This window comes from Lithobates pipiens, unplaced genomic scaffold (assembly GCF_037356315.1).
Source record: "Lithobates pipiens isolate NorthernLeopardFrog02 unplaced genomic scaffold, aLitPip1_a1.2 Scaffold_8, whole genome shotgun sequence".
In the NCBI taxonomy this organism is placed as follows: Eukaryota; Metazoa; Chordata; class Amphibia; order Anura; family Ranidae; genus Lithobates; species Lithobates pipiens.
Window position 1 is genome coordinate 653,597,737 of NW_027507903.1, and position 288,358 is coordinate 653,886,094.

The 288,358-nt window shown below is 45.3% G+C and overlaps 1 protein-coding gene across 2 annotated transcripts; it reads right to left on the reverse strand.

Moving 5' to 3' along the window:
* Nucleotides 1–40,362: 40,362 nt before the first annotated feature.
* Nucleotides 40,363–215,128, reverse strand: LOC143961723 (NACHT, LRR and PYD domains-containing protein 3-like). Of its 2 annotated transcripts, none has more exons than XM_077471053.1 (10): nt 215,082–215,128; nt 152,227–152,294; nt 150,073–150,375; nt 126,178–126,216; nt 123,367–125,074; nt 109,949–110,092; nt 71,984–72,154; nt 50,954–51,250; nt 48,835–48,914; nt 40,363–41,948 (listed from the first exon to the last, which is right to left on the reverse strand). In XM_077471053.1, the coding sequence occupies exons 2-9, from the start codon at nt 152,261–152,263 to the stop codon at nt 48,869–48,871; spliced, it is 2,745 nt and encodes a 914-aa protein (XP_077327179.1). In that variant the 5' UTR covers nt 152,264–152,294; nt 215,082–215,128; the 3' UTR covers nt 40,363–41,948; nt 48,835–48,868. The 2 variants fall into 2 exon arrangements, with proteins under 2 accessions (XP_077327179.1, XP_077327180.1); XM_077471054.1 differs by lacking the exon at nt 126,178–126,216 and adding an exon at nt 141,583–141,621.
* Between the last annotated feature and the right edge of the window lie 73,230 nt (nt 215,129–288,358).

Below are 288,358 nucleotides of genomic sequence, written 5' to 3' on the forward strand. Positions count from 1 at the left end.
TGTGACTGTGGGGGAGGGGACATTAGAGTGTAAGCTCCTCTGGTACAGAAAATTATGTGACAGTGTCAGTGTTCTCTGTACAGCACTGTGGTATATGTCAGAGATATATAATTGTATAATAATAATAGTGTGTGACTGTGAGGGAGGGAACATTAGAGTGTAAGCTCCTCTGTACAGAGACTGATGTGACAGTGTCAGTGTTCTCTGTACAGCACTGCGGTATATATCAGAGATATATAAATGTATAATAATAATAATAGTGTGACTGTGGGGGAGGGGACATGTCATGTCGGAGGTATAACACAGTAAACAAGATATAAATCTGTAAAATGTTGTATTTCTGGTTTTCTCTCTTGGGTAGAAATCTCTTTGTTGTTGATGTGAAGATTTCTCTCTCGGGGTTTGTACAGAAATATGAGGAAACATCCATTGGGGAAATATGATTGGTGTGTGGAGGGGGAGGGGTCACGGTACAGATAATGATCGCTCTCGGTTGTTTTCTGTAATAGGAAAGTGAAGTTGATTTGGTTTCTATGAAATAAATGCACAGCCATTATGTCTCCCTGTGTCCTGCAAGCGCTCCGCCCCGGTGTGGAAGCTCTGGGACCTCCATATTGGGGCTGCAGAAGAGGCAGGTTACAGGCGCTTTTCAGGCGCTATTTGTAGAGCAAAAATGCCTGTAAAACGCCTCAGTGTGGAAGTGGCCGAACTCTAACATTTAACACTAACCATCACCCTTAACACTAACATTTAACCTACATGGTAACAAATGTCTGTGAAATTACCTGTAAAATTATGTAAAATAATGACATCAAAATGTTGTAAATTGAAATGCAAAAAAATTGTGTTAAATTTACACAAATCTTCTGTAAATACTAAAAATACAATTGTAAAATCCTGAACTGATCACAACTGTTAATTTTAGCAGTAAAAATATACTCCACTTTTGTTGAGGAAAAAAACATTCCCCTCAGGGGGTGATCTCTGTACATCGCAGAAATTGGAACAAACTTTGTTGCTGATTTAGGCCAAAATGTATTCGGCCTCATGTCTTTGGTAAAAAAATGTTAAAAAGCGTATATTTATTTATTGGTTTGCACAAAAAGTTATATCATCTACAGCAGCCTTTCTCAACCTTTTCAACACAGAGGAACCCATGAAATAGTTCTGTGGTCTGAGGGAACCCCCTGCTAAAAATTAGAAATCTACAACCTGTGATACATTAGTGTGATGGTCAGTGGGAAGAACGGTCCTTACACTTGTGGTCATTGGGAAGAATTACCTCCTTACAGATAGTTAAAAAGATCAACGGTGTCAGTGGGAACTTATCTGAGAGGCAGAAATTGCCTAATGCTGAAGGAACCCCGAGCAACCTCTGGAGGAACCCTGGTTGAGAATCACTGGTCTACAGACTCGGGTACATTGTCTGGAATTCACGCAGTGATATATTGCTCACACATGACATGGGTATATGTGAAATTATACCCCAAAATATATTCTTCTGCTTCTCCTGAGTACGGGGATACGACATGTGTGGGGCTTTTTGGGAGTCTAGCCGCATACAGGACCCCGAAAACCAATCACCGCCTTCAGGATTTCTAAATTTTTTTGATTTCACTCCTCACTGCCTATTACAGTTTTGAAGGCCATAAAATGCCAATATAACACAACACCAAATGACCCCATTTTGGAAAGTAGACACCCCAAGCTATTTGCTGAGAGGCATGGGGAGTATTTTGCAGATCTCATTTGTTTTTGAAAATGAAGAAAAAATATATATTTCTTTCTTTTTTTCAATTTTCAAAACTTTGTGACAAAAAGCGAGATCTGCAAAATACTCCCCATGCCTCTCAGCAGATAGCTTGGGGTGTCTACTTTCCAAAATGGGATCATTGGGGGGGGGGGGGGGTTGAACTGTCCTGGTATTTTATGCACAACATTTAGAAGCTTATGTCACACATCACCCACTCTTCTCTCCTCCCTTTCTGGCGCTTTTTGTTTTACATTATTTTTTTTATTTTTTTTGCAAGAAAATTACTTTGAACCCCCAAACATTACATATATTTTTTTTTAAAGCAAAGGCCCTACAGATTAAAATGGTGGGTGTTTATTTATTTTTTCACACAGTATTTGCACAGTAATTTTTCAAATGCATTTTTTTGGAAAAAACACACTTTTTTAACTTTAATGATACCAAAACACACTATATTGCCCAAATGTTTGATGGAATAAAAAAGATGATCTTAGGCCGAGTACATGGATACCATACATGACATGCTTTAAAATTACGTGCAAACATGCAGCAGCGACAAACTACATACATTTTTAAAAGCCTTTAAAAGCCTTTGCAGGTTACCATTATAGATTTACAGAAGAGGTCTACTGCTAAAATGACTGCCCTCGATCTGACCTTCATGGTGATACCTCACATGCTTGGTGCAATTGCTGTTTATATATATAAAAAACAAGAGCAACCAGTTGGGATTTTCTATGAGAAAGCAAGGCTAACACCGTCAAGCGCCTCCATCCCTATTAATTGATAAGAAGGAAGAAAGGTGGGACTTTATATGAAGCATAGACCCCTGGAGATATCACAATATACATGAAGATGGGCAGTACTAAGTATATTAGAACTAGGGACATTCCATGACAGCACTGCAAAACAACAAATGACAGTCATTGGTTTAATGATATAAAAATAACAATAATAGTAATACCATGATACAATATTGACATAGTAAGTTCATAATATAACCATTAAATAGAACAAAATTCGTTGGAATATATAAATTATGACAATGATAATAATGACATAATATACTAGTAACATAATGAGTTCATATTGTACACATTGTATAGAACTATTTTCATGAAAGCGTGTCTCCCTGGTAAAAAAACGATATCTCAAATTCCTCGGTACAATCCAATTGGTAAGTATGGTCATTGATGGTGTTGCACCTATTGGTTCGACACGTTTCGTGGTGACTGCCACTCTTCAGTAGCAAGTATGGGGTAGATGTCTAAGTATTGAAACACATAGTTCATTTGTAAAAATAAAATAAAATAATGGGAATTTTATGTAGGAAAAAGAGAGGGGAAATAACACCAATTTACCAAGACTACTTACAGGAATGCCAATGACACTGGATGCAGGCATGGAGTGCCAGAATGCCATCCAGAAAGAGGTTATTTCCCCTCTCTTTTTCCTACATAAAATACCCATTATTTTATTTTATTTTTTAGATTAAATATATAAAGCAATAAAGGAAACCCCTAACGGGAAAAGTCCGGGTCCAGACAGTTTCTCAATTGAATATTACAAGAAATTTAAAGAGCAATTAGCCCCAGAACTCTGAAAATACTTAAACAAAATAGGGGAGAACGAGGATATGAGGAAAGAATCATTGTTGGCAAATCTAACGGTTATACCGAAGCCCAGGAAAGATAGGTCAGTCTGTTCTAATTATAGGCCAATAGCGCTGCTGAACACTGACACAAAGCTATATGCGAAGGTGTTAGCAACAAGATATAAAAATCTTATTCTGGAACTAATAAATGGGGACCAAGTAGGATTTGTACCAGGTAGGGAGGGCAGGGACAATAGTCAGAGGGTGGCAGTACATGTAGAGTACACTGAGTAGAGGTGTGTGGATTGTGTGTTATTATGGAGCACTTCTGATAAATGAAGACAAGGTGGCAGTAAATGAAGAGTACACTGAGTGGAGGTGTGCTGATTATGTTATTATGGAGCACTTCTGATAAATGACCACAAGGTGGCAGTACATGTAGAGTACACTGAGTGGAGATGTGTGGGTTAAGTGTTATTATGGGGCACTTCGGATAAATGGCCACCAGGTGGCAGTACATGTAGAGTACGCTGAGTTGAAGTGTGTGGATTATGTGGTATTATGGGGCACTTCTGATAAATGACCACAAGGTGGCAGTACATGTAGAGTATGCTGAGTGGAGGAGTGTGGATTATGTTATTATGGGGCGCTTCTGATACATGACCACAAGGTGGCAGTACATGTAGAGTACGCTGAGTGGAGGTGTGCGGATTATGCATTATTATGGGGCACTTCTGATAAATGGCCACAAGGTGGCAGTACATGTAGAGTATGCTGAGTTGAGGTGTGTGGAGTAAGTGTTATTATGGGGCACTTCTGATAAATGACCACAAGGTGGCAGTACATGTAGAGTACGCTGAGTGGAGGTGTGTGGATTATGTTATTATGGTGCAATTCTAATAATTGACCACAAGGTGGCAGTACATGTAGTGTACGCTGAGTGGAGGTGTGCAGATTATGTTATTATGGGGCACTTGTGATAAAAGACCACAAGGTGGCAGTACATGCACAGTACACTTAGTGGAGGTGTATGGATTATGTTATTATGGTGCACTTCTGATAAATGATCACAAGGTGGCAGTACATGCACAGTACGCTGAGTGGAGGTGTGCGGATTATGTATTATTATGGGGCACTTCTGATAAATGACCACAAGGTGGCAGTACATGTAGAGTACGCTAAGTGGAGGTGTGCGGATTATGTTATTATGTGGCACTTCTGATAAAAGACCACAAGGTGACAGTACATGCACAGTACACTGAGTGGAGGTGTATGGATTATGTTATTATGGTGCACTTCTGATAAATGATCACAAGGTGGCAGTACATGTAGAGTACGCTGAGTGGAGGTGTGCGGATTATGTATTATTATGGGGCACTTCTGATAAATGACCAGAAGGTGGCAGTACACGTAGAGTACACTGAGTGGAGGTGTATGGATTATGTATTATTATCGGGCACTTCTGATAAATGACCACAAGGTGGCAGTACATGCACAGTACCCTGAGTGGAGGTGTGCCGATTATGTATTATTATGGGGCACTTCTGATAAATGGCCACAAGGTGGCAGTACATGTAGAGTACGCTGAGTGGAAGTGTCTGGATTATGTGGTTTTATGGGGCACTTCTGATAAATGATCACAAGGTGGCAGTACATGTAGAGTACGCTGAGTGGAGGTGTGCGGATTATGTGGTATTATGGAGCACTTCTGATAAATGGCCACACGGTGGCAGTACATGTAGAGTATGCTGAGTGGAGGTGTGTGGATTAAGTGTTATTATGGGGCACTTCTGATAAATTACCACAAGGTGGCAGTACATGTAGAGTACACTGAGTGGAGGTGTGTGGATTATGTTATTATGGAGCACTTCTCATAAATGACCACAAGGTGGCAGTACATGTAGAGTACGCTGAGTGGAGGTGTGTGGATTATGTTATTATGGGGCACCTCGGATAAATGACCACAAGGTGGCAGTACATATATTATGCACTGAGTGCAGATGTGTGGATTATGTTATTATGGAGCACTTCTTAATAATGACCACAAGGTGGCAGTACATGTAGAGTACACTGAATGGTGGTGTGTGGATTATGTTATTATGGGACACCTCGGATAAATGACCACAAGGTAGCAGTACATATATTATACACTGAGTAAAGGTGTGTGGATTATGTGTTATTATGGAGCATTTCTGATAAATGACCACAAGGTGGCAGTACATGTAGAGTACACGGAGTGGAGGTGTATGGATTATGTTATTATGGAGCACTTCTGATAAATGACCACAAGGTGGCAGTACATGTAGAGTACGCTGAGTGGAGGTGTGTGGATTATGTTATTATGGTGCAATTCTACTAAATGACCACAAGGTGGCAGTAATGTAGTGTACGCTGAGTGGAGGTGTGCGGATTAAGTGCTATTATGGGGCACTTCTGATAAATGACCACAAGGTGGCAGTACATGCAAAGTACACTGAGTGGAGGTGTGTGGATTATGTTATTATGGTGATCTTCTGATAAATGACCACAAGGTGGCAGTACATGCACAGTACGCTGAGTGGAGGTGTGCGGATTATGTATTATTATGGGGCACTTCTGATAAATGACCACAAGGTGGCAGTACATGTAGAGTACGCTGAGTGGAGGTGTGTGGATTATGTTATTATGGTGCAATTCTACTAAATGACCACAAGGTGGCAGTACATGTAGAGTACGCTGAGTGGAGGTGTGTGAATTATGTGGCATTATGGGGCACTTCTGATAAATGACCACAAAGTGGCAGTAATGTAGAGTACGCTGAGTGGAGGTGTGAGGATTAAGTGTTATTATGGGGCACTTCTGATAAATGACCACAAGGTGGCAGTACATGCACAGTACACTGAGTGGAGGTGTGTGTATTATGTTATTATAGTGCACTTCTGATAAATGACCACAAGGTGGCAGTACATGCACAGTACGCTGAGTGGAGGTGTGCGGATTATGTATTATTATGGGGCACTTCTGATAAATGACCACAAGGTGGCAGTACATGTAGAGTACGCTAAGTGGAGGTGTGCGGATTATATATTATTATGGTTCACTTTTGATAAATGACCACAAGGTGGCAGTACATGTAGAGGACGCTGAGTGGAGGTGTGTGGATTATGTGGTATTATGGGGCACATCTGATAAATGACCACAAGGTGGCAGTACATGTAGAGTACACTTGATGGAGGAGTGTGGATTATGTTATTATGGGGCACTAGTGATAAATGGCCACAAGGTGGCAGTACATGTAGAGTATGCTGAGTGGAGGTGTGTAGCGTAAGTGTTATTATGGGGCAATTCTGATAAATGACCACAAGGTGGCAGTACATGTAGTGTACGCGGAGTGGAGGTGTGCGGATTATGTTATTATGGTGCAATTCTAATAAATGACCACAAGGTGGTAGTACATGTAGTGTACGCGGAGTGGAGGTGTGCGGATTATGTTATTATGGGGCACTTCTGATAAAAGACCACAAGGTGGCAGTACATGCACAGTACACTGAGTGGAGATGTATGGATTATGTTATTATGGTGCACTTCTGATAAATGATCACAAGGTGGCAGTACATGAACAGTACGCTGAGTGGAGGTTTGCGGATTATGTATTATTATGGGGCACTTCTGATAAATGACCACAAGGTGGCAGTACATGTGGAGTACGCTAAGTGGAGGTGTGAGGATTATGTTATTATGGGGCACTTCTGATAAAAGACCACAAGGTGGCAGTACATGCACAGTACACTGAGTGAAGGTGTGCGGATTTTGTATTATTATGGGGCACTTCTGATAAATGACCACAAGGTGGCAGTACATGTAGAGTACACTGAGTGGAGGTGTGCGGATTTTGTATTATTATGGGGCACTTCTGATAAATGACCACAAGGTGGCAGTACATGTAGAGTACACTGAGTGGAGGTGTGTGGATTATGTTAATGGGGCACGTCTGATGAATGACCACAAGGTGGCAGTACATGTAGAGTACACTGAGTGCAGGAGTGTGGATTATGTTAATATGGGGCACTTCTGATAAATGACCACAAGGTGGCAGTACATGTAGAGTGCACTGAGTGGAGGTGTGTGGATTATGTTATTATGGGGCAATTCTGATAAATGACCACAAGGTGGCAGTACATGTAGAGGACACTGAGTGGAGGTGTGTGGGTTAAGTGTTATTATGGGGCACGTCGGATAAATGGCCACAAGGTGGCAGTACATGTAGAGTACGCTGAGTGGAGGTGTGTGGATTGTGTTAATGGGGCACTTTTGATGAATGACCACCAGGTGGCAGTACATGTAGAGTACAATGAGTGGAGGTGTGTGGATTATGTATCATTATGGGGCACTTCTCATAAATGACCACAAGGTGGCAGTACATGCACAGTACGCTGAGTGGAGGTGTGTGGATTATGTATTATTATGGGGCACTTCTGATGAATGACCACAAGGTGGCAGTACATGTAGAGTACACTGAGTGGAGGTGTGTGGATTATGTATCATTATGGGGCACTTCTCATAAATGACCACAAGGTGGCAGTACATGCACAGTACACTGAGTGAAGGTGTGCGGATTTTGTATTATTATGGGGCACTTCTGATAAATGACCACAAGGTGGCAGTACATGTAGAGTACACTGAGTGGAGGTGTGCGGATTTTGTATTATTATGGGGCACTTCTGATAAATGACCACAAGGTGGCAGTACATGTAGAGTACACTGAGTGGAGGTGTGTGGATTATGTTAATGGGGCACGTCTGATGAATGACCACAAGGTGGCAGTACATGTAGAGTACACTGAGTGCAGGAGTGTGGATTATGTTAATATGGGGCACTTCTGATAAATGACCACAAGGTGGCAGTACATGTAGAGTGCACTGAGTGGAGGTGTGTGGATTATGTTATTATGGGGCAATTCTGATAAATGACCACAAGGTGGCAGTACATGTAGAGGACACTGAGTGGAGGTGTGTGGGTTAAGTGTTATTATGGGGCACGTCGGATAAATGGCCACAAGGTGGCAGTACATGTAGAGTACGCTGAGTGGAGGTGTGTGGATTGTGTTAATGGGGCACTTTTGATGAATGACCACCAGGTGGCAGTACATGTAGAGTACAATGAGTGGAGGTGTGTGGATTATGTATCATTATGGGGCACTTCTCATAAATGACCACAAGGTGGCAGTACATGCACAGTACGCTGAGTGGAGGTGTGTGGATTATGTATTATTATGGGGCACTTCTGATGAATGACCACAAGGTGGCAGTACATGTAGAGTACACTGAGTGCAGGAGTGTGGATTATGTATCATTATGGGGGAACTTCTCATAAATGACCACAAGGTGGCAGTACATGCACAGTACGCTGAGTTCAGGAGTGTGGATTATGTATTATTATGGGGCACTTCTGATAAATGACCACAAGGTGGCAGTACATGTAGAGTAAACTGAGTGGAGGTGTGTGGATTATGTTAATGGGGCATTTCTTATGAATGACCACAAGGTGGCAGTACATGCTCAGTACGCTGAGTGGAGGTGTGCGGAATATGTATTTTTATGGGGCACTTCTGATAAATGACCACAATGTGGCAGTACAAGTAGAGGACATGTACTGCCTCCTTGTGGTCATTTATCAGAAGTGCTCCATAATAACATTATCCACACGCATCCTCTCAGCGTATTCTACATTTACTGCCACCGTGTGGTCATTTATGAGATGTGCGTCTTTATTACATAATATACACTCCTCCACTCAGTGTACTCAGCATATATTGCCACCTTGTGTTCATTTATCAGAAGTGCCCCATAATAACACCTAATCCATACCCCTCCACTCATTGGACTCTACATGTACTGCCACCTTGTGGTCATTCATCAGAAGCGCCCCATAATAACATAATCCACACTCCTCCACTCAGCGTACCCTACATGTACTGCCACCTTGTGGTCATTTATGAGAAGTGCCCCATAATAATACATAATCCACACTCCTCCACTCAGCGTACTCTACATGTATTGCCACCTTGTGGTCATTTATCAAAAGTGCCCCATTAACACAATCCACACACCTCCACTCAGTGTACTCTACATGTACTGCCACCTTGTGGTCATTCATCAGAAGTGCCCCATTAACACAATCCACACACCTCCACTCAGTGTACTCTACATGTACTGCCACCTTGTGGCCATTTATCCGACGTGCCCCATAATAACACTTAACCCACACACCTCCACTCAGTGTCCTCTACATGTACTGCCACCTTGTGGTCATTTATCAGAAGTGCCCCATAATAACACTTAATCCATACACCTCCACTAAGTGTACTGTGCATGTACTGCCACCTTGTGGTCATTAATCAGAAGTGCCCCATACTAATACATAATCCGCACACCTCCACTCAGCGTACTCTACATGTACTGCCACCTTGTGGCCATTTATCAGAAGTGCTGCATAATACCACATAATCCGCACACCTCCACTCAGCATACTCTACATGTACTGCCACCTTGTGGTCATTTATCAGAAGTGCCCCATAATAACACGTAATCCATACACCTCCACTAAGTGTACTGTGCATGTACTGCCACCTTGTGGTCATTCATCAGAAGTGCTCCAAAATAATACATAATCCACACACCTCCACTCAGTATACTCTGCATGTGCTGCCACCTTGTGGTCATTCATCAGAAGTGCGCCATTAACATACTCCACACACCTCCACTCAGTGTACTGTACATGTACTGCCACCTTGTGGTCATTTATCAGAAGTGCCCCATAATAACACAATCCATACACCTCCACTAAGTGTACTGTACATGTACTGCCACCTTGTGGTCATTTATCAGAAGTGCTCCATAATAATACATAATCCACACACCTCCACTCAGTATACCCTGCATGTGCTGCCACCTTGTGGTCATTCATCAGAGTTGTCCCATAATAACATAATCCACACACCTCCACTCATTGTACCCTACATGTACTGCCACCTTGTGGTCATGTATCAGAAGTGCCCCATAATAATACATAATCCACACACCTCCACTCAGTATACTCTGCATGTACTGCCACCTTGTGGTCATTCATCAGAAGTGCACCATAATAATACATAATCCACACACCTCCACTCAGCGTACTCTACGTGTACTGCCACCTTGTGGTCATTCATCAGAAGTGCCCCATTGACATAATCCACACACCTCCACTCAGTGTACTCTACATGTACTGCCACCTTGTGGTCATTTATCAGAAGCGCTCCATAATAACACAAAATCCACACACCTCCACTCAGTGTACTCTACATGTACTGCCACCTTGTGGTCATTTATCAGAAATGCACCATAATAATACATAATCCACACACCTACACTCAGTATACTCTGCATGTGCTGCCACCTTGTGGTCATTCATCAGAAGTGCGCCATTAACATACTCCACACACCTCCACTCAGTGTACTGTACATGTACTGCCACCTTGTGGTCATTTATCAGAAGTGCCCCATAATAACACAATCCATACACCTCCACTAAGTGTACTGTACATGTACTGCCACCTTGTGGTCATTTATCAGAAGTGCTCCATAATAATACATAATCCACACACCTCCACTCAGTATACCCTGCATGTGCTGCCACCTTGTGGTCATTCATCAGAGTTGTCCCATAATAACATAATCCACACACCTCCACTCATTGTACCCTACATGTACTGCCACCTTGTGGTCATGTATCAGAAGTGCCCCATAATAATACATAATCCACACACCTCCACTCAGTATACTCTGCATGTACTGCCACCTTGTGGTCATTCATCAGAAGTGCACCATAATAATACATAATCCACACACCTCCACTCAGCGTACTCTACGTGTACTGCCACCTTGTGGTCATTCATCAGAAGTGCCCCATTGACATAATCCACACACCTCCACTCAGTGTACTCTACATGTACTGCCACCTTGTGGTCATTTATCAGAAGCGCTCCATAATAACACAAAATCCACACACCTCCACTCAGTGTACTCTACATGTACTGCCACCTTGTGGTCATTTATCAGAAGTGCCCCATAATAATACATAATCTGCACACCTCCACTCAGTGTACTCTACATGTACTGCCACCTTGTGGTCATTTATCAGAAATGCACCATAATAATACATAATCCACACACCTCCACTCAGTGTACTGTACATGTACTGCCACCTTCTGGTCATTTATCAGAAGTGCACCATAAAAATACATAATCCACACACCTCCACTCAGTGTACTCTACATGTACTGCCACCTTGTGGTCATTTATCAGAAGTGCTCCATAATAACACAAAATCCACACATCTCCACTCAGTGTACTCTACATGTACTGCCACCTTGTGGTCATTTATCAGAAGTGCCGCATAATAACACTTAATCCATACACCTCCACTCAGTGTACTGTGCATGTACTGCCACCTTGTGGTCATTTATCAGAAGTGCACCATAATAACATAATCCACACACCTCCACTCAGTATACCCTACATGTACTGCCACCTTGTGGTCATTTATCAGAAGTTCCCCATAATAACGCACAATCCGCTCAACACCACTCAGTGTACTCTACATGTACTACCACCTTGTAGTCATTTATCAGAAGCACTCCATAATAACACAAAATCCACACTCCTCCACTCAGTGTACTCTACATGTACTGCCACCTTGTGGTCATTTATCAGAAGTGCACCATAATAACACTTAATCCATACACTTCCTCTCAGTGTACTGTGCATGTACTGCCACCTTGTGGTCATTTATCAGAAGTGCATCATAATAACATAATCCACACACCTCCACTCAGCGCACTCTACATGTACTGCCACCTTGTGGTCATTTATCAGAAGTACTCCATAATAACACATAATCAGCACACCTCCACTCAGTGTACTCTACATGTACTGCCACCTTGTGGCCATTTATCAGAAGTGCACCATAATAACATAGTCCACACACCTCCACTCAGTATACCCTACATGTACTTCCACCTTGTGGTCATTTATCAGAAGTGCCCCATAATAATACATAATCCACACACCTCCACTCAGTATACTCTGCATGTACTGCCACTTTGTGGTCATTTATCAGAAGTGTCCCATAATAATACATAATCTGCAAACCTTCACTCAGCGTACACTACATGTACTGCCACCTTGTGGTCATTCATCAGACGTGCACCATAATAACATAATCCACACACCTCCACTCAGTGTACTCTACATGTACCTCCACCCTGTGGTCATTTATCAGAAGTGCCCATAATAATACATAATCCACACACCTCCACTCAGCGTACTCTACATGTACTGCCACCTTGTGGTCATTTATCAGAAGTGCTCCATAATAACATAATCAGCACACCTCCACTGAATGTACTCTACATGTACTGCCACCTTGTGGTCATTTAGAAGCGAGGGAAAATCTGTTGACCCAAATCCATTAAATGAAATAAGAATGGTACAAGATATGCCTAATGATAGAGTTTAAACTTTTAACAAATAATGTAATAGGCCTGAATTCTCCCAAGAAAATACATATTATCCTCAAGAAAGTCGAGAGAGACTCTACGGATATTATTTTCCTACAGAAGATGCACATATCCCTTTATTCCAACATCCAGCTAAATACATATACATTCCCCACGTGGTACTATGCAGACTCCCCAAATAGGGAGGCTAAGGGAGTAGCTATAGGAATATCGAAAAATGTGAACTTTGTAATTGAGGATAGGAAGGTTGACCCAGAGGGGAGGTTTTTATTTTTAAAAGGAACCCTACATAGGAAAAGATACACATTGGTAAATGTCTACTGTACTAATAAGTGCCCAACAAAAAAATACTTAAATGGGATTTTGAATGCTCTAGTGGAATTTAAGCAAGGCCAAGTGATCTTAGCAGGGGATCTAAATTTTTCATTCGACCCGGACTTAGACAATACGTTGCGTTTCCCCCCACAGGAATTTAAACAACAGAATATTTTAAAAAAATACATACATTACAGCTTGTGGACATATGGAGAATAATTAACTTGGAAAAAAAGGATTATACTTATTACTCCACAGTGCATGAAATGTATGCGAGGTTGGATTATTTACTAGTAGACCATGAAACAATGGAAAGCGTGGTAGATGCGGAGATTGGAATAATCACCTCATCGGACCACACACCTGTGATAGTTAAAATTAGAGAAGGGGAAATGGAGCACAGAAAAGGCACTTGGAGACTTAACGAGGCCCTAATAGAAAATGGGGAAGTAGAGAGAATAATAAAAGCGGAGATCATACAATATTTTAAAACCAACGACACAATAGATGTGTCTAAAGCAACACTCTGGGAGGCTCATAAGGCCCTGATACGGGGGAATTAATCTCCATTGGTGCTGGGATAAAAAAAGAAAGTGAACAGAGATTGAATAATATAAAAAAAGAACTATATGAGCTTGAGCAAAATCATAAAAAATATGTAGATAGAAGCATACATAATTAGATTATCAAAAAATGTGCACAATTAAATGATATGTTGGAACAAGAGACAAGAAAAGTATTTAGGAATGTAGCTAAAGAAAGATACATGTGGGGAAATAAGCCGGGGAAACATCTGGCAAGGATATCAAGGGAAAAAAAAAACCTTAAACTACATCGAAAAGATCAAAAATGAGTACGGGGAAATGAAATATAAAACATCAGAGATAGCCAACGCTTTTAAAACATACTATAGAGCACTATATTCAATTAGAGGTACAGAGACAGGAGAACAAAAGCAGATTAGAAAAGCAAAAATACAAGATTATTTGGCTGAAATAAATGTACCTAAAATAACAGCAGGAAGTGCTAAGAGTCTAGATGAGCCCATAACGTTAGATGAAATATATAAAGCAATAAAGGAATCCCCTAACGGGAAAAGTCCGGGTCCGGACGGTTTCTCAATTAAATATTACAAGAAATTTAAAGAGCAATTAGCCATAGAAATGTGCAAATACTTAAACAAAATACGGAAGAACGAGGATATTAGGAAAGAATCGTTGTTGGCAAATCTAACGGTTATACCGAAGCCCGGGAAAGATAGGTCAGTCTGTTCTAATTATAGGCCAATAGCGCTGCTGAACACTGACACAAAGCTATATGCGAAGGTGTTAGCAACAAGATTGAAAAATCTTATGCCGGAACTAATAAATGGGGACCAAGTAGGATTTGTACCAGGTAGGGAGGGCAGGGACAATAGTCTGAGAACTCTTTTACTTTCGGGTAAAGATAAGGAAAACCAGCTCCCAATGATATTAATATCGATCAATGCCGAAAAGGCATTTGACCGAGTAGATTGGTGCTTTATGATGGAAACTCTCCAGAACATAGACTTAGGCCCAAAGATGTTGAAATGGATAAAAAAAATTTGTACACACAGCGAACAGCGAGAGTGGGAGTTAATGGGAGGATGTCACCCGCATTTGAGATGCTGAATGGCACAAGGCAGGGGTGTCCGCTTTCACCCCTCCTTTATGTGATTGCCCTGGAACCATTACTGGCAAAAATTCGAAATAACGTTAACATAAGATGGGTAAAATTGGGTGATGAGGAACATAAAGTAGCGGCATACCCAGATGACATACTCCTATACATGACTAACCCACGATTGTCCCTTCTCTGTTTAATAAAAGAGAATAGAGATTATGGAGCTCTCTCGAATTTTAAAATAAATCCTAGAAAAACAATTATACTGAATATAGGATTAGACAAAAAGGAGGAGAAAATATTACAACAAGAATTCCCCTTTACATGGGAGAAAAAAGAAATAACATACTTAGGAATAAAAATCACAAGTAAGGCCCAAGATCTATACCAAGCTAATTATATTCCATTATTAAACAAAATCAAAGCATAGCTAGGGAATATAAAAAAGGGATCAATCACATGGATGGGTAGAATTACCATGTTGAAGATGGTGATTTTACCAAAAAATACTTATAAATTTCAAATGCTCCCGATTAGTATTCCAAAAAGTTTTTTTAAGGTAATTAAAACACTTTTCTTAAAATGTATATGGCAAAATAAAAAATTAAGGGTAATTTATAATTTATTAACTAGAAAAAAAAAAGGAGGGTTGGCACTGCCTGACACATATAGGTATTATATAGCTATCTCCTTACCGAGAATGGTAGAATGGGTTAACACTGGCACAACTAAGAAATGGGTGAAAATGGAGGAGATACTCTTTGGTTCACAATTAAAAAAACATATGGATCCGACCAAAATATAGAATAGGAAGTAATAGAGCACATGATATAACTTTAATAGCACTTCAATTATGGGACGCACTACACCGTAGGGAAAAGTGGATATATAATTCACCATTAATTCCACTAGAGGGTACAATTTTTTTTTATTCCAGGTAATGGTACATAATTAGGGAAACAAATGTTAAATAATGTTAAAAATAGGGAAACAAATGTTAAATAAACAATTAAAAGACATAATGTCAAAAGAGGAAATAATAAAGAAGAATGGGTTGCAAAACTTAAAAGATTGGAAATATTTACAAATTCAACATTTTGTTAATTCAATCCCAGGCCCAATAAGGGATGAAAGCACACTAACGCCAATGGAAAAAGCTCTGTAACTCAAAAATTACAATGAAACATAGTATATCTCGGGTATATGAAATTCTTACAGAAATAGAGGGGCAGGGGGCTATACTCGCAATAGCAAAATGGGAACAGGACATGAATATTAAATTGGAGGAGACACAAATGATAAACGCAGCATATAATTATGCATCGGATATAAGGTCCATAGAATTAAATTACAAGTGTCTGATAAGGTGGCACTTGACCCCGGAAAAGTTGCATAGAATATACCCCTCCAAATCCTCACAGTGTTGGAGAGAATGCAAATTACTCGGAACAACATTCCATATATGGTGGGAATGCCCAGAGATAAAACAATACTGGCAAAGTATACTAGACCATATAGAGATCATAACTGGGGATAAGATATCAAATTACCCCTGGGCTTGCTTATTCTATGGCACGGAGAAAACTAGGAATCAAAACAAAGAAACCTTAGTACCATTTTTGCTTCATGTGGCAAAAGCCCTCATCCCTAAAAAATGGCTAGAGACAAAAAAACCTACTATCAGAGAATGGATACAGAGAGTTGAGTATATCAACAATATGGAATATTTAATCAATATGGAGAAAGATCAAATGAAAAGATACTGGGCAACGTGGGAAAAGTGGAGAATATTTAAAATGACAGAAGTATACTATCAGGCAATAGGAGAAACAACATAGAATGGATTCAAAGGGGGTTAACAGAATACGGGGGGGGGGGGGGGGAGGGGAAAGAATAATAATTGTATAATAAAGTTTTAAGATGAAATGTATGGATTATTATAGAAATAATATAATAAAGATTAAATTAAAAAAAAAAAGCAAAGTAATTTTCTTGCAAAAAATAAATAAATAATGTAAAACAAAAAACGTCAGAGCTTTGTCTTCAAGTGGTTAGAAGAGTGGGTGATGTGTGACATAAGCTTCTAAATATTGTGCATAAAATGCTAGGACAGTTTCAACCCCCCCCCTCCCCCATGACCCCATTGTGGAAAGTAGACACCCCAAGCTATTTGCTGAGAGGCATGGGGAGTATTTTGTAGATCTCACTTTTTGTCATAAAGTTTTGAAATTTGAAAAAAGAAAAAAATATATATGTTTTCTTCATTTTCCAAAACAAATGAGATCTGCAAAATACTCACCATGCCTCTCAGCAAAAAGCTTGTGGTGTCTACTTTCCAAAATGGGGTCATTTGGGGGTTTTGTGCCATCTTGGCATTTTATGGCCTTCAAAACTGTGCTAGGCAGTGAGGAGTGAAATCAAAAATTTACGCCCTTCAAAATCCTGAAGGCGGTGATTGGATTTTGGGGTCCTGTACATGGCTAGGCTCCCAAGAAGTCCCACACATGTGGTATCCCCGTACTCAGGAGAAGCAGTAGAATGTATTTTGGGGTGTAGAGTGACAGTCGCCATGAAACGCGTTGAGCCAATAGATGCCTTTTTCGCTCATAATTTGCAACACCATCAATGATCATACTTACCAATCGGATTGTACCAATGAAGTTGAGATATTGTTTTTTTACCAGGGAGACACGCTTTCATGAAAATAGTTCTATGTATAGCGGCCATAACCCCGAGGGACTGCCTTGACTTTTCTGGGCTTACCAATTACCTCCTTGTGGCTTGTCGCTTGTTGTCTAGGGGTTCCCAGGGTTAGTACCCAGTGACTTCAGATGCTGACACATAAAAGTCCTTTTCAAGGTTTTTATTTTGCAGGGGTAACATCTAACAATAAAACAGTCTCAGGAGGGCACGGGTCACAAAACTCAGGCACTTTGAACTGCTGACATCCACTGAATGTCTCTAATTAACCCAGAGAGTAGCTACTTGCAGCTGGGCGCTTCACTGCTGGATAAACCTCTAGCCAGAGATCTAACAGCCAAGATGTGATCTGGAAACTTTTCAAAGCCTCTGCCACAGACTAGATTGTAACTGAAGATAAGTAGGAACCTTTCCCACAGTACCTGGATCTCTCAGCCTTCTTGATGATACTGTATGAAGTGTGGATTCTCTAGTGTCCATACAACTCAGCTCCCAGGCTCTTACTGAGCAGCCAGCTTGTTGGCCCTCCTCTGAAGAGTCCTCCCCTGGTCACTTGTATGAGTTGCTGTGTCCCTCCAATACAGAGAGCACACCGGGACGCCTTTGAATCCTCCTTCAGTTACTGGGCCTCAAACTAACCAGTTCCGAGGCTTGGGAACGGACAGATCCCACCCCAGACCATGAGGGCCTCTGGGGATGGTCAGGGTGACCATGCTTGCGGGATGGCAGACACTCCTGGGTCTGGAACCTCTCACGGGGCTGCCTCGGACTGGAACTAGGAATCAAAGCAGCAGCCGAACCCTGAACACGTGACTTCAGCACCTTAAATACCCTTTCCCAGACTGCACAGAGGGGCCAGACGCGCCCACTGATTGGCTCCGGGAAAGTACGGTACCTAACGCGTCCAACTAGGCTTGGTTCTCGGCCTGTCACAGGTGCCTCACTGCACCTATGACCAGGCGGAACCTCAGTACAGCCCAGCCAGACTGATGCCAAAGTAAATCCTGTACAATTAACCCCCAGAACTCCATTACAGTTCTGAGAAAAACTAAATTTACATTGATAGCACACACTTAATAAAGTGTGGGCGCTACATATACAATGTGTACAATATGAACTCATTATGTTACTAGTATATTATGTCATTATTATCATTGTCATAATTTATATATTCCAATGAACTTTGTTCTATTTAATGGTTATATTATGAACTTACTATGTCAATATTTTATCATGGTATTACTATTATTGTTATTTTTATATCAATAAACCAATGACTGCCAATTGTTGTTTTGTAATTTAAAAAAGAAAAAAGCAGCAGGCGGGACTTTGTATGAGGCACACGGGAGCAGAAGCATAAAATTTGGTAAAAAGTAAATTTTTAATAAATACAAGTAATCATATATTTACATGTTATTGCACAGTCATAAATTAATGTTTTCTATTTCATCAATGTTTACACATTCCAACAAGGACTTAATTGTAAACATGCGAAGAACTGAGTATTCAATAAGCACAGATTATGTATAAATACATGACACATTAGAGGCGTCATTTAGAGAAAAACCATAGAATTAAAAGAACAAAAATCAAAAAGGAACGTTCATGCTTTGTTGACAATTGTATACACAAAACGGCAGTTGAAAGCTCTACGCGTTTTGTGACCTTATAGCCACTCGTCAGGAGCAACACCGTAGTGGTAGCCTATGAATAAAATAAAATAAAATAAAAATAGAATAAACAACCATTTTTTGGAAGAAGAAAAAAAAAATATTATAGATAAATAGATAAGAAATTTAAAGTAAAATAAGCAAATGTACAGACATGGAGAACCCCCCACAGATGCACATTCGACCCACAGACTTACATATATATCTGCGCTGTTGTTTTGTAATGCTGTCATGGAATGTCCATAGTTCTGATATACTTAGTACCGCCCATCTTCATGTATATCGTGATATCTCCAGGGGTGTATGCTTCATATAAAGTCCCACCTTTCTTCCTTATCTGCTGTTTACATATGACACCAGACCGATGCTTGTGTTCGCCTTTGCACAAGAGCACGGGGGGACAGGGGTGCTTCTTTTATTTTTTTTATTTTTTTTGCTTTTTTATTTTATTTTTAATTTCATTTATATATTTTTTTTAATCGTTTGTATAGTTATCTCGGGGAATGTAAATATCCCCTATGATAGCAATAGGTAGTGACAGGTACTCTTTTTTGAAAAAAAATGTGGTCTATTAGACCCTAGATCTCTCCTCTACCCTCAAAGCATCTGACCACCCAAGATCGGTGTGATAAAATGCTTTTCCCAATTTCCCAATGGCGCTGTTTATATCCGGCAAAATCTAAATCATGAAATGCTTGTAGCTTCCAGTTTCTTAGGCCATAGAGATGATTGGAGCCATTCTGGTCTCTGATCAGCTCTATGGTCAGCTGGTGGAACCACCGGCTGCATTCTCAGCTTCCCTGTTGGGACAGAAGAGCCAAAGAAAACCAAAGAAAACCATGGAAGACTGTTGTAAAAGCAGTCTAGAGGATAATTAGCCACTAGGATTACTTTTACATGAAAGCCGACCACTGGCTGAAAAGAATGATACCAAGATGATACCTAAACCCGGCGGCATCATTCTGGTTTAACCACTAAAATTCCAGCAACATACCAGTACATTGTTGGTCCTTGTTTGGCATATATATTGTAATCTTTTGTTCATGCAGCCTATGGGCTGAATGAAAAAAAGAGATTGATCAGTGGGTATACCCACCATTAGAATACCTCCCTTCATCCACCCACTTCTAATGATGGGCATACCTGCACCATTTTGTTTTTAACTGTGGTGTTGCAATCACCTCCAACAGCGCTGTCAAGATAAATAAATCTGTGCTGCAGCCAAATGTTGTACCTGCTAAGCAAATGATGGTTAACAATAAAACAAAGTAACAAAGTAACATTACAGTATAACAGTAAGACATACCATACCTGCAAAGCAAATACAAAAAAAAAAACATAGCAAAAAATAAAACATTTTTAACGCAACCTGTGCCTAAAATGTATATATGCCGAAGCATGGGGGCATCCTCTCGCAAAAGGTAGGAGCAAATCGTTCCTCCGCCCCTGCTGCCCCCATGCTTCGGCATATACCGTATATACTCGAGTATAAGCCGAGATTTTCAGCCTCTTTTTTGAGGCTGAAAGTGCCCCCCTCGGCTTATACTCGAGTCATCGCTGTCTGCCCGCTCGATCAGCGTGTCGAGCAGACAGACAGCGGCCATTCTGATTCAAAAGCCGCGCCTCCGGCTCCCCCTTCGCCTGTGATAGGCGGAACACTGAATTTCCCAGCAGCCTGTGTTCCGCCTATCACGGACTTCGTATCATCCTCGTACTACGGACGAGGATGATACGATGTACGTGATAGGCGGAACACAGGCTGCTGGGAAATTCAGTGTTCCGCCTATCACAGGCGAAGGCGGCGGCGCAGCTTTTGAATTTTACAATGGCCGCCGACGAACGAAGAGGGCACGGGACGGAGGCAAGGCACAGGACGGCACGGCACGGGACGGGACGGGACGGGACCGGAGGCAAGGCATGGCGGCGAGGCACGGCGGCGAGGCACGGCGGCGAGGCACGGCGGCGAGGCACGGAGGCAAGGAGGCTCGGCACGGGACGGAGGCTCGGGACAAAGGCTCAGGACACAGGTAGGCTGGACACACACACACACACACACACACACACACACACACACACACACACACACACACACACACACACACACACACACACGGATACACACACACACAGGGATGGATGGATGGATGGAGACACACACACACAGGGATGGATGGACGGACACACAGGGATGGACGGACACACAGGGATGGACGGACACACAGGGATGGACGGACACACACACAGGGATGGACAGGCATGTCTTACCCTCGGCTTATACACGAGTCAATAAGTTTGCCAGTTTTTTTGGGGGTAAATTGGGGGCCTCGGCTTATATTCGGGTCGGCCTATACTCGAGTATATACGGTATGCTCTTTTTTTTTAACTGTGGTGGTAAAATCACCTCCAACAGTTCTGGAGTCACGGCTTTATGTATCGTGGGAGCAAACACTGTTGGTGTCAACATAAATAAATCTGCGCTGCAACTGAATGGCGTACCTGAAAACAAAAAAAAATGGTTAACAGTAAAACACAATAAAACATTGCAGAATAGAAAGAATACAGTAAAAAAGAGCAGCCAGCTTACTGCATTTGGATTGGGAAGGTGAGGTGGAGCACCGTCTGGATACAAAATATCTTCCTGGAATTTAAGGTAGGATCCAGTCCGTCCTGAAGCTCTGTGTAGCACATGAGCGTTCAGCAAAGCCAATTGAAATAAACAGACACTTTTTTGTACCAGCGTCTGGCCTTACAAGCAACCAGGTACGGTGCCAACAACTGGTCATTGAGGTCCAACCCTCCCATATTTTGGTTATATTCATGGACACAGAGGGGTTTCTCCACAACACTAGTCACCGTAGTAATTTGGACCGTCATATCTGCATGAAGGGAGTAGTGATGGCCGAACGGTTTGCCCGGCGGTCGTTTCGCAGCGAATTTCGGCTGTTCACGGTCCGCCCGTTCGGCGGAATATTGGCGCCGTTCGCCCGGCGGACTTCCGTGTTTACTTTGTAAAAGAACTTTGACCTATGATGACACATCCATCGTGCGGTACAGGACAGCCAATTGAGACATTACAGCACATGGACACTTGGACATTCCCCCTAACTTATAAATACACCCGGTCCGGCGGCCATTTTACATTCTTTCTTCTGTCACTATAGGGAGAGCTTGCTGTGTGGAGCAGGGAGAGATTACAGTGACCCAAATCGCTAGCTATTTGGTACACAAAAGTTCTTTTCAGGACTGGTATAGGTGTTAGGTGTAGTTCAGGATAGGCAGTGCTGTGCTAGTGATTGTTGCAGCAGCCTGAGTGTCTTTTGTCAGTTTAGAGAAAGGGACAGGACGGTGTGTGCTGCAGGGACAGCCAGTTTAGTCATTAGCTGTTACTATCAGGTCCACAAAAGTGCTATTCCAGTAACAAGTTATTGTTTCAGCAGCCTCTGTTTTGTCAGTTTATATAGGGACAGGCAGGAAGCAGTGTGTGAGGCAGTGAGGGTCAGTTTAATCAGTTGCTGTTACTATTAGTTTCACAAAGGTTCTTTTCAGGACTGGTATCAGTGGTATGGTAATAGGCTTGTACACGTATAATATTCTTTCTTCCAAATATAGAAAGAATATTATACTTGACTGCTGCCCTTCTGCTGCAGTCTGCTAATCATTCACAACCCACTTGTTCCACAAAGCTCCTTATAAAGACTGGTAACTTGGTCTGTCTAGGGTGCTACAGTACATAGGGTTGAGTGAGGTACAGTCTGCTATTCTATAAGGACTGGTATAGGTCCACAGTACATAGGGTTGAGGTGCACTACTGCTGACCGCTGCCCTATACTGCAGCAGTCCTTCATCAGTATAGGGACTGACGTACAGTCTGCTAATCACTCACACACAACCTACTTGGTCCACAAAAGTCCTTATAAGGACTGGTAAGGTATAGGGTACTACAGTACATAGCGTTGAGTGAGGCACAGTCTGCCATTCTATAAGGACTGGTATCGGTCCACAATACATAGGGTTGAGGTGCACTACTGCTGACCGCTTCCCTATACTGCAGCAGTCCTTCATCGGTATTGGGACTGACGTACAGTCTGCTAATCACTAACACACAACTAGTACTAGATACTAGTACCTACACTATATTACCTTCCGATCCGAAATTTGCATATATAAAAAAGCTTGAAACGTTGGTAAAGGCGGGCCGAGAGGCAGGCCTTTTAAATTCCAAGGAGAGTTTATTTCTAATTCCTAGGGCCCCACGTACACAAATTCTATACTATTTACCTAAAGTACATAAGAACCCTATCTGCCCCCCGGGAAGACCCATTGTTAGTGGTATTGATTCCATCACCTCCCGGGTGGGCAGATATATAGATTCATACTTACAGCCTTTGGTTCGGAAGACTCATTCGTTTGTTAAGGACTCGAGACACATCATCAATCTCCTTGAGGGTGTGTCCGCTGGAACTAATACATGGATGGTCACAGCTGATGTGGCCTCCTTGTATACGATCATTCCACATAGTTTGGATTTTGAAGCGGTTCATTTTTATTTGGAGAGAGATTCTGGCCTTCCCACCTGACAAGTGACTTTTCTTATGTCTCTTTTGGAATTCGCTGCTTCCCATAACTATTTTTGGTTTGGGAATCAATATTATAGACAGACCATGGGAGTAGCCATGGGGGCAAAATATGCCCCCAGTTTGGCGAATCTCTTTATGGCCAGGTGGGAGGAGGATGTCATCTATGCTCATAATATAAACCAAATTGCCTTATGGGCTAGGTATATAGATGACATCCTCCTCCTATGGGAAGGTCAGGAATGCGATTTGAGAGATTTTTTGGATTCTTTGAACAGAAATGGAAGGGACATACAACTCAACTACGAGATTAGCCAATCAAGAATTAATTTTCTGGATCTGACGATCTCTGTGGTGGAGGATCGTTTTGTTACCTCAACCTTTTTTAAGGATACCGATAGAAACTCCTTTATCCCTATTGACAGTTGTCATCACATCCCTTGGCTAAGGTCAGTCCCCAAGAGTCAATACATTAGATTGAGGCGTAATTGCTCAGAAGTGAGTGAGTTTTTAATACAGGCTGAAGTCCTCACTTCGAGATTTCTCAAAGGGATACCAGCGGGATTTTCTGGTCGAGACCCTCAACGAGGTGACCAACATTGACAGACAAAATCTCTTGATTGAGAAAGGCCCACGTGAAAACGCCATCCAGGGAAGTGTCCTCTTTGTGATCACTTATTCACTTCAACAGAACGGCATAAAAAGGTTGATTAACAAACATTGGCACATTGTAAGTGGTGATGCCACATTGAAAAATGTAGTGGGCGAAAGACCATAAATAGTCTTTAGGGGTGCACCATCAGTACGGAATCGTTTGGCACCTAATGTTATTGATCCACCCACGCAAAGTAGAGGTTTTTTTGACCAGCTCACTGAGTTTTATAAATGCGGAAGATGTAGGGTCTGTTCCATGAATTCCTGCTCTAATAGACGGACCACTACATTCAATAGTACAGCCAAAGGGATGGACCACAATATTAAGCCATGTATTACATGTGCTACCACTGGGGTGGTCTACATGTTGCAGTGCCCATGCGGACTGCAATATGTGTGGCGGACCAAGTGTCCATTACAGGTGAGACTCAATGAACACGTAACAAATATACTAATTGGTTTTCCCAACCATTCAGTGTCCAAACACTACTTGATGGTCCATAATAAGGACCCTTCTAAAACCCTATTTTTAGGAATCGATAAATATAAATCCCATTGGCGGGGAAGTTCCCTAGTAAGGGAAATTTCAAAACTCGAAATGTCTTGGATTTATCGTTTAAGAACCTATGCCCCACACGGACTTAATTTTGACACCGATGTCAATGCTTTTATTGATAATTCTTAATTTTCTGTCTACTATTGTATATGTTATATTATTTGATATATGTTTGTATGGAAGTTTGGCGGACTAACCTCCCTCCCAATTTCGCACTCACTATAGGGTAACGGGCACGTGTGCGCAGTTTCAAGTGTGTGCAACCACCGTGGTGTTTTTACATAGGATCGCAAGTGTTGACCATCTATGGACTTTTTTTCATGAACTCATTAATTATGGATTCATATTGACTGTCACTATTTTGTTATAAGTTTGAAGTTTATTAATTATTTATTAATTTATTATAATTTTCTCATATTTTATATTTTGGGAAGTTGGTGTATATAATACTTTTTGTATGTTGGCGCAGTTTTCTATATTTCCTGATCAGGAGTAAACAAGTCTGCAAAACGTTGGTTGAAGTGGTTTACGAGGGGCCAAAATCAATGGGGGTTAATACCTTTAGTAGGTAGTATATGGGGGTCCCTGACGTTATAAAACGCTGTCAGCAAACCTAAGTACCTACCTCCTTAACTAGCGTCACCTGTGACACTAATACAGAGATCATAAAAATGATTACTTAGTGACACTGGCGATTACGGGGTTAAACCTTTATTGGGGGGGTTCCTAGACCTAAAGGGGGCTAAATCTAACTGCCCTAAGCCCCTGACGTAATTTCGTTAGGTTGGGACTACATTCAGGCTAGTAGCCAATAGCTTTGATGTAGGAATTTGATCTGAGCATGCGTGGCACTTGGTCCGATCAAAATGATCAGCCCAGTTGGTCGGGAAATATTTCCAACATGTTGGAAAATTGGGTCCGACGGATATTCGGACGGAATCAGTCCGATGCATACCACACACAGTCAGATTATCCGATGACACGGTCCAATAGGACACATTCCGACGGATTCTCCGACCGTGTTTACAAGGCTTTACAGTTATTGCAGTCACAATGCACCAATGCAGTAAAAAAACTGCTTTGGTGTCAGTGTGACGGGGGGTGATTGGGGGGGGGGGTGACTGGGGGGTGAAAAGAGTGCCTAGAGTGTTGCTATCTGTTAGTGTAGTGTTTGGTGCACTTTCTTGATGTCTTCTCTCCTCGGCGCCAGAACGAAAAGATTGACATGAGGAGAGATGACATCACTTCCTCTACCTCTGCTTACATTACAGAGGAAGAGTTTCATTGGCTGGAAGTGATCGCGAGAGGGTGGCCACGAATGAGTGGCCTCCCCCTCATCTCCGATCACTCCCACAATGAGGCCGACCACCGCAGGGCCCACCACCCGCGGGTACAGGTACGCCCATATGCCTGCCGTGCCATTCTGCCAACGAACATCGTTATGCAGCAGTCGGCAAGGGGTTAAAATAAGTCAAATTGCACGAAATTAAATTGTTTATGTTGTATGTGCGCTCCAGTGCCCATGTGGTCTGATGTACATTGGTCGTACTAAATGTACTTTGGATAAGCGTGTATCGGAACACATTAACAACATTAAGATGGGTTTTAAAGATCACAGTGTATCCATGTACTCTCGCTGCAAGCACAATAGGGATCACTCGGAACTAAAATTTTGGGGAGTGGAAAATATTTACCCAGATTGGAGAGGGAGTAATAGGGTAAGAGAATTATCAAAGTGCGAGACCAAATGGATTTATTTTACTGACACTTTTATGTCCCAAGGGAATGAACATTGAGTTGGATTTAAATTGTTTTATCAGTAATTATTGAATTTTGAGCAAATTTTATAATGGGATTTTATAATCAAATTTTACTTTTTTTATATAGCAAAAGGTTTCTGTGATTATGTAATCAATTTTACATAATCTTATGCTATGATGTTGTTGTGATATATGTATGGGATTAAAATCCCTTTTAAAAATGTGAATTTGATGTATCAGACTGTTTAATGTCTAATATGATTTTAACATATATTGGAATCTAAGTTGAACATTGTATATATGTTGAATCAAAACAATAAGAGGGCTATAGTGAGCACATGATGGATGGTGGAATGAACTGTGACTTTAATTTAATGCTCAGTCTCATCATTGATTAGTGTCTCTTTATAAATTGTGTCACCATACATGGTTTCAAACGTTGAAAACAACGGTGATTTCACTGATCGAATATAAACACATATGGTAGCAATTTAGCATACCTACCCGCAATCTATGATGGGTGTATATTGCGCCACTCAGTGATTGTGGTTTTACCATGCACTGCTGGATTGACAATATAATGTTTTGTTAGATTGCATAATCTCTCTGAATGTGATGTGGCGGATGCTGCGTATCAGACCAGTATGACGAAACGCGCGTGCAGGGGTAATACTCTGTCACTCGTAGGTGTATATAAGGATGGGCGATGCGTTACGTGGCCACGCCCTCTGATGAAGTGATGACAAAACACATCAGAGTGTGACCACGCAGTATCCTATGCTATCAGACTATCTGTTTACCCAGCCCAGGAACACCGCTTTATGAGAAATCAGCTGAGCAGTGAGAGGTGTACATATGATAGTGACGAGAGATTTGGAAGGTTTTCATTTTATCATTAATAAATATTACTGGATTACTCTATGTGCATTTTTTTCTCTTGCTTGCTGTGATCAATACCTAGATGGAGAGACGCAGTGCCTGCTGACAGAGATTGTTATAAACACAATCGCAATCCCTTTGGTTGTCTGGTAAGTTCATTACTTTAAGGCAGTGATGGCAAACCTTGGCACCCCAGATGTTTTGGAACTACATTTCCCATGATGCTCAGGCAATCTGCAGTGTAGTTGAGCATCATTGGAAATGTAGTTCCAAAACATCTGGGGTGCCAAGGTTCGCCATCACTGCCTTAGGGGATTGTTGCACACGCGGTGTGGTGTCGGTATTCAGCTGGATTTAACCCCGTATGAACTTGTTTGATGGACAATTCATGATTCACAATTTTTTTTTTTAAATGGACATTAAAATCTCAATCCTTTCTTGTGATTGGTCAGCGCTCCTAATGTTATCGCTTTTCTGTAGCATATTTTTGTGACGATCGATTGATTGTTATAGTGGCTGCTTATGTTCTTTTGGATCCCCGTTCTGTTCCCGGTTTGTGCCGCACAAACTGACAGACGGGCAGAAAGCAAAAACAGATGGAAACCTCTGGAGATCTCATCACCATGTAAGACTGGGATCCATCCGCACCTGACAACCATCGTCACAGGAGAGGAGAGCCGGGGCTACCAGTTCCACACAGAATCTAAGCGCCAATCCATGGAATGGCATTCACCGTCTTCCCTGTGACCCAAAAAGAGTCACCTGAAAAAGTCCAAGGTCAAGTGTTGATCTCCTACTTCAACAACGATGGCATCATCCAAGAATGTGTGACAGCGGCTCAGCGATCGATTCCTAAAGAAACCTTTGCTGACAGTTTCCAGAAGCTTTATGAATGTTGTCTGAAGTGCATTGTGAAGAACGGCGATTATTCTGATGGTCAAAAAAAGGTCATTTATATCTTCCATTTTGCTTGTTTTCTGACTCCATTCATCAAACTTTTTAGACACACCTCGCAGTGTTAGCAGCTCTTTCCTCATAGTGAATATAGATAAAAATCAAGATTTACGAGGTATGTATTGAAATCCGCTTGCTATTAGCCAACATCCCAAAATAGAACAATATGGAAGGCATAAACTGTAACACCTACAATAGTTTGTAAGAATATATAAAATACTTTTATTGAAACACAAGAAAAAAATATATACATTCATTTATACATTACAAAAGAAAAGGACATTATTTCCTTCATGTACTCATATTCATAAAACCATATGACTGTTGTATACTTATTATTCCGAAGGCGTACTCTTATCACATTGTACGTATGCACATTCTGAAGACAATTGAACAAAATAAATATTGTGCGTCCAATGTAGCCTATGCGTTACGGAGTCTTAAGCTCCTTCTTCAGGGATAATTCATTTTTGCACATTTATTTTGAAAAAAGGAAGAAGAATCTATAAAACATAAGAAAAAAATATATATACATATATACACACATTTTTTCAATGGAAGAAAAAAGGGAGAGGAGAGGAAAAAAAAAGGGGGGGGGGGAGGGGGGCACGCACCACCTCTACGTTCTTCACCCCAGGACGCAGATATGGGCCCAACGGGGGTCACCTCTCTGGATGGAAACTGGGACCGCAGTGGTAGGTTAGCTGTAGGGGAGGAGACACGAGAGTGGAATGGATGCATGTAATTACACATGCCTTTATTTAGATAAATACTAAGAATATTTTGTTGTAACGAAAATATAAGTATAGAAAGTTTTTTTATATCCCCTCCCAGTTAATTCCCATTGTTGTCCTAAAATAGAAGGACAGCCCTAAATAGGGAAAATATACATAGAAAAATATATAATGATAACGGTACACTAAACCAAAAATGTCAAACTACCTTTTGGCTGATCCTGTAACAGAAGTGTCTTTTAAGATGGTCTCATATGTCCAGAAAAGAGTGAAGTCATCATGCTCAAAGCATGTCATTTAGAGGGAGATTTCCAAAATTATTATTTGCATACTTCAATGCAGGGGGTAGTCCATTCGCCTACTCCGATAGTATAAAACTTTCAAAATCGCCGCAGCGCCTAATAGTCAAAAAATATCTTCCATCTATAGCACTGTATGGAAGATTTCACATGGGGCATACAGACCAAGTCCAACCCGAGGAAGGGACATTGCATACAATTAGTCCCCATTCATTACCGAGCAGGGAAGCATAGAAAAGCAGCGTAAAAAATTGGTTTGTTACCTTCAGCTGTATCCCTGGAAAGGAGCCTCCTCACTGACCATTGCGGACTGAGTACAGACCACTCGTGGCTCATTAATATATCCCACAACCCCGCCTTCTTACCTCACCTTGCAGGTGAAGATGGTATCAATCACCTGTATCGCCTCCCACCTCTAGTGGCGGTCCCCCGAGTGCACGGCGCACAGCGTCGCCCCATACCCACATCCAAAATAGCGCCGTGGGAGGAGTGACGCCATGTGTCACATTCCCACCAACACGCATGCGCAGACCGTTCCTATGTAACCTATAGATGGAAACAAAAAGCGTCAGATAGACTACATCTACAGTCCCGGCTGGCAGCAGCGCATTCATGTCAAATGTGTAAGTATATTCGGCTGTGCGTCCGCCCCAAGTATTTACAGGACGGACGTGAAAAAGAGCAACAGAGAAAAATGGAAGGATAGGGCGATATGACACCCTTCCCCCGCTGTTCACAAAAAAATGAACATGACTGTGAAAAGAAAGGCCACCAGGACAAGACAGTACATGCTGATTGAAAACATTCAAAAACAGCATCCTCCCATCCATAGTGGCCTATGCGTGCCAGGATCCCACCCAAAGCAGACCCCTATAGTTTGAAATTTAAAAAGGAGGGCTCTTCTCATCAAGGGGAAAAGAATAAACACAAGGTGGGAGCAGAAAAAAAAAAAGGGAGGAGAGCTGTTCCATATTTACATATCTGCTTCTCCATACCTCCTGATACAAAGCCTTACAAAAAAGGTCTATAGTTTACTGCCTCGTTCAGGCCGGGGAAGGTTGTAGCTTGTATTTGAAAGATCCATTTTAGTTCTCTTTGCAGTAGAGCCTTATTCCAATCCCCCCCTCTTTTATTGGGGGGTATTCTATCCAAAACCATAAATCTAACCCTGGGAAAGGTACCTCCATGTAAGGAGATAACATGCCTTCCCAGGGGCAGATCAGGGATGGCTTTTTTCATGCTCCATACGTGTTTGGATATCAGTGATCGCAATTCCAATTTGTTTTTTCCTATATAGAAACAATTACACTCATATGAGAGTAGATATATCACCCCTTTCGTCTTACAATTGGCGAAGGGTGTCGTTTTCAACGATTTTCCAATGGGCAATATACACATGGGTCCCACCTGCAGATATTTACAAAAGGTGCAGCCCCCACATGTATATGTTCCCTTGACTGTACATGGGTCTCTTCGATTTTCCCCTTTGAACTCACTTTGGATGATTTTGTCCCTTATTGCCGTTATTGCGTTATTGCGCTTCTAAAAGTAATTGGTGGTTTGTTTGGTACAAATCTACCTAAATTGGGATCTATATGTAAAAGATGCCAATATTTTTGTATGATATTGCGAATTTTGTTATGCTGGTTTGAATATTATAGTATGATTCTAGTCATACCCTCATTGCCTCCACACTTGTCAACCTTCTGTTTCTGAGAATACAGAAGTTCATACCTTGTTTTTTCCAAGGCTTTTTTGTATGCCTTCTTGAGAGAGGTCTTGGAGTACCCTCTCTCCAGAAGGTGGATTTGTAAATCTTTAGCTTCAACCTGGAAACTTTCTTCGTCCGAACAGTTTCTCCTAGTCCTTAGATATTGGCCACAAGGTATCGATGTTTTAAGAGACTTGGGGTGAAAGCTTGACGCATGCAGGATCGAATTTCCTGCTGTGGGCTTTCTGAAGAGACGCGCCTGGATGGCACCGCCCTCACCACGAAAGACTTTGACATCCAGAAATTGTATCTCGTCAGGGTGATGGAACATGGTGAACATGAGATTGAAGTGATTTTTGTTCAACCTTGCCAAAAAGTCGGGCAGGATCTCTGTCAGCCCATCCCAAATCAAAAAAAATCATCAATATATCTGGCCCACATCCAAATGTGGTCAGTGTATAGCATCATCTTTTCATCTGCCATCAAAAAGCGCTCCCACTCCCCCAGGTACAGGTTTGCATACGATGGGGCACAGCAAGTCCCCATCGCAACACCCTGCACCTGGAGGTAGTGGGAGCCATCAAAAGAAAACACATTATGGTTCAAAATAAAGTCTAGAGACTGCACGCTAAAGTCACTATATGGCCATTCATTCTCATGTTGTTGAGACAGAATGTGTTGGATGGCAGCCAGCCCCAGGGAGTGTGGGATGGAACTATATAGTGCCTCAACGTCTATCGTTACCAGTGTAGAATACTCAGGGATCACAAGATCATCCAACATTTTGAGAAAATGGATTTTATCTTTCACATATGATGGCAGGCTCACCACAAAAGGTCTAAGATGCTTGTCAATCAGACAGCTTCATTTTTCCAAAATAGATCCCTTGCCCGAAATAATCGGATGTCCTGGGGGGTCCCTCTCATTTTTATGGACTTTCGGGAGTGAATAGAAAGTGGGAATTTTTGGATGTTCCACACGTATATATTTCCATGTCTTGCATTAATAATGCCCCTTTGACCTGCTGAGTCCACTAATTCATAAAATTTTGTATTGAATTTTTCAATTGTTTGAATAGAAATAGGACGGTACCAATTTGAGTTTTTAAGAATTTTTTTGCACATCATAGTATATTGATCATTGTTCATAATCACGATATTACCACCTTTGTCTGATGGTTTAATTGTTATTGCACTGTTTTTGGATAGATTGTTTAGAGCTTGCTTCTCACCTGGGGTTAGGTTGCCATCTATTGTGTCTTTACATGCTAGCCTGTTTAGATCTCTGGTTACAAGTTTTAGAAAAATTGCTGCATTGAGATTGGAACTGGGTGCTGGATATTGAGCTGATTTTTTCTTTAATCCAGATTTAGATCTTCCTAACTTTTCTTCTAAATTCTCATCCTTAATGGATAAGAGTTTTTCAATATCCAGACAATCAATCAACTCAGCTTGATCATTTTCATCAAGGAGAGAGATCAATTGATCAATCGCCTTCTCCTCTTCCTTGCTTAGCTGTGTATTTTGATTGGGCGTTTTATTGTACATATTTTTTAAAAGAAGTTTTCTTACAAACAGGTCCCTCACTACCTCAAACTTACTCAAATTTTCATTTGGACAAAACCCCAAACCTTTCAAAAGAACATCTGTTTCTAAACTAGTTAAAGTGTATAAAGATAAATTGATTATGTTCATCTGTATATTAGAAGAGACTATCACCGAATGATTTAAGTGATTGTCGGCGCATAAGCCGTTTTGTTCCCTTTGGTCGTGTTTGGGCCTAGGCGATTTGGAAAAGAAGAAGAAGAGAAAATAGGTGCCATAGGGGTAGAGTTAGTGTCTCTACGATCAATAGGGTGTCTCGAATTTGTACGATCCTGTGCATCTTCATAGGGAGAAATAGAGGATAGTTCTGCAGAAGCCCCTATATGTGAGTTACTTGTCACCGAAAGGTTAGATGTGCCCGAAGTTTGTGAATTCTGTGTTGGATGTGTATTCTGCCCTCGTAGTGATTTTTTTACTGATTGTTCCTGTGGTTCTTCGTGATGCCTTTGTCTCTTATTGCGCTCAGTACCTCTTTGTCTAAAAGAAGAATGATGCTGGAAAGAAGAGGCATTAGTTGGAGAATCTGCCATGCTATTCCCATAACCTCTAAATGTTTTAAGATTCATTTGCTTCTGAGGTTGATATACATATAGTGAATATAGAGAAGGGACTTAAATTGCAGTGGTAACGCACAGGTCTCTCCGCTCTGTCCCTCCTCATTGGCTAAGAGACAGCAACAGGAGCCATTGACCCCCACTGCTTATAATCACAACCAGTGAGGAGGGAGAGGGGGGTGGGGCCGATCTTCACTCTGTGTGTCTATGGACACACAGAGCCAGCTCAGGAGGAAGTCCTCACAAGTGCCCCCCTATAGCAAGCTTCCATTATATCAATCTTCCCTTCAAGCAATCCTTTCTTCCTTTGATCAAGCCTTTCATTGATCAATTGAACCTTCCTTCGATTGATCTGCCCTTCTATCTATTGACCCTTCCACGTATCGCTCCTTCCTTATTTTTATACTTCAAACATTCCATTCTTCCTTTGAAGGAAGGATTGATCAACTGAAGGAAAGATTGATCAATTAGAAAGGAGGATTGATTGATCAATCAACAGAAGGAAGGGTTGATTGATCTAAGGAATGGTTGATCAATTGAAAGAAGGAATGATCGATAGATGGAAGGAAGGGTTAATTGAAGGAAGAATCTAAGCTGTTTTGGTGTGAACCTAGCCTTTAGGCAGCAAGAATGACCAGGAAGGAGAGGTGAAGGTTAAAAAAAGTTGCATAGGAATACTTCTTATCTATGGTGATGAGACTTTTGTAAGATAAAATAATCCCATTTTCTTTCTTTGCAGCCTGAATTGAAGACAGACAATTTTTTTTTTTAAACAGCTGCATTTACTTAGTGCAACGTAAACATTCAAGTGAAAGATAGAACACCAACATGTCAGAGAACAGAATCAGTAAGTTGGAAAAATGATCACCCCCTCCCCCTCCTAAAATGTCAATAAGGTGTAGCTCATGATCTTCTCAATGGCACACAAAGCCATGTGACTTTTCCCGGAGATAAGCCGTGGTCATTTTGATGAGCTCAGCACGAAAAGATCTTTCCTGGAGCATTTCAGTCCCCGGTAGTGCAACAATCACCTATGGGTGGTACTCTAAGCGGTATCGATGGGATAAAGTTGTGGACAGGCTCAAGTTATATACAAAGGCTTTATAGTTAAACTAGAGGAAACTGGTCAGAGAGGCTACCAAGAGGCCTACAGCAACTCTGACAAAGAGTAGTCATTGTATGCATATGACACCAATATCACATATCCCCCCCCCCCCAAATGTGGCTTGTATGGGGGGAGGGTAACAAAAATAAAACCACGCCTCAAGAAAGGCCACATGCCATCACCACTGAGCTTTGCCAAAATGCACCACCAAGATTCTGAGGCCACATGGTAAAAGATGTTCTGGTCAGATGAGAGTAAAATTGAATGATTTGGCCTCAACAACAAACAATATGTCTGGCAGGAATCCATCCAAATAACACCATTCCTACAGTAAAACATGGAGGTGGTAATATCTTATTATGGGGGTGGTAATATCCTGTTATGGAGGTGGTAATATCCTGTTATGGGGGTAGAAATATCCTGTTAAGGAGGTGATAATATCCTATTATGGGGGTAGTAATATCCTGTTAAGGAGGTGGTAATATCCTCTTATGGGGCTGGTAATATCATTTTACTGCAGCTGGGATTGGAGCACTTGTAAGTAGGGATGGGCAAATGGTTTGGGCCGAGCATGAGTTCAGACCAAACATCGCTCGGTAGGATGTTTGCCCACTGAGCGTACAGTCAATAGGTTGTTAAAGATACAGTGGCCGGCTTCCCAGCTCCGCTCATCCACTCATTAACAACTGATGAGTCATCAGCTGTCAGCATGCTCCCCCGCTGACAGCTGAATGAAAAAAAAAAATTGCCAAATTTGCCAGCAATAAAAAAATTATTTAAAAAAAAGGACCTTGGGTCTGGTGTGGGTTTTAAGCCACCCTCTAAATGGGACTTTTGGGCATCCACAAAATCAATAATGTTTATACAAATTATATTCTTAACCACTTAAGGACCGCCGCATGCCATTGTACGTCATCACAATTGCATGTACAGGCACAAGCACGCACGTACATGTACTTGCCTTCCAGCGGGTGGGGGGTCCGATCGGACCCCCTCCCGCTGGATACGGCGGTCCGTTTTGCTCCAGGAGCAGTCCGAGATGAGGGGATGGCCGTTGGTTTCTGGCCATCCCCTCTCGATCGCTCCTGGCGAATGAGAAGCTTCCTCCCACTGTGTATTGTATACACAGGCAGGGAGGAAGTGATGTCATTCTCCTCGGGGCGGTCTTTTTGACCGGACTACGAGGAGAAGACAGAAAGTAAGTGTGCACCAACACTACACTGACATGTAGGTACACACAGGCACACAAACCCCCCCGATGTGATAGGTAGTGAGGAGTGAAATCGAAAATTTGCACCCTTAGAAATCCTGAAGGCAGTGATTGGTTTTCGGGGTGCCGTACGCGGCTAGACTCCCAAAAAGTCCCACATATGTGGTATCCCCGTACTCAGGAGAAGCAGCAGAATATATTTTGGGGTGCAATTCCACATATAACTATGGCATGTGTGAGCAATATATCATTTAGTGATAACTTTTTGGAAACTTTTTTTTTTTTGTGTCATTATTCAATCACTTGGGACAAAAAAAATATTCAACATGCCTCTCCACAACTTCCTTGGGGTGTCTACTTTCCAAAATGGGGTAATTTGGGGGGGGGTTTGTACTGACCTGCCATTTTAGCACCTCAAGAAATGAGATAGGCAGTCGTAAATTAAAAGCTGTGTAAATTCCAGAAAATGTACTCTAGTTTGTAGACGCTATGACTTTTGCGCAAACCAATAAATATACGCTTATTGACATTTTTTTACTAAAGACATGTGGCTGAATACATTTTGCCCTAAATGTATGACTAAAATTTAGTTTATTCGATTTTTCTTATAACAAAAAGTAGAAAATATAATTTTTTCTCAAAATTTTTGGTCCTTTTCCATTTATATCGCAAAAAATAAAAATAGCAGAGGCAATCAAATACCATCAAAAGAAAGCTCTATTTATGGGAAGAAAAGGACGCAAATTTCGTTTGGGTACAACATTGCATGACTGCGCAATTACCAGTTAAAGCAGTGCAGTGCGAAATTGTAAAAAGACCTCTGGTCCTTAGGCTGTTAATTGGTCCGGGGCTGAAGTGGTTAATTGGAACAAGTTAAAAACAGTTACCGTATATACTCGAGTATAGGCCGACCCGAGTATAAGCCGAGGCCCCCAATTTACCCCCAAAAAACTGGGAAACCTATTGACTCGTGTATAAGCCGAGGGTGAGATATGCCTGTCCATCCCTGTGTGTGTGTCCATCCATCCATCCATCCCTGTGTGTGTGTGTGTGTCCATCCATCCCTGTGTGTGTGTGTGTCCATCCATCCATCCATCCCTGTGTGTGTGTCCATCCATCCATCCATCCCTGTGTGTGTGTGTGTCCATCCATCCATCCCTGTGTGTGTGTCCATCCATCCATCCATCCCTGTGTGTGTGTGTGTGTGTGTGTGTGTGTGTGTGTGTGTGTGTGGCCTTGTGTGTCCAGCCTACCTGTGTCCCGAGCCTCTGTCCGGTCCCGTCCCGTCCCGAGCCGAGCCTCCGTCCGGTCCCGTCCCGTCCCGAGCCTCCGTCCGGTCCCGTCCCGTCCCGAGACTCCGTCCGGTCCCGTCCCGTCCCGTCCCGAGCCGAGCCTCCGTCCGGTCCCGTCCCAGGATCACCGCTCTTCGTCGGCGCCCATTCCCCTGTTCAAATGCCGCGCCTCCCTGTCTGTGATAGGCGGAACACAATTTCCCAGCAGTCTGTGTTCCGCCTATCACGGACATCCTTTCATCCTCGTCCGTAGTACGAGGATGAGACGATGTCCGTGATAGGCGGAACACAGGCTGCTGGGAAATTCAGTGTTCCGCCTATCACAGGCGAAGGCGGAGCCGGAGGCGCGGCTTTTGAATTATAGAATAGCCGCTGTCTGTCTGCTCGACACGCTGATCGAGCAGGCAGACAGCGATGACTCGAGTATAAGCCGAGGGGGGCACTTTCAGCCTCAAAAAAGAGGCTGAAAATCTCGGCTTATACTCGAGTATATACGGTACATATAAAAGGTTAAAAATCTGATGCAGTTTACATGGCAGATAACTATTGGAACAGTCAGCACACAGGGTGGTGAAGAAAATAATATCCCAACGCGTTTTGAATTTCATAAGCTATAACAAATTCTTCTTCAGGGTGGTATACATGAAAAAAGTTATTTATTTAGTTTAGCATTTATTTCAGTATTACAGATATTATCCAAGGGTGGTTATGGATTCCCTCTATTTATTGCATATATGTGTTAGCTAGTCTATTAAAACTCTGATAATGATACTGTTGATAAGCACAATGATATAAGGTTAGCTATGAAAACAAACACACTGATTAGTAAAGCAATGCCTTATTTAATTCCCAAGGAAATAGGAAATTGTTAACATGAAAACACTAAAGGAAAATATTATATAGATTATAACAAAAGAACATCAAATATACTTATCGCAATGTTGTCCTCTAGATATTGTCTCGTCAGCTGGGCTCAAAATGGTAACAGAAAGAGGCATGAGGCTCAGAGAACCATCAGACAAGAGCCAAGAGTGGAAAAAAGGGACAACTTCCCTTCTGTGTGCACTTTTACACTGCATTCAAACCCACTCATAACCACACCCCACTAGCCTCCTGTCCAATGAGATATTGCCAAGAGGCAGCCCTTTCAATGTATTATATTTCTGTCCGTCCTGCTGTATTGGCCTCTAGAGGCAGTATTTGTCCATGGATCATTGCTATGTGACCTGGACCATCTTCAATCTTAGCTGGCCCATTCATGAATGTCTTGCTACAGAAGATCAATCATCTCTCTTTAAAGCTTGCTTGTAGAATGCTAATCAAGGATTTCCATCACACCAGTTGGTCAGGAGCCAAGCTTTTGTTCTACAAAGCTTTCATGTGCAGCTTGTTACCAGGTGACTGGAATGCATCAACAAGAAAGAGAAACTCCAGTAATATGATATTAAACCATGTTGCCTTCCAGCAGAGGTCATGTGACAGATGTGGACATCACACAAGAGAACATATGTGTATATTGGGATGCTACAGATAGGGTTATCGGGATGTCCCTGAACACGACTCTTCCCTATAACCCCATCAGCTGGGTGTAGTGCCACCATATTGGGGGCCCAATTCATATCCAGCCAATCAGTACATGAGGAGCCACACACATTGTCATCACATCTCACAGTGATTTGTGGATGGACAAAGATGGAGGCTGGCCTTCCACTCTGGACCCTGCAATGGAATCAGAATTCAGATTTATATTATTGCTGTTGGGTGTGACTTGCACATTATTAATGTGCTTTGCTGTTCCATATTTCCATGGCTGTATTTCCTATGCAGATACATATGTTCTTTATGTATAACAAGGACAGACAGTGGCCTTGCTGATGAATAGTGAAGATAAGAGGACCTGTTCATGGATGGAGTGCAAGAAGAGAGCCCAGATTTTCAAGTCTCCTGTCCACCAATTACTAGATCCCAGTGATCTGATAGGAACCCATCTGGGAAATATTGATCCAGCTGGCATCATAGATTCCCCTTTGTAACAAGTCCTCATTCAGTGACCCATTAGCAGCAGGTGGAATCATTGGCTCTAGGTGGGCCCCTGGCTGGTGTGCTGCATCTCTCCAGGGGCCCCAGGTGTTCTGATGACCCTTCTGTGTTACCATTGAAATCTCTCTGTCAAGGAAAACAAAATCTGCATTTATTTCTTCTTCTTTGAGGGGCCCAGGAATTCAGAGAATGTCTGGTTATACTGCCTCCTACAGGAAGAATGGGACACTGGCAAACAAAAATTGTGGGCCCAGTATAGCCCCTCCTACTCCCAGTATGCCTTAGTTTTGTGGGAGTGTCCAGAAGGGTTGCCTTTTCTCTTTGTATTTTTATAATAAAAAAATATGAATTTTGGGATACAGTTTGGCCGTGTTCTGACAATGTGTACAGGTGGAAATCTCAGGTGGACCGTCATGGGGGAATAGAAAATTGTCTTCACCAACCACAAGATTGGAGGAGCACAACTGTCTACAATGTCTTTGTATGATGGTGGATTAGCACTGGGAACACATGAGCTGATTTGGGGGGGGGGGGCAACACATACTTCTGCCTCCACCTGAGGAGATCACACCCCCTCCACCTTGTGTATGATATCCGTCAGTCTCTTATTCGAACTGCACACAGCACAGACATTTCTTCCCTATTCCTACCTATAGCATTGCCTGCAGCTCTGACAGACTCATATTTCCATAGAAGGGAAATGTGCTTCACCGGAGACCTCAGGAGATTCCTGCTTCTCCTGCCTGCACCTACCTTCTTCCTAGCCATAGCAAGTTGTGATTGGACTGGGTTGTAATTTCTTCACCTACCACTAGGTGTCCTCAATGCTCCATCTGCAACCCCTGCATTCTGTGCATCTAATGTGGGGCTAATATACAGGAAACATGACATAAAATGTGTACCATAAAATACATGCATATTTACAGTGTATGGAAGGAACATATTATGTGGTAAATATAGAGAGAGGGCAGTGAGAGTGCAAGGAAAGGAAAGAATGCAGAGAGGGGGACGGGAGAGCGCAGAGAGAGATGAGAGAGAGGGAGAGAGGGGGAAGGGAGAGGTGAGAGAGGGGGAGGCGAGAGGGGGAAGTGAGAAGGGAGAGGTGAGAGGGAGAAGGGAGGAGGGGGAAGGGAGAGGTGAGAGGGGGAAGGGAGAGGTGAGAGGGTATCGGCTGTGGAGAACAAGCTAAGAAGAAGTTGGTAATAATCACAGAATCACAGAATAATGTTAATAAAATATACAAAACTTTATTGATGAGTAAGAAACCTCAATGAGGTAAATCTATAGAGAATAACACCTTCCAATAATTAGGTAATAATATTGGTAGCCCAATAATCAATCGGAATAATCGCATCCCTTTGGGTGATGATCCATGACATGAAATCCTTCGGGGAATAATACATGATCCTCATATACAATATATCAGACATGAAATGTAATCAGAACAATCGGTGGATAAATCCATTTAGATGATATAATAACATTTGCAGCAAGTTGTCAGTGAAAGGCGAAGCGGCTGAACGGACTCGGCACAATGAAATCTTAGGAGCCGTGTTGGCAGAGAGTCATGCAGAGCAGAGATGGGGGAGTTGGCAGAAGTAAAGATGAACTTCTAGAAATGGGATGACTTGGCTAAGCTTGTCATTCAGGGAGATAAAGTTCTGGTTGTGGAAGAAAAACTCTGATATAAGGCAGCAGAGAGCCGGCTATGAGATGTCTGTCTCTCCTTGGGATTGCTGATGGATCGGGTTCTGTTCTTATACAAGATAATGTCAGCAACATGGAGAAAGACATTGCAGAGAGAGACACTGGGAGCCGGGAATGCCATATATGTTAGATAGAGCCGCATCACTTTATTACATCCAAGGAGAGGAGAGAATGTAGGAAAAACAGAGAAAATGCAATAATAGGAGAGTGCAGGAAGAGGAGTATGGAGGATGGAGAGGAGTATAGAGAGTAGTATGGAGGATGGAGAGGAGGATGGAGAGCAGTATGGAGGATGGAGAACAGTATGGAGGATGGGGAGGAGTATGGAGGATGGAGAGCAGTATGGTGGATGAAGAGGAGGATGGAGAGTAGTATGGAGGATGGGGAGGAGTATGGAGGTTGGAGAGGAGTATGGAGGATGGAGAGGAGGATGGAGAGGAGTATGGAGGATGGAGAGGAGTATGGAGGATGGAGTGTAGTATGGAGGATGGAGAGGAGGAGTATGGTGGATGGAGAGGAGTATGGAGGATGGAGAGGAGGATGGAAAGCAGTATGGAGGATGGAGAGCAGTATGGAGAATGGAGAGCAGTGTGGAGGATGGAGAGCAGTGTGGAGGATGGAGAGTATTATGGAGGATGGAGTGTAGTATGGAGGATGGAGAGGAGGATGCAGAGGAATGTGTAGGATGGAGAGCAGTATGGAGGATGGAGAGAAGTATGGAGGATGGAGAGCAGTATGGAGGATGGAGAGTAGGACAGCAGTAAGAGGAAGATGCAATCTCTTTCTCTGTATTAGTGATTGTTCCAGTCAGCTTTTATCAATCAGAAACTTTTTTCCCACCATAAAATGAGTCCTAATAATGAGTCGGATTCTCATCATCATCACAGTAAGTATTGATAATATTGGAAAGTGTGGAATCCTACAGAGGGGAGAAGAGGTAATTCACAATGGGAGGCGACCATTATATCCATGAAGAGTAGAAGACTTTCCTTTAGAGGGTTGCAGAGAAATCCGAGGTGTCGGTGAGGAGATCCTCTATACATGGAAGAGGTCCAGCAGACCCAACACCGGGACACAATCACCAGACGAATCTCTGTCCATCTACAAGAGATAATTGTACAATTACACGGAGATATTACATTGTATACATTCCATGAAATGTTTCATCAATACATATATATGTGAATGTGATGTGTATATCATTCCATTTTACTTTACATTTTTTCTTGTTCCCAGTGCACTACATTGTGGCCTCATCATACAGACCGGCCCCCCAGCCATTATTTATAAAATAAAGAAAGCATGGGAGTCCTCAGAACTTTTTTCAGGGGGGGCATCATTTTAGGGTCATGCATTTACCGCCCCTTTCCAACAATGTCATTATCACATTATCATGGTCAGAGACTGCAGACTTAGTACAGTCCCTAGGATAAGTAACGTATATTGACCAACAGGCCCTCTTACCAGACCCAGCTAAACTACAGCAGTAATCCTTCTGGCTGGATGATCGATCACTCTGGGTCCCCCGGGGGCGACTCTGGTCAGTAGTGTAGCATGTCTGTACCTTGGTCTCTCTGGCTTCCTACACACTCCTCATTCTTTGTCCTGTAGCACTCTCTCCCTCAGCTTTTTTTCAGGCTGCAGTCTATCAATCTCTCTTGATCGAGCTGTAGCCTCCTCCCTGTGGAAAATGGGGCTGCCAATCTTTGCAAACATGTACAGTTATGGCCAATAGGGAAGCAAAGGAGCGGGCAGGAAGCCATAGTGACGCAACTGTGCTGAATTTAAGATCTGATCATCAATTCCAAGGGGGGCACTTGACCCCCCTTGCCCCTACCTGCGGACACCCATGAAAGAAAGCTTGCAGGAAAGAACAATTTAAATGTGATTTTTTTTGTTTATAAATGTCAGTTTTGCTGCAGCAGGTTCTATACATGCAAAAATCAATAACAAAGGTAAGGTGGAGTGGGATTTTGTATGTACATTGTAACAAATATTATAATAGCCTATGAATAAAATATTAACAAGGTTATAAATAAATATAGATAAATATTTTAATCAATATAGAAGCAGAAAATTTAAGAAATGTATAAAACATTCATAATTACTTAACCACTTGCCAACCAGCCGCCACAGCTGTACTGCGGCAACATGGCTCGGCTGCACAAATCCCTGTTATGTTACGTTAGTAACATAAACGGCCACTAGGGGGCCCCCCGCTCTCTCCTCGAGCCGATGCGAGTTCCCGTCAGTCTCGATCACCACTGGGCTCCCGCGATCGCTCGGGGGCACACGGAGAACCCAGAACGGTGTGTGTAAACACACAGTTTTCGGTTCTCTGAGGGGAGAAACTGACAGATTGTCTGTTCATACAGAGTATGAACAGCGATCTGTTAGTTTCCCTGCACAGTCCAATCCCCCTTCAGTTAGAACACAAACTAGGACACACATTAACCCCTTCACTGCCCCCTAGTGTTAATTTTAATCGCACTGGTCGCTGTATTAATGCCAATGGTCCCAAAAAATGTGTCAAAAGTGTCCGATGTGTCCGCCATAATGTCGCAGTCACAATAAAAATTGCTGATCATCATCATTACTAGTAAAAAAAAAACAATTATTATTAAAAATGCCATAAACTATCCCCTAGTTTGTAGACACTATAAGGTGATCAAATACCACCAAACGAAAGCTCTATTTATGGGGAAAAAAGGACGTCAATTTTGTTTAGGAGCCACATCGCACGACAGCGCAATTGTTGATTAAAGCAACACAGTGCCAAATCGCAAAAAAGTGCTCTGGTCTTTGGCCAGCCAAATGGTCCGGGGCTTAAGCAGTTAAATGACATTACAGTACAATATAGAACAGATTAAAGTTGAATTCCATTTATTTATTTGATGTTGTTGGAAGTAGACATGGTCCAATGTCATATTTCTGGATTTTATACATATCTGTTTTTATTCCCAAAATCTGCCAGGCTTCCATGGTTTTTGAAAGGATGAAGATATTCTCACTCCCTGGAGGACAGGATGCCCCCCCCCCCCCCCAAGTTGAGTTTACAGGCAATTAAGCCTCTAATTCTGCATGACAATTCTGACTCTGATCTGTCTATGAGAATTCCTGATTAACTGCTCTGCAAGTGAGCTTCAAAAAGAGCATGACTGGCAGAGATAATTGATGAGTTGAGATACAGAAGATCAAAGACACAGATATCTATGAAGATTTGACTCAGGTCAGACAGTGGTGATTCATATACAAACACTGCCCCCTAGTGGACAATATCCCAGGACGGTTAGTAATATAACCTGTTGAGGAACGCCCCAGTGATATTCTGATTTGTCCAAAATGGAATTGGGCTGGCAATGGGAGGGGTTTGGAAGAGGTGTGATTGTAAAAAGGGCTGTTTCAAACTGAGAGCTCTCTCTTTCAACATCTGAAGACCAGCTAAAGAGTCTTTTCTAGAGGATGTGATAAGTATATTCTTGTATTGTGTTCTGATTGTAAGCTTTGTAATATTGTAAAATATTTTAATACTTATATGTTAGTTTCCTAATTCTGCTGTTTAGTATATTCTTATTTTCTTGGGAAATAAATGTAACATTGCTTACTAAGCAGATGTGTTTGTTATATTATTGTGCTTATCAGACTCTTATAGACTAGCTAATTTATAGGGATAGGCAAGCTAATACATGTATGCAATTGTTATATAGGATATATTAGATTGTATATTTTTGCATAGATTACTTTGGATTTCAAACAATGTGTCAGTACCAAGAAAGGAGCAGAGGGACAAATAGATCAATTAAATCCTGTGGTGCAAGGTTATATTAGTATATTGTTATATCACCTGAGTAATGTCAATACTGCAGTTAGTCCAATGGGGAGGGAGCCTGATGTGCCCGTGGGGATGACCTCTGCATCCTCACCGGGGAAGAGAAACAGACTTCTATGTAATGGTGGTCATACGATTAATGTTAGTATGGCAAAAAAATAAAAGTGAAAGCAAAAAAGTGAAGGAACTTGTGAATATTGTAGGGTCTTACCTCACACTAACAGGGAAGCCAGTGTATGATCTGAGAAGTTCAAAAATATATATGTATATATTTGTAAAAGAAGATAGGTTTAATGACTGTGGGTATAAGCCAAGCCACCCTTGTTTTTCACTCTTAATCCCAATGGATGACATTATAAGGGAAAACCATAGAAGGACCTACCGAACAGTAATTGCATAAAATGGGGGTCTATTAGATCAAATAGTGATGTCATAGTACAATTTGTCCCAGCATGGGGGTTCTCACCTGGTTCCCTGTGTGTGTAAGTCTCCTTCCAGTGTTTCCACATGTAATTGGACCGCTGAATGGAGACCTTCATGAGTTATGGTGTATAAATATATATGTAGGGAAGTCTGTGGTAATTACGAGGGGAGGAGGAAGGGGGGATCCCTGAGGCTACTCACATCACCTGGATAAAGGATCCAAGTGGATTCTGTAGGATCCGGAGGGACGGGAGAGGGCTCATCTTACCATTGACATGCCAGATGAGTCTCACGTCACAGCCGTGGTGTGTACCTCCTCCGAATCCATCTTCCAGGTATCCCAGATGGAATGTGGGTGGCGGCTAAATTGCTTCCAGCTGATCTCTATCAGCAAGGGGGAGGCAGGGCTGTGCCAATGACCGGGGAGAGGATCGGGGCTGGCTGAGCTCCGGAAATTACGCAAAGCGGAAGTGCATCATTGGCGCTGTGCATTCCAAGTGGGCGGACGTCTGAAACTGGAAGTGATGTGACCCTGAAGTTGCTTAAGAACGGGGACCAAGAAGGAATATAAATATCCACCCAGGTATTGCCTCTGTGGGATTTAGACTTGGGCAGAGGGATTCATTTTAGTGATTTGAATCATTTGGATCAGTTCAGTGAAATGATTTGAATCACTGAATGGACTCACGACTCATTTCCTCCAAGCTAAGATTAACCACTTCCCACCCGGCCAATGCATATATACGGCCGGGTGGGAGCCGTCTACTCCTGATAGGCCGTTCAGGAACGTCCTTCAGGAGTAGCGGGATCGCGCGCGCGCGCGCTCGCGCAGCGGCGCGATCCCGATGTGCTCGTGTCACCCGGACACGGCACATCTCAGATCGGCAGGAGGGCTCTGTGATTGGCCCTCCTGATCACATGACGGCCGTGTCCAATCACGGCCGTCATGTGATGTAAACAAACAGCCGGTTGCTAGGCAATCGGCTCTCCTCTCCTCACACGGAAGTCACCGCTGAGGAGAGGAGAGCAGAACGCTGCAGCCGGCTGATGATCAGTGAGTATGGGCTGCTTTTTACAGCTTTTTACTCACTGATCATCAGTGTAGTGTAAACACACAACACACCACACAGTACAAACACAGTCCCCACATATGTCCCCAAAACACACATGTCCCCAAAACATACATGTCCCCAAATAATAAAAACACTTGTCCCTAATAATAAAAACATGTCCCCCACATATGTCCCACTAAAATCACATGTCCCAATGATTATCTGCACACATATGTACGTGATCACCTGCACACATATGTACATGATCATTTGCGTACATATGTCCGTGATCACACAAACCAATTATTATACACTTAACGGAATTTTTTTTTACAAAAAACATGTAGCAGAATACATTTTGGCTTAAATTTATGACAAAATTAGATTTTATTGGATTTCTTTTCAAATAGAAAAAAGAAAATATTGTTTTTTTTCCAAATTTCCGCTATTTTTGCGCTTATATCGCAAAAAAAAAAAAACGGAGTCGTGAATAAATAACACCAAAATAAAGCTCTATTTGTGCGAACAAAATGATAACAATTTCATTTGGGTACAGTGTAGCATGACCGCGCAATTGTCACTGAAAGCGCTAGAGCGCTGAAAGCTGAAAATTGGGCTGGGAAGGAAGGGGGTGAAAGTGCCCTGTATTGTAGTGGTTAAGGATCATAACTTCAGTCCTGTGATACTCTCAGTCAGTACAGTCAGCATATTCAATGTTAAGTAACTTTATTTTGCTGCAAGAACTATTCTATAAACTCTGCAGTACAGCAAAAAATTAAAAAACAGATACCTTGAATTATAAAAAAATATTAACATAACCAAAAATACAAATTATACCTCGTTCTGCACACCAAAAACATGAAAAAAATAAAGGTTAAATGGATCCTGACCTGAACATTGAAAAACATTATTATCTGCTCCGGTTTTAAGTTCAAATTTAAAAAAAAGATTTTTTAAACTTTTTTAACTGGGAAGTTGCATCTGATATTCAGTTATTATTTGCTTGTGATTCCATAGAGACTCATTGTGAGCTCTCTAGATGGAGTCATTCATAGATTCAGGAGTCATGCTGCTGGCTCCTACATACACAGCTCATTGTAATATACAGAATGATTGTGTGCTCTGTGATTTGGGCCGGGTTTACACAGTGCTGCGCTCAGTGCCCTGTGTGACATCTGTGCAAATCACATGCAATGTCAGGGCCATGCAAATACAGACATTCAGATTTGTACGACTGAATTTCCATCCCATTCAGCTAGCTGCTGCATAACAATGATATCCCTCTTCAAAGTGAGGACTTATATGGGCGTGTGGTGGTGAGGAAGTGGTTAAAGAAGATTGTTTTTAACAAATGTTTTTCATTGATGTCCCCCAGGGCAGTACCCGGCCCCTTACCCTTTTTATGGCCAATTAATTGCATATAAGCCTTCAAAATAGGGACTTTTGATTTTTGCAGTTCGGGTCCCATAAACTACAATGGGGTTTGCCATTCAGGTCCAAACTTTTGTGATGTTTGAAAGTTCTGCCATGAACCAAACAAGAGGATGTTCAGCCCATCACTAGTGACTACACATAATACTCTGCAGTGGGATGGGTGACACACAATGCCCTGGTAGGGGTAACACACAATGAACTAGGAGGGGGTGACACAGAATCTTCCTGGGGGGTGACACACAATGATTGGGAGTGATGGTTAAAATAAACAATTTTTTCCAATGAAAATTGGGTCAGTAAAATGTATTGTCAGTAAACTTTGACACAACAGGACAGTGTCTTGTATGAATAAAGTTTGTTGTAATGTTTGGTCCTTGTGCCGTTGTCACAGAACATCATCCAGGAGCCAATCCACATGCAGCTCTGAAAGTGCAGGAACCGCTGTCACTCATAGAGAGTAGGTGGGGCAGAGGCGGGGCTCCAATCAAATGACAATGGAGGTGGAGCTGTAGCGGTGATCTGATGGGCGGTGCAGCCAGTGTGTCACCGCAGGCTTGTAGTACAATAGATGGGAGCGCGCATGCACAGGTGCCCCTATCAGATCAGTGCTGTGAAGGGGGTACAGGTCACACACAATACTGAACAGAAATGATGCCATTTAGAAGAGGGAAAGAAGACAAAGATTACTATTAGGCCGCGTACACACGCGGGGACTGTTCGGCCAACTTTGTCCGCTGAACAGTGTTTCGGCGGACAGTCCGCCCGTGTGTGGGCGTTCAGCGGACAGTTTCAGCGAACAGTCCGCTGAACAAGGTTTTTCGGAATTTCCGAAAAACTGTCCGCTGAAACCTTGTTTCAGCGAACAGTTCCCTCGTGTGTAGGCTTGTTCGACAAACTAAGTTCCGCGCATGCTCAGAAAGGCTTTACACGCCGAAAGTTATAATGCAGTGTATAGGACGTCGTATTTTTCGTCCCGTCGTACGTGCCGTTCACGTCATCGCGCACGGTTTCAGCAAACTGTTTGTCCGTCGTGTGTGGCCATGTCCGTCCATGCTAATTTTGAGCGGACTGTTTGCCGAAACTGTTTGACGGACAAAGTTGGCCGAACAGTCCCCGCGTGTGTACGCGGCCTTACTGGAATTCTATATTTAAGGATCAGAAAGAGAAAATAAAAGCTGAGAGTTGATGTGACTTTACTCCGATATCATCCATTCTGGACATTCTCTTCATATCAGGATCCGTGTATTACCTGAGAGGGGGAGGGGCTCCCACACACCATCTTCTTATCTTCTTCTGTCTATAGATACTTTCCAGCCTCTTCCTTCACCCCTTCATAGAAGAATAAAATGAGAGTGTTAGAGGAAGAAATGTCGCTGTGATGATGGAAGGGGGGAGGGGTTCATACTGAGCTCTGTAAGAAATGATGGAAAAGTGAGGGGCCCTCACCATGGCAGGGGCCACACACTCATCTCCATCCAACCATTGGGATATCAGACTGTATGCCGAGTGTGCTGGGCTGTCATGTGTACAGGCTGAGAACACACATCTGATTGGCTCATTTATACTGACACATTGGATGGACCTCGGGGGATGGGTTATTTTTTCTGTAAAGGTAAAACCTTGTGGAAGATTGTAGGACCGGACTAATATTATTATTGGTGGATCTGTTTTTCCCATCCCCCATCTGTAATGATAAAACTTGGGATGAGGAATAAATTCTCCATCATCTGGGAAATCTGTGACTGGCACAGGAAATCTCAATCATCTCTCTCATTATCTGTATAACTACAGAGACCTCCAATGGGCTCTACAGAAATTGTATAGAATGTTTGTCACCCGTCCTTCCATTTTCATTACAGAGCAGCCCGGGAGTCAGAAGACCTCCCAACAATGTCCCATCTCCATCATCTCATCTCCATCATCTCACCCCCATCATCTCATCCCCATCATCTCATCCTCATCATCTCATCCCCATCATCTCATCTGCATCATCTCATCGCCATCATCTCATCGCCATCATCTCATCCCCATCATCTCATCTCCATCATCTCATCATCTCATCCCCATCATCTCATCTCCATCATCTCATACCCTTCATCTCACCTCCATCATCTCACCGCCATCATCTCATCTCCATCATCTCATCACCATCATCTCACCTCCATCATCTCATCACCATCATCTCACCTCCATCATCTCATCTCCATCATATCATCTCACCTCCATCATCTCATCACCATCATCTTATCCCCATCATCTCACCTCCATCATCTCATCCCCACCATCTCATCTCCATCATCTCGCCTCCATCATCTCATCTACATCATCTCACCTCCATCATCTCACCACCATCTCATCCCCATCATCTCACTCCATCATCTCATCCCCATCATCTCACCCCCATCATCTCACCTCCATCATCTCACCTCCATCATCTCACCCCCATTATCTCATCCCCATCATCTCATCCCTATCATCTCACCTCCATCATCTCACCTCCATCATCTCACTCCATCATCTCATCCCCATCATCTCCCCTCCATCATCTCATCACCATCATCTTATCCCCATCATCTCACCTCCATCATCTCACCTCCATCATCTCACTCCATCATCTCATCCCCATCATCTCACCCCCATCATCTCATCCCCATCATCTCATCCCCATCATCTCATCCCCATCCAATGTGGTCTACATTTTATTATTCACATTTTTGTTGGCATCCTTCTCTGGTGAGAGTTTGTTTCTTCTACTTCTCTATCAGGCTTATTTCAACACTCAGCTGCTAAAGATGAATCTATGCTACTTTTACCATGCCGCCTGCTTATGAGCTGCTTCACACTTGTGTTGTGGGAGGCCTGTCAGGTGTGCTAGCATGCAATTATGTTTGTTTGCTGAACTGACAATCTGGTTCTACATTTGTGTGCTGACTACTAATAGTGTCAGGCTTTGTTGCTGACTGGTTATATTATCTCAGTTTATTACTGTGCCTAACATGTTATCAGGACCTGGGTCCTACTGAGACGTACTTTACCATATGATTTCCAAGAACAATTAATAAGCTCCCGAAGAAGCTTTCAATTGTGAAACATGTAGAGCGCTTTTTTTTTGCATACTACATCATGTTTGCAGGATTACAATGATGTTTAATGTCATTCATTTTTTGTCCAAGAGAGATGTCAGTTTTGCTTTTATTGCAAAAAAGTTTTCAAATATGTTCTTTTGTATTATTATGTGTTTAATAAACAATTATGTCACTTTTTATAATTGGTGCCTATAAAGTGCATTTTTTTTGCATCTTGCTTCTATTTACTATTCACATTCTAAGACTTAGTATGTGTGTTTCCTCCAATATAACAGATCTTACCGTCTTTTCACAGAGAAGCCGGCATTCCGGAGGACCTCACAACATCGTCTCACTTCTGACTTTGAGATCTTCTCATCATCGTCATCGTCATGATCATCATCATCATCATCATCATCATCATCATCATCATTGTAATAATCATCATCATCATTGTAATAATCATCATCATCATCATCAATGTAATAATCATAATAATGATCACCCAATGTTATATACAGATAGGTCAGAGTTCGGTTTGTGGAGATAACGAAGGAAAGATCATCACAGCACCGTAATGTCCCATTACTGCACCTAATACTGGAGGGAGAAGCAGGAAAGAGGTGAAATGTTCTTCCAGGGAGGGGCAGAAGTAGACACATCCAATGAAAAAATCAGTGGGCGGGGTCTTAGAAAATGAAATGTTGGGACATTTGGATGGAATATTGGTAGGACCTCCCCTGTGAAATGGAGGTAAGTCGTCACCCACCTGAATAGTCTAATGCTCCGTACACACGGTCGGACTTTCTGACGGAAAATGTGCGATCGGATCATCATGTTGTCGGAAATTCCAACCGTGTGTGGGCTCCATCGGACTTTTCCCATCTAAATTTCCGACACACAAAGTTTGAGAGCTGGATCTAAAATTTTCCAACAACAAAATCCGTTGTTGGAAATTTTGATCGTGTGCACACAATTCCGATGTACAAAGTTCCACACATGCTCGGATTCAAGCAGAAGAGTCGCACTGGCTGTTGAACTACATTTTTCTTGGCTCGTCATACGTCTTGTACCTCACCGCGTTCTTGACATTCGGAATTTCTGACCAACATTGTGTGACCGTGTGTATGCAAGATAAGTTTGAGCCAACATCCGTCAGAAAAAATCAGTGGATTTTGTTGTCAGAATGTGCGATCATGTGTACGGGGCATTAGTGTAGCGTTACACTGTTGCGGGTACATTGCAGCGTACGTGGTAACGCACACATTGGAGGTGTGAATAGCTCCATATAGATTCCCTTTCACACTAAACTGTGGCACATCGATGGGAAGCGGCCACATAGGAAATAATGGGATTTCTACTTCACACGCGTCTCCATGCAGCAAAATCCATGAGGATCTCTAAACACACTGACAAGTAATGATAATATGTCAGCAGATCAACCAATCATTGGACAGTCAGCCCTCGGGCAGAGCCAGGTGATGTCATTTCCTGCCTGGAACTGAAACATGAAGTGGTTCTGGTGAGTGATATTATCTACTACCCAATTGGCTTCTGGATATGCTGACATATTATTGGTTGTCAGTGCATTTATTGTCAATAAAGAGACAATTGTTTTGAAGGACGGACTTCACTATTGGGGACATTTTTGTTTTGTTTGAAGTTCTATATCCAGCCAATCAGGAGGGACCAGTTCCCTTAAAAGGACCCCACACTTGTGACAGCTGATCTTGTGGGAAGTCCCCCGGGCCCATTAAGCCCCCAGAGGGGGGACAAGCACATGACACCTATATTGTATATGGGGCAATACCTGAGGGGACATTTCATCAGCACGGAGGTGGAGGACTCTGAACACACTTCATTTTGTAGTAACACACTGGAGGGGGCGCCATCATTGAGGAAGATTGAAATATAGATAAAATAAGCCGCGCTGAGGTATTAATCTAATAGGTTGCTGCCGTCCCCCTAATTCTCAGCCCCCTTGGAGGCAGTGAATTTGCAACTGATATATAAATAAGAATAGGGACCCTGGCGCTACCTCAAGAGTGTATAAATTATAGGGTACACCCTTATCACATGAGGTGATCTGAGGTCTATCTACTATATTAATCCTATATCCCGTGGGTAATAGGAGAAAGATCCCAATATGAACAGGAAAAAGACCAGACTATATAGTCCAGACCACCTAAAAAAAAATTATATTCTTAGGTGTATAATAACAGGCACAGGGTAAGGTCCAACCACCCCCCTTTTTTCTGTATACATCTGTGTCAATCTATGAGGGTACTATGTGGTAGGGATAATCTAAATTGATAAGGTATATCACATCATAGACACATAACCAGGCAATAAAAGTAAAATTGAAATAAAAATAAAATAATAGGACAATAATTGGCTTATATAGCTTACTGTCACTTCCCACTTATCTGGTTATATATAGTTTGTACAGTCCTTATTTTATGGGTAGATCAGCCAGATCATCCACCTTATTTCACTCCTCTGGTGTGCGGTTGATGCCTCTATAGGTCAGGTGCAGGCAAGCCAGTAGATCCTCAGGGAGATGGAAAAATATATCCCATAGTGCAGTAACTTGTTGTCACCAAAAAAGCTTTTATTCGTTAAAACATTTTAATTACAGACCGTCTCAAAAAGCCATAAAAATCATCCAAAGCCCACAGATACAATTAGGATGAAAAAATTAAAATAAAGATAAAAGTACAGAAATTAAAAAAAAACAGCAAAGACCATACAAAAAAAATGACAAAAATGAAAAAGTCCTTAGTTGGTTAAAAAATACTTAAAAATGGCCAGGACCAGAAATATATTAATTAGTTGATAAATTTGTAAATTATCAAATTAATAAATGCAGGGGACAGAGGTAGTTCAATTGAGTATGTCCATTAAGTAAGAACGTCTTGAACACCCTGGTTTCTCAAAAGAACAATGCCCCATACACTGAAGCAAAAATTAGGGGAGAAATTTCTATTATAAGCTCCGGTTTGTATACCAGGAAGCAGCGGGGAGAGGAACGCATGCTGTCTCCCCGTTGCTTCCTGGTTTACAAACCGGAGCTTATAATATACATTTCTCCCCTAATTTTTGCTTCAGTGTATGGGGGCATTGTTCTTTTGAAAAACCAGGGTGTTCAAGGCGCTCTTACTTAACCACTTACAGACCGGACCATTTTGCTGGTCAAAGACCAGACCACTTTTTGTGATTCGACACTGCGTCGCTTTAACTGAAAATTGCACTGTCATGCGACTTGGCTCCCAAACAAAATTGATGTCCTTTTTTTCCCACAAATAGAGCTTTCTTTTGGTGGTATTTGATCACCCCTGCGGTTTTTATTTTATTTATTTTTTTATATATTGCGCTATAAACAAAAATGGAGCGTCAATTTTGAAAATCACATTATTTTTAACTTTTTGTTATAATAAATATCCCCAAAAATATATAAAAAAAAATTTTTTTTGCTCAGTTTAGGCTGATACGTATTCTTCTACATATTTTTTGTAAAAAAATCGCAATAAGCGATTATTGATTGGTTTGCGCAAAAGTTATAGCGTTTACAAAATAGGGATAGTTTTATGGCATTTTTATTCATAATTTTTTATTATTTTTTTACTAGTAATGGCGGTGATCAGCAATTTTTATTGTGACTGCGACATCATGGCGGACACATCGGACATTTTTGACACATTTTTGGGACCATTGTCAGTTATACAGCAATCAGTGCTATATAAATGCAGTGATTCCTGTGTAAATGACACTGGCAGTGAAGGGGTTAACCAGTGGGTGGCAGTGTAGGGGTTAAGTGTTGCTAGGGGTGTGTTACTAACTGTGGGGGGTTGGGCTTTCATTTAGTGAACACTGATCTCTGCTCCAATCACATGGAGCAGAGGTCAGCGTCACTAGTTGCTAGGCAGAATGTGGAAATGCTGTTTAATTACAACGGCATTTGTCCATTCAGCCGCCCCATGAGACGATCGCGGGTATGCCCGTGGCGATTGAGTCTGCAGGACCCGCAACCGGACTCACGGGGGTCCCGACCGGTGCGCTCGTGATGGCAGGGCGGCATTGAAGATTGGACGTACCTGTATGCCAATATGCCTGCCCGTGCCATACATCGGCGTGTGCTGGACGGGAACCGGTTAATGGACATACTCAATTGAACTACCTCTGTCCCCTGCATTTATTCATTTGATAATTTACAAATTTATCAACTAATTAATATATTTCTGGTCCTGGCCATTTTTTAAGTATTTTTTAACCAACTAAGGACTTTTTCATTTTTGTCCTTTTATTTTTATTTTTATTTTTTCATCCTAATTGTATCTGTGGGCTTTGGATGATTTTTTATGGCTTTTTGAGACGGTCTGTAATTAAAATGTTTTAACGAATCAAAGCTTTTTTGGTGACAACAAGTTACTGCACTATGGGATATATTTTTTCATCTCCCTGAGGATCTACTGGCTTGCCTGCACCTGACCTATAGAGGCATCAACCGCACACCAGAGGAGTGAAATAAGGTGGATGATCTGGCTGACAAGTGTTTGGAGATTGGGATTTACACGCATAACTACCCCCTGTGGATACAGGGATCCGGTGAGTGGGGACCTGAGGGGGTGAGCATAGAAGTCAAAGTCATAAGGGCAATAGGATAGGGAAATTTGATGGGGGCAATTTGATGGGGTAGTTTTGATGGAGCAATTTTGATGAGGGCAATCTGATGGGGCAATTTTGATGGAGAAATTTTATGGAGCAATTTTGATGAGGGCAATAGGATGGGGCAGTTTTGATGGGGCAATTTTGATGGTGGCAGTATAAAGGGGCAAATTTGATGGGGGCAATATGATGGGGCAATTTTGATGGTGGCAGTAGGATGGGACAATTTTGATGGTGGCAGTAGGATGGGGCATTTTTGATGGGGGCAGTAGGATGGGGCCATTTTGATGGTGGCAGTAGGATGGGGCCATTTTGATGGTGGCAGTAGGATGGGGCAATTTTGATGGGGCAGTATGATGGGGAAATTTTGATGGTGGCAGTATGATGGGGCAATTTTGATGGTGGCAGTAGGATGGAGCATTTTTGATTAGGGCAATATGATTGGGCAGTTTTTATGGGGCAATTTTGGTGGTGGAAGTATAATGGAGATAGCTTCTGCAAAATGTAATTGCTTTTTAAACAATTCTAATTGTAAATGATATCCCTCTTTCTGTGCAGAGGTTTGAGACCTTTACTAGAATACATGAATCATGAGGATTATAGGGGGAGATTTATCTACAAAGTAACATTTCTCCAGAGCACGGCTTTATATATACAAGTGCCTTAAATGTCCCCTTAGGGGTATTTATTTGTTTCTAACAAGTTTTGAATGTGGCACTACTGAGAGGAAATCCTCACCGACTCCATTTCTATAATTACCGGGATAAAGTTGTTAGTTTTCTGTATAAAGTGTATTAATACCAATTCATTATTCTGCAGCACATTGTTCCAGCACTGAGGTTGTGGTAGTAGCAGACATATATTCTATGTAGTATTTGCTTTGTATTATCATTTTTGTTGTGTAATTATTATTTGTAAGTATCAGGATCAGGCGGTTAGGTGGTTTGTTACATAGTTACACAGCTGTATAGTAACACTGGGGTTGTGTTAACACTTACCTCTGCAGGTAGGTTGTCTGTCTGTGTAATATAGAGCAGAGCTACACTAGTTTGTTATTTAGTGTATAAAATATGAACAAACATAAAGAATGACAGAAGATACAACAAAGACAAAAGGACAGACACAGTCTGCCTGTGAGAATAAAACAGAAAAAACTTTTTCTGAGGATTATCCTGTGACAGGAACATGTCAGGAACATCCGCTATTCACCAGTTAGACCGGCACCATGGGAATCACCCCGTCCATATCTCAGGATCCTCAATTTATGGATGTGTGTCAGGGAAATAGGCGCAACCTTGCGAGGTACGTTCGTGTTAACGCGCGTCAGTGCACGCGGAGGCGCAATGTGGTTCCAAGATCAACGCCCGACGTTACGTCTGATCGAGTGCGAGTACGCGGTGTGTTACGCGTCATAGGCGTACGAACGCTATGGCGCGCACACGACGTGACCTAGGCACCTTGCCTATTTAACCACTTGAGGACCGCCGTATTGCCATTGTACGTCAGCACAATGGCACAGGCAGGCACAATCACGTACATCTACGTGATTGCCTTCCAGCGGGTGGGGGGTCCGATCGGACCCCCTCCCGCTGTTTACGGCGGTCCGATTCGGTCCAGGAGCGCTCCGTGATGAGGGGATGGCCGTTGGTTTTCGGCCACCCCCTCTGGATCGCTCCTGGCCAATGAGAAGCTTCCTCCCCTGTGTATTGTTTACACAGGAAGGAGGAAGTGATGTCATTCTCCTCGGGGCGGTCTTTTTGACCGGACTACGAGGAGAAGAGTAAAAGTAAGTGTGCACCAACACTACACTGACATGTAGGTACACACAGGCACACAAACCCCCCCCGATCCCCCCCCCGATCGCCCCCCGATCCCCCCCCGCCCCCCCTCCCCCCCCAGTCACAGTGTCACTGATTGCATTGATCATTTCTTTACTGATCAATGCATTCAGTGTCAGTTGTGACAGTAAAAACTGTCAGGACAGTTAGTGTTAGGTCCAGGGTAGCCCCCTATCACCCCCCAATAAAGATTTAACCCCCTGATTGCCCCTAGAGTTAACCCTTTCACCCCCTTTTGCCAGTGTCACTAAGCGATCATTTTTCTGATCGCTGCATGTGTCGCTAGTGTCGCTAGGTAGCTAGTTATTTTTTTAGGTTCACCGCCAGGTTTTTATATCGCTAGGTACCCCGATATACTACCCAATAATGTTTTTAACCCCCTGATTGCCGCTAGTTAACCCTTTCACCCCCTTTTGCCAGTGTCACTAAGCGATCGTTTTTCTGATCGCTGCATTAGTGTCGCTACAGTCGCTAGGTAGCTAGTTATTTTTTTAGGTTCACCGCCAGGTTTTTATAGCGCTAGGTACCCCGATATACTACCCAATAATGTTTTTAACCCCCTGATTGCCGCTAGTTAACCCTTTCACCCCCTTTTGCCAGTGTCACTAAGCGATCATTTTTCTGATCGCTGCATGTGTCGCTAGGTAGCTAGTTATTTTTTTAGGTTCACCGCCAGGTTTTTATATCGCTAGGTACCCCGATATACTACCCAATAATGGTTTTAACCCCCTGATTGCCGCTAGTTAACCCTTTCACCCCCTTTTGCCAGTGTCACTAAGCGATCGTTTTTCTGATCGCTGCATTAGTGTCGCTACAGTCGCTAGGTAGCTAGTTATTTTTTTAGGTTCACCGCCAGGTTTTTATAGCGCTAGGTACCCCGATATACTACCCAATAATGGTTTTAACCCCCTGATTTCCGCTAGTTAACCCTTTCACCCCCTTTTGCCAGCGATCACAGTATAAGTGTCACTGGTGACGCTGGTTAGCCAGTTAGTTATTTAGGTTCCCCGTCAGGTTTTTATATAGCGCCAGGGACCCCCATATACTACCTAATAAAAATTTGAACCCCCTGATTGCCCCTAGTTAACCCTTTCACCACTGATCACCGTATAAGTGTTACGGGTGACTCTGGTTAGTTTGTTTTTTATAGCATTTTATATTCAAATCCGGAAGGCAGTGCTTGGTTTTCGGGGTCCCGTACGTGGCTAGGCTCCCAAAAAGTCCCCCACATGTGGTATCCCCGTACTCGGGAGAAGCAGCAGAATTTATTTTGGGGTGTAATTTGACTTCTGCCCATAGCATGTGTGAGCAATATATCATTTAGTGACAACTTTGTGCAAAAAAAAAAAAAAGTTTGTAATATTCCCGCAACTTTTGGCAAAATATAAAATATTCCATGGACTCAACATGCCTCTCAGTAAATAGCTTGGGGTGTCTACTTTCCAAAATGGGGTCATTTGGGGGGGTTTTGTGCTATTTTGGCATTTTATGGCCTTCGAAACTGTGATAGGTAGTGAGGAGTTAAATCAAAAATTTGCACCCTTAGAAATCCTGAAGATGGTGATTGGTTTTCGGGGTGCCGTGCGCGACTAGACTCCCAAAAAGTCCCACACATGTGGTATCCCCGTACTCGGGAGAAGCAGCAGAATGTATTTTGGGGTGTCATTTCACATATGCCCATAGCATGTGTGAGCAATATATCATTTAGTGACAACTTGGTGCAAAAAAAAAAAAAGTTTGTAATATTCCCGCAACTTGTGGCAAAATATAAAATATTCCATGGACTCAACATGCCTCTCAGTAAATAGCTTGGGGTGTCTACTTTCCAAAATGGGGTCATTTTGGGGGGTTTTGTGCTATTTTGGCATTTTATGGCCTTCGAAACTGTGATAGGTAGTGAGGAGTTAAATCAAAAATTTGCACCCTTAGAAATCCTGAAGGTGGTGATTGGTTTTCGGGGTGCCGTGCGCAACTAGACTCCCAAAAAGTCCCACACACGTGGTATCGCCATACTCGGGAGAAGTAGCGGAATATATTTTGGGGTGCAATTCCACATATAACCATGGCATGTGTGAGCAATATATCATTTAGTGACAACTTTTTGTAAAAAAAATTTTTTTTTTTTTTTTTTGTCATTATTCAATCCCTTAGGACAAAAAAAATAAATATTCAATGGGCTCAACATACCCATCAGCAATTTCCTTGGGGTGTCTACTTTCCAAAATGGGGTCATTTGGGGGGGATTTGTACTGCCCTGCCATTTTAGCACCTCAAGAAATGAGATCGGCAGTCATAAATTAAAAGCTGTGTAAATTCCAGAAAATGTACTCTAGTTTGTAGACGCTATAACTTTTGCGCAAACCAAAAAATATACGCTTATTGACATTTTTTTTACTAAAGACATGTGGCTGAATAAATTTTGCCCTCAATGTATGACTAAAATTTAGTTTATTCGATTTTTCTTATAACAAAAAGAAGAAAATATCTTTTTTTTTCAAAATTTTCGCTCTTTTTCCATTTATATCGCAAAAAAAAAAATCGCAGAGGCAATCAAATACCATCAAAAGAAAGCTCTATTTGTGGAAAGAAAAGGACGCAAATTTCGTTTGGGTGCAATATTGCATGACCGCGCAATTACCAGTTAAAGCAGCGCAGTGCGAAATTGCAAAAAGACCTCTGGTCCTTAAGGTGTTTATTGGTCCGGAGCTGAAGTGGTTAAATGGTCACCTGACAGTGCCGCATCGCTGGATTATCGTCAGCTTCTCCTGTGTACCTGTGTCCGTGATTCCTGCTGTCTGATCTCCTGTGTACCGACCCTGCTTGTTTGACCTGCTTCTGTTGTTCTCCTGGCTCCTACCTCTGGCTTGTACCCGACGTCCCTTGTCTGCTCCCTGCACCCAACCTCGGCTTGGCTTGGCTCCTGCTCTCCGGTCTTCAGCTCAGGACCCATTGCTCCGACCTCAGGACTGATCTTCTGTGTTTGAGCCTTGGCCTGGCCTTGACCCTGCTATTGGACTTCTGTTATCTCTCTCCTGAACTTCCTTGCACAGTTGCCTCCGGGGACTTGTTTACTCAGCTATTATCATCTGCTGCTGCTACCAGGCAACCTGTGCTACTGTGGGCACTGCATCCCTGTGTCATCTTCAGGGTTGTGCTGCACTCGGCCGCAAGGGGAGCCCTTTCAGCATCTCGGCCTCCCCTTAGATCGTAACAGTATAATCCAGCCATGTCAGAGGCCGACAGAGGTGACTCCCCAATGGAGGCCATTCTACAAGAAGTCATGGCCCTTACCCCAGCTATTCAGGAACTCCAAGAAAGGTATCTCTGGCTGAAGGAACATTTGCAGCACTCTCCTGAGTCGCCCATCCCCTCCGGCCAAGGTTCTGCTACCATAATTACAACCTCTCCAGAGCCACGAGTTCTAGCCCCAGAGTGCTTTCATGGGGACAGAAGAAAATTTAGATACTTCAAGAACTCATGTTATTTATACTTTGTGACAGTGGGCTCACTTTGGACACAGGGTGAATAAAAGAAACCCCCGATATGGTCTGTGATAGCCATATTCAAGGCTGTATATACATTGTATATAGATTGGATGTATACTGTATATGGGGGTTAAGTATCATTGCTGTGAGGAATTAAGTTGTTTTGCATTTCTATTGTTCATTTAAGTCTGTCCTTGTGTGTATTGTAAAGTGCCAGACAGACTGGCTGCCAACCCTTTGTGAAAAGATATGTATTGGATGGGTTCGTTTGAAGCCTAGCAGACGTCAGGATGAGGTGTTGAGTCTTGGGATGTGTGGGTGGAGCTGGGCCCTTGTTCATGTTAAAGCATGTGCCTTGAATTGTGTATAAAGTGACAATGTTTCTCATTCCTAAAGTCATTCCTACTACAGAGTGCGTCTCGTCTTTTTGCCAGAGGGGTCGGCTCCTATAGGAAAGGGTCGTTTAGCTGTGGATATTGGTAGCGAGTGGATGTGTGTCTAGGAGGGGGAACATCGTAAATGGCGTTAACCCCCTTTATATTAGGGGTTCCGTTACATTGGTGGCAGCAGTGGGATCTTCCCTCCAGTTACTGGGACACTTCAAACCACCACAGTAAATGACCAGCTATGTAGCCTGCAGGAAAGCCACACTGAAAGACTTACTTGAGAGCCGTGGAGGGACCAGTGGGACAAAGAACAAGGCCACCTTGATCAGGGAACTAACCGAGATGGATCAGAGGGATGGTGATGCAGGACCCCGGTCAGTTGAAGACTTGTTTCAGCAACGAGTTCGACAGCGGGTGGCATTATATGGTGCTAACCCATCAGAGACCGCCATACAGAATGCCATTAGAGCCATCCAGCTGCAGGATGAGCGACAGGAGAGAGAACTAGAGCGGCAGCATGAGCAGAGAATGGCAGAAATACGGCAATCGGAGACAACACCTAAAGATGCAGCGCCTGTCCGTAAGTTGCCCTTTCAGGCGTTCAAACTATTTAAGGAGGGAGAGGAGGAAGTTGAAGCATTCCTGCAGGACTTTGAGAGACTATGCCAGATACATGAAGTACTGCCCCAAGATTGGATCACCTTACTGGCAAGTAATTTAACTGGCAGAGTGGCGGATGCGTATCGGGCCCTGGAGGATGAGGACGCTAAAGACTATGACCGGGTAAAAGAAGCTCTACTAGCCCGATTTGCCATTACACCCGAAGCCAGCCGGATTAAGTATGGAGAATCCCGGAAACAAACCCACATAACATACGTGGAGTGGGCACATCGTCTGCAGCAAGACCTTAAGGGCTGGATCCAGGGAAGCCACGCTCATATCATAGAGGACATCACCCAACTAGTACTCTTAGAACAGTTCTTTAACCACACCCCTCCGGTACTACGGGATTGGGTACGAGATAAGCAACCACGGACTGTACAGCAAGCGGCTACTTTGGCCGATGAATATCTGGACTCTCGAAGGTCAGGCGGAAGCGAGCGCTATCCACCATCTCGGCCCAGTTTATCAGCCTCTAACACAGCTTCAGCACCAACCCCAGCGGCCACTTATCCTCAGCAGCCCAGGTTCAAACTCCCAGGACTATGCACAACCCATCAGGTGTTTCGGATGTAAACAGCTAGGGCAACAAAAGGCCAAACTGTCCATTAAATCCAGCCATCCAGTCCCAGTCATGGAGACAACCAGCAAGGGGGAGCTCCCGCACACCCATGCCTGCGGCCCACTGCGTTGAGGAGGAAGAACATTGGGGCGTCCTGCACGAGGCTGATCCAATACAAGCAGCTAACCGGGACAACAGGCAACAACACAGGCAGACGGTCCGGGTTAATGGAACGGTAGCCAATGGCTTACGTGATAGCGGCTCTACCATGACCCTACTACAGAAGAACCTCATCACAGAGAGCCAACACACCGGAGACACTGTAGCCGTGAGTAGCGGGAGGTACCATCTTCCGACTACCCATGGCCCGTGTTCACCTGGACTGGGGGGTTGGTTTGGGACACGTGAATGTGGGGGTGATGAAGGACTTGCCTGCGAATGTACTACTGGGGAATGATTTGGCCCCCCTCCTTTCTGCTTACACCCCGATGGGCCCCGATGAAGTCAACCCTGTGACTACCCGTGCACAGACACGTACTGCTGGAACCGGCCCGCTCGCTGCAGAGACCCAGGTGAGACTATCCTCCCCGACACGTACCTTAGATCAGGCGCGCCTAGGCTGGGATACCACAGAAGCATTCGGGAGGGAAACTCGGGAGGACCCGACCTTACACAAGTATAGGGCTAAGGCAGATACTCAGGAAAGGGGAATAGATGGGGAGCTGTTTGAATGGGATGGGGATAGACTGTATAGGATCCCTAAGCCATCTCAGAGAAGTAAGGCCCCTTCGCAGAAACAACAGCTGGTGGTACCTAAGAAATACCAGCTGGAGATTCTGCGAATCGGGCATGATGTGCCACTAGCAGGACATCTAGGGTTCCGTCGCACGGCCCATAGGATCACACAGAATTTCTTCTGGCCCAATTTTAGCCAGGATGTGCGACAATACTGCAAAACGTGTGACACATGTCAACGGATAGGGAAGAGGGGGGACCACCCTAAGGCTAAACTCATGTCCATGCCTATTATTGGGGAGCCCTTTTACCACATAGCCGTTGACATTGTGGGTCCCCTGGCCCGGCCTAGTCCATCCGGAAAGAAGTATATTCTCACAGCGGTGGACTACGCCACCCGTTACCCAGAGGCAGTAGCTATGTCCAACATTGAAGCAGAGACAGTAGCTGATGCCCTGGTTAAGATTTTTACCAGAGTGGGGTTCCCTAAGGAGATTCTCTCTGACCAGGGAACCCAGTTTACCGCGGTACTCACCCGGCAGTTGTGGAAGGTGTGCAATATTAAGCCCTTACTGAGCTCCCCCTACCACCCCCAGACTAATGGTCTCTGCGAATGCTTTAACGGGACCCTCAAGCAAATGCTGAGGACCTTTTCGGACTCTTGCAGAGACTGGGAGAGATTCCTGCCTCACCTGTTATTTGCGTACAGAGAGGTACCCCAGGAATCTACTGGGTTCTCGCCCTTCGAGTTGCTCTATGGGAGAAGGGTCCGCGGACCCCTCGATCTCATCAGAGGACACTGGGAGGAAGAGACAGAGCAAGAAGGGACCCCCATAGTACCCTATGATCTGGAACTCAGGGACCGCGTGGAGCAACTGTCTCTGATGGTAAGAGAGAATCTCCAGGCGGCCCAGGGAAGACAGAAGAGATGGTACGACCGGGGGGCCCGACAGCGGGTCTTCCAGGTTGGGCAGAAGGTCTTAGTGCTCAAGCCTGTGAAGACCGACAAGATGCAGGCATCTTGGCAGGGCTCGTATAAAGTAGCAGCCCAGGTATGTGATACTACCTATGTCATTGCCAGCTGTGCAGATGAAAGAATCCAGCGAACCTTTCATGTGAACATGCTGAAGGAGTATCAGGAACGGCAGGAGGATGTTGCTGCAGTATGTGCCCCTGCTGCAGACGACTCAGAAGGTTTACCCCTTCCTGACTTACTAGAGAGAGAGCCCCAGACTGACCTCATTAGCCTTGTACAGCTAGGAGACCGGTTAAGCCCCACAAAGAAGGAACAGGCTAAGCGGCTTCTGTGGGAGAAACAGGCGACGTTCTCCCAAAGACCGGGCTATACGACCTTGGCTGTACATAAGGTAGAGACCCCTGGACAAGCAGCCCTCTTCCAGCCCCCCTACCGTATCCCTGAAGCAGTCTGAGAGGAAATGCGGAAGGAGATACAGGAGATGATTCAGTTAGGAGTCATTGAGCCTTCTGACAGCCCTTGGGCCTCGCCTGTAGTCCTGGTGCCTAAGAAAGACGGGACTACCCGGTTCTGCGTGGACTACAGGCGACTCAACGAGAAGACCACCACCGATGCCTACCCGATGCCCAGGGTAGACGAACTACTAGATCGTATAGCCAGGGGACGTTATTTAACTACAATAGACCTGTGTAAAGGTTATTGGCAGATCCCCCTGGCCGAGGATGCTATCCCCAAGTCGGCATTTGTTACCCCATTTGGCCTGTACCAGTCTAAGGTCATGCCATTTGGAATGAAAAATGCCCCGGCGACCTTCCAACGTATGGTGGATAGGCTCCTCGATGGCTTCCAGGATTTTGCATGTGCATATCTGGATGACATTGGGATCTACAGTGGGTCTTGGGAGGAGCACCTGGTTCACGTAGGAGTGGTTCTGGACAAAATCCGGGCCGCAGGCCTGACCTTGAAACCAGACAAGTGCCATCTAGGGATGGCAGAGGTGCAGTACCTGGGACACCGAGTGGGGTGTGGGAACCAGAGACCCGAGCCAGCCAAGGTAGAGGCAGTAGCTAACTGGCCTACGCCCCGTACTAAGACCCAGGTATTGGCCTTCTTGGGAACTGCAGGGTACTACCGACGTTTTGTCCCTAATTATAGTGCTATCGCCAAACCCCTGACTGACCTGACGAAAAAGAATTTACCTAGGCAAGTCTTCTGGTCTCCAGCTTGTGAATCCGCGTTTCTAGCCCTCAAGCAAGCACTTGTAAATGCCCCTGTCTTGGCTGCCCCAGTACCTAACAAACGTTTTCTTGTCCACACCGATGCTTCCATGTTTGGACTGGGGGCGGTGCTGAGCCAAGTTGGGGAGGATGGAGGAGAACACCCTGTCGCATACCTGAGTAGAAAACTATTACCCCGGGAAGTGAGCTATGCGGCAGTGGAGAAGGAGTGTTTGGCCCTGGTCTGGGCCCTTAAAAAGCTGAACCCCTACTTATACGGACAGGAATTTTCACTGGTCACCGACCACAACCCATTGGTCTGGCTTAACCGGGTCTTCGGAGATAATGGCAGGTTGCTACGGTGGAGTTTAGCCCTACAACCTTACAACTTCACCATCAGCTACCGACCCGGTAAGCAAAACGGCAATGCTGATGGGTTGTCCCGGCAAACCGACGCCCTCCCGGGCTCCTAGTGCAATGTTGATGGGTTATCCAGTATTGGAAGAATGGACCCATGGACTAACTGCGGAGTCAACCCGTCTGGGGTCCCCTCCTCTGTTAGTCCCCTGCCGAAAGGGGAGATGTGTGACAGTGGGGTCACTTTGGACACAGGGTGAATAAAAGAAACCCCCGATATGGTCTGTGATAGCCATATTCAAGGCTGTATATACATTGTATATAGATTGGATGTATACTGTATATGGGGGTTAAGTATCATTGCTGTGAGGAATTAAGTTGTTTTGCATTTATATTGTTTATTTAAGTCTGTCCTTGTGTATTGTAAAGTGCCAGACAGACTGGCTGCCAACCCTTTGTGAAAAGATGTGTATTGGGTGGGATCGTTTGAAGCCTAGCAGATGTTAGGATGAGGTGTTGAGTCTTGGGATGTGTGGGTGGAGCTGGGCCCTTGTTCATGTTAAAGCATGTGCCTTGAATTGTGTATAAAGTGACAATGTTTCTCATTAATAAAGTCATTCCTACTACAGAAGAGACAGAGTGCGTCTTGTCTTTTTGCCAGAGGGGTCGGCTCCTATAGGAAAGGGTCGTTTAGCTGTGGATATTGGTAGCGAGTGGATGTGTGTCTAGGAGAGGGAACATCGTAAACGGCGTTAACCCCCTTTATATTAGGGGTGCCGTTACATACTTCTCCCTGCAACCTCAGACTTTTGCTTCTGAAGTGACCAAAGTGGGTTTTACCATTTTCCTATTAAGGGACGATCCCCAGACGTGGGCCCATGGCCTACTGGAGAAATGCAGCCCTTTCATTAATACTTTGGACCAGTTTTTCCAAGCTATGGCACGTCTATATGATGACCCCTTACGGACAACAACAGCTGAAGCAACTTTGTACTCCCTTCGCCAGGGTGAGCGACCTGCAGAGGACTATACAGTGGAATTACGCACATGGTCTACAGATTCCGGCTGGAATGAAGCGGCTCTAAAATATCAATATCGGGTGGGGTTGTCTGAAGTCCTCAAAGACGAGCTAGCCAGATTAGAGGTTCCCCCAACACTTGAGGATCTTATCCAACTTACCATCCAGCTTGATAGGCGTCTACGGGAATGCCAGTCTGAACGCGCTCGGACTCTTTATCCTATCCAGGCTCCACCTTCGGTCTGCCCGGCGGCAACTTCTGTTCTGAATGGCCTGTTCCGTCCCTCCTTAACCTCTGAGGAAAGACTTCGTCGCCGACAGGCACACCTTTGTTTCTATTGTGGGGAATCAGGACATTTCATAAACAACTGCCCCACAAGACCAAGTAAGCCAATCCTCTGTACTCCATTTCACCTCCAAGTAACGAAGACAGCTCCAGCCCATATCACCCTTCCTGTCACGTTGATGGTGGCAGGCAAAGGAGTTCATCTACAGGCAATACTTGACTCCGGGGCCTGTAGCTGTTTTCTGGATTTAACCCTAGCTAAGAGTCTTGCTCTTCCACTCCTTCTCAAGAAACAAAGATTGACTGTCCGTCTGGCCGATGGCTCCTTACCTAGCTCTGGCCATGTCACCAGGGAAACAATACCCATCCTAACGACCACAGATTCGGTTCTTCAGGAATTTTTTAAGTTTGATGTCCTGTGTTCTCCTATGTTTCCCATCATCCTAGGAATTCCATGGCTGCAGGCACACAACCCTCGGATTGATTGGCTCAAGAAGGAGATATCCTTCATTTCCGCCTACTGCCAGCAACTTTGTCTGGATTCCAAATCTAGAGACTTGTCCAGTTGTTTGACCGTACAACTCATACCCAGTCCAGTTCCTAACATACCAGCAGCTTATCAGGAATTCAAAGATGTGTTCGACAAGAAGAAGGCAGATATCTTACCTCCACATCGCCCCTATGATTGCCCCATCGAGTTATTACCGGGAGCTCCCATTCCCTTTGGCCGGATATTTCCCCTTTCTGAAACTGAACTTGAGGCCCTGAGACAATACATAGACGAGAACCTGGTAAAAGGATTCATTCGTCCCTCTTCATCCCCTGCCGGTGCAGGCATCTTCTTCGTAGAAAAGAAGGACAAGACTTTAAGACCATGTGTGGACTACAGGGAATTAAATAATGTCACCCTTAAGAACCGCTACCCACTTCCGCTCATCCCCGAACTTTTCCAAAGATTCCACACTTCACTTCACCAAACTTGATTTACGTGGAGCCTACAATCTTGTTCGTATCCGGGAGGGGGACGAGTGGAAGACGGCATTCAGAATGAGATTCGGGCATTTAGAATATTTAGTCATGCCTTTCGGATTGTGCAATGCCCCGGCAACCTTTTCAGCACTTCATTAACGACATCTTCTGGGAGCATTTAGACCACTTTGTTGTCGCTTATCTTGAAGACATTCTTATTTTTTCGACCACTCTGGAACTTCACAGAATACACGTTAAGAAAGTATTATGTATCCTTAGGACACATGGATTATTCGTTAAGGCCGAGAAGTGCGATTTTGAAAAGGAATCCATTCAATTCTTGGGACTCATCATCACCACAGGTGGAATTGCCATGGACCCCCAAAAGGTGAAGTCTATCCTAGACTGGCCCGCTCCTTCTGACAAGAAGGGTGTTCAGAGATTTATTGGGTTTGCAAAATTCTACCAAAGATTCATAAGGAACTTCTCCACCATTGTAGCACCCATTACTCAGACTACTCGTCAACATACCAAGTTCCATTGCTCCTCAGCAGCGCAGTCCGCCTTTGACCAGCTCAAGACCCTCTTCACTACCGCACCAATTCTGCAGCATCCAGATCCCGCCTTACCCTACGTGCTGGAAGTTGACGCCTCCGAGGTAGCCACAGGGGCGATTCTATCCCAACGTCAAGGCCCCAAGGCATTACTGCATCCCGTAGCTTTTTTCTCACGAAAAATGAGTCCCCCGGAGAAAAACTACGATGTAGGGGATCGGGAACTTCTTGCAATCAAAACCGCCCTCGAAGAGTGGAGGTATCTCCTGGAGGGTGCCGCTCACCCCATCCTGTTTTTTACCGATCATAAAAACTTAGAATACCTCCGCACGGCCAAACTTCTAAGACCCCGACAGGCCCGATGGGCTTTATTCTTCTCGAGGTTCAATTTCCATATAACCTATCGCCCAGGATCAAAGAATAGCAAAGCAGATGCTTTGTCCCGAATGTTCCCAGATACCCCGGAAGGAATCCCACCCAGTACAATTTTGTCCCCTCAAAATTTCCTACTAATCCAACTGGATCTAAGATCTTCAATTGAGCAGGCCTCTAGCCAGTGTACGGAAACTGAAGTTTCTTCCCTGAGAAGCCAAGAAGGGCTTCTATGGCATCAGGGTAAGATTTTTGTTCCCCAGCAAGCCAGGTTACTCGTATTAAAGACCTTTCACGACCATCAACTAGCTGGCCACTTTGGAGTCTGGAAAACAATTGACCTTGTGCAGCGGTCCTTATGGTGGCCTACCCTAAGATCAGACTGTAAAGAGTACGTTGACTCCTGTACAACCTGCCAGCGTAGCAAAGGGTCTAACGCCAGATCCTGGGTCCTGTTAAGGCCGCTGCCAGTCCCGGAAAAACCTTGGAAAGAAATCTCCATGGATTTCATTGTGGAGTTACCTCTCTCAGAAGAGTATACGACCATCTTGGTGGTGGTGGACCGTTTATCCAAGATGGCGCATTTTTTGCCGATGAAAGGGACCCCCCCGCCTTGGATACAGAAAAAACCTTTATAAAAGAAATTGTCCGATTACATGGAGTACCTGACAGCATTGTATCAGATAGAGGGGTACAGTTTACCTCCAGGTTTTGGAAAGAGCTCTGTAAGTTACTGTCAATTAGAATATGTTTATCCTCGGCCTATCATCCACAGAGTAACGGTCAAACTGAAAGAACCAACCAGACGCTTGAACAATACCTACGATGCTTCTGTTCTTTTTCCCAGGATGATTGGGTTTTCTTGCTACCTTGTGTGGAATTTTCTTATAACAACTCAGTGCACGCCTCTACTAACTAATCACATTTTTGGGCAAATTACTGATTCCATCCTTCATTTTTACCTAATACCATTCCTGAATCCACCGTCCCGGCAGTTCAAGATAGAGTAAACCTCATTCAAGCAAACTATCAAATGCTTCAGGATACCATGAAGAAGGCTCAGGAAGAGTACAAGAGACATTATGACAAAAGGAAGAGAGTTAACCCTACCTTTAAGATAGGGGACAAAGTGTGGCTCTCAGCAGCGAATCTTAAACTGTCATGTCCATCCCGGAAGTTGGGAACTAAATTCCTGGGTCCTTTTTAGATTAAACGTGAAATTAACCCTGTAGCATTTGAACTTGTTTTGCCTAAATCTTTCAGAATCCATCCTGTGTTTCATGTTTCTCTTCTTAAACGTGTCATCTTCAGTCCTTTTTCAGGGAGAGAAGAAGTGCCCCCGCCTCCGGTTCAGGTTGGTGATGAAACTGAATTCGAAGTTGAGTCTATCCTTGACTGTCGTCGGAGAGGTAGGACAATCCAGTTTCTAATTAAGTGGAAGGGGTATTCTGCTGAAGAGAATTCTTGGGAACCTGCAAGTTATGTACATGCTCCTAGGCTTATACACAGGTTTCGCAGCCGTCATCCCGAAAAATGGGCTCGTTTAGGTATCCGGAGGCTGCCCCTTGGGGGGAGGCACTGTCAGGGAAATAGGCGCAACCTCGCGAGGTACGTTCGTGTTAACGCGCGTCAGCGCACACGGAGGCGCAATGTGGTTCCAAGACGAATGCCCGACGTTGCGTCTGATCGAGTGCGAGTACGCGGCGTGATACGAACGCATAACGTTACACGTCATAGGCGTACGAACGCTATGGCGCGCACACGACGTGACCTAGGCACCTTGCCTATTTAAACGTTCACCTGACAGTGCCGCATTGCTGGATTATCGTCAGCTTCTCCTGTGTACCTGTGTCCATGATTCCTGCTGTCTGATCTCCTGTGTACCGACCCAGCTTGTTTGACCTGCTTCTGTTGTTCTCCTGGCTCCTACCTCTGGCTTGTACCCGACGTTCCTTGTCTGCTCTCTGCACCCGACGTCGGCTTCGCTTGGCTCCTGCTCTCCGGTCTTCAGCTCAGGACCCGTTGCTCCGACCTCAGGACTGATCTTCCATGTTTGAGCCTTGGCCTGGCCTTGACCCTGCTATTGGACTTCTGTTATCTCTCTCCTGAACTTCCTTGCACAGTTGCCTCCGGAGACTTGTTTACTCAGCTATTATCATCTGCTGCTGCTACCAGGCAACCTGTGCTACTGTGGGCACTGCATCCCTGTGTCATCTTCAGGGTTGTGCTGCACTCGGCCGCAAGGGGAGCCCTCTCAGCATCTCGGCCTCCCCTTAGATCATGACAATGTGGGAGGAGTTTAGCCATCAGCCAATCAACTCTGGGGGGTGTTCTCTGCCCAGCCCACAAGTCGGTCCTGTGTTCTGAAGGAACCAGAGCTAAATGGAACATGAATGGTTCTGATGGATGAGGATTGGTAACATCGGCATGTCAGTCTGATCCCAACAAGACCAATCAATGCTTGTCTGGTGTGATCAGACCCCATAGAACCATTCTGGGAGTTTCTCCTGGATTCTATCCTCACTGCACATACAATGTTATATGTACATGTACCCCAACATGTCTACAATCAGGGGCAATTATTTACATCTCTCTGCAACTAATATTTTATTTTGTATGAGAGATAAAATAGATTCCTCTGATCTCTGATATAAATCAATGTCTGGCAGACAGTTCAGGGTCTTCTCCCTGTATTGGCCTCGTCCCCTGCTGGGCTTGTAGATGAAATGACTAGGACTTCTCTTTGAGGCTCAGTGAGGTGACATTTTTATATATACAAGGATGGGGGATTTATTGTCATCTAGAGGTCACTTCTGGTCTAGAGACTCGCTCTGTCCTTCTAGATTCTAATTGAGGACCATCTGTCTATGATTGGTCACTGAATGAAGAGAATACGGAGTCCTGTGCATCTTCTAGTCTGTTTCAGGTCTGAATTCAACCCAGAATTCGGGCTGAAATCGGACCTGAAACAGTGAATGGAGACACATCGGACCCCCTGCTGTGACCCGCTGTGACCTCCAGTGTGACCCCAGACAAAGTCTGATCTCTGATAGTCAGTGGAGGGGGGAGAGGATGAAAGTCAACAACAGCAAGTGATCTGAAGGACTATGATGAGAACTCCCAGTGATATCCGGTCCAATCAGAAGTCTGTCTTTGTATAACTTTCATCTAGGTGACATGTCTGGATCCCTCACATAGAAGATTTATACCAGAATCCTGCAGAATATTATATCATTTATAGGATAATTCTCACCTCAGCCACTGCAGAGTACAGCCAGGATGTCTGAGCCCCTCACATAGAAGTTTTATTCCAAAGTCTTCCAGATTATTCTGTGATAATTCCAGTCTGGTGAGGGATCGATTATTGATAAGAATGGATCGGAGATCATCACAGCCAGAGGAAGTCACACCACATCCCTCCAACCTGCAGAGACAAATCCAGACACATGATATTATATTACAAGATGAATATGAGGAATTATTCCCATTTAGTGAAAAGTAACATAACATCACTAAAGCGGAATATCAGGATTTACAGAATGTTATACAGAGGAAAGATCTTGTTATTAGGGAAGCTGATAATGGTGAAGCTGTTGTAGTACTTATGTCTACACAGTATAAAGGGGGGGCACTGTGACATCTCAGTCACCCCCTTATGTACCCGGTTATTAAGCAGGACCTCACACAGTGTCTCATACAGGGGCTTCTGAAATTGATACATAAAAGGAAAGGATCTGGGGGGTTTATGAAATAAAACAGCAGAATTTCTGATGGTGGATACCTCAGTGACCCCAATATTCCATCACCTTCCTAAAGTCCACAAATCAGAAGTTCCCATTGAAGGTCAACGGATTGTGGCAGGAAAAGGATCCCTTATAGAGAATGTAGGGGGGAGGGGTGGATATACATTTCCAGCCTTTAGTGCTGAGACTTCTGGGATATATTAGAGATACAAGTACTATATTGGTGGATATTCCACATTTACAATGGGATTCTACATTAACATGGGGGACACTTCACATTAAAGCACTTCATTCTTCCATCCCCCATTCTTTAGTGTCTCCAGCAATCAGATATCATCTCCATAGATATAGATCATATACTAGGATGTTACAGGAATTATTACAGAGGATGTAAAGGATGAAGGTTTTATACCTTAACCACTTCACCCCTGGAAGGTTTTACCCCCTTAATGACCAGAGAACTTTTTACAATTTGGCACTGCACTGCTTTATCTGGTAATTGTGCGGTCATGCAATGCTGTACACAAACAACATTTTTGTCCTTTTTTTCCCACAAATAGAGCTTTATTTTGGTGGTATTTTATCACCTCTGGGATTTTTATTTTTTGCAATATAAATGAAAAAAGACTGAAAATGTTGAAAAATAATAATATTTCTATTTTTTGTTATAAAAAAATTCAATAAACTCAATTTTAGTCATACATTTAGGCCAAAATGTATTCAGCCACATGTCTTGGGTAAAAGATAAATAATAATAATAAGCTTATATTTATCAATTTGCACAAAAGTTATAGTATCCACAAACTAGGGTACATTTACTGGAATTTAGGTAACTTTTAGCTTGACTGCCTATCTCATTTCTTGAGGTGCTAAAATGACAGGATAGTACAAAACCCCCCAAATTACCCCATTTTGGAAAGTAGACACCCCAAAGAATTTTCTGAGAGGCATGTTGAGCTCATTGAATATTTTATTTTTTTGTCACAAGTGATTGAAAAATTACAAAAGAAAAAAAATACATAAAGTTGTCACTAAATGATATATTGCTCACGCATTACATGGATATATGTAGAATTACACCCCAAAATACATTCTTCGTCTTCTCCTGATTACGGGGATACCACATGTGTGGGACTTTTTGGGAGCCTAGCTGTGTACAGGACCCCGAAATCCAATCACCTCCTTCAAGATTTCTAAGGGTGTAAAATGGATTTTAGCAATCTCAAGAGAATGTGGGGTATCCGGCGCTACCTAATATCAAAGATGAGGGCCACTCTTATTTCCACTAAACCATATATCACCACAAACCAGTAGGTTATTTGTTATAAATTCGTTGAAAGCAGTCTAGTCCTCGCAATAAAAAATCAATACACTGTGAAAAAAATCTTATAAAGTGCCTTTTGTGCAAAAATGAGTGCTGTATATAATACTTGATGTGAGTTGCACGCAATTCACACAATTCCCTATGTGTGTTAAATTAATCAACATTAATAAACTACAAGCTATCAAATGATCAAGTTGAAGTGCAACCTCATAAAAAAACCAAAAAAAAAAACCAATATGGCTATAAAATTTATAAACAGAAACTCCAAAACCTCATGTATCTAATTGTGCAAAATTACAAAAAAACATTAGCTAGGTATATGTGTATGAAATATATATCAACCAAATTACTTATATATTGTAGACAAAAGGAGAATATATATATATATATATATATATATATATATATATATATATATATATATATATAATTATGTGCATAGAAATAACAAATATATGAAAAAATTTGTTTAAATTAGAAATAAATAAAAAATAAATAAAGAATTTTTCCAAAACAATAGTGAATAAGCAATAGAGCCAAAAATAAGATAGACAAAAACAGAAAAAAGGAAAAAAAACACAAAAAAAGAGTCTATTAATGTCCACATGTGAAAAAATGAATAGAATAAAAAATCAAACAGAATCCTTGATTGTGCAAATCCAGCAGAATTAAAGTGACTTTCGTGCTTGCGACTAAGTTCTTCAGGTGACTGTGTGCTCCCCCACACTCACCAGAACGATACACTCCTACAGGGGTACTGTGCCTTCAGATCAATCTTTGTGTGATTCCAATCTTCAAATCCATATGCGATACGATTGCTCCAAGAAATACACCTCTACCGGGGTACTGCACCTTTAAATGTGATTCCGGTTCTCAAGTACCATATACGCAGTCCAAGAAAGAGGGAGTCCAATTTAATCCTCCTCTGCTGAAACCTCCAGAGATGTCTCCTCTCTACTTCCTCCCCAACTCACCTCTTCTTTTTTTTAATTTTTTTTATGAGGTTGCACTTCAACTTGATCATTTGATAGCTTGTAGTTTATTAATGTTGATTAATTTAACACACATAGGGAATTGTGTTAATTTGCGTGCAACTCACATCAAGTATTATATACAGCACTCATTTTTGCACAAAAAGCACTTTATAAGATTTTTTTCACAGTGTATTGAATTTTTATTGCGAGGACTAGACTGCTTTCAACTAATTTATAATGAATAACCTACTGGTTTGTGGTGATATTTGGTTTATTGGAAATAAGAGTGGCCCTCATCTTTGATATTAGGTAGCGCCGGATACCCCACATTCTCTTGAGATTACTAACTATTCTGAAAGACCCTTGCGGGGATTTCTTGGTTGGGGGGCTGCAACCTATATATACAGATATTTGTATGCTTTTTGCTCTTTGTGTTTTTTCTGCTTCCTGTATCGCATAAGCGCGGCTCTGCCCAATCTTTTTAAAATGGATTTTACTTCTCACTACCTATCACAGTTTCAGAGGCCATGAAATGCCAAGATAGCACAGCCCCCCTAATGACCCCATTTTATATAATTTAGAGACAACTTAGTGTAAATAAATATATATATATATGTATATATATATATATATATATATATATATATATATATATATATATATATATATATATATATTCCTGAAACTTGTGGCAACATATAAAATATTCCATGGACTCAACATGGCTCTCAGCAAATAGCTTGTGGTGTCTACTTTCCAAAAGGGGGTCATTTGGGGGGATTGAACTGTCCTGGCATTTTATGCCCAACATTAGAAGTTTATGCCACACATCACCCACTCTTCTAACCACTTGAACCACCTTTCTGGCACTTTTTGTTTACATGAAAAATATATTTTTTTGTTATAAAATTACTTTGAACCCCCAAACATCATATGATAAATGTTTTTGCCATACCAGAAAAAAAAGTGAGTTTGCCACATCCCTATGTAGCACTAATCCCCAAAGGAGCTGCTGGTTAGATTTGGGCTTACCGTTACATTCTGTTTTCCTCGTTGCACGTCTAGGGGTGTCCCATGGTAAATGGCCCAGTAACTTGAGAGACCGACAACAGATCCACTTGAATGCATTTTATTTGCAAAACGTAGACAATGAACAGTCTCTTAAATTGGGATCAAAGGGTTGGAAAGGAAATTCAAGTACTCTTAGGCCGCGTACACACGCGGGGACTGTTCGCTCAACTTTGTCCGCTGAACAGTGTTTCGGCGGACAGTCCGCTCGTGTGTGGGCTTTCAGCGGACAGTTTCAGCGGACAGTCTGCTGAGCAAAGTTTTTCGGAAATTCCGAAAAACTTTCCGCTGAAACTTTGTTTCAGCGAACAGTCCCCTCGTGTGTAGGCTTGTTCGTCAAACTAAGTTCCGCGCATGCTCAGAAAGGATTTACACGCCGAAGTTTGCATTGCAGTGTATAGGACGTCGTATTTTTCGTCCCGTCGTACGTGCCGTTCACGCCATCGCGCACGGTTTCAGCGGACTGTTCGTTCGTCGTGTGTGGGCAAGTCCGTCCATGCTAATTTTGAGCGGACTGTCCGCTGAAACTGTTTGACGGACAAAGTTGAGCGAACAGTCCCCGCGTGTGTACGCGGCCTTAGTGTCAAAATGTTGAAGAACTTGCTTACTTTGACTGCATCCAGAGAATAGCCATTCGCAACTGGATGATCACTCAGGTTGGACAGTCCCTCTCTCACAAGGCCCAGCAGCCAACAAGGTGCTTACTCAGGAACAAGTCTCTGCCACAGACGTTGTTGTAGAACGTTCAAGATAATGTCTCTGCCACAGACATTGTTGTAGAACACGTAGGGAAACTAAACTTGAAAACACTGGTAGGATACCTGGATCTTTCAGCCAGCTTGGCGATACCCACAAGACTGGATTCTCTTGGATACCTCAGCCCTTCCAGGCTCTTACTGAGAAACCAACCCATACGTGGTCTTCTGAAGAGTCCTCCCCTGGAATGCTTGAAGTCACTGGGTCTCTCCCAAACCGGAGACAGCACCCAACCACCTCAGAATCCTCCTTTAGTTTCCTTGCCTCGGGCTAGCCAGCCCCGAGACATCAAAATTGGGTGGATCCGTACCCCAGGCCATAGCCTTCCTGAGGGCTGGTCAGGAGGGCCAGGACCATGAAGTCAGTACATCATTCTGGACCAGAACCCCGAACCACGTGACTTCCGCATCTTAAATACCCTCTCCCAGAAAGCACAGTGAGAGTGCCACTCCCACTGGGCGGGCTCAGAGAGAGAGTAAGTTAAACACCTAACCAGACCACAGTTCCATGCCTGCCACAAGTAACAGCGCCCCCTGTGGCCAGGCTGAACATATCACTGTCCAGTCAGACTGATGCTGAAGTCTAAATTTAGACAATTGTACCCAAACCAAACTGCAGTTTAGGCATAACTTTAACTTTGAAAAAATGCATAGCGCATGCTCTTCAGGAGCCGCCGCTACACCTACAGTATATATAGAGAAAGTTAGAATACCCCCAATTGGGACTTTAAATTAGCAAAAACACTAATGGAATGAGTAACCAAAAACAATTTCTGGTAAACAAATCCAGGAAAAGCTATCCTGTACCCAACATGTTTCAGGTTCAAAGTCCTTTCATCAGGGGTATTTGTATATGTAGTGCCCACCACATTTAGGTGAATGCTAATAGGTAGATGTTAGGTGAAAGTGCCAGTGCTTTACACTTTCTTTTGTTTAGGCGTGGTCGTTGATTTGGTTTGGGGAGGAGAAGTAGAATAGAGGGGGGTGTGACCACCTGTACTTCACCCTGGAAGATGTCCTTTGCTTTTCTGGAAAGGAAGCAGGTCAGTGACTGAAGAGCAGACAGTGTATATGGCCCTGGCCCAATCAATTTGTATGGGCAGGGGTGGGACATACATATATACTGAGGTCACATGCTTCCTGTGGGGAGATGGGAAGAAACTAGGTCCAGAGTAACAGCCCAATGCAACCTTAAAGAGCAGGCTTGAAGGCCTGGGGGTTCAGAACCCCAGCGCTGGAGAGCAGCAACCTAACAGGAAGGCCTGAGGGTTCAGAGACCTCAGAGCTGGATGGTTCAAGCACACAAACCAATCAAGAAATCCTGGGAGAAGGAACCAGGCATCCCGGCTGGGATGGACCCTTGCACAAGAAACGGGAAGTAGCTGCAAAGCGGATAGAGATTAGACCAGGGTGTATCCGGACTTTCCTGAACTGGCCTGGGGAGGATTGCAGGAGGCAAGAAAGGCAGGTGAGGCCTGGGACTTCCAGCATCCAATTTACCAAGATGCTTTTCAGAGGGGCATCGGCCAGTTCGCTAAGGGAAAGGGACTTTACTACTCAGGGCAACCAAGAAGAAGAGGCAGCTCATACTTTCCTGTACTACCACTAATACTATGGACCACAACAAGAGAATAAAAGTTCACTTTCAACTGTTTGACTGTATCTGTTGTGAATCGAGTGGGGTGGAAGAACAGGGGCATTTCAGCAGTACTGTAGTGAACTACCCAGCAGCTCCCAAAGGAGTAGGCTCCGGAAAGCATAGCCACCTTCCCAACACCCCCAGTACCCCCTATTAGACAATCTACAGATACCCATCACAACAGGGCACCAACTTTCCAGCAGAGGGCTGTGGGAGCCTCTGACACATGCATTCTGCCTGGGCGTGGCAGGCCAAAGGAACTGCCACAGCTGTCGCGGTTTCAAAGAGACATGCATAACTGCCTTGCTCTACCTGATTATCTGTGTCTGACCTGGCTTGTCTTACCCTGCTCCATCCTGCTGCTGATCCTGCATCACCCAGCTCACTGGATCGCTGACCTGCATTTGCTGCCAACCGCATTCTGGTCTTCCCTGGTGATCCATCATCCACCCTTCTGTGCCAGCTACCACAGATCTCACAGGCACGCCTACCTCACTGTGCTCTCGAGACCACTGTCCCAACTCCAGTGGCTCCTGAGCCACGGCTGAAGGAGCGCTCTCCTCCTACAAATCAGGCTCTACGATAAGGTACATAACAGTATCAAACAGTCATGTCTGAGACTATAGAAGGAACCTCGCCGATGGAGGAGATTTGTCAGCACCTCACACAGACAATGTCAACATTCTGATAATGCCACTCACCTTGCTCTTCCACTCTCATTCCAATTCCCGTGAAGAACAATCTCAGTCAATGCTATCATTGACTCCCGAGCATTCAGCTGCTTCATTGACCTAACTTTCACCACTCAGTGACTTACCCCCCTCCAACAAAAGATGCATGAACTTTCTGTCTACTTGGGTGATGGCTCTTGTCAGGACAGGTAACCCAGGATACACCTCCATTACCTGTTATCTCCATCCAACATAGGGAACTACTGAGCCTAGATGCCATCTCTGCCCCATTGTTCCCTGTCATCTTGGGCCTACCCTGGCTTCAGGCCCACAATCCCCAGATCAACTGGATATCTAGAGAAGTCAAATTCTTGTCAGCCTACTGCCAAAGACATTGTGTATCAAAGCCCCCTAATCCATCAGCCACATTGTTATGTATGGACTCTGATCAAAACATACTCCAGTCAGTGCCTGAACCGTATCACAAATTTATTGACGTCTTCCGCAAATGAGGGGCAGACACACTTCCCTCTCATCGTCCATATGATTTGCCGATTGAACTTCTTCCTAGGGCTGAGACCCCCTTTGGGCGCATTTTTTCACTGGCAGAACGGGAGCAGGAGGCATTGAAGAAAAACATCAACAAAAACCTTGAACAGGGGTTTATCCTCCCTTTTACCTCTCCAGCAGGTGCAGGGATCTTCTTTATAATGAAGGACAAGTCCCTTCATCCATGTGTGGACCATCAAGAATTAAACAAAATCACTGTCAAAAACTGCTATCCCCTGACTGTGATGCCCAAGCTATTTCAGCAATTAAGGTCTGCAACTATCTTAACCAAATTAGATCTGAGAGGAGCCTGTAACCTGGTCTGCATCCGAGCTGGGGATGAGTGGAAGACAGCTGTTCATACCAGATTCGGTCGCTACGAATATCTGGTCATAGCAACATTTTATCAATGGTGTGTTTATTGACTTTTTAGACATTGTTGTAACCATCTATGATATTCAGATTTTCTCTGGATCTCTTGACCAGCATCAAGAACATGTCTGCAGGGTGTTATGCTGGTTTCGCTGGCACGCATTGCATACAAAGGCAGAAAAATGTGAATTTGAGCAGCAGAGCATTCCATTTTTAGGGTTGGTGATTTCCCCGACAGGAATTAAAATGGACCCACAGAAGGTGTCCACCATACTGGATTGTCCTGTACCTGCGGAACAAAAAAGGAGTACAATGTTTTGTAGGCTTAGCAAACTTTTATAAAGGAAGTTCATTAAGGGGTTCTCTGTCATAATCACTTCCATCACGCAGCTGACCAAGCAAAACCTATGATTCCGCTGGAATCCAGAGGCACAAGATGCTTTTAAGACACTTTAGAGACTTTTCACTTCAGCCCCAATCCTCAGTCACCCTGACACCTCATTGCCCTACATCCTTGAGGTAGATGCATCCGAAATGGCAGTAGGGGCAGCTATTTCCCAGTGTCAGGGTATCAAAGACTTAATGCATCCTGTAGCTTTTTCCTACATACATACACAGATCATAAAAATCTTGAGTGTTTAAGATCCACCAGGCAGCTGAAACCAGGGCAAGCTCGATGGGCCCTGTTTTTTTCACACTTTTCCTTCCATATTATCTACCGACCTGGATCAAAGAATATTAAACCCAAAGCATTATCTCATATGTTCGATGACCCTAAGCACTTATCTGTTCCAGACACTATCTTGCCCGCAGGTAACTTCCTGCTACTGCAAACAGATCAACTCTCCCAAATCAAAGAAGCCTCTGCAGACATTTCTAGGCCCCCTGGGGCCACCCTGACATTTAGGGATTGCTTACTTTGGAAGCCAAGATACATTTTTATTATAAAAGATGTACAAGTAGAGGTCTTGAAGTTACTTCATGATCATCCACTGGCATTTCACTTTGGCATCCATAAAACCCTTGACCTGGTACGATACACATTCTGATGGCCTGGTCTGGAGGAGTTTTGCAAGAAGTATGTGAACTCATGTTCTGTCTGCACTCAAAACAACACAGCCAGAAGTAGGGCCTGGGGCTATTGAAACCCTTGCCTGTTCTTTTTTTTAACCATAGATATTTATTAATTTCCACAGTATACATGTGAAATAGAAAACACGACTTAAAATATAATAAAGATACAGAGTGGGTACAGAAAATCAAACTTACTATAAAAGCATTGTAACTGTTACTGGGGCTTCATAAAAAGATGCATAATAAGACCTCAACTGGAGGTATGGCCTATCATCCCAAACGGGTTCTCACTGTGATCAGGCTCACTATTAGACTTATTAGGAGGGAGCCCGCCTTGGACATTATTGAGGGTCTTTGGATAGAGGATGCATAGTAAGTTCTAAGGTGCTACATTAAAAACTTCTCCTCTGCGACCTAACAGGCCTACTTTGGCATCATTTTTGGGCGATAGGAGATTCCCCCTGGCATTTGGGTCTCCTGCTGCCTTCAGATGGTGGATCCAGAGGTCTTTGGTCACTCTGCGGGCCCTTTCTGGTAGACGAGGGATCTTCACCTCCTTTTCACAACTCCAATCACAACATGAGGTACCCAGAGCCGAATTTTACAAATATCTCCAGATTAGACACTTTTTTCAAACACATTATAGTTCTTTAGGCGACATCTCTAATTCCCAATTTGAATCCTTATGCTATAGTCACTCCAGGGACAGGGGTATTATTTCTACGGTGTACAAACACCTTCTGGAATCTCAGATGCCAGAGAAAACTAGGGCGATGTGCCTCTGGGAAGCTGATCTGGACACAGAGTTCTCGCCTGAGGAATGGAGTGTGATGCTTGTGAATATGCATAAATGTGCCAGATCTATGGCGGTGAAGGACACTGTTGTGAAGCTTCACACTCGGTGGTACCTCACCCCGGATAGGATTCACAGGTTTTACCCCACGGTTCCTGACCACTGTTTTAGGGGATGCCCGGAAACGGGCTCTCTGATCCATACCTTCTGGAGCTGTCCCCAGCTCCAGGGGGTTTGGGATCGGGTACGCACCACGGTGTCCTCGATTGTTGGATCCGTGGTTGACTTGTCACCTGCACACTGTTTGCTGTTCGCTCCTATAGCAGGGGTTTCCCGTCCCACCCAAAGGTTGATCAATACATTGTTCTGTGCTGTCCACTGGACGATAGCGCTACATTGGCGCTCGCAAGTCACCTCCTGGCCGGGGGTTCTTGGTAGGATGGACGCTATCCGTCTAATGGAACGGGTACACCACACCATTATGGACACCATGCATATCCATACTGCCAAATGGTCCGAGTGGCCGGTGTGCTCTGGTCCTATGGGGGGTCCCTCCCCATATATCCCTCAGTAGGTGATACACTGGTGTCCAGGCGGTCCCATTGAATTCTTATAGTTCTATCTTTTTGATGGCTTATTCTCCTATATCTTGGTTCCGGGCCTGTGACTAGCACCAGCTTGGAAACAGTACTGTAGAGTATTAGCTATCTGTCTGTGAAGTCAATAGTAATAATTATTGCAAGGTTAACTTTCTATTTGTGTTTCTTTTATTTTCCCTTGTTTTACTAACTTTCTATTATGTACATCTTTGCACCTGATAAGCATCTTCTGGTGCATACGGTCCAGGCTGTATACTTTAATCACCTTTTTAAAAAAAAAGCTCCTTGTTGGGCCTGGTCCGCTGCTGTGCCAGCAACATTTGTATGATGTGTATATCTATTATGCTTTCCATTGATGCTGTCATGTACTTGTGTCTGTTGATCTACTTATGTTTCTTTTACCACCAATAAAAACGTTTGTAAAAAAAAAAAAAAACTTCTCCTCTGGCACAAATTAGTACACACATGCTGGTAGTGCTGTGGACGTCCACTCACACTGTGAATTTTGGGTCACCGGAAGTGACCACAGCTAACATTGGTTATTACCACTAAATGGTCGTAAGTTCTAATGTACTCGTCATAAAATAGAGTTATAAATGTTAGTCATAAATATGTGTCATAGATGTGAGGAGGTCTTTTTAAATGTCCTTCAGATCTCCCAGTGTTTATGAAATGTTGGGGCTCTGTTTTCTTTATAGGCAAGAATTTTTTCCATGGTGTATTGTGCGCTCGTTCTAGAAATTACTTCTACAATTTTTGGATGCGCTTGGAAGCACCACTCTTTTGCTAGCATAATGCGCGCTACGAGTGGGTTATGTAAGACTACTTTCCTTGTCAGCAGGGGAAAGTTTTCAATACCTATGCTAAGGAGAGTGAAAGCTGGTGTTAGTTCCTGATTAATACCTGTAGTAGCCTTGATAAGGGATGAGACATCCGACCAGAAGGAACAAATTACTTTACAGCTCCAAAATATGTGTAGTAGACTACCAGTAGCTTGGCAATCTCGCCAGCATAATGACGATATTTCTGGGTTCCTTTTTTTTAGGCATAAGGGTGTGAGGTACCATCTATGAAGTATCATTTGTGTGTTTTCCCAATGATCTGCTATTATATTTTATAGCTAAGTGCCATTGGTGTAGGGGGAATTTTTTTGTAATTCTTTTTCCCATTTTACCATGTTGGGTATTTTAATGTACATATTCAGGGGGGTAGAGAATTTGTAGAATAGAGATATCCCCTTGTGTTTGGTTGGGTTTCTACTCTGGTAATCCCAAAGTATTTGAGGTAGCTCTATGGGGCCATTTTTGTTAGTTTCTGAGTAGTGCTTTGAGTAGTGCTTTAATTGGAGTATTTTGTATTTATCCATCATGTCCTGTTCGCAGGGCTGCTGATAGAAATCATGGGGCCCCGTACAGCCTACCTAACGGGGCCCCCTTTAGCCCCATCCCTGGCCCCGCCCCTATACCGAGAGGCTAGGGTATACAGACAGCACCCCCCCCCCACCACCAATTTAACACAACTAGAGGATGATCAAATGAAATGGAATCAGTATACAGAGGTTATTTTTTTCTGAGAGATATTAAAGGAACACTCTAACCACAATGACCACTTCAGTGATTTGAAGTGATCAAAGGTGGTAGGAGTCAGTATGTGGGATGGTATATGAATATACTAAGGTGGGCTACACATAGATCAAAATTTGTCCGATTACTGCTAAACTGAATTTTGATGTGTGTGTACCCAGCTTTACCCAATTTCTTGCTTTAGCTGGCTTCTTCCAGCGCTGAATGGTTCCCTACAGCGCTTGTGTATGTTTTACTGAATATGGTGTCCTTTTATGAAGCAGTGAAATTATTCACTGCTTCATTCTCTGGCATTCACAGAGGAGATCTTTCTCCTCTGTATGCCAGTTTATAAAACGGAGTAGATCGCTTCACCCTTGGAGGAGTGAAGCGATCTACAAATGCTTCTAACACTGGAGAACGGCCCCTAATACTGCCTCTGGATCACTGCTGATCACTGCTTCATAAACGGACACCTAAGCCCAGTTGCTCACGCTTCAGCCCCCTTGCGATGTGATGAGGTTTGATGGCTGGACTTTATTTAATTTCCTGGAGATGGGTTGTATTATATATATGTATACACTTTCTTTGCTGTTAATACTCAACGTTATGAATATGTTAGGAATATACTAGGACTTTTCAGGTGCTATATAAATATATTCAACATACACATATATTAAAAGAATGATTTTGTGAAATGCACCTGTGTGTAGTACCTGAAAAGTCCCATTATTTTCCTAACATATTCATGAATTTAGCTTTCACTTCCACCAGACCTGTCCTGCTGAGGTACAGGGCAAGTTTACAGCACAGATTTGTACAGAGGCAGAACAGTGATGATCAGAGGAGAAGAATGCAATCTATCACCTGTTATCTTGCCTTAAGGAGAGCTCAGGTGTTCTGTCCTTCCCGAGGAGGAAGAGGGAGGCTCGGGTGCTGATAGGAATACAAGTCTGCTCTTCTCTTATCAATAGACCCCTGTTATCTGAGAGTTGGTGATATCCAGGCTCCTGGGGTGATGCTCTCCTCCTCCCTCGGTCAGTCCTGTGCAGTCAGACTTTTTTTTAAATTTTTTTTTATTCTAAATGCTGTTAAGTTTGCTCGGGCCCCCCCCTGCTGGCTGGGCCCGGTACAACAGGGTCAGTTGTACTGGCTTATCAGCGGCCCTCCCTGTTCAGGTAAATCAGATGTGGAGAAGTGTACCTCTTGTTTCCTCCAGTTTTGGGTTGACAAACCAGGGATTAAGTGTTCATAGGTCACTAGTGGAATCTTTATTTTGCATAGTGGTGTATCAGTAAAGTGTTGTCTATCCAAGGAGGACCATGCTGAAAGAGTGGCTTGGATAGAGTGCAATTTTTGGGCTGTGGTGTAGACATGCCGCTAGAGCCACCGCAGGGAGGTTGTGTCCTGGGATGACTTTGCTTTTTTTTGTTAGACCACCTGTTATCTATTTGGCAAGAAAACCAGTATCGCATTTGGTCAAGTACCACTGCAGCGTAGTAGGTTTGAGCGTTGGGAAGGCCCATGCCCCATAAGTGTTTGGGTTTTTACAGGTGTGCTAGAGCAATTCTAGGTTCTTCCCTGCCTATATGTATTTGTTCAGATTAACTGCTAATTGTGATAATAATTTATGTGGGATAGGGGTTAATGTTCTGAAGTGGTATAGTAATTTAGACAGCACATGCATTTGGTATGTAGCTATTCTCCTCATCCATGTGAGGTGCAGTTTACTGATCTGGTTTAATTCCTCTTCTATTTTAGTCAGTAATGGAGGAAAGTTGTACAAATAGATGTTAGAGGAGGGGGAAGTTAGCTTTATCCCAAGATATGTAATTGAGGGAGTTTCCCAGTTACATAGGAATGTGTTTTTGATCCTGGATTTTTCTTCCTTGGGTACATTAAGTGCCAAGGCAAAAAATGTATTAGTTTTGACTTTATAGAAGGATACCTTCCCAAATTTGTTTAATAGAAAAAAAATCCCCATGTATAGGGACAAGAGTACCCCCCCCCCCCCCCCCTCCCCAACAGTGGGACTTTTAAGGCAAAAAGATGATTTTTATCAAATATTATTTATTAGAAAAAAAGTTTTTTTTTAAAAACAACAAGTAAACGAACAGATAATCCATACAAAACATCAATGCATGGATGCATAAATGTATATTATTAACAGATTTGATTATATGATTATATTATTATATAAATTTGCTCCATTAGCCTGACATGTTTCAGGAGAACTTCCTTTCTTCAGAGGCATTTAGGAGAAAGATATACCGTATTTATCAACGCATAACACGCATTGGCGTATAACACGCACCCCAAGTTTAGGAGGGAATTTTAAGGAAAAAAACTTTTAGGAGGGAAGTTTAAGGGAAAAAAAACCTTACTTTTAAATCCCCATCAATGCAGCCTATCATTGTCCATCTACAGCCTTGTCCATCATTGCAGCCTTGTCAGTGTCATATGCAGCCTTGTCCACCATTGAAGCCTTGTCAGTGTCATTTGTAGCTTTGTCATGCAGCCTTGTCATGCAGCCTTGTCCACCATTGCATCCTTGTCATGCAGCCTTGTCCACCATTGCAGCCTTGTCATGCAGCCTCGTTCACCATTGCAGCCTTGTCATGCAGCCTTGTCCACCATTGCATCCTGTCATGCAGCCTTGTCATGCAGCCTTATCCACCATTGCATCCTTGTCATGCAGCCTTGTCATGCAGCCTTGTCCACCATTGCAGCCTTGTCATGCAGCCTCGTCCACCATTGCATCCTTGTCATGCAGCCTTGTCATGCAGCCTTGTCCACCATTGCATCCTTGTCACGCAGCCTTGTCATGCAGCCTTGTCCACCATTGCATCCTTGTCATGCAGCCTTGTCATGCAGCCTTGTCCACCATTGCAGCCTTGTCATGCAGCCTCGTCCACCATTGCAGCCTTGTCATGCAGCCTTGTCCACCATTGCAGCCTTGTCATGCAGCCTTGTCCACCATTGCATCCTTGTCATGCAGCCTTGTCATGCAGCCTTGTCCACAATTGCAGCCTTGTCATGCAGCCTCGTCCACCATTGCAGCCTTGTCATGCAGCCTCGTCCACCATTGCAGCCTTGTCATGCAGCCTTGTCCACCATTGCAGCCTTGTCAGTTTTATTTGCCTCATTTTTTTTTTAAATGCTGCTTTCGGCTCTTCTCGGAAGCTTTCGGCCATTCTCGGCAGCTTTCAGAAAGCTGCCGAAAAGAGCCGAAGGCAGCCGAAAGCTGCCGAGAATGGAAAGCCACGAGAAGAGCTGAAGGTGGCTGAACTGCGGGGGGTCGGCGTATAACATGCATCCACAATTTTTCCCTGCTTTTAAGGGGAAAAAAGTGCGTGTTATATGCCAATAAATATGGTAATTGTAATTACTGTTGGTTTGTGTATGGATATTTATACAACTGTTTTCCATTAGTATTTAAGGTATTGTTTTGCTGCAATATATACCACAGGGCAGTGGGTCTCCATCCAGATGCAGGCCAACCTTCACCAAGGTGCCAAAGAGGATGACCAAAACCACATAGGCATAGATAAAATAGGATTTTTGTACTCACCGTAAAATCCTTTTCTCTGCAATTCACCAACCGACAGAGCTCCTCTCTGTAACTAAATGGGTTGTTTAGCCTGCCATTAGGAGAACTAGGCAAAATTGTTACACAATACACAGAACTTTTAGTCCCACCCCAGCGGGCGGACCCTGTGCTAAGCAACCCTCCCCGCTGCTCCCAGCAGCCTCAGTACGTCAACAAGCAGTATAACGCAGAGAAAAGGAGGGGTGGGTGCTGTGTTGGTTGGTGAATTACACAACCATACAGTAGGTGCCGCCGATATTGTGTTTCCAGCGCGATTCTGTTGCGCTAGTAACAGGCTTCTCTAACCAGCGCGATCCCGTTGCGCTGGTTCTCGCTCTGGCTGCAATAGGAAAATTTCATTTTTCTATAGTATTGAGCGAGAGAGATCGTCGATAATGTCGCCTTACTAATGAAGCCTGCATGCCTTCAGGGGCATACCAGGCCCTTAGGTCCGGTAGGGATTTTAAGGGGAATCCCCTACGCTGAAAAAAACGATGTGGGGTCCCCCCAAAATACATACCAGACCCCTGTCCAAGCACGCAGCCCGGCTGGTCAGGAAAGGGGGTGGGGACAAGCGAGTGCCCCCCCGAGCCATACCAGGCCACGTGCCCTCAACATGGGGGGTGGGCGCTTTGGGGGAAGGGGGAGCGCCCTGTGGCCCCCCACCCCAAAGCATCTTGTCCCCATGTTGATGAGGACAAGGGCCTCTTCCCGACAACCCTGGCCGTTGGTTGTCGGGGTCTGCGGGTGGGGGGCTTATCAGAATCCGGGAGCCCCTTTACTAAGGGGGCCCCCAGATCCCGGCCCCCACACTATGTGAATGAGTATGGGGTACAATGTACCCCTACCCATTCACCTGTGAATTAAAAAAAAAAAAACACACAAGGTTTAAAAATAATTTATTGCACTGCTCCGCCGGTCTTCCGTCTTGGGGGGTCTTCTCGCCTGACTCCTCCACTATGTTCTACTCTTTTACTAGCTCTTTTACTAGCAGAGGAGCCCGGCTTTCTTCTTCGCCGCTGCCCAGGGGTCTTCTTCCAACTTCGGGGGTCTTGTCTCCCTCTTCGGGGGTCTTGTCCCCCTCTACGGTTCTTCTTGCCGGGCGTCCGCTTTCTTCCTTTAGCTCTTTTACTACCGGAGGATGCTGGGACTGTGACATCATAAGGGGGTGAGGTCACCATGTGACCTCAACTCTTGACCCCGCCCCCTTGCCCCTATTTAAGTCGCCGCACACCACATCCCTGGCATTGCGGCCAGAGAGAGTGTCGAGTCAACATCTCCAGAAGAAGAACAGAAGAACGGAAGAATGGAAGGTGGCGGCGGCAGCGGCAGAAGACCGGGCCACCGATAGTAAAAGAGCTGGAAGAAGAAGCCGTGGCCTGGCAAGAAGAACCGAAGAGGGGGACAAGACCCCCGAAGAAGGAGAGAAGACCCCCGAAGTCGGAAGAAGACCCCTAGGCAGCAGCGAAGAAGAAAACCGGGCTCCTCCGCTAGTAAAAGAGCAGAAGATAGTGGAGGAGTCCAGCGAGAAGACCCCTCAAGACGGAAGACCCCCGAAGCAGTGCAATAAATTATTTTTAAACCTTGTGTGTTGTTGTTGTTTTTTTTTTTTCCACAGGTGAATGGGTAGGGGTACATGGTACCCCATGCTCATTCACATAGGGTGGGGGGCCAGGATCCGGGGGCCTCCTTATTAAAGGGGGCTCCCGGATTCCGATAAGCCAGGGTTGTTGGAAAGAGGCCCTTGTCCTCATCAACATGGGGACAAGGTGCTTTGGGGTGGGGGGGCCGCAGGGTGCCCCCTTCCCCCAAAGCACCCACCCCCCCATGTTGTGGACACGTGGCCTGTTACGGCTCAGGAGGGGGCGCTCGCTCGTCCCCACCCCCTTTCCTGATCTCCCGGGCTGCGTGCTCGGATAGGGGTCTGGTATGGATTTTGGGGGGACCCCACGCCGTTTTTTTCGGCGTTGGGGATTCCCCTTAAAATCCCTACCGGATCTAAGGGCCTGGTATGCCTCCGGAGGGGGAACCCATGCCGTTTTTTTTTTTTATTTGGCGTGGAGTTCTCCCTTAGGATTCATACCAAATACAGTGCCTGGTATTGGCGGGAATCCAATTCGGATTCCCGCACCAGTGTGAACCCGGCCAGCGATGCTTGTCGCTTATCGGTAAAGGAAAATAAAAATGTTTCCTTTCCCAATGCGAGCCGGCTCGGCGCTGGCTCCCGTGACAGCGCTTGCAGGGTGTCAATCTCGCCGATAAAAGCGATGAGATTGACACAATATCGCGGTCACCTACTGTATAACCGGGTATCCTCGACAGGAGTGAACCCCAAGACCGCAACCATTGCGGAAGTAATGCAACAGTGCATTAACAAACAGTACTGCATTTTTATCGAAAAACCAGGAAAAAAAATCTCAATTGCAACTACACGGCCGCCTGCAAAACTTTGTGGCCAAAACAGGCTCGGATAGGGGTCTGGTATGGATTTTGGGGGGACCCCACGCCGTTTTTTTCGGCGTTGGGGATTCCCCTTAAAATCCCTACCGGATCTAAGGGCCTGGTATGCCTCCGGAGGGGGAACCCATGCCGTTTTTTTTTTTAATTTGGCGTGGAGTTCTCCCTTAGGATTCATACCAAATACAGTGCCTGGTATTGGCGGGAATCCAATTCGGATTCCCGCACCAGTGTGAACCCGGCCAGCGATGCTTGTCGCTTATCGGTAAAGGAAAATAAAAATGTTTCCTTTCCCAATGCGAGCCGGCTCGGCGCTGGCTCCCGTGACGGCGCTTGCAGGGTGTCAATCTCGCCGATAAAAGCGATGAGATTGACACAATATCGCGGTCACCTACTGTATAACCGGGTATCCTCGACAGGAGTGAACCCCAAGACCGCAACCATTGCGGAAGTAATGCAACAGTGCATTAACAAACAGTACTGCATTTTTATCGAAAAACCAGGAAAAAAAATCTCAATTGCAACTACACGGCCGCCTGCAAAACTTTGCGGCCAAAACAGGCATCAGCCGATGCACTGACTTCTACCTTGTAGAACTTGGTAAATGTATGGACAGAAGACCAGGTCGCTGCCTTACACACCTGAGCGACAGACACTTGGTGTCGAAAGGCCCACGATGTTCCGATTGCTCTGGTAGAGTGGGCTCCTGTACCTTCAAGGCGTAGGCTTGGACCACAATCTGTCTGATCCACCTGGAAATGGTGGCCGACGAGACCATCATACCCTTCTTTGGACCAGCCACCGAAACAAACGGTGAGTCTGACTTCCGAAAGGGAGCAGTGGCAGACAAGTACACCCTCAGGCCCTAACCACATCGAGAGCGTGAAGGGCCACCTCTTTGGGGTGCTTCAGCTTAGGACACAACGATGGTAAAGCAATGTCCTCATTGATATGAAAGGCCGAAACACCTTCGGTAGAAAGGACGGTTGCGGACGCAACACCACCTTATCCCTGTGGATGACCAGATAAGGCGACTTGCATGACAAGGCCCCCAATTCCGAAACCCTCCTGGCTGATGTGATGGCAACCTGAAAAAACACTTTTTGTGAAAGGGTCAACAAGGGAATCTCCCTGATATTCTCAAGCGGCAGCTTCTGAAGCGCCGACCACACCAGGTTCAAATCCCACGGAGGTAACGGAGGACGCACTGGAGGGACTATATGCTGCACCCACTGAACAAAGGTACTCACTAATGAGTGAGATGCCAGGGGTCGCTGGAAAAAAACAGCCAAAGCTGAAATTTGCCCTTTGATGGTGCTCAACGCCAACTTCTGGTCTACACCTCGCTGAAGAAACAGCAGGATCCTGGATATAGAGAAGGAGTGCGGATGCCACCCTTTCTCCTCACACATGGAGATATAGGCCTTCCAAGTACGATGGTATATCTTCCTCGAAGAAGATTTCCATGCCCTCAACATAGTTGGAATCACCAAGTCTGACAGACCCCGGTTCCTCAACACCTGACTCTCAATAGCCATGCCATTAAAGCCAGCGATGGTAAAGCAGGGTGAAAGATTGGACCTTGAAATAAGAGGTCCTCCCACAGTGGCAGCCGCTAGGGAGCGTCTGCTACCAGATGCACCAGGTCTGCGTACCAGGACTGCTGAGGCCAATCTGGGGCCACCAGGATTACTGGGATCCCCTCAGCTTCCACTCTGCGCAGCAGGCGTGGCAACAGTTTCAGTGGAGGAAAGGCGTAGATCAGCTGGTACTGATCCCACGGAGCCACCAGCGCATCTGACGCACCAGCCCATGGATCTCTGGTCCTGGACACGAATCTTGGTACCTTCTGATTGAGACGGGAGGCCAATAGATCCACATCTGGTGTGCCCCACTTCAGGCACAGCAGCCTGAATATCACCGGATGCAATGCCCATTCTCCTGGGTCCAGCATCTGTCAACTCAGATAGTTTGCCTTCCAATTTTCCACCCCTGGGATGTAAATGGCCGACAGGGCCGGTACGTGTCGCTCTGCCCACCGAAGTATGTGAGCGACCTCCCGAGCAGCGGCTGAGCTTCTTGTTCCCCCTTGGTGATTTATGTACGCCACAGTCGTGGCATTGTCCGACTGTATACTGATCGGACGCCCTTGAAGACTCATTGACCAAGTGTGGAGGCACAGCCTGATCTCTCTCAATTCGAGCAGATTGATCGGCAACATGGATTCCTCCATCGACCAGAGGCCCTGAGCCGACTGAATCCCCATCACTCCACCCCAGCTGGACAGACTGGCGTCCGTAGTGATCACTGTCCATGTCAGAGGAAGGAACGATTTTCCGGACTGAATCATCGGGGACCTTAACCACCAGATCAGGGAGTCCCTGACTGGTTGGCTCACCTGGATCTGCCGATCCAGGGACAACGGAGATTTGTCCCATTTTGGCAAAATCTCCTTCTGCAGGACTCTGGTGTGGAACTGGACATAAGGTACCGCCTCGAAGGAGGCCACCATGAGCCCCAGCACCCGCATGCAAAAGCGGAGTGACAGCCACTCGCTCATTGGTAGCTTGACCGCAGCTCTGAGAGTCTGCAATTTGTGTGAGGGGAGAAAAACCCTCACTTCCCTGGAGTTCAATAGTAAACCCAGGTACTCCAGGCGCTGAGTCGGTACGACAACAGACTTCTTTAGGTTCAACAGCCACCCAAATTCTTGCAGGGTCTGCACAGTGATCGCCACATCCTCCTCTAAGACTGAGGTGGAAGATGCCCTCAGGAGGAGATCGTCTAGGTAACCCACGACCGCGATCCCACGTTGCCTCAGCAACGCCAATACTGGAGCTAATACCTTGGTAAAGACTCAGGGGGCTGATGCAGGCCAAAAGGAAGAGCCACAAACTGGTAGTGGGCTTCCCCGACTGCCAAACGCAGAAATTTTTGATGCCGAAGGCATATGGGTATGTGCAGGTATGCATCCTGGATGTCCAAGGACGCCAGGTAGTCCCCTTGATGGAGTGCAGCGAGTACTGAGCGAACTGATTCCATTCTGAACCTCTGCTTCTATACAAAGTGATTGAGGGCTTTTAAGTCCAAGATCGGATGTACCCCTTCCTTCTTGGGAACCACAAACAGATTTTAGTAGAACCCCTGGAAGCGTTCCAATTCCGGAACCGGTACAATCACCCCTTGAGTCAGCAAGTCTCTTCCCGCCCCTAACAGGGCCTCCCGGTAAACCGGGGATACGGGTATGCTGGAGGGGAAGAACCTGTTTGGCGGCCAAGAGAGAAACTCTATCTTGTAGCCTGTGGAAATCAGATCGCAGACCCAGTGGTCGGATAACCTGCAAACTCCCGAAGACAACCCCCACCCGATATGTGGGTGGGGGCAAACCTTCATGCAGTAGCACTTTTGTTCGCAGGCTTGTTGGTTTGCGGTTCCAGGGACGCTTCTGACCGTCCATGGGCATCCCGTCGGGCTGGGGGGGGTTTTGCTGAATCACCGGGCGGACGAAAAATCCACTTGTGAGCGGAAAAGGAGGGCCCTTGCCTGCGGTGTGGCTCCTTAGCCTTCCTGGCCTGTGGGAGTAGGGTACTCTTACCACCAATTTAATAATGTCATCCAACGAGGCTCCAAAGAGCCGCTCGCCAAGGAAGGGAAGATCCATCAGGGCTTTCTTGGATGTCTGGTCAGCCAACCAGCATTTTTGCCAAATTAGGCCCCTCAGCACCACAGCTGACAATGAAGCCTTGCATAACAGAGGGAGAGTATCCGTGTCACAAACGTACTTAAGGCCTTGCACCAGTTGGTCTGCTAGCTCCACGCAGACAGGGGAGGCGTTTTGTTCCCCCAATTTACGGTCAAAAGTTTTGCCCACTCAGTCAGCATTTCCCACATCCAAGATGGCCACCGGCCAGCACCATGCGGTGACAGAACAAACCCAGAGACTCTTTTGGGACACCCCAAACCGGGACCAGGACCAACGCTAGCCGCACAGAGCCCCCACAAGTGAGAATCCAACGAACACACACACACCACCCGCAGCTCATGCAGCCACCCCCCTCAGAGGGGGGAATGAGGGGAGATAGGGACTTGGGAGAGAAGATAAGGAGGTGAGGTGGCCCCCGAACTGACCCCCCAGAGAATGCCCAGCTGCTCACCCCACCTAAGCAGGGGGAGCCGTACTTACCAATTTTGAAGAGCTGGGAGACATTCCATCACAGACCTACTCCTGCACAGTTACAGGGTAGCTGCTGGCCAGGTATACTGTGATCCAGACAGCAGTAGCCCGGTCATATGTATACCCCGGAGCATTGAAGCTCACCGACCACCTCTGGAGCTGAGGCATGTTGTGGCCTGCCGAGCCTCAGCTGCGGCCTGCACACGCATGATGGCCGGACTGGGGAGACTACAAGGATATCATTAACCAGCCTGTCACTCAGCCGGAAGTTGATCCCAGGATCTTTCATCTTGCACAAAAAAAATATCAAACCTGCATCAAAAGAATGGACCAAAAGGGCCCACAGGGTTCCTAGGTCATTCTCCTTACTAGGCAAAATAAAAACTGAGGCTGCTGGGAGCAGTGGGGAGGGTTGCTTAGCACAGGGTCCGCCCCCTGGGGCGGGACTAAAAGTTCTGTGTATTGTGTAACAATTTTGCCTAGTTCTCCTAATGGCAGGCTAAACAACCCATTTAGTTACAGAGAGGAGCTGTGTCGGTCGGTGAATATAAGAGAAAATTTGTTTTAACAGCGATAGAACACTTGCTGATGGAGTGATTTTTCAACATGAATGGATAATTCCATGTGTGTTGGTTCGCTAGGCATATCTTTTATCCTAAACACACCTCTGAAGAATGGAAGTTCTCCTGAAACATGTCAGGCTAATGGAGCAAATTTTAATAATCATATAATCAAATCTGTTAATAATATATATTTATGCATCCATGCATTGATGTTTTGTATGGATTATCATCACGTTTGTTTACATGTTGTTTTTAAAAAAAACTTTTTCTAATAAATAATATTTTATAAAAATCATTTGTTCACCTTAAAAGTCCCACTGTACCAGCGGGTACTGTTGTACCTGTATATAAAGATTTTTTTCTATAAATTTTAGGAATTTGGGAACTTCATGTTTCTCATGGATGGTTCACCACTATATATTCAAATCTGTTTAATAGGGATTTTACTTCTGGAATAGAGGATTCTGGTTTGGTCATAGTTAGGATGATATCGTCAGTGAAAAGTCCTATTTTATGGCTTTTGGGGCCTATTTTATGACAGTTTCGATCTCTCCGATGGTGAAGGGAGTATTCAATTTTTGAAGTGTGGTGACATCCTTGGCAGGGAGCTGAATTCCTTGTAGAAAGTTATTTATCTCTACTTCCGTCAGTTGATGGGTGTGTGGGTCTTTGTTAAGGTTTTAGAGGGATTCATAGTAATCTCTCAAGGCGTTGGCTATATCTTTAGGGTTGTGGAACATGGTGTTAGTTTGGTGATGTATGATATGTGTGAGATGTGTGAGATTAGCGCGCTTGCCTTTTTTGTGTAGGGAGGCTAAGTTTACCTGCCCTGTTTTGAGGGTAGAATGACAATTTCATGCATTTGAAGAATGTGTCATAGTCTGCCCTGAGTTCCTGCCACAATTCCTCATGGCAGGAAGTAAGGCTTTCTAGTAATTGGGTGGAAGTAGTAATGGGATTTTTGTGTTGAGCCTCTAAATCAGCAATGGATTTATGGAGCTGCGATATGCGCTGTGTTGTTTTTTTCCCTTTCTCTAAATGCAATTTGGATGAGGGTTCCTCTAGTGAATAACTTATGTGCACACCATGGTGTCAAGGGAGAGCATTCTCCATTGTCATTGAATTGGAAATATTCTGAGTTTCCCTTCTACCTCATCCCTAATCTTGGGGTGTGATTGGAGGAAAGTGTTGTTGCGCCACAGCAGTTTGTGAGATGTTTTGCTCGTATCCACAACATCGATAGTTACTTGCTCATGGTCCAATCATGTGATGTTGTGGATATCAGCATTTCAGACTTTCTATAGAGTATACATTCTACATTAGCTACTATGCACCGTGAAGTAGTACATGTAGTCCCGCTCAGTGGCTCTCAGGCATCGCCAAGGATCAAAGAGCCTTTCTTCATGGCACAAAGATCCTAAAGATGTCTGTGGGCCACCGAGGAGGAGTCATTCAAGATCATATTAAAATCCCCACACATAATTAGATTACCCTTTTGTATTGTTTTAGCTAGCTTAAAGACTTTACAAATAAATGTCATTGCCTTTACATTAGGTGCATATAAGTTCACCAGTGTGTAGATGACCCGGTCTATTTCTGCAACCAGTATGATAAAGTGTCCTTGTGGGTCAATATGGTCCTGCAATAAAGAAAATGTTAGAGTGTCCTGAAAATCAATTAAAACACCATGTTTTTGGAAGTATTGTTGGATGTAAAGATACGTTAAATTTTATGTGTGAGCACTTTGGGGGTTTCATGCTAGATAAATGCATCTCACATAGAATATCGCATTTTAAGACCAGTGCCGTTTTCCATAATGCTCTTCTTTTGACTGTTCAAGCCTCTAACATTGTATGACATTAGTTTAAAGAGGAAGTAAACCCTGATGGGTTTACTTCCTCTTTCATTCCCTGCAAAGGCAAAGCATAATGGGCTACTATGCATAGTAGCCCATTATGTGTCACTTACCTGACACAAGAGCCAGCGATGTCACCGCTGTCCCCTGTAGTCTGGCGCATCCATCTTTTCGGTGGGGTCTCGCAGCTCCGCCGCTATCATTTGGCGGAGCCGCGATGACGTCACTCCCACGCATGCGCACGGGAGCCGACACGCGCAGCAGCTCCATTGTTGGAAATGCCGCACTCAGTGCGCCTGCGCTCTGCTGTCTACGGCGCATGCGCCGTAGACAGCGGTGCCTGTCTTTGGGCAAATATCTCCTAAACCGTATAGGTTTAGGAGATATTTATTGGACCTACAGGTAAGCCTTAATCTAGGCTTACCTGTAGGTCAAAGTGGTTTGTAAGGGTTTACAACCACTTTAAAGTGTTTGTAAACCCTTACAACACACTTTGACCTACAGGTAAGCCTAGATTAAGGCTTACCTGTAGGTCCAAGAAATATCTCCTAAACCTACACAGTTTAGGAGATATTTACCGAAAGACAGGCACCGCTGTCTACGGCGTATGCGCCATAGACAGTGGCGCGCAGGCGCACTGAGCGCGGCACCGTCAACGATGAAGATGCCGCGCGTGTCGGCTCCCATGCGCATGCACGGGAGTGACGTCATCGCGGCTTCGCCAAATGACAGCAGCGGACCACCGAAACCCCACCGAGAAGATGGATGCGCCTGACTACAGGGGACAGCGGTGACATCGCTGGCTCCTGTGTCAGGTAAGTGACACATAATGGACTACTATGCGATGCATAGTAGTCCATTATGCTTTGCCTTTGCAGGGAATGAAAGAGGAAGTAAACTCATCAGGGTTTACTTCCTCTTTAAGTTCCATTCAAATGGTAGTACATGCTTTGTCGCCATCTAGTGGTAAAAATTGGTATGAGAAGTTTTGTTAATGTTTGGTATGACATGTGTATGACCAGAGATAAGTCCTCCAATATAACCATCAAAAAAACAAAAGAAACAAGAAAAAAATACCAAACTGGATTGTTCAGTAACTTAAAACAGTTAAGCAGTACTTGCTGAAAAAGCAGGTTATGGGAAACATCACCTTAATGAGGTTGGGGAAAGAACAGTACTTAAATCAGCCAAAGAGCGGGAGATAGGGTGTTCCAATAGAAATGCATGTTATTAGACTAGAAGGCACAGAGGGTTCAGTGGCTCTGAGTAGTGTGGTAGGCTTGCGGGTGATCCTGCAGGACTATAGACAGGAGTAGTTCAATTACCCTGCCGGTTTTGGTGATTATTAGTGTATCTGTCCTGGAGGAGCTCAGGGGATGCAGGGTCTCCATTCTCAGGGAGGAGGCGCCATTTTGTGAGGAGTTCCATGCCTTTCTCCAGTGAATTGATCAAATGCAATTTATTATGCATATCCACCAGCAGTTTGGCCGGAAAGCCCCACTTGTAGAGAATTTTGTGGTTACGCAAAATTTTGGTGATAGGGACCAGATTGTGCAGCACCGTCAGTGTAGCTTTAGACAAGTCGGCATAGAGTGCAATTCCTGTGAAAGGGTCTGGGATTGCAGGATGCTGTCTAGCGTATCCCATCAGTTGGTCTTTAACATGATAAAAGTGGATCCTTGCAATGACGTTCCTGGGGACCTGGTCAGGCAGGAATGATTTAGGTTTAGGTTTAGGCAGTCTGTGAGCCCTGCCTATTATGTCAGCTGGTCCCAAGGATGGAAGGGCTGTTGTCATAAGCTTTTGCAAATACGCAGAAAGGTCAGCTGTTTTTTGTTTTTTTTGTAAAATCTTTTTTTATTGAATTTTTTGGTGACGTACAAAATTGCCCATGCAGGGGCCCAATATTTCCCACACAGGGGCAAACTTCCAAATGTGGCAACAGGCTGCAAAAAGGCACATTACATAACATATATTCTGCCTCTGATGCAGCAACCGACCGCAACAGGGCAAATCAACACAAACATAAGGAGGAAAAAAGTGCATAAATGTAAATAAATTAATGAAAAACGAGCTAGCTGCACACCCCTAAGTATTCAAGAGAGAATAAAAAAGAAGAGTTCCCCTTGGGGTTTTCAGGCAGCAACAAGAAGCAGAGATAAATCCGTGAAAAGTTATATTTATTTTATTGATTCAACGGGTGCTATTTTGCAACTTTTGAAAAAGTGCTGTACTTGTAAATTGTTCCTGTAACCTATTTTGTATTAAATGTTGCATATACTGTTTATCCACTGATATGCTATAATATTATATACCAGAGCCTGTATTTTTAAATCTATGGGTTATTCACTACATCCGTTGCCGTAGTGTTATCATCCAACCAGCGGTTCCACACCTTCTCAAATTTCTGTGGGCAACCCCTGCTCAAGTAGGTGGCCCTATAGAGGGGTAAGCTAGCGTTCACCAGGTTTTTCCAGAATTTGATAGAGGGGGGAGACGATTGTTTCCAGGTCATGGTGATGGCCTTGCGTGCATAGTAGAGTAACAGGGATATGAGTGTTTTCCTAGCCCTGAGGATCGACATTTGTTCCGCCAGCCCCAGCAGACAATATTTAGGATCGTAAGGAATATTAACCTCAGTGGTCTTAACTATCACCAGGAGAACCTCTTTCCAAAAGCATACAATCACTGGGCAAGCCCAGAAAATGTGAATGAAGTCTCTCGGCTGATAGGAGCAGCACCAGCACGCCGGGGAGTGCGTCAGCGACATCTGGTGCAGTCTGTGGGGCGTGTAGTGGGCTCTGTGTACAATTTTGTATTGGACCAATTTGTCCCTGGCCGAAACCAAAGGGGAAAACGGAAAATCCCAGATCTCCCTCCAGTCATCATCATCCAGCCCCGGTATGTCTTCCACCCATTTCCTGCGGAGGGAGGACAGCTCGGGGACGGCCGCAACCAGTAGGGACCCGTAAATCTGAGACATGGGTATCTCCAAAGGTCAGCTGGTTTAATCGATTCAGGGTTCCCTCTGAATTTAACATTGTTCCTGCGAGCCCTGTCTTCAATATCCACCATTTTAAGACGCATGGCTTTGAGCTCCTCATCCACATCAAAGTGAGCATCTACCAGCTCATTAAGTGGAGTGATTTCTTCCATTTTCTGCTCCACATATTCTAACCTGTTGCTGAACTCTTTCATTTCTCTGTGTGGAATGCATAAAGACTGCCATATCATGATAGAGCCCCCCCCCCCCCCCACGGTTTTTGCAGCATCTCCTTCATAGTTGTGTCTAGAATGGGCTGCCCTGAGGTGGGGAATGCATCAAGGTGCTTGCCATATGTGGAGGATTCCCCCCATATTTTCCCCTCCATTCCCTGCATCATCTAGAGCCTCTTCTTCCTCCCCAAGCCTCCTTTTTTGTTTGACCGGGCTGTTAAAGGGAGAGGATTGCAGTGGATGGTCTTTTTGTTGTGACTCCGAGCACGCTGGCTGCAGATGAGGATGAGTGGCTCCTGGGGGCCATTTTGGATTTATTGGCCCGCCGCTAGGGGGAAGAAATCAGTGAGTTTTCTTGGTCCCTCTTTCTATTTTCTTTTATGCTGTGTGCCCCTCTGTCTCCTCTCTGTGGATGCTATTTGTGCCTCTGTAGATGGGCTGTGAGCCGTGATGTATCATCCACTGTGGCAGAGCTCCTATCTCCCACCACCGTCCACTCTGGCTTCCAGCTCTGCCCCTCCACCCTTGCCTGTTCCTGATAGACCATGTAGGATGATCTCCAAGGTTTTATAGTAGAGTTCCTTCCCTCTGAAGGATGTACTGCAGTCTTTGTAGTTGTGTACCAATTGTCCAAAATGGCCCATTTCCTGCCGTTAAAAGGCACCCCATCCACTATGGAAACTGCCAAAGTGTTTATAAAGGAAATTGTCAGACTACACAGAGTCCCTGCAAACATTGTGTCCGATAAAGGTGTTCAATTCACTTCATGCTTCTTATGTGAAACCTTGAAAATTGAATTGGCCTTGTCCTCAGCTTACAACCCCCAAACAAACAGGCAGACAGAAAGGACTAATCAGAAACTTGAACAATATATTCAATGTTTCACGTCCTTTGTTCAAGATGATTGGGTGTCATTAATGCCCTTAGCAGAATTTGCCTACAACAATTCCAGTCACTCAGCTACAGGGCAGTCCCCTTTCAATGCTAATTATGACTTTCACCTGTCATTTCTACCTGACTTTTTTCCAGAATCTTCAGTTATAGCAGTCCAGAGCACCATGGATTTCCTCAGTTGCAAAAACCAGGTCTTACAGGGGGCAGTGACGAAGACCCAGGCTGACAGCAAGAAGACTTTTGATAAAAGGAGGAGAAGAGGGGAACTGAATCTGCAGTTGGGCGACCAGGTATGACATTCCATAATCAACCTCAGGATGGCATGTCCATCAAGAAAGTTGGCACCCAAGTTCATAGGACCATTCCCAGTAAAGAGGAAACGAAATGAGGTATCGTATGAACTATCTTTACCTGACTCATTGAAAATCCATCCTGTGTTCCACATCTCACTGTTAAAACCTGCAGTATCCGATCCCTTCCCTGACAGAGGGTCTAGGCCACCAGAACCTGTTCTTATTGATGGTAGTGAGGAGCTGGAAGTTAGAAGTAGAGGCCATTCTAGATTGTAGGAGAAGGCACAAACAAGTACAATACCTACTAAAGTGGAAAAGGTACGGTCCAGAAGACTGTTCTGTAGAGGTACCAGGGAGGACAACCGGAAAATGCCTTTCATGCAGCCGGCTCACTGCATTTGCATTGGGAAGCTGGGCTACAGCACTGTCTGAAAACAGAAGGGCTGTGATGATCTCTTCTTGGAATTTTAGGAAGGATCCAGTTCATCCTGACGCTTTGTATAGCACTTAAGCGTTCAGCAGAGACAGTTGAAATAAGTATACGGACACTTTATTGTCCCGTCTGGCCTTAGGGCAATTAAGTACAATGCCATCATCTGGTCATTGAAGTCCACCCCTCCCATGTTAAGGTTGTATTCATTGTATTCATGGACACAGGGGGGCTTCTCAACACCAGTCGCTGTTGGAATTTGGACTGTCGTATCTGCGTGAATGGAGGACAGAACAAAAACATTCTGTGTGTCCCTCCACTTTACTGCAAGCGATTTTTTATACTTCAAGCAGGCTCTCTCCCCCATCTAATTCTGTAATCTAAAAGTCGATGGGGGAAGCCCTGGCAATTAGATCGCATGGTGCCAATTCCAGAATCAAAAAGGTGACTAAAAAGTAGCACGTTTGTGTAATAATTGTCCACATATAAATGGTACCCCTTTCTGAATAAGGGTGTCAACAAGTCCCAAATAATCTTACCGCTGCCCCCTATGTAGCCTGGGCAGTTGTGTGACTATCCTTTCCCTCGTAAACCATAAAACTATATGTATAGCGTGTGGCCCGCTTGCTGGGGAGAAACTGAAAGGAAGAAGGCCTGAAAATGTAATTAGGAAGTCATCAACGCAGACAATCTGATCGAGAAAAAAACAAGGTTGCGAATTGTTGGTTGAAGTGCTTTTAGAGGGGCCGAATAATGCGGAGCCGATCATATTAAGGATCACCCCAAGCACGACAGAGTTCATTGACGTTGAAGTGCATAAACCACAAGATTTGCTTGTATCTAGCCCTGGCCATGGAAGTAGAGAACACGGCATACAGTAAATTGGGTCAGTGGACCAATATGACTGCAACTCACACTTTTTAGTAATGCCCCTGAGGAGAGATAGGTCCAGAAAAGTCTTAAATTTGGGAACGGTAAGAGGTTTCCAGACACATTCTCTGGCAAGGGTCAAATGAGGATTTGTGGTGATAAATTGACCAGCGTATAAATTGCTTTGGTCCACAATAGAGCTCTACAGATCTTTACTGTAAAAAACAGCAAATAAAAGTCAAGGGTAAGGATGAGCTTGAACATCGAGTGTTCGACCATTCGCCGAACAACGAACAATATGGGGCGTTCATGGGAAATTTAAGTGCCGCGGAACACCCCATAATGCACTGTGATTAAGAAGCCCCTAGAATTATTCAACCACAGTATCAGTTACATGCTGCTGGAGGATGCACAGCAATTTGAAGGCTTTGATAATGGTTCCCAGGTGGAGGAAGGGAGTAACGTGACCTTAGAGAGAGTGGGTGCCACAAAAAGACAAGAAACTGGCAGTCATGTTCCCCAAGCTGCATTGTACTGCCAAGTTTGCTCCAGAGATGAGGTGGGAGGGGATCATGAGGTCACTGACTATACTTGGGTGCCTGAGAGAAGAGAGGAACAAAGTGAGGTGGAGGAGGCACAACTCCAACAAGGCAGGATGTCCTCTAGGGGCAGCTTAAGGGCAGCCACCCTATTGCATCATACCACAGAGCTCCGCAGGTGCAGGGCACTGGTGGCTCCCTGCTAACTTTTAAAAGTTCCTTGGTGTGGGCCTTTTTAAACATGTGTGCAGCAGAGTGCACCATTGCTGTTTGCAACCTATGTCTGAAGCAGATCAAGAATGGCCAAAACAGCAGCCACTTGGGCACCAACTTCTTGACCAGACATATGATGACCTGCCGTGCAGTCCATTGGCAGCAGCACCTGAAACACCCACATCCTAGAAAAGGGCAGACTTCTCCTTGCTCCTCATCTGGGATCTCAAACCCTACTATACCTCCAGCCCTCTCATAAACATGCACTGAGAGGAATGAAGGTATAGAAATAGGTGTCACAAGTACTTGCAGCCAATCTGCTAGCAACACACAATAGTTGATTTTAGCAGGCAAATTTCCTTACCCCAGATGCTGAACCGTAAAAAGAAATTTGGTCTCAGCCATCCACATGCTCAGCGTCTAAATGCTAGCTTTGCCAAAATTGCTAGCACTACAACTGCTGCCTTTTCAGCTGGTAGACTCAGCACCCTTTTGTGAATTTGTGGAATGTGCTGTATCACAGTGGCAGGTTCCAAAATGGCATTTCTTTTCATGTAAGGCCATTCCGGCTCTCTATTGCCATGTGGAAGGCAATGTTTTGGCCTTATTAGACAGGTCAATCAGGAGAACGGTTCATATTACCGCTGACTCATGGTCCAGCAGGCATGGGCAGGGATGTTGTAGAAAAAATTATCTGCACTCCGGTTGTTGCTCTTAAAATTTCTTCATTTTATTGAATAGCCACAGTGAACAAACGCAGATTAAGTCAGACGCGTTTCAGCCTATAAGGCCTTAGTCATAACCACATTACAGACATAAAACTGAAATAAATAGTTGCTCTAAAGATTACAGGCTCCACCCATTGATTGTCTTAATTGACCGCAGGCAATTATCCAAAAAAGAGAATCAGCTGCACTCTGAGTCACATATGGGCTCCTATGGAGTTTCATGTATTACATCATAATATGGGGGCAAGTTTTTCTACCCTGTAAATGCAAGAAATTCCACTATAGATACTTTTCAGGCTGTAATAGAAGGGGAATTTATACAATTGAAACAATGTAGCTTAACATCTAGGAAAACAAACATCTCTAAGGAAGAGAGACAGGCTCTACAGCAGTTAAAAAGCAATAAGGGGTTAGTGATAAAGGAAGCAGATAAGGGAGGAGCAGTGGTGGTGATGACTAGGGAACAATATAGATCTGAAGCTATTAGACAGCTTAGTGACAGTCATAAATATCGTCCCCTGTCCAACGATCCCACTATACCTTTTCAATCAACCCTTTTTTACAGTTGGGCACTATACATTGTAAAGCGCTGCGTAAACTGTTGGCGCTATATAAATTAATAATAATAATAATAATAGTATGAGAGTTTTGTCATCCAAAACTGTGGATAAACCTGAGGTGCCATCATCTCCCTTAAATTCACAAAATCGATTGTCCTTTACAGGGGTGACCAATTGTGGCCGGAATTGGTTCCTTATTGGAGCATTTGGGAAAATGGGTAGACTGGCACCTACAGCCTTTAGTATACAGATTGCCTGGCTACATTAGAGATACGAGCACAGTCCTATCCCATATTACATCTGTCAAATGGACATCCACCTATGTGTGGGCTACACTGGATGTGAGGGCACTTTATTTGTCGATCCCCCACAGCGCTGGATTGCAGGCCATCCAATATCATCTTCAACGCTATAGCTCCTATTCTCAGTAGCTACAGGAGTTTATTTTGTTAAGCGTTGAGCTCTTATTAAAGCACAATTATTTTTTATTTAATGGTGTGTATTATGTCCAACGCTGTGGGGCATCGATGGGTGGTAGATTCTCACTTTCCATGGCGCATCTCTACATGGATTGGTGGGAGGAACACATGTTTTTCTCTCCCAGCAACCTTTTGTCAGGCAGATTGTATGGTATGGTCGCTATATTGATGACCTTGTGATGGTGTGGGATGGTGACACCATAGGATTACATGAATTTTGGACATGCCTTAATGACAATCAGTTACATTTTCATTTTTCAATTGAGCATGATGCTTTCAGTATCAACTTTTTAGACATCACTCTAATGGGCGATCCAACTACAGGTGATGTTTCAACATGCACTTATAGGAAACCAAGCTCTGGTAACACTACACTTTTTGCAGCCAGATGTCCTCCATCCCACACCATCAATGCCATCCCTTATGGGGAGTTTATTCGAGCCAAACAATATTGTTTAACAGACTCATCCTTTGAGCTGGAATGCAAGGACATTCATCAGCGCTTATTGGACCGAGGTTATAACAAATCTGTTATACACCAAGGACTGGAAAGGGTTTTGATAATGGACAGAGGAATTACTGTCATGCCATGTACTCACAAACGGAATTCCGTCCAGAAAAAGACCGATGAGAGCTTTTCATCGGAAAATGCGACCGTGTGTATGCTCCATCGAAATTTAGCTGTCCGAATTTCCGCCAGCCAAAAATTGATAGCATGTTCTCACTTTTCCCGACGGAAAAACTTTCTATCGGTAATTCCGATCATGTGTATACAATTCCGACACGCCAAAAATCACGCATGCTCAGATTCAACTACGAGACAGAAGCTATTGGCTACTGGCTATTGAACTTCCTTCTTCTAGTGTCGTCATACGTGTTGCACGTCAACGTGTTATAAACGATCGTAAATTTGGTGTGACCGCGTGTAGGCAAGACAGCTTGAGCCGAATTCCGTCGGAATATCATCAGGAAAACCATCAGAGCTTCTTCCGACGAGAATTCCGATCGTGTATATGTGGCATCAGATAAACCTAAAACCAAGAGAGGAGTATAAAAATAAGAATAAATCTTATAAACCTTACAACTCTAGAAATGGAAGAACGGGCAATCCTATTACATTTGTAACTACATTTTCCCAAGAATATCATCAGTTAGAATAATAAAAAATAATCTGCCAATACTGTATACATTTAAATGGGATTTTGCAAGCAGGTTGCCATTTTTCTAGCCGATGTGTGCCCACATTAGGGACTGCACTATCACCTATTCTTTTAAACAATGCCAACCCACCTGACTCTCCTATCCTGGAAGTTACCCTTGTAATACAAAAACCTGTAGGTACTGTAATTTGTGTCTTTTGGGTAAAACGTTTGTTGCCACAGCCACAGATGAAGAGTTCATTATACAGCAATACATCAACTGTGGCACAAACTATGTAATTTACCTGATCACCTGTATTTTATGCAGCCTTCAATATGTAGGTTGTACCACACATCCTCTGAGAGCCCGTATAGAGGAACATTACTGCAAACAAACATCCCAAATGCAAGGCATGGGGCATGGGGGTTCTCACCTGGTTCCCTGTGTGTGTACGTCTCCTAGTATTTTCGCATGTAATTGGATGGCTGAATGGAGACCTTCATAAGTTATGGTGTGTATATATATATATATATATATATATATATATATATATATGAGTGTACATGCATGTGCATATTGTCACTACAAGGTGTGGGAAAATTAGTGGCATACAGATGGATCACCCTATATGTATTGCAGCTGATTCTCTTTTTTGGATAATTGCCTGCGGTCAATTAAGACAATCAATGGGTGGAGCCTGTGATCTTTAGAGCTATTTATTTCAAAGTTTTATGTCTGTAATATGGTTATGACTAAGGCCTTATAGGCTGAAATGCATCAACTGACTTACTCTTTGTTTGTTCACTGTGGCTATTCAATAAAATTAAGACATTTTAAAAACAACCAAAGTGCGGATCATTTTTCTATATTACTCTACTCAGCCAGCGACTGTGGATCGAGCACCTGGGAGCTCTGCTATCTATGTGGTGTATGGGTAGTACCTGACACAGGAGCCAGCGAAGTCACTGATGTCCCTTTGTGTACAGAGCCTCCATCTTCTTGGTGGGTCTCGCTGCTCCGGCGCTGTCATTCGACGGAGCCGCAATGACGTCACTCCCGCGCACGGGAGCCGCCACTCGCGGCACATTAGTGCTTAGTGCTCCTGCGCACTGCTGGAGCTTGTTCCACCACCACCACGCCTCCAAAAAGCTAGTGGTGATTATAATACAACATCTGTATGCTCCCCTCCCTCCTCTTCTTCCTCTATGACCTCTTCTGCAGAATTGTCCTATGAACCACCAGTGCTCTCTAAACGCTCAAGGGGCTACGCAAGCAGTCAGGCAAAAACATGTCATGCGGGGCTTCAGTTGGTCTGCATAGGGGACAGGAGCCACACTGGGGCAGAGATTCTGTTAGCTCTATAGGTGCAGGCTCAGAGGTGGTTGATGTCAGCTTCAGCCAGGAATGGTTGTACGTGACAATGGCACCAACCTTCTCTCTGCTCTCCAACAGGGACACTTGACCATGTTGCATGTTTGCCACACGTCCTGGATTTGGTGGTGCAGTGTTTCTTGACCAGGTACCCAGGCTTACAATATCTCCTGTGGCAGGCCAGAAAAGTCTATGGTCATTTCCACGGTCATATAATGCCAGTGCACGGCTGGTTGACATTCAAAAGGGAATGCAACCTGCCTATCATCCGCCTCATTTGTGACATGCCCACCAGGTGGAACTCAATGTTGGCAATGCTGCAGCAGCTTCACACACAGCAGAGGGCCATCAATGAGTACCTGTGCAAGTATGGCACCAAGACAGGGTCAGGGGAGCTTGGCTTCTTTTCACCACACTAGTGGCTACTGATCAGAGATGCATGCACTGTCCTGTCACCATTTGAGGAGGCCACAAGGATGGTGAGCAGCAACAATGCATGCTTCAGTGACACTGTCCTTCTATTCTAGCACACGCTTCATGGAATCATGGACAGGGCACTTGAGGCAGAACAGCAGAAGGAAGAGGAGGACCTCCTTTCCTCTCAAGGCCCCCTTTATCCAGATACCATTTCTGCGAGTCAAACACACAGAAAGAAGAGAAGGAGGAAGCTGAGGATTGTGTCAGCATGGAATTCAAGGATAACATGCAGCAGTCTTCAAGGGATGCTTTGCAGTCCCCAGAAACCCAAGGATTGGAACATGTCTGGGAGGAGGTAGTTACGGATAATGTGATCCTTAGTGACCCAGAAGACTCGAATGCCTCTGCAAACTTACATTGCATGGCCTCCCTGATTCTGCAAAGCCTGCAAAAGGACCCTAGGATTTGTGGTATTAAGGAGAGGGATCATTACTGGCTGGCAACCCTTCTTGATCCATATTACAACAATAAGGTTGCAGAACTCATCCTGCCTTCGCAGAGGAAGCAGAGGATGAAACATCTACAGGATGCCTTAAAGAAAAGTTTGTGTAATTCATTTACAGGGCCTTCACAAATGTAATAGGTCTATGGGAAATTAGAGGTGTAATTTATGCTCCTAGAATGCCTGACGGTGCTCCTTGCATGTTGGGCCTTTGTATGTGGCCATGCTGTGTAAAAATCTCACACATGCGGTATTGCCATACTCAGTATGATTACACTTTGTGTAAAAAAAATATATTTTCATTTTCTTTCCACGTTTCCAAAGACCTGTGGAAAAAAATGAACTGTTCAAAAGACTCAATATGCCTCATGGAATAGACGTTGGGGTGCTTGCTTTCCAAAATGGGGTCATTTTGTGGGTAATTCCACTGTCTTGGTGCTCCAGGGCCTTCAAAAATGTAATAGGTGATTAGGAAATTAGAGGTGCCATTTATGCTCCTAGAACCCCTGACGGGGTTCCCTGCATGTTGGACCTCTCTGTGTAGCCAGGCTGCGTAAAAGTCCCACTCGTGTGGTATTGCCATACTCGGGAGGAGTTGCAGAATGTATTTTAGGGTGTAATTGGAAGTATGGAAGTATACATATGCTGTATGTGAGAAATAACTTGTTTTTATGAAAATTTAGCAAAAAAACAAACAAACACATTCTTCTTTTTCCCCCAAGAATTGTGGGGAAAAAATACAACTTCAACATTTCCGCTCTTTTTTCACTTATGTCGCAAAAAAAAAACAAAAACAGTGCTGATTAAATACCACCAAAAGAAAGTTCTATTTGTACGAAAAAAATTATAAAAAAATTGTTTGGGTACAGTGTTGAATGACTGAGTAATTGCCATTCAAATTGTGAGAGCACTGAAAGCTAAAACATGGTCTGGGAAGGAAGGGTGTATTAATGCCCTGTATTGAAGTGGTTAAAAAAAACATTGGCATGGAGTTCCCCTTACTTTCCATACCAGACCTGGGGTTTTTTAATTTTTTTTATGTATATTGCCGGGATCTGGCAATACATTACAGCCATGAGCAATTTTGAATGAAACATGGGGAAAACAGGCAGACAAAGTAGACCCCCCAGGCATGATATTTAAAGGAGTATTTCATTTTTTTCACATTAAGCATTATTCAAATCACTGCTCCTGAAAAAACGGCCATTTCAAAAACTTTTTTTGCATTGATACATGTCCCCTGGGGCAGGAACAAGGTCCGCAAACACTTTTTTATGGCAATAACTTACATATAAGCCTTTAAAATTAGCAGTTTTTATTTTTCATGTTCGTGTCCCATAGACTTAAATGGTGTTTGCGTGTTTGATCAAATTTTTTTCTCTGTTCACAAGTTCTGGTGCAAACTGAAGTGGGGGTGTTCGGCTCATCCCTAGTCAAGGGTACTAAAATCCCCTGTTTCCACCTGAATTCCGGGTTGGCCAATGAATGTGGGAGGTACAGACGCTGCAGAAGTCGTGGGCTGCCAATCAGGATTTCCTGCTTGTTAGGAATATGGATGGTCATTCCATATGTACAGAGCCTGGTCACTGTTCTACTATAAGGGGAACCCCAAATCCCATGGATGGAGATTACAAAGAGAAAGATTCCCTCAGAGAGAGGAGAAGACATGAGAAGAGGACAGGTGATGGAAGATTCTACATGGGTGAGGATGGAGGACACCCAGAGATAGAAGGAGACACTGAGAGACGGGAACAATCACAAGAGGTCACATTTCCCCATCACGGCACATCACACATTTCTCTTACCGTAATTCCTGAATTTTACTCTCCGGGTTCACCAGAAAGGAAAGAGAATCAGACTTCATTTTATATCCTGAAGAGGAGGAATCTTCTTCTTCTGCTTTGTCCTCTCCCGGACAATCTTTACTGGAAATAGTACAACCCTCAAATCTAAAAGCCAATAATGAGATAATAATTAGCACCAAGAATGTATGACCTCTGACACCAAGAATAACAATGTAACCCTCAACATTTCCCTTCCACATGGCTGCCTTCCCTCCGGCTCTACAGTCTCATACTGGACCTGATGAGGACTTCTCATTGGTGGCTATGAGTGGTCTTTGAAGTCACACGCCAGACAAAACTTAAAGGAGACCCCTAATATGTATACAGGGGTCTCCATTCAGCTTCTGGAAAATCCTGGAACACCACTTTAGTTCCAGATATAAAATGCAGTCCAGACATTCCCATCTCCGCCCACTTCTGCAGACAATTGGTCCCTCCAATGTTGGGATGATGATATCACACCCCTGACATTATTTCCCTCCCCCAGATCTCTGAACATGAAGCTTTCCCTACAAATGTTCTGTGTGATAAATGGTATAATTGGGGGCAGGGAAAGGGTTAATATGATGTAAATGATGTGATTGTTACCAGAAGTTGTGTAGAAGGTGATATGTGGGATCTAGGGATGAGCTTCGAGTTCGACTCGAACATTGCCTGTTCTCCTGTTCAGCGAAGGGTGAACAATTTGGGCTGTTTGCGGCAAATTCGAAAAGCCGCGGAACACCCATTTACAAGTCTATGGGTGAAATATAAAGTGCTAATTTTAAAGGCTAATATGCAAGTTACTGTCCTAAAAAGTGTTTGGGGACCTGGGTCATGCCCCAGGGAACATGGATCAATGCAAAAAAAAGTTTTAAAAACGGCAGTTTTTTCAGGAGCAGTGATTTTAATAATGATTAAAGTGAAACAATAAAAGTGTAATATTCCTTTAAAGTGTCATTTCGCAAGGAAAAAGAGTCTTTTAAAATCACTTTCAATTGTCGGCTCCCGTAATACAGAGAACACTCAATGAGTGTTCTCTGTATTACTGAGCGGACAATTCATTCATTGATAAAAAAAAAAAAAGCGTGGTGTTCCCCTAAATTCAATTACTAGGCCCTTCGGGTCTGGTATGGATACTAAGGGGAACCCTGCGTCAAATAAAAAAAAAAAATTGACGTGGGGGTCCCCCTAAATATCCATACCAGACCCTTTATCCGAGCACGCAACCTGGGAGGCCGCAGGAAAAGAGGGGGGATGAGAGAGCGTGCCCCCTTTTGAACCGTACCAGGCCACATGCCCTCAACATTGGGAGGATGCTTTGGGGGTCTGTGACCCCTCAAAGCACCATGTCCCCATGTTGATGGGGACAAGGGCCTCATCCCCACAACCCTGGCCGGTGGTTGTGGGGGTCTGCGGGTGGGGGGCTTATCATAATCTGGAAGCCCCCTTTAACAAGGGGACCCCCAGATCCCACCCCCTGTTTGAAATAGTAAGGGGGTACAAAAGTATCCTTACCATTTCACAAAGAAAGTGTAAAAAATGGTTAAATAAGACAAACACACTTTTGAAAAATTCCTTTATAAAAAAAAAAAAGATTCCAGCGGTGGTAATCCACTCTTGCTATCCAGCGACAGATGATCATCTCTCCGGGGTCCAGCGATGGTTGATCTGATCCAGTGACGGGTGATTTTCAGTTCAGCGCAGTCCATCCATGCATCCATCTTCTGCCTCCACTGAGTAGACAATGCGGGATCCCAGCGCCTGACGTTTCTTATATTAGGAGGGCGGGGCCACCCGTCACCTGACCCCACCCCCTCTGACGCTTTACAGCGTTACATCAGAGGGGGGCAGGGTCACCCATACGTCATTGGGGAAGCCCTGGCTTCCCTCACTAGCGTCAGGGGGGGGGTCAGGTGACGGGTGGCCCCACCCTCCTAATATAAGAAACGTCAGGCGCCGCGATCCCCGCAGAGTCTCCTCAGTGGAGACAGAAGACAGATGCATGGATGGACTGCGCTGGACTGAAAATCACCCATCGCTGGATCAGATCAGCCATCGCTGGACCCCGGAGAGATGATCATCCATCGCTGGATAGCAAGAGTGGATTACCACCGCTGGAATCTTTTTTTTATTTTTTATTTTTAATAAAGGAATTTTTCAAAAGTGTGTTTGTCTTATTTAACCATTTTTTACACTTTTTTTGTGAAATGGTACTTTTGTACCCTCTTACTATTTCAAACAGGGGGGGGCCGGGATCAGGGGGTCCCCTTGTTAAAGGGGGCTTCCAGATTATAATAAGCCCCCCGCCCGCAGACCCCCACAACCACCTGCCAAGGTTGTGTGGATGAGGCCCTTGTCCCCATCAACATGGGACATGGTGCTTTGAGGGGTCACAGACCCCCAAAGCATCCTCCCAATGTTGAGGGCATTTGGCCTGGTACGATTCAGGAGGGGGGGCGCTCTGTCATCCCCCCCTCTTTTCCTGTGGCCTGCCAGGTTGCGTTCTCAGATAAAGGGTCTGGTATGGATTTTTAGGGGGACCCCCACGTCAATTAAAAAAAAAAAAATTTGACACGGGGTTCCCCTTAATATCCATACCAGACCTGAAGGGCCTCATCATTGAATTTAGGGGAACCCCAAGCTTTTTTTTTTATCAATGAATGAATTGTTCGCTCTGTAATACAAAGAAAACTCATTCAGTGTTCTCTGTATTACGGGAGCCGGAAATTCAAAGTGATTTTAAAAGACTTTTTTTCCTTGCGAAATGACACTTTGTGCAGGGACAGTTCTAAGCATGGGAAACATGCGCCCCTTCACAGGCATACTATAGATACCCCCCAGGTACGAAATTTAAAGGAATATTACACTTTTATTGTTTCACTTTAATCATTATTAAAATCACTGCTCCTGAAAAAACGGCCGTTTTTAAAACTTTTTTTTGCATTGATCCATGTCCCCTGGGGCAGGACCCGGGTCCCCAAACACTTTTTAGGACAGTAACTTGCATATTAGCCTTTAAAATTAGAACTTTAGATTGTGAACGTTCGAGTCCCATAGACTTTAATAGGGTTCTAAAGTTCACACAAAGTTTAAGTCTGTTCGCAGGTTCATCCTTAGTGGGAACCACCATTTAGCTCTGGTTCACACAGCACAACATGAAAGTCGCAGCCACTATCAGCTTGACTTTGCTCTACAACTTCCCGGCGACCAGGTGCAACTTCAAAATGACTTTACTGAGAAGCATTCCTATGTGACTTTGATGGATTCGTGTTTATAGCGTGTTTTGTCACATGACAAAACATGTGTCTGATAACCGTGATTGCGAATCAGGCTGCATTTACATCTGCATGATTCTGAATGCACATCAACCGCACAGAAATTGTGTGCTTTGCCGCACGTTTCAGAAATGCACTGCGACCGTGCGCCACGCTTGTACTACGAAAATGGCAAGGCGAGCACCATGCATGTTTCCAAAATGTGTGGCAAAGCATCTGTTTTCCTGCAGGTTGTCGGGCATTCAGAAACATTCAGACCATAGGCATGCACACAGGGTGTGCAGAATGTGCCTGGGCACACCCTAATGTGTGTCTGGAGATCTTCTGTAAGATGCTGTAAGAGTCTGTATAGGGAGCTGCCTTTGAGACAGTTTCCCATTGAGCAGTCAGGGAGGCATGTAAGAGCCGCTTAGTGCTTTAAACGGTAATCTAATGTCACTGCTTGCAGATAGCAGCTGTCAGAACTCGGGCTGATGTCGGGGGTGGGTGGGACCAAACTAGCCTATCAAACACGCTGATGTCGAGGGCTGGTACTCTGTGTATATGGCTTCACCTCCTTTCTATCTCTTACATGCCTAGCTGACTGCTCAATGGGAAACTTCCCCTCTCCTAGATCAGTGCCAATCAGTGCCGCCTATCAATTCCCATCATTGTCAACCAATGCCACCTATCAGTGACCATCAGTGCCACCTGTCAGTGCCCACCAGTGCCACCTGTCAATGCCCACCAGTACCACATGTCAGTGCCCACCAATGCCACCTATTAGAGACAATCCGTGCCACCTGTCAGTGCCAATCAGTGCTGCCAGTCAGTGCCAACCAATGCCACCTATCAGTGCCAATCAATGCCCAACAGTGCTGCTTATCAGTACTCAGTTTTGCCTATCAGTGCCACCTATCAGTGTTGCCAATCAGTGCCCATCAGTGCTGCCTATTAATGCCCATCAGTGCCACCTATCAGTGATGAATATCAGTGACCATCAGTGCTGCCCATCCGTGCCAATCAGTGCTGTCCATTAGTGCCACCTATCAGTGCCATTGTGCAGTGCTGCCAACCAGTACCACCTAATAGTGCCCATGAGTGCTGCCAGTGTCGCCTATTAGTGCCAATCAGTTCTGGCTATCAGTGCTCCCTCCAAACGATTTGGACCAGTGCACAAAGCAAGGTCCATAAAGACATGGATGAGTGAGTTTGGGGTGGAGAAACTTGACTGCCTTCACATTAAAGTAGAGACTGTGAGCCAGGCCTTCTCATCCAACATCAGTGCCTGACCTCACAAATGCTCTTCTGGAAGAATACTTCTGGTAATACAGTGTGTATGTGTGTGTGTAATATATATATATATATAAATTATACACACACACACACATATAAAGACGCATTTGCATTTGAGCTTTGGGGTGCACACCCTAATGCAATAGGCTGAGCACCCCTATGGTGCAGACGCCAACAAATGGTATCGCAAGTGCAATGTGTGTTGTGGCACATTTTCAAAAAGCACAGCAAAGCATGCGTTTTCTTACGGGTTGGCATGCATTTTCTTGCAGGTTGGCATGCGTTTAGAAACATGAAGATGCAGATGAATGGCAACAAGTGTGATGCGCATTGCCACACAAAACACGCAGCAAAGCATGTGTTTTCTTGCGGGTTGCCGTCAGTTGTAAATGCGTTTCCATTCATTCACATCTGTACCTTTCCAACTGCACAGCAACCTGCAAGAAAATCCATGCTTTGCTGTGCGTTTCAACTTGCGTTATTATTCATTTGCACATTTTGGAATGCATGGCAGACCGCAAGAATACATGCGCTTTGCTGTATGTTTCAAAGGAGCACAAGAAGGAGCATTGCTTTTGTGTTATCATTCATTTACATCTGCCCATGTGTGGCGTGCGTTGCTGTGCATTTTTTAGATGTATGACAAAGCGCACATTTTCTGTGTGGGTCGCCTCGTATTCGGAAACACGCAGATATGAATGCCGGCTGATTGTTAATGACGCCCCAATCACAGTTATCAGACGCATGTTTTGCTGCCAAGATGCATGACGCTCCATGTCTGAGAAGATTCTTGAGCTACTTTGGGGTGTTTGCTGCATGTCGGGCAGAACATTCCAGTGAATGGGCTCCCTATATACAATGTGTGATTACACATGGAAAATACACAAATAATGGGAGTGGGAAAGTGCGTTTCCTCTACGCTCAGGTGTGACTGGGATGTGTTGGGAGGAAGATTTTAGGCAGCAAGGATGACCAGGGAGGAGAGGTGAGGGGTAAAGAAGCCTCAGAAGTCGCAGCAAAGTCTTAAAGATTCAGACAAATGTGCGACTTTCTGGGGATTTTACATTGAAGTCTATGGGAGTCGTGCAGCACAAGAGTCACCCAAAAGTAGTGCAGGAAGAGCTTTCTTTTGTTGCAGTGACTCAAATCGCAGCAATTGAGACAACACCCAATAAAATCTTTGTGTTTTCACCTGACCTGCAACTTTACATGTCATCAGAATGTCGCTGGAAAATTGCTGTAGTGTGAAGCAGGGCTTAGGGCTGAGGAAAGTGTGAGTTCCCAGGACTTCTAACAAGTGTGGTAGATGGAGAACATGTCTGATAATCACCGTTATGCAGGTTCAGGGCCGTCTTTTATTTTTATTTTTATTTAAATTTTATTTAAATTTCATTGTATTTTTAAAAAATATCTCATAGAGTACAAATACATATATTTTCAACTTTAATCCCTTACCAACTTTATCCTGTTTACCCTTCTATTTTCCTTTTATCCCAATCCACCCTCCCCTCCTCCCCGTAGTCCGTTGGCCCTCCTTGAATCCATTCCCAATTATTCTGCTAGTGCCTGAATGAAATATTCTGTCTTTTTGAATGATCTCCACTTTTGCCAGATTACCCAATATCTATTTATTTTGTTTTCCTCCATTTTACTTAAATATTCCATATTATTAATATATTCAATTCTCTGTATCCACTCTCTGATAGGGTTTTTTTTGACTTGTAACCAGTTTTTAGGTATCAAGGCTTTTGCCACATTAAGCAAAAAAGGTACCAATACCAGGTAGTTTTTATTTATTTTTTTAAATTGGTTACCAGTTTTTTCTTCTACCCCCAAGAACAGACACACCCAGGGACAACATGGTATTCTTTCACCAGTTATTATTTCTATGTAGTCTATTATGTTGTGTCAGTATTGTTTTATCTCTGGGCATTCCCACCATATGTGAAATGTTGTTCCGGGTAATTTACATTCTCTCCAACACTGTATGGATTTGGAGGGATCTATTGTGTAATCTATCTGGTGTCCAATGCCATCTCATCAGGCACTTATAATTGGCCTCAACTGACATTGTGTCCGATACATAACTGTGCACCACATCGATCATCTGAGTCTCATCTACTTTAATACCCATATCCTGTTCCTATTTGGCTATAGCTGGTATAGCCCTTTGCCCCTCTATTTCTGAAAGGATATCATATACCCGTGACACACTATGTTTTACTGTTATTTTTGCAATACAAAGCTTTTCCATTGGCGTTAATGTGTTTTCGTCTCTTATTGGTTTTGGGATTGAGTTGACAAAATGTTGAATCTGTAAGTATTCCCAATCCCTTAAAGTTTGCCAACTTGGCTTCTTTATTAGATCTTGTTTCAACATTAACTTACCACCCCTCGTGATATCTTTTAATTGTAAATTTATCATTTGTTTCCCTAGTTGCGTGCCATTTCCTGGAATAAAAAAAATCATGCCCTCAAGTGGAATTAATGGTGAATTGTATACCCATTTATTTCTCCGGTGTACTACGTCCCATATTTTAAGTGTTGTTAAGGTGATTTTGTGAGCCCTATTACTAACTACTCTAAGTTTTGGTGGGATCCAAATATTTTTTTGTAATTGTGATCCAATAAGTGACTCCTCCATTTTTACCCAATTCTTCTTAGTGCCTAGATTTGTCCACTCCACCAATCTCGCCAAAGTAATTGCAATATAATATCTATAAGTGTCTGGCAATGCCATTCCCCCTCTATTTTTTTTTCTTCTAGTTAATATATTATAATTTATCCTTAATTTTTTATTTTGCCATATAAATTTTAAGAAAAGTGTTTTTATTATTTAAAAAAAAAAACTATTTGGAATGTTGATCGGAAGCATTTGGAGTTTATAGGTAATTTTTGGTAAGACCACCATCTTCAACATATTAATTCTACCCGGCCATGTAATTGGTCCCTTTTTTATGTTCCTTAACAATGTTTTAATTTCATTTACCAATGGAATATAGTTAGCTTGATATAACTCGTGGACCGTCTTTGTTATTTTTATACCTAGATATATTATTTCTTTTTTTTCGCATGTGAAGGGGAATTCCTGTTGTAGCATTTTCTCTTCCCAATTGTCTAAGCCTATATTCAAAATAACTGTTTTTATTGGGTTTATTTTAAAGTTTGAAAGTGCGCCGTATTCCCTAATTTCTTATATTAAACTAGGTAAAGACAATCGTGGATTAGTCATGTATAGGAGTATGTCATCCGCATATGCCGCCACCTTATATTCTTCTCCCCCCATTCTAACCCCCCTATGTTAACATTATTTCAAATCTTTGCCAATAATGGCTCCAAAGCGATCACATACAGTAAGGGCGAGAGGGGGCACCCCTGCCTTGTCCCATTTAACATTTCGAATGAGGATGACATACTCACATTTACCCCCACTCTGGCTGAAGGGTGAGTGTATAGATTATTTATCCATTTCAGCATTTTTAGTCCAAGACCTGCATTCTGGAGAGTTTCCATTATAAAACACCAGTCTACTCGATCGAATGCCTTTTCGGCATCAATCGAAATTAATATCATTGGGGGCTTGCTTTCCTTATCTCTACCCATGAGTAACAAAGTTCTCAGACTATTATCTCGGCCTTCCCTGCCGGGAACGAATCCTACTTGATCACCATTAATTAATTCTGGCATAAGATTTTTTATTCTTGTTGCTAATACCTTCGCATATAATTTAGTATCTGTATTCAACAGTGCTATAGGGCGGTAATTGGAACAAATAGATTTATCTTTGCCTGGTTTTGGAATAACTGTTATGTTCGCCAATAGTGATTCTTTTCTCAGAACCTCCTCCTCCCCCAATTTATTCCAAAATTTTCTTAATTCTGGGACCAGTTGCTGTTTAAATTTCTTATAGTACCTGATGGTAAAACCATCCGGTCCCGGACTTTTCCCGTTCGGCGTTTCGTTTATCGCTTTGTAAACTTCGTCTGGCGTAATCGGCTCATCTAGCCTCTTAGCCATTTCTTCAGTTATTTTGGGTAAGTCTGTATCACTTAAATATTCTTGGATTTTAGTTTTCCTAATCCCCTTCTCTTTTTCTGTCTCGGTATTCCTAATTGAGTATAGAGCTCTATAGTATGTTTTAAAAGCGTTTGCTATCTCCGATGTTCTGAATTTCATTTCCCCATGTGCGTTTTTAATCTTTTCTATGTAATTTGAGGCTTTTTTTTCCCGTTCTAATCTTGCCAGGTGTTTCCCCGTCTTGTTTCCCCACATATATCTTTCTTTAGCTACATTTTTGTATACTTTTCTTGACTCTTGTTCCATCATGTCGTTTAGTTGTATGCGTTTTTGGGTGATCTCTTTATATATATTTTTGTCTAATTGTTTCTTATGCTTTTGTTCTAGCTCATGAAGTTCTTTTTTTAAATTATTGAATTTCATTTCACTTTCTTTTTTTTCCCCGGCACCTATGGAAATTAATTTCCCTCGGATTAGGGCTTTATGAGCCTCCCATAAAGTAGCTTTAGACACTTCTACTGTGTCATTGGTTTTAAAGTATTGTTCGATCTCTATTTTTATAGTGTTCTCTGTTTCCTCATTTTCTAATAGAGCCTCATTGAGTCTCCAAGTCCCTTTTCTGCACTCCATTTCATGCTCTCTAATTTTAACTATCACCGGTGCGTGGTCCGACAGAGTAATGGTTCCTATTTCTGCGTCTACCACGTTTTCCAAAAATTCATGGTCTACAAATATGTAATCCAGTCTCACGTACATGCCATGAACCGAGGAAAAATACGTATAATCTTTTTTTCCCAAATTACATATTCTCCATGTGTCCACTAGCTGTTGTGTGTATATTTTCCTTTTTAGGGTTCTGTGTTGTTTGATTTCCTGGGGAAAACCATGTGACGTGCTATCTATTTCGGGATCCATAGCAAAATTTAGATCACCAGCTAAGATCACTTGGCCCTGTTTATATTTCTCTAGTGTATTCAAAATCCCATTTAGATATTTTTTTGGGCCCTTATTGGGGCAGTAGATATTAGCTAATGTGTATCTTTTCTTTGATATGTTGCCATTTAGGATTAAAAACCTCCCCTCTGGGTCCACATTAATTCCTTCTACATTCCAATTAACGTTTTTCGAGATCCCAATAGCTACCCCCCTAGATCCCTTAATCAGGGAGTCTGCATAGTACCAAGTTGGGAATTTTGCTGTGTTTAACCTAGTGTTGGAATCTAGAGATAGATTCCTGCAAAAAAATAATATCCACAGAATATCCCTCCAACTCTTTGAGAATGTTATACCTTTTTTTAGGAGAATTCATTCCTCTAACGTTGTATGTTATTATCTTTATCTCCGGCATTAGACCAATCTAGGTACTTTCTTATTTCGTTTAGTGGATTCAAGCCAACAGATTTACCCTCCCATCGTTCCCACCCCCCTCCCTGCTCCCTCTTTTGGCATAAATATGACCTCATGGTCCAGGGCATTTTATCAGGAACCCCCTTTATCCATTTGTCCCATGGTCCAAGGGTGGAATTCTGTTTGGCGGTGTCGCAATCCATCTCACCTATTATTTGCAAGACGGTTAACCAACATGCCAGGTACATCTTGTCTCCCCCAAACCGACCCGTCCCCCCCACCGCCCAACTCTCTCCCCTCTACCCACCCCCTCCTAAAAAAGGGGGGGGGACGAGTGAGCGGGAGGGAGAGGGAGGAAACGACCCGGGGAAAAAAAACAAAAAAGGGCACAACACCCCTATCTTTATCTATCTTCACTTATCCTCTCTCCCTCTCCCATTACAGATGAGGGGGGGACCAGTTCCCCATTCGTCTCCTCCCCCCCTCCACCCCCTCCCCCACCTCTATGTCCCTGGTACTGGGATATCAAGTTTTTTTACAAAATTCTGTTATTTCTTCGATAAGTCTTCCTATTCGACCATTCTTTCTGCCTATTAGGCATACAGGGAAGCCCCAGTTATATTGTACCCCGTTCTCGATCAACACTGTTAGTAAAGGTTTTAGGGCTCTTCTTCTCCTTAGGGTTTCTTGAGATATTTCCTGGAATATCTGAATGTCCTTTCCTTCATATTCTATTGGTGCGCTTGCTCTTATGTTTCTCCATATTTGATATTTATCTTCTTCGTTTTGAAATTATATCCCGTGGCATATCTTGTGGCTGGTCCTTAGGTTTCCTTAATCAATGAACCCTTTCAATATTTATTGGGTTAGTTATATCTTTATTCATCAATGGATTGCAGATCTTCTTTATTATATCTATAAGATCCTCTCTCTGTGATGAGTCCGGGACTCCACGTATTCTTAGATTTTTTCTTCTGTCTATTTTCTTGGTCTTCAACTTTATATGCTTGTTCTTGTTGTGCTTTTTTTAGATATACTATTTCTACTTCTAATTTCTTTATTATATTAGTATCTTTTTCCATTTTTTTTTCTATGTTTTCTACCCGCTCCAGTATGTGTCCAAGATTCTTGTGTAATCTTTCCATTTCCGATTTCATGGAGTTTTCCAGAGCTGCAAACATAGAGATTATTTCCTTTTTTATAGGCAAAGATTGGAGGTTTTCCTGTTGGGTCGGGTGAGTCTGTGTACCTTCTATTTCGCGCTCTGGTTCTACTATTTGGTCCATCTCCACCTCAGGCGGTATGTCTTGGTCCTGTAAAGAGTTGTTTTGCGCTTGTTGCCTTCTTTTTTCTTTGTCTTTCTTATCTCTTTCTTTTTCCTTTTTGTCTTTATTTTCAGCTTGTGCTTCAGCTTGTGAACTTCTTGTTTGTTGTTTTTTTTCAAGCTGTTGTTTCTCCATTACCCCCGTTTGCGTGACATATTATTCATTGCGCCAGGGCTGGTAACCAGGCTCCGCCGAGGCGATTTTGGGATGGCTCCTGTCTTCAGTGTCTTTCCTTTCATTTATCCAGGCACACCAACACACTCCAATTTATTTGTATAATTTTATTTTTTAATGATGACTGTTTAAGATATCTCTTTTCCTGGTTGTGCCCGACCATTAGGGGAAAATGGTGCTTACTGCGATAGACGTCAGTATACTAGAGCGATACAAAAAAAAGGCAAAAAAAAAAACATATTCAAGAAACCGCCTTATTCTTTGTTATGTGATACATTTACATTCCCATAGTTTCAATCCACTGTGGCAGCCTTAAAACCTACACAAGTTTTCTCTCCTTTTCTTCCTCCTTTCTCTCCCTTCCCTTACAGTCTTTATCCAAAAGGGAAAAAAATCATAGAGGCTTCTAATTATGGAGTAAGTAGATTTTTTCTTTTTCTCGCCTTTATTTCTATGTTATTATACTGCTGCTGATTCTGAGTGCTGCCGAGTGTTACTTGCAACCCCTGTAAGATTTATATAGTATAGATTTACTGTCCAGGTCTGATAGGAGGCAGCCTTATGGATTTACTTTAAACACACAAGCAATCAGTTCTCTTTTTTTTTTTCTTCCAGTTAATGTTTAAGAGATATATTTAAAAGATGGAACTTTTTTTTATTTTCCATGGGTCTCCCGTTAATCCCAGCGTAGCTATTTACGGTACTATCCTCAGCAACTAGTTCACATTCACCTTTTTACTATCCACACTTAGAAAAACTTCCACAATGCCATTTTTCAGGGGTTTAATAACTCATAATGTAAGTCCACATACCCTTTAGGCAGGCACTCTCTCTCCAGGCATCTCCCGCTGGGACTGCTGGAACACAAACGTCTCGTGGGGCTTTGGCGTCCTCCTCTGTCAGTATTGACATTCCATGGCCATTCTCTAAGTGCACCGTGTCTCCTTCAACAGCAGAGGGCGCCCGGCGCTGTCGTTTCTCCAGAGATCTCCGATCTCGCTCGGGATACCGTCCCTCTCCAGGAGTCACAGCCGGCGTCCTTCTCCAAGACTCTCACTCGCCTCGTCGGGCTCACTCTCGGACGAGAGAGCCCACGTCTGCACGGAGCGTCCGACTGCAGGCACTGCTACACGGTATGCGAAATGGGGGGGGAAAGAGCGGAGGGAGAGGAGCGCCTACAGCATATACGCGAAGCTAGAGCCTGGGTCAGTTAGGAACGAGCGGCGGCATCACTGCTGTAGAGGGAGACCTGATGCACACCTGACGTGCTAGGTGCAGACACACTCCAATACTAGACTCCTCCCCCTCATGGCCTCCCTGTGCTGCGAGGGCCGTCTTTAATATTGATTGGACCCGGGGCAAAAAAATTCTTGGCCCCCCCATGCAATTTCACTTTCCACCTGCTCTGAGACATACAATAAATAACAACTAGACTTAAAATCAGTTTACTGTATCAGATCAGGCAGAAATTGCGATTGGTTTTCAGAAGTTACAGCATATCATTGCTGCTTACTGACTGGTTGCTAGAGGTTACAGCACACATTATGGCTCACTGATTCATTGCTAGAGTTTACAGCACATCATCACCTCACTGTAGGGGAGCATGATATACATATGAATGCTGCCTTCATTTACATATCAATGCCGTCGGCCGCATCTATTTACTTACTAATGCTGCTGCTATTTACATATGAATGCCGGTTATTTACATGTAAACACAGGGTCTACAGTTGAGTTACTTGTATACAATAGGGCAGAGCTGGGCAGCATTAGTACCAGATATCGGGACACAGCACAGGACTAAAACTTCAAGGGACAAGGGAATTTAAACTGGGATAGTTGGCAAATATGAGGCAGCTGCTTTGGGCCCCCAACAATGACAGGGCCCAGGGCAGCTGCCCCTTTTGCCCTGCCTTAAAGACGGCCCTGTACAGGTTCCTGCCCATTCTCTGGATTCAGTTAGGATATCCTCACACTTACTTACCTGACCTTCTGAATCCTGTGTAGGAATGGAGATAGAAGTTTCTGGCACTCTGGACCCACAGTGAGAGATACAAAATATAAAGACCGAAAACGTTCTCTCTTCAAAGTCTTCAAGCAATAGATCAGCTGCTTAGAATAATTCTTCATCCACAAGTGATCAGTATATGAGCCCCAGAGCTCCAAATCTGTACAATCAGACATGACTCTCCTAATGAAGTCCTTATCCTGAGTCTCATACAGACAGAAGATGGTCTGAGTACGGAAAGTCTGATCATTGCCCTTGATGGCCCATTCTATCATTGCAGGTTTGGCTCGGAGTGAGATGGTGATTCCTGTGATCTCTGAGAATGTCTTCACCTGACTTTCATTTAAGAGACCAAACAGGAATTGTACAAATAATGCTAAATGTGAGTAAACTGAACAGAAGAAACGGAGTGATTTCCCTTTACAGATCTCCAGGAGGAAAGTACCTTCCATAGACCCAGACCCATCATCCAATACATAATAGAGAGCAGCAAGGAACTCCTGTACACTCAGGTGGATGAAGCTGTAGCAGGTCTGGCTGCGGACGTCCCAATGAAAGATGTTCTTATTCAGAAATACAGACTCCACCTCATCCAGAGAAAGTCCATGTCTCTCTAGATCTTTCTTCGCAAATAAGATTTGTTGCTTCCAAACTCCCTGATTGGCCAGAGCACACAGCTTCTTAAGACAGGTTTGTTTCCGGTGTACAGACTGCTCCTTCTTGCTGTGATGGGTTAGTAAAACCTCCAGGTAGAGAAGGTAAATTGAAGTCGTTGTATGACACTGAATTACATCCAAATCTTTTCTTATTTCTTGTTTCATTACAGTGCAGACAATCCAGCATGTGATGGGGACGGCACACATGGTGTACACAACGACATTGTCCTTTATTATACTGAGAACCTTGTCTGCATCTTCTTTATTTCCAAAGAATTTATGGACAAATTCTTCCCGATCGTCCCTTGTAAATCCCTGGATTTCCACATTGCGATAATCATTGATGAATGTGTTAAGTTTCTCCATGGCCAGAGACCTTGTGGTGATGATCAGAGAAGATTCTGGGAGAACCTGTCCCCTGAGCAAGCTTTGGAGAATTATTTCTTTGTGGGTTTCCATAGAAATGTCAAGACAACCCTCAGATTTCTCCTCCAGAGTCCACCTCAGTTCATCAAACCCATCAACTATGGTGAGAAGTTTTCTCTGACTTCCAGGATCCTTCAGAACATACACCAGGTCATCTGAACTCAGTCTGCAGGTTCTGGATAAAAGTCCCACAAGGCTTATGTTTTCAGGGATGGTGTTGATTTCTCTACAGCTCAGATAAAACACAAAATCAAACTGGTCTTGGTAGAGATCCCCAGAGGCCCAGTCCAGCATGATCTTCTTGGAGGTCATTGTTTTTCCAATCCCAGCAGGTCCTTGTAACACCACAATCTTAGGGATGAACTCATATTTATCAGGGTCAAAGAGGGCCTGGATTGTGATTGGGGATCTTTTCTCCATGATCTGTAGATGTCTTCTGCCTGAACGCCTTATTTCTTCTGCTTTTCCCTCTTTATGCTGGGGTCCGTTTATCATCAATAACTTGGTGAATCTTTCCTGTAGATGAACAGTCTCCCCCATACAGGAATTATATTCTTTAATCCTCTGGAATTTCTCTTTCTCTCTGTGTTCTTTACTGATGTCTTTATGAGAGAAAAGAGAATATTTTATTCCTCATACACACATGAAATAGTATTTATAAGACAGAGTTGGGAATATTGTATTCTAACCATAAACCCGAAGAATGGAACCCTGAAAGAAGGTATCCCATGAAATACAGGAGGACTATGAAAGCATCCAAACTATGGACACACCATCCAGACCAGAGGCATAAATAGAACCTACAGGGCTCCGGTGCAAGAAACCATGAAGGGTACCCCCTGACTGCTGGGGTCCTTTCCATCGGTCTCAGGCCCTTTCCTCTGGTCCCAGGTCCCCTCCCTACAAGGTTGGGGCTCTTCTCTCTGAGGCAGGAAAGAGTTGCCACCTTATCCCTTTAAACCCAAACACATAGTGATTACACAGGTTCTGTGGATGATTAAGGTTGTAATTAAACTCACTTGGTGCCTTACCTGCACTAAGGCTGGATTCACACCTTGCAGTTTTAGTGCTTTTTACATTTTGCAGATTTGCACTACAGAATGTGTTCCATAGGAAGCCATGTTAAATGGACTGTAGTGCAAATCTGCAAAATGCAAAAAGCAAAAAAATTGCATAGATGTGAATCAGGCCTCAATTAGTCTCAGAACCTGTGTAATTCATATATGTTTGGGTTTAAAGGGATGAGATGGCAACCCTAAGGCAGGGGCCCTTTCTGCTTATTCCTGTTGTGGGGCCCTTTAGGTTCAGAATGCTGTGACTTATTATGTGACTTTCAACACAAAGCCGCATGACAAGTCAAAACACATTCATTTCAATGGGCGCTGTCCTAATAAATGTGACTAAAGTCACCGCAACAAAGAAAAAGGCAATACTTTTCTAGGGTGCTGGTGTGATTTGAGTGGCATAGACTGCAATGTCAAATCACAAAATTGCAACTTGGGATCACAACAGTCTGAACTGAGCCCATGTTCTGCAGTGGGCCCCCTTCCTGCCATCTTGGGCCCCCTACAGTGGCAGAACACCAGGGCCTGGTCTAAAGTGCAATCTTTGCGACCCTGGCAGTTCTACCACTGATCTGGACTACAATAAAAACAAAATGTTTATCCAGAAGAGATTTCATATGAAACGTGGATGTCCTACTAACCTGATAATGTTTTGCCATGTGTCCTCTTCTTCAGTTTGGCTGGAAATAAGATTAGGGAAGTGATTAGTCCCGACAAACCTCTGAAATGTATAAAATAATAACTAAGAGAGTTATTAGTGTAGCAGATCCTCCCAGACACCATCATCCCACCAACCCTCTGTAGATTGGAGTCTCTCCTCCTCCAGGTGATGGGGAGAGTCTTTGTCTGCCTGGTAACATCTCAGCACATTGCAGTGACATGTGACCATGGTGGGGGGACCAGAAAAGCCCCCAATTCTCTATGCAGGGATTACAGACACACACCTAGAATCTGGAGCCTTGACTCCTCTTTCTGATGGAGGTTCAAGTGGATGCATGGGGCACAAGGCTCAGAACCCCAAGCAACAATCATGAGGGTCTTCTAGGAATACAGCTATAAATATGGAGGGTCTGTATAACAGACAAGTGGCTGTGATTGAATTGCTTTGCTCGGCATGCTGAGTGATGTCATTGTGTTATGGTGACTGACTGCCGGCATCCTGGAGAAGTGTTACTCTGCTTCCCTTTTTTTTTTTTTTTCTTCTAAAGTAATTTTTATTGAATATTTCTCAAAACAAAACATAACAATACAGAGAGTGCATGAAAATTTAGACAAGAAGAGCGGATGCAACCGCTGCGTGTAATACAGAGATGGTTAACAGCACACTTATAACAACTTATTTGCCTATCGAGCAAAATAGGAATCACAGGGGTAAACAGTTCACCAAACAACTCTCTATGTCCCTAAGTTAGCAAGAAGGCAATGATATTTGTACAAATAATGTTGGATAGATATCTTATGGTCGAGTAGCTCGTAAGGCCATGGTGTGAGTATTGATTCGACACATTATGTGTAAATAGGAACGAAGGGCCTCCAGTAAGAGGGGTAGTATCCAACCACGGCGGTTAGGTTGTTAGAGGTATGAGGTACGACTAGTATAAGTACAATTGAATAAATAAAAATAAAAAAAAAACAAGGCGGGGAGATACAGAGGAAAGAATGGTATCCCAGCCTGATGAGTTAAGGAAGCACTGACCGATATTCAGTGGAGTTGCGGAAGTGTAACCAACATGACCAAGTGTTAGTGTATTTAGAGGGGTTATCTTTCGATTGGTGGATTAGTTCCTCCATTTCACCTGTTTTTTTTATTCTACGGAACCAGTCCCGTATCGACGGTGGATCTGCAGGTTTCCATTTGGCAGGTATGCATAAGTTGCCTGCCATTAGTAGGTGCATGGTTAGAGATCCAGAGTAGGATCGTTTGGATCGTGTTGAGGCGTGAAGCAATAGTTGCACAGGGGTATAGTCTAGTGGGAAGGTGGTAATCGCCTGAGTAAGGCGATGCACCTCCTTCCAGAAACTTTGAATAGCGGGGCAAGACCACCAGATATGTTCAAGAGTACCTAGGTCAGTTTGGCATCTCCAGCATAAAGGAGAGGCGGACGGGAATGTACGTTGCAATATGGATGGTGTTTTGTACCATCTAGATAGTAACTTGTACATGTTTTCTTGGGCACTCACATTCAATGAGCCCTTGTGAGCGATAGCGTAGATTTTTTTCCCAGTCTTCGTCCGTTAAGTCAGCGTGTAGGTTTTTTTGCCACTTCTTATTGGTCCAGTGGTCGAATTTAGGAGGGTGAGGGAAAAGCAAGTTGTACGAAAATGAGATTAAGTGTCTTTGTGGTTCATTACGAGTGCATATGTCTTCATAAGGGGTCAGATTTCTAGACCTTTCTACTTTGTGGGTTGTAGTCGTGAGGAAATGTCTGATTTGGTTGTATGTCCACACGGAGAGCTGGTCAGTTTTTAGTTTTTTTGTAAGATCTCGGTAGGACAGGAGTTGGTTATTTTCATAAAAGTGTTTGGTCAGGACTGAAGAATGCGGCCAGAATATGGTTAAAAACGAAGAGCTCATGCCAGGGGGGAAATCAGGATTAAATTTAACTGGTGTCATAGGTCCCAAAGGCGTAGAGATACGGTATTGAGTGCAAGCATGATGAAACGCTGCAAATGTTGGAGCAATTATCAGATGGGAGGAGTAGACTGGAGGGACAAATTTAGGGTGTAGCCAAGGGGTTTGGGCTAGGGGGATCTGGGCGAGCGACTTCTCAAGTTGGACCCAGTCTTTTGTATGGTGGTGGACATTCCAGTCGATGATCTTAGTTAAGTGGCATGCTAGGTAGTACTTGTGTATGTTGGGTAAGCCTATATCTCCATGCAATTTCGGGGGTGTGAGACGCTCAAGACTCAACCTGGGTTGAAGTGCGTTCCAAATAAAACTTGTGAATAGTCTGCGGATGGAAACGAAAAAGGCCTTTGGGAGTTTAATCGGGAGTGTCTGTAGTAGATATAGAATTCTAGGCAGTGCGTTCATTTTTATGATGGCTGCTCTGCCAAACCAGGAGAAGATTCCCCTAGACCACTTCGTTATATCAGTTGTCAAGGTTTGTAAGAGTGTCAAAAAGTTGAGGGAGTATAGGTCAGTCAGTGATTTTGGTAGTTGTATTCCTAGATACGTCAAGCTCTTTGAACTCCATCGAAAAGGGAAATTAGATTAGACTGGGAGCGCTGCTCTTCAGGCAGAGATATGTTTAGCGCCGTCGACTTCGAAAAATTAATTTGGAGGTTAGATATAGATTTGAAATAGTCTAATGTTTTCAACAGGTTAGGAATAGATGTCAGAGGTTTCATTAGGAACAGAAGAATATCGTCCGCAAAGGCAGCAATCTTGAAGGCGCGGCCTCTGACATCTATCCCTTTTATGTCTGGGTTGGCTCTTATTTGTCATAGAAGTGGTTCAAGTGAGAGTACAAAAATTAACGGGGAAAGTGGGCATCCCTGGCATGTGCTGTTTGTGATGGAGAAGGCATCCGACAGGTGGCCATTGACACGCACCCTAGCTGTGGGACCTGAATAGAGCGCATGAATGAAGTTTAGCATTCTGTCCGGTAAGCCGATAGCTTTTAACATGGCGTCCATGTAGTCCCATGCCACCCTGTCGAATGCATTCTTGGCGTCTAAAGATAGAAAAAATCCTTTTTGTTGTTGGGACGTGAGCCAGTGATGTATATTGAGAGCCTTAAGGGTGTTATCTCTCGCCTCCCTCCCCGGTATGAAACCCACCTGGTCGGGGTGGACGAGATCAGGGGGAGATCAGGGGGAGAAGTCTATTGGCTAGGATTTTTTGCATACCATTTAATGTCGACATTTAAGAGTGACATTTAAGAGTGATATAGGTCTGTAGTTATTTACTATTGTAGTGTCTTTACCTGGTTTCGGAATGACGGCTATATGGGCCGTCAATAATTCACGGGGGGGGGGGGTCGATACGGGATGCATAAGTGTTAAAAGAGGAGAGAAAATGTGGGGAAAAAAAAAAAAAAAAAGAAAATGTGGGAGCAATAAGTGTTCGTAAGTTTTATAATATCCAACTGTAAAGCCGTCGTGGCCCGGGCTCTTACCTGTCTGCATCGATTTAAGCGCTACCTTAGCTTCTTCAGTTGAGAGGGGAACATCAAGCTGTTGGAAAGATTCTTCGGAAATTGGGGATGGACTGATTTTGCCTAGGAAATCAGAGATAATCTTTTTCCTATTCCATTCCGACATAGTGCTATTAGCGGGCGGGTGAGATAGGTTGTATAGTTTGGAGTAGTAATTTACAAATTCATCGGCTATGTCAGGTGTCGAGTGTAATTTTCGTCCCGAAGGGTCATTAATGTAATGGATCGTATTACGTGCTTTCTTTGTTTGAAGTGCTCTCGCTAGCATTTTACTTGATTTATTGCCATATTCGTAATAAGTTTTTTTGGTGAGAATGTATTTGCGTTTCGTTTGTCTCCCTAGCAAGTCTAACATATCTTTCCTGGCCTGGGTTAGGGTGGCGAGAAGTGTTGTTGCTCTGGTGAGTTTGTGTGTGTTTTCTAATTGTTTGATTTTGGAAGCCAAATCTAGGAATTGTTGTTTGGATTCCTTTTTCTTTCTAGCGGCCGCTGCAATGAGAAGACCCCATACTACACATTTGTGTGCTTCCCAATTTATAAAAGGAGAAGTATCTATGGCTTTATTGTCTACAAAGAACTGTGAGATACCTTGTTCAATTTCTGTTGCTACAGCAGGATCTGTGAGAAGGGAATGGTCTAATTTCCATGAGTGTGATCTTGATTGATTTGATGGGAAGGAGAGCGTAATCGATAGGGGGGTGTGGTCCGAGATAAACATTGGGTCAATGGATGCTTTTGTAAGGGCGGGCAGAGCATGCTGTGATAAAAAGAGAAAATCAATTCTGGAGTATTTGTTATGTGGAGTCGAATAGAAGGTGTAATCTTTCGTATCTGGATTAAGGGTACGCCAAGCGTCATGTAAAAGGAGGATTTGTAGTTGAGATTTTATTGCTTTCAGGGCAGCGTACGTGAGTGACGAGGTGCCAGAGGATGTATCGAGTAGCGGGTCTAGGGGAACATTAAAGTCGCCCCCTAGCAAAAGTATTCCTTCCTGGAAGACGGTTAGTTTGTGGACAATATCCCTGATGAATGCTACTTGATGGGTGTTTGACGCATATATATTTGCAAGCGTTATTGTCTTGTTTTGGTACGTGCCTTTAAGAAATAAAAATCTGCCATTGTCATCGACCATAGTGTCAGTGAGCAGGAAGGGAAGGTGTTTCGCAAGAAGAATGGAGACACCTTTGGTCTTCGCATTGGGCGTTGTAGAGTGATAAGCGGTGGGATAGTGACGACTATACAATTTCGGAATCGATGTGGTGCGGAAATGGGTTTCTTGGAGAAAAATAATGTCTGCTTTGTGTTTGTGCATGGAAAGGAGGAGTTGCGATCTCTTTTCTGGGATGTTGAGCCCCTTTGCGTTCAGGGAAATGAGCTTGAGATGGTCAAGGTTAGTTATGTTTGCCTTATTAGTCATGTTGGTTTTATTAATTGTGGTACCTGGTGAATCAGAAAAATAGGTATAATAATAATAAAAAAAAAAAAAAAAGAGGGAGGGGAAGGGGGGAAGGAGTACAAATAAACGGAGGTGAAAGCAAGTGTTGAGGCACTTACTTGTAAGAGGCTAAGGGTTGGGTTGGGTGAGGAAAGGGTTACCCGGCAACAGGTGAGTGCCTGCTCACCTGTTCACTTAAGGTATGAGGAAGCCGGGAGTAGATAGGGACCTGTAGATCAAGCTCCGTATGTTGAGATACAGAGTAGAACTCCAAGTCACTGAGGGGGAGGTGATTGCCTAGGAGAACGATCACGTAAGGGTGAGTCCCTCACACCCATAGCCTATTTTAAGAGACATGCTCTGGACGAGGGAGAATTGATACAATAGTATGTGTCCAGGATGATCTTGTGCAATATCAAAAAGGTTAGAGGAGCCATTCCTTGTATACCCTAACCGGATTTTTGGAATGTCTGGGCAGAGACTAAGTGTTCCTGTTTACATCATTAAAAATCAAGCAAGACAGTCCTGGAAAAACAATTGAGATCTAGGTTGTGGTGTAGATATTTAGAAGCGGAGGGCAGTCTAGTGATCTGTATGATTTCAAATGTTGATATGTATTAGTCAGGACCGATTAGCAAAACAAGAACAATCATAACATTCCGTATACTGGAGGCAGTCTATTCTGGCAAATCGCTTGAGTCCTTTTGGGGTGCAGTAAGTTAGTGAGGGATCTGAACATACGTAAAATGGAAGGCCATTAAAAAAGCCTAGGTAATAAAACTCTTTTGGTAATGTTAATATAACTCCATATGAAACAATCTCGATTCGAATGAGAGGACTCGACCGACACGCCAGCACGTTACGCCACCACTAAGCTATCACTAACATTTTGGCTTATCAATGGATCATGCATTAGCTTTCAGGGTCCTGGCGTATAAGATAACAAAAAAAAAAACAAAAAAAAAAAAACTAACTGCTCTACTGGAAAGTCTTCTGATAGTCCATCTTAGGCATTGGTCTGTATGTGAAAACCGGTATCATGTCGGAAACGATAATCAATGCTTAGAGTATGCTCTGTCTCTTCTTAAATCAGAGATAACTTAGTGTCTCTTCTGATGCAGCCATAGAACCGACGACATGGGGTATGATGGAATCGGTTTCCCGCTAGTGATAGTTTCTTGACCATCAAAACCTTTCTTGAGGGGTGTAACAACAGTTTGCCCGATGACAGTTTGGTGAGGCGGAGTTCATGTCCGATTGGGAAACCAGTGCTGTTATGTGTAAGGCAGTTACGATACAAGCAAGAGATGAGATAAACTATCATTTGGATTCGGCGGGGGTTTGTCGTAGAACACGATACATCTGTTAATGACTCAGGGCTTACGACTGGTAAGTTACGAGATAAGTTATTACAGGTGCAGCGGAGGGACTTATAGCTAGTAGGTCAGCGGGTATGAGGCAAAGAGACGGTTTTCACTCGTAGCAGGGTGATTTCATTATAACACGTGTGTCGACAGACATAGAGGGAAGGGCACCTCAAATAGATAGTAGATGAGATTGACGGGCTTATACTTATGCTCGTTGATGCAGTCTGTCGCCATATCAGATCGATCGGCCAAAACTAAGGTAACAATAACAGTTAAACATGACTAAATGAAAGAAACATGTGGCTGCTACTTATCTGCTGTATTGCGGAATCCTCCGTTAGCGGTCACGGCGAGCCCTGTGGGAGGTCGGGGCGGCCGTGGGGCTGCGCAAATGTACCTGTTGGTGTTGTAGGGCCACTGCTTGCTGTGATCGTGGCTGATATGGTAAGCGTTGTCGTCTGAAGTGGGATTGTTGGGTCTCCATCTGGTCTTCAGTGTGGTGATTGAAGCGGGTATTCGGAATGACAAATTTTGCATACCAATTGGGAAGGGACACTAGAGGAATGTCCATGGCATAACAGAAGGCTTCTAGATCCTCGGGGACCCGAAGGAGTGCCGTTCTTCCCTGGTTAGAAGCTGAGAGACCGAACGGAAACCGCCAACGATAAGGTATCCCTTTGCTTTTCAGTATCTCCAACAAGGGGCGGAGGGCCCATCTGTTCCTTAGCGTGATAGCTGAGAGATCCTGGGAGATGGTGATGTGATGTTCGTTGAATTCTAGTCGTCTCTGCGTTCTGGCTTCTTTGAGAATTGCTTCCTTAAGTTGATAATCGCACAGACAGCACACTACATCTCGCGGTGGGTCTGTGTCTCGACCGCGAGGTCTGAGCGCTCTGTGTATTCTCTCCATTGATATGGTAGATTGGTTGGGCTTGTCTAGCAATTTGTTGAAGAGTGATGATATCACTGGTAGCAATTGGTTGGTATCCACGCTTTCGGGGAGTCCTCTCCCCCGAAGGTTGTGTCTTCTGCCCCTATTGTCCAAATCCTCGACATGTCTCTGGATGTCTCTGGATGTCTCTAAGTTGGGCAGTGTGCGTGTCAATGGAGCGATGCATCCGAGAGATCGTAGTTTGCTGAATGGCGGTCTTTTTCTCCACCTCATGGACTCTGCCCGCTATATTATGTATCTCATTCCTGAGATCCGTGATGGCAGCAAAGAGGGTGTCCTTAATGTCAGCCGCGACGGTGCGTAGGTCTAGTAGGCTCGGTTGTTGAAGAGCAGCTGGTGAGGGATCCGTCAGTGCGGGAGGAGAGGGGGTCGGTAACAAAATTATCCTGTCTTGTGAGGAGGCTGTGGAAGAGGCTGCCATGTTGGCCCTCTGTGCTCTGAAGAGATCGGAGATATTCTGTGTTCCTCGATTAAGATTTTCTCTGGGGGATCGCGATCTAGAGTGTGAGGTTCCTCTGGATGCCGTCCCCATCATCCGATGTATGAAAGCTTATTCGTCTCCTCGACTTTAGCTAAATAGAGGCTAGGGTGTGATGGAGCTCAGGAGTTATGCTGCCATCTTCTCTCACGGCAAGCCACGCCCCCCCTGCTTCCCTTTTACATTGTTCCTGAACTCTTTAGCCTTTTCCTTCATCTACAATTTTATACCCAAATCTATTTTATTCTGTAAACTCCCTCAGTAAAGATTGTTTAACCCCTTAGTGACTGAGGGGAAAACAAACGTTAATGCCTGAACACAATTTTACAACTGTGACCTGTGTATCCAAGAGGATTATACCGTATTCATTTCAGGACAAATTGAGCTTCTTTTGGTAACACTGGCACTAACACTATTAATTGTGGTTTGTACCCATAGTACGGCCTAAAAAACATTGCAGTCTTTTTGCTTTTTTTTATCCTACCTAAAAAAACTGACACTGATACTAATTTAGAAAATGTTTAACCACTTCCTCACGCTGATATACATCGGCGCTTTGAAAAGGGATATTATTCTTATGGCAGCAGCTACCATAACCCCGGTATCCTATTCTTCAGTGAGCGGTCTGGTTTTCAATAAAAGTGGTCTCTGTGGTGGATTCACTGCAAGATCACTTATCGACGGCGGGAGAGGGGCCCCCCTCCCGCCGCTCTCCGGTGCCCTCCACCGCTTACCAGAGCCGTTGATAGAGGCGGAGGCGATCACGTCCTCTCCCGTGTGTGGTATGGAGCTGAGGGAGGGGAAGATCCCCACCCGTCTCCATACTATTGCAGGGAGGAAACAACATCAAAACGTCACTTCTGCCCACAGCTCTTAGCCCTTGTACACACGGTCGGAGATTCCGATGGAATGTGTCCGATCGGACCGTTTTGTCGGATATTCCGACTGTGTGTGGTCTCCATCGGACTGTTTCCGTAGGAGTATCCGACGGACCAAGTTTTCCAACTTGTTGGTAAAATTTTCCGACAAAATGCTCCGATCGGACATACTCCGATCATGTGTAGAGAATTCCGATCGGACAAAGTGCCACGCATGCTCAGATCAAATTCCTACACCAAAGCTATTGGCTACTAGCCTGATCGTAGTCCCGTCGTAACTAAATAACGTCATCACATCGGATTTTCCATCAACTTTGTCCGACCGTGTGTATGCAACAGTTTCGGACAAAATCCGTCGGACAAAATCCGTCGGACAAAATCCGACGGATTTGGTTGTCAGAATGTTCGACCGTGTGTACAAGGGCTTAAAGAGATTTTTTTTATTGCATTTGTATTGCATTTTAGTGTAAATATGAGATCTGAGGTCTTTTTGACCCCAGATCTCATATTTAAGGGTCCTTTCACACAGGACGGATCCGTGATGATCTGCCCCTTGAACATCCTCTTGCTCAGCGGGGATCAGTGGGGATCGCTCTGTTGATCCTCGCTGAGCCGGTGGATGACAGGGCGGTCCCTGCATACTGTGCAGGGACCGCCCTGTCAGATCTCCGCTCTCCCCTATGGGGGGATCGGATGAACACAGACCGTCTGTCCATGTTCATCCGATCCGCTCTGCAGACTGATAGAAAAATAGGATTTTCCTCCGTCTGCAGAATCGGACCATAGCGGGGATGGATGATATTGGGTGTCAGTGGATGTTAATCCGCAGATACCTGCTATCCCATAGGGATGCCTGTATGTCCGTATTTCATGTGAAAACGGATGGATGAAATACGGACTTACTGTTCACACGTGTGAAACGGGCCTAAGAGGTCCTGTCATGCTTTTTTTTCTATTGCAAGTGATGTTTATATATCTTGTAATAGGAATAAAAGTGACAATTTTTTTTTTAAAGAACAGTGTAAAAATAAAAAGGTCAAATAAATAAGAAAAAATGTAAACGCACCCCGTCCCTCCGAGCTCGCGTGCAGAAGAGAACGGTGTTTAAACCACACATGTGAGGTATCGCCGCGATCAGCAGAGCGGGAGCAATAATTCTAGTCCTAGACCTTCTCTGTAACTCAAAACATGCAACCTGTAGAATTTTTTATACCTGTAATATGGATTGCACTAACTACCACCACAACTTATTAAATGTCAAATATCACTTTCATAGTGCCTTATAAAAACCAAAAGTGCCGTTCATAAATTAATACTCCTATAAGCTTCTCGCTACACCCTTAATAAAGGTATATATATTCCATATTGCTATACAGAGTGCAATTCATTATTGTAAACAAACCAAAAAAATAGAAGGAAAAAGAGAACAGAAAAAATGTATATAGACAGAAAAAGTAATTAATTCCAGTGCAAAATGAATGTCTTAAAGCGGGAGTCCGCCGGGACTCCGCGTTTTTTTTTTTTTTTTAAAAGCCAGCAGCTACAAATACTGCAGCTGCTGGCTTTTAAAATAGTGACACTTACCTGTCCAGCGCGCCCGCGATGTCGGCACCCGAAGCCGATCTCTAGATCGACACTCGAGTGCTGCCGCCGCCATCTTGGGTATGGGAATCAGGAAATGGAGCCTTTCGGCTTCATTTCCCGGTTCCCTACTGCGCATGCGCGAGCCGCGCTGCGCAATGAGGACGGTCCCCGCTGCCTCTGGGAGCTGTGTGTTTCCCAGCAGGCAGCGGGGCACTTGCTGAAGGGGGCGGGCGCTTGCGGAAAGGGGCGTAACGTACGCCCCTTTCCACAGAGAGCTAGCTCGGAAGTGGGTGCAGTTACCTGGATTATCCAGGTAACTGCACCCCCCTCCCCCCTGAAAGGTGCCAATTGTGGCGCCGGAGGGGGGGAGGAATCCGATAAGTGGAAGGTCCATTTTAGGGTGGACCTCCGCTTTAAGTGAGCGATAACTTCAGTGCCAATGAATTCCTCCTGTATAAAGTGCTTCTTTTATAAAGTGCTTCTTTGATCCACCAAATGAGTGACTTCACCACCACCTGCTGCAATAGCCATTCACCAGATAAATCTGTATATGTGCCTTTAGTTCATTTAGGATAACCACTCCGTTAAGGATTTCACCAACAGCCTTTCCAAGCAGTATGTAAGAGCCTCTTGCGCTAATTGTTTCTCATAAAGATATATAAATGGCCATCATAGTGTAGTAAATTAAAAAGAATGTAAAAGATAAAAAAGCAAAGTTTAAACTCACATGTGCCTGTGCCTATGTTGGCACCAAGCATGTCCAGCCGTGTACGTGGGGATGGTGTTCAGGTCTATCACCCTATCACTCCTATCCCCTCCAAATAGCGGCGTGCATCCCACAACCTCGGGGGGCGTTCCAAGCCTCCTTTTTCGTTATACCGGAAGTGAAGAAACTGAGTTCCCAGCAGCCTCTACGCATTTTGCAAATTGTCTTGCGTCATCAGGAAGCTGCCATATGCCTCCATCCTCCCTGTTATATATCCTACAATCCCGCCAAATATACTAATTACCAATTTAGCATCCATCCCAGGAAACCCCACTATATCGGAAGTTCCCCGCTGGAAGTCTACCGTTCGCCATCTTTGTTTCTATATTACACTATTGTATACCAGAAGTCCTCCACCGGAAGTCTTCCATCCGTCATCTTTATTCCTGTATTTTCCCTATTATATTATTCCCGTGCTACCGGAAATGATATGATCACCATTTTTGTTCCTGGCGCTTCCTGGAGTTTCCCCATGTATACCGCTGGATAGCTTTCACAATCTTTTAATTAATTAAAACCTATAAAATTAAAAACTTGCATCAATTTCCTAAGTACAACCAATTTACAATAACCAATTTAAAATAAATGTATTCTCTATTAAGAAAATAATAAACTAATATAAATAATTCTATATTTACTTTTCCTAGAATTAATCTCGAACATTCACATATCCATCTGTTCTCCCAAAAAAAAAAATTATAAAAAGAAAAAAAAGAAAATGAAATAAAAAAAAAAATGAATAAAAATGTAAATAAAAATAAATATAAAAAGAAAAATAAGAAAATATAAAAATAAAAATGAAAATAATAAAAATAAACATAAAAAAATATATAAAATAAAATTACAAATCCAAAAAATACAGCTCGAGAAATAGAGAACAGATGGGTAGGTCAATAGTCTTCTATGAAACAATTTATATCAAGTTCCACGTTAATTCCTAGAGGCCTCATTGTACTTAATTAAAAAATCCAATATGTTTCATTACGCGATACCTCTCTACGTAGGTTTAAATTCCTCCAATTTTGTTATATTTTATCAATTGCGTAAAATTTAAGGTGGCGTGGATCCCTATTGTTTGTGTCCCTAAAGTGCTTTGAGACACTGTGATATTTATATCCTTTTTTAATATTTCTCACATGTTCACTGATGCGTGTTGTTAAAGTTCTGGTAGTTCTACCCACGTACTGGAGCCCACAGCTGCACTCCAGCACGTAGGTAACATGTGTGCTGCCACATGTGATAAGTTTATCAATTGCGAACTCCTGTTTCGTAACATCTGACTGGAATTTTATAGTTTTTTTATTCCCATTAGTGACTATGCAAGGTTTGCATTTTCCGCACCTATAAAAAACCTTTATGGTCGAAAAACGCCATTTTTTTGGGTTTATCTGATACGTTTTTTACAAAAACATCCCTTACTCTTTTCACTCTCCTATAAATAAATTCTGGCTTTCGTGGAAGGATTTTGCTCAGATGTTGATCATTGCAAATTATGAGCCAGTTCTTTGCTATAATCCCTTCTAATGTTTTGTACTGACTGTTGAATCCTGTAATAAATGGTACCTTGTCCCCCATGGAAGGTCTATTTTTACTTTCTAATAGCTTGTCCCTATCAAGATGCCCAATTTTCTCTCTGATCTTCTCAAATTCCCTTCTTTTGTACCCCTTTTCCACAAACCTCTCTATAAATACCTCTGTATGTTCCTGGTAATCTACCATCAAATTACAGTTACATTTATTCCTGATAAATTGCCCTTTCGGGATTGCCCTCTTCCATTGAGGGTGATGACAGCTAGTGAACGGGATATATCCGTTCCTGTCAGTTTCTTTGAAATTAGTTCTAGTATTCAATTTGTTGCCATTTTTGAATATTTCAAGGTTCAAAAAGTTTATGGTTTCCTGATATGAATTTAATCCCATATTGGTTCTCACCTATATGTTGGATCAATTCATCTAATTCTTTCCGACTACCCTTCCAGACCACTATAATGTCATCTATAAATCTTCTATAGACAGCCATGTGTGGCCAACACTTTCTGAATATCTCCTCTGCCTCCCATTTATTCAGGAAAATGTTGGCCACACTAGGGGCATATTTGTTCCCCATTCCCACCCCCCTGATTTGTCTATAAAATTTGTGATTATGCCAGAAAAAATTACTGCCCATGGCCATTCTTAATCCCTCCAGAATAAACCTTCTCTACTTTAGTCTTAAATCAGAGAAGTGTTTTAGGGCCCATGCCACTGCAGCCAAGGCATCAGTTTGCCTGATATTGGTGTATAACAACTCCACGTCGATAGTTACCAACAACGTGGAGTCGTCAACCCCAACAGATCTCAGCAATTGAATGATGTCCTTGCTGTCCTTGATAAAGGCTTGTCCCTTTCCTGCCAGAGGTTGCAAAAACACATATAGGTATTCTCCTAGCCTAGAATGTACTGACCCTATGCCGCTAATTATGGGCCTACTTGGTGCTTTTGTTTTATGTTTATGGACTTTCGGTACCTGGTAAATAACCAGTATTTTTGGTGCATCGGACAATAAATATCGACCCTCTTTTTTGTTTAATATTTTATCTGCAATCCCCTTGTTTTAGAAATTCTTTTAGTTTGGATCTAAATTCCTTATTGGGATTCTTCTTCGCTTGAGATCCGCGCTATAGCCGAATGACGGCTACAGCGTGGACCTGCTTTGCCGGGACTACGTCTATTGACGTCGTCCCGTGCACGAGCGGCCTGCGCGCCCCCTGAGGGGCACGCGCGGTGCGCTCTGTGATCAGCGAGTCTTTGAGACTCGCCTGATCACGGATCGGAGCAAGGGGTCGATCCCGACCCCTTACCACGTGATCAGCTGTCAGCCAATGACAGCTGATCATGTGATCACAACAGAGCCGGTAATCGGCAGTTGTTCCTCCTCGCGCTGTCAAGCCGACCACCGTCGGCCGTGAGAGGGACTTCAGTCCCGATCACGGCCAAGTCATCAGTGCCCACCTGCCCCCTGCCAGTGCAACCTACTTACAGTAAAAGTGCCGCCCATAGTGCCACCCATTAGTGCCCATAGTGCCACCCATCAGTGCCCACAGTGCCACCTATCAGTGCCCACAATCTTCCTCAACAACAGTGCTGCACCTCATATGCCACATATCCGTGCCCATCAGTGTCATCTACCAGTGCCCATCAGTGCCGCCCATCAATGACCAGCAGTGCCACCTATCAGAGCCACCTATCAGTGCCACCTATCAGTACCCATCAGTCCCATCTATCAGTTGTACCCATCCGTGCCCATCCATGCCACCCATCCGTGCCACCCATCTTATCTGTGCCCATCTTTGCCCATCAGTGCCGCCTTATCTGTGTCCATCAGTGCCGCCTTATCTTTGTCCATTAGTGCTGCCTTATCTGTGCCTATCAGTGCCGCCTTATCTGTGCCTATCGGTGCCACCTTAACCGTGCCTATCGGTGCCACCTTAACCGTGCCTATCGGTGCCACCTTGACCGTGCCTATCAGTGCCCACCAGTGCCGCCTCATCAGCGCATTTCAATGAAGGAGAAAAATGACCTGTTTGCAAAATTTTATAACAAACTATTAAACATGATTTTTTATTTTATTTTTTATTTTGCATCTTTTTTTGTTTGTTTAGCAAAAAATAAAACTCCGAGCTGTAATTAAATACCACCAAAAGAAAGCTCTATTTGTGGGGAAAAAATGATAAAAATGTCATTTGGGTACAGTGTTGCATGACTGCGCAATTGTCATTCAAAGTGCATCAGCGCTGAAAGCTGAAAATTGGTCTAGGCAGGAGGGGGGTTTAAGTGCCCAGTAAGCAAGTGGTTAATACTTGGTATGTTGTGTTATCCCTCACCAATCTTTCTAATTCTGCTCCACAATTCTCTTTGGTTAGAACTACCAATCCCCACCCCTTTATCTGCAGGTCTTATCACTATATTTTTTTGTTTTTTCCAATTTCTTAATGCCTTGCCATACCCTATCAATCTTCTTTGGTTTCTCTGGTATTATAGTTTTTATCTCCTTCTCCACCATTTTTTAAAAAAACCTCAATCTGCTGGTTACAGCTAGATTTGGGATTGAACGTGGATTTGTTCTTTAAGCCACTGTGTGTGTACATAGAACTTTTCTAGGGCGTTGAATACTTTTCTAGGGCGTTGGTGTGATTTGAGTGGCCATAGACTGCAATGTCAAATCACACAATTGCAACTTGGAATCACAACAGTCTGAACTGAGCCCATGTTCTGCAGTTGGCCCCCTTCCTGCCATCTTGGGCCCCCTTCAGCGGCAGAACGCCAGGGCCCGGTCTTAAGTGCAATCTTTGCAACCCTGGCAGTTCCACCACTGATCTGGACTACAATAAAAAACAAAATGTTCATCCAGAAGAGATTTCATATGAAACATGGATGTCCTACTAACCTGATAATCTGTTGTCATGTGTCATCTTCTTCGGTTTGGCTGGAAATAAGATTAGGGAAGCGATTAGTCCTGACAAACCTCTGAAATGTATAAAATAATAACTAAGAGAGTTATTAGTGTAGCAGATCCTCCCAGACACCATCATCCCACCAACCCTCTGTAGATTGGGGTCTCTCCTCCTCCAGGTGATGGGGAGAGTCTTTGTCTGCCTGGTAACATCTCCACACATTGCAGTGACATGTGACCATGGTGGGGGGACCAGAAAAGCCCCCAATTCTCTATGCAGGGATTACAGGCACACACCTAGAATCTGGAGCCTTGACTCCTCTTTCTGATGGAGGTTGAGATGGATGCATGGGGCACAAGGCTCAGAACCCCGAGCAACAATCATGAGGATCTCCTAGGAATACAGCTATAAATATGGAGGTTCTGTATAATAGACAAGTGGCTGTGATTGTATTGCTCTGCTCGGCATGCTGAGTGATATCATTGTGTTATGGTGACTGACTGCCGGCATCCTGGAGAAGTGTTACTCTGCTTCCATTTTACAATGTTCCTGAACTCTGTAGCCTTTTCCTTCATCCACAATTTTATACCCAAATGTATTTTATTCTGTAAACTCCCTCAGTAAAGATTGTTTAACCCCTTAGTGACTGAGGGGAAAACAAATGTTAATGCCTGAACACAATTTTACAACTTTGACCTGTGTTAGTAAATCTGTACATATCATCCCAACTACATTGTGTATCCAGGAGGATTATACCATATTAACCACTTTCAGACCGGACCATTTTGCTGGTAAATGACCAGAGGTCTTTTTACACTTTGGCACTGCGCTGCTTTAACTGGTAATTGCGCGGTCATGCAATGTTGTACCCAAACAAAATTTGCGTCCTTTTCTTCCCACAAATAGAGCTTTCTTTTGATGGTATTTGATTGCCTCTGCGATTTTTATTTTTTGCGATATAAACGTAAAAAGACCGCAAATTTTGAAAAAAAATGATATTTTCTACTTTTTGTTATTAGAAAAATCCAATAAACTCAATTTTAGTCATACATTTAGGCCAAAATGTATTCAGCCACATGTCTTTGGTAAAAAAAAAGTCAATAATTGTATATTTATTGGTTTGCGCAAAAGTTGTCACATCTACAAACTAAGGTACGTTTTCTGGAATTTACGCAGCTTTTAGTTTACGACTGCCTATCTCATTTCTTGAGGTGCTAAAATGGCAGGGCAGTACAAAACCCCCCCAAATGACCCCATTTTGGAAAGTAGACCCCCTAAGGAAATTGATAAGAGGCATGTTGAGCCCATTGAATATTTTATTTTTTTGCCTCAAGCGATTGAATAATGACCAAAAAAAATTTTTTTTTTTTTTTTTACACAAAGTTGTCACTAAATGATATATTGCTCACACATGCTATGGGCGTATGTGAAATGACACCCCAAAATAAATTCTGCTGCTTCTCCTGAGTACGGGGATACCACATATGTGGGACTTTTTGGGAGCCTAGCCACGTACGGGGCCCCGAAAACCAAGCACCGCCTTCAGGCTTTCTAAGGGCGTAAATTTTTGAGTTCACTTCTCACTACCTATTACAGTTTTGAAGGCCATAAAATGCCAAGATGGCACAAAACCCCCACAAATGACCCCATTTTAGAAAGTAGACACCCCAAGCTATTTGCTGAGAGGCATGTTGAGTTCATGGAATATTTTATATTTTGCCACAAGTTGCGGGAAAATTACAAACTTTTTTTTTTTTTTTTTTTTTTTCACAAAGTTGTCACTAAATGATATATTGCTCACACATGCCATGGGCATATGTGAAATGACACCCCAAAATAAATTCTGCTGCTTCTCCTGAGTACGGGGATACCACATATGTGGGACTTTTTGGGAGCCTAGCCGCGTACGGGGCCCCGAAAACCAAGCACCGCCTTCAGGCTTTCTAAGGGCGTAAATATTTGACTTCACTCCTCACTACCTATTACAGTTTTGAAGGCCATAAAATGCCAAGATGGCACAAAACCCCCACAAATGACCCCATTTTAGAAAGTAGACACCCCAAGCTATTTGCTGAGAGGCATGTTGAGTCCATGGAATATTTTATATTTTGCCACAAGTTGCGGGAAAATTACAAACTTTTTTTTTTTTTTTTTTTTTTCACAAAGTTGTCACTAAATGATATATTGCTCACGCATGCCATAGGCATATGTGAAATGACACCCCAAAATAAATTCTGCTGCTTCTCCTGAGTACGGGGATACCACATATGTGGGACTTTTTGGGAGCCTAGCCGCGTACGGGGCCCCGAAAACCAAGCACCGCCTTCAGGCTTTCTAAGGGCGTTACAGTTTTGAAGGCCATAAAATGCCAAGATGGCACAAACCCCCCCCAAATGACCCCATTTTGGAAAGTAGACACCCCTAAATTTAGGGGTACACTAGTGAGACTAGGTAATAAATGGCGGGTGCCCTGAAACTATAAAAAAATAACTAACCAACCAGCGTCACCTGTAACAGTTATATGGTGATCACTGGTGAAAGGGTTAACTAGGGGGCAATCAGGGGGCTTTATGCGGTAGTATATGGGGGTCCCTGGCGCTATAAAAAGCTGCGGCGAACCTAAATACCTACCTGCCTAACTAGCGTCACCTGTGACACTAATACAGCGATCAGAAAAACGATCGCTTATTAGGCTGGGTTCACACTGGAGCGATGCGGGAACGCCACGAATGCGCGGCGGGTTCCCGCATCGCATGCCTCCCGGCGGCAGTTCACACTGCCCTATGCGAACTGCTGGGAGTGTCAGTGAAATGTTACTGACACCCCCAGATCAGTTCGCATATCGCAGTGCGATCTGCAAACTCGGATCGCATGGTGTGAACACCCATGCGATCCGATTCTGCTGCGGGCCAAAAAAAGGGTCCCGTGCGAATTTGCGGCGGGTGCGGCGGGTGTGGCGGGTGCGGCGGGTGCGGCGAATGGCTGAACTCGAATCGCACAGAGATCGGATGTGATTTGCACTGCAGTGCGGTGCGAATCACATCCGTTCTCAAACCGCTGCAATCTGAACCCAGCCTTAGTGACACTGGCGACGGGGGGTGATCACGGGGTTAAACCTTTATTGGGGGGGTTAGGGGGGTACCTTAGAACTAAAGGGGGCTAACCCTAACTGCCCTAACAGTTATTAGTCACAAATGACACCCGCCGGGTGATCAGGGGGTTAAACCTTTATTAGGTAATAAATGGCGGGTGCCCTGAAACTATAAAAAAATAACTAACCAACCAGCGTCACCTGTAACAGTTATATGGTGATCACTGGTGAAAGGGTTAACTAGGGGGCAATCAGGGGGCTTTATGCGGTAGTATATGGGGGTCCCTGGCGCTATAAAAAGCTGCGGCGAACCTAAATACCTACCTGCCTAACTAGCGTCACCTGTGACACTAATACAGCAATCAGAAAAACGATCGCTTATTAGGCTGGGTTCACACTGGAGCGATGCGGGAACGCCACGAATGCGCGGCGGGTTCCCGCATCGCATGCCTCCCGGCGGCAGTTCACACTGCCCTATGCGAACTGCTGGGAGTGTCAGTGAAATGTTACTGACACCCCCAGATCAGTTCGCATATCGCAGTGCGATCTGCAAACTCGGATCGCATGGTGTGAACACCCATGCGATCCGATTCTGCTGCGGGCCAAAAAAAGGGTCCCGTGCGAATTTGCGGCGGGTGCGGCGGGTGCGGCGGGTGCGGCGAATGGCTGAACTCGAATCGCACAGAGATCGGATGTGATTTGCACTGCAGTGCGGTGCGAATCACATTCGTTCTCATAAACCGCTGCAATGTGAACCCAGCCTTAGTGACACTGGCGACGGGGGGTGATCACGGGGTTAAACCTTTATTGGGGGGGTTAGGGGGGTACATTAGAACTAAAGGGGGCTAACTCTAACTGCCCTAACAGTTATTACAGTCACAAATGACACCAATGCAAAAAAAAAAAAAAAAAAAAAAAATATGACATTGGTGTCACTGTGACTGGGGGGCAGGGGTAATTGGGGGGGTGATCGGGGGGTAAAGGGGGGGTGTGAGTGTGCCTGGCATGTTCTACTGTGTGTGTAGAGTGTTGGTGCAACTCACCGATCCGCTCTCCTCCGTGTCGGAACGGAAAATACCGACACGGAGGAGAGAATACATCACTTCCTCTCCTGTGTTTACATTACAGGAGAGGAAGTGATGTCACCGGGGATTTCCATTCGTCGAGAGCGATCGCGAGGGGGTGGCCATGAATGAATGGCCGCCCCCTCATCCCGGATCGCTCTCGAAGAAATGCCGACCGCCGCAGGCACCGGGGGGGGGCCCGATCGGGCCCCCCACCCGCGGGCAGGCAGGGACTTATATATACGCCCATATGCCTGCCCGTGCCATTCTGCCGACGTATATCGTCGTGCGGCGGTCGGCAAGTGGTTAATTTCAGGACAAATTGAGCTTCTTTTGGTAACAATGACACCGACACTGTTGTTTGAGATTTGTACCCGTAGTACGGCCTAAAAAACATTGCAGACAGTTTGCTTTTTTATCCTACCTAAAAAATCTGACACTGATACTAATTTAGAAAATGTTTAACCACTTTCTGATGCTGATATACATCGGCACTTTGAAAAGGGATATTGTTCTTATGGCAACAGCTACCATAACCCCGGTATCCTCTTCTTCAGTGAGCAGTCTGGTTTCCGATAAAAGTGGTCTCTGAGGCGGATTCACTGCAAGATCCATTATCAACGGCGGGAGAGGGGCCCCCCTCCCGCCGCTCTCCGGTGCCCTCCACCGCTTACCAGAGCCGTTGCTAGAGGCAGAGGCGATCACATCCTCTCCTGTGTGTGGCATGGAGCTGAGTGAGTGGAAGATGGCCCCCACCTGTCTCCATACTATTGCAGGGCAGAAACGAAAACAAAACGTCACTTCTGCTCACAGCTCTTAAAGAGATTTCTTTTATTGCATTTTTATTGCATTTTAGTGTAAATATGAGATCTGAGGTCTTTTTGACCCCAGATCTCATATTTAAGGGTCCTTTCACACAGGACGGATCCGTGATGATCCGCCCCTTGAACATCCTCTTGCTCAGCGGGGATCAGTGGGGATCGCTCTGTTGATCCTCACTGAGCTGGCGGATGACAGGGCGGTCCCTGCATACTGTGCAGGGACCGCCCTGTCAGATCTCCGCTCTCCCCTATGGGGGGATCGGATGAACACAGACCGTCTGTCCATGTTCATCTGATCCGCTCTGCAGACGGATAGAAAAATAGGATTTTCCTCTGTCTGCAGAATCGGACCAGAGCGGGGACGGATGATATCGGGTGTCAGTGGATGTTCATCCGGAGACATCTGCTATCCCATAGGGATGCATGTATATCCGTATTTCATCTGAAAAGGGGTGGATGAAATACGGACTTACTGTCCGCACGTGTGAAACGGGCCTAAGAGGTCCTGTCATGCCTTTTTTCTATTACAAGTGATGTTTACATATCTTGTAATAGGAATAAAAGTGACACAATTTTTTTTAAAAAGAACAGTGTAAAAAAAATAAATAAAAGGTAAAATAAATAAGAAAATTTAAACGCACCCTGTCCCGCTGAGCTCGCGTGCAGAGGCGAACGCATACGCGATCAGCACCCAAATATGAAAATGGTGTTCAAACCACACATGTGAGGTATCGCTGCGATCAGGAGAGCGGGAGCAATAATTCTAGTCCTAGACCTTCGCTATAACTCAAAACATGCAACTTGTAGAATTTTTTAAATGTTGCCTATACAGATTTTTAAGGGTAAAAGTTTGTTGCCTTTCCACGAGCGGGCACATCTTTGAAACATGACATGTTGGGTATCAATTTACTCGGCGTAATATTATCTTTCACAATATAAAAACATGGGCTAAGTTAACTGTTGTCTTATTTTTTTTATTTAGAAAAAGTGTATTTTTTCCAAAAAAAGTGTGCTTGTAAGACCATTGTGCAAACACGATGTGACAGAAAGTATTGCAATGACTGCCATTTTATTCTCTAGGGTGTTAGAAAAAAAATATATAATGTTTGGGGTTCTAAGTAATTTTCTAGCAAAAAAAAAAAACTTGTAAACACCAAATCTCAGAAAGAGGCTCAGTCCCTAAGTGGTTAAAAAAGAAACCTACCCAAAATACACTAACCCTGACCCCTAACATGACCTCTGACCTTTGACCCTAAAACGAAATCTGGTACTGACCCGGATTAAACCTTGATCTAGCTATTTTTTTCTTTATTAGAAAGAACGCAATGCACGGTATGATATACTATATCCTGTGTGTATACAATGCCAGCATGTGCAAGGTGGAGTTCCACCTTGTGGGCACGTCGCATATGAGGCGGTGAGCGGGAAGGCCAAAGTTACGCTGCATCGCTGACAGCTCTGGAATATCGGGGTCATGTTTAAGGAACCTCTGGACCACCAAGTTCAGCAAATGCACCAGGCAAGGGATGTGCGTAAAACCGGCTAGGCCCAGAGCTGCTATGAGATTTCGCCCATTATCGCACACCACCAGGCCGGGCTTAAGGCTCACTGCCACCAACCACTCATCGGTCTGTTGTTCCATGTGCCTCCACAACTCCTGCATGGTGTTGGGTTTTTCCCCCAAACAGGAAAGTTTTAAAACTGCCTGCTGTTGTTTACCCCTGGCTGTGCTGAAGTTGGTGGTGAAGGTGTTACGCTGACCGGATGAGGAGGCGGTAGAAGATGAGGGAGCGGAGTAGGAGGAGTTAGCAACAGGAGGCAAACTAAAGCGCCCTGCAATCCTCGGCGGTGGAAGGACATGCGCCAAACTGCTATCCGCCTCAGGCCCAGCTGCAACTGCATTTACCCAGTGTGCTGTTAGGGAGATATAACATCTCTGACCATGCTTACTGGTCCACGCATCCGTAGTTAGGTGGACCTTGCCACAGATGGCGTTGCGCAGTGCACACCTGATTTTGTCCCCCACTTGGTTGTGCAGGGAAGGGATGGCTCGCCCGGAAAAGTAGTGGCGGCTGGGAACGACGTACTGTGGGACAGCCAATGCCATCAGGCTTTTAAAACTCTGCGTCTCCACCAGACGGAATGACAGCATTTCAAATGCGAGGAATTTTGAAATGCTGGCATTAAAGGCCAGGGATCGTGGGTGGCTAGGGGGATACTTCCTCCGCTCCAGTGTTTGGGAGATAGAGAGCTGAACGCTTCCATGGGACGTTGTGGAGATGGTTGGTGACCCAGGTGGTAGTGTTGCTGGCAGATCCTCTGTTTGTGGGTTGGCAGGTGCCACTGTCACTACAGAGGTGGATGAAGAGGCCAAGACTGCAGCAGAAGAGGAAGCAGGAGGAGCCAGAGACCTTTCTTGGTTTTTGAGGTGTCTACTCCACTGCAGCTCGTGCTTTGCACTTAGATGCCTGGTCATGCAGGTTGTGCTCAGGTTGAGAACGTTTATGCCTCGCTTCAGGCTCTGATTGCACAGCGTGCAAACCACTCGTGTCTCGTCATCAGCACATTTTCTGAAGAACTGCCACGCTAGGGAACTCCTTGGACCTGGCTTTGGTGTGCCCGGTCCCTTGCTGCTTTGGGCAGTAGGAGGCGTACTGTCTAGGGGACGGACACTCCGCTTTTGCACCTTGCTCCCTCTTCTGCTGTGCTGGTGGCTCTGTGCAACCACCACCTCTTCCTCCGAATTGTATGTAAAGGGTGTATCTCACAGTAACATATGCAGTGCTGGTGCACTGAGCTCGCAGATAAAAGTTATATTCTCTCTGGCACTGGGCTCATGGCAGTGTAAAAAGACACTGCAACCCAACCAGGTAAATCTATGTAGATCGCTGAATTATTAGAATAGATTTCTGAATCTGGACTCCTACATAATTCTCTCTCCCTCAAAGCAGCAACAGGAACCTTGCCCTACACACTATCTTTTCTCTCAGTGACATGTAAAAAGCTTGTGCACTGCACCCACACAACTAAATCAATGTAGATCGCTGACTAATTAGAATAGATTTCAGAATCAGGACTCCTATTATGTAATTCTATCCCTCACAGCAGCAGCAGCAGCCAGGAACCTTTCCCTACACTGTCTAAAGCAGAGTGATGTGATATGCTGTGTGCCTCTAGCTTAAATAGAGGCTGGGTCACATGCTGCACTGTCCAATCACAGCCATGCCATTAGTAGGCATGGCTTTGATGGCTTCTAAGGGCACACCAGTTAAACAAATGTTGATTGACTGCTGCAGGGCTTATTAAAATGTGCCATTACGTTGCCGAACACCGGACCCGAACCCGAACATACAGTCAATTATTCGGGTTCGGTACCCAAAAAGCCAAAAGTTCGGTACAAACCCAAACTGTAGTCATTGGCTTTCCCTGGAGGACATTCCTAGTTCTTCCTCACACAGATATTGATCAGGAATTTGTAGGAAATGGTCATTATAGGTGGGAACTCACCATGTTGTGCTCTCCTCTCCTGGAGGTCATTTGCGGGTCCCATCAGACTGATCAGTTTAAGGACATGAATGGTGACATCCAGAGCCCCTTCTTCTCCATATGTGTCTATCAGGATGTCCTTGGTGGTGATCCAGTCTGCATTTTCTAGTTTTCCTCGGGGGATGGGACGTTCATCTTTATAGGAGAAATCAGACAATTTGTTCCTAAATCTCTTGAAGTCACTTCCTTTCAGATCCTCCAGAGAATATATGATAAGATCCCCGGGGGTTTGTTTCCTCTTTCCCAGGACACCAGGAGCCGACCCTGCAGAGAGGACAATCGGCAATCATAAACCTTCATCCTGATTGGAGGATTTCTGACACATGACAGCAGATAAGTCTGTGCTGGCAGCCAGCAATGCTATAAAAAGCATATAGAAGGGAAAGAAATGATCCCCAAATATGTCTATATGTACATTATCCTATGGAGGGATTGGATTCCCTGTGGTAATCCAATATGATTGCCTCCATAGTGGTAAATTACCTCTCAGATGGATTAATATTGGGTACAAACACCTAGGGGGGGGGGCTATTTAAAAAAAAAAATCACCTTTGTAAATCATCCCTATAATGTGTCTAATATGTTTATTTCCTATGATCATCAGCTCCATCTAATGGTCATAATGCCATATCTTACCGGTTGAGGTATTTCAAGAAAATAATATATTATGAGCTGATGATCATAGGAAGTAAATCTATTAGACAAATTACGGGGATTATTAGTGATGACTGTACAAATGACACAAACTCATAGTAATTATTTTATATACAGATCTCCTAATGTATATGTATGGATGATCATTTTAAACCTCATGTTTATTGATTGTTTCATAGTTAGCAAGGTTGAATAAAGACACCAGTCCATCCAGTTCAACCTGTGAGTGTCAACAATTGTCCCTATCCCTGTACATCGCACACTCACATTGGTCCCTACCTTCAAGGAGCCCACAATCCAAGGTCCCCATTCATATACTAGGGTCAATTTTGGACAGTAGCCAATTAACCTACCTGCATGTCTTTGGAGTGTGGGAGAAAACCGGAGTACCCGGAGGAAACCCACGCGGGCACAGGGAGAACATGCAAACTCCAGGCAGGTAGTATCGTGGTTGGGATTCGAACCAGCGACCCTTCTTACTGCTAGGCGAGAGTGCTAACCAACTAAAACAATATATGTATAAAACCTTTAAAGAGGAAGTAAACCCTTCCAAACCACTTGGACCTACAGGTAAGCCTAGATTAAGGCTTACCTGTAGGTCCAAGCAATATCTCCTAAACCTATATGGTTTAGGAGATATTTGCCCAAAAACGGGCACCGCTGTCTACGGCGCATGCGCCGTAGACAGCGGCGCGCAGGCGCACTAAATGCGGCAAGTCCAAGAATGGATTTGCCTAATTTGTCGACTCCCGTGCGCATGCGCGGGAGTGACGTCATCGCGGCCTCGCCGAATGGCAGCGGCGGAGCTGCGAGACGCGACTCCCGTGCGCATGCGCGGGAGTGACGTCATCGCGGCTTCGCCGCTGTGATTCGTCGGAGCTGCGAGACGCCACGAGCAACATGGATGCGGCGGACTACAGGGGACAGCGGCGACTTCGCTGGCTCCTGTGTCAGGTAAGTGACACATAATGAGCTACTATGCGATGCATAGTAGTCCATTATGCTTTACCTTTGCAGGGAAAAAAAGAGGAAGTAAACCCATCAGGGTTTACTTCCTCTTTAAATAACCTTCCCCCATGAATAATGATGTGTCTGATCAGTGTGAACTAAGAACTCCGATTACCCCAAAATCTCCCAGCAGTATGTGTCATGTGACACTGGGCTGTTTTCTCCATAGGATTATAGACAAAGGATTCCTCCGACTACTACACAAATAGCCATAAAATTTGGGGTCCCCCAGTCATTATGGATCATCAATGATAAATAAAATCTGAAGAGACGGGAATTTGATGGTGGAATTGATAAAAACTCCTGAACTCTTCTAATGAGTGGACTGACCAGATGTCTACTGGAAATGTCCAGACTATGGAGACTTAAGATGTCCTATCATCTAATTCCAATCCCTGGAGATGTGAGATGGAGGAAAACATTGGAAAGGGTTGTCAGGATCAGCAGTCATACCTTGTGAGGAGGAGGATGAGGAGGAAGAGGTCGCCATGATATCAGGAGATGACCCGAGATGACATCACCTGGAAGAGGCACAAACAATAATAAACTCATTTGTAGTACAATGAATGGAATCAATAAGGAGGATTTGTTCCCTTCTGTGGATAACAATTGGCTTACTGGTTGTCCAGTTAGAAAGAATTAGAATTGGATGGATTTCTGTCATTTTCAACCCATAACTATGAGTATCAATCATAACCTTCTACTCGGCATTCCTCTAGTTGTTATATCGGGGTCACAAAGGAATCCTACCCTGTTTAGGGCCATCATTTATACAGACTCGTATTTTTAGGTGTCACCTCCACAAATCTGTTCCATTCATAGCCAAGACTGTTACTAAGTGGCACCAAAGTATCAGCCAGTAAGATGTCTACAGAGAGGTCAGGTGATAAAAAGGAGAAGACCCCAAAATGGAAGCCGTGTGTGGTCAGCAGAGACCTCCATTCACTAATAAGATGCTTCCAAGAGGATTCTTCAGGATGGTCGGTATTTATTGATCAGAAAAACAGGTTAAAACACAAACAACACATTGTGTGGCTCTTTAGTGACCACTTTGTGAGGGAAAGGTGTACAGTACACTTTAATAGGAGAGATTTGTGTGTGTCCTTCAGCCCAGACTATAATGTTATGTCAGGTTTTCTGATATTAAATTATAATTAATCATATGAATTCTGAAGGAGATATGAAGAATAACCTTCTGATGAACCACAGGTTACAAATGTTATAAAACGACAAAGACTCTATGCCGCATACACATGGTTGGACTTTCCGACGGAAAATGTGCGATCAGAGTTTGTTGATGGAAATTCTGACCGTGTGTAGGCTCCATCTGACTTTTTCCATCGGAATTTCCGACACACAAAATTTGAGGTCTTGAGGTCTTTGACACTGGATCCTCTTTTGGGTTATTTATTTTAGAAGATAACACAGTCTCTTAATGGAGTCTCTGTGTTCGGCGCCCACGCTGTAACACAGTCCCGCCCCCCCAGACCTGCTCGTGTGATAGTAGATAGAATCAACGTTCCGCCTATCACATGAGCCGTCTGGGGGGTGGGGCCGTGTTACAGAGCGGTCGCCGAACACAGAGCCAGCCAGTGTTGTGATCCAGAGGAGGAGATGCTGCAGGTACAGCCCGCCCTGTGTGCCACACAGTGCCTGGATAGGAGGTTCGAGTGGGGGGCTGCGAGGGGCCCCCCTGCCGATTCTCCTATCCAACTTAATTTACTGTCCCCAGTTCACCTTGTGCTCTCTGCCCCCCCAGTGCTCTCCTCCACCACCACACTCTCCTGCCCCCCCAGTGCTCTCCTCCACCACCACACTCTCCTGCGCCCCCCCAGTGCTCTCCTCCACCACCACACTCTCCTGCCCCCCAGTGCTCTCCTCCACCACCACACTCTCCTGCCCCCCCAGTGCTCTCCTCCACCACCACACTCTCCTGCCCCCCCCCAGTGCTCTCCTCCACCACCACACTCTCCTGCCCCCCAGTGCTCTCCTCTACCACCACACTCTCCTGCCCCCCAGTGCTCTCCTCCACACTCTCCTGCCCCCCCCCCCAGTGCTCTCCTCCACCACCACACTCTCCTGCCTCCCCGTGCTCTCCTCCACCACCACACTCTCCTGCCCCCCACAGTTCTCTCCTCCCCTGTTCTTGCTGCCCCCCTGCTCTCCAGCTCTCCCCATCCTTCTCTAGCCACCATCCCAGTGCTCTCCACTCCCCCCAGTGCTCTCCCCCCCTGTTCTCCCCCAGTGCTCTCCACTCCCCCCAGTGCCCCCCGTTCCCCCCCACAGTGCTCTCCAGTACTCTATCCTCCGTGCTCTCCCCCTGTGCTCTCCACTCCCCCCAGTGCTCCCCCACAGTGCTCTCCACTCACCCCAGTCCTCTCCCCTCTGTGCTCTCCCCCCTGTTCTCTTCCCAGTGCTCTCTCCCCTGTTCTCTCCCCAGTGCTCTCCCCCCTGTTCTCTCCCCAGTGCTCTCCCCCTGTTATTCCCACGGTGCTCTCCCCCCTGTTCTTTCCCCCCAGTGCTCTGCCCCCTCAGTGCCCTCCACTCCCCCCAGTGCTCTCCCCCCTGTTCTTTCCCCCCAGTGCTCTCCCCTTTTCTTCCCCCCCAGGGCTCTCCTCTCCCCCCCAGTGCTCTCCCCCTGTTCTTTCCCCCCAGTGCTCTTCAGCTCTCCCCATCACTCTCCAGCCCCCACCCCAGTGCTCTCCAGCCCCCCATTCTCCCCACCCCTGTTCTTTCTGCCCCCCTGGTGCTCTCCAGCCCCCCCAGTGCTCTCTACCCTCCATGTTCTCCACCCCTCTTCTTTTTGGCTCCCCCCAGAACTCTCCACTCCCCACCCCTGTACTCTCCACTCCCCCTGCATTTTGCCCTCACCCATGTGCTCTCCACCCCCCATAGTGCTCTCTAGTCCCCTGTGCTTTCCACCCCTGTTCTTTCTGGCCCCCACTAGTGCTCTCAAGCTCCCCCCCATTGCTCTCCACTCCCCCTGCTCTTTGTACCCTTCCAGTACTCTCCAGCCCCCATGCTCTCCACCCCTGTTTTTCTGCCCCCCCAGTGCTCTTCACCACCCCACATTCTTAGCCCCCCAGTGCTCTCAGCCTACCATGCTCTCTACCCCTGTTCTTATTGGCCCCCCAGTGCTCTCAAGTTCCCCCCCAGCGCTCTCCGCTCCCCACCCCTGTGATCTCCACTCCCCCTCACTCTTTGCCCCCACCCATGTGTTCTCCAACCCTGCCAGTACTCTCTGCTCCCCCTTCTCTCCAACTCCCACCCAGTGCTCTCCACTTCCCCAGGACCAGATGACAGGCTGACTGGGGCCGGAAAATGAGGACGGCTGCAGGTGTAGGTGGCCAGGGACCACTCCATCTCACATCAGACAGATACTCTGGAAGGAGCACCATACCCATCCAAAACGAGAACAGACCCTGCCTGCTGCTGGCCGTCATGGATATCCTGCTGGCATGCAAGGTACCGTACCAAGCATCAACAACACACCTTCCCACAGACAGGGACTGCAGACTGGGACATGGGGCACAGGAGGGGCTGCAATGATGGGCACAGTGAGACTGCATTCACGGCACAGTAAAGCTGCATTTGATGGGCACAGTGAGGCTGCATTTGATAGGCACAGTGAGGCTGCATTTGGTGGGCACAGTGAGGCTGCATTGGTGGGCACAGTAAGGCTGCATTTGATGGGCACAGTGAGGCTGCATTTGGTGGGCACAGTGAGGCTGCATTTGGTGGGCACAGTAAGGCTGCATTTGATGGGCACAGTAAGGCTGCATTTGATGGGCACAGTGAGGCTGCATTTGATGGGCACTGGTGAGGCTGCATTGAGCTCTTGCATCAAGTCTGCAGTCTCTGACCATCTCCTGTAGCATATCTGCAGTCTCTGAGGGAGTCTGGAGAGGAGTCAAGAGTGGGAGCACCGCCGGGATGGGGGTCATGGGAGAAGTCAGACTTGGGGGGACTGTGGACAGGAGACTATAGGATAAAACCAGAGCCACCAAGCTGGAGCCGACTGACTGAGCCCTGCACAGTGCACCTGAGAGGAGGTCAGTGAAAGCACCGCCAGGCCAGTCGGGGGGGGTCACTGATGTAAGGGGGAGTGAATATGATAATATAAGGGGCACTGATATAAAGGGTTTCCTCCTTATATTAGTAACCCACCCCCCTTACCTTAGAGTATTCTTTCTGCAGAAGGTGTTCCCCCCACGTTCTGAGTTCCTGGGGTCCCCCTTGATGATTGATCACTTACCACTATTAACTGGAATTTGTATATATATATATATATATATATATATATATATATATATATATATATATATATATAAAGCCCTATGTGATTGTGATTTCATATCTATATATAATACTCTCTTCATCAAATGTGCTTTAAAATGTATGGTTTTCCATTTCATGAACAAGAAAATAATGACGTTATCCTGTTGGGCTGATATAATAATGCTGCGAGGCTGGTATGAAATTTTTTACAGGGCTGGTTTTTGAAAGCATGGGCATCCACAAGGTTACTCAGGTGGCTGCGTACCATGCCCATATAGCCTCGAGAATGTACATCTTTTTACATTGCAACACATCTGTTGTTGCCATATTTTTATCTTGATGAAAACAGCCTATACAGTGACAGTATGAGATCAAAATATGGCCACAACAGATGTATTACAATGTAAAAAGATGTACATTCTCTAGGCTATATGGGCATGGAACACAGCCGCCAGAGTAACTTCCAATACAAAGTGAAGATGAATTATCTGTTATATAACACATATGTATTACCAGTGGAAAGATTTCCATGAGATTGTCGAAAAGGGGCGGAGCATGAGTTGCCTTAAAATGATGCCCCCCCTTGGAAAAAGTTCTGCGGACGCCCATGCATGTACACATAAGATAACATAAAATAAACACCCAACTGCCTCTGTATGTCCATTTACCAGCAGCGGTGTACATGAGGCCTAAATTTTCTCTAAAGCCGTACATCTGTGAAGCAGCATTTTGGGTACATGCTACAGATGCACTACTTTACAGGCAGATTAACCCACCCCCCACCCCCCCCCCCCAAGTTACTAGCTTTTCAGCAATTGTGCATGTTTAAAGGCACTTCTCCTTGTTTCCTTTTTGGGGTTGTCCAAATTGGTGACATTGATATATGGCCCTTAGGGTGGGTTCTAGGACCCCATACCCATTTTATGGCCAATAACTACATCAGCATGTACCCGACACTATGGTCAAATAGTTCGGGGGACTCCTCCATGCATGACAAGGTAGCCAGATACCTTACTACGCCAATCCATACATGTACACCCCCCCTTTTATACCTTATTCTATAAATAATGACACAGACACCTGCTGGATGTAAATGGCCTTTTAGACCTTTATTTTAACAACAAACCAAAATAAACTTTTTATTTAAAACTTCTGTAAACCATTTTTATTTTTCTATCTATTTTCTTGTAACAAAAACCAGCTCATCAGATCAACAGTTGTTGATCCCTGACAACTTTAATGGGCAGCACAGTGGTGTGGTGGTTAGCACTCTCACCTAGCAGTAAGAAGGGTCGCTGGTTCGAATCCCAACCACGACACTACCTGCCTGGAGTTTGCATGTTCTCACTGTGCCTGCGTGGGTTTCCTCCGGGTACTCCGGTTTCCTCCCACAATCCAAAGACATGCAGGTAGGTTAATTGGCTTCTGTCCAAAATTTGCCCTAGTATATGAGCGGGGACCTTGTATTGTGGGCTCCTTGAGGGTAGGGATCGATGTGAGTGTGCAATGTGAAGGGATAATTGTAGACACTCACTCAGGTTGAACTGGATGGACTGGTGTCTTTATTCAACTTTACTAACTATGAAACTATGAAACTATGAAACCCCATTTTTTCTTGAGCCTGTAATACCAACTTTTTTATGGCATTCGTCCCCAGCCGCCAACTTGCCTCGGGGACTTACCAATTGACCACAGACCCCCAACTTATTAGCCCGTCAGTCTGGCCAGCCGCCAGACCCCCCGGGAGGACTCCATACATATGATGGGTCCTAACTTTTCAAAACCTCATCTTGAAACAGTATAATTTGTATATCAGCCGTCAAGGACCCTACTGCCACCTGCACTCATTTTCAACACATAGTCCCCACACCCTCCTTGTATTAAGGGCGGGCGGGCGGGCGGGAACGTTCCTCCTGACCTGCTGCTCCAGACTGCTGACCTTCCTAAACTCACGTGCCTTCACATCAACTCTACTCCACCCCCTCTTACTCCATCCTTCAATCAGGTAAGCCTTGCAGCTTTCTTAACCCCTCGTACCATTCCCCTGCGTAAGCCTTGCATCCTGTCATGTATGTCCTACGCTTACGTTGCCCTACAGCTACGTACATGTCTTGATGGTGGGAAGGAGTAACTGTTGACATGGAGCCGATGGAATAGGCCGCTTTGGCATCTGCATTGGAAGGCAAACTACTCTGAGCCTGGGGGACAGAGGATGAGGATGGCTTTGTTATCCACTCCACCAACTCTTCTGCATGTTTTGGCTCATTAACATGGCCAGCAGCAGAAAAAAAAAAAAAAAAAAAGGACAAGCGTGCCCCACGGCCACCTGCAGAGGATGCACCATGTCCATGACCAGCACTGTTGGCTGTAGACACAGAGCCTGCTTGCCCACTTTTAGTGGCCTGTGAGCATCTTCCTCTCCTTGGTGGCCTTTCGAATATGATGTATATTTTGTTTGGCACACTGCACTGTATTGTGTACACCACCAGAAAAGTAGTAGCAACTGAACTATGGCTGCACTGTATTGTGGATCGTGTACACCACCAGAAAAGTAGTAGAAATGGAACACCATGGAATGCACTGTAGGTATAAGCTACACTGGATGCTTCACAGTATATATATACAGTGGTATATACATTCCTAATTTCCTGTTCCTTTGCATGTTTGTCACACTTAAGTGTTTCGGAACATCAAACCAATTTAAACAATAGTCAAGGACAACACAAGTAAACACAAAATGCAATTTGTAAATGAAGGTGTTTATTATTAAAGGTGAAAAAAAATCCAAACCATCATGGCCCTGTGTGAAAAAGTGATTGCCCCCTAAACCTAATAACTGGTTGGGCCACCCTTAGCAGCAACAACTGCAACCAAGCGTTTGCGATAACGTGCAATGAGGCTTTTACAGCGTCCTGGAGGAATTTTGGCCCACTCATCTCTGCAGAATTGTCCTAATTCAGTTACATTAGAGGGTTTTCGAGCATGAACGGCCTTTTTAAGGTCATACCACAACATCTCAATAGGATTCAGGTCAGGACTTTGGCTAGGCCACTCCAAAGTCTTCATTTTGTTTTTCTTCAGCCATTCGGTGGTGGACTTGCTGGTGTGTTTAGGATCATTGTCCTGCTGCAGAACCCAAGTTCGTTTCAGCTTGAGTACACGAACAGATGGTCGGACATTCTCCTTCAGGATCTCTTGGTAGACAGCAGAATTCATAGTTCCTTTTATCACGGCAAGTCTTTCAGGTCCTGAAGCAGCAAAACAGCCCCAGACCATCACACTACCACCACCATATTTTACTGTTGGTATAATGTTCTTTTTATGAAATGCAGTGTTCCTTCTACGCCAGATATACTTGGACACACACCTTCCAAAGAGTTCCACTTTTGTCTCATCGGTCCACAGAATGTTGTCCCAAAAGTCTTGGGGATCATCAAGATGTGTTGTGGAGAAATTGAGACGAGCTTTGATGTTCTTTTTGCTCAGCAGTGGTTTTCTCCTTGGAACTCTGCCATGCAGGCCATTTTTTCCCAGTCTTTTCCTGATGGCGGAGGCATGAACGCTGACCTTAACTGAGGCAAGTGAGGCCTGCAGTTCCTTGGACGTTGTTGTGGGGTCTTTTGTGACCTCTTGGATGAGTCGTCGCTGCGCTCTTGGGGTAATTTTGGGCGGCCGGCCACTCCTGGGAAGGTTCACCACTGTTCCATGTCTTCGCCATTTGTGGATAATGGCTCTCACTGTGGTTTGCTGGATTCCCAAAGCTTTGGAAATGGCTTTATAACCCTTTCCAGACTGATAGATCTCAATTACTTTCTTTCTCAATTGTTCCTGAATTTCTTTGGGTCTCGGCATGATGTGTAGCTTTTAAGGATCTTCTGGTGGACCTTACTGTGTCAAGCAGCTCCTATTTAAGTGATGCCTTGATTGTGAACAGGTGTGGCAATAATCAGGCCTGGGTGTGGCTAGAGAAATTGAACTCAGGTGTGGACAACCACAGTTATAGTATGTTTTAACAAGGGGGCAATCACTTTTTCACACAGGGCCATGATGGTTTGGATTTTTTTTCACCTTTAATAATAAACACCTTCATTTACAAATTGCATTTTGTGTTTACTTGTGTTGTCCTTGACTATTGTTTAGATTGGTTTGATGTTCCGAAACACTTAAGTGTGACAAACATGCAAAGGAACAGGAAATGAGGAAGGGGGCAAACACTTTTTCACACCACTGTATATATATCTCAAATACACCGCCTGAAGTAGATTATAAATAGTACACCACAGAATGCACTGTAGACATAAGCTATACTGACTGGATGCAGACTATATATATATATATATATATATATATATATATATATATATATATATATATATATATATATATATATATATATGTATATATATATATATGTATATATATATATATGTATATATATATATATATATATATATATATATATATATAATACACTGCCACTAACGAAATAATCTGCTTGCTTAATCTAAATCAAGCTCTCTGTTCACACCAAAAACACTACACAGGGCCAACGTGCAGGCAGCCTTATATAGTGCGGGGTATGGACTTGGCCCCAAAGGCACCCTGCTTTTGGCCAATTATGGCTCTCTTAGCAGAGGGCGCTGGGATTGGCCAAAGCATGCAGGTCAGGTGCATGCTTTGGCCAATCATCATACAGAAATGCACTGCGATCTCGCTGTGCATTATGGGGCGTTCCGCGGGCGCTCACATTTGCCACAAACGCCCCATAATATTTGTTCTTCTGTGAATACCCAATGTTCGAGTCAAACTGATGTTTGATCCAAACATCGAGCTCATCCCTACTTATCTGTATCCAACAACTCTGATAAGACCCCAGACAAGGACAATTCTACTAATTTCCAGGCTCATTACAAATCTGTAATAGACATTTTTAAGGCTACATGTTTTGATTGCAAAGGAGGTGAGCGTCTGCAAGAATTCATTTCTGACCAAGCATGTGATCAGTTACATATTCTTTAAGGTCAGTTACAAATGTCTAAACATCACTCTCTCACTCAGTATTAGGGATGAGCTTGATGTTCGACTTGAACATATGTTCGACTCAAACATCGGCTGTTCGCACGTTCGGCGAATACCAAACGTTATGGGCCGTTCGCGCCAAATTCGTGTGACGCTCACGGCCCACAATGCACTGCGCCATAGCAGTGCATTGCTGGCTCATGATTGGCCAAGCATGCACTGTGACCCCACATGCTTGGCCAATCACAGCGCCGGCAGTGAGGAGAGCCATGATTGGCCACAAGCAGGCTGTGTAGTACACGCCCCACACTATATAAGGCCGCCAGCGAGGTGACCTTGTGTAGTGTGTTGGCGTCTGTAGGAGTTAGTGGGTGTTCTCTGTGTACCTTCAACACAGTATACACCGTTCGTTATCAGCCGATTTAGCTTTCTTGCTCTTCTGTAATTGATCTTTTAGCAATCTGCAGGAGTTTGTGGATGTTGTCTGCGTGCCCTGACCGCACTATACACCATTATATCCACCTATATAGCTAGCTATATTGCTCTTCTGTAATAGAGCTTTCAGTCAGTTGTAGGAGATTGTGGCTGTTGTCTGCGTGCCCTGACCGCAGTATACACCATTATATCCACCTATATAGCTAGCTATATTTCTCTTCTGTAATAGAGCTTTCAGTCAGTTGTAGGAGATTGTGGGTGTTGTCTGCGTGCCCTGACCGCACTATACACCATTATATCCACCTATATAGCTAGCTATATTGCTCTTCTGTAATAGAACTTTCATTCAGCTGTAGGAGATTGTGGGTGTTGTCTGTGTGCCCTGACCGCAGTATACACCATTATTCACCTATATAGCTCTTCTCTAATTGAGCCATCTGCCATCTGCAGGAGTTAGTTGGTGTTGTGTGCCTCCAGCACAGCACAGTATACACCAGTATCTACCCTTTAATTCCTGTTCTATAATAAAGGCATTTGAAGGAGTTAGTGGGTGTTGATGTCTCCAGCATAATATACACTACCCAATTGCTGGTTTACCCATCTCCCTTCAGGCCATTACCATGTCTGGAAGGCCAACAAGGCGAGGCAGACAGGCACGAGCCCATAAAAGAGGGCAAGCAGGCTCTGTGTCTAGAGACAACAGTGCTGGTCGTGGACGCGGTGCATCGTCATCATCAGCACGTGGCTATGGGACACGCTTGTCCTTATTTTTGGCAGCTGGACGTGTTGAGCCACATCATGCCGAAGACTTGGTAGAGTGGATGACCAAGCCCTCTTCATCCTCCTCATCCTCTCTCACCCAGGCTCAGGGTACTAGCAAAGCAGCTGCCAACGCATCCTCTTCCCTCGTCTCAATGTCATCATCAGTGACTCCTTCCCTAGACCCACCACGTCCTCCTGAGGAGTCTCCTGAACTCTTTGAGCACAGTGTTGGGTACATGCTCCAGGAGGATGCCCAGTGTTTTGTAGGCTTTGATGATGATGCTCAGCTAGAGGAAGGCAATAGCATGAGCGCAGTGAGAGGGGATGCTCAAGAAGGACAGCAATCTGGCAGTCATGTTCCACAAGCTGCAGCATACTGCCAGGTTTGCTCCAGCGATGAAGAGGGAGGGGATGATGAGGGCGCTGACTCCACGTGGGTGCCTCGTAGGAGAGAGGAGGAGGCACATGTCCAACGAGGCAGGATGCCTTCCGGGGGCTAGCTTAGAGGCAGCACACGGACTGAATCACACCGCAGAGCTCCGCCTGTGCAGGGCGCTGCCTCTGTACGTTATTCTAAAAGTTCTTTGGTGTGGACCTTTTTTGAGATGAGTGCATCAGATCGCACCGCTGCTATTTGCAACATATGTCTCAAGCGTATCTCACATGGCCAAAACATCAGCCGCTTGGGCACCACATGCTTGACCAGACATATGTTGACCTGCCATGGAGCTCATTGACAAGCGTACCTCAAAGACCCACACCAAAGAACAAAGCGGACCTCTCCTTGCTCCTCATCAGCTGGCATCTCCAACCCCACTAGACCTTCAGTCCTCTCTGGAACCTGCTCTGAGAGGAATGAAGGTGTAGAATTAGGTGTGTCACAGCCAAGTGCTTCCAGGCACTCTGCTAGCAGTGCACCCATGTCCGATTATAGCAGGCAAATTTCCCTGCCCCAGCTGCTGGACTGGCGAAAGAAGTTCACTCCCAGCCATCCACATGCCAAGCGGTTGAATGCTAGCTTGGCTAAATTGCTAGCACTTCAATTGCTGCCTTTTCAGTTGATAGACTCGGCTCCCTTCCGTGAGTTTGTACAATGTGTGGTTCCTCAGTGGCAGGTCCCCAAACGCCATTTTTTCTCACGGAAGACGATTCCGGCTCTCTACCGGCATGTGGAAGGTAATGTCCTTGCCTCGCTGGACAGGGCGGTCAGTGGTAAGGTGCATATTACCACTGACTCATGGTCCAGCAGGCATGGACAGGGACGTTACCTGTCTTTCACGGCCCATTGGGTCACTCTTCTGGCAGCTGGGAAGGATGCAGGATAAGGTGCAGTAGTGTTGGAGGTTGTTCCGCCACCACGCCTCCAAAATGCTACTCCTGGTTGTGACACACCTCTCTCCTCCACCCCCTCCTCTTCTTCTTCCTCCATGGCCTCTTCCAGTGCTCTGTCCTCAGAACCAGCGGTGCTCCGTAGGCGTTCAAGGGGCTGCGCAAGTACGCAGGCAAAACGATGCCATGCCGTGCTTGCGCTGGTTTATTTGGGGGACAGGAGCCATACCGGGGCAGATATTTTGTCAGCTCTGCAGGGGCAGGCCGAGAGGTGGTTGACACCACGCCAGCTTAAGCCAGGAATGGTGGTTTGCGACAATGGCACCAACCTCCTCTCCGCCCTCCGACAAGGACAACTGACCCATGTGCTCTATGTGGCTCACGTCCTTAACCTGGTGGTGCAGCAGTTCTTGGGCAGGTACCCGGGCTTACAGGATGTCCTGAAGCAGGCCAGGAAAGTCTGTGTGCATTTCTGCCGATCATTTAATGCCTATGCTCGGCTGGATGAGCTCCAAAAGGAGTTGAACCTGCCCAAGAACCGCCCTATATGTGACATGCTCACCAGGTGGAATTCAACGTTGGCTATGCTGCAGCAGCTGCACACACAGCAGAGGGCCATCAATGAGTACCTGGACAGGGTCAGGGGAGCTTGGTTTTTTCTCACCACGCCAGTGGGGCATGATCAGGGATGCATGCACTGTCCTGTCACCGTTTGAGGAGGCCACAAGGATGGTGAGCAGTGACAGTGCATGCATCAGTGACACTGTACCTCTTGTCCACCTGTTGGAGCATATACTGCATGGAATAATTGATAGGGCACTTGAGGCAGAACAGAGGCAGGAAGAGGAGGACTTCCTTGCCTCTCAAGGCCCCCTTTATTCAGACAGTGTTCCTGCTGTCCCACCCATCACTCAGGAAGAGGACGAGGAGGAGGAGGAGGAGGAGGATGATTGTGTGGACTTGTACGTGGCTGGGAGAAGGTAGCTGCGGATCATGTTGTCCTTAGTGATCCAGAGGACTCCGGACCGAATGCCTCAGCTAACCTACGCTGCATGGTCTCCCTGATCCTGCAAAGCCTGCGGAAGGATCCTCATATTCTCCGGATTAAGGAGAGGGACCATTACTGGCTGGCCACTCTCCTTGATCCACGGTACAAGGGTAAGGTTGCCGAGCATATCTTGCCATCACAGAGGGAGCAGAGGATGAGACATCTCTGGGAGGCCTTGCAGAAAGGTCTGTCCAATGCGTTCCCAGAGTATGGGAGGTTTCAAACTCCTGGTCCTGGACAACGTGTTGCTGAGGCACCGGTCAGAAGGAGCGGTGGAGAAGGTGGCGGTCTGACCGATGCATTCAGACAATTTTTTAGTCCACAGCCCCAAGGTATGATCGGTTCTAGCAACTATCGCCAGCGTATAATTTATATGGTGCAGGAATACCTAGGGGCAAGGTCAGACTTGGACACCTTTCCCACCAAAAATCCTCTGGCTTACAGGGTCTTGAGGATGGATCACTGGCCAGAGCTTGCACAGTATGCAATTGAACTACTGGCCTGTCCTGCATCCAGCATTCTTTCAGAAGGCACCTCCTGCTGGAGGCTTTGTAACCGATCACAGGGTGCGCCTGTCCACCGACTCGGTCAATCGTCTGACCTTCATAAAAATGAATCAGGGGCGTGGCTTGACCTCGGTGGAGAATGGCTGCCTAATCCTTTAGCTCCGGCCGACTGAGAGATTCTTCAGCCTCTAACGGAGGATTCCTATACCCGATTCACCTCAAGAACCATGGGAACGTCTTCCCGCAGCTCATCGGCATCCCGCTCCAGATCTCCTAGAGAGCATACCGGGCGCACGAGTCAGAACATCCCTGAAATGTTCCGGAGCCAGGCCAGCAACATGGCGGCGCCATGAGGCGCCTCACAAGCCTCAGGCAGATCTCATGCTGCGCGCCAGCGAAACCCCCCGGAGGATGAGGGCATTGTACTCACGCCACAGCAACAACCGAGCCTACACGACCTTAGATCGGTGGCTACCGATATTAAAGAGACTCTCACCGCAGCCCTCACGGCGGCAATCTCTGACCTCAGAATAGACATTCAAGCCATTACAGGAAGAGTGCAGGAAGTGGAGACTGTAATGGCGACTCATTCCACAGTGCTTCGCCGTTCCTGTCAAGCAATTGATACGCATACCTTGCAGCTGAGGGACCTCAACCGTCATATCGAGGATTTGGATAACCGCGGTAGGAGGCACAATCTCCGCATACGTGGCATGCCTGAAACCATCGATGCAGAACATTTGCAAGAGGAGGTAACATCCCTCTTCAATGACTTATTGAGCAGGCCTTCATCTACCCCGATTGGTATGGAGCGTATCCACCGCGCTCTACGCCTGAGGGGTAAAGAATCCGACCCTCCTCGAGATGTAATTTGCTGTGTGATTGATTATCAGCTGAAAGAGGAAATTCTGAGGAGGGCTCGTGATGCAAACCCGCTTACTCATAATGGTGCCACTGTACAAATGTTTCAGGACTTGTCAAACATCACCTTGCAGCGTCGTAGGGAACTGCGCCCACTCCTGGAAGTATTGCGGGCCAAGGGAATCCCCTATCGTTGGAGGTTCCCGTTCGGCCTATCTGCATCTGCACACGGCCGCCCTGCTCTCCTCAGGGTCCCGGAAGATTTACGCTACTTTTGCGAGACACTTGACATACCGTTCACCGCGGTTCCGGACTGGTATGCAGATTTCAGACCGGCGGCTTTCAGAAGATCTGCTCCGACCGACGAGGGAATGGATACTCAAGATTCACGCTCCAGGAGGAGAAGATCCCCCTCGGATCCAAGAGAACATCCCACTGCTGCTGGTTCGCAACATGGTCTAAGCCCGACCAAGGCTCCTCATCCCAGGAGAGCACGTCGAGACCGCTGAGGAGCGACGCTGAAAAATTTCTTCGGCCTGCTAAGTTACCTGCATTGCTGACTGGCCCTGCTGACCCGGTTAAGTGATCACTAGAGCCTGTCTTTGCTCTGAGCTGTTTTAACCCGGATTTGTGACCCATTACCTTGGCCTCCCTAACGTTGCATTTTAACTGGGTAACGACTACTGGATTTTGTTTCACCTCTCTTTCCTAGTTCTATCTCTCCTTCCCCCTCCTCTCAATGTCAACTAAGTGAAACATTATATAATTCATTATTTAACTTGGAGTTGCTCTAGGTCCCTTTTGATTTGTTGTTAAACTACTCTTTCATAGTAGAATTTTAGATACTTTTGTTTTAGAACACTGCTATCTTGGGGTATCGGTTAGGGTCAGGGCACCCTCCATGCGTTCTTGCACATATTTTATTTGTTCCACCTGAGGACGTTTTTGCAATGTTTCTCCCTAAAACTCTAGACCTGTGTGTTCTCACCAGATTGTATCTATAGCAAACTGGTAAGCATATGTAATTGATAGAGTTCTATCTCCCAGCGTCTTCCATTTTACCGCATGTTCCTGTAATTTCCTAACGGATACAACATGGGAGGGCTTCCGCCCGCACCTGATACCCCGGGACAGTCTGCCTGATCTCCTAATGTTCTCAGGTCTCAGGGAATAGAGGTTCATCTATACATGGCAATACTGGTGGTCCTATGTTTGGCAACATAACTGGTTGGGCCCTAATTATTTCTGCCCCACCCTCTTTCCCTCTTCAATCCCTACCAGCAGGTTATTATATAAGGCGTTTTATCTCTGGCATGACAACGAACGCCCTGTTTTATCTTCCACAGAGATAGGATGCTATATCTGTCCTGACCCCCTTGGGCTCCCCCTTGTTGACTAAAGGTTCATCCCTAAGCTTTCAGAGGTTTTCCAACACCAAAAAAAAAAAAAAAAAGAGGAGAGGAGGGGGAAGGTTGGGGGACCTCCCCTCTTTTTCTTTTTCCTTTTCCTCTTCTTTTGGCTCTCTTTCGGTCCACGTTCCTGCTCACTAAGCATACACACTGCCCCACCGTTAGCGTTGACATGGCCGAATCACTGCTGCTCATTATTATACACCGTACTTAAGCCCTGGGGTGTAGGCGAGCCCACAATTACCTGCCCCTTATCGGGATTAGCTTTCCTCCCTTAATCTACTTTCTAATCTCTCTCCAGTTGGCTAATGCTGGTCCTTAGTCGTCGCTGCACCACTCCCCGCTGTCTCTAGCCAACCCCGCTCAGTGGACCTATTATTTGGGTTATTACAACTATTGTATTAATTCTCCCCACTGCCTCATTTTGGTATAATTGTTAGGGATCAGTCTCTCTGTTCCCAACTGATTAGCAAGCAGGCTCTTGCTAATAGCCACATACTTTACCATTGACCTTTAGTGGAAGTTTTTGCAAACTGTGTTTACTGGTTCTGCTTATTGGTCTCCATTTTTCATTAAATCCCATAACCCTTCCGTTCTTTTTTTTCTCCCTTTCCCTTTCTGCAGCTATTGTTTTTCCTTTCTGTTTTTATTTTTAATAATTTTTTTTTTTTTTTTTCTCTCTCTCGCACCAGTCCAGTTTCCGGACTCTGGTTCTGGGCCTACACCTCTCACAAATTACACTTGCTCCTCACCATTATTACTAAAACGTCATCAGGATATTAGGTATCTTACTCTGTTCCGTTCACAATGGCAAAACCGCACTGTAGTTCTAACAAATTACTCACTACTATAGTGTCTATCAATGTTAGAGGGTTGAATTTGCCTGAGAAGCGATCCCAAGTTTTACTCGGGCTCCACAGATACAAAGCAGATGTGGCCTTTCTCCAGGAGACGCACTTTAAGACGGGGTCTACACCGAAATTTTCCAATGCCCGCTTTCCTACCTCATTCCATGCCACTAATGCGACTCTTCGAGAACTAGCCGAATTCCAGGAGGGCATGTTAATCTTGGGAGGGGATTTCAATGTCCCTCTGAACCCTTCCCTCGATACGTCTAATGGGGCTTCCTCTGTACCTTACATTGCACTTAAGACAATTAAGAAGCGATTGCGTGAACTAGCAGTGCATGATTCTTGGAGAACATTAAACCCCAATGTCAAAGACTTCACATTTTATTCATCTCCTCGTAATAAGTACTCCAGAATAGATTACATGTTTATTTCACAAGCTGACCTGCCCTCAATACGCGCCACTTCGATCCACCCCATGTATTTTTCAGATCATAATCCGATCTCATTGACTGTAGACGTAGCACATTCTATCCCCAACAGATCCTCTATATGGAGACTGGACCCATCACTTCTTACGGACGAAACTGTCACCACTAACATAACTCAACGACTGAATCTATACTTTCAAGAAAATTCCTCACCAGAGATCTCCCCTATGGTGCTTTGGGAAGCACATAAAAGCACTATAAGGGGAGAACTCATGGCAATCTCAGCCAAAAGGAAAAGAGATAGGATTGCACACATCTCTAATCTATCAAAGCGGATACACGTTTTGGAAACTGCCCATAAAAATTCTCTAGCATTAGCAGCCCTTCCAGAGTTACTTCAGGCCCGCAAGGAGCTTCTAGAGACACTAAATGTTCAGATAAGACGAAACTATGCCCTCGCACATAAAACCTTTTACGAGTATGGCAACAAGGCTGGTAAATACCTAGCCAGGGCACTCAGAAAGAAAAAAGCAGATATGACCATTCATTCCATAGTTGACCCTCAAGGTAAGAAACTATCGGCTAATTGCAAACCAATTTGTTCATTATTATTCCCAACTATACAATATATGCCCTAATGCACCCCCCGCACATGTTACTTCTCGTCTTCATTTGATTGAAGACTTCCTTGCTTCTTACGCTCCCGACTCTCTTTCAGAGGACGCTGCTCTAGACCTGGAACGACCCTTATCATCAATGGAACTGGATACAGTTCTCAAACAATTGAAACCTGGAAAAAGTCCGGGTCCGGACGGGCTGACGACGGGGTATTACAAGACTTTTATAGATTCCCTTAAATCACACTTTTTGAAAGCATTCAACTCTCTAGCTTCTGGTTCTCTCCCTCCTAGAGATCTACTAACAGCCCACATCTCCGTAATCCTCAAACCGAATAAAGATCCTTCCCTAGTGACTAATTATAGGCCCATTTCCTTACTAAATGTGGACCTAAAAATCTACGCTAAAATACTTGCTAACCGTCTCTTGCCTCTCCTGCCCGACCTGATCTCCTTAGATCAGGTAGGATTTATCCCTGGCAGAGAGGCAAGAGACAATACAACCAAAGCTATCAACATTCACCATTGGCTCTCATGTTCCCAACAACAAGGCTTCTTTCTGTCCCTTGATGCGGAGAAGGCGTTTGACAGGGTAGCCTGGGACTATATGTCGGCAGTTCTCAAAAAGATAGGTTTACGTGATCGCATGCTTCAATATATCTTAGCCCTTTACTCAGTCCCGAGCGCGAAGGTGCGTGTTAATGGCACCCTGTCGAACGCCTTCTCCGTATCAAATGGAACGCGCCAAGGATGTCCCCTCTCCCCCCTGATATTCGTATTGACTCTTGAACCGATGCTTCATCGACTTCGAGCCAATCCTGACATTAAAGGAGTCACAATAGCTGACACCACATATAAACTTGCCGCCTTTGCGGACGACATCCTCCTTTTCCTGACAGAGCCCCACACGTCACTTCCTAACCTACTCGCAGATTTTGCCACCTTTAAGACCATGTCTAACCTCCAGATTAACTTTACTAAGTCAGAAGCCCTGAATGTCTCTCTGCACCCAGCTGATCTCTCACGGTGCAAAGCAAATTCCCCTTTTAGATGGGTAAATGACGCCATCACTTATTTAGGAATCAAACTCCCAACTCGCCTGTCCAACCTATACTCATCCAATTACATCCCCCTGCTCCAAAACATTCAGAAGGATCTTAAAGCTTGGTCGTCTGGAATGTTTTCCTGGTTTGGCAGGGCGGCCATACTGCAGATGAACGTCCTCCCATGCTTGCTTTATATTTTTCAGACTATCCCCATTCACGTACCCCCGACATTTTTTGCCTCATATAGGGCTGCCATCAGTTAATTCCTGTGGGGTAAACAACGTCCTAGACTCAGCCTTGAGAGACTCTCCCTACCCAAATTGAAAGGGGGTATAGGATTGCCAGACGTAGCCAAATACCATTGGGCTTGCCAACTAATACGTATCATTGATTGGAATGTACACAGGCGTTCGAAAGCTTGGACTAACATAGAACAGGTATTTGCTCGACTCCCGCTAGGTTCACTACCTTGGTTGGCCCCGACTCATACCCCCCAACTTTGTACGCAACACCCGCTCATAGGAAGTACTCTAAAAGCATTTCAGAAGGCATGCAGACTTCATCGTCTCTCCTCGATGCAGAGCCCCCTGACCCCAATCAGACAAAATCCGGACTTCCCGATAGGTTTATCTGCTCTCTTTATGAACGAATTTTGGCCTTTTACCGAGTTTCAGGCTCGTCACTTTTTTGCTAATGGGAAGTTTCTGAATCTCTCAGATGTACCCTCGAGAAATCCGGAACTACATTGTCCTCTCTGGACGTACTTCCAACTGAGACACTTTCTTAATGATCCCCACAAACGTGCTGACTTCTCTAGACCACTTTCCCCATTTGAGACCTTATGCTCGCAAACGGAACAGCAAAGACACCTAGTCTCCAGCGTGTACCCCCTGCTATTCTCGACTCATGACCCTAAATCCAACATAGCCACCCAAAGTTGGGAAAGAGACCTCTCCATCAATCTTTCCTCTGCAGATTGGGAAAACATTTATACTCTTATCCACAAGGGATCCATCAATGTGACAGCCCAAGAAAATGGTTTCAAAATTTTCTCTAAATGGTACAAAACCACAACTAAGTTGAACAAGATCTCCCCATCCATCCCTCCCACTTGTTGGAGATGTTGTGAGGGTATTGGTTCAATGATACACATTTGGTGGTCCTGCCCTAGAATTCAACCCTTCTGGAAAACAGTACACAAAATTACTTCTGATGTCACGACTTATCATATTGACTTTTCTCCAGCCCAAATGCTACTACATTATTCTTCCATTCCCTTCCGACATTACCACCGCTCACTTGCTTTACACCTAATTAATGCGGCAAAGATGTGCATCCCTGCATTCTGGAAATCTACGAAAACTCCCACGACAGCAGATTGGTTTCGGCGCATTTCCAGAATTGCTGAGATGGAGGAGCTCATTCATCAATCTAAAGATACAGCTAACAAATATAGGAATGTTTGGTCCTGTTGGACTCATTTTAAACTGTCCAATGAATATAAACTTTTACTCACAGATGGCGAGGTGTAGTTTCCAGATCTAAATTATGGGTGATCCCTACTCCTCTTACCCTCTTTAGGCAGGATTAAATCCTTTTAACCCCTCCATGCTTATTGACCCAAACATTACTCAGATGTGTGGGTGAGGAGCATACCGCCCCATCGTAGGTATTTCTTATACCCTTCTCACTTCTCACTCCCCTCTCTTCCCATTTATGGGACTTTGTTTTTCTTTTTTATTATTTATTTTTTTTTTTATTTTTATTTCTTTTTCCCCGGTTTTCCCTGCACCCCCTCTACCCTTTATGGGCTGAGTTACTGTTTTCTTTCTAGAGGTCTCTTAAAGAGGGATCGCTAGAGGTCCGTGACCGCATCCCTCCATCTTTCTTGTTGTTACTGAAGTGACTAAGTGACTTCGAGTTCCTTTTACTTCTTCAGTTCCGTTAGTTATGTTTTTAGACGCTTTTGTTCGTTTATGTTACAGGCAGAAGCTATAATATGTCCACAGACATGGCGCATGCCTATATTTACTATACCCTGCCTTTGTTAGTAGTTTACTGTTAGACTTAATCAGATATCAGACCGACTAAGCATTATTGCTTCACAACTTCTTCACCTGTGATGATGTTGGTAAAAGATTGTTTATATGTTAAGTGCTTTCGTCCACCGCACTGTGACTACGCCCTCTGTATTACAATGTAAAGGCCTTGTTTTACGTATACTGTATGCTGATTGTTTGTTTCCAATAAACCTATTCACTTGGAAAAAAAAAAAAAAATGAATCAGTCTTGGATCCAGTGGCGACTCCAGCTTTCATATTTAGGGGGGCACATGGGGGGACATGGACAAAAGTAGGGGGCAACTATAAAAAGCAATTTTATTTATATATATGTGTGTGGCTTTGTAACCGATAACAGGGTGCGCCAATCGACCGACCTTCATAAAAATGAATCCGTCTTGGATCCAGTGGCGACTCCAGATTTCATATTTAGGGGGGCACATGGGGGATAGGGACAAAAGTAGGGGGGCAACTATAAAAGCAGGATATATATATATATATATATATATATATATATATATATATATATATATATGTGGCTTTGTAACTGATCACAGGGTGCGCCTGTCCACTGACTCGGTTGATCGACTGACCTTCATAAAGATGAATCAATCTTGGATCACCCACAGCTACCAAGCACCTGAAGCTGATGTAACCGAATAATTTTTTTTTAAAATATCACATCCCTTCAAGACTGCCTATGCTGATGCTGAGTGACTGTCCTGTTATGTTGATTTTCTATCCTCTTCCTCCTCCGCTGATATGTTGGAAGAACATTTTTGGTTCTGGGTGATGCCACCAGCCCAATTTTTCAGCCCCTGTTTAACAGGGGTGTTTAATTACAATGTTTGATGCAATGCTTTGCAGCAGTGCTCATTCCTGCACCACAACTAGAGTATATGGGAAAGGTTGTAGTGTCGTGGCACCAGCACCAGTGCTTAAGGCCCAATTTGTCCACCCCTGTTTAACAGGGGCGCTTAATTACAATTTTGATGCAATGCTTTGCAGCAGGGCTCATTTCTGCACTACAACTAGAGTATATGGGAGAGGTTGCAGTGTCGTAGCACCAGTGCCTAAGGCCCAATTTTTCAGCCCCTGTTTAACAGGGGCATTTAATTACAATTTTTTGATGCAATGCTTTGCAGCAGGGCTCATTCCTGCACTACAACTAAAGTATACGGGAAAGGTTGCAGTGTCGTGGCACCAGCACCAGTGCCTAAGGCCTAATTTTTCAGCCCCTGTTTAACGGGGGCATTTAATTACAATTTTTGATGCAATGATTTGCAGCAGGGCTCATTCCTGCACTACAACTAGAATATATGGGAGAGGTTGCAGTGTTGTGGCATAAGCACCAGTGCCTAAGGCCCAATTTTTCAGCCCCTGTTTAACAGGGGCATGTAATTACAATTCTTGATATAATATTTCACAACCGGGCCAGTTCCTGTGCCCACGGAGACTAATTGTGAGGACTAGTGTTGTGGCACTAGCACCACAACCACCAAAGGCCCAATTTTTCTACCACTGTTCAACAATGGCATGTAATTACAATTCTTGATATAATCGTTCACAGCAGGGCGCTCCAGCACCCACCAAGAGTCACTTTGAAGGCTTACAATGTTGTGGCAACACCAACACCTTGTTCCGCCATTTCTGCAGAGCATATAGGGCAGGCCCCTACTTTCAAACATCCAACTTACAAACATCTGCTACTTGCAAATGGAAGGAGACAACAGGAAGTGAGATGAAAAAAGACGGACGGCAAAACAAATTATACAGGGGTGATAACCCTTCCCTATGTTTTCCAAAAAGCTTAAAAATACATTTTTTCACTGGAGCTACACTTTAAAAATGTACCAGTTCAAAATTACAAACAGATTCTACTTAACACAACAAACCTACACAGTCCCTGTATACTGCTGTTCTGAGTATATAGGGCCTGAGGGCCCCACGTCTTTCCTTTTTTTAATATGGGTACGGGGTTCCCCTTAATATTCGTACAAGACCCAAAGGGGCTGGTAATGGCCAGGGGGGGCTACCCATGCCATTTTTCTCAAAAATTTTCATCCATATTGCTGGAACCAGATATTACATTAAAACCGCAAGCAGTTTTAAATGACTTTTTTTTTCCGTTAAATGTCATTTTGTGCAGGGACTGTTCTAAACACTGGAAACACGTGGCACTTCACAGGCATACTATAGACACCCCCCAGGCACGATATTTAAAGGAATATTTCACTTTTTTTTCACTTTAATCATCATTAAAATCAGTGCTCCTGCCAAAACGGCCATTTTTAAAAACATTTTAGGCATTGACCCATGTCCCCTGGGGCAGGAGCCAGGTCCCCAAACCCTTTTTAGGACAGTATCTTGCATATTAGCCATTAAAATTTTTATTTCGAACATTCGAGTCCCATAGACTTCAATGGGGTTCTAAAATTCGTACGAATTTGCAGTCCGTTCGAAAGTTCTGATGCGAACCAAACTGGGGGTGTTCGGCTCATCCCTACTCAGTATAAATCATTTTGGGCATTCTGTATGTAGCTGTTAATATTTTACAAGAAATCTGTATTTTAGGCTAACTAAAGACAAACAAATTTTAGCACAGTTTGGCATCTTCGCCCTGTTTACCAGATAACCTTGTCCCGGCACTGGCAGCGCTGCAAGGTCAATGTCACTGGGCACAATAGGAGACAGTCTCATTTGTATGGCCACAACAGGAGTTATACAGTATAGACAGAATATCATCTTTATGCCATTTCGCCCATATAACTGCGACTGTGCCTATATAGATGCTGTTGTACCCATATAAAAGCACACCAGCATTTATATGGGCACAAAAGCAGCTATATGGGCCCAACATCATAATTATGCTATTGTTTCCATATAGATTTTAAAATTTCCACTGGCTTAAGGCAATGCTGCGCCATGCAGGTGTAGTTTTTTTTTTTTTTGTAATCGATTGCCTAATTGCATGTTTATTTATTCCTTCACTTGCTGTGGTCGCTCGCAGCATATTTTGCATGTGGCTCAGATCGCCACAGCAAAATCAGGTACACTCTCTCCCCCAAAAAGTGCCAAATGTTACAGTGGAAGGGGGAGGTTACAAACAAGTGGAGCTTCCCCTTTGGGTAGAGCTCTGCTTTAACACTGCAACAAGCCACCAATAGGGAGTGTAGATTGAAAGTAAAATTCCAGCTTGTGCTAGCCTTAAAAACTGCCCCTGCCCTCTTACCCCTATGGCTGGATTCACACCTATTCATTTTTAGTGCTTTTTGCATTTTGCAGATTTGCACTACAGTCCATTTAATATGATTTCCTATAGAACACGTTCTGTAGTGCAAACCTCCAAAATGCAAAAAGCACTAAAAATGCATAGGTGTGAATCCACCCTCACACCTATGCTGACCAACCTATTTTCAGACTGTTCCATTCTGGTCATGTTATCTCACCTGTGCAATCCAGCAGCGTATGCAGAGGAGAGGAGGGAGCACCAATAACAACTGTGAACCTATGGGTGGCATCACCTCTTCAGGCTTTATCAGCCATCGCCAGTGGCGGCCCGTCCATAGGGGGTACACGGGCACTTCCCCCCCACCCAGCAGTCACAATTTTTTTTTTAAAAGACCCCTTTACAAAAAAATGTAAAAAAAAATTCACAGTGCACTGTATTTGGGTGCTGGACACAGTAAACTATGGGAAGCGCCACGTAAATGCAATCACAAGATTGCAGATGAGGAGCTTCATTTTCCAGCTTTTGACCTTCTTTGCGGTGCATTCCAAAGCACTGAACAGCTTCCGCCCATAGTATTACTACGGGCGGGAGCTTTGTTGTTCAAATTAGGAGGTTACTTCCGGTATCCAAGATCCAGAGGGAAAGTGACGTCAGCAGCTCTGTGGAACGCACAGCCCGAGCGGAGATGCCTGTAAGGTAAGGCTGCATATGATGGGGCACAGCGAGGCTGCGTTTGATGGGGCACAGTGAGGCTGCATTTGATGGGATTTTCAGTTTGTTTGCGCCCCCCAAAAATTTGAGCACTGCCCATCGCCTCTCGCTTTCTCCCCTGCAGCCGTTGTTGACTGACACAGGTAAGATCACATGACCAGACCATAAAATAATGCCCCCCTGAAAAAAGTTATGCAGACACCCATGACAGCAACTATTCATATCAATCACATTGCAGAGCCGGGTTATGTCTGGATGTTTCTGCACACAAAGTAACATTTCTGTGAGAGGTAAGTGAGCGTCTGTATGCGTACCTACCTACACTAATTAATTTCTTAGATAGAGATAGTTTTGTTATCTCTGGGTTTTTCCTGTCTTTCCCAGATGATGAGGACATTGTCTAAATTGGCAGGGGGAGTGTGTAGCGCCAGCTCCTGAAGAGCATGTGCTATGTGTTTTTAAAATTTAAGGTTACACCTGAACTGCAGTTTGGTTTGGGTACAATTGTCTAAATTTGGACCTCATCAACAGTCTGACTGGACTATGAGATGTTCAGCCTGGCTGCAGGGGGCACTGTCTCTTCTGGCAGGCATGGAACTATGGTCTTGTTGGGTGTTTAAGTTACTCTCTCTCTGAGCCCGCCCAGTGGGAGTGGCACTCTTGCTGTGCTTTCTGGGAGAGGGTATTTAAGATGCGGATGTCACGTGGTTCGAGGTGCCGGTCCAGAAAGATGTACTGACTTCATGGTCCTGGTCCTCCTGACCAGCCCCCAGGAAGGCTATGGCCTGGGGTGCAGATCCACCCGATCTTGTTGTCTTGGCTAGCCGAGGCAAGGAAACTAAAGGAGGATTCTGAGGTGTTTGGGTGCCGTCTCCGGTTTGGGAGAGACCCATTAACTTCATAGCATTCCAGGGGAGGACTCTTCAGAAGAAGACCACGTACGGTTTGGTTTTTTAGCAAGAGCCTGGAAAGGCTGAAGTACCCAAGAGAATCCGGTCTCATGAATATCGCCAAGCTGGCTGAAAGATCCAGGTATCACATGAGTGTTCTACAAATTTAGTTTTCCTACGTGTTCTACAACATCATCTGTGGCAGAGACTTATCTTTGTATGTTCTACAACAACATCTGTGGTAGAGACTTATCTTTGTATGTTCTACAACAATGTCTGTGGCAGAGACTTTCCTGAGTAAGCACCTTGTTGGCTGCTAGGCCTTGTGAGAGAGGGACTGTCTAACCAGTTGTGAATGGCTATTCTCTGGATACAGTCAAAGTAAGCAAGTTCTTCAATAATGACTTTGATACTAATGCTGCGTACACACGATCAGACTATCCGGTGGACAAGAGTCCGCAGGGCAACCCGCCCATGTGTGGGCCCCGGCGTACTTTTTCTTTCCAAAAGTCCGGCGGATTTAGAAAGAATTTTTGACTCAAAATCCACCCGTCTGTGTGCTTTTCCGCCAGACTTTTGAAATGAACGGACTTGCCCACACACGGAGAAAAGTCTGTTCATTTTGAACGCGGCTCCAGGTAGACGGGACTAGCGCAGGAAGTCAATGTTGCCTGCGGGATAAGGGTCTGATGTGGACTCTGTGGGGAACCCCCGCACTGTTTTTTCTGTGTATCGCTTCCCCTTTAAGTCCATACCAGGTGACAGGGCTCATGAGGTGTCAATCTCGCCGATGGAGGCGGCAACATTGACTTCCTGCGCTAGTCCCGTCTACCTGAAGCCGCGTTCAAAATGAACGGACTTTCCTCCATGTGTGGGCAAGTCTGTTCATTTCAAAAGTCCGGTCGTCTCCCGCCATAGTCCGGTGGGTTGTCCGCCACACTAAGTCCACCGTACTAAGTCCGTCGGATAGTCTGATCGTGTATATATAATCTATCTCATGTATGTGTACTGTAGGGGATCAGATGGGTGAACAGCTGGCTCAGACAGTCCAGTAAAATAAAAGTGGCTTTATTCAGCAAAATGGCAAAAACAAACAGAAGACAAGACAGGCTTGTCTTGCCACATGGTTGTGCACACGGGTACAGCTCACAGTTCAGCATCACACAGGCTTACGGGTAACAGTTCATGGCTCCAATCAGAGTTACAATCTTTTTGTGGTTAAGCTCACCCAGCAGGTACATCATCCAGCAATGGACCTTTTCACACAAGGTGCTGCTGTGTCTCTCTGTCCTACTCAAACAGCTCCCCTCTGACTTTTTCAGCCCAGCTGACAATAAGCAGGTCTGAAGGGGAAGTACCTTCCCCCTTCGATTAACCCCTTCTTAACCCTACCCCAGGCTGACCCTCTACATATCCCCCCTCTATTCCAGGCCAGGGGTCTGGACACCACAAATCCAGTGGAAATAGACCTGGGGAAAGGGCCCCCACATTCTGATGTACCTTTCCCGGTCTATGTACCACTACAAACCTGAATTCCTGTAGAGCAAGGAACCAATGGAAGATTCTGGAGTTTTTATCTTTATTTTGGGCCATCCACGTAAGGGGCGCATGATCTGAAACTAACTTGAAGGGTTGGCCCAACAAGTAGTAGCAGAGTTTCTTCAAAGCCCATTTTATTGCGAGACACTCCCTTTCCACAATGGAATAATTCCTCTTCGCTGGCATGAGCTAAGAATTGTGAAACCCTTTATTCAAGATTGCGATAAGGATTCTTGACAATTAATTGTGCAGCTCTAGTTGGGAGCTACCAACACTGGTTCTTTGCTTCAACCATCAGAATGCTGCTTCTGCACTCCACTGAACAACAGTTGCATTCTTTAACATGGTGAGATCAGTGAGAGGCACTGCTAGACTGGCAAAGTTGGGAACAAACCTCCTATAATAGCCCTCAATGCCAAGGAAAGAATGTACCTGTTTCTTTGTAAGTTTAGTTGGGGTTTAATCACAACCCTGCCTACAAAATACCACAGGTAGTGGGCCTCCTCCAACCCAACCTTGCTCTTTTCTGGGTTCACTGTGAACCCCACCCTTCGAAGTGCATCCAAGACCAGTGACTCTCCAAGTCCTGACTAAAGATGACAATGTTATCAAGATAGGCTCCTGAGAATTCCTTATGAATGAATGGTTATAAGGTCTCAGGATGAAGTCCATGGCCCTCTGGAAAGTGGCTGGGGCCCCATGTAGCCCAAACGGCATTCAGGGATACTGCCATAACCCCTCTGGTGTAGCAAATGCATTTTTTTCTTTAGCCTCTGGGGAAAACGGTATCTGCCAGTATCCCTTGGTCAAGTCAAGAGTGGTGATGTACCTGCCCATTCCTGATCTATCGATTAACTCATTCACCCAGGACATGGGATACACGTCTGGCTTGGAGACTTCATTTAACTTGTGAAAGTTATTGCATAACTACCAGGTTCCATTCGGCTTGGGTATAAGGACTATAGGGCTGGACCAGCTACTTGAAGACTCCTCAATGATCCCAAGGTCCAACATACTCTTAAGCTAGGCCAAGACAATATCCTGGCGAGCTTCGGGTATGCGATAGGGTTTGAAGTTTACTCGAACGCTAGGGTCTGTAATGACATTATGTTCAATTACCGAGGTTAGGCCCAGCAGGTTTTAAAAAATGTCTTGATTCCTCTGAAAAAACTCCCAGGACTCCTGTTTTTGAGAAGGGGAGAGAGCCTCTGAAATCCCTACCTTCTTAATTTCAGCATCAGGGTCTTCCGGGACCTTCAGACTGACTGTCAAAACCTGTCTGTCTATCTTTCTATGGTTTGATCAAGTTGACATGGTAAATTTGGTAGGGTTTATGTTTGGTGGGCTGATGGACTTTATAGTTGGCCTTGCCCACCCTCTCAACTATCTCAAAGGGTCCTTGCCACTTGGCATGAAACCTACTCTCCATGGTAGGCACTAAGAACAGTACCCGATCCCCAGGTTTAAACTCTCTAACCTTGGCAGATCGTTTGTATACATGACTCTGGGCAATTTTTCCACAGCCTGCAAATGTTCCCGTACTGTGGGCATAACTTATGTTATTCGGTCCTGCATTTGAGAGACGTGTTCTACCACACTCCAATACAACTAAGCTTCTTGTTCCCACGTCTCTTTCATTATGTCAAGTAGTCCATGGGGTGTCTCCCATGAACCAACTCAAAGGGGAGAAGCCCGTGGAGGCCTGGGGTACCTCTCTTATGGCAAACAACAAGGGAAGCAACAAGCAATCCCAATCCCGACCAGCCTCCTCAACTGCTTTCTTTAGCATTCCCTTTAAGGTTTTGTTGAACCGCTCCACTAACCCATCAGTTTGTGGGTGATACAATGAAGTTCGCAAGTGTTCAATCTTAAATAGTTTGCATAGTTCCTTCATCATTTTTGACATGAATGGGGTACCTTGGTCTGTCAAGATCTCGGATAGGAGCCCTGTTCTCATGAACATCTGAAACAACTCCCATGCCATCCCATGACCAATTTCTTTTTTTTTGTAAATAGTCTTTATTAAGATTTTTCAGAGTACAAAAATACAAGAAACATAGGGCAGAAAGAAAACAACTTGCCCAGCAATTAACATATGCCGATCTCACATTGTCTTAGGCCTACTGGCAAGAAAGAGAAGGAGAGAAAAGTAAAATAAAAATAACATAGAAAACAGAAACCCCAAATCTCAGTTACAGGATATCGGTACAGTGATGTGAGTAAACCATCCGATGCAAATTTCAACAAATGCGCAGGCCAGGGAGTGTCAGACTGTGAATCAGACATATCTTAACTCGTACGTAAGGTAGCCATCCGACAACCCTGGGCTGCTTTGTTGTTCTTCCATTAATTAGAGACCTGGCAATTATCAACACGTGGGTAACTACTATTCTGAATTCTGGTGGAAAAGAGTCTATTCCCAGATTTAGTATGGCCAGGGCCGAGCTGGGGGGAATGATAATGCCCGTGATACTGGAGATCGAACGGAATATGGAATTCCAGTAGCTAGTGAGATGTTTACAAGTCCAAAACATATGGAGTAAGTTGCCTACTTCCCCACAGCTCCTCCAGCACAACGGTGAGCCATCCCTACCGAACTGGGCAACCCTGTATGGGGTAATATACCACCGCAGGGCAATCTTTTGTGACAGTTCCCAATGGTTCACGCATTTAGAGGCTCTGTATATCCACTTGAAAGCTTCCTTCCACTGTGGAATAGTAAAAGTCGTCTGGAGGTCGGCTTCCCATTTGAGATAGGGGGGTGATTTAACAAAGTCCATTTTACATTGGAATAGATTATAAAATAAGGAGATACCTTTAACAGATAAAAGGGTCGTATGAAAAAATTGCCAGGCCTCTTTTGAAAGGCGAATGGTGGGTGTAGTAATTGATCTACAAAAGTGATGGACTTGGTTGTATTTATATTGATCAGATGCATATAAGTTAAAACGAAGACGGAGAGTGTCGAAGGGGATAAGAGAGTTCCCATCATATAGGTCAGAAATAAAGTGTAGTCCCTTTTCCTGCCAGCTCGTGATTGATAAGTTGGGTATGGCCTGTTGTAAGGTCGATAAGGGTATTGGGACGGTAGTCAGTCTGTCAGATGGCAGAGGAAGTTTTAAAAAAGTCCTCCAGACATCCAGGGAGGCACGGAGAGTGGGGGGAAAACCATGTGTGGGAGTTGGATGTAGGGCGTCAGCCCACAGCAGCTGTATAAGATCTTTGGTCGGGCTCAGGGCACGTTCGACATTGCACCAAGGGGTGTCCATCGGTTGGTGGAACCACTTCCGCAGTTGAGTGAGAATGGAAGCTCTATAGTAGTCCTGTATGTCGACCAGACCCATCCCCCCGGCCGACCTGTGTTTGGTCAGTAAAGGTTTTGCGCATCTAGGTCTCGAATCTTTCCAAATGAAATTTTTAAGTAGAGAGTTGAGAGCCTTGATATGCTTCGATTTTACCGGGATAGGCAGGGTCCGGAAGACATACAGCACTTGAGGGAGAAGTAGCATTTTAAATGTAGCAAGTCTACCTGACCAGGTCAGTTCAGTATTAGCCAAGCGTTTGGCTTCTTTATTAAGCTTGTCTATGAGGGGCCCATAATTAGCGTCTGCTATCGTCTTTAGATCAGTAATTTTTATGCCCAGGTAAGTTATACCCTCTTTGTTCCATGTGTAGGGGAAAGCGTTCTGTAAAGATTCACAAAGGGGGGAAGGAAGTCCTAATGGGAAAATAAGCGATTTCGTGCAGTTGACTTTATAGTAGGATATATTACTAAATTCCATAAGTGTGCTGTGGGTGTAGGGAAGGGAAGTTCGTGGCGAGGTTAGAAACAGGATGATATTGTCCGCAAATAAATTGATGATGTGAACCATGCAGAAGATCGAAGCCAGCAATATTAGGGTGAGTTCTAATCCTTTCCGCTAAGGGCTCCATGAGTAAGTTAAAGATAGTAGGAGATAGAGGACAGCCCTGTCTAGTACCATCAGATATGGAAAACGTGGTCGATAGCATATTAGACGTATAGACTTGTGCACAGGGGGATGAGTAGAGGGCCATTATGGCCGATAGGATAGGGCCTGTAAAGCCATATTTCTGCAATGTAAGTCTCATGTATCCCCAATGAATCCTGTCGAATGCCTTCTCCGCATCCAAAGAGAGGAGCAGAGAAGGCACCCGACAGGCTCCAGCGTATTGCATAATGTTAATAACTCTTCTCGTGGCATCAGAGGCCTGCCTACCCGGAGTGAAGCCCGCTTGGTCAGCACTCACCAGACCAGGCAGGATCGTGAGTAGTCTATGTGCGAGGATTTTCGCATATAGCTTAACATCAGAGTTAAGTAATGAGATCGGCCTAAAGTTGGCTGGTGAAGTGGGTTCTTTTCCTGGTTTCGGGATAGTAACCACATATGCTTTAAGCATTTCTGCAGGAAACGAGGCAGAGGACATTGCTGTTGAAAAAACATTTATAAGTGTTGGGATAAGGTTGTCTTGAAAAGACCTATAATAGTCATTGGGGAGCCCATCTGGGCCTGGGGACTTCCCCAGAGGGAGAGTTCTAATGATTCTTCTAATCTCAGGTTCCGTAATAGGGGAGTTCAAGGAGTTAAGTTGATCGGGGGTAAGGGAGGGCAAATTAATTTTCGCCAAGAACTCTTGTATAGTATGTTCATTTGGTTGAGGGGTGTTGGGGTCGTCTTTTAAATTATAGAGTGAGGCATAGTACTCAGCAAATGAGTTTGCTATTTCTTTGGGGTTATAGATTTTCCGTTTAGTTGGAGGATGTATTAGGTACGAAATTTTTGATTTAATTCTTGCTGCTCTGAGCCTCTGGGCGAGAAACTTGCCCGCCCGATTCCCAGAGGAATAGTGGGACAGTTTGAAATATCTGACATGTTTGTCGTTTTGTTCTATCAATAGAAGTCTGAGATCAGAGCGGTATTGAGCAAGACTATGCGCAAGCTGTAAGGTCGCACCTATCTTATTAAGTGATTCTAAGGATCTAATCTTATGGATAATTTGGTCAAGTTTTTGTGTCCTCTGCCTTTTTTCTCTTGCACATATTTGTAACATTACACCTCTTATATACGCTTTGTGCGCACACCACAACATCATGGGATCTGAAACCGACTGGTCATTTAAGGAGAAAAATTCAGAGAGGTTAGCAGCCACATTCAGAGAATGTTCTGGTTTTTGAAAAATACGAAGGTTAGCCCTCCATAAATACGCAGGGCCTGGAGTGTGCCCCTCCACCACCACGACAGAAACGGGAGCATGATCAGACCATGTGATATCATGTATGGTGGAAGAGGACACTGCCTGCAAGAGATGTTTATCAACTAAAATTAAATCAATTCTAGAATACGTATTATGCCTTAAGGAGTGATAGGAATAATCACGCTCGTTGGCGTGCTGACATCTCCAAACATCAAACAAGTCCTCCGCATGTAGGAGAGGTTGAAGTGAAGGTGGTTGTCGTCTAGCTGTGGAGGTAGTGTCCATAGTGTGATCCGGCGTCAGGTTATGATCTCCACATATCACTACCGATCCATTCTTGTTGGCATAAATTCTCCTGTGAAGGCGTTTCAGAAATCGTAGTTGGTGAGAGTTGGGTGCATACAGGTTTACTACAGTGTAGGGTTTGTTATTGAGATCACAGCTCAGTATAAGATAACGACCTTCCGGGTCAGCTAGAAGGCCTTTCATGGTGAATGCGACTGAATCTTTGATAGCGATTAGGACTCCTTTTTGCTTTTTGGCGCTAGATGCCATGAAGATGTGTGGAAAGTTTTTGTGGCGAAATTGGGGCACAGAGTCAGCCGCAAAGTGGGTCTCCTGGATGCAGAGAACATCGGCATTTAATTTAACCGCCTCTTTCCAAAGAGAAGACCTCTTGGCAGGGTGGTTCAGACCATTAACGTTAAACAAAACTATATTAATAGCCATCATTAAGCAGCAGGATGATTAAAAGATAAGGTGGGTACCTGAGGCACGATTCCAGACTGTCCCAAAGGTCTTCTTCTGTTGCGTCAAGGAGACTTGCTGTCAGAGCGGTGAGTGTAACGACAGGCAGACCGAGCAGGCCCTCTAGGAAGGGAGTAAAGGGGGGGGGGGGGAAGAGAAAAAAAATAAAAAGAAAAACAAGCAAACAAAGATCTGTAAAAAAGTAGGTGCAAACCTGCACGTAGAGGCATAACATCTGCCCATATTCAAGGGGGGGAAGAATAAACGCACTGAGTTGGGGTTCTCAGTGCAACAGGAACACTATTGTTGAGAGAATAACATAAACACACCGGGAGATGTGTATCCGAGGCTGACTTCATTTGTTTTTCTTCTTGCGCACCACCTTTTGCCAGTCCATTTGTAAATGGTCGTTAGAGGAGGGGGAAGCGCCAACTGAAGACGGGGCAGGGAGAATGTCTAATGACCGCAACAGTGCGAGGCCTTCATCAATGGGGGTGATCACAGTAGCTTTGCCCTCGTGGGTGACTGTTAGTTTAACTGGGTATCCCCACCTGTACTGAATATTGTGGTTACGCAAAGCCTTAGTTACCGACAGAAGGGATTTGCGCTTCTGCATAGTAAACTGTGAGAGGTCGGCAAACAATTGGATGCGAGCGTATTCTGCAGGCGGGTTCTGTTGTTTGCGGAAAGCAGACATGAGTTGCTCCTTTGTTTGAAAAAAGTGAACTCTCATTAAGACATCACGAGGTATATTGTCAGGGAGAAAAGCAGGTTTGGGCAACCGGTGTATACGGTCTATTTGCAACTCTGTATGGGGCAGAGAGGGGAGGAATGCCCTCATTAGGTCCTGGGCATACTGCTGAAGTTGTGCAGGGAGGACATCCTCCGGAACCCCCCGCACCTTAATATTATTCCTGCGGGACCTGTCTTCCAAGTCTGCGACTTTAGCTTTGAGCCATGCGACTTCTGCCGCTTGGTCACTGTGCGCGTCAATCAGGGTATTGTGTGAAGTGGCAAAGTCTCCCATTTTAGATTCAATATGGTCAACTCGCGAGCCCAGTTCTCCTACCTCAGTTTTAAAGTTATTAAGGCAAAGAAGCATGTCATTGTGCATGGAGGTGCGGAGTGAGAGAAGCATCTCTTTCAGGGTTGTGTCAGATATAGGCCCGTCCGTGGTGGGGAAGGCAGTGAAGGGGTCAATGAGTTCCCTCGTGTCTTCTAATGGATCCCGGCCCTTGCTCACCTGTGTGATGTCCAAAGCCATTCGTGGCTTGGATTTGGCTGGGCTGTGAGACAGCGGTGTGGAGACCTCCGGGGAGCGGCGGTAATCTGCCTCTCCATTCTCCGGGCTGGTTGCTGCAGAGCCGTCTGAGGAGGAGGCCGCGCGTGAGCATGGGCCGGCACCATCTTGCCTCGGGTCGCGGCCTGCCCGTCGGAAGAAATCGTCCAGTTTCTGTGGAGCCACCGCTCCCCTCCGCTTCCTGGACATTTCACCCAGGTGCCCGGGTCTTCAGGTGACCAGTAATGCGTCTAAAAGTCAGCAGTGGTGGATGTATGTTGCTCGGTTCCCGTTGCTGGAGTGGAGCTGTGCTAGCAGACATCCATCCAGCAGCGCGGTAGCCACGTCCCCCCATGACCAATTTCTTAAAGAGACCGCTCCCAGATACCTGGTGGCATAGTCGAGGAAAACTAAAATATATTGGTGTGCCCTAGCTGACTTAGGTAAGCGGCCCACCATGTCCATGGCTATGCAATCAAAGGCAACCTCGATAATTGGAAGTGGTACCAGCAGACTGTGAAAATGGAGTGCTGGGGCGGTTCTTTGACAGGTAGGGTAGGACTCACAGTAGTCCTTAATTTGTCGATATACACCTGGCCAAAAAAAAAACCGCTGTAAAACCTGTTCCTGAATTGTATCCGTTCCAAGGTGACCCCCAAGTACATGACTATAAGCCAAATGCAACACCCTAGACCTAAAAGGTTTGGGTACCACCAGTTGTTCCAACACTTCTTTATTGACTTTAGTTACTTGGTACAAGTCATGATTCACAGCAAAATTGGGGAACTGCGCGTCTGCCCCATGGTGCTATGGTTCACCGTTTAAGACCGTGGCCTCTTCAATGGGGGGGATCAACGTGGGGTCCCTCATTTGAGCACTAAGGAAATCTTCCCGGAAGCCCCGAGATCTGACATATCTGGCTCAGAGGATGTACTTTCCGATTCCAATCCCATAAACACCTCCAGGGGACCACTTCCTGCTGGTTCAGCAACCTGGTACTGATCCTCAGTTACAACCTCCTGCAACACAGTATTATTTACCCCCTCTGTGGGGTCTTGCTTTTTGGGGTAAACTCCCGAACCTTTGAGCTTTTGCTCATACAAGTCCCAAAACATAGGGCAGTCTCGCCCGATTAGTAAGTCATGAGGTAATTCCAGGTCCACCCCAACTTTTAGTGTAGCCATTCCTGCTGGTGTACACTGCCTGCTGATTGACTTCTCCGCTGCTATCACTCTCACTGTCTGAAACCAGCCCTGCAATAGAGACTGAGCACTGACACCAGCACCGTGATAGAGCGCACTAACACCACACCAGCACCGAGATAGAGAGAGGGCACTGACACCATACCAGCACCGTGATAGAGAGCACTGACACCAGCTCCAAGATAGAAAGCACTGACAGCAGCACTGATACCAACAACTCGCTGCGGGACCCAAAAATATGACACCGCTCAACCTCTTCAAACAGGAGGGTATGGGCATATAGTACGGTGTGCTTTTTTTGTACAAGGAAGTGAGCCAAAAGATAGAAAAAAGGTCCGTGTGCTTGATTAAACAAATCGTTTATAGAGTTATGCATATACATGGTCTACTGGTCACATGTGTTGAATTCCTCTGAGATCCATGCCTCGTTCATTTTTATAAATGTGAGGTAATCAACACTGTCCTGAGCTAGGCGAGTGCGCTTATCCCCCCTGCTGAGCTGAACATACTTTCAGACAGGACACTGGACGAGGGGCAAGCCAACAGTTCCATTGCAAATTTAGCAAGCTCTGGCCAGAGGTCAAGCCTGCCCACCTAGTAGTCCAGGGGTTCATCACTCCTCAGAGTGTCCACAACGCCCGTTACCCCGATGTAATTGGACACCTGACGGTCTAGGCGTTCCCTGATGCTGGATGCAGATGATACCTGTTGATGGGTCGGCTGAAAGAATGACCTCATATCAGAAGTCACCAACACATCTTCAAACCACCCTCTTCTTGCAGGCACTGTTGGATTGGTACCCGCAACTCTTTCTCTGGGAGTGGGAATTCCTCCTCTGACAGCTCACGCAAAAGCAGAATGCAGCATTTCTTGAAGCAAGGCCTGTAAGTGCTCCATTCTGACAGCCATCTGTGACGGTGGTAATATTTCCGCCATTTTGTGTTTGTACCAGGGTCTAAGTACGTTGCCACCCAGTACTGGTCCTTGACCTTTATGCTTTATATACAGGGGTCCCTGTTAAAACACTGGAGCATGAAGGTCCCCATTTGCACTAAACTGGAAGCGGTGTGGTGGCCTGACTCCTGCTCATCATCCAGGATAATGTCGTCCTCCTCGTTCTCCTCTCCCCATCAACGCACAACAACAGGGATTCCAGAAAGGTTTAAGGCATGCTCTTCTTGCTCCTCCTCATCCACTCCGGCACCATCCTCCTCTGACTCCTCTTCAGACTCCTGTTGTTGACTTGTCTCAGATAGAGTAGCCCCCCTGGGAATTCATCCAGCATTGCGACTTCCTCATCTTCCTGCTCCTGCTCCTCCACTGTTTGATCAATGACACAACACAATGCATGCTCCATAAAGAAGGCATAAGGTACCATGTCACTGATGGCGCCATGGCTGCGACTGACCAGTTTGGTGATCTTATAAAATGGCCGCAGAAGTCTGCATGCGTCGTGCATGAGCAGCCACTGGCGCAGTGAAAAAAATCCAAGCTCCCCAGAACCTGTTCTGCTGCAGAGTTCGTACAGGTAGTCATTAACTGCACGTTTCTGCTGGAGCAGCCTATCAAGCATATAGAAGGTTGCGTTCCATCGCGTCGGGCAATCGCAAATAAGACGTCTGACTGGCAGATTGTGTCACCGCTGAATGTCAGCAAGGCGAGCCATGGCCGTGTAAGATCTTCTGAAATGGGCCGAGAATTTCCTTGCCTGCCGCAAGATGTCCTGGACCCCAGAGTATTGGACAACGAATCGCTGCACGACCAAGTTTAAGACGTGTGCCATGCATGCCACGTGTGTAATTTTTCCCTGTTTCAATGCACTAAGCAGATTGGCACCGTTGTCACACACCACTTTACCAACTGTCAAATTGAGCGGTGTTAGCCACTGATCTGCCTGTGAACGCAAAGCTGAAAGGAGTGCAGGGCCAGTGTGGCTCTTGGCTTCCAGGCACAACAGACGCAGCACAGCATGGCAACGTCTCACCTGGCATGTTGAATAGGTTCTGGGGATCTTGGGCGGCGCAGCGGAAGAGACGCTAGCAGCGGAAAAGGAGGAGTCAGCCGATGAGGAGAGGGAGGAGGATGGAGCAGGAGGAGAAGAAGAGGCAGGCCTGCATGAAATCCATGGCGGTAAAACCAAATCTACATGGGTGCCACAGGTTACATGCTTGACGGCCATCAGAAGGTTCACCCAGTGGGCAGTAAAAGTTAAATACCTTTTCTTAGAAAAGTTTTAAATGTTTATTGTGTGATTATTAGAAAAACAATAACCCTGAGACTGATTTTTAAAATGACTTCTGAGCACGTTGTTGTATTAACTTGCTGTAACGTTTTGTCTTAACTAACTCCATAGTAAGTTGTAGGATGATTATGCTTTACTATATATAGTAGTATAAGATTGTACAGGAAACCCTGATAGCCAAAATAAAGTACCATTGTATACCAGGCACGCTATCTATGTTTCCTCAGCCAATAGAAGCATAGAGGTGGTATCATAGTAGGTATGAGGAGGGGGGAGATGCTTTATTTTGTGTGATTTCTTACTGCAACTTCTGTTTGTAAGGATCTCCCTTTTGTGGGCCACATCAGAAATAAATTGTCTGCTTCTCAATATATCTGGAGTTTGACTGATCACAAGAGAAAATTCCTAACATTTTTGGTCCTTCGATGCTGCAAACAACTAGTTGGTTTTTGGATCAGATGGCCCCAACAAAACTTTGGTGAGTATTGGACTTAGGAGCTCACTGAGAAATAAAAGTCCCCCCACTCAACGTTAGTGGTGAAACAGGGGCGGGGGCCTAAGATCTGAATTCCACTGTGTTTCCGAACTTGTGTGATCTAGTCCAGGTGTTTGAGAGGTAAGATAATTTAAATTGTTCTTAATTCTTTCTAAGAGTCTTTTCTTCTCTTTTTCTTTGATTCTGGTTTAATTATGTGTTGTAATTGCCGACATTGGTATTGATCGTATAATATCTAGACGATCCAGTGCTCATAGACAGAGACACTTGGGGACGTTGTCTAAGGTAAAGAATTACGTTGCCCGCTGTCTGGACAGATAACAAAAAGATTTGAGGTATACCGAACGTCAGAGGTTGATTGCCTGATGCTGTCGGAGGTTGAATGCCCGATGATTTAAGCGCTGTTTAGTTAACCACTTTCAGACCGGACCATTTTGCTGGTAAATGACCAGAGGTCTTTTTACACTTTGGCACTGCGCTGCTTTAACTGGTAATTGCGCGGTCATGCAATGTTGTACCCAAACAAAATTTGCGTCCTTTTCTTCCCACAAATAGAGCTTTCTTTTGATGGTATTTGATTGCCTCTGCGATTTTTATTTTTTGCGATATAAACGTAAAAAGACCGCAAATTTTGAAAAAAAATGATATTTTCTACTTTTTGTTATTAGAAAAATCCAATAAACTCAATTTTAGTCATACATTTAGGACAAAATGTATTCAGCCACATGTCTTTGGTAAAAAAAAAGTCAATAATTGTATATTTATTGGTTTGCGCAAAAGTTGTCACATCTACAAACTAAGGTACGTTTTCTGGAATTTACGCAGCTTTTAGTTTACGACTGCCTATCTCATTTCTTGAGGTGCTAAAATGACAGGGCAGTACAAAACCCCCCCAAATGACCCCATTTTGGAAAGTAGACCCCCTAAGGAAATTGATAAGAGGCATGTTGAGCCCATTGAATATTTTATTTTTTTGCCTCAAGCGATTGAATAATGACAAAAAAAAAATTTTTTTTTTTTTTTTACACAAAGTTGTCACTAAATGATATATTGCTCACACATGCTATGGGCGTATGTGAAATGACACCCCAAAATAAATTCTGCTGCTTCTCCTGAGTACGGGGATACCACATATGTGGGACTTTTTGGGAGCCTAGCCGCGTACAGGGCCCCGAAAACCAAGCACCGCCTTCAGGCTTTCTAAGGGCGTCAATTTTTGATTTCACGCCTCACTACCTATTACAGTTTTGAAGGCCATAAAATGCCAAGATGGCACAAAACCCCCACAAATGACCCCATTTTAGAAAGTAGACACCCCAAGCTATTTGCTGAGAGGCATGTTGAGTCCATGGAATATTTTATATTTTGCCACAAGTTGCGGGAAAATTACAAACTTTTTTTTTTTTTTTTTTTTTTCACAAAGTTGTCACTAAATGATATATTGCTCATGCATGCCATGGGCATATGTGAAATGACACCCCAAAATAAATTCTGCTGCTTCTCCTGAGTACGGGGATACCACATATGTGGGACTTTTTGGGAGCCTAGCCGCGTACGGGGCCCCGAAAACCAAGCACCGCCTTCAGGCTTTCTAAGGGCGTAATTTTTTGAGTTCACTTCTCACTACCTATTACAGTTTTGAAGGCCATAAAATGCCAAGATGGCACAAAACCCCCACAAATGACCCCATTTTAGAAAGTAGACACCCCAAGCTATTTGCTGAGAGGCATGTTGAGTCCATGGAATATTTTATATTTTGCCACAAGTTGCGGGAAAATTACAAACTTTTTTTTTTTTTCACAAAGTTGTCACTAAATGATATATTGCTCACGCATGCCATGGGCATATGTGAAATGACACCCCAAAATAAATTCTGCTGCTTCTCCTGAGTACGGGGATACCACATATGTGGGACTTTTTGGGAGCCTAGCCGCGTACGGGGCCCCAAAAACCAAGCACCGCCTTCAGGCTTTCTAAGGGCGTTACAGTTTTGAAGGCCATAAAATGCCAAGATGGCACAAACCCCCCCCCCCCAAATGACCCCATTTTAGAAAGTAGACACCCCTAAATTTAGGGGTACACTAGTGAGACTAGGTAATAAATGGCGGGTGCCCTGAAACTATAAAAAAATAACTAACCAACCAGCGTCACCTGTAACAGTTATATGGTGATCACTGGTGAAAGGGTTAACTAGGGGGCAATCAGGGGGCTTTATGCGGTAGTATATGGGGGTCCCTGGCGCTATAAAAAGCTGCGGCGAACCTAAATACCTACCTGCCTAACTAGCGTCACCTGTGACACTAATACGGCGATCAGAAAAATGATCGCTTATTAGGCTGGGTTCACACTGGAGCGATGCGGAAACGCCGCGAATCCGCGGCGGGTTCCCGCATCGCATGCCTCCCGGCGGCAGTTCACACTGCCCTATGCGAACTGCTGGGAGTGTCAGTGAAATGTTACTGACACCCCCAGATCAGTTCGCATATCGCAGTGCGATCTGCAAACTCGGATCGCATGGTGTGAACACCCATGCGATCCGATTCTGCTGCGGGCCAAAAAAAGGGTCCCGTGCGAATTTGCGGCGGGTGCGGCGGGTGTGGCGGGTGCGGCGGGTGCGGCGAATGGCTGAACTCGAATCGCACAGAGATCGGATGTGATTTGCACTGCAGTGCGGTGCGAATCACATTCGTTCTCATAAACCGCTGCAATGTGAACCCAGCCTTAGTGACACTGGCGACGGGGGGTGATCACGGGGTTAAACCTTTATTGGGGGGGTTAGGGGGGTACATTAGAACTAAAGGGGGCTAACCCTAACTGCCCTAACAGTTATTACAGTCACAAATGACACCAATGCAAAAAAAAAAAAAAAAAAAAAAAAAATGACATTGGTGTCACTGTGACTGGGGGGCAGGGGTAATTGGGGGGGTGATCGGGGGGTAAAGGGGGGGTGTGAGTGTGCCTGGCATGTTCTACTGTGTGTGGGATGTGTTGGTGCAACTCACTGATCCGCTCTCCTCCGTGTCGGAACGAAAAATACCGACACGGAGGAGAGAATACATCACTTCCTCTCCTGTGTTTACATTACAGGAGAGGAAGTGATGTCACCGGGGATTTCCATTCGTCGGGAGCGATCGCGAGGGGGTGGCCATGAATGAATGGCCGTCCCCTCGTCCGGGATCGCTCCCGAACGAAAACCGACCGCCGCAGGCACCGGGCGGGGGCCCGATCGGGCCCCCGACCCGCGGGAGGCAAAGGACGTACATATATGTGCTTATGCCTGCCCGTGCCATTCTGATGACGTACATCGGCGTGAGGCGGTCGGCAAGTGGTTAAGTGATCTAAAAAGATCGCTAGGCTAACTTTCCTCTGTGTGTGTTTACTTTATCTTTGCTCATGTTTAACCTTTTTTGATTCTCTCTATAGTATGTAGTGTACAGAGTGCTGATATTTTTACTCTTGTATTCCTATTGTTACCGTGGATCGGGTAAAACAGTCTTTGTTCTTTTACATGTTTTGTGCTGCGTATTCCTAATGTGCCATTAGAAGGAGATAAGAATCATTCTTCATGTTCTCATGTTCTGTGTGTCTGTAAAAAAAAAAAAAGAAAGCTACACACCAGACTCACCCCCCCCTCCCCCTCCCCTCATGTAAGGAGTGAGAAATGCTCTTCAAATTCCTGTGTGAAAGGTTGTTTCTGTAAAAAGTTAACTCTTGACCAACTATGACAATACAGAAGGGTTATTCTTCCTGTTATGTACGTGAGGGGGGGGGGGGGGGGAGGGGGAGGGAAATGTTAATGTGGAAAACGGAGTGTTTAACTGTATAAAGTTTATGAATGGAAAAATGATTATGGAAAATAAATAAAGATTATATAAATTAAAAAAAAAATTGAAACTTAGCATAAAAGAAAAAAGGTACACTGATAACACCAGGTTGCTTTATTATTTTAGCAAGCCATGGTGTTACAGGAAGCAAGTGGCAGAAATTGTTGATGGTTTGGAGGTGGATGGGAGACATGAAGGTGGATTGCACTGTGGAGTGAATAGAATGTTGTAGAATTATTATCAGGTGGCTTGATGAATGTGAGAAAAGAAAAGGCTGAGGATGTTTTCATTACTATGATGGTCAAGAAGCTGTTTCTCTGAAACAAGAAAATGCAGATTGCCTGACAGAGGTAGCAGAAGAGATGGAGACAACAATGGGTGACATAGGGCAGCATTAACCCTTTGAGCACACAGAGGTTAATTTGTGCATCTGTGAAAATATTAGTACTTTTGGTGGGAAAGAAAGTCTGAATAATAGTCTTAAAGTAAATATTTATATTGGATAAGTTATTTTTAGAATTCACAGACTTTCAACTGTGAAGTGTTAATGATACAATGCTGTTTATATTTGGGTACATTTATAAAGTTAAAAGGCTAAGTTCTGAATCAGAATATTAAATATTAATTAAAAAGAAAGAAAGTTCTATTTTGGGACCCTGTGGATTTCACTTGGGACCAGAGAATGAGGGGAACAATACAAAAGAGGTTCAAGTTTTCTTAAATTTTGCTAAAATATTGGGGTCTGAGGAAATATATTCAGGTGTGTGTGTGTGTGTGTGTAATATATGTATTTTTATAAATGAAAGAATATTGTTTTTAACAACTTCAAGGTAAGGAGGGCATTTGGTAGTTTGATCTGTGATCCTGTTAGATAAAGAGTATCCATTTTCCCAGCCCAAATTCAAGTGCAGATATGACACCCCCCACCCCCCTCCTTCTACACAACCGAAGAATGAGGCGCGTTCCTTTCTATGGGGTGGGTGTCTACTGATTACATGAATGAGTACAAAACTGAACCTTTAGGAGGTATTTTAGAGTTTAGAGAATTAAATGAAGGTATGAAATAATGTAGACTACACAGTCCTTAGAAACAAAAACAAGTGATGTCCTTCCTGGGTATGACAAATTTTTGTAGAGCCTGGATTCCTGGGCATTCCATGCTGACTGCCCCATTGGTACAGGCAATACATGGGAGCCCAATGGCCCCCCAGGATGCCATAAAATGGAGTGAGGAAACAGACGGATTTTACTGACATAAAACAAGTCCTTTCTAGTTCATCAGTACTAGCCTTACCAACCAATGACAAACCTTTCAAACAAACAGTAGACTCAAGGGAAGGTCACATGACATCAGTATTTACATGGCGGGCACCAGAGGCCGATTGCTTACTATACAAAATTAGACAGTGTAACTAGAGCACTTCCACCCTGTGTACAGGCACTGGTAGCTGCAGCTGAAGCAGTCATGACCTCAGCATCTGTAGTGCTATATCACACGCTGACACTTAACCACTTCCCGACCAGCGCACGACGATGTACGTCGACAGCATGGCACGGGCAGGCATATTGGCGTACATGTACGTCCAATATTCGTTGCCGCCGTGCCATCGGGAGCGCGCCGCCGGCGGCACGCTCCCGCGCTGGTCGGGACCCCCGTGAGTCCGGTCGCGGGACCCGCGGACTCGATCGCCGCGGGCATCCCCGCGATCGTCTCACGGAGCGGCGGAATGGAGGAAATGCTGTATAAACAACATTTTCTCATTCTGCCTAGCAACTAGTGACGCTGATCTCTGCTCCATGTGATTGGAGCAGAGATCAGTGTACACTAAATGAAAGCCCAACCCCCCCACAGTTAGTAACACTCCCCTAGGAACACTTAACCCCTACACTGCCACCCACTGGTTAACCCTTTCACTGCCAGTGTCATTTACACAGGAATCACTGCATTTATATAGCAGTGATTACTGTATAAATGACAATGGTGTCAAAAATGTCCGATGGGTCCCCGACAATGTCGCAGTCACAATAAAAATCGCAGATCGCCGCTATTACTAGTAAAAAAAAAAATAATAAAAAATTATTAATAAAAATGCTATAAAACTATCCCTATTTTGTAAACGCTATATCTTTTGCGCAAACCAATCAATAATCGCTTATTGCGATTTTTTTACCAAAAATATGTAGAAGAATACGTATCAGCCTAAATTGAGGGAAAAAAATGTTTTTTTATATATTTTTGGGGGATATTTATTATAACAAAAAGTAAAAAATAATGTGTTTTTTTTCAAAATTGTCGCTCTATTTTTGTTTAGAGCGCAAAAAATAAAAACCGCAGGGGTGATCAAATACCACCAAAAGAAAGCTCTATTTGTGGGAAAAAAAGGACGTCAATTTTGTTTGGGAGCCACGTCGCACGACCGCGCAATTGTCAGTTAAAGTGACGCAGTGCCGAATCACAAAAAGTGGTCTGGTCTTTGACCAGCAAATTGGTCCGGTCTGAAAGTGGTTAAAGTACCACATGCAGTGTCTGTTATCCTTTATTACACTTGAGCTCAGCAGGACACTTTCCTGTACGACGATACTTTTGACACCTCACTTAACAATACAGAGGTGTACTACATTAAACCCATCCACACTGGGGGGCGTGGCCGGAAGCCGAGGTGGACGGACGCATTGGAGAAGAGCTCCGTATATCCCCTTCTCCATCCACCTCCATCCACACTCAGGATCGTTCTCTAATGCCCTGAAAAGGTTCATCATAAGTGAGGGAATCACTCGGCTCGACTTGCGGGCGGAATTTTCGCTCCGCGGCGCTCCTACCATCCACGGCCTAGTGCGCGGCCGGTGCCACAACGGTAGCCCTGTCGCCGCCATCTTGCCATCAGGCCCTGCTGGCTCCGGGCTCCGTCCAGAAGGCGGACACATCCATCCACCACACGTCCACTGCAAGACACTGAGGTTGGTCACACACACGGTGGGGAGCCTGTAGTGGGTTATTGGATGGCATCGAGGTGAGGCAGCTCTTCAGACTCCAGGTGAGCCCTGGCGGCCATCTTGCTACACCCAGGGCCTAGGGTGGGAAGACGCCCTGGGAGTTTATTGCCACTGGTTTTCCCGCTGGCCTGGCTCTGAACTTTGTCAATACAGGCAGGGCAGCAGACCTCTGTCTCCCCCCTACAACCACCCTCTGCTGAATGTTGGGGCTCTGGCCTAGCTGGCGGCCATATTGGGACTCTCGAGGCCTTTCCATTAAAAACTGTTCCTATCTCCTCTCCTGACTCCCTAGCCCCACCAGCTTCTCACCCCCCCCCCCTTTTACCCCTCCTTTTACCTGGCAGTGTTCCTGTCCTCCCCGGAATCCTCCAATTCAACTAGGGACTTCATGTCAACCCCCCCCCCGTGTTGTCCTTTGCTTCATGTGTTGCATTCTCTACTGTGGGAGCCGCACATCAGGCCCCATAGGATGAGAGCCATGTAACCATTCTACGTCGACCCAAGCCGCCTTCCTATCCCCCCTACAACGCATAACAAGCACCTTTACAACGGGGGACAGCGCAATTGTCTGATACCTAGTCCAAGTGCCTCATGGTGAAGTATGGGCCAAAGCATCCCACTCAGTCTCAATCTCCAGACCTGCGACCCTCACAGAAGCTTGATTGCTTTCTGAGTAGACCTGCGTCCCCTCCCCCACCCTTGGTAGATACCTCTTCCACACAGGCATCTTCTCAAGCTGCAGTGCAAAACGCCTCTAAGTGCTCATCAGACATCACCCCAGAAACAATGGCCGCCCCTGTCACGGTAGAAGTCCTTGATGACAAACTAAAGGCCCTCCTGCAAGATCTGACCAGTAACGTCTCTAAGGAAATGGGAAAACTTGCACACGAACTGCGGGGGGAGCTGGCTCAAATCGGTGAACGCACTGATGTCTTGGAAACGAAGTTTGATGATTTGATACAATACGTTCACGTTCTAGAAGAGGACAATGCTGGCTTGAAACAATGAATTTCCCAGCTCCAGTCCCAGCAAGAGGACTTGGAAAATAGGGAACGCCGTCAAAATCTATGTATCAGAGGTGTGCCTGAGACCGTTGGCGAGGGGGAGATCAGACCTTACCTTCTCAGCTTGTTTAATGTGATGGCCCCCCGGATTCCGGACATTGACTGGAGACTGGATAGGTCACACAGATCCCTGGCCCCTAAGCCCCCAGCAGGTGCTATTCCCAGAGACATCATAGTACCCTTTCATTATTATGACAGTAAAGAAGCTTTAACTGTGGCCCCCGCCTAGAGTTTAAGGGGACAAAGATACAGATTTTCAGCGACCTGTCTCCAATCTCTCTTGCTAAACGCCGCAGCTTCCGACCTGTGACCACACATCTACAGAATCATCAATTCCCGTACCGGTGGGGGTTCCCCTTCCGCCTATCGGCCACGAAAGACGGAATTCAATACTCCATGAGGGACTTACAGGAAAGCGAAGCATTTTTCCGCAACCTTGGTCTTCCACCGATCCCAGATGAAGATCCCACTCCTCTTCCCATGACGCCTAAACCCACATCCATCCCAGGACGGATCTGGACCCCCGCTCGTCAAAAGCCACAGAAGAACTTTTCTACCCCTCAACGCTCTCCGTTTGCCAGACATCCTCCCTGAGGGGAACTCATCCCCACAACCTGGCTGGGATTGGCTTCGGCCCATGTGTCACCATGTTTCCCTTGTTTTGGGGTCATCCACACCCATAATTATGGGTTTTCACCACTCCTACGGACTAGAGATAAGTTAAGTTTTTGCTATCTTCAGTCGCTGATGGAGGGCGGCGGGGGGGACCACTCCAGATGAGATGGAACCCCTTGTGTGCCTCCTTTTGTTCCACGGCCTTGGCCGTGGACTCCTGGGTGGTTTTTACCCCCCAGGCTCTTTTTCTCCAGTTTTTTCTTTTTTTTTTCTTTTTATAGGCCTTTTTTTGGCCTATTTGCTACTTTTGACTTACACTACTCATGGTCTTCTGTAACTTCTTTCCTTATGGTTGATGTTATATGCATACGTCTGCTTTCCTTCCACAGGATACACCATGGTACATGTTGCCTAGTTAATTCATATGGGTATTTTTGGTCAATATGTGTTTGTTATGCTTACATTGCACTAATGCCAATCCATAAAGATGGCTTTAAGGGTTCTTACTTATAATGTTAAAGGCTTGAACTCTATTCACAAATGCTGGTTGGCTCTGAAAGAGTTCAAATCTTCAGCTGAAGACATAGTCCTGGTCCAGGAGACTCATTTTCTTCCCTGGGGTTCTCTTAAATTTGCTGCTAAGCACTTTCCAAATTCTTTTATGGCTTCTGACCCCTCTGGCAAAGCGGGGGTTGCAATCCTGATTAAGAAATCATGCCCGTTGAGGGTAAAATCTTTGTTTATAGATCCCCGGGGTAGATATATTCTCCTGGACTGCGAATATCTCTCATGCTCTCTTACTGTGATTAATGTTTACGCTCCTAACTCGGGTCAAATCCAATTTCTCTCTGACTTATTGGACAGCTTAGGCAAATACGCTCAACCCTTCATGATTGTAGAAGGTGATTTTAACATGATCATGTCTCCTAGAAGAGACAGACAGACACTTTTCCCTTCCAATCCCTCATCTAAAGTAGAACGCCAGTCCACCGCATTTCGCAAACTAATCAGGGCCCATAACCTGTTGGATATATGGAGAATTAAGCACCCCACCAGCAGGCAATTTTATTTTTTCTCTCCCCCACATAAGATGTACTCCAGACTCGACCACCTCTTTATAACAGCGCCTTTACTGACATCGGCGGTCGCGTCGGAGCTAAACCCCATAACGTGGTCGGACCATGCCTCCGTTCAGCTTGATCTAGCACTTGCCTGTTCCACGCCGAGAACCTGTCATTGGAGACTCAATGACTTTCTTTTCTGCAACCCTATTTTTGAGGCACAATTATCCCAAAATGTATCAGATTTTTTCCAACTGAATGAGGGCTTGGTGGCGGAGGTGTCTACCCTATGGGAAGCCCACAAGGCGTTTTTTAGAGGTGCATGCATCTCTGCCGGCTCCCGCTTAAAGCGGGACTCGGCAGCTCAGAGGCAGGATACTCTCTTGCAGCTCCGTAAGGCTGAAAATTTACTTCTGGCTTCCCCTACGGTGACACGCCTACGCACAGTTACATCCCTTCGTGAGCGTTTAAGATCATTAGACATGCAAAAATGCTCTAGGGCCCTAATTTGGGTGAAGCAGAAATTTTATGAGTTCGCTAATAAGCCCCATAGGATGCTAGTGAACAAGCTTAACCACTTGCCGACCGCCTCACGCCGATGTACGTCATCAGAATGGCACGGGCAGGCATAAGCACGTACATGTACGTGCTTTGCCTCCCGCGGGTCGGGGGCCCGATCGGGCCCCCGCCCGGTGCCTGCGGCGGTCGGTTTTCGTTCGGGAGCGATCCCGGACGAGGGGACGGCCATTCATTCATGGCCACCCCCTCGCGATCGCTCCCGACGAATGGAAATCCCCGGTGACATCACTTCCTCTCCTGTAATGTAAACACAGGAGAGGAAGTGATGTATTCTCTCCTCCGTGTCGGTATTTTTCGTTCCGACACGGAGGAGAGCGGATCAGTGAGTTGCACCAACACATCCCACACACAGTAGAACATGCCAGGCACACTCACACCCCCCCTTTACCCCCCGATCACCCCCCCAATTACCCCTGCCCCCCAGTCACAGTGACACCAATGTCATTTTTTTTTTTTTTTTTTTTTTTTTTTGCATTGGTGTCATTTGTGACTGTAATAACTGTTAGGGCAGTTAGGGTTAGCCCCCTTTAGTTCTAATGTACCCCCCTAACCCCCCCAATAAAGGTTTAACCCCGTGATCACCCCCCGTCGCCAGTGTCACTAAGGCTGGGTTCACATTGCAGCGGTTTATGAGAACGAATGTGATTCGCACCGCACTGCAGTGCAAATCACATCCGATCTCTGTGCGATTCGAGTTCAGCCATTCGCCGCACCCGCCGCACCCGCCACACCCGCCGCACCCGCCGCAAATTCGCACGGGACCCTTTTTTTGGCCCGCAGCAGAATCGGATCGCATGGGTGTTCACACCATGCGATCCGAGTTTGCAGATCGCACTGCGATATGCGAACTGATCTGGGGGTGTCAGTAACATTTCACTGACACTCCCAGCAGTTCGCATAGGGCAGTGTGAACTGCCGCCGGGAGGCATGCGATGCGGGAACCCGCCGCGGATTCGCGGCGTTTCCGCATCGCTCCAGTGTGAACCCAGCCTAATAAGCGATCATTTTTCTGATCGCCGTATTAGTGTCACAGGTGACGCTAGTTAGGCAGGTAGGTATTTAGGTTCGCCGCAGCTTTTTATAGCGCTAGGGACCCCCATATACTACCGCATAAAGCCCCCTGATTGCCCCCTAGTTAACCCTTTCACCAGTGATCACCATATAACTGTTACAGGTGACGCTGGTTGGTTAGTTATTTTTTTATAGTTTCAGGGCACCCGCCATTTATTACCTAATAAAGGTTTAACCCCCTGATCACCCGGCAGGTGTCATTTGTGACTAATAACTGTTAGGGCAGTTAGGGTTAGCCCCCTTTAGTTCTAAGGTACCCCCCTAACCCCCCCAATAAAGGTTTAACCCCGTGATCACCCCCCGTCGCCAGTGTCACTAAGGCTGGGTTCACATTGCAGCGGTTTATGAGAACGGATGTGATTCGCACCGCACTGCAGTGCAAATCACATCCGATCTCTGTGCGATTCGAGTTCAGCTATACAGATAGTATGGCTGAATTCGTGTCGCACCCGCCGCACCCGCCGCAAACTCGCACGGGACCCTTTTTTTGGTCCGCAGCAGAATCGGATCGCATGGGTGTTCACACCATGCGATCCAAGTTTGCAGATCGCACTGCGATATGCGAACTGATCTGGGGGTGTCATTAACATTTCACTGACACTCCCAGCAGTTCGCATAGGGCAGTGTGAACTGCCGCCGGGAGGCATGCGATGCGGGAACCCGCCGCGCATTCGTGGCGTTCCCGCATCGCTCCAGTGTGAACCCAGCCTAATAAGCGATCGTTTTTCTGATCGCTGTATTAGTGTCACAGGTGACGCTAGTTAGGCAGGTAGGTATTTAGGTTCGCCGCAGCTTTTTATAGCGCCAGGGACCCCCATATACTACCGCATAAAGCCCCCTGATTGCCCCCTAGTTAACCCTTTCACCAGTGATCACCATATAACTGTTACAGGTGACGCTGGTTGGTTAGTTATTTTTTTATAGTTTCAGGGCACCCGCCATTTATTACCTAGTCTCACTAGTGTACCCCTAAATTTAGGGGTGTCTACTTTCTAAAATGGGGTCATTTGGGGGGGGGGGTTTGTGCCATCTTGGCATTTTATGGCCTTCAAAACTGTAACGCCCTTAGAAAGCCTGAAGGCGGTGCTTGGTTTTTGGGGCCCCGTACGCGGCTAGGCTCCCAAAAAGTCCCACATATGTGGTATCCCCGTACTCAGGAGAAGCAGCAGAATTTATTTTGGGGTGTCATTTCACATATGCCCATGGCATGCGTGAGCAATATATCATTTAGTGACAACTTTGTGAAAAAAAAAAAAAGTTTGTAATTTTCCCGCAACTTGTGGCAAAATATAAAATATTCCATGGACTCAACATGCCTCTCAGCAAATAGCTTGGGGTGTCTACTTTCTAAAATGGGGTCATTTGTGGGGGTTTTGTGCCATCTTGGCATTTTATGGCCTTCAAAACTGTAATAGGTAGTGAGAAGTGAACTCAAAAAATTACGCCCTTAGAAAGCCTGAAGGCGGTGCTTGGATTTCGGGGCCCCGTACGCGGCTAGGCTCCCAAAAAGTCCCACATATGTGGTATCCCCGTACTCACGAGAAGCAGCAGAATTTATTTTGGGGTGTCATTTCACATATGCCCATGGCATGCATGAGCAATATATCATTTAGTGACAACTTTGTGAAAAAAAAAAAAAAAAAAAAAAAGTTTGTAATTTTCCCGCAACTTGTGGCAAAATATAAAATATTCCATGGACTCAACATGCCTCTCAGCAAATAGCTTGGGGTGTCTACTTTCTAAAATGGGGTCATTTGTGGGGGTTTTGTGCCATCTTGGCATTTTATGGCCTTCAAAACTGTAATAGGTAGTGAGGCGTGAAATCAAAAATTTACGCCCTTAGAAAGCCTGAAGGCGGTGCTTGGTTTTCGGGGCCCCGTACGCGGCTAGGCTCCCAAAAAGTCCCACATATGTGGTATCCCCGTACTCAGGAGAAGCAGCAGAATTTATTTTGGGGTGTCATTTCACATATGCCCATGGCATGCATGAGCAATATATCATTTAGTGACAACTTTGTGAAAAAAAAAAAAAAAAAAAAAAAGTTTGTAATTTTCCCGCAACTTGTGGCAAAATATAAAATATTCCATGGACTCAACATGCCTCTCAGCAAATAGCTTGGGGTGTCTACTTTCTAAAATGGGGTCATTTGTGGGGGTTTTGTGCCATCTTGGCATTTTATGGCCTTCAAAACTGTAATAGGTAGTGAGGCGTGAAATCAAAAATTTACGCCCTTAGAAAGCCTGAAGGCGGTGCTTGGTTTTCGGGGCCCTGTACGCGGCTAGGCTCCCAAAAAGTCCCACATATGTGGTATCCCCGTACTCAGGAGAAGCAGCAGAATTTATTTTGGGGTGTCATTTCACATACGCCCATAGCATGTGTGAGCAATATATCATTTAGTGACAACTTTGTGTAAAAAAAAAAAAAAAATTTTTTTTTTGTCATTATTCAATCGCTTGAGGCAAAAAAATAAAATATTCAATGGGCTCAACATGCCTCTTATCAATTTCCTTAGGGGGTCTACTTTCCAAAATGGGGTCATTTGGGGGGGTTTTGTACTGCCCTGTCATTTTAGCACCTCAAGAAATGAGATAGACAGTCGTAAACTAAAAGCTGCGTAAATTCCAGAAAACGTACCTTAGTTTGTAGATGTGACAACTTTTGCGCAAACCAATAAATATACAATTATTGACTTTTTTTTTACCAAAGACATGTGGCTGAATACATTTTGGCCTAAATGTATGACTAAAATTGAGTTTATTGGATTTTTCTAATAACAAAAAGTAGAAAATATCATTTTTTTTCAAAATTTGCGGTCTTTTTACGTTTATATCGCAAAAAATAAAAATCGCAGAGGCAATCAAATACCATCAAAAGAAAGCTCTATTTGTGGGAAGAAAAGGACGCAAATTTTGTTTGGGTACAACATTGCATGACCGCGCAATTACCAGTTAAAGCAGCGCAGTGCCAAAGTGTAAAAAGACCTCTGGTCATTTACCAGCAAAATGGTCCGGTCTGAAAGTGGTTAAACCACGTCCTTTTCAATCTTATCCTGAACTCCTCCTTCAGGCAGATGGTTCCCCGACTCATTGTCCATTGATGATGTCCAAAGTTTTTGGCACATTTTACGACAAACTGTACAACTGTTTGGCCTCCGACTCTAAACACCTATTTACTCAAGAGGCATTTGACTCTTTTTGCTCCCCCTTAAAGCTGCCTAAACTATCACCGTCACAGGTAGCCACCCTAAATGCGGGTATCCCACCAGATGAGTTAGCAGCAGTAGTGAAGGAACTGCCCTTACATAAATCTCCTGGACCTGATGGTTTACCATATCAGTATTATAAGACTTTCCTTCCCATCCTCAGCCCCCACTTATTAAAGCTCTACTCCTCCCTACAAAAAGGGATCGTTCCACATTCACAATTTCTACACGCTCATATCACGGTCCTTCCAAAACCAGGCAAGCCCCCGTCCCTGCCAGATAATTACAGACCCATAGCCCTACTCAACTCAGATTATAAAATCTTTACTAAAATCTTAGTCAACAGACTTTCCTCTATGATTCCCCACCCTTGTTCATAACGATCAGGTGGGTTTTGTTTTGGGTAGACGAGCAGGCGATAACACTAGACGTGCCATTAATTTAATTGATATGCTTGATAAAACCTCTCGTTCTGCCCTTATCCTCAGCTTAGATGCCCAAAAAGCTTTTGATAGGCTTGGTTGGCCCTACATGTTTGCCACACTTGCGCGATACGGTTTTTCGGGCTCCTTTATATCGGCTCTCCAAGCCCTCTGCTCCCGCCCCACCTCACAAGTTCAATTGGCATCCTTCATACCCCCAACATTTACACACGGTAATGGTACTAGACAGGGTTGCCCCCTTTCCCCCTTGTTATTTATATTGTGCCTCGAACCCTTGGCTGCACGCATCTGGGAAAACCCAGACATAAGGGGGGTCTCTTTGCGACAGAAGGAATATAAACTGTCTTTATTTGCAGACGACATACTGCTTACTTTAACAAAACCACACACCTCACTCCCCAACCTCCACGCCCTATTAGATAAATTCGGCAGAATTTCAGGATATAAAGTTAATACAGCTAAGACCGAAGCACTCCCCATTCACATCCCTCCCCCACTTCTTGTCGCTTTACAAAACACCTTCCCTTATCAGTGGCGCTCTGAGTCACTCAAATATTTAGGCATTCATTTAAAGGCGTCCTACCGCACACTATACCAAGCCAACTTCCTCTCTTTAATCTCAGAAACGCACAGTCTACTCCGTAAATGGATGGAATGCCCTCTGTCCCTTTTAGGTAGGATAAATGTTCTCAAAATGGCTATACTCCCCAAATTTTTGTATCTTTTCGAAACCTTACCTATTGCCCTTCCCATGCCTCAGCTTCGAAGTATCCAGCGGGCCTTTACTAAATTTATATGGGGAAACAAAGCACATAGAATTGCCCACATGGTTGTCTTTGCTCCGCGCTCACATGGAGGTCTAGGAGCTCCCGATATTGTATGGTATTACTACGCGGTCCACTTATCTGCGACGGTCTCCTGGTCCTTTTATTCTGCGATGAGTCGTTGGGCAGAGATAGAGATGAGTGTCACCGACCCCGTTCATCCTTGTTCTATGTTATGGTCTGACCTATCCTCTTCTATGTCACAACTTAAACGTATCTGCCTAGCACCAATGCTATTTATTTTAGATATTTGGAAAAAATGCCACAAGAAATTCTCTCTCTCTTCCTCCTCTCCACCCCTTTTAAATGTTACTCACAACCCGGACATACCTGACAGCCTGTCTACGGTGGCTATGACTCCTTGGACTCGAGCGGGCATTTTCCAACTTCGTCCCGGTGACCCGCAAACTTTTGCCCTTCCTAGACCTTCAAAACAAATTCGAAATTCCACAACAGTCCGTTTTTGCCTACCTCCAATTTAAACACTATTTTTGCTCCATATCTCCTGCCATGAGCCTAGAAAAACCTAATACCTTTGAAGTTTTGTGTACCCAGGACCCACACGAGAAAGGTCTCATATCCGCTATCTACAAGATTCTCCATGACTCACTACCCCCAACTCTGGACTCTCACCTCTAAATGCGGAAATGGGCCAAGATTCTACCCACTGCTATATCTCTCCCTCAGTGGCAGGAGATCTGGACTTCCATCTCCAAAGTCTCGAGATGTGTAGAGCAGAAAGAGACTGCTTATAAAGTATTGATGTTTTGGTATAGGACTCCTAAAGTTCTACATAAATATGATCCCTCACTATCCCATCTATGCTGGAGGTGCCTACAGGATATAGGCACACACTACCATATCTTCTGGGACTGTCCACGAATCACACCTTTTTGGTCTATGGTCCAATCCATTCTCCAATCAGTATTAAAGAGAGCTATCCCACTGAATCCAACACATTACCTTTTAGGCCTTCCGATCCTGGGTCTCCCTAAATGTGCTAAAAAACTGATGGCTTTTATACTCCTAGCTGCCAAAAAGAGTAATACCGGCCCATTGGCTCTCTCCTATACCTCCTACACAAGCACAAGTGGTCTCATCCATTGCTCAAATGCGTAGGATGGAACATTTGACGGCAGTAGTTCATGATTCCCTGCCTAAATTTTCCAAGATATGGGATCCCTGGGATATTTCCCTATTCAACCCAGAACCCTCTGTTGACCCCTCTGCCAACCCTTTCTAGAGTAGCCTCAGGGAGATCTGATATTGTGTTTAATATATCATAGCGTATCAGACCAATGCCTCCCACCCATACCCACACATTTGGTTTTTTTTTTTTTCTTTTTTATTATGCAATTATTATTGTATATAGATTCATGGTGTATCCTCCTTCTTGTCTCGTATGGTACTTACAATTGATTTTTTTTTCTTTTACTTAACTTTTTTGAAACCTGCAATATGGTGCTCTTACTATGTTTAACCAATGTTACTGACTATTGTACCGTATTTACAACTCTTTTGTACTGTTTAAAATTTTTTCAATAAATATACATTTAAATAAAAATATGATTGGTACATCAGGATGGGCAATTTCTCTTGAGATTCCAGATTACAGCGATTTTTAAGCAGTGCTTGGTGGAGTTGGGTTTGGGGGAGCAGAAGTTTTCCTCACATTCATTCCGCATAAGGGTGGCCACTGAGGCGCTCAGGTGGGGTTTGGATGAGGCAGCGGTGAAGCGAATTGGGAGGTGGGAATCCAGGCGGTTCCAGTTGTACGTTCGCCCACATTTATTGGTTACGTAAAGTGCCGGTGGGGTAGGAGACTGCGTATGTGTTGCTTGTTTTTTCTTTTCATTTGTTGGCTTATGTCCAATATTGATGTTTGGGGTTATGTTTTTCTTCTCTTCATTTCTTACAGGCGGCCGGCCAGGCGTGGTGTAGATAGTAGGCCACTCCTATGTTTGTTGGGGGGGTAGACGGGGTGATGCCTGCCCGGAGGGTCGGCAGCTTGGTTTTTCTAGGCAAGAGGCACTGATCCGATGGCTGGAGGTGCCAGGCATGCTGTGGGGCAGGGCGGTGTCGGAACTACACCGTTTTGCATGCTGGGACGGGCCTCCGGATGTGCTGGTGCTGCACGTTGGAGGCAATGACCTAGGTGTCAAGACCATGCTGGATCTCATCAAGGAAATCAAGTTTGATTTTTGGCAGCTCCGCCTTGCTTTTCCACACATGATCATTGTGTGGTCTGACATGGTGGCCAGGATGGCATGGAGGTTTGTGAGGTCGGTAGATAAGCTGAATAGGGCCAGGAAAAAAGTAAACAAGGAGGTTAGCGCTTTTGTCGTCAGGAATGGGGGGTTGGCTATACAGCACCTTGAACTAGAAGTGGATACCTGGCGCTACTTGAAGAAGGACGGGGTCCACCTAAACGATGTGGGGACTGATATATGGTCCCTGGGGATTCAGGATGGGATCCAGCGAGCTGTGAGGGTGTGGCAGGGCGTGCAAGGGTAAGGTGTTGCCCTTGCGTGCTGTGGCATGTTGTTGGTCTGTGCGGATGAAGGATTTTACCCCAGGGATGGAAGAGTTCAGGGCCTATCGGTGGTATAGTACCCGTCGGTGGTGATACAGCTAACGGTAGTTTAGATAAAGTTGGTGATCAGGTGCACTGCGGTCAGTGTTTGGCCTCTGAGCTAGTTAGTCAGCTTGAGGTCCATTATAGTTTGGGTACCGCAGTGCCATAATGGTTGATGGTGATTGGTGGGTTATCCTAGCACAGACCAACGGGAGGAGTTGAAATGGAGGAAGTGCCTTACTTCCTGACTTAGTTATGTTAATTTATGTTATTTATGTTAATTGTTTTTTGAATATATGTGATAATAAAGATAATTGGCTGCTACGGCCATGTTTACTCCAGATTGGTGTGGTCTTAATTTCTGAGGTTAGTAAGTGGGGGGCGTAGCAGTTTAAGAGGGTAAACGGTGGGTTTAGTAAGTCACATCTGTTATACAATAGTCATGCAACTGCATATGCAGTAGTGACACAGGATGAGATTATGGAAGCTGGGCCACTACCAAAATATTATTTAGCACAAGTTGCAGAACTTGTAGCACTGACAAGAGCATGCATACTATCAGAAGGAAAATCCGTAACCATATACACTGACAGCCAATATGCCTTTTCAACAGTACATGTTTTTGCACAACAATGGAAAAACAGGGGGATGGTCACCTCCAGTGGTAAACCAATTTCACACACGGCCTTCATTCTAGAATTCCTAGATGCAATACAGTTACCAAAAGAGTTTATAATCTGCAAATGTCAAGCGCACACAAAATATACAGACCCCATCATAAAGGGAAATAAAAGGGCAGATGAGGCAGCCAAAATAGCGATACAAGAAACGCAAATAATGACAGAACGAGAAATCCATAGAGATAGATCATACAGTCCTTACTGATATGCAGCAGTATTGACACATGGAGTAACTCATGTGTCAAACCACCCCTGTGGAAGGGCCCACCTCTTCCTCTGCCTGTCATTTTTTAAATGACCCTGTGACAAAAGTCTCTAGAGAAGTGCAGTATGTATGTGGAAGAAGGTATATAACACCCCGCTTCAATCTGTCATTTTTGGGGGCCACTGGTCTATCACACCAGTTAAAAAACTTTTTTTTTTATTGCATTTGTCACTCTTTGTAGTTTCGCTGCAGAACCGCTCAACAGTCACAATGCTGCACAATGGAAATGCACTATACTATGCTTTATATATGTGAAAATATTTTATATGTGTATTACACCCCTATATACTGCACACCAAATAGTACATCTATACCAGTCCTTAAAAGGACCTTTGTGGACCTAGTAGCTAGTGATTTGCAGACTGTCCCTCAGTCCCTATACTGATAAAAGACAGCTGCAGAATCAGTCAACAGTCAAGTATAATAGGTCTATTTATAAGGTAGGGGGAATGTCCAAGTGTCCATGTGCTGTAATGTCTCAATTGGCTGTCCTATACTCCATGATGAATGTGTCATCATGGGTCAAAGTTCTTCCACAATGTAAACGCATATGCCCGCCGGGCAAACAGCGCAAGAAGTCCACCGGTTTGGCGAATCGCGAACACACAAAATTCGCCACGAACCGACCGCCGGGTAAACCGCAAGGCCATCCCTATCCCCGAGCTCCCCTCAGGTTAACAATGAGCTCAAGTGTGTTATTTTTTTAATATATATATATCTCTCTTCTTTAGCCCCTGTCCAATCCTCTCAGAGTAAGGAGGAGCTCGGACATTTTTATGTTCTTTTTAAATAACATTAATAATCTCTTATTTAGTCTGAAAAAAATAAATCCACCAGTACCTCCCAGTGTAAGGATGAGCTCAGGCATGTTCACAAGTCCATGTATTGAGCCTGCAAGGAAGCTTAGAGCGTGCAGCACCACCACAAATCACAGGCACTGAGACATTTCCCAATCACTGCAGCTGCGGACTGGGAAAGTGTCCCAGCAACACGCCCAGCTACACACCCAGCAACATGCCCAGCAACATGTTCAGCAACATGCCCATTAACATGTCCAGCAACACACCCCAGCAACATGTCCAGCAATATGTCCAGCAACACACCCAGCAGCACGTCCAAAAACACACCCGGCAACACTCTCAGCAACACGCCCCAGCAACACGCCCATCAACTTGCCCAGCAACATGCCCCAGCAACATGCCCCAGCAACACACCCAGCAACATGCCCCAGCAACACGTCCAGCAACACGCCCCAGCTCATCCTAACCCTGAGTGGCACTCTGGGATTTTTCAGGCTAAAGAAGATATATATATATATATATATATATATATATATATATATATATAGTTACAAAAAACATAACACGCCCAAGCTTAGGGGCCACAGAAGGATATATATGCAAATTGCAAGTGGGGGCCACATCAAACCAGAATGCAGGCCGCAATTAGACTTTGGACATGCCTGATCTAAAGTAAACAGCCTATAGAATTCATGAATAACAGACAACAAGCATGGAAAAGCAGGAAGTCCGGTGCTCGCTGCAATCTGCGGACCCAAACCGGATGTGATGGAGCTAGAACGTCATTATGTCACATCCGGTTTGGGTCCGTGGAGCGCAGCAAAAGCCGGACTTCCTGCTTTTCAATGCTTGTTGCCTGTTACCTGATGGAAGTGCAATATTTACCTTCTAATTATTAAACAGAATCACCCTATGGAGGTGTTTTATTATCACTACATGATACCTGCTGACCAATTACACTAAGGAGAGTGAGATATCCACAGAAAGACCCGTTTACCACTGTGAATCACATAAGGGGGAGCACAAGTGATACACGGACACCGCCCTCTTGTGGGGAGTAAGGTTGTCACTTTTTCTTCAAGCCAAACCTGAACACTTTATCGGCGCACAGTAATTTTTTTTTTGTTTTAGCATACACTATAGGATTGTTAAGCCCCCTACACACTATCAGATTGTCTGCTGAGTTTTTCCTTCAGATTTACCAAAACCATATAATATGAGGTCAAACCTTAGGAGTTTCAATGTGTGTGCAATCAGGCAGGCCCTTCTACTACATGGTTTTGGTAAATCTGAAGGAAAAACTCAGCAGACAATCTGATAGTGTACGGGGCTTAACAGACACCTTTGGGCACTCCAAAGAGAATAGTAATGAGGCTCACCTAGTGCTCCCCCACCTTCCTGTCAATCCCTGCTCCGAGCCACATTTCTGTCTGAGGGCCACACTTGGGACATCCCTGCCCTTTGGAGCCTGCCTGATGACAGGTTCCTTTCTGGTTGCGCTTCACTGTGAGGCGCAGAGCGGCAGGCTACATGAGCGTCGGTGGCGCGGTGACGCGGGACATAACCTTGCTCCTTGGGGTGGGCTTGCACCTCGTGTCATCACGCTAAGGTAGTACAAAGTGCAATTGATCTCAGTCAGCCTTACCAGGGGTATATTAGCCCACAACCCAGATATCCACAGCAGGGCCATCTTAATAGCATCATGGACCCTTGGGCAAATGAATGCACTGAGGCCCCGCAAGCCTTCCCCACTTTACGCACCTACTCTCAAGAATGACAGTATAAATAGTTGATAGATTTGAATTGAGGTTTTATTCTTAGCACTATAAAGAAAAAAAAGCGACACTTATACAAATATATATTTTTACTTTCTTCTATAAAACACATTGAATTAAGAAATGTGAACTTAGGCCAATATGTATTATTCTACATATTTTTGGTAAAAAAATCCCAATATATATATATAATAATCGTATATTGATTGGCTTGTGCAAAGGTTTTAGCGTCTACAAACTATGGAATCGATTTTTGGATTTTTTTATTTTCTAGTAATGGCAGTGATCAGCGACTTATAGTGAAACTGCGATATTGCGGCGGACAAATCAGATACAATGTGACACTTTTGGGAGACCAGTGGCACAAATACAGTGATCAGTGCTAAAAAAATGTACTGTCACTGTACTAATGACACTGGCAGGGAAGGAATTAACATCTGGGTGATCAAAGGGTTAACTGTGTGCCAAGCTATTGCTTATTCACTGTGGGGGAGGAGTTTTTACTAAGGGAAGGCATTGATCTATGTTCCTGATTTGCAGGAATACAGGATCAATACCTTTCCTACTGAGAGAATGGCAATCTGTCTTGTTTACATAGGCAGAGTGGCATTCTGCTTGTGTCCCGAATGATCGGCGGGTGCCAGCAGATATCGAGTCCACTGGACCCGCTGATGGGCTCCCGCTGTGTCCAATCCAGTTCCCAATGTGTCCAATTCCAGGTCTGGGGTGGAAGTGCGGGATCACATACTAGGTACAGGATCCTGTGCAGGAGAGCTGCTCCACCACCGTATATATAGAATATACGGTTGGCAAGCAGTTAAAAAAAGGAAGCACAGCATGTTGTAATGCAGAAGCTGGAGTGAATTGCTGACAAGGCAGTAGCTGAGGGTGTACACATGCTGGAGCCACAATGCTTTGTAACTGCAGAAAGAATAATGCCCCGTACACATGATAGGATTTTCTGACGGAAAATGTTCGATCGGAGCTTGTTGTTGGAAATTCTGTGTGTAGGTTCCATCTGACATTTTCCATCGGAATTTCCATCACACAAAATTTGAGATCTGGTTCTCAAATTTTCAGACAACAAAATCCATTGTCGGAAATTCCGATCGCGTGTATACAATTCCGAAGCACAAAGTTCCGCGCATGCTCGGAATCAAGCAGAAGAGCTGGCTGGCTATTGAACTTAATTTTTCTTGGCTCATCGTACGTGTTGTACGTCACCGCGTTCTTGACGTTCACAACTTCCAACAACATTTGCGTGACCGTGTGTATGCAAGACAAGTTTGAGCCAACAAACCTTGAGCCTGTTGGAAAAAAAACATGGATTTTGTTGTCTGAAAATCCTATCGTGTGTACGGGGGAAAAGGCTACTTTCACACTGGGGCATTGGGGGCGTCGGCAGTAAAGCGCCGCTATTTTTAGCGGCGCTTTCCGTGGTTTTTGCTGCGCTTTTTTGGCCGCTAGCGGGCGCTTTTAATCCCTGAAAAAGGGTTCAAAGCGCCACTGCAGTGGCGCTTTGCGGGCACCTTGGCGGTGATGCCCATTGATTTCAGTGGGCAGGGGCGCTGCGCTCCTGAAACGCCTCAAAGATGCGGCTTGCAGGACTTTTTTTTTGGCGTCCTCCCAGCGCAGAGCTCCAGTGTGAAACCCCTCGGGATATCACACTGGGGGAACAGGAGAGGCTCTTTACAGGTGCTATGCAGGTGATATTTTTAGCGCTATAGCGCCTGTAAAGTGCCTCAGTGGAAAAGGGGTCTTTTATCACCAGTTGCATTTGACAGGCACTACTTCTCACCAAATGTAACCAAATGATCTCGAGTCCCGTCCTCAGGAGGCGTGGTCTCCTGAGGACGGGACTAGAAACGTACGTAGAGGCGTGCCTGGTTACGCAAGTCTATCTTTATTCTTCCGGCCCCTCTGGCTGTCAGCGCAGGAATGTGCGCTGTAGCAGTATACAGATACAGAGCGGTTTCTCCATTATTGTACGCGCTTATTAGCCCCAGTGCCGGGTGCTGGCACCATCAAAAGTAAGCGCCCATTTGGCATCTTGTTTTGATCATATGTTTTAGTAAAATGGGATTACACTATGTTGCTGCCTGATTTCTTTGCATAAATACCCCGGCTGGCATATACTGGTGGAGAGGAGGTGCATAAACTCTGCATGGGACAATGCTTGGTTGAGACAGCAAGTAACACTTGCAGAAAGCGCATTTGACCTTTTTCTAACCATTAAGGTCACCTGCTGGTAAGGAGACGTCCATACATAGAGCACATTTGGGTGTGTGTTATAATTGGTGACGGTGGTTTCATCTGCACAGTGGAAGTAATTTCTGTACATGATCACAAACAGCTCGGATTGGAATCTGTACAGAGGACATTTATATAGATCTCTTTTCAGGATTGCACAGATTTTATGTACCTTATTGCATTTTTTCTGACATTATTTACGATTGGACTTTCATGTTTAATAGCATTATTTTCACGTAGATGCGTTTGGTGATTATAGGTCAATTTTTTCATATCATATTTTGTTGTAAAAAATTTTTTTTTTTGCACGCATACTAATGCCGCGTACACACCACCGGACTTTTCGAGGGACTAGGCACGACGGTCTTTCCGACGGACTTTCGGCGGAGTTCCGATGGACTTTCCGAATGAACGGACTTGGTCACACACAATCACACCAAAGTCCGACGGATTCTAACGTGATGACGTAAGACTGCACTATAATAAGGAAGTTCATAGCCAGTAGCCAATAGCTGCCCTAGCGTCGGTTTTTGTCTGTCGGACTAGCATATACACAAACGGATTTCTCAGTCCGGCGGAGTTCCGGTGGAAAAATTTAAAACATGTTCTATTTCTAAAGTCCGCCGGATTTTTGGCAAGCAAAGGTTCGATGGAGCCCACACACAATCGAATTGTCCGACGGACTTGTTCCGTCGGACCTTTGCTGTCAAAAAGTCCGGTCGCGTGTATGCAGCATTAGCTATAGTTACAACGACTAGGAATTATTAGTGTTCAATTTTCAGCGCCCCTCATTACATATTTTTTTTCACAATAGAAATAATGCGCTTCAACCATCCTGACACCATAACAACCATGGTGTCGGGATGATTGGAGCACCAACACCAGGTGTTTGGAGTACCTTTGTCTGCTGATTGATAACATTTCTGGAATACACATATTTCTATTGTGGTGTAGGATGTGAGCCTGCTGACCCTCCATCTCTCTTTCTTTCCTTCCTTCTCTCTCCTTCTCTCCCTATCTATTTCTCCCTCTATCCCTCGTTCATTTCAGACACGAAAAGTCAGAAAGATACAACAAATTCTTACCTCTGTGACACGCTCAGATGAATCTCGTAATATTTCACTTCCTTATAACAATCTCTTGGATATATTCTCCCACACCCATAGCAGGAAATCGCGTGTTTCCTGAGCTGTGGTCTCCGAGAGGAAAGTGTACAAATCTGGCGGTTACAGGGGAAGTAAACCGTGATATTTTTTACTTCAGCTTTATTTCCCTGCAAAAAGTAAAGCAAAATGGGCTACTATGCATCGCATCGCATAGTAGCCCATTATGTGCCACTTACCTGAAACCGAAGCCTGCGATGTCACCGCTGTCTCCACTAGCAGAGAGCGTCCATCTACACCCCTCTTCCTTCTGGGGCAGCAGGCTCTGTGATTGGTCAAAGTCGCATAGCATAACTCCCGCACATGCACGCGGGAGCCGCCAGGCACGGCATGACCCCTTTAGAAACGGCACGATCTGCCCTTTCTAAAGTGTGCATCGGACACAACTTTATTGTAAATATCTCCTAAAAGGTGGAAGGTTTACAAAATATTTCCAGCACCTACAGGAAGGCATTAATATAAGCCCTAATATAGGCCTACCTGTAGGTAAAAGTGGGTGTGCAGGGTGTGCAGGGTGGACAGGGTGTGCAGGGTGGACAGGGTGTGCATGGTGTACAGAGTGTGCAGGATGTACAGGGTATACAAGGTGTGCAGGGTGTACAGAGTATATAGGGTTTGCAGGGTGTGCATGGTGTACAGAGTGTACAGGGTGTACAGGGTTTGCAGGGTGTACAGAGTGTGCAGGGTGTACAGAGTGTATAGGGTGTGCAGGGTGTGCATGGTGTACATAGTGTACAGGGTGTACAGGGTTTGCAGGGTGTACAGGGTGTACAGGGTATACAAGGTGTGCAGGGTGTACAGGTTATACAACCACTTTAAACTCACCCTCTGAGCTCCTTCAGGACTTGTTTACAACACTCAGATGCGCTATTGTTTTTTTTTTTAACACAGTACAAATGTATATGCAAAACAAAAAGTTTATGTATTTCAATAAACCTCGTTTATACCATTATGTGGTCTTTATGTGTGTTTAAAAATAGTACAGCTTGCTGCATTTTCCATCAAAACAATCAAATCCACAAACAATTTAATAGCCTTAACGTCTCATCCAATCAATTTAGTTAGGATTCGATCAAACTGAGTCGATCGGTCAGGGCGAAATATTATCATTTTCAATCAGTCAGCAGCACTGAGAAACACTATCTTACCAAAAGAATTGGGACGCCCACCTTTACAAACTTTAATGACATCCCAGTCTTAGCCCTTGTACACACGGTCGGACATTCTGCCAACCAAATCCATTGGATTTTGTCCGACGGATTTTGTCCGACGGATTGTGTCCGAAACTGTTGCATACACACGGTCGGACCAAGTTGTCGGAAAATCCGATCGTTCAGAACGTGATGACGTTATTTCGTTACGATGGGACTACGTTCACGCTAGTAGCCAATAGCTTTGGTGTAGGAATTTGATCTGAGCATGCGTGGCACTTTGTCCGATCAAAATTCTCTACACATGATCGGAGTATGTCCGATCGGACCAGTTTGTCGGAAAATATTTCCAACAAGTTAGAAAATTGGGTGCGACGGATATTCCGACGGAAAAAGTCCGATGCATACCACACACAGTTGGATTATCCGACAAAACGGTCCGATAGGACACATTCTGTCGGAATCTCTGACCGTGTGTACAAGGGCTTAGTCCATAGGGTTGAATATATAGAGTTGGCCCACCCTTTGCAGCTATAACAGCTTCAACTCTCCTGGGAAGGCCGTCCACAAGGTTTAGGAGTGTGTCTATGGGAATGTTTGACCGTTCTTCCAGAAGCACATTTGTGAGGTCAGGCACTGATGTTGGACGAGAAGGCCTGGCTCGCAGCCTCTGCTCAAATTCATCCCAAAGGTGTTCTATCAGGTTCAGGTTAGTCAGGTTCATCTACCCCAAACTCGCTCATCCATGTCTTTATGGACCTTGCACTGGTCCAAATCATTTGGTGGAGGGGGATTATGATGTGCAGTGGGGGCTGGTGTTTTTTTTTTTGGGCAGGCAAACAACCACCCCCTCTGCTCCCAATTGGTTGGGGCACTCTCCCCCACAGGAGTCTTGCGGACGGTCATTTAGCCCCACACTTACCATCTTCTCCCTCCTCCTCCCAGGCATCCAAAAGGATTGCCTGTCCTTTCAGCCAATTGGGTGTTGGGTGTCAGGGTCCACTTCCTGATTGGCTGGGAGGAGGATCAGTGTTAAAATAGTGAATATTCATTTGCTATTGTCAAACAACTGGGTGGGCTTGGAGCGCAGTGCTCTGCACCCCAAGCCCATCCTTTTTTTGAAGCTCACCCTTTTTTAAGTCTATTAGAGCCTTTCCAACCCCATTGGAATCCATGCATCTGGTGCCCTGCATGTAGATTAGGGGCTGTACACATGAATAAGGGGGGGCAATGCTCGTGCTCCCCTAATGGACAGACTGCCACTGATGGTGTGGGGTCGTTTTTCAGGGGTTGGGCCTGGCCCCTCTGGGGTTGGAAAACAGAGGAACGCCGCGCTTGAAAAAGAAATTAAACCAGAAACTAAAGAAAGGAGCAGCAACCCAAATGTTATACTACATTTGGCATAAAAGAAAAAAGGAGTGGGTTGCGCTACAAAAAAATAACTAAACTCAAAAAAAATAAAAAAATTTTACCCATGTGAAACAACAAAGTTTGAACTTAGTGGTGTGTTTGTCGCATGCCAGAAAAGGATTAGAATGCGACAAAAAAAGGGACTATCTAGTAAAGATAGAAAGTACTAAATCAGTGAAAATAACAGATACCTCTTAGTGTGGTTATACACCGAATACCCTTAGTAGGAGTGAATGATCAAATAAATGTGGGATAATGCAAGCAAACCTTTGCTGATAAAACCCAAACGTGTAAAAAAAATATATTACACCAATGATACCTAAAGATTGGAATCGTATTCGGTATCAAAAAATATATGTGGTGAAAATAAAAATTACATTAAGTAATATTCATATAAGGTGAACCTGCAAAAAACAGTATAACATCCAAAAAATCTGTTGTCTTAAAACAATAATGAAATAATGTGGCATCCAATGGTCCGTTATCTCATAACATTAGTGAAACATGAATATGGAAATTGTTTAAGAACGTAATGAGAATGGAACAATGTTCAAAAAGTCCATATACAGTCTCTATTTGCAAGGTTTCCCACAGTGAAGTAGTGACAGTAGAGATATCCAACACGAACGTGACTTGTGCTCAGCCTCCACCAATGATATTATTGCCGCTTACCAGAAACGAATGGTTCCTTATTACAGAGAACCATATAAAGATGTTGACTAATTCCCCAGTCCAGGGCCTGCACGGATGAAATGTAAGGGACTTCAGAGTCTGCGCGTCTCTCGATACACTCCCGTTTGTGGATTTACATAGAAGGCAATGAGACTCACAATAGTGTAAAACCCAAAAGTAACTTTAATCGAACGTAAGAGACAAATGCACACTTACAGAAATGACGATTAAAACGATCGTTACAGCAAAACCGAGCCGGCCAGTCTCGGTTAGCGCCCGTTACACCGAAAACATACAACACGAGATGGTGGCGTCAGGACGTCGCTCCTCCCTACGCGTTTCGTCACGATAGGACGTGGTCACGGGGTACGGGCGGCGTCCTGACGCACCGCTTATATAATACAAACATTAAACCATGCCTCGGTTTGACCCCGAGGCCGAGACAGAAAACGCCATATTGGTTTAGGGAAATTAACAGTGACTAGTGCTGCCAAAAACGGCCACCACATGAATTACATGGATTTAGCACGCAAAAGTTAATGAAAAATAAAATATGAGTAAAGGCTCCATAATTCCGCTGAGGAGAATGTAACCCAAAATATACGTTTAATAAAATATAAAAATATAAAGATAATCTATGCCCATAGATATGTGGCAAAAATAAAATTAATGTAAATGTAGCCGCCCCAAGAAGGATTTCATAAGGAAAAACCCTAAAAGGGGCAACATTTAAACTAAATAAAACAAAAGAGCGAATAATTTAACCACATGTGTATTCTACTCAGTTCCAAGGGCCAAACCATACCTGTACAGCTCTTATAAAACAATTTTAAGCTACAAACAACTCTGATGCTCATGTAGCAAAAATGATAAATAAAAAATATAAAATAAAATATAAAAAAGAGAGAGAAATTGTTTGTATGTATTACGTCCATAATTACGTCCTAGTCACGGAACCATAAAAATATGTATAGACAATACTGACATACATACCATCAGGATATAAAGACCTGAAAAGACCCCTTAAATAAATTTGGCCACATAAAAATATCCAACCTGAAAATCAGACTGAAAATATATCTTATATTAAATAAGTGGCCATAGCAAGATTAAAATTAAGTTGCACTATGTCAGTGATTACAACAAGGTAAACTGGGCAATAAACCAAATCCCGCCCTAGGGCTAAGAACTATATGCAGCATAGAGCCATACTTGACTCCCAAAATTGATGCCTGAGTTCGAAAATTCAAAAAACAAAAAAATATATTAAATTGGAATGACGGAATCATCTTTAATAAACAGGGGGGGTGGTGACAAGGTACACCATATTTACGAGTTGTCAATAAAACAATTGACGTCAACATCAATATTTAACCCAAAAGGGGTGTAGCTCTTTAATTTGTGTACCCAGGCCATCTCCAACCTGGAGATACTACGGACCAAGCAACTACCTCTCCAGTTAGGCCTGTATTTGTCTATGCCAAGGGGTTGGGGTTGGGCCTAGCCCCTCTGAGGTTGGGCTTGGCCCCTTAGTTCCAGTGAAGGGAACTTCTTTACAAAGAATGCATCAAGAAATGTAAGGGCACAATTAGGGCAGCTAAGATAGAACATGAAAGACACACAGCGGAGGAGAGCAAAAAAATCACAAGAAATTCTTTAACCACATCAATAAGGGAACTTTCGCCCCCTTCCTTCCCAGACCAATTTTCAGCGCCCTCGCACTTTTACTGACAATTGCGCAGTCACGCTACGCTGTACCCAAATGACATTTTTATCATTTTGTTTGCACAAATAGAGCTTTCTTTTGGTGGTATTTATTCACGACTGAGTTTTTTTATTTTTTGCGATATAAGCGAAAAAAGAGAAAAATTTTGGAAAAAAAAAATGTTCTTCTTTCTATTTTAAAAGAAATACAATAAAATCGAATTTTGTCATAAATTTAAGCCAAAATGTATTCTGCTACATGTTTTTGGTAAAAAAAAATTTTGTTAAGTGTATAATAATTGGTTTGTGTGATCACGGACAGATGTATGCAAATGATTATGTACAGATGTGCGCAGGTGATCACGGACATATGTGTGCAGATAACCATTGGGACATGTGATTTTAGTGGGACATATGTATGTGGTAGACATGTGTTTTAATCAGGGCTCAAGTCATCGAACGGGGTTCTCCCCCGAAACGTGTCAGCCATTGAGTTGGGGTATCGTTCGATCTACTTGGCATCAGGTCTGGGCTTGTTGATGTTCGGAGAAGTGGACCCTGCTGTATTGATTATGCCTTTTATCAATACTTGTATGTGAGTATTTATTTTGCTATGTGTTTGATTTGAATAAAGCTCTATCAGTGGTAATGCACTAGGTCGGTGCGGCCTCCTATTCTGTTTTGTTTTGTTTAGTACATGCCCCACACTATATAAGGCTGCCAGCGCGGCGGCCTTGTGTAGTGTGTTCCAGCGTGCAGGGAAAGAGCAAGATAGGTAGGGATGGTGTGTTCATTTCTCACGCATCTGCAGGAGTTAGTGGGTGTTGTGTGCCTCCAGCACAATATACACCTGTATCTACCCTTTATTGCTGTTGTTCTCTAATACAGGCATCTGCAGGAGTTAGTGGGTGTTGTGTGCCTCCAGCACAGCACAGTATACACCTGTATCTACCCTTTATTGCTGGTGTTCTCTAATACAGGCATCTACAGGAGTTAAGTGGGTGTTGTGTGCCTCCAGCACAGTATACACCTGTAGCTACCCTTTTTTGCTGGTGTTCTATAATACAGGCATCTGCAGGAGTTAGTGGGTGTTGTGTGCCTCCAGCACAGTATGCATATGTAGCTACCCTTTTTTGCTGGTGTTCTCTAATACAGGCATCTGCAGAAGTTAGTGGGTGTTGTGTGCCTACAGCACAGTATACATCTTTAGCTACCCTTTTTTGCTGGTGTTCTCTAATACACGCATCTGCAGGAGTTAGTGGGTGTTGTGTGCCTCCAGCACATCACAGTATACACCTGTATCTACCCTTTTTTGCTGGTGTTCTCTAATACAGGCATCTCCTGGAGTTAGTGGGTGTTGTGTGCCTACAGCAAAACACAGTATACACTTGTGTCTACCCTTTTTTGCTGGTGTTCTCTAATACGGGCATCTGCAGGAGTTAGTGGGTGTTGTGTGCCTACAGCACAGCACAGTATACACCTGTATCTACCCTTTTTTGCTGGCGTTCTCTAATACAGACATCTGCAGAAGTTAAAGTGGGTGTTGTGTGCCTCCAGCACAGTATACATCTGTAGCTACCCTTTTTCGCTGGTGTTCTCTAATACAGGCATCTGCAGGAGTTACTGGGTGTTGTGTGCCTCCAGCACAGTATACACCTGTATCTAACCTTTATTGCTAGTGTTCCATAATAAAGGCATCTGCAGGAGTTAGTGGGTGTTGTGTGCCTCCAGCACAGTATACACCTATATGTACAGTTTATTGCTGGTGTTCTATAAAAAAGGCATCTGCAGGAGTTAGTGGGTGTTGTGTGCCTCCAGCACAGTATACACCTGTATCTACCCTTTATTGCTGGTGTTCTGTAATACAGGCATCTGCAGGAGTTAGTTGGTGTTGTGTGTCTCCAGCACAGTATAAACCTGTATCTACCCTTTTTTGCTGGTGTTCTCTAATACAGGCATCTGCAGCCTTTACAGTGGGTGTTGTGTGCCTCCAGCACAATATACACTACCCAATTGCTGGTTTTCCCATCTCCCTGCAGGCCATTACTATGTCTGGAAGGCCAACAAGGAGAGGCAGATAGTCACGAGCCAATAAAAGAGAGCAAGCAGGCTCTGTGTCTAGAGACAACAGTGCTGGTCGTGGACGCGATGCATCGTCATCAACACGTGGCCATGGGACACACTTGTCCTTATTTTCAGCAGCTGCACATGTTGAGCCGCATCATGCCGAAGACTTTGTAGAGTGGATGACCAAGCCCTTTTCATCCTCCTCATCATCTTTCACCCAGGCTCAGGGTACTAGCAAAGCAGCTGTCAACGCATCCTCTTCCCTCGTCTCAATGTCATCAGTCACTCCTTCCCTAGACCCACCATGTCCTCCTGAGGAGTCCCCCGAACTGTTTGAGCCCAGTGTTGGGTACATGCTCCAGGAGGATCCCCAGCGTTTTGAAGGCTCTGATGATGATACCCAGCTAGAGGAAGGCAGTAGCATGAGTGCAGAGAGAGGGGATGCTCAAGAAGGACAGCAACCGGCCAGTCATGTTCCACAAGCTGCAGCATACTGCCAGGTTTGCTCCAGTGATGAAGAGGGAGGGCATGATGAGGTCACTGACTCCACGTGGGTGCCTGATAGGAGAGAGGAGGAGGAGGAGGCACATCTCCAATGAGGCAGGATGCCCTCCGGGGGCCAACTTAGGGGCAGCACACCGACTGAATCACACTGCAGAGCTCCGCCTGTGCAGGGCGCTGCCTCTGCACATTATTTCAAAAGTTCTTTGGTGTGGGCCTTTTTTGAGACCAGTGCGCTGCTATTTGCAACATATGTCTCAAGCGTATTTTGCGTGGCCAAAACATCAGCTGCTTGGGCACCACATGCTTGACCAGACATATGTTGACCTGCCATGCAGCTCGTTGGCTAGCATACCTTAAAGACCCACACCAAAGAACAAAGTGGACCTCTCCTTGCTCCTCATCAGCTGGGATCTCCAACCCCACTAGACCTTCAGTCCTCTCTGAAGCCTGCACTGAGAGGAATGAAGGTGAAGAATTAGGTGTGTCACAGCCAAGTACTTGCGGGCACTCTGCTAGCAGTACACCCACGTCCGATTGTAGCAGGCAAATTTCCCTGCCCCAGCTGCTGGACCGTCAAAAGAAGTTCACTCCCAGCCATCCACATGCCCACCGATTGAATGCTAGCTTGGCTAAATTGCTAGCGCTTCAACTGCTGCCTTTTCAGTTGGTAGACTCAGCCCCCTTCCATGAGTTTGTGCAATGTGCGGTTCCTCAGTGGCAGGTCCCCAAATGTCACTTTTCTCAGAGAAGGCGATTCCGGCTCTCTACCGGCATGTGGAAGGCAATGTCCGTGCCCCGCTGGACAGGGCGGTCAGCGGTAAGGTGCATATTACCACTGACTCATGGTCCAGCAGGCATGGACAGGGACGTTACCTATCTTTCAAGGTCCATTGTGTCACTCTTCTGGCAGGTGGGAAGGATGCAGGACAAGGTGCAGTAATTTTGGAGGTTGTTCCAACACCACGCCCCCAAAATGCTACTACTGTTTGTGACACACCTCTCTCCTCTACCCCCTCCTCTTCTTCTTCCTCCATTGCCTCTTCCAGTGCTCTGTCCTTGGAACCAGCGGTGCTCTGTAGGCGTTCAAGGGGCTATGCAAGTACGCAGGCAAAAAGATGCCATGCCGTGCTTGCGCTAGTTTGTTTGGGGGACAGGAGCCACACTGGGGCAGATATTTTGTCAGCTCTGCAGGGGCAGGCCAAGGGGTGGTTGACGCCACGCCAGCTTAAGCCAGGAATAATGGTTTGCGACAATGGCACCAACCTCCTCTCCGCCCTCCGACAGGGACAACTGACCCATGTGCCCTATGTGGCTCACATCCTTAACCTGGTAGTGCAGCGGTTCTTGGGCAGGTACCCGGGCTCACAGGATTTCCTGAGGAAGGCCAGGAAAGTCTGTGTGCATTTCTGCCGATCATTTAATGCCAGTGCTCGGCTGGCTGAGCTCCAAAAGGAGTTGAACCTGCCCAAGAACCGCCTTATATATGACATGCCCACCAGGTGGAACTCAACGTTGGCCTTGCTGTAGCAGCTGCACATGCAGCAGAGGGCCATCAATGAGAACCTGTGCAACTACGGCACCAGGACAGGGTCAGGGGAGCTTGTTTTTTTTTCACCACACCAGTGGGGCATGATCAGGGATGCATGCTCTGTCCTGTCACCATTTGAGGAGGCCACGAGGATGGTGAGCAGTGACAGTGCATGCATCAGTGACACTGTACCTCTTGTCCACCTCTTGGAGCATACACTGCGTGGAATAATGGACAGGGCACTTGAGGCAGAACAGAGGCAGGAAGAGGAGGACTTTCTTGCCTCTCAAGGCCCCCTTTATCCAGACAGTGTTCCTGCTGTCCCTCCCATCACACAGGAAGAGGACAAGGAGGAGGAGGAGGAAATGGCTTGTGACAGCATGGAGGTGAAGCCTGGCACTTAGCATCCATAGCAGCAGTCTTTTAGGGATGATTTATAGTCCCAATAAACACGTGAAGTTGTACGTGGCTGGGAGGAGGTGGCTGCGGATCATGTTGTCCTTAGTGACCCAGAGGACTCCGGACCGAATGCCTCAGCTAAACTATGCTGCATGGCCTCCCTGATGCTGCAAAGCCTGCGGAAGGATCCTCGTATTCTTCGGATCAAGGAGAGGGACCATTATTGGCTGGCCACTCTCCTTGATCCACGGTACAAGGGTAAGGTTGCCGACCTTATCTTGCCATCACAGAGGATGAGACATCTCGGGGAGGCCTTGCAGAAAGGTCTGTCCAACACGTTCCCAGAGACTGGGAGGTTATAAACTGTTGGTCCTGGACAACGTTTTGCTGAGGCTTCATTCAGTCACAGAAGGAACGGTGGAGGAGGTGGCCATCTGACCGATGCGTTCAGACAATTTTTTAGTCCACAGCCCCAAGGTATGATCGATTCCAGCAACCATCGCCAGCATCTGATTTACATGTTGCAGGAATACCTAGGGGCAAGGTCAGACTTGAACACCTTCCCCACCGAAAATCCTCTGGCTTACTGTGTCTTGAGGATGGATCACTGGCCAGAGCTTGCACAGTATGCAATTGAGCTACTGGCCTGTCCTGCATCCATCGTTCTTTTGGAACGCACCTTCAGTGCTACTGGTAGCTTTGTAACCGATCACAGGGTGCGCCTGTCCACTGACTCGGTTGATAATCTGACCTTCATAAAGATGAATCAGTCTTGGATCACCACCAGCTACCAAGCACCTGAAGCTGATGTAACCAAATAATTTTTTTTGAAATTTCACATCCCATCAAGACTGCCTATGCTGATGCTGAGTGACTGTCCTGTTATGTTGACTGACTATCCTCTTCCTCCTCAATGATCCTGCTGATATCTTGGAAGAACATTTTTGTTTCTGGGTGATGCCACCAGCCTAATTTTTCAGCCCCTGTTTAACAGGGGCATGTAATATAATTTTTGATGCAATGTTTTGCAGCAGGGCTCATTCCTGCAATCCAACTAGAGTATACGTGAAAGGTTGCAGTGTCGTGGCAGCAGCACCAGTGCCTAAGGCCCAATTTTTCAGCCCCTGTTTAACAGGGGCATGTAATACAATTTTTGATGCAATGCTTTCCAGCGGGGCTCATTCCTGTACTCCAACTAGAGTATATGGAGTATTACAGATATTACATTAAAACCGCAAGCAGTTTTAAATGATTTTGTTTCCGTTAAATGTCATTTTTTGCAGGGACCGTTTTAAACACGGGAAACATGTAGCACTTCACAGGCATACTATAGACACCCCACAGGCACAGTATTTAAAAGAATATTTCACTTTTTTTTCACTTTAATCATCATTAAAATCAGTGCTCCTGAAAAAATTGCAGTTTTTTAAAACATTCTAGGCATTGACCCATGTCCCCTGGGGGAGCCTGGTCCCCAAACCCTTTTTAGACCAATATCTTGCATATTAGCCATTAAAATTAGTGCTTTTTATTCTGAGTCCCATAGAGTTCAATGAGGTTCTAAAGTTTGCATAAATTTTCGGTCCGTTCGAAAGTTCTGGTGCAAACCAAACCTGGGGGTGTTCGGCTCATCCCTAGTGGTGGTCTTAGCGAGGGGCATCAATAGTTTAAAAAAAATATTAGATAAGCACCTGAACGACCACAACATACAGGGATATACAATGTAATACTGACATATAATTACACACATAGGTTGGACTTGATGGACTTGTGACTTTTTTCAACCTCACCTATTATGTAACTATGTAAGGCGTCAGTATACAAGACATTTTGGACAATTTCATGCTCACAACTTTGTGGGAACAGTTTGGGGATAGCCCCTTCCTGTTCCAACATGACTTTGCACCAGTGCAGAAAGCAAAGTCCATAAAGAAATGGATGAGCAAGTTTGGGGTGGAGGAACTTGACTGTCTTGCACCTGTCCTGACCTCAACCCGACAGAACACCTTTGGGATGAATTAGAGTGGAGACTGTGAGCCAGGCCTTCTTATAAAACATCAGTGCCTGAACTCACAAGTCTACTTCTGGAAGAATGGTCAAACATTCCCATAGACACACTCCTAAACATCGTGGGCAGCCTTCCCAGAAGGGTTGAAGGATTTGTAAAGGCAGATGGTGCATTCTATGCATCAAGATAAAAAAAAACTGCACAACTGTCCAAACTATCTACAGTATACTTAAAAACTGCTCACCCGGATTGGGTTAATATGGAAAGACAGGCAGTACCCAACTTTACACTTGACTATCTCCTTTGGTGTGCACCTAAGATTAGACCGGCCATACTAGTACCTACACTCTCACACTCTATTGCTCTTTGGGACTCCATGAAAGCAAATCCACATATTACCTCCAATTGGAAGCCCCTCTCTCACGTTTTCAGGAACCCCCTGTTTCCGCCGGGCCAGGACATTAAGGCATTTCGTTGGTGGCTAGATAAGGGCATTTATAGGATTGGCCACCTAGTCTCCCCCGCGGGTCCTTTTTCTCTAAGTCATTGTCTGAGGAAACTGCACATGCCAGTTTCGGAAAGATTCAGATTCCAACAAATCTCTAATTTCCTCAAATCTCTAGGATTGTCTTCAGGCTCTCCTCTCTCAATCACTGAATATGAACTTTGGGGTGGCCAGGCCATGGAGCAGAGAGGGGGGATTTCTGTGATCTATCGTGCGCTTGCCCAAACAGATTCTAAAACGCTTTTTATGCGGGAAGTGGAAAATGATCTCCATCAGCAATGGTCTTTAGGTGATTGGCACATGGCATCTCTTGCGGCATCTAAAGGCTTACTCAATACAACTCTTATTGAAGCTAACTTAAAGGTTCTTATGAGGTGGTACATGGTTCCTCTGAGACTAGCAAAAATATACCCGAATGCTTCTCCCCTCTGTTTTCGCGAATGTGGTCATATTGACTCTATGGTACACATTTGGTGGGAGTGCCCCAAAATTAGAAATCTATGGAATAAGGTGTTCCATATTATCCGGAAGATCACAACCTTGCCTATCCACAAAACACCTCAAATAGCCCTACTAAATTTCTCTCTACAGGGTGTCCCAAAATTAACACAAAACCTCACAGTATTTCATTCATTCATTCATTCATTCATTAGATTTATTCTCATCGGTACTAAACTTACCATTGCTAGGGCCTGGAAGCAGCCCACTGTTTCCTTGCGATTGGTTAAAAGGAAAATATCATGGATTATGGTTCAAGAAAAAATAGTGAGCATCTTCCTTGACAAGGTAGATAAACACACAGCGACATGGGATCCGTGGATCAGATACACTTCCAAATGTCTTCACACTTCTGAGCTATGTCCTTGAAGCCAGGTGAGAGCGGTCCAGTTCGACAGTATCTTCTATTTCAACTGTTCCTTCCTATCTCTATTTTTCCTTTTCCTCCCTATTCTTCTTCTTTTCTTTCTCTTTACCATTTTTCTCTATCAAGTGCTCTCTTTACTACCTTATCTAGGTTCAACGATGGGTTACTATACTCTATAGGAGTACAACATTACAATGCTAAATATGTTTAATGACTTTTTCCTGGCAATTGCCTTTATTTCGCTCAATTATTCCTTCAATTACCTGATACTAGAGCTGTTTTTCACTGGCTTGGGTGAGGGAGTATTTTTTTTTTTTTTTTTACCTAATCCAGTTGATAGGTTATTTGTAGGCTTATGATATTCCTTTTTTTTCTTTATTTTGAATGGGTTCGAACCCTCAGGTGTCCGGCACAGTGTGATCCCATTTGGGGTGTCGGACACGGGTGGCCTGCCACTACTGTTTAACTGAAAGTATTATGGGTTTATAAGCCCAAATGTTGTTATGCACCCCTGCAGGTATCTCTCGAGATATTCTTTTTGTGTACCAGTTTGTATGCCTACTTTAGTTATCTCTATTATGCTAGAAAAAATTTTTTTTAGCATACCATATGCTTTGATTTCAGTCTATGTGAAACTCATTGTTGTAAGCTATTAACTTGAGCACGATTCTGCTGTTGTTCTGTATATCATTGTTATTTCAATAAAAATTTATTGAAAGTAAGATAAAAAAAAACTTTGCGTGTAGCAGCCCCTAAAAACTTACTGTGATGGGAGGGCCAGTGGAACCCAGAATCCCTTAGAGAGGTTGGCAAACCCTTGTTTCACCTCCTATGTCTAAATTACCCTGTGTCCATTGGGGGCACAGGGTAAATGAGAAAAATGATGGACAGCTGTTTAATGGGCAATGAGAAGGTGGTTAATTAAATATAATAGTAATATTTATCCACAATACCTCCCAGGATATATATAAAGAGCTGTTCACAGGCCTCTAGAACAGAGTAAGAGTCGGACAGTCTACTTCACAGGTGTCAAACACAAGGCCCGCAGGACGAATCTGGCCCTCCAGGCCATTTCATGTGGCCCTCAAGCCTCTCCTGTAGCTGCAGGAGAGCTCCAGCCCTCCTGTGGTCCTCCTCCAGACCCCTACTTTCTGCTTTCAAGAAATGCTTCCAGCTTCTTCTCAGCAGCAGCATAAGGAAAGGGGGTGCACTGTGATGTTAGGGAGAGTGGTGGGGTGGCTTTTGACATTGAATGTAAGGGGAGGGGAAGCGCTGGACATCTAATCTTACAGATACAACTGGCCCTTTTGAGGACAATCATAATGTTGATGTGGCCCACAATGAAATTGAGTTTGACACCCCTGGTCTATTTCTATTATAGTTTGTTGCCTACTAGGCTGAGGATGGGGTGAAACCCCTGTTTGTATTTTTAATTATAATTAGCTTCTGCTATAGTGAGAAGCAGTGGCGTAACTAGAACCTTCAGGGCCCCGATGCAAGAAACCATGAAGGGCCCCCCTGAACCTGAGCCAGCGCCCTTCCCTCCGAGTCCGGCGGTGGTACTCCAGAGCGTGGTCACAGGTATGACCTTTGTGAGCCCTGTAGTTCCACCACTGGTATCAGTATTTTTTTTTTATTATTTAGGTGCCTCATTGGGGGACTGTCCCTAGGCAGGATGGGGTCCCCGTCCCCAGAAGAGATGAGGTCCTTTTCTTCAGGGCAGATGAAGCTACTGCCCCCAGGTGAGAAGGGGTCCCTGTCCCCAGGGGGAGATGGAGGGGGTATGGAATGGTATGTGGGGGATGGGGTCCTCTCACTCACCATGACCAAGCTGTAGGCTGCGCACTCATCCATGTTGGCCTGGGCTCCATCCAGTGTGCTGGACGGGCGATCAGCATATCTCCCAGAAAGACCTTTCATCATCTGTGTATGACGGGGGAGGAGGGGGGCTGGCACACAAGCCTGCAATGTCCTCCAGGAGCCGGCTCTCATAGGGCTGAACTGCATCTGTGTGCTTAAAGTTTGTTTATCCGGGAGAAGTATGTAGTGCAGGCCGGACTCGGGGAGGGGGGGGGCGGGACTCTGTCTGGGGAAAACAGACTCGGACTGAGCGGCAATGCATGGAGCAGGAGAGGGGTACTCTGAGGAGCCGGCTGAGGACACAGGTCATGCGGGGAATGCACAACTGAAGAGCAGCCAGTGCGATAGTCGAGCATGGAGCTCTGCTAGTCACCCTCCAGCCACTCGTGTGCATGGTGCACTGGTACCACTAGCTGCCTATGCTGCTGCTGGTCATATGTAGAGGGGGCTGCATGGGCCCCCTGCATCACAGGGCCCGGTTGCGGTCGCAACTGCTGCACCCCCTATAGTTACGCCCCTGGTGAGAAGGTTTGCTGTGTTTATATTGTAGCAGAGCGTCCCAGAGAGAGCCAGGAAAAGTCCTGTTCGGGGTTTATACGTCTCCCAGGCTCCTCTCATACACATTCAGAAATCTCTGATCCATGATCCAGTTCGGGTCTTGGTCCTCTTCCCCAGGCTAATTTAAGCTCACCTGAGCAGACAGCCTTTCTCTCTGCCTGGGACATACAGACAAAATTGGTCTGTGAAGAGAGAAAGGTTAGTAAAAGCTGTTTATGTAGAGACTGACAAGTGGTAGGCTTGTTCAGCCTGGTAGATGTATACAATAACACTGCGCAATAGTCTACAATAGGAAGAAGCTGAGAAAAGAAAATTGAATGAAAGGCTGCTGACACGCTAAAACTGGGATCTTTTTAGCTCAGAAAACGCGACAAATGTAAAGTGTAAGCGCCAAGCTTATGTAAATGAGACTTTTGAAATAGGTAAACCTTGAAGAATGAAACAAAACAATATATGTGTACATATAGTAAATACATACAACGTGACCCCAAATCTGGGGATATCTCAACATATATGGGAGACAAAAATAGTGAATATATGAACATTAAAGTCTGTGTATCTCTAAAACTACAACTTGTGAATATGTATTCAAATAACAAAAAGAAGTCTCAATTTTCTGTGACATAACCCCAAAAAAAAGGGGGTAAGAAAGAAATGTGCAATAATTGTCAACATATGTATATAATAAAAAGAAAAAAAGACAACATTCAAGTTCATAGATTAATGAAGCAAACACGTGCAAGGTGCAAGTCCCAATAAACTTCGATGTCCACAAACGTCCCACTTTACTGTGACCAAAAGAAATTTCACCCAGTGTGGCTCCCACCACCTTAAAGGGCAAAGGCTTACCAGATGGATGTGACCCGAATAGACATATGCCTAAGGGGTCAATAATAGCGTGTAATCCCAGCTACTGCAACCTTGGATTCAGCATTCCACCGTAGGGGGAGTCCCAACACAAATGGTTCATTCAGTATGGCAAGTTGTGTATAATCACCGTTTTTACATATATATAGACAGCTCCAGCAGCAGTTCAGGCATGAAAATAAGAAGGTAGAGCCGACATAGCGTGATAAAGTTTTTCAAAAAAAAATTTTGCTTTAATAAAAGTAAAATATCAAACTCACATTTCCATTGAGGTCAAATAAGAATGTCAGAGGGAAAAATTAGGCAGTGGCGGAGTCCTCCCGTAGTGAGGGCCTGCAGATTGTATAGTTAGAGCCGAGACACGGCTAGGATTTGTGTTTTGCTATTTTGTCCTTTATTTTGTTTTCTGGAACACTATACAGCACCTCTATTTGGACTTGTATGTAACACAAATAAACACAGCAGTGTTTGTCACTTCATCACTGGATTTGGTATCTGTGCCTGAGAAACTGCTCATCCCAGGGAGCTTTGTACCTGCTACCTGTCCCCCAGGTTACATATGGTGGAGAATGCGGGCAGTTGTAGTAAGTTACTACTTAAAAGGTCAGTACCTAGAGTGACTAAACATGGAGGAAATCCTAAAACAATTGATGATATCCAAAGCTGAACTACGGCAAACCAAATCCGCACAACAGCAAGCAAACGCCGCACTCCACGCTGCACAACAGCAAGTAAACGATGAACAACGGCAAGCCAATGCTGCACAACAGCAAGCAAACGCTGCACTCCACGCTGAACAACAGCAAGCTAATGCTATCGCACAGGAGCAATCGCAGAGGCTGTTTGAACAGCTAGCCACTGATGCAAAAGCAGATAGGAAAACCTTGGCTGAGGTTGTGGAGATGCTAGCACAGCGGTCACCTGCTAAAGTGGATGATGTTGGAGATAAGCCCTCAGTCATCCATGTGGGTCGCTTTCTTTCTAACTGACTGCAGATGATGATCCAGAGACCTTTCTGCTAACGTTTGAACAAACCGCTGAGAGGGAGGGTTGGCCTAAAACCCAACTGGTTGCTCCCTTGCTTTCTGGAGAATCACAGAAGGCCTACTATGATTTGGAATTGGCAGAAGTGGGGGACTATGAAAAAGTCAAACGGGAAATCCTGGCACGACTTGGTGTCACTTTGGCAGTTTGAGCACAGCGGGTTCACAGCTGGTTCTTTCAAGGTGAGAAGCCCCCAAGATCACAGATGTTCGACCTAATTCACCTGGTGAGGAAATGGCTACAGCCGGAGTCCCTGTCTGGGCCACAAATAGTGGAGCGTGTGGTCATGGACCGGTTCCTGAGGTCACTACCAATTCCCCTGCAGAAGTGGGTGAGTCAAGGAGACCCCAAATCGGTGGATAATCTGGAGGAACTCGTTGAAAGGTACTTTGCTGCAGAAAACCTGGTCACCACCCCTACAACTGCACGGACTTTCCACCCAAAGTAAGAATGTTCCAGGGGAAGTGGGTGATAAATATGGCAAGGAAATAGGGGGGAGGAATTTTGGTGCCAGGACTGAAGTTTGGCGTCCCAAACAAGGGAAGCCACTGCCTGTCAGCAAACCAAACTGGGGAAACGTCAGGTGTTTTCGTTGCCAAGAACTGGGACATGTTGCAGCAAATTGTCCATTGACAGATGAACCGATGCAGTGTGATTTTTTCATTAGGAGACAGTCTATGTTTGCAGCTGTTTCATGTGCTGCAGCGCCAAATATGGGAAAACCAATGTGCCAAATGACTGTTAATGATAAGCCTATTACAGCTTTGCTGGACTCTGGAAGTCTAGTGACTTTGGTTACAGCTGAAATGATTGAACCTGTGACTTGTCATTCTAAAAAAAAATTGCTGTGATCTGTATTCATGGGGATACCCGGGAGTACCCTATAACCACTGTTCGGTTTAAAACTGACTTAGGTACGGTGACCCATCAGGTTGGACTTGTCCCCGACTTGGTGCACAAGGCCATCATTGGTAGGGACTTCCCTAAGTTTTGGGAACTGTGGGATCGTCCCGACCCGGTCGCAGTACCTGACTCAGTGCCAGAACTCCTGGACACTACTGACAACGTGGGTACAGGGGATTCCTCTCAGGGCTCCCCGGGTTTTCCTCTATCGGTTATGGCAGGAGAGCTGGAGGAGTCCGAGGAAGTCCCCACCAATCAAGAGATACTGACAATCAGAGAAAAGTTGCTAAAGCCAGAAAGAATTGATCTCTCTTGTCCCAAACTTGCTGGTCGCATATTTAGTTTGTAAGTTTGAATGAAGGCCGCACCAGACTTGTATGTAACACAAATAAACACAGCAGTGTTTGTCACTTCATCACTGGATTTGGTATCTGTGCCTGAGAAACTGCTCATCCCAGGGAGCTTTGTACCTGCTACCTGTCCCCCAGGTTACATATGGTGGAGAATGCGGGCAGTTGTAGTAAGTTACTACTTAAAAGGTCAGTACCTAGAGTGACTAAACATGGAGGAAATCCTAAAACAATTGATGATATCCAAAGCTGAACTACGGCAAACCAAATCCGCACAACAGCAAGCAAACGCCGCACTCCACGCTGCACAACAGCAAGTAAACGATGAACAACGGCAAGCCAATGCTGCACAACAGCAAGCAAACGCTGCACTCCACGCTGAACAACAGCAAGCTAATGCTATCGCACAGGAGCAATCGCAGAGGCTGTTTGAACAGCTAGCCACTGATGCAAAAGCAGATAGGAAAACCTTGGCTGAGGTTGTGGAGATGCTAGCACAGCGGTCACCTGCTAAAGTGGATGATGTTGGAGATAAGCCCTCAGTCATCCATGTGGGTCGCTTTCTTTCTAACTGACTGCAGATGATGATCCAGAGACCTTTCTGCTAACGTTTGAACAAACCGCTGAGAGGGAGGGTTGGCCTAAAACCCAACTGGTTGCTCCCTTGCTTTCTGGAGAATCACAGAAGGCCTACTATGATTTGGAATTGGCAGAAGTGGGGGACTATGAAAAAGTCAAACGGGAAATCCTGGCACGACTTGGTGTCACTTTGGCAGTTTGAGCACAGCGGGTTCACAGCTGGTTCTTTCAAGGTGAGAAGCCCCCAAGATCACAGATGTTCGACCTAATTCACCTGGTGAGGAAATGGCTACAGCCGGAGTCCCTGTCTGGGCCACAAATAGTGGAGCGTGTGGTCATGGACCGGTTCCTGAGGTCACTACCAATTCCCCTGCAGAAGTGGGTGAGTCAAGGAGACCCCAAATCGGTGGATAATCTGGAGGAACTCGTTGAAAGGTACTTTGCTGCAGAAAACCTGGTCACCACCCCTACAACTGCACGAACTTTCCACCCAAAGTAAGAATGTTCCAGGGGTAGTGGGTGATAAATATGGCAAGGAAATAGGGGGGAGGAATTTTGGTGCCAGGACTGAAGTTTGGCGTCCCAAACAAGGGAAGCCACTGCCTGTCAGCAAACCAAACTGGGGAAACGTCAGGTGTTTTCGTTGCCAAGAACTGGGACATGTTGCAGCAAATTGTCCATTGACAGATGAACCGATGCAGTGTGATTTTTTCATTAGGAGACAGTCTATGTTTGCAGCTGTTTCATGTGCTGCAGCGCCAAATATGGGAAAACCAATGTGCCAAATGACTGTTAATGATAAGCCTATTACAGCTTTGCTGGACTCTGGAAGTCTAGTGACTTTGGTTACAGCTGAAATGATTGAACCTGTGACTTGTCATTCTAAAAAAAAATTGCTGTGATCTGTATTCATGGGGATACCCGGGAGTACCCTATAACCACTGTTCGGTTTAAAACTGACTTAGGTACGGTGACCCATCAGGTTGGACTTGTCCCCGACTTGGTGCACAAGGCCATCATTGGTAGGGACTTCCCTAAGTTTTGGGAACTGTGGGATCGTCCCGACCCGGTCGCAGTACCTGACTCAGTGCCAGAACTCCTGGACACTACTGACAACGTGGGTACAGGGGATTCCTCTCAGGGCTCCCCGGGTTTTCCTCTATCGGTTATGGCAGGAGAGCTGGAGGAGTCCGAGGAAGTCCCCACCAATCAAGAGATACTGACAATCAGAGAAAAGTTGCTAAAGCCAGAAAGAATTGATCTCTCTTGTCCCAAACTTGCTGGTCGCATATTTAGTTTGTAAGTTTGAATGAAGGCCGCACCAGACCTTCAAGCTAGCCCTTACCTATGTCTTCCAAGCAATCCTGGCATAACTGCCCCAAAGACTGCCACCCCTCTAGTCAAATAGGCTTGCAATAGTTTCAGAGCAAAAAAAGCGTACTTACTGCATGTCAATCTGATTACCCTGGTAACCCAAGACTGGATGACTCTTGAGGGCCTGATGGCTAAATGCAAATATTGTACACTTCTTTTGACCAAATGCACTGTTAGTGAGACTGGGAGAGAAAATGATAGAAAGGAATGATAAGGGAGGGCCAGGCTTGACAGTGTGGATAAGGAGACACAGAAAGGGTTAATCAGAAAGTGATATTAGGAGTGTCTAAAGGGGAGGGGGAACTAGGAACTTTTGGTGAAGGGGAGTGGCATTATTTAAAGGAAATGAGGAGCCAGGACAGGGCAGTCAGAAGAAGAAGATACATGAGGAGGCAGTTTTTCTTCACTGCTCCTCCATCACCATGACTGACATAGACACCATCCTGGCAAGTTTGAGGGCTGCAGCGGCGACAAGAGGTCTGGACTGACTGCACAGGCAAGTTGGGGCACTGATGGAGGAAGAAGCGTGCGGATCGGCGGTAGTAGAGGAGACCCCTCACACACGGAGGTTGCTTTTCACCCAGGCCGCCCATCACAGCCCATTTGGCAGACATGGAGCCTGCGGGAGGACCGATCGGCACCCCCAGCAAAGCTAACACAGCAGCAGGCTTCTACAGGGTCTGAGCGGTCCGCACACCGTGGGCCTAGTTCAGGGGGCGGGGCCATGGGCCATTATGGCGCCGCTTCCCCGCCGGGTGTTCACAGGCCACATAGTGGGGAGCTATCCCATAAAAACAGCAGTGACCCGGGGGCAGCGGGGGGAGGAGAGAGAAAGCAGCAGCCATCAGAGTGGGGACAAGAGCAGCCAGCGAGTCCTTGAGAGGGTGGGGCCTAAAAGAAAGACGGGCGCAAGGACAAGATGGTGGTGGTGGTCACAAGCAGGCCGGTCAGTGTGCAGCCAGGGCGACTCCAAGTGGTGGATAAGTAAGGGGCACAGCTGAAGGAGCGAGTCGGCCCTCAAACAGCCAGAATGCCATGGCCTCTGGGGCCACTTCACCCGGGGGCTGACAATGCCACCCGTCATGGGGAAAGACAAACAGTCAGAAGCAGAGGAACAACAAGTGCCAGCAAGAGAGACCAGTACAGAGGCGGTGGGGCGAGCTCCCAGACAGCCCGATAAGTCCACTACTTACTTATCTTTGAGTAATGCACTGAATGATTTACTAGGGGTTGTATCAGTGGGTACAGTGGAGACAACAAGGGGGGGCGCCTGACCAGCAATTAGCGGCAAAAGGGCCTGCTAGCTCCGGATCAGGGGCACAACTGAAGGATTTACTGGAGGGATTGAGGGCCTTGGTGGGTAGATTTGAGAAAGGGCAGGACCAGCCGCCACAGGTGGCCCCTTGGATGGGTTTGGTAACTGGGACAGCGGAAGGAAGTGCGGAGAAATCTAGCATAGTGATGCACACTGTGACAAACCCCCCCAGGGACAGCAGAGGGGGGAATGGGCCCTGAAAAGGGGGGGGGGGGCAAAAGGGAGTTCGGAGCCAACAGCCAGAATGGATGTGATGAGGATTGCAGATGCGGCAAAGTGTGAGGTGTACGTGTGCTTCGAGGTTCCCCTAGGAGCACACTTAAAGCAGGAGGTCCGAGATAAGATTTGCAAGGTTGAGTATGTAGAGATATTTTCACTATTGCCCTTGGAGAAATTTAACCCGGATAGGGTAAAACCAGATGACTCCAAGAAAGAGGACGAGGAGAAAGGGAGGTATAGGTTGATTCTGCGGACATTTGTAAACTGGCTTCAGGTGTTTGCCATTACGGCAAGCATAATTGGGGAAAAGAACCTCGAGCATTGCTTGGCATTATTTTGTTACATGGATGCAATTGGGGAGGCACACAGGGTATACGGTGGTTCTGCTTGGCTATGGTACGACAAGAAGTTTTGCCAGTGCAGGGCAGTTCATCCTTCCCTTCACTGGGACCACAAGGACATCAGCCTCTGGATGCGACTTATGTCATCCTCGAGGGCCCCACCACAGTTTCTTCAAGGGGATGCCAGGAGTGCACATGCCTCAGGACTTTCAGCCAGGAAAAAGTGGGGGTGCTGGCAGTACAATGAAGGCTCTTGCAAATTTGGGGGATCCTGTAAATTTAAGCAGGAGTGCTCAGGATGTGGGGGAGCCCACCCACTGTCCCGATGCTTCAAAAAAGGAAAGCATTCCAGGGAGCCTGCTCACAAAAGGGATGACTCCGGTGAAGGGGGAAAGGATCCAGCCTTTTCTAAATAGGTATCAGGACAAGGAAGCGGCGAGGCTACTGGCCGCAGGGGTTTAGGGAGGGTTTTCACATACACTGTTCATTGGCAGTGGTTCCACCACTGGAAAGGAATCTGAACTCTGCATTGCAACATGCGGGGGTGGTGGGGGAGAAGTTGGCGAAGGAAGTGGCCTTGGAGGACCTGGTGGTTTCACCTTTGGGGGTGGTGCCTAAGAAGGAACCAAACAAGTTCCAACTTATTCATCACTTGTCATTTCCAAAAGGGGGCCGGTGAATGATTACATGTCATTCGACGTGACAGTGCGGTGGGTTAGGAGATATGGCAAGGGGGCACTGATGGCAAAGTTAAACATAGAATCTGTGTTCCACTTGCTTCCGGTGCATCCGGATAGTTTCCGGCTGTTGGGTTGTTTTTGGCAGGAGCAGTTCTATGTAGACAAATGCTTACCAATGGGTTGATCCATTTCTTGTGCCATGTTTGAGGCATTTAGCTCATTTTTGGAGTGGGTAGTTAGGGACGTGTCGGGCCTAGATTCGGTCATCCATTATTTGGATGACATTCTGTGCATTGCCCCCCCTGTCTCCGCTGTGTGTGTGATTTTACTCTCTATGTTGCAGCACATTGCGGGCAGGTTTGGAGTGCCTTTGGCAGCTGTGAAAACTGAAGGCCCGATGATGGAACTCAGTTTTTTGGGAACAGTGATAGATGCAGAAGCAATGGAGTGTCGCCTGCCCAGAGGTAAGTTGGAGGACTTACAAAAATAAATTTGAGGGATCCACGGACTGCAGAAAGTCCAGTTGATGGCTTTGCAGTCATTACTGGGTAAGTTGAATTTCGCTTATAGGATAATCCTGATAGGGAGAGTGTTCTGCCGACGGCTGTCGGTGGCTACGGTAAGGGTAAAGGCACCTACGTATTTTCTTAGGCTTACCAAGGAACACCGGGAGGATTTGAAGGTGTGGCATGAGTTTCTGGAGTCATACAATGGCAGATCAGTGTGAATGTGGAGCACGGTGAGTAAATTTGACATGGAATTAGTTACAGATGCGGCAGGATCCACGGGTTATGGTGCTTTTTTCCACGGGCAGTGGAGTGCTGAACCTTGGCCACAATCATAGGTAGACACAGGGTTTTCGCGTAACCTGGTGCTACTGGAACTTTTTCCAGTAGTACTGGCAGTGGAACTGTGGGGGGAGGCTTGTTGGAACCTGAAATTGAGATTGAATTGCGACAACATGGGAGTGGTCCATGTGATCAACTGCATGTCGGCGTCATCCCCACCAGAAATAAGGCTATTGCGTAGGTTGGTGTTGAGGTGCTTGGGATTGAACGTTTTCATATATGCTGTTCACATCCCTGGCGTGGACAATACGCTGGTTGATGCACTGTCTCTATTTCAGTGGGACAGGTTCAGAGAGCTGGCCCTGGGTGCAGAGAAGGATGTAGTTCCTTGATCAGATTGGATCTGGAAGCTGGCATTGGAGTTGCCAGGGGATGGATTTGACAGTCAGTAAGCAAGGCCACGTGGGCGTATTACAATAAGGTATGGAAAGAGTGGTTGTCACTGGTACAGGAGGCCGGGATTGGCAAGGACAGGGCAAAGGTAAGGTTGTTGGTGTTGTATTTCGTGTCTCGGAACATGGAAAGTGGGGGATCGGTCTCTGCCATCGAGCGGAATATGGCAGGCCTGTCATTCCTTTTCAAGCTAATGGCGGAGAGAACTAAAGATTTTTGGGTGAAACAGGCAATAAAGGGTTTCAGGAAGGGTCACAAGATATTGGATACAAGATGGCCTTTCACGTTTGCCAATTTGATGTCCATCTGTGGGATGTTAAGTTCAGTGTGTACCTCAAGTTATGAGGTCCTACTGTTTATGGCAGTGTTTTCATTGGCATTTTACGGGGCATTCCAGATAGGGGAATTAGTGAGCCCATCTAGGGTAGCGGCAGGTGGGATTTTGGAGCGGGAATTATGGGTGGAAGAGGACAGGGTGTATTGTAGGCTGCAGAGGTCGAAAACAGACCAACAAGGAAAAGGGGTGGATGTTTGGCTGCCGGGGTCCGAGGAATGCCCCGTGGTAGCGGTGTGGGAATTTTTGAGGGTCAGAATGACTGGGGGAGGGCCATTCTTGAGACATAAGGATGGGTCCTATTTGTCAAAATTCCAGTTTGTTTCGGTGTTCAGAAACTGCCTTACAAGGGCGGGCTTAGACGGGGCACAATACGCTTCACACTCCTTCCGCATAGGGGCGGCTACCGAAGCTGGCAGATGTGGGTAGGATGAGGCGGCGTGACGGATTGGGAGGTGGGAATCAAAGAGATTCTGTACCTATATTAGGTCACAAATGGTGGTTGAATAATACAAAAACAAAGGAAAGGGTGGGGTAGGCAGGATACACATGATGGTTGAAATGAGGTTGTCAGTAAGTTGTAAGGTAGGATGGATATTTCTACCTTTTTTGTTTGTCTCGTTTCAGATGGAGGTTCTACGTGCCTCATCTGGATCCTTGGCCACTCTTATGTGTGTTGGGGGGCCAGGAGAGGAGATGTTAGGCCGGCTGGCAGACAATTGGGCATCTCGCGGAGGGAAGCTTATGTGCAATGGTTGGGTATGCCCAGGATGAAGTGGGAGAGAGTAGTACGGGAGGTGGTGAGGTATGCCAGTTTAGACAGACCTCCCACTGTCTTGGCTATACACGCAGGGGGCAATGACTTGGGGGTCCGCCCGGTCAGGGATCTGATCGCGGACATCAAGTATGATTTTCTACAGTTGAAAGTGAACTTTCCTGGTACTCTATTGCTGTGGTTGGACATTGTCCCATGGACAGTGTGGCGATTGGGCTAGGTCAGTGGAGAGCACTCAGAAGACCCGCATACGTATAAACAAAGTGGTGGGGCGGTTCGTGGTTAAGAATGGAGGCTTAGTAATCAGACATAATGAATTGGAGAGAAATGTTGAGCTCTATTTGAGGAAGGATGGAGTTCATCTTTCAGATCTCTGGACAATGGGCTTGCAGGAGAGGATTCAAAGGGACCTGCGGGTGTGAAGGTGCCCTCAAGAGTAAGTCTATCACCCTTTCTGGCTGTGGTGGTGTTGCTTGTTGGTCTCTGACAGTGCCAGTAAAATGTAGGTGATCAAAAAGGGGTGGGGGGATCATCGGCAGTATGAGCCTCTCTGGTGTATTCCAACAAGGTGGATGGAATACGGTAATGGTGGCACTGCGGGAAAGGGGTGTCTCTGAACGGCTACAGCTGGAGGCCTAACAGGTTTTAAAATGGTCCCACAGTGCATGGTGGTATATATGGTAAAAGGTGGGTCGCTGTCAGAGACCAACAGACTGGGATAAAATGTTTATGGTGTGTGTTTTTATGTTTATATTTGATATTGGAGTTATTTGGTTGGATTGTTTAACCACTTAACAACTGGCCCATAGCCGATTAACGGCTACAGGGTGGTTGTTTAACTCTGAGAGGCCGTTAATTAACAACCTCCCAGAATTCTGCTCTTGCGCGCCCCCTGGGGTGCGCACTTGAGAGCATCCTGTGGACCCGGCGCATCAGGGATCACGGTAAACGGCCGCTCATCGCGGCCGTTTACCACGTGATCGCTCCGTCAAATGACATGACGCCAGTTCCTCCCTCCCCTCTCTGTACTGATCGGTACAGCGGAGGAGGAAGAGATCGGTGTCAGCAGCGCTGTGGGCTGCATCTGCAGTGCCCACATCGCTGCTCACCGAATTTAACCCCTCAATACCCTGGCAATATTCTGCAATACCCGCCAATACTCTGCAATACCCTGCCAATACCCTGCCAATACTCTGCAATACCCTGCCAATACTCTGCAATACCCTGCCAATACTCTGCAATACCCGCCAATACTCTGCAATACCAGCCAATACTCTGCAATACTGCAATACCCTGCCAATACTCTGCAATACCCTGCCAATACTCTCCAATACCCACCAATACTCTCCAATACCCACCAATACTCTGCAATACCAGCCATACCCACCAATACTCTGCAATACCCACCAATACTCTGCAATACCCTGCCAATACTCTGCAATACTCACCAATACTCTGAAATACCCCGCCAATACTCTGCAATACCCTGCCATAAATTGCCATACCCAGCCATACTCGGAGATACCCTGCAATACCCAGCCATTCTCGGAGATACCCAGCAATACCCAGCCATAGACGCCCCCCTCGCTGCCCTCCGGTGCTTCTACTGACTCGCCAATATGATCAAAGCCAGAATCTTTTTTTTTTTCTTTATTTCAGGCTTCCCAGCCTAGAGGTGAGATGTTGGGTCTTATTGACCCCATATCTCACTGTAAAGAGGACCTGTCATGCTATATTCCTATTACAAGGGATGTTTACATTCCTTGTAATAGGAATAAAAGTGATCAAAAAATTATTTTTGGGGAAAAAAAATTCAAACTAAAATAAATAAAGTAAAATGAACAATAAAAAATAAATAAATAAAGCGCCCCTGTCCCCATGTGCTCGCATGCAGAAAACAGTGTTCAAACCACACATGTGAGGTATCGCTGCGAACGTTAGAGCGAGAGCAATAATTCTAGCCCTAGACCTACTCTGTAACTCAAAACATGTAACCAGTAAAAAAAATTAAAGTATCGCCTATGGGGATTTTTAAGTAGCGAAGTTTGGCGCCATTCCACGAGCATGTGCAATTTTGAAGAGTGACATGTTAGGTATCTATTTACTCAGCGTAACTTCATCTTTCACATTATGCAAAAATTGGGCTAACTTTACTGTTTTGTTTTTTTTAAAGCACAAAACTGTTTTTTTCCAAAAAAAACACGTTCGAAAAATTGCTGCGCAAATACCGTGAGAGATAAAAATTTGCAATGACCAGCATTGTATTTTCTAGGGTCTTTGCAAAAAAAAAACATATATAATGTTTTGGGGTTCTATGTACATTTTCTAGCAAATAAATGATAATTTTTTACATGTAGGAGAGAAATGTCAGAATTGGCCTGGTTCCTCCAGAACGCCTGATGGTGCTCCCTGCATGTTGGGCCTCTGTATGTGGCCACGCTGTTTAAAAATGTCACACATGTGGTATCGCCGTACTCGGGAGTAATAGCAGAATGTGTTTTGGGGTGTAATTTGTGGTATGCATATGCTGTGTGTGAGAAATAAACTGATAATATGACAATTTTGTGAAAAAAAAAGGAAAAAAAAATCTTGATTTTGCAAAGAATTGTGGGAAAAAATTACAACTTCAAAAAACTCATCATGCCTCTTACTAAATACCTTGGAATGTCTTCTTTTCATAAATGGGTCTTTTGGGGGATATTTATACTTTTACGGCATGTTAAGGTCTCAAGAATTGAAATAGGCCATCAGTACTTCAGGTGTGATCAATTTTCAGATATTGGCACCATAGCTTGTGGACTCTATAACTTTCATAAAGACCAAAATAATATCCACTAATTTGTACTTATTTTTACCAAAGATATATACTAGTGTAAATTTTGGCCAAAATTTATGAAGAAAAATTACTAATCTGCAAAATTTTATAACATAAACGAAGAAAAATTATTTTTTTTACAGAATTTTCGGTCTTTTTTCTTTTATAGCACAAAAAATAAAAAACCCAGCGGTGATTAAATACCACCAAAAGAAAGCTCCATTTGTGTGAAAAAAAGACACAAATTTCATATGGGTACAGTGTTGCATGACTAAGTAATTGTCATTCAAAATGTGAGAGCACCAAAAGCTGAAAATTGGTCTGGTTATTAAGGGTGTTTAAGTGCCCATTGGTCAAGTGGTTAATAAAGGCTGCTATGGCCAGTTATACTGCAAATCAAGGTGTGGTCTCAGTTATTTTAGGTGGGTAATAAAGTGGGTTGGAGTATAGGTGCATAACACTTTAATATATGGTGGTCATTTGGACTACACTGGTCAAGTAACTTAACCATGTGTAAGAAAACTGAAGTCTTCCTGCTGTGCACTCAGTGCCTCTCATGTGAAAACTCATAAGGACTACTTCCCAATTTTTCCGGAAACTGGATACCACTTTAAAATTGAACTTTGGAGATAAACATGATATCCTTATATCTGGTAAAAGGAACAAAAAAACAAAGGGCCCTTTCAGGAAAGTGTTGCAATCTTCAACATCCTTCTGTCTGAAGTAGCTGCTGTCAGGAGAACTAGTTTTACAGCGAAGTACTTGGAAATTAAACCTATTGGAGCAAAGGGTGCTCTCAGATCTAAGCCCAAGTCCCACAGAGGGAATAAGGATTTCCCTCAAGGTCATTGTCATCTGGAAGAAGCATCTGGTCACTGGCTTTTGCACCTATATGCAGCCTGTGAAAAGCTAAAGTAAAGATCTGTACCTTAAATGGAGTTGTATGACAGATCAACCTCTAGCGCTGATTGTAAAATGTCAAGGATATTGGCTAGAGCAGGGAACACAGGAGAGAAAGCTTTTGCTGAGCAAACAAAACACACTTCTTTCATATCCTTTCCTGTGTATTGTTCATGGATGATCTTCTGGTCACCAAGGTCTGAACAACCTCAGGTGAGAATCCATGCATCTTTAGTGTAGCCTATTCCATAGCCAGGCTATTAAAAGTAGTCTCATTTGATTGGGGTGCTGTTATTGACCTTGCCATGAAAGATTTCATTCGACCAAAGATGAAGATCAAACAGAAAATTCCATGGCACTGTGAACCTATCTTGTATGACGGAGTCTTTGCATTGGTACCCTGTTACAAATATTAGAAACTGCATGCTCAGTGAAGTCTCCCTGAGAACTTCTGCTGGATCGTACCATAGGGCCAATATTGGTACGAGGCACTTGTTAAATAAATATTCTGCCTAACCGAACCAATAATTGGATTTGCTTCCCTGACAAGAAGACCAACCTTAACTGACTGTATGTGGTTCTCTACCCCACAAAAAGTTTCTTTTCAAGACGTAACAAGAAACTACTTTTGGTGTCCCCTTGTCAGGCAATGTAGGTTACTACTGTCTTGTTGTTAACCTTACTCAGGCCTCCTTGAAGATCCTGAAAGGCTTGCAATGCTGGAAAAAGGTTTCCTTCCATTCAAGATACTTGGAGAGTCTGCGCTTCACTGCGCTCTAATGGCCTTGCACTTGTTTCTTGAGATTGTGGACTCCCAGAGACTGGCCTCAGAATCATCCCATCTTCTGGGCTGAGAGGCATGCCTCCGAAAGAAGCACAGTGGCGATGTCCAAAATTTCAGTTATTGTCGAAAGATTTTCTGATCCGTAGACGGCCCAGCTCATAGGCTAAAGAAGGCAAATTGAAACACCCTCATGTACCACCTGGGCCAAGGTATTACCACTGTCAATAAGGTCTTCAAAAAGATTCTTGGGGCTGTGCCAATTCTGTAAAAGGTAGACACTTGAACTGGAAGTGACATCTGGCCACCGCAAATCTCACATGCCTCTGGTGCTCGGCAATGATCAGTACATGGAAGTATGAGTCGGCCAATCGATTGATACCAACTGGTCCTCCTGCTGAACTGTACCTGTGACTGTCTGCATTGACTCCATCTTGAACCTCTTGGTGTGTATGAACACATTCGATAACTTCAAACTCTAACAGGCCAGAAGGCTCCTACCTTAAGTACTAGAAAAACTGGGGAGAAGGGCCCCAGATAATTCTATGTTTCTGGCATCACTGGCATGATGGTCTTTTAGTAGTATAAAAATCTTGCAAACTGTTTCTAATCTGAGATCTGTTGAACATAAATTTAATGAATTCAGTGGTCAACTTTGGAATTCTCCTTTATACTCCCACCTATCTTCTGAACCCACTGGTCTTTGATGATTGTCGTCCAAACCCTCCAGAAGGAGGCTACATTCATCAACTTTACTCAGGCCCCCTAGCCCCAACTGGAAGAGACTGGTTGGACGTACCTTCAGAAAGACTTCCCAGCACTCTTAGCAGCTTGGTCTGGACTTGATTTCATGTCAAAAGTAACTTTGAGACACCTCTGTTAAATCTGCAACCTGTCCTATAAGATTTGGCCTCCTGCACCTTCTGAAGTTCAGTAGGCTTGAGTGAAGGATGGAGGCTTCCTCCTACTAGTCTGTGGCTACAGTCCGGTCTTTTCCTCCTGTCATTCGCTTAATTGCTTTGTTCAGTGTTTGGCCAAACAATAACCTCCCATTATAGGAAATGTTGAAGGCTCTTGTAGAAGTTCTGCCTGCCCTCCAGTGGCATAACCACAATTACGGATGAGCTTTGTGTTCGAGTCGAACATATGTTCGACTCAAACATCGGCTGTTCAGCCGTCCAGCGAATTCCGAACGTTATGGGTCGATTGCGCCAAATTTGTGTGGCACTCACGGCCCACAATGCACTGTGCCATCGCAGTGCATTGCTGGCTCATGATTGGCCAAGCATACACTGTGACCCCGCATTCTTGGCCATTCACAGCGCCGGCAGCGAGGAGAGCCATGATTGGCCACAGGCAGGATGCCTGTGGCCAATCATAGCTCAGGCTGTGTAGTACACGCCCCACACTATATAAGGCCGCCAGCGCGGCGGCCTTGTGTAGTGTGTTGGCGTCTGGAGGAGTTATTTGGTGTTCTGTGTACCTTCAACACAGTATACACCGATCGTTATTGGCCGATTTTGCGTTCTTGCTCTTCTGTATTGGTTGTTGCCTGCGTGCCCTGACCGCAGTATACACCGCTATATCCACCTATATAGCTAGCTATATTTCTCTTTTTTAATAGAGCTTGCAGTCAGTTGTAGGAGATGGTGCGTGCTGTCTGCATGCCCTGAACCCAGTATACACCGCTATATACACTTATATAGCTAGCTATCTTGCTCGTTTTAAATAGAGCTTGCAGTCAGTTGTAGGAGATTGTGCGTGCTGTATGCGTGCCCTGAACCCAGTATACACCGCTATATCCACCTATATAGCTAGCTATCTTGCTCGTTTTAAATAGAGCTTGCAGTCAGTTGTAGGAGATTGTGCGTGCTGTCTGCGTGCCCTGAACCCAGTATACACCGCTATATCCACCTATATAGCTAGCTATCTTGCTCGTTTTAAATAGAGCTTGCAGTCAGTTGTAGGAGATTGTGCGTGCTGTCTGCGTGCTCTGAACCCAGTATACACCGCTATATCCACCTATCTTGCTCTTTTTAAATAGAGCTTGCAGTCAGTTGTAGGAGATTGTGCGTGCTGTCTGCGTGCTCTGAACCCAGTATACACCACTATATCCATTTATATAGCTAGCTATCTTGCTAGTTTTAAATAGAGCTTGCAGACAGTTGTAGGAGATTGTGTGTGCTGTCTGCATGCTCTGAACCCAGTATACACCGCTATATCTACATATATAGCTAACTATGTTGCTCTTTTTAAATTGAGCTTGCAGTCAGTTGTAGGAGATTGTGCGTGCTGTCTGCGTGCCCTGAACCCAGTATACACCGTTATATCCACCTACATAGCTCTTCTCTAATTGAGCCATCTGCCATCTGCAGGAGTTAGTGGATGTTGTGTGTGCCTCCAGCACAATATACACTACCCAATTGCTGGTTTTCCCATCTCCCTTCAGGCCATTACCATGTCTGGAAGGCAAGCAAGGAGAGGCAGACAGGCACGAGCTGATAAAAGAGGGCAAGCAGGCTCTGTGTCTAGAGACAACAGTGCTGGTCATGGACGCGGTGCATCGTCATCATCAGCACGTGGCCATGGGACACGCTTGTCCTTCTTTTCGGCAGCTGGACATGTTGAGCCGCAACATGCCAACTACTTGGTAGAGTGGATGATCAAGCCCTCTTCATCCTCCTCATCCTCTCTCACCCAGGCTCAGTGTACTAGCAAAGCAGCTGCCAACGCATCGTCTTCCCTCCTCTCAATGTTATCATCAGTGACTCCTTCCCTAGACCCACCACGTCCTCCTGAGGAGTCTCCTGAACTCTTTGAGCATAGTGTTGGGTACATGCTCCAGTAGGATGCCCAGTGTTTTGTAGGCTCTGATTATGATACTCAGCTAGAGGAAGGCAGTAGCGTGAATGCAGAGAGAGGGGATGCTCAAGAAGGACAGCAATCTGGCAGTCATGTTCCACAAGCTGCAGCATACTGCCAGGTTTGCTCCAGCAATGAAGAGGGAGGGGAGGATGAGGGCACTGACTCCACGTGGGTGCCTGCTAGGAGAGAGGAGGAGGAGGAGGAGGCACATGTCCAACGAGGCAGGATGCCCTCCGGGGCCAGCTTAGGGGCAGCACGCCGACTGAATCACACCACAGAGCTCCGCCTGTGCAGGGCGCTGCCTCTGCGCGTTATTCTAAAAGTTCTTTGGTGTGGGCCTTTTTTGAGAAGAGTGCATCAGATTGAACCGCTGCTATTTGCAACATATGTCTCAAGCGTATCTCGCGTGGCCAAAACATCAGCCGCTTGGGCACCACATGCTTGACCAGACATATGTTGACCTGCCATGCAGCTTGTTGGCAAGAGTACCTCAAAGACCCACACCAAAGAACAAAGCGGACCTCTCCTTGCTCCTCATCAGCTGGGATCTCCAACCCCACTCTGAAATCTGCTCTGAGAGGAATGAAGGTGTAGAATTAGTTGTGTCACAGCCAAGTGCTTCCGGGCACTCTGCTAGCAGTACACCCACGTCCAATTATAGCAGGCAAATGTCCCTGCCACAGCTGCTGGACCGGTGAAAGAAGTTCACTCCCAGCCATCCACATGCCCAGCGGTTGAATGCTAGCTTGGCTAAATTGCTAGCACTTCAACTGCTGCCTTTTCAGTTGGTAGACTCGGCCCCCTTCTGTGAGTATGTACAATGTGCGGTTCCTCAGTGGCAGGTCCCCAAACGCCACTTTTTCTCACGGAAGGCGATTCCGGCTCTCTACCAGCATGTGGAAGGCAATGTCCTTGCCTCGCTGGACAGGGCGGTCAGCGGTAAGGTGCATATTACGGCTGACTCATGGTCCAGCAGGAATGGACAGGGACGTTACCTGTCTTTCACGGCCCATTGGGTCACTCTTCTGGCAGCTGGGAAGCATGCAGGACAAGGTGCAGTAGTGTTGGAGGTTGTTCCGCCACCACGCCCCCAAAATGCTACTATTGGTTGTGACACACCTCTCTCCTCCACCCCCTCCTCTTCTTCTTCCTCCATTGCCTCTTCCAGTGCTCTGTCCTCAGAACCAGCGGTGCGCCGAAGGCGTTCCAGGGGCTACGCAAGTACGCAGGCAAAACGATGCCATGCCGTGCTTGCGCTGGTTTGTTTGGGGGACAGGAGCAACACTGGGGTGGATGTTTTGTCAGCTATGCAGGGGCAGGCTGAGAGGTGGTTGACGCCACGCCAGCTTAAGCCAGGAATGGTGGTTTGTGACAATGGCACCAACCTCCTCTCCGCCCTCCGACAGGGACAACTGACCCATGTGCCCTGTGTAGCTCACGTCCTTAACCTGGTGGTGCAGCGGTTCTTGGGCAGGTACCTGGGCTTACAGGATGTCCTGAAGCAAGCCAGGAAAGTCTGTGTGCATTTCCGCCGATCATTTAATGCCTGTGCTCGGCTGGCTGAGCTCCAAAAGGAGTTGAACCTGCCCAAGAACCGCCTTATATGTGACATGCCCACCAGGTGGAACTCAACGTTGGCCATGCTGCAGCGGCTGCACACCCAGCAGAGGGCCATCAATGAGTACCTGTGCGACTACAGCACCAGGACAGGGTCAGGGGAGCTCGGTTTTTTCTCACCATGCCAGTGGGGCATGATCAGGGATGCATGCACTGTCCTGTCACTGTTTGAGGAGGCCACAAGGATGGTGAGCAGTGACAGTGCATGCATCAGTGACACTGTACCTCTTGTCCACCTCTTGGAGCATACACTGCGTGGAATAATGGACAGGGCACTTGAGGCAGAACAGAGGCAGGAAGAGGAGGACTTCCTTGCCTCTCAAGGCCCCCTTTATCCAGACAGTGTTCCTGCTGTGCCACCCATCACACAGGAAGAGGATGAGGAGGAGGAGGAGTAGGAGGATGATTGTGTCAGCCTGAAGGTGGAGGCTAGCACTCAGCATCAGCAGCAGCAGCAGTTTTATAGGGATGATTTACAGTCCCAAGAAACCTGTGGACTTGTACGTAGCTGGGAGGAGGTAGCTGTGGATCATGTTGTCCTTAGTGACCCAGAGGACTCCGGACCGAATGCCTCAGCTAACCTACACTGCATGGCCTCCCTGATCCTGCAAAGCCTGCGGAAGGATCCTCGTATTCTTCGGATCAAGGAGAGGGACCATTACTGGCTGGCCACTCTCCTTGATCCACGGTACAAGGGTAAGGTCGCCGACCTTATCTTGCCGTCGCAGAGGGAGCAGAGGATGAGACATCTCCGAGAGGCCTTGCAGAAAGGTCTGTGCAACGCGTTCCCAGAGACTGGGAGGTTACAAACTTCTGGTCCTGGACAATGTGTTGCTGAGGCATCGGTCAGAAGGAGCGGTGGAGAAGGTGGCCGTCTGACCGATGCTTTCAGACAATTTTTTAGTCCGCAGCCCTAAGGTATGATTGGTTCCAGCAACCATCGCTAGCGTCTGATTTACATGGTGCAGGAATACCTAGGGGAAAGGTCAGACTTGGACACCTTTCCCACCGAAAATCCTCTGGCTTACTGGGTCTTGAGGATGGATCACTGGCCAGAGCTTGCACAGTATGCAATTGAGCTACTGGCCTGTCCTGCATCCAGCGTTTTTCGGAATGCACCTTCAGTGCTGCTGGTGGCTTTGTTACCGATCACAGGGTGCGCCTGTCCACCGACTCAGTTGATCGACTGACCTTCATCAAGATGAATCAGTCTTGGATCCCCCACAGCTACCAAGCACCTGAAGCTGATGTAACCGAATAATATTTTTAGAAATATCACATCCCTTCAAGACTGCCTATGCTGATGCTGAGTGACTGTCCTGTTATGTTGATTGTCTATCCTCTTCCTCCTCCGCTGATATGTTGGAAGAACATTTTTGGTTCTGGCTGATGCCACCAGCTGAATTTTTCTGCCCCTGTTTAACAGGGGCATTTAATTACAATTGTTGATGCAATGCTTTGCAGCAGGGCTCATTCCTGCACTACAACTAGAGTATATGGGAGAGGTTGCAGTGTCGTGGCACCAGCACCAGTGCCAGCAGCCCAATTTTTCTGCCCCTGTTTAACAGGGGCATGTAATTACAATTCTTGATATAATATTTCACAGGAGGGCCCATTCCTGTGCCCACCCAGAGTAACTGTGAGGACTTATAGTGTTGTGGCACCAGCACCACAACCACCAAAGGTCAATTTTTCTACCACTGTTCAACAATGGCATGTAAGTACAATTCTTGATATAATCGTTCACAGCAGGGCGCTCCAGCGCCCACCAAGAGTCACTTTGAGGGCTTACAATGTTGTGGCAAAACCAACACCTTGTTCCGCCATTTCTGCAGAGCATATAGGGCAGGCCCCTACTTTCAAACATCCAATTTACAAACATCTCCTACTTGCAAACGGAAGGAGACAACAGCAAGTGAGATGAAAAAAGATGGACGACAAAACAAATTATACAGGGGTGATAACCCTTCCCTATGTTTTCCAAAAAGCTTAAAAATAGATGTTTTGACTGGAGCTACACTTTAAAAATGTACCAGTTGAAAATTACAAACAGATTCTACTTAACACAACAAACCTACACAGTCCCTGTCTTGTTTGCACCGCCTGTATACTGCTGTTCTGAGTATATAGGGCCTGGGGGCCACACATATTTCCTTTTTTTAATATGGGTACGGGGTTCCCCTTAATATCCGTACAAGACCCAAAGGGGCTGGTAATGGGCAGGAAGGGCTACCCATGCCATTTTTCTCAATGATTTTCAACCATATTGCAGGAACCAGATATAACATTAACCACTTTCAGACCGGACCATTTTGCTGGTAAATGACCAGAGGTCTTTTTACACTTTGGCACTGCGCTGCTTTAACTGGTAATTGCGCGGTCATGCAATGTTGTACCCAAACGAAATTTGCGTCCTTTTCTTCCCACAAATAGAGCTTTCTTTTAAAGGTATTTGACTGATTCTGCAATTTTTATTTTTTGCGATATAAACGTAAAAAGACCGCAAATTTTGAAAAAAAATGATATTTTCTACTTTTTGTTATTAGAAAAATCCAATAAACTCAATTTTAGTCATACATTTAGGCCAAAATGTATTCAGCCACATGTCTTTAGTAAAAAAAAAGTCAATAACTGTATATTTATTGGTTTGCGCAAAAGTTGTCACATCTACAAACTAAGGTACATTTTCTGGAATTTACGCAGCTTTTATTTTATGACTGCCTATCTCATTTCTTGAGGTGCTAAAATGGCAGGGCAGTACAAAACCCCCCCAAATGACCCCATTTTGGAAAGTAGACACCCTAAGGAAATTGATAAGAGGCATGTTGAGCCCATTGAATATTTTATTTTTTTGCCGCAAGCGATTGAATAATGACAAAAAAAAAATTTTTTTTTTTTTTTTACACAAAGTTGTCACTAAATGATATATTGCTCACACATGCCATGGTTATATGTGGAATTGTACCCCAAAATACATTCTGCTGCTTCTCCTGAGTACGGGGATACCACATGTGGTCGACTTTTTGGAAGCCTAGCCGCGTACGGGGCCCCGAAAGCCAAGCACCGCCTTCAGGATTTCTAAGGGCATACATATGTCATTTTACTCCTCACTACCTATCACAGTTTTGAAGGCCATAAAATGCCAAGATGGCACAAAACCCCCACAAATGACCCCATTTTGGAAAGTAGACACCCCAAGCTATTTGCTGAGAGGCATGTTGAGTCCATGGAATATTTTATATTTTGCCACAAGTTGCGGGAAAATGACAAACTTTATAAATTTTTCACAAAGTTGTCACTAAATGATATATTGCTCACACATGCTATGGGCATATGTGAAATTACACCCCAAAATAAATTCTGCTGCTTCTCCTGAGTACGGGGATACCACATGTGTGGGATTTTTTGGGAGCCTAGCCGCGTACGGGGCCCCGAAAACCAAGCACCGCCTTCAGGCTTTCTAAGGGCATACATTTTTAATTTCACGCCTCACTACCTATTACAGTTTTGAAGGCCATAAAATGCCAAGATGGCACAAAACCCCCACAAATGACCCCATTTTAGAAAGTAGACACCCCAAGCTATTTGCTGAGAGGCATGTTGAGTCCATGGAATATTTTATATTTTGCCGCAAGTTGCGGGAAAGTTACAAACTTTTTTTTTTTTATTTATTTTTTTCACAAAGTTGTCACTAAATGATATATTGCTCACGCATGCCATGGGCATATGTGAAATGACACCCCAAAATAAATTCTGCTGCTTCTCCTGAGTACGGGGATACCACATATGTGGGACTTTTTGGGAGCCTAGCTGCGTACGGGGCCCCAAAAACCAAGAACCGCCTTCAGGCTTTCTAAGGGCGTAAATCTTTGATTTCACGCCTCACTACCTATTACAGTTTTGAAGGCCATAAAATGCCAAGATGGCACAAAACCCCCACAAATGACCCCATTTTAGAAAGTAGACACCCCAAGCTATTTGCTGAGAGGCATGTTGAGTCCATGGAATATTTTATATTTTGCCGCAAGTTGCGGGAAAATTACAAACTTTTTTTTTATTATTTTTTTTTTCACAAAGTTGTCACTAAATGATATATTGCTCACGCATGCCATGGGCATATGTAAAATGACACCCCAAAATAAATTCTGCTGCTTCTCCTGAGTACAGGGATACCACATGTGTGGGATTTTTTGGGAGCCTAGGTGCGTACGGGGCCCCGAAAGCCAAGAACCGCCTTCAGGCTTTCTAAGGGCGTAAATTTTTGATTTCACGCCTCACTACCTATTACAGTTTTGAAGGCCATAAAATGCCAAGATGGCACAAAACCCCCACAAATGACCCCATTTTAGAAAGTAGACACCCCAAGCTATTTGCTGAGAGGCATGTTGAGTCCATGGAATATTTTATATTTTGCCACAAGTTGCGGGAAAATTACAAACTTTTATTTTTTTTATTTTTTTTTCACAAAGTTGTCACTAAATGATATATTGCTCACACATGCCAGGGACATATGTGAAATGACACCCCAAAATAAATTCTGCTGCTTCTCCTGAGTACGGGGATACCACATGTGTGGGACTTTTTGGGAGCCTAGTCGCGTACGGGGCCCCGAAAACCAAGAACCGCCTTCAGGATTCCTAAGGGTGTAAATTTTTGATTTTACACCTCACTACCTATCACAGTTTTGAAGGCCATAAAATGCCAAAGTAGCACAAAACCCCCCAAAATGACCCCATTTTGGAAAGTAGACACCCCAAGCTATTTGCCGAGAGGCATGGTGAGTATTTTGCAGCTCTCATTTGTTTTTGAAAATGAAGAAAAAAAAAAATAATGTATATTTTTTTTCTTTTTTTCAATTTTCAAAACTTTGTGACAAAAATGAAGGTCTGCAAAATACTAACCATACCTCTCGGCAAATAGCTTGGGGTGTCTCCTTTCCAAAATGGGGTCACTTGGGGGGATTTTGTGCTATCTGGGCATTCCATGGCCTCCGAAACTGTGATAGGCAGTGAGGAATGAAATCTAAAATTTACACCCTTAGAAATCCTGAAGGTGGTGCTTGGATTTTGGGGTACCGTACGCGGTTAGGCTCCCAAAAGGTCTCACACTTGTGGTATCCCCGTACTCAGGAGAAGCAACAGAATGTATTTTGGGGTGTAATTTTACATATAACCATGGCATGTTTGAGCAATATATCATTTAATGACAACTTTGTGCAAAAAAAAAAAAAAAAAAATAATAATAATGTATTTTTTCCACAACTTTTGTCAAAATATAAAATATTCCATGGACTCGACCTGCCTCTCAGCAAATAGCTTGGGGTGTCTACTTTCTAAAATGGGGTCATTTGGGGGGGTTTTGAACTGTCCTGGCATTTTATGCACAACATTTTGAAGCTTATGTCACACATCACCCACTCTTCTAACCACTTGAAGAAAAAGCCCTTTCTGACACTTTTTGTTTACATGAAAAAATATTTTTTTTTGCAAGAAAATTACTTTGAACCCCCAAACATGAAGTGTTTTTTTAAAGCAAAAGCCCTACCGATTAAAATGGTGGGTGTTTCATTTTTTTTTTCACACGGTATTTGCGCGGCGATTTTTCAAACGCATTTTTTGGGGAAAAAACACACTTTTTTTTATTTTAATGCACTAAAAATCACTATATTGCCCAAATGTTTGATGAAATAAAAAATATGATCTTAGGCCGAGTACATGGATACCAAACACGACATGCTTTAAAATTGCGCAGAAACGTGCAGCGGCGACAAACTACGTACATTTTTAAAAGCCTTTAAATGCCTTTACAGGTGACCACTTTAGATTTACGGAGGAGGTCTACTGCTAAAATTAGTACCCTCGATCTGACCTTCGTGGTGATACCTCACATGCATGGTGCAATTGCCGTTTACATATGCCACCAGACCAACGCTTGTGTTCCGCGTTGCGCCTTAGCAGGGGGGGACAGGGGTGTTTTTTTTTATTTATTTTTTTTTTATTATTTTTTTTGCTTTTTTTTTTTTTTTTTAAACTGTTCCTTTCATTTATATATATTTTTTTATGATTTTTATTGTTATCTCAGGGAATGTAAATATCCCCTATGATTGCAATAGGTAGTGACAGGTACTCTTTTTAAAAAAAATTAGGGTCTATCAGACCCTAGATCTCTCCTCTGTCCTCAAAGCATCTGACCACACCAAGATCGGTGTGATAAAATGCTTTCCCAATTTCCCAATGGCGCTGTTTACATCCCGCAAAATCTAAGTCATGAAATGCTCGTAGCTTCCGGTGTCTTAGGCCATAGAGATGATTGGAGCCATTCTGGTCTCTGATCAGCTCTGTGGTCAGCTGGCGGAACCACCGGCTGCATTCTCAGGTTCCCTGTTGGGACAGGAGAGCCTGAGAAAACCATGGAAGATGGTGCGGGGGGAGGGGACATTCCCTCCCACTGCTTGTAAAAGTAGTCTAGAGGCTAATTAGCCGCTAGGATTGCTTTTACATAAAAGCCGACTGCTGGCTGAAAAGAATGATACCAAGATGATACCTAAACCTGCAGGCATCATTCTGGTATAAGCACTCAAAGTCCCGCAACATACCAGTATGTTGCTGGAACTGGTTGGGCATATATTGTATTTTTTTTTTCATGCAGCCTGTGGGCTGAACGAAAAAAAATATTGATCGGTGGGTATGCCCACCATTAGATACCACCCTTCATCCACCCACTTTCTAATGGTGGGCATACATGCACCATTTATATATGCCGAAGCATGGGGGCATCCTCCCGCAAAAGGTAGGAGCAGATCGCTCCTCCACCCCGTATGCCCCCATGCTTCGGCATATATGCTCTTTTTTAACTGTGGTGGTGAAATCACCCCCGACAGCGCTGGAGTCGCGGCTTTATGTATCATGGGAGCAAACGCTGTTGCTGTCAAGATAAATAAATCCGCTCTGCAGCAGAATGGCGTACCTGCTAAGCAAATGATGGTTAACAATAAAACAAAGTAACATTACAGTATAACAGTAGGACTTACCATACCTGCAAAGCAAATACAAAAAAAATCGCAAAAAATAACACATTTAACACAATCTGTGCCTAAAATATATATATGCCGAAGCATGGGGGCATCCTCCCGCAAAAAAGTTATGCCGCGTACATACATTTAAACTTTTCCACGGGCAAGCCCTCCGTCGGAATTTTGACTGTATGTACGTGGCATTAGGAGCAAAATCGCTCCTCCACCCCTTATGCCCCCATGCTTCGGCATATATGCTCTTTTTTAACTGTGGTGGTGAAATCACCTCCGACAGCGCTGGAGTCGTGGCTTTACGTATCGTGGGAGCAAACGCTGTTGCTGTCAAGATAAATAAATCCACGCTACAGCTGAATGGCGTACCTGAAAACAAAAAATGGTTAACAATAAAACATTGCAGAATAGAATACAGTACAAAGGAGCAGAACAATAGAGAGAGAATAGAGAGAGAGAGAGAGAACAATAAAACGACAACTATTTTTGGTTTTTTTATTTTATATTTTTTTTGTTTTTTTTACTTTTTTTTTTTTTTTTAAACACTTTTTTATGTAACTTTAACACTTCTGTTTAACGGTTCCAGCGGTTTGGGTCTCTCAAAATGTGATGGCATCTTGGGAGACCCTGTGAACGTGTGCCTAGCTTGTGCAATGCTGTACCCTACGCTAATACTCAACTAGTTCATGGTAGCGTTCAAAACACTCACCCTGACAAAGACCAGGCTGGCCAGGACAGCGGGGACAATAAGAACGGGTGTCACGCCTAAATCCGCGCTTTCTGCAGACACGACATTTTCTTTGGGGGGCTCGTTGGGTAGGGGTACTCGGGAGGACATAAGAATAATGCCTCTCATGCAGCCGGCTTACTGCATCTGGTAGGGGAAGGTGAGGTGGAGCACCGCCTGGATACAGAAGGGCTCTGACGATATCCTCCTGGAATTTGAGGAAGGATCCAGTCCGTCCTGAAGCTTTGTGTAGTACATAAGCATTCAGTATAGCCAATTGGAATAAATAAACAGACACTTTTTTGTACCAGCGTCTGGACTTACGGGCAACTAGATACGGCGCCAACAACTGGTCATTGAGGTCCACCCCTCCCATGTTAAGGTTATATTTGTGGACACAGAGGGGTTTCTCCACAATACCAGTCGCCGTAGAAATTTGGACCGTCGTGTCTGCATGAAGGGAGGTAAGAACGAAAACATTCTTATTATCCCTCCACTTCATAGCGAGCAAATTATTACTGCGCAAGCAGGCTCTCTCCCCCAGCCTAAGACGGGACTCTACAAGCCGCTGGGGAAAGCCCCGGCGATTAGGTCGCACGGTGCCACATGCTCCAATCTGATGATCAAACAAGTGACTAAACAGTGGCACGCTTGTGTAATAATTGTCCACGTACAAGTGGTACCCCTTTCCGAATAAGGGTGACACCAAGTCCCACACTATCTTGCCAGCGCTTCCTATGTAGTCAGGGCAGTTCTCCGGCTCTACGTGACTATCTCTTCCCTCATAAACCATGAAACTACGTGTATAGCCTGTGGCCCTGTCACAGAGCTTATACATCTTGACCCCGTATCTGGAACGCTTGTTGGGGACGTATTGTTTGAATGACAAGCGACCAGAAAATTTAATCAGGGACTCATCAACGCAGACAACTTGATCGGGAGTATACAAGTCTGCAAAACGTTGGTTGAAGTGGTTTATGAGGGGCCGAATTTTGTAGAGCCGATCGTACTCAGGGTCTCCACGAGGACGACAGAGTTCATTGTCGCTGAAGTGCATGAACCGCAAAATCTGCTCATATCGTGCCCTGGACATGGAAGCAGAGAACACGCGCATATGGTGAATTGGGTCAATGGACCAATATGACCGCAACTCACTCTTTTTGGTTATGCCCATGTTGAGGGAGAGGCCCAGAAAGATTTTAAATTCGGAAACCGTAACTGGTTTCCATTGTCTGGCAAGGGCGGACTGGGGAATAGTGGCGATGTGTTGACCAGCGTACAAATTGGTTTGGTCCACAATAGATCTAAAGAGATCTTCGGTGAAAAACAGTGAGTAAAAGTCAAGTGTCGTAAAATCAACTGTTTCCACGTTAATGCCAGGTTGGCCAGTGAATGGGGGAAGTACGGGTTCTGCAGAAGTGGTGGGCACCCAAATAGGATTGGCGAATTCTGCAGGAAGGGCACTATGGGTACGACGGGCCTGTCTTTGTTTTCTTGGTGGCAGCGGGACACTACTTGTGCTTGCCACCTCGCCAGCTTGAACTGCACTTATGGGACTCGCCACGTCACCACGTGTTACTGCAGTGCTGGATGTAGGTCCAGGGTGTACTAGGCCGCTGGTGCTTGCCAGTTCACCAGAAGGATGAGCGGCTCTAGTACGTCTCTGCTCCATACGAGTGACCTGCGGTTCCTGCACCTCAACAACAGAATACATACGGGATTGGGCACACCTGTTCTTAACAGAGGCCTCATCTCCGTCGTCAGAGCTATCTGTCATGGAGCCGCTGTCCTCTACAGGATCGTATTCTGAGCCTGAATCTGACAGATGAGTGACGTCCTCTTCACTATCTGTCATGCTCAGAAACGTGTAGGCCTCATCACTAGTGTACCTTCGCTTTGCCATTTTGGGCTCTAAATTTAGGGGTACACTAGTGAGACTCAGAGGTAAAAAAGCACCTAGCCTGTCAGCGACTGTTTCAAAACGCTACAAAAAAAACTGTTAGCGATCGCAGGGATCAAGCCTGACTCTGCGAACGCTGCAGTTATGTGTGTTGTGTTTTGTAAGTGACAGTGATCGATCGATACTGCACTTGGGTGGGCTGGGCTGGGCTTGGCGGAGGGGCTAAACGCAGGTGCTAGCGGGTATCTGGGCTGATCCCGCTAACAATGCGTTTTGGGAAACCTAAAATGCTGGCAACGCTAATATATATCTGATCAGATACTATATTACTAAGGGAGGTGTATGCTTTGCGCGTGGGTGTTAGCGGTACTGGCACTAACCTGACGCTGGGGCGACGCAGGCCTTATCTGACCCTAAAAAACTTATATCACCCGCCGGGTGATCAGGGGGTTAAACCTTTATTAGGTAATAAATGGCGGGTGCCCTGAAACAAAAAAAAAATAGCTAACCAACCAGCGTCACCTGTAACAGTTATATGGTGATCACTGGTGAAAGGGTTAACTGGGGGGCAATCAGGGGGCTATGCGGTAGTATATGGGGGTCCCTGACGCTATAAAAAGCTGTGGCGAACCCAAATACTTACCTGCCTATCTAGGGTCACCTGTGACACTAATACAGCGATCAGAAAAAAATCGCTTATTAGTGACACTGGCGACGGGGGGTGATCACGGGGTTAAACCTTTATTGGGGGGGTTAGGGGGGCACCCTAGAGCTAAAGGGGGCTAGCCCTAACTGCCCTAACAGTTATTACAGTCACAAATGACACCAATGCAAAAAAAAAAAAAAAAAGAAAAAAAAAAAATGCACTTGGTGTCACTGTGACTGGGGGGGGGGCAGGGGTGATTGGGGGGTGATTGGGGGTGATCAGGGGGGTGAAAAGTGTGCCTGGCGTGTTCTACTGTAAGTGTAGTGTTGGGTGCAACTTACCGATCCTCTCTCCTCCGTGCCGGAACGAAAAAGACCGACACGAGGAGAGATTACTTCACTTCCTCTCCTGTGTTTACATTACAGGAGAGGAAGTGATGTCACCGAGCATTTTCATTCGTCGGGAGCGATCGCGAGGGGGTGGCCATGAATGAATGGCCGTCCCCTCGTCCGGGATCGCTCCCGAACGAATACCGACCGCCGCAGGCACCGGGCGGGGGCCCGATCGGGCCCCCGACCCGCGGGAGGCAAAGGACGTACATGTATGTCCTTATGCCTGCCCGTGCCATTCTGCCGACGTACATCGGCGTGCGGCGGTCGGCAAGTGGTTAAAACCGCAAGCAGTTTTAAATTACGTTATTTCCGTTAAATGTCATTTTGTGCAGGGACTGTTCTAAACACGGGAAACATGTGGCACTTCACAGGCATACTATAGACACCCCCCAGGCACGATATTTAAAGGGATATTTCACTTTTTTTTTCACTTTAATCGTCATTAAAATCAGTGCTCCCTCCAAAACGGCCATTTTTAAAAACATTTTAGGCATTGACCCATGTCCCCTGGGGCAGGAGCCAGGTCCGAAACCCCTTTTTTAGGACAGTATCTTGCATATTAGCAGTTAAAATTAGCACTTTTAATTTTGAACGTTCGAGTCCCATAGACTTCAATGGGGTTCTAAGCTTCGTACGAATTTGGGGTCCGTTCGAAAGTTCTGGTGCGAACCGAACCGGGGGGGGGGTGTTCGGCTCATCCCTAACCACAATGCTTTCATAGCAGTGTCTGAGTGCACCAGCGCTTATACTAGGTCTATCAAAAGCATCAAACCAAAGTCAGTTGCCAGGTTCCACTCTTTCCAAAAACTCTGCCAAATCTGCCAAATCCTGGAAGGGGTGTGGTTAAAAAGGTTTGGTTAAGAATGGGTTTGGTGCAATTAGAGAGATAAGAGGTGTGGTTTACTTAGGTAACATGGTCAGTGGGGGTGGGGATTAGTCAGTTGGGGGTAAGCAGGGGAAGAGGCAACACCATAGAAACTTTTTGTTCCCTCCCTCCCTCCCTGTAGTTGATACTGATAATTTTGATGATATGTTTTCTGTTTCAGGTGGTATGCACGGGTCTCTGGTTCGTGAAAGTCAGAATGGTGGAAGGTATACAGTATATGGTGTGGAATGGGTTGGGCCTATCTCGGTATGGGTACCTTCCCTATTTGGTAATCACAGGCTATCGGTCATCGGGCTGTATTGGGCAAGAAGGTGGCAATAGTTGTCCCTGAGCTTGTGGGATCTTGGATAGGGGCCTGGATGCAGAAGTGGTGTGATGGTGGTACAGCCGATGCAATAGAATACCTTCCTTCAGACATAACAGTCAGTGTATATATATATATATATATATATATATATATATATATATATATACAGTATAAACAACTTTTAACATTTGGGCACCCCAACAGAAAAATCACATCAATATTAGTAGAGCCTCCTTTAGCAGAAATAACAGCCTCTAGACGCTTCCTATAGCCTGTACTGAGTGTTTTGATTCTAGATGAATGTATTTTAGACAATTCCTCCTTACAAAACATCTCCAGTTCAGTTAGGATTTATGGTTGCAGAGCAGCCTGCTTCAAATCACCCCACAGATGTTCAGTGATATTCAGGTCTGGGGACTGAGATGGCCATACCCGAACATTGTACTCTGCATAGATACTATGAGCGCCGGGCGGAAGCTAGTGGCGCTTCGGAAAGCACCCCAAGGCGAGATAAAAGCCCGCAAATGAAGCGCCACGTCTGCAATATTGTGATTGCATTTACGTGGCGCTTCCATAGTGCACTGTGTCTGGCGCTCTTACACAGTGCACTATGTTAAAGGACTTTTTTTTTCTTAAAGGGGCAGTTTTAAAAAACATTTTTTTTTACTACACGGGGATGGGCCGCCACTGCTCCTCACATGGACATTATACCCCCAGCCATACACTCCTCACATAGACATTATACCCCCCCGCTATACACTCCACACTCCTCACATGGACATTATACCCCCCCGCCATACACTCCTCACATAGACATTATACCCCCCATACACTCCACACTCCTCACCTGGACATTATACCCACCATACACTCCACACTCCACACATGGACATTATACCCCCATACACTCCACACTCCTCACATGGATATTATACCCCCAGCCATACACTCCACACTCCTCACATGGACAAATCCATGTGAGGCCCTTCAGGTCTGGTATGAATATTTAGGGGGGGGGGCCCACATAATTTTTTTTTTTTTAATTTGACATGGTGTTCCCCTTAATATCCATACCAGAAACATGCGCCCCTTCACAGGCATACTATAGACACCCCCCAGGTACGAAATTTAAAGGAATATTACACTTTTATTGTTTCACTTTATCATTATTAAAATCACTGCTCCTGAAAAAACGGCAGTTTTTAAAACTTTTTTTGCATTGATCCATGTCCCCTAGGGCAGGACCCAGGTCCCCAAACACTTTTTAGCACTTCAGATTTCTCCCATAGACTTGTAAAGGGTGTTCCGGCTTTTCGAATGTGCCGCGAACACCACAAATTGTTCACTGTTCGATGAACAGGCGAACAGGCAATGTTCGAGTCGAACTCGAAGCTCATCCCTACCCCCATACACTCCACACTCCTCACATGGACATTATACCCCCCATGCACTCCACACTCTTACCATGGACATTATACCCCCTGCCATACACTCCACACTCCTCGCATGGACATTATACCCCCCATACACGCCACACTCCTCACATGGACATTATACCCCCCATACACGCCACACTCCTCACATGGCCATTATACCCCCATACACTCCACACTCCTCACATGTACATTATACCCCCCGCCATACACTCTACACTCCTCACATGGACATTATACCCCTGCCATACTCTCCACACTCCTCACATGGACATTATACCCCCCATACACTCCACACTCCTCATATGGACATTATACCCCCCATACACTCCACACTCCTCCCATGGACATTATACTCCCCGCCATACACTCTACACTCCTCACATGGACATTATACCCCTGCCATACTCTCCACACTCCTCACATCGACATTATACCCCCCATACACTCCTCACATGGACATTATACCCCCCATACACTCCACACTCCTCACATGGACATTATACCCCCCATACACTCCACACTCCTCACATGGACATTATACCCCCCGACATACACTCTACACTCCTCACATGGGCATTATACCCCTGCCATACTCTCCACACTCCTCACATGGACATTATACCCCCGTACACTCCACACTCCTTACATGGACATTATACCCCCACCATACACTCCACACTCCTCACATGGACATTATACCTCCCGTACACTCCACAATCCTCACATGGACATTATACCCCCCGCCATACACTCCACACTCCTCATATGCACATTATACCCCCCGCCATACACTCCACACTCCTCACATTGACATTATACCCCCTGCCATACACTCCACACTCCTCACATGGACATTACACCCCCGCCATACACTCCACACTCCTCACATTGATATTATACCCCCTGCCATAAACTCCACACTCCTCACATGGACATTACACCCCGCCATACACTCCACACTCCTCACATTGACATTATACCCCCATTCACTCCACACTCCTCACATTGACATTATACCCCCCATACACTCCACACTCCTAACATGGACATTATACCACCCATACACTCCACACTCCTCACATGGACATTACACCCCCCATACATTCCACACTCCTCACATGGACATTATACCTCCCATACACTCCACACTCCTCACATGGACATTATACCCCCCACACACTCCTCACATGGACATCACACCCCCCATACACTCCACACTCCTCACATGGACATTATACCCCCCATACACTCCACACATGGACATTATACCCCCGTACACTCCACACTCCTTACATGGACATAATACCCCCACCATACACTCCACACTCCTCACATGGACATTATCCCCCCCTGTTCACTCCACACTCCTTACATGGTCATTATACCCCAACCATACACTCCACACTCCTCACATGGACATTATACTCTCCGCCATACTCTCCACACTCCTCACATGGACATTATACCCCCCATACACTCCACACTCCTCACATGGACATTATACCCCCATACACTCCACATATTCCCTATTTAACATTACTACATTTTGCACTATGGAAGTCATGTCAGACTCTATTAAACCACACCCCATTTAAGCCACGCCAAATATGTAGCACGGTTTAAGCCATGCGCACCTCCCTGAAATGAGTTGTTACAGGTTGGAATGTCTGCCTAGTCATGTCTGTGAATGTCAGAGTGTTACAATGCCTCATGGGACATGTAGTTCCACAACAGCTGGAGAGCCGTAGTTTGAAGATTCCTGATCTCTCTTGCATGTCTTGGAAAAAGGTGGTTTCTCATGTTCCTTGTATAATGCCAAAGAAATATCGTTAGGAAAACACAAGTGGGTCATGGCACATCTACATCCCAAATTTGGCACCTAATATGGTCATGCACTATGCAATATGATCGGCCAATCCCTATACAACTCAATATTTCTGAAAAATAGGTAACAGAAAGATGCACTTGAACAATTAATTCAAATTATAGGAAATCAATCAGGCTCTTGCACTAAATAGAATTTATTAAGTTCTAACGGTTTTTGCAGTGTATGGTCACCTTTAAAGATCAAAATCTGAAAATATTAATTGATTGGGTTTAGAAACTCTTCTCTGTTCTGTGTAATGTATTGGAAGATTTGGGTAAAAAAAAAAGAAAAAAAAAAAAGCAAATTTCAAAGATGTATTAGAAGTGGTAGGAATGAGATTAACAGCAAAAGGGTTAATTCACTGAGAACACCTACTAATTGCCTAACAAGACACAACCAATGAGATGAAATTAACCAATTGGATTGGGCGTGCGCTATTATCAATGAGAAAACCGCAGTTGCCCCAGCGACAGTTGCAGTTTACATATTTACTATAATTTTGCGCTTCAAAGTTTGGTTAATGACTTTTCCGGCACACCGATTAAGGTGTGAAGTGGTGCAGCGCATTTGTCTCAGTCAATCACCCCCAACGTGTCCATACACACTAATGCCCTGTACACACTATGGGTTTTTCAGGCATTTTCAGGGATATAAAAAACACCACCAAACTCGTGTTTGAGAGGCGCTCGTACCCCACACAGCTTAAAAGTGAAAACTTTTGTTCCAGCTTTTTGTTCTGTTTATAGAGTGGTTAAGAAAACACTTTCTAGGAGGGTTTGTGGGGAAAAAAATGCTTATGCTCAAAAAAGATTGAAAGAGCTCGATAAAAATGTAAGATCACAAAAAAGGACAAGCTTCTTCAAGCTTCTGTAGAGAGAAATAAAAGCTTAAACGCTGGTAAAAAGCAGCTTTTTTTTATTTTTGAGCTGCAGTGAGTATGGAGCTTCTCAGGGAAATCACCCGCCAGAAGGCTGGGAGGGGCTCAGCATATTCTTTACACATGCGCACTGCCGAAAAAATGCATTCCTTTTCATTTCAGTCATTTTTTGTTGTTTTTTCGGGTCATTCGTTATGGGGGCAAGGTGCCGATTCTCAGATTCATAAAAATTTGAATTTGCTATGCTCCATTCATTTAGATGCGGGATTCATTATTTTGATCATTTGGAAAAATCCAAAATTCAATAATCCAAAAACAAGAATGAAAATTCGAAAATCCGAAATAACTAACTAATAATAACTATTAAGTATTTAAAGCCGTGCTCCGGAGAAATGCTTCTTTGTAGATAAATCTCCCCCTATAATCCTCATGATTCATGTATTCTAGTAAAGGTTACGCTGTAATCCAAGGTCCACTTTGTATTTTTGCAGCATTGATTTCTTACTTTTGTAAGCCCCAGCAGGCCGCCGCCATCTCATGTGTGGGCATCTGAAACCAGACTGTATCTCTTCCTGGATTTCATGGTTACCCAGCATGCACCTCCAGATCTCACACATGCTCAGAGCAGCACGAGCCGTGTAATAGGTTGTAGGTCGGGTTTCCATAGCAATAGCAGTGTCAGAGGAAGTTCCTCCTTAGCTATGGAAACCTCCCCTCCCCCTCGAGGAAGCAGGAAGTTTATCTACATTTACAAAGATTATAAATCTAGAAATACAAAAATTTCCTGCAAAATGAATTTACTTTATAAAAGACGATAATTGTAAATGATATCCCTTGTTTATGTGTGTGAGATATATATATATATATATATATATATATATATATATATATATATATATATATATATATATATATGCACAGATAGAGGGATATCATTTACAATTAGCATAATTTAAAAAGCCATTTCCTTTTGCAGGAACTTCCCCATCAAAATTGCCTTGTCCTATTACCCCATTATATTGCCCCATCAAAATTACCCTATCAAAATCCCCCCCATAAAAACTGCCTCATCCTATTACCCTATCATATTTCCCCATCAAAATTGTCCTATCCCATTGCCCCATCATACTGCCACCATCAAAATTGCCCCATCAAAACTGCCTAATCCTATTATCCCATTCTATTGCCCCATCAAAATCTTCCCATGAAAATTGTCTCATCCTATTGCCCCCATCAAAATTGCCCCTTAATTTTGCCCCCATCAAAATTGCCCCATAAAAACTGCCCCATCATACTGCCACCATCAAAATCGCCCCACCAAAACTGCCCCATCATACTGCCACCATCAAAATTGCCCCATCAAAACTGCCTAATCCTATTATCCCATCCTATTGCCCCATCAAAATCTTCCCATGAAAATTGTCCCATCCTATTGCCCCCATCAAAATTGCCCCTTAATTTTGCCCCCATCAAAATTGCCTCATCAAAACTGCCCCATCATACTGCCACCATCAAAATTGCTCCATCAAAATTTCTCCACCAAAATTGCCCAATCAAAACCGTCTTATTGCCCCATCAAAATTGCCCATTAATTTTTCCCCCATCAAAATTGCTCCATCATACTGCCACCATCAAAATTGACCCATCAAAACTGCCACCATCAAAATTGCCCCATCATACTGCCACCATCAAAATTGCTCCATCAAAACTGCCCCATTCTATTTCCCCATCAAATGACTCCATCAAATTGCCCGCATCAAACTGTCCCATCATATTGTCACCATCAAAATTGCCCCATCAAAACTGCTCCATCCTATTCCTGTATTATAAATGATTAGTAATGGTGTGTCCCCGGGCTCTGTATGTGATCAGAGATGAGATGTTACAGCCCCTCCCCCACTGCCCATCACTGTGCATAAGAAGCTTTGGTAACCATGGAAACAAAAGCCCAGTTACCCCTTTTTAACCACTTGCTGACCAGTCACCGTCATTATACAGTGGCAGGTTGGCAGGCGTGTGATCGCGGGAACGAGAGGCAGAACAGGAATGTGTTGTGTAAAGACACCTGTTCTGTGAGAAGAGGAGAGATTGTGAGTTCCTACAAGCTGAGAACAGCGATCTGTCATCCCCCTAGTCACTCCCCTACCCTACAGTTAGAACACACACAGGGAACACACTTAACCCCTTGATCTCCCCCTAGTGATAACCCCTTCCCTGCCAGTGACATTTACACAATAATCAGTTAATTTTTATAGCACTGATCGCTGTATAAGTGTGAATTGTCCCAAAAATGTGTCAAAATTGTCTGGTCTGTCCGCCATAATGTCGCAGTCATGATAAAAATCGCTGATCACTGCCATTACTAGTAAAAAAAATATATATAATAAAGATGACATAAATCTTTCCCCTATTTTGTATAACTTTTGCACAAACCAATCAATATAAGATTATTTACCAATAATATATAGAAGAATAAATATCGGTCTAAACTGAAGAAGAAATTAGATTTTCTACATTTTTTTGGATATTTATTATAGAAAAAAGTAAAAATTATTGTTTTGTTTTAAAAAATGTCACTCTTTTTTGTTTATATAGCAAAAAATAAAAAAAAAATTAAGAGTAGAGGTGATTAAATATCACCAAAAGAAATCTCTATTTGTGGGGAAAAAGGAGATAAAATGTATTTGTGTACAGCGCCGCAGGATCATGCAATTGTCAGTTAAAGCGACTCCGTGCCGCATCACCAAATAATGTCCGATCATTAACCGCTTCCCCACCAGACAATTCTGGCGCTTTCCTCCGACATGGAAAAATCAGCATTTATTTTTGCTATAAAATTACTCAGAACCCCCAAACATATATATATATATATATATATATATATATATATATATATATATATATATATATATATATATATATATATATATGTGTTTTAGCAGAGACCCCGGGGAATAAAATGGCGGTTTGGAAATTTTTCAAACGTGATTTTTTTGGAAATAAAACATTTATGAATAATAAAAAACAAAAAACAGTAAAGTTATCCCAATTTTTTTGTATAATTTGACACAACGAGTAAATAGATACCTCACATGGCGATGCTTTAATACTTTTTCCAGGTGACATTTTTGGAGTTACAGAGGAGGTCTAGTTCTAGAATTATCGCTCTCATGATCGCGGTGATACCTCACATGTGTGGTCTGATCGTTCTTTACATATACGGGCGCAACCTATGTATGTGTTTTCTTCTGCATGTGAGCTCGCGGGGGCGGGGCACTTTATTTATTGTTTATTTTATTATTTTTTTATTTTTACACTTTCCCTGTTAAAAAAAAATTGATGACTTTTATTACAAGAAATGTTGATCGGTGGAATTCTACATTCTGCATCTCTATGAAGGATTTCTAGTAAACAAATCTAGATCTTTATACACTTCCAGCTCCCCTTATTACTGCCATCTTTTCCAACACTCCCTACTAGAGGTCAGCTGGCCCAGCATCGTGCACCCTTTGGGAGATCTCAGTGGTCCATGATTGGTTGAGCACATCAGAATATTTCCTTCTGCGTTCCCCATATGCCTCTGTATAGGCTTCCATGGTCAGTATGGGACGATCGATCTTTGGTGACCTGGAAGTGTCTTATCAATGTGATGTATATTACATTCTCTGCATTTCTACTTCTATTCTCTCATTCTTTTTACTTTTTTGTATCAATAAATATTGTTTTTTTTTTTAATTTGTAATCATTATCTGATGATTTTTGGATAGTCCCTACATACTCCCAACACCAAAGGTCGTTCTTTTGGTCGGAGTTTCTCCTACAACCCCTTAATCCATTTCCATAATAATACAACTAATTCCCCCACTCATTCATTTTATAATTAGATTTCATGTATACATATAATGTGTGTGAATTGTGGGCTCATGTAATGAGGACATCTAGTGGCCAAAACATTTAGTGTAATAACCACTTAAGGACCGCCGCATGGCAATGTACGTCGGCAGAATGGCACCGACAGGCACAAGCACGTACATGTACGTGCTTGCCTTCCAGCGGATGTGCGGTCCGATCGGACCCCCTCCTGCTGGCTGCGGCGGTCCGTTTTGCATCAGGAGTGATTCGGGATGAGGGGATGGCCGTTGCGTTTCTGGCCATCCCCTCTCGATCGCTCCTGGCGAATGAGAAGCTTCCCCCACCTGTGTAGTGTAAACACAGGCAGGCAGGAAGTGATGTCACTCCCCTCGTGGCGGTCTTTTTGACCGGGCAGCGAGGAGAGAAGACATCCAAGTAAGTGCACCAACACTACACTGACACGTAGGTACACATAGGCACACTTTTCACCCCAGTCACCCCCGATCACCCACCCAATCATCCCCCCAATCGCCCCCCGCCCCCCCCCCCCCCCCATCACAGTGTCACTGATTGCAGTGATCATTTATTTATTGATCACTGCATTTAGTGTCAGTTGTGACTTTAAAAAGTGTCAGGGCAGTTAGTGTTAGGCCCCTTTAGGTCCAGGGTAGCCCCCTACCCCCCCCTAATAAATGTTTAACCCCTTGATTGCCCCCCAGTTAACCCTTTCACCCCCTTTTACCAATGTCACTAAGCAATTGTTTTTCTGGTCGCTGCATTAGTGTCACTGGTGCCGCTAGGAAGCTAGTTATTTTTTTAGGTTCACCGGCAGGTTTTTATAGTGTTAGGTACCCCCATATATAACCTAATAAAGGTTTTAACCCCCTGATTGCCCCTAGAGTTAACCCTTTCACCAGCGATCACTGTATAAGTGTCACTGGTGACGCTGGTTAGCCAGTTAGTTATTTAGTTATTTAGGTTCCCCGTTAGGTTTTTATATAGCATCAGGGACCCCATATAATACCTAATAAAGGTTTTAACCCCCTGATTGCCCTTTCACCAGTGATCAGGTGACGCTGGTTAGGTAGTTCGCTTTTTATAGCATCAGGGCACCCGCCATTTATTACCCAATAAAGGTTTAACCCCCCTGATCACCCGGCGAGTGATATCAATTAGGTTTTAGGGTCAGATAGGGTCTGCGTTGCCCCAGGCAGTGCTAGGTTAGTGCCAGTACCGCTAATACCCACGCGCAAAGCATACACGTCCCTTAGTGGTATAGAATCTGAAAAGATCAATATCTGATCTGATCAGATCTATACTAGCGTCCCCAGCAGTTTAGGGTTCCAAAAAAATGCATTGTTAGCGGGATCAATCCAGATACCTGCTAGCACCTGCGTTTTGCCCCTCCGCCCAGCCCAGCCCACCCAAGTGCAGTATCGATCGATCACTGTCACTTACAAAACACAACACACATAACTGCAGCGTTCACAGAGTCAGGCCTGATCCCTGCGATTGCTAACAGTTTTTTTTTGGTAGCATTTTATACAGTCGCTAACAGCCTAGGGGCTTTTTTACCTGTGAGTCTCACTAGTGTACCCCTAAATTTAGAGCCCAAAATGGCAAAGCGAAGGTACAGTAGTGAAGAGGCCTACACGTTTCTGGGCATGACAGATAGTGAAGAGGAAGTCACTGATCTGTCAGATTCAGGCTCAGAATATGATCCTGTAGAGGACAGCAGCTCCATGACAGATAGCTCTGACGACGAAGGTGAGGTCCCTGCTAACGTCAGGTCTACCAGACCCCGATCTTCTGATGTTGTTGAGGTGCAAGAATCGCAGGTCCCTCATATGGAGCAGAGAAGTACTAGAGCCGCTCATCCTTCTGGTGAACTGGCAAGCACCAGCGGCCTAGTACACCCTGGACGTACATCCAGCACTGCAGCATCACGTGGTGATGTGGCGAGTCCCATAAGTGCAGTTCAAGCTGGCGAGGTGGCAAGCACAAGTAGTGTCCTGCTGCCACCAAGAAGAAGACAAAGGCAGGCCCATCGTTCCCATAGTGCCCTTCCTGCAGAATTCGCCAATCCTGATTGGGTGCCCACCACTTCTGCAGCACCAGTACTTCCCCCATTCACTGGCCAATCCGGTATTCAGGTGGATACAGCTGATTTTACGCCACTTGATTTTTATTCGCTGTTTTTCACGGAAGATCTCTATAGATCTATTGTGGACCAAACTCATTTATATGCTGGTCAACACATCGCCGCTAATCCCCAGTTGCCTTCCCTTGCCAGAGATTGGAAACCAGTTACGGTTTTCGAATTTAAGACCTTTCTGGGCCTTTCCCTCAACATGGGCACACATAAATTCATGACGTTGCGGGCATATTGGTCCACGCATCCGACTGACCACATGTCTGTGTTCTCTAACTCCATGTCCAGGAAATGATGCGAGCAGATCTTGCAGTTCATGCACTTCAATGACAATGAACTCTGTCGTCCTCGTGGAGACCCTGAATACGATCGGCTCTACAAAATTTGGCTCCTCATAAACCACTTCAACTAACAATTTGCAGACTTGTTTACTCCCCATCAAGTTGTCTGCATTGATGAGTCCCTGATTAAGTTTTCTGGTCGCTTGTCATTCAAACAATACATTCCCAACAAGCGTACCAGATACGGGGTCATGGCCTATGCATTCGGTAATTACCCCTTCCCGTAAATATTCCATTTTACTACCCATACCTTTACCATTCCCATTTTTACCTTCCCCTTTCCCAATAAATAGACCACACTGGAGTTTGGAGTATAAAATTGGCCATAGCAGCCTTTTATTTAACCAAAACTTTAACCAAAATAAAATAAATAACTTTATTGCTATAATAGAAAAATACTTATATTGCAACAGCAATTACAACTCCCAGTTGTTTGGTCCTTGACGGTACCTCGGTTCCATTTAACGTTACCTTTTACCCAATCCACTGCGGGACCAAAATTTTACCATACCAGGCCTCCGGCCGTTTAACAGCCCGGAGACAACCCCACCTTCCCGCAGTGTCACCAAACCCGTATCCCAGAATACCCTTCCGCTGGGATACACCAAAAGGGGCACATACTACCTATGAGCCCCCCCCCCCCACACACACTTTCATCACCTAATTTTCTTTACCCCGTCAAAGACCAAAGACACCGCCACTGCCCGCAAGGATGACCACCTTAGCCTTAAGGGCCCCTCCACACCCGCAGAGCCCGTTCAATCCCATCCTGCACCCCCAGGGCCCAAAGGTCAGTCCCCACCGCCGTCAGATGCACGCCATCCCCCCTAAGGTACATGCCCACATTCACCTCCAACTCCGTGTGCCGTATAACCAATGCTCCATTCCGTGTCACAAACCTCCCCAGGGCCTTATTCACCTTAATCCTGGCTTTATTGAGCCAGACCACAGAGCGAGCCATACGCCACGCAGTCCGTGCAACGATGTGGGACCAGATTACCACCATACTAGGAAAATCCCTCCGAAGCATGAGAAAGTCCCGTTTGACATCCGCAACGAGGTCCCTTGTGGACCGGACCCCTAAGTCGTTACCCCCCACATGTAACACCAACACATCCGGGGGCCTATCCAGTCTGGCATACCAATGAATTTCCGGCACCACCCTGCTCCACTTCATCCCAGGGATCCCCAACCACCTTATGCTCACCTCCCTACGAGAAATCCCCAGCTGCCTTCCTTCCGGCCTGACATCCGCTCTCCTGGCACCCCAAAAAAGTAGGAGTGCCCCAATATCCAGACGAGGCGTTCGCGACCTCCATCTGAAATGAAAAGGCAAAATACTAAAGCAACTGTGCAACACCCGTCCGTGTCCCCCCGTCCAGCCCAAAAAACATCCGTCCCCCCCACCTGTAAAACACAAACCAAAACCCCCGAACTCCACCTACACCAAATGTGGCCTCACGTACGACCTAAACCTCCTCGATTCCCAGTGCCCAATCCTCTTGACCACAGCCTTGTCCAACCCGCATCTGGCCGCCTCAGTGGCTGCCCCGATGCGGAAGGAGTGGGAGGCGAACTGCGAGCAATCCAAACCCCCCACCCGCAAACACTTCCGAAACACAGCCACAAATTGAAATCGCGCTAAAAAAGTCCCGTCCTGATGCACCAGTAAAGGGCCCACCCCGTGAGGTCTAACCCCCAGAAACTCCGAGACCACCCGCACCGGGCATAACCCCGATCCTGGCAGAGCAAAAAGACATATGTCCACCCCCTTCACCATTTGGTCCGTCTTGGACCTACGCAGCCTCAACAGCACCCTATCGGCCCCCAGCGTCACATCCTGACCCAACAGACCTCCCCCAACAGTCTTCGCCGGACTAACCAACTCCCCCACCCGAAAAGCCCCAAAGACGCCAACGAAAACGCTGCTCGGAACAACCGCACTTCATAACTGGAAGTGCACTGTTCTCCCAATGGACTGCAAATTACCTGCAAGACATGGAACGTCACCGGCCTCCTCATATCTTTTCGCGGATTGCCCTTCTTGTACCCCTTGAACGCCTGCTTCACCCAAAACCCTTTCGTGTGATCCACCTCCCCGCACAACTTAAACCAAAAGGCCAGCGCCGCTAGCTTACGTTCAATCGAAGCCACGGACCCCGAGCGTTCCATGACCTTAGAAACAAAACACAACACCAACAGCCCCTGATCCCCACCTCCCCAGCTCAGCGTCTTGCAGCCGTGTAAAATCCAGCCATTCCTTCCACACCTTACTGTATGCCGCCCAGGTTGCACCGCTCACCGACCTCCTGATCCATTCTGCGGTGATTCCAACGCAACCTCCCAGAGCCACCCCGGGCAGGGGATCCCCTCTCTCGCCGCATCCAGAGCCAAAGCCCGAAACCTCTCCCACTGAAATCGAGATAAGGCATCGGCAACGTTATTGTCTACCCCCGGGATATGGACGGCATACAAAAAAATGTTCGTCTGCAAACACCGCAGCACCAGATGGCGCAGCAGCCGAATCACCGGCTGCAAAGACGCCGACATCCGATTGATCACCTGCACCACGCCCATGTTGTCGCAGTGCAACCTGATCTTCAGATCCCGGCACGGCACTCCCCACAGCTCCATTGCCAACACCACCGGAAACAATTCCAGCAGCACTAGGTTCCTTGTATACCCCGCCTCCACCCACGTCTGGGGCCAGGCCTCCGCGCTCCATTGTCCCTGAAAAAAGGCCCCATAGCCCGTGGACCCTGCCGCATCCGTCACCAACTCCACGTCAAAGTTACTCACTGGCCCCTTCATCCGCACCGACCGTCCATTGAAGCCTTCCAAAAAGGTCTGCCAAATCCGCAAGTCCTCCCTAAGTTCCCGAGTTAACCGAATGAAGTGGGTCGGAACCTGCGTTCCAGCCGTAGGCCAAAAAACTTAAAACCGTGGCAGGCCCTTCCGTCTTGTCGGCAGCCAACGGCACCCCGAATCGTTCCGCAATGTGCTGCAACGTGGCCAAAAGGATCGCACACACATTGGAAGACGGGGGGCCCATGACGAGAAAGTCATCCAGGTAATGAATCACGGATGCCCAGCCCGACACATCGCGCACCACCCATTCCAAGAATGAACTAAACAGTTCAAACAAGGCACAGGACACGGAACAGCCCATGGGCAAGCATTGGTCCACGTAAAACTGTTCCTGCCAACAACACCCCAAGAGCCAAAAGCTTTCCGGGTGCACTGGCAACAGCCGAAACGCCGCCTCGATGTCAGACTTCGCCATCAGGGCCCCTTTTCCGTAATGCCGTACCCAGCCCACTGCAGCGTCAAACGACGTGTAGGACACCGTGCAGGCCTCCGGGTCTATGGCGTCGTTCACGAACCCCCTTTTGGAAAGGACAGATGATGGATAAGCCGGAACTTGTTAGGCTCCTTCTTAGGCACCATCCCCAACGGAGACACCACCAAATCTGGCAACGGTTGTTCCGCGAATGGGCCACACATCCTCCCCAACGAAACCTCCTTCGCCAATTTCTCGCTGACCACCCCCGGATTCCGCAAGGCGGACCGCAAGTTCTTGGCCACCGGAGGAACTACTTGCAAGGAACACGGAATCCTAAAACCCACAGCGAACCCCTCCCCCAGCACCCGCGCAGCCCCCTTGTCCGGGTACCTATTTAGAAAAGGCTGCATCCTTTCCACCCTCACCGGGGTTATCCCTCTTGAACGCAGGCTCCCCGGCACGCTTGCCTTTTTTAAAACAACGGGAGAGTGAGTGGTTGCCAGGACCCCCCGAACTTGCAGGCCCCTTCGTTAAACTGCCAGCACACCCCCATTTTTTTCCCGGCCGGAAGTCCTGAGGCCCCCCCTAAAAAAAACTGCGAAGGCGTCTGCGCTGACGACATCAATCGCATCCAAAGGCTGATATCCTTGTGGTCCCACCGAATATCAGGCCGCACGGCCCTCCGCTGCCTAAACTGCTCGTCATAGCGCAGCCAAGCCGTACCCCCATACACCCTATGTGCTTCCCCGATGGCATCCATGTAACAAAACAGGGCCGAGCAATGCTCCGGCGCCGTCTCGCCAATCACGCTAGCCAGAATGGCAAATGCCTGTAGCCAATTAGGGAAAGTCTGCGGTATCAGCCGATACCGCCTCTTTTCCTCATCGTCCTTCTTAGAGTCAACGGGCTTGACCCTATCCAAATTGAACTTCTCTAAGGGGAGCAACGAAAAGATCTCCACATACTCACCCTTTTTTATCTTGTCCCGTACCTCCTGCTTGAGATGTGCCCCCAAGGGCCCTTCGTAACAGACATAAACCTCACACTTAGCCGTGTCCGCAAGCCGAACCAATTCGACCCCAGCCGCGGCCTCCTTCACCGCCTTTTCGTCCCCTGTACTTACCGAGGGCGCTCCAGCCACCGTCATCCCCTGTTGAGAACTCACCTCCACCGCCACGCTCCCGGACGCCGGCACCGGAACCACTGATTGGGAGCCTAAACCCAGCGACCCTAGCGCCGCCTGCCCCGGGCCCGCCCCGGGCCCGCCCCAAGCCCTAGCCCCTGCGAGGCCTTCCCCCCCGTGGGACACCCCGCCCCCTGGAAGGGAACTCAAACCCGACCCCGCCCCCAGGCTCCCCACCCAGGGCGCAACCTGTGGGGGTCCCCCGGAAGCCCCGTTAGCAAATCTTTGTATCAGATCCTTCAAACCACCCAACAACGCCTGCAACGATTCCTGGGTCCCGCCGGAGGCGGGCAGACCGCCCGCCTAAAGCGATACCACCCCCGCGTCCGCGCGGCCCCGCGCCGTGCACCCAGCCGCCCCCCTGACATACTCCCCAAAGCATCAGGCAAAGCAAAGGAAAGGGGTACCACTTGTACGTGGACAATTATTACACGAGCGTGCCACTGTTTAGTCATTTGTTTGATCATCAGATTGGAGCATGTGGCACCGTGCGACCTAATCGCCGGGGCTTTCCCCAGCGGCTTGTAGATTCCCGTCTTAGGCTGGGGGAGAGAGCCTGCTATCGGTGTAATAATTTGCTCGCTGTGAAGTGGAGGGATAATAAGAATGTTTTCGTTCTTACCTCCCTTCATGCAGACACGACGATCCAAATTCATACGGCGACTGGTATTGTGGAGAAACCCCTCTATGTCCACGAATATAACAAAAATATGGGAGGTGTGGACCTCAATGACCAGTTGTTGGCACCGTATCTAGTTGCCCGTAAGGCCAGATGCTGGTACAAAAAAGTGTCTGTTTACTTATTTCAATTGGCTTTGCTGAATGCTTATGTGCTATACAAAGCTTCAGGCGGGACTTTAACCTTTCTTTTTTTCCAGAGAGAGGTTGTCAAAGACCTTCTGTATCCAGATGGTTCTGCACCTCACCATTCCCAACCAAATGCAGTAAGCCGGCTGCATGAGAGGCATTATCCTTATGCCCTTCCGAGTACCCTTACCCAACGAGCCCCCCAAAGAAGATGTTGTGTCTGTACCAAGCACGGATATAGGCGTGACACCCGTTGTTATTGTCCACGCTGTCCTGGCAATCCTGGTCTTTGCCTTGGTGAATGTTTTGAACGCTACCATTCACTAGTGAAGTATTAGCGTAGGGTACAGCATTTCACAGGCTAGGCACATTAACACAGGGACTCTCAGCTGCAGCACGGATTTATTTATCTTGACAGCAATAGCGTTTGCTCCCACGATACATAAAGCTGTGACTTCAGTGCTGTAGGAGGTGATTTCACCACCACAGTTAAAAAAAAAGAGCATATATGCCGAAGCATGGGGGGCAGCAGGGGAGGAGGAGTGATTTTGCTCCTAATGCCGCATACATACGGTCGAAATTACGACGGAGGGCTTGCCCGTGGAAAAGTTTGACCGTGTGTATGCGGCATAACTTCTTTTGCAGGAGGATGCCCCCATGCTTCGGCATATATATATTTTAGGCACAGGTTGTGTTAAAAAATGTTTTTTTTTTTTACTGTTTACTGTTTTTTTTTGGCATTTGCTTTGCAGGTATGGTATGGTAAGGTTTTACTGTTATACTGTAATGTTACTTTGTTTTAACGTTAACCATAATTTGCTTAGCAGGTACGCCATTCAGTTGCAGCGTGGATTTATTTATCTTGACAGCAACAGCGTTTGCTCCCAAGATACATAAAGCCGTGACTCCAACGCTGTAGGAGGTGATTTCACTACTATAGTTTAAAAAAAAGAGCATATATGCCGAAGCATGGGGGCAGCAGGGGCGGAGGAGCGATTTTGCTCCTAATGCCGCGTACATACGGTCGAAATTCCGATGGAGGGCTTGCCCGTGGAAAAGTTGACCGTGTGTACGGGGCATAACTTTTTTGTGGGAGGATGCCCCCATGCTTCAGCATATATAAATGGTGCATGTATGCCCATCATTAGAAGTGGGTGGATTCTAATGGTGGGCATACCCACCGATCAATCTCTTTTTTTTCGTTCAGCCAACATGACTCTCAGCAAATAGCTTGGGGTGTCTACTTTCCAAAATGGGGTCATTTGGGGGGGGGGGGGTTTGTGCTATTTTGGCATTCTATGGCCTTCGAAACTGTAATAGGTAGTGAGGAGTGAAAATCAAAAATTTGCGCCCTTAGAAATCCAGAAGGTGGCGATTGGTTTTTGGGGCCCCGTACACAGCTAGGCTCCCAAAAAGTCCCACACATGTGGTATCCCTGTACTCAGGAGAAGCAGCAAAATGTATTTTGAGGTGCAATTCCACATATAACCATGGAATGTGTGAGCAATATATAATTTAGTGACAACTTTTTGTAAAAAAAAAACTATTTTTATTTTTTGTCATTATTCAATCCCTTGGGACAAAAAAAAATATTCAATGGGCTCAACATGCCCCTCAGAAAATAGCTTGGGGTATCTACTTTCCAAAATGGGGTCATTTGGGGGGGTTTGTGCCATCTTGGCATTTTATGGCCTTCAAAACTGTGATAGGTAGTGAGGAGTAAAATCAAAAATTTGCGCCCTTAGAAATCCAGAAGGTGGTGATTGGATTTCGGGGCCCCGTACACAGCTAGGCTCCCAAAAAGTCCCACACATGTGGTATCCCCGTACTCAGGAGAAGCAACAAAATGTATTTTGGGGTGCAATTCCACATATAACCATGGCATGTGTGAGCAATATATCATTTAGTGACAATTTTTTTTTTTTTTTCATTATTCAATCCCTTAGGACAAAAAAATAAATATTCAATGGGCTCAACATGCCCCTCAGCAATTTCCTTGGGGTGTCTACTTTCCAAAATGCACTGTGGTCATTTGGGGGGGGTTTGTACTGACCTGCCATTTTAGCACCTCAAGAAATGAGATAGGCAGTCATAAATTAAAAGCTGTGTAAATTCCAGAAAATCTACTCTAGTTTGTAGACGCTATAACTTCTGCGCAAACCAATAAATATACGCTTATTGACATTTTTTTTTACTAAAGACATGTGGCTGAATACATTTTGCCCTAAATGTATGACTAAAATTTAGTTTATTCGATTTTTCTTATAACAAAAAGAAGAAAATATCTTTTTTTTTTCAAAATTTTCAGTCTTTTTCCATTTGTATCGCAAAAAATAAAAATCGCAGAAGCAATCAAATACCATCAAAAGAAAGCTCTATTTGTGGGAAGAAAAGGACACAAATTTTGTTTGGTTACAACATTGCATGACCGCGCAATTACCAGTTAAAGCAGTGCAGTGGGAAATTGTAAAAAGACCTCTGGTCCTTAGGCTGCCAATTGGTCCGGGGCTGAAGTGGTTATCCACTTGCAGACCGGACCATTTTGCTGGTCAAAGACCAGACCACTTTTTGCGATTTGGCACTGCGTCGCTTTAACTGACAATTGCGCGGTCGTGCGACGTGGCTCCCAAACAAAATTGACGTCCTTTTTTTCCCACAAATAGAGCTTTCTTTTGGTGGTATTTGATCACCCCTGCGGTTTTTATTTTTTGCGTTATAAACAAAAATAGAGCGACAATTTTGAAAAAAACGCATTATTTTTTACTTTTTGTTATAATAAATATCCCCCAAAAATATTAAAAAAAACAATTTTTCCCTCAGTTTAGGCCGATACATATTCTTCTACATATTTTTGGTAAAAAAAATCGCAATAAGCGATTATTGATTGGTTTGTGCAAAAGTTATAGCGTTTACAAAATAGGGATAGTTTTATAGCATTTTTATTAATAATTTTTTATTATTTTTTTTTACTAGTAATGGTGGCGATCAGCGATTTTTATTGTGACTGCGACATTTTGGGGGACCCATCGGACATTTTTTACACATTTTTGGGACCATTGTCATTTCTACAGTAATCACTGCTATATAAATGCAGTGATTCCTGTGTAAATGACACTGGCAGTGAAAGGGTTAACCAGTGGGTGGCAGTGTAGGGGTTAAGTGTTCCTAGGGGTGTGTTACTAACTGTGGGGGGGGGTTGGGCTTTCATTTAGTGAACACTGATCTCTGCTCCAATCACATGGAGCAGAGATCAGCGTCACTAGTTGCTAGGCAGAATGGAGAAATGTTGTTTATACAGCATTTCCTCCATTCGGCCGTTCCGTAAGACGATCGCGGGGATGCCCGCGGCGATCGAGTCCGCGGGTCCCGTGACCGGCCAGTGAATACTCCTCTCCACCTGACAGACTTCTCTGCATCAGCCATTTCTATATGCCACTTCTGAGGCCCCATTCACACTTTGCATAGCGGGAATGCATGCTCCTGCTCACTTTTTTTAGCCTGTTTTTCACACATAGGACAGCCTATTCACTTGAATGGACTGCCCCACGTTTGACAAATGCACTATAGAATGCTCTTTTGTGGCATGCAGCTTTTCAGGATTGCCACATGACAAAACACAAGTCTGCTAAGTGTTTTGTGGCACCATTAACAATTAATGGCACCACAAGTGCTATGCGAGTTTGCAATGCATTTATAAAATATAATGCAAAGCTTGCGTTTCCTGTGCACTTTGTCACATTTTTAGGAAATGCAAAGTGTGAATGCGGCCTAAGGACTCTTTCACCTGGGTGGCTGGGCCATGGATTTACCGCCATCTCTGGCTGTGTACCCAAATCCTAAAGATACAGCCAGACAGGGCTTTATACATGCTGTTGCTGCAATGGTTTACTATACAGCTGCAGCACTTTTATCCCAGGCTACAGAGTGTGCAAGGCGGCATCACCTAGCAAACTCCCTGGTGAGTTCAATGGGGCCACTCTGCAACGGCAAGCCAAACACTTGGCTCACAGTGCAATCTCACAATGTAAAATTACCATTCAGCAATTGAAAAAAGTATAACAAAAATCAGGGGGTGGCTGTAGCAAGGATATCATTTCTGGCACGGCTAGAAAACCGCATTGCAACCACCGCATTTCAGCAAAAATGTCATTTGATCTTTTCAGGGAGGGTGGGAGCCTGTCAGGTAGACTGTATGGGGCCCTGTGATTTCTATCAGCAGCCCTGCCTGCAAGCCGGGGGGATTGGCTGGTGGTGCTGTCAGTATGTCCTGTGAGGCCCGAGGTGGGGGATGTTATCGCATAGTTGCCAACATTAAAAAAAAAAAAATTCGGGACACTTTTTGGCAGTGGGTGGAGTCGTGGTATAATTAGGGGGCGGGACATGCGTTTATAGGTGTGGCATAGGAAAAGGTAAAAATGCGAAGCGCTGTGCGCGCCGCGGCAAAAAAGTGGGTGTGGTTTACATTAAATAGTGGGCGTGACTTACATAGGGTGTGGCTCAAAGGGGTGTGGTTAGAGTCTGAGATGAATGGAGAGGGAAAGGAGGAGGATGGAGAGAGGGAAAGGAGGGGGATGGAGAGAGGGAAAGGAGGGGGATGGAGAGAGGAGGGGGGAGGGAAAGGAGGGACAGCAGCCCCCCGATCCTACACCACAATAGCAATATGTGTTTTCCAGAGTTTGACAATCAGCAGATAAAGATACTCCAAATACCTGGTGTTGGCGCTTCAATCATCCCGACACCATGATTGTTATGGTGTCAGGATGATTGAAGCGCATTATTTCTATTATTACATTGTAATATGAAATGAAATCATTCCACTCACCATAATGCAGAATCAGTGGGAGCCATGCGCGAGTCACTAGCCACGTTGCCTGCCACCAGATGCCATCAGGTGTCCCAAGCGGAGTCTGTCCTTACATCAGGTGCCCCATCAGAGGTACCTTCCTCACATCTGTGTCCATCAGCGGAGCCCCTCCTTACATCTGGTGTCCCTCTGACATCCACAGACCGCCCCCCCCACATCCTGCACAGACCTGCCCCCACATACTCCACAGACCGGCCCCCACATCTCCAGACTGGCCCCCAACATACCACTGGCCCCCCAACATCCACAGACTGGCCCCCGATATACAACTGGCCCCCGACATACAACTGGCCCCCGACATCCACAGACTGGCCCCCACATCCACAGACTGGCCCCCACATCCACAGATTGGCCCCCCACATACCACTGGCCCCCACATACCACTGGCCCCCACATTCACAGACTGGCCCCCCACATTCACAGACTGGCCCCCCACATTCACAGACTGAATCCCTACATTCACAGACTGGCCACATACCATGACTGTCACTGGCCCCCGACATCTGACTAGCCCCCGCCCCGACATACACATTGACATACTGGCCACCGTTGCCACGCGCAGACATAACTGTGGAGCCGCCCACCGCCCTTCACTGACACAAACACACACTAGCAGCGGGGGTGGGCGGCGCCACAGGTGTAGACCAACTTCTGGTCTTCTTAAAAATGGCGGCCGGCGGAGACATTGTCTCTGCCGGCCGCCGACCTCTATCGGCCGACGGCAAAAAAACGGGAAATTCAATTTCCCATGACAAACCGAATTTCGCGGGACATTTCCCGGCACAAAATTAATTTGGGACAAATGTCCTAATGGCGGGAATGTCCCGCGAAATTCGGGACAGTTGACAACTATGTTATCAGTGTGCCTCGATCCCCACTGGGGGAGGAATTGCTGTCAGTGTGTCCTGTGAGCCCCGAGGTGGGGGAGGTTATCAGTGTGCCTCGATCCCCACTGGGGGGGGAATTGCTGTCAGTGTGTCCTGTGACCTCTGAGCCAGTGTGCTGTGATCCGGGGTGGAGCTTTTCATGTCCTTCACCAGTGTGGGGGTGCTGACAGTGTGCTGCAAGATCAGTATATGTGATGCTGCTGACATATATACAATGATCTTTGATACTGAGCTATGTACTCCTGACACTATATGGGTGGCATACAGGGGACGGAGTGGGTTTATTCTATAAGAGGTGGGGCTTATGAGAAATGGGAGGTGTGACAGAATGTCCCCCACAATCCGCTTGAGTGTTTCCGTCAGTAATACCGCTTCCTAAGTCGTGGAACACGAGTCCAATGTATCTGGCTATAGGAACCCCCAAGAACTAGACAACACCAGTCTTGGAGTACATCAGGAAATCATTTATTGGAGCGAATACAGCCTTTTATACACATTTTACACAAGGGTGTAGATAACGAGGCAGGGCTGCTCATGGATACTCCCCCCTCCCCTATAGCAACAACTTAAAAGACAATTACACAATTAACATGTTACTTAACCCAGCAGCCTAGGTGACCAGACAGTCCATCTCTGGAGGTCAATGTAATCAGCTCTTTCAAGGATTGTGTATTGTTCAGAATTAACAACCTACGAATAGTCTTTACATATATCCTGGGAGATACTGTGGATAAATATTACTTACATTTTATGTAATCCAGGATATATTTTCTCACTCACCCTGTACCAGGATGGTAGGATGACTTAGACATACGAGCTGAAACATGGGTTTCCCAACCTTTCCAAGGGATTCTGGGTTCCATGTGCCCTCCCGTCACATCTCTCCCCTTTCGGCAGAAGACTAACACAGGAGGAGACCCCAGACGGGTTGACTCCGACGTTAGTCCATAGTTCCAGTCCTCTGATGCCTGTACCCACACAGAACCCCAAACAAATTGTTCCAAACAGAGCACTACTCACCCTGCCAACCTCTGCCTCTCTCATAGAACATACTCCCTGCTGGGGGGAAGTGCGGACCGGTCCTTCCCCCTGGAGTCCCTTTAGCCGCAGGAGAGAAGACAGGGTGGTTGGGCTCAGTCCGCCATGCTGTTGGGCATCTGGACCTACTGCCCAGAATCCCTGGGGTATACAGGTGGAGATTGAAGTCCCATCCACCTTTACAGGGAATCTGTCCTCTGTCTGTTGTGGGCAGAGGCCAGCAGCGCTCTGTTCCTTTGCCAGCAGTTCAGCGGGGTGTAGGAGCTTCTCTACATCATCTGCTCCAGCTAATTGTTGGGGAGAAAGGCTGACTGCCCCACCTCCCTGGAACTCTGCAGTTGTTGCCGGTGCTGGGCAGAGGTTTGTAGCACTCTGCCCGGTTGCCAGCACTTCTGCTGGTGTTCTGCTAGTGGAGACCACAGGCCCATCTACTGACACCAGATCAAGCTGCAGTTTTTAGGTGACGACTGCATCCTCTCCTTGGATCCTGATCTGCAGCTCGTAATAGACTGCCACCTCCTCACCCTGGGCCTCCAGATTTGCTGCAGGTGTGGGGCAGAGGTCTTGGACCCTCTGTCCGGTTGCCAGCAGTTCTGCTGGGGGTTTGCTAGGTGGTTCCTCCTCTACAGAAACGTCTATTAACCACTTGCCTCCCGCCCTATAGGGAATTGACGGTGGCAAAGTGGTTGCATAATCCTGATCTGACGTCATATGACGTGATCAGGATTATGAGCCCCTGCGTGCCCCCGGGGGCGCGCATCGCGGCGATCGTTGTTGCGGGGTGTCAGTCTGACACCCGGCAACTACGATCTCGGTAAAGAGTCTCCGACGGTCCGATCCGATCGGCTGCTCCTCTGACAGGGGGGTCTGTGCTGATCGATTATCAGCACAGCCCCCCGAGGATGCCCACACTGGACCACCAGGGATGCCACCAGACCACCAGGGATGTCCAACAAAAGGTAATCCTCCCTAGACCACCAAGGATGCCAGTCAGTGCCACAATGGATGCCAATCAGTGCCCATAATGGATGCCAATCAGTGCTAACAATGGGCATCACTGATTGGCATGCATTATTGTTTGGCACTGATTGGCATCCATTAGTACATTATAACAATACAATGCCGCCTATGAGTGCCCACCTGTGCCGCCTATGAGTGCCCACCTGTGCCGCCTATGAGTGCCCACCTGTGCCGCCTATCAGTGCCCATCTGTGCCGCCTATCAGTGACCACACATGCCCATCTGTGCCGCCTATCCATGCCCATCTGTGCCGCCCATCCATGCCAATCCGTGCCAGCTATCAGTGCCAATTTGTGCCACCTATCAGTGCCCATCCGTGTCGCCCATCTGTGCCGCTTGTCAGTGCCCCCTATCAGTGCCACTTATCAGTGCCACCTATCAGTGTCCAACAATGCCACCACATCAGTGCCACTTCATTGTTGCCCATCAGTGCCGCCTTATCAGTGCCCATCAGTGTAGCCCCATCAGTGCCCATCAGTGAAGGAGAAAACATACTTATTTACAAAGTTTTGAAACTGAAACAAAAAAAAACATTTTTTTTTTTTTAAATTTGGTATTTTTTTATTTGTAGCGCAAAAAATAAAAACCGTAGAGGCGATCAAATACCACCAAAAGAAAGCTCTATTTGTTGGAAAAAAAATGATAAAAATTTCATTTGGGCACCGTGTAGCATGACCGCGCAATTGTCATTCAAAGTGCGACAGTGCTGAAAGCTCAAAATTGGTCTGGGCAGGAAGGTGTTTAAGTGCCTGGTATTGAAGTGGTTAAATCCCCAGTCTCTGGAATTGTTAAAGTGTGGGACAGAGGTCTTGGACCCTCTGTTCAGTCACCAGATCTTCAGCTGGAGAAGTTTGTTGTAACTCCATAGATGCTGCTGGCAGAAAATCACATGTCCCTGTCAGTGTTGTGGGAGAAAGGGTGACTACCTAGGGTGCCCACGTGTCCCGAATTGCCCGGGATTGTCCCGCAATGGACATCTCTGTCCCTGGTCCCGGGCACCTTCATTCCGGGACAATACAGTGTCCCGGAATGAAGTAGTGAACACAGCCAGTTCAGCCACCCTATTAACTTCATTTGCTGAACTGGTTGCTAGGGCTGGCCCCGCCTGGCGTCTAGTAACCAGTGACGTCAGCACAGTAAGGTCGGGAGCGACGCCTGCGCCTAATGCTGCCCTGCTCTTTCCACCCACCTCGGCAATCAGCACTTCTTCCTTCTCCGGCATGCAGCAGGGAGTCAGAACAGTGTCTCCGGAGTCCCTGACCAGCCCACCTGCTGTGTGTCAGCCTGCCCCACTGCTGCTACTGATGGGGTGGCAGGCGGTGGGTCTGGTTACCAGTGATGACAGTGCCAGGAAGCAGGAGTGGCAGAGGCTGCCAGGCTAACCCCAGAGGAGCAAAATGTATCCAGACTCCAGTCCCGGAACTCCTCCTCCCTGCACTTCACCGCAAAGACTGAGAGCAGGTGGCACCGACAAGGAGCTGCAGTAAGCCACACAGGCAGGGGCAGTACAAGGGGGATGGAAGGGGCACCTGCCCTGGGTTGTTTTCCAATATGCAGTGAGGGGGGTGCATTCGGAGCTTCCATGGTTCTCCTGCCTTATTGACAGGAGTGACTGTTGTTCTCCCTCATTCTGGGCACTGTAACGATCCTCACTCTTATCTCTCAGTCTCTTATCTGTGCAGTTATAAATCTGTCTCCTGTAGCCTGTGCCATGCCCACTGTATGCTTCTACACTGCACATGGAGGAATGCCATCATAGCTGAGCTCTCCTGTAGTCCTGAGCAGTGAATAGTGATTACAGAGAACCAATCTTTTAGCAGCAGCCGACAGAGACAAGAACAGCTGAAAGATCCATTCTCTGTAATCACTATTCACTGCCTAAGAGAGGGCTCTGAAATTCTGAACACCTCTGTGCTCCCCCCTTCTCCCTCCAGTTATTGGATACTAAGTCCACTGTGGGGTCCTAACCCCCAGCTCCCAGAGGAGGACAGAACTTCCCATGTTACACACTTGCTCCTCATCCAATCTCCCAATGTGAGCTACAGCCATGGTGCTTAAGGTAGAGGGCACACTAATGTAAAGGGAAAGGAGGGGGGCAAACTAATGTAAGGAGGGGGCGCTCTTATGTAAAGAGGGGGCACACTAATGTAAGAAGCAGGGCGCACTAATGTAAGGAGGGGGCGCTCTAATGTAAGGAGGGGGCACACTAATGTAAGAAGCAGGGCACACTAATGTAAGGAGGGGGCGCTCTTATGTAAGGATGGGGCACACTAATGTAAGGAGGGGGTGCTTTTATGTAAGAAGGGGGCACACTAATGTAAGGAGGGGGCACACTAATGCAAGGAGGGGGTGCTTTTATGTAAGTAGGGGGCACACTAATGTAAGGGGGGCACACTAATGCAAGGAGGGGGTGCTTTTATGTAAGAAGGGGGCACACTAATGTAAGGAGGTGGCACACTAATGCAAGGAGGGGGTGCTTTTATGTAAGAAGGAGGCACACTAATGTAAGGAGGGGGCACACTAATGTAAGCAGGGGGCGCTCTTATGTAAGGACGGGGCACACTAATGTAAGGAGGGGGTGCTTTTATGTAAGAAGGGGGCACACTAATGTAAGGAGGGGGCACACTAATGCAAGGAGGGGGTGCTTTTATGTAAGAAGGGGGCACACTAATGTAAGGAGGGGGCACACTAATGCAAGGAGGGGGCACACTAATGCAAGGAGGGGATGCTTTTATGTAAGAAGGGGGCACACTAATGTAAGGAGGGGGCACACTAATGCAAGGAGGGGGCACACTAATGCAAGGAGGGGGGGCTTTTATGTAAGAAGGGGGCACACTAATGTAAGCAGGGGGCGCTCTTATGTAAGGACGGGGCACACTAATGTAAGGAGGGGGTGCTTTTATGTAAGGACGGGGCACACTAATGTAAGGAGGGGGCGCTCTTATGTAAGGAGGGGGCACATTAATGTAAGGAGGGGGTGCTCTTATGTAAGGAGGGGGCGCTCTTATGTAAGGAGGGGGCGCTCTTATGTAAGGAGGGGCACTTTTATGTAAGGAGGGGGTGCTTTTATGTAAGAAAGAGGCACACTAATGTAAGAAGCGGGGCACACTAATGTAAGGACGGGGCACACTAATGTAAGGAGGGGGTGCTTTTATGTAAGGACGGGGCACACTAATGTAAGGAGGGGGCGCTCTTATGTAAGGAGGGGGCACATTAATGTAAGGAGGGGGTGCTCTTATGTAAGGAGGGGGCGCTCTTATGTAAGGAGGGGGCGCTCTTATGTAAGGAGGGGACGCTCTTATGTAAGGAGGGGCACTTTTATGTAAGGAGGGGGTGCTTTTATGTAAGAAAGAGGCACACTAATGTAAGAAGCGGGGCACACTAATGTAAGGAGGGGGCGCTCTTATGTAAGAAAGGGGGCACACTAATGTAAGGTGGGGGTGCTTTTATGTAAGGAGGGGGCACACTAATGTAAGAAG

Coding starts and splice junctions, on each gene's coding strand:
- LOC143961723 (XM_077471053.1), bottom strand. CDS start 152,263: ATGGCGACCTCTTCCTCCTCATCCTCCTCCTCACAAG. Junction 126,217..150,072: donor GGAGAGGAGAGCACAACATG/GTGAGTTCCCAC, acceptor TCTTATTTCCAG/CCAAACTGAAGAAGAGGACA. Junction 110,093..123,366: donor CACAGGATTCAGAAGGTCAG/GTAAGTAAGTGT, acceptor ATTGGCTTTTAG/ATTTGAGGGTTGTACTATTT.